This window comes from Cryptomeria japonica, chromosome 6, assembly GCF_030272615.1.
Source record: "Cryptomeria japonica chromosome 6, Sugi_1.0, whole genome shotgun sequence".
Taxonomy (NCBI): domain Eukaryota; kingdom Viridiplantae; phylum Streptophyta; class Pinopsida; order Cupressales; family Cupressaceae; genus Cryptomeria; species Cryptomeria japonica.
This window is the reverse complement of record NC_081410.1, coordinates 315,191,960-315,480,317: the sequence shown is the minus strand read 5'-3', so window position 1 is coordinate 315,480,317 and position 288,358 is coordinate 315,191,960. Positions and strand designations below refer to the sequence as shown.

The following is a 288,358-nucleotide window of genomic DNA, read 5'->3' as shown; positions in this document are numbered from 1 at the left end:
ACTTTACTTTATGTGCATATGCAGATGTTGATTGGGCTGGAGATGTTGATGACTGAAAAATTACTTCCGATGGAGCTTTCTTTCTTGGAAAGAAGTTGGTTTCATGGATCAGCAAGAAACAGTCATGTACTTGTTTATCTATTGTTGAAGCTGAGTATGTTGTTGTTGCTACTAACTGTACACAAGTTTTATGGATGAAGCAAATGTTGAAGGATATAAAGGTGGATTGTGATGCACCGGTAGTTATTCACTGTGATAGCTCTACTGCTATTGATATATCAAAGAATCTGGAATTTCATTCTAAAACAAAGCATATATCTATCAAGTATAACTTTTTGAAGGAGAAGGTGGAAGCAAATGAAGTTAGACTGGTTTATGTGAACACTAAAGAGCGGATTGTAGATATTTTCACTAAACCTTTGTCCAAGGAATCATTTGAGTACCTGAGAGACAGATTGGGAGTTTTTGCCCCTCTAATAGAGACTTAATTGATGCGGTTTGGCATCAGTCCAGCATGCATTATTAGAGATACTATTCATTCTGGCATTGATGTGGGATGCTACTTCTCAGGGGGAGTAGTCAGCTTTGTGATTCAGTGGTTTATGTTTTTGCTTTGATATTTTTGTCAGATTTCTAGCATTGATATCAAAGGGGGAGAGATATTGATGTGGAAAAGGAAAATAAATTCAGAGCTTTACAGAGATATTATTCACAGAAGGAGATATTGATATTCAGAGCTATCTATGGGAGATTGTTGGTTGTCTTCCAATGTGGGAGACTTGTTTGGTATTTCTTGGTACTTAGATGTTTTTCGCATCTAGTGTTTCCATCAATGCCAAAGGGGGAGATTGTTGGCCATCTGGTGGAATTGATTATGTGTTGCATTGGTGTTGTTTCATTGATGCCAACACTAGCTGTTTGGATGATTTACCGGCACCCTTCTGGTCTCAGTAGGTTGAGTTGTTTTTGGTTAACTTGGATCTAGCATGATCTGGTAGGCTCCGATATAGTCTGGTGATGGAATTAGCTTGTTCATGATACTTATACTCATATTTGGTCAGTTGGTTTTGGTCTGGTAATCAGTTGATATCCTACTTTCTTAGAAGATTGGTTTTCTGGTTCCGTAGAGGGTTTCACTAGCAGAGCTTTTGGTGGAGATTTTGATGAATTGCATAAGTGGTGTTGGTGCAGCTTCTTGTGGAGTTTCAGGATGTTGTTGTTGATCATGTTCAAGACTTGGCAGATGGAGATCATTGTTGTGGCGTGTGGACCTATACTTGGTCCCAGTTGATCTAGGTTATGGACCGTCTTTAATGTAACGTGTGGATAGGACCTATTAATGTATTTCTGGGATGTCTTGTTTTGATATTATTTTTTTGGTCTAAGGACAACATGGTTTGTAATTATGTAATTGGTTTATTGTCTGGTGGCTGCCCTAATTGTTTATGGTCGAGGGTTTGTATATATATATGTAAGATCTCATTATAGATCATAATGTTTATTGTTAGAGGTCATGGTCAAGGAATGTAATGTACGAATAATGTAATATCATTCAGGCAGAGGAGTTGGTCGATCATTGGAGATCAAATTGGGTTTATATAAAAGGATTTAGTCCTTCGATATTGAGCTTAACTAGAACTGTACTTAGGCATAGGAGATGCTATCTTTTGTAGTTCAACACTTCTCCAGATTGTAGTCTGGATTTGTATGTAGTCAGTGAGGCTCCTTTTGTGATGAGCAGTGTGCTCTAGGTTGTTGGCCTTCCTGCAAGTGCACACCCCTTCATTGTAAATCACATACTTACTGCAGAAGTATTATCTAGTTGTGGGTAGGCTTCCCACCGTGGTGTTTCCCTTTATCGGGTTTTCCAAGTACAAATCTTGGTGTCATGTGGATGGTGTTTATTCTGTGATTATTGTTTATGCTTAATTGGTTTATCTACTATTTAGGTATTGATGTTTTGGGTTTTGGTATTAAAATTTGAATTACTAATGGTTCCGGTAATTTGTGACAACTGAATCACCCACCCCCCCTCTCAGTTGTCTTTCTGTTATTTGAACTATCTAACAAGAAGGCCCTGACATTTGACTAAGTGTTCAAAATAGGTCTTGTGCCTTGTTTTCTTGGCTTCCCTACTATCCAAAATGCACTCCATTTTAGGCGGTTCCTTAGGTGGTAAGTGTTTTATCCATTCTTCACTTTCCTAAATAGATTCACCTGCACATTCTTCTATAGTAGGACTCCTATACAATGTTAGATCAGAAACATTAAATATAGGTGAAATAGCAACATCATCAAGGAGTGCAATTTTGTAAGCATTAGGACCATATTTATCCAAAATTTTAAAAGGTCCAATTTTTTGCATCCTCGACTTGCTATGACTTCCCTTGGGCAACATGTCCTTGCTAAGATGAACCATTACCATGTCACCCACTTGATACTACATATCTCTCCTTCTCTGATCCACTCTTGCTTTAACCTTTTGATTTTTCTATTGTAAGGTATCTTTGACTTGTTGAGGCACCTCTTTCATAGCCTCTGCAAAATGATCAGTATCTCCACTCCTCTTGTCCAACCCCTGGACATCTCTCAATTCAAATACTCCTCTTGGATGACTACCATAGACTATCTCAAAAGGACTTAGACCTGTACTCCTATTTATTGAATCATTATAGGCATACTATGCCTGAGGTATCACCACATCCCAACTACTTCCATGATCCTTTATCAAACATATAAGAAGATTTCCCAATGATCTATTCACAACTTCAGTTTGGCCATCGGTTTGAGGGTGATAGGCTAAGCTAAAAGACAAATTTGTACACAACCTTTTCCACAAGGTTCTCCAAAAATTGCCTACAAACTTATTGTCTCGGTCAGATACAATACTCAAAGGCAACCCATGGATTCTAACAATTTCTCTAAAAAACAATCCTGCAATATAGCTAGCTTTGTTTGTGGTTTTACAAGGAATAAAGTGAGCCATCTTACTGAACTTGTCTACCACAAAAAACACATTGTTGTGACCTGTCTTTATCTTGGGTAATCCCATCACAAATTCCATACTCAAACTTTCCCATGGTCTACTTGGTATAGGCAAAGGTTGTTGCAGTCCTGCATTGGTTGAGACCCCCTTTGCTCTCTAACAGACAGTACAACTCTCCATAAACTTTTTGATATTAGTTTGCATTTTCGGCCAAAAGTAAAATCTCCTAACTAGATCCAAAGTCTTATTTAGCCCAAAGTGACCTCCTAAACCACCACTATGTTTCTCCTTTACTGCATTATCCCTCATTGAACATCTAGCGATACACAACTAACACCCTTTGAACAAAAAACCATCTTGCAAGGCAGAGTCAAAAAATTTCCCATGAAAAGAATTTGTAAACTCACAACATACCTTATATATTTCCTTGAAATCTTGGTCCTCTTCATACAATCCTTTGAGTGCTTCAACACCCATACTCTGCAACTATACTTCTTGCACTGTCAACACCCTCCTACTTAGAGCATATGCAACCTTATTGGCTACCCCTTTCTTGTGCTTGATGATGAAGGTGTATGCTTGAAGACTTTCAACCCATTTCATATGTCTATGACTAAGTTTCTCCTGTCCATTCAAAAAACTAAGAGCATGATTGTCAGTATACACAATAGAGTCCTTAGGAAGCAAGTAATGCCTCCACTTTTTCAGAGCTTGTACCATATCATACAACTCTAAATCATACGAGGAATAATTTCTCTTTGCTTCATTTAGTTTTTCATTGAAAAAGGTCACCAGTCTTCCCTCTTGGCTCAATACTGCTCCTATAGCCAAACCACTTGCATCACATTCAATGGTGAAAACCTTACTAAAATCAGGCAATACTAGGACTGGGTACTTGGCAACTTTTTTTTTTAAACACTCAAAACTCTTATCTACTTCTTTGGTCCACACAAACTTCACCTTGCCACCACCCTTGATGGTTTCTAACATAGGTGCACAAATATCACTGTCACTTCTAATGAATTACTTATAAAATGTTGCCAAACCATGAAAACTTCTTACCTCTCCAGCTGTCTTACATGTAGGCCAGTTCAAAATAGCCTCTACCTTGGAAGAATCCATCTTCAAGTCACCCTTAGAGATCACAAAGCCTAAGTACACCAACTCCTACTTCATGAAGTCACACTTTTCTAAATTAATCATCAACTTCTGCTCCTGCAACCACTTCCAGACTATCTCCAAGTGTTTCAAGTGCTCCTCCTTGCTCTTATTGAACACCAATATGTCATCAAGGTAGACTACCACAAATTTCCCTATAAACTCTTGCAACACTTTATTCATTAGTCTCATAAAGGTGTTAGGTGTATTGGAAAGACCAAAATGCAACACAAGCCACTCATACAACCCTTCATTGGTTTTGAATGCAGTTTTCCATTCATCCCCCTCTCTTATCCTTATCTGACGGTACTCACTCTTGAGATCAATTTTAGAGAAATAGGTAGCTCCTCCTAAATAATCCATTAGGTCCTCTATCCTTGGAATAGGAAACCTATATCTGATGGTTATCCTATTGATAGCTCTAGAATTAGTGCAAAGTCTCCATTTCTCATCCTTCATTGGGGCTAAAATAGTAGGTACTGCACATTGGCCAAGGCTCTTTCTTATCAACCCTTTATCCAGGAGCTCTTGAGTTTGCCTAGCTATCTCTTCATTTTTTTGTGTGGTCATTTTATATGTTGCCTTGTTAGGAAGTACTGCTCCTGGTATAAGGTCAATCTGATGACTAATATCTCTGATAGGTGGCAAGAAATCAGGTATATCTTCCACAACCACTCCCTTGTACCGGTCTAGCAGTTCCCTGACCTCCTTAGGTCCCACCTCACTCACACCCTTCTTCCTTTCTTCCTTGGGCTTCACAATCAAAGCAAAACCTACTCCACCCTCCTCCTTTAGTGTATCAAGGAATTCTTTTTCTCCTACCATCATCACACTAGATCCTACATGTTGTGGGTCCCCTTCTACCATTGACTATATCCTAAAGATCACACCATCCTTTTGGAAGGAGTAAGCATTCTTTTCTCCATCATGATGAGCCTTTCTATCAAACTGCCATGGTCTTCCAAGAAAAAGATGGCAGGCATCCATTAGAATGATGTCACACAAAATTTTATTCTTATACCCCCCAATACTGAACTCTACCCATGCTTGTTCATTGAAGAGTATGTGTTGCCTATTTTTCAACCAATTGACTCTATATGGACAACTATGGAGTATTCTCTCCAAGTTCAACTTATTTACTTCTTCCAAAGATACAATGTTATCTATAGATCCTAAATCTATGACAACTTTACAAACCTTACCTTGAATCTTGCAGTTGATTCTAAACAAACCCTTCCTTTGGGGTGGCTTAGTCTTCACTAGTTCCTTAAGCAGTTTCCTCTTGATCATCAGGTTCTCTCCCATCTCTGATGTCAAATTCACTTCAGGAGATGTCACACTCCTTGTATCTTCTTGAGTCAAAGTGGCTCTCCTCTCACCACCATGAGAAATTGAGGCCTTCTCTGGACATTTGTAGGTTGGGTGCCCCATCTGATTGCAGTTATAGAATCTCATATTGGAGAACTTGGATCCTCTCCCTGATCCAATTGTCCCACCTCTTCTATTAGGTCTTCTCCCATAGTAGCCTCCTTTGCTAATTAAGTTCCCAACTTGCTCTCCTTGGCTAGACTCACCACTAGACCTTTGGTTAGGACTTCTTCCTCCAAAACTACCTTTGCCTCTAAAACTTCTCCCTCTTTTACCTCTATTACTCTTCTCACTTATTCTCTTTAGTTTCTCTTCTGCCCTTAGGGCCAATTGAAAATACTTGTTCACTATCTCTAGTGCCAAGATGATGATCTCATCTTGGATGTTCATCCTTAGGTCATTCAAGTAACTGACCACTTTCTCTAACTCTTCTTCTTGGCTCTTTGATCTGAGACTGAGTTTATGAAACTCCTCCATATATGCATTCACATCAAGGTCTCTCTGTCTGAGGTTCTATAATTTTCTATACATATGTACTTCATAGTCAATGGGCATGAATTGTGTCTTGACTTTAGCTTTCATCCTTTCCCGAGAGGTTATCATACTTTTTCCCTCCTTAACTCTCTCTCCTTGTACAAAGTTCCACCATTTAAGAGTAGACCCCTTCAACCTTACTTTTGCCAACTTAACCCTCTTATCTTCAAGGATTTATTTGTACTCAAAATGACTGGTCAATGCCTCAATCCAGTCTATCACCTCTTTTGCTTCCATACTTCCACTATATATAGGCAACCCATCAATGGTTTCCCTATTAACTAACCTCAAGGCATCTACAAATACCCTATGATCTGCAGGTATCTCCTATACCCACTTAGAGGATTCTCCATCTTCTTTATCCCCTTCTTCATCAGTGTCACTTACATCTTCCTTATCCTTAGTCTTTTTTAGTTCTTCAAGCTTGGACTCAAGCATCTCTTCAATCAACTTCTTCACCGCATCTTGGCACATACTCTTAGGAGGCATTTTGTCAGCCCCTAATTTAATCTCTTCCATTGACATACACTAAGACCACACCACCCAAGTGATCTTCAAAATCTTGCTCTGATACCAATATGATGAGAAGGCAACAGATTGGAAGGAGGAAACCTTAACCAGGCAATCTCTAAGGTTCATATACCCAACCGGTAATCCCTGATTCCAAAGATCCTTACACAATTGCCAAGTCAAACAATGATTCAATGACACCAAACAACACCTTGGATGACCCCAAGTCTCCATTATGTCCACTTATAGACAACTAACACTTCTCATGTTTTTGTGTGGCTATACAGACACACTGGCATTCACGAGTGGGCTACTACTAGGCTTAAGGGTTTGAATGGCCCACTTGACCAATTCAATAAAAAAACCCTTGGAGGGGTGTTCTCACAACACTTTAACACAAATGAAATAGGATTTCATGGTTTAGGTCCACTAGAACATCAATCTTGACTCATTCGCCCACAAACCTAAATCGGTTGCTATTAGGCCTCCTTCTGAAGGAATCAGGTGATAACTTTTGATACCCTGAGGAACTAGACAAACAAGTTATGTTTTTGAATACCCTTTTGGGAGATTTAAACAAGATCTCATTTTTTGGTACCGGATCAACTTGTAGATATCCCAACCGGTACTACACTAACAGACCTAATAGGGCTATTTGACTTGTTTGACTGAATGCCTTTCACAAATTAGTAAGGCTCTCCTAATGGATGACCACCTTTGACCATGAAATATTATGAAAACCCCCAAAATACTCTTCTACCACATTCAAACCCTTTCCCAGTCCTCTACCTCTCAATTCTCATGCACTGCACTCATCAAACCCGTCTGTCACGTAGAGATGCCAGACCTAGGGTTAGTTCTCCATCTTCTTCACCCTGTTGTATCCTATTAATGTATTTTGGTACTAACATATTATATAGTTTCCTATCATCTCTTGTAATGTTGGAGTGTTCATTTAAGGATTGATAGGCCAAAACCCATTATTGCAAACAAACCCTAGGGGTTTAAGGGTTTAGGCTACCCGGTAAAGCTTTGCTTGTAGAAATGGGCAGCAATCACTTCAAGCCTCCACATTGAATGTAAAACAAAGGTAAGACAATCTAATTATGGGATCTATGCCATGAGAATTCTTACCAATCCACCTTCAGTATGCAATCAATAGAATTTAGACGGTTTCTTCGAGTTTCCAACACTTCTTGATGCTTCAATTTCTTTCCAAACAACCAAAACTCAACCAACATACATTCTTTGGTGTTTGGGGCCTTTAAAAGTGTTTCCCAAATGACCACAACCTCCTCCAACTATTTTTTGAACTGACTGGCCATTGGAGAATCCCGATTTACAAAAAGTGCAAAATTGTCATGACAACAAATTGACAATATGAGACCTTTTGCATAATTCGACCAACTTAGACTCTAGACTATCCTAGTCCCCCAAAATGATTACATTTAATTTAAAAACATCAAAAATGACTCAAATAGACTTGTGGTCACTTCATCCCTCAATTTAGACCATTGTGACCCTTCTTGACTCAATTTGCTCTACCAGACCCTAGATGACAATTTGATCCAAACATGGAAAAACTTGTCACACTCCTAGGACATTTACAAAAAAAGGACCCATAGGGTCTTATTAAATTGCTTCTAATTAATAGAAATTCTTCTTGTTCCTAGCTCATGCCTTCATATTTAGGTGCTCCTACACCAGATACATCCAATGAGAAGGGAAAGCAAAAGGTTGATGAAATCTAGCAAGCTCATGCTAGATTTCATCAAGATCAATCGGCAGAGTGGGTTACGAAGTCTAAAGATCAATCGGCAGAGGCAAATTCCCTGGTTACTCAACTGATAGAGCTGATTGTTCCTGCACCAATGGGAAACTCATCTGATAACTAAGGGATTTGCCTTAGGGGGAGGCAAATTGATGACAGATCTTGCATTTCCCCTAGCAGTGGTCTAAAAGCCTATTTCGGATATTTGGATAAGTCAATTTGAAGGTTAACCGATGAAGATTTATTGGATCTTGGATCTAGTTTGGCTTACCGGTAAGTCACTTTATGAGTTATGATTTGGTCATACATCTACATAATCTTTGGTAGTAAATTGGAAAGTTTGATCTTAGATGTGATAAAGGGATATTTCTTGGTTATTCTAATGAAAAGAAAGCATATGGATGTTATAACAAAATATTGCAGAGAATTGTGGAGAGTGCAAATGTCAAAGTGGTTGAGCAGAACAGAGGTCAAATTAGAACTTATAAGAAAGCAGAAGTGGAAATGGTTATAACTGAACTAGTAGCACCTGTACGGGAACAAAATATTGAACCAGTTACCCTAGCAATATCAGAAAATTCAATAGTAACTGAAGATGAGATCAGAGAAACAGAAAGTCAGAAGACTCCTAGGTATGTAAGTTTAAATCATTCAGAAGATCAGATAATTGGACAAGAAGAAGGTTGACAACTGATGAGGTATGCTTAATTTCTTTAGTTAAATTGGCATCAATTATTAAAGCTTGTAAGGATGAATGTTGGATGTAAGCTATGGAAAAGGAATTGGATCGGTTAGAAAAGGACAACACATGGACTTGGATATCATTGGAACTATACTTGATTGGTTTGCAATGGATATTCTCAAAAGGAAGGAATTGATTATGTTGAATCCTTGCTCCGGTAGCTAGGATTTTCATATATTTTCAAGTATTTTCTGGTATGGTTTTTGGTTTATGGTGACTTTACACTATGAGCATGTTCAGATGTGGATTGGGTTGGAGATATAGGTAACTATACAGGCTCATTCGGTGAAGTTTTATTTCTTGGAAAGAAACTGGTTTCATGGATCAGTAAGGAAGAGTCATGTACTTCTTTATCTACTATTCAAAGCTAAGTATGTTGTTGCTGCTACTAATTGTACACAAGTTCTATGGATGAAGCAAATGTTGAAGGATATAAGGGTAGATTGTGATGAACCGGTAGTTATTCACTGTGATAACTTCGTTGCTATTGACATATCAAAGAATCTGGTATTTCATTCTACGACAAAGCACATTTCTATCAAGTATAATTTTCTGAAGGAGAAGGTGGAAGCAAATGAAGTCAAATTGGTTTATGTGAACACTAAAGAGCATATTGCAGATATCTTCACTAAACCTTTGCCTAAGGAATCATTTGTATACTTCAGAGATAGATTGGGAGTTTCTACCCCTCTACTAGAGACTTGAGTGATTCTGATTGGCATTAGTCTGGCATGCATTATCAAAACTAACATTCATTCTGGATTGATGTGTGGTGCTACTAGTCAAGGGGAGTAGTCATATGTATGGTTCAGAAGATTTATGATTTTTCTTTGATGTTTATGTTAGATTTATGGCATTGATGTCAAAGGGGGAGAGATATATATGTGAAAAATAGAGCTTAACAAAGATATCAATCAATTTGGTTGTATCCCATTAGGGGAGTTTGGTTCAGGTCTATGGATGGTTAATTGGTACAAAGATAATTGTTTCAGAACTTCATTGTCATATCATTTTGGGGAGATTGTTGGATGTCTTCCATTGGGGGAGACTTGTTTAACATTTCTTGGCACTTGGATTACTTTCACATCTAGCGTTGCCATCAATGCCAAAGGGGGAGATTGTTGGAAATTTGGAGGAACGGATTATGTGTTGATGTTTGTCATTGATGTCAACACTAGTTGTTTTGTTGTCTACCGGGCTCTGGTAGAGTGGTTGGTTTATGATGTTGATCTGGAGATCTTCTTCAGTATGTTCTGGCTTGTGGAATTGGTTTGGATTGGTTATTCGTGTGTTCCTAATGTGTATCACATTCAGCTGGTTTGGTATTTAGTGATCTGGAAACTATTGTTTGTTCTAGTAAGCCTTTTGGTTATCGGTAAGGGTTTTATCAGTAGAGCTTTGTTGAAGATCTTTTGGTGAATCTAATAAGTGGTGTTGGTGCGGCTTTTAGAAGGTTATCAGGATGTTGATGGTTATCATATTCGTGTTCTAGTTGATCGGTCGTGTTGCAGTTAGCATTGGACCTATTCTATTCTATCGTATTCTATTCTGTTAGGTTATAGACCAGTTTATGTAACATGTTTGTTGATGCTTCCGATGCGTTACCAGTTGGATTTATTATTTGGTTTATGTTGTTTCGGTCTTAGGCCAACTTGGTTTATCATTGGTTTGTGGGATTATGTAATGGATTTATTTTATTATCTTTTAGGTGGCCGACCTAATTGTTTAGGTCCCAGGTTGGTATAAATATGATGTAAGATCTCTTTGTAGATCATGGGATTAAGGTTATGGGATTACCTATGTGTGAATAAAGTTGTAATCATATGTAGAAGTTTTGGTCAATCATTGGTGATAGAATTGAGTTTGTGTAAGAGGTTTAAGACCTCTGGTATTGAGCTTAACTAGAACTATACTCAAGCATAGGACATGTTATACTTGCAGTTCAGTCTTCATTTCGGATTGTAGTCTGATGTTTTTTGTAGTCAGTGAGACTCCTTTTGTGATGAGTAGTGTGCTCTAGGTTGTTGTCCTTCCTACATGTGCAGCCCCTTGTTGTAATATTTATTCATGTGATCAGTGGATAGATATTGTGGGTCTCCAATACCACCATGGTTTTTCCTCATTGAGGTTTTCCACATATAAATCTGTGGTGTTATGGTGTTCATCTTTGTGGTTGCATTGTTTCTTATTGTTATATGCTTTTATGTTTACCGATTGCTGAGTCGTTGTTTTAATAAGGTTAAATTTTTCCATTCTGGTAGAACACTGATTCCCCCCCCCCCCCTCTCAGTGTTCTTGGATCCCAACAGTATTATCAGCAATGCCTCCATTACAATACAACTATGGAAAGCCTTCGAAAACCAGCCATCAACAAGCACTCCATGTGACCAAGCATGAATCCACGCATCCCATCCCATGCTTCCTTCCTTCAGAAATGCTAACCTGGCTAGCTGACCAACCCAAACAACTACCCTTGTGGTGCTTTTATAGAGACAAGCAACCACAAAACCACCAAGTGGTATTACATCAAAACCATATGTCCAAAACCATGTGACAATAAAATATAATATTTTTCCTACCCACCCTTGACCCACATTTAATATTGGGTACTTCATCATAATTGCATCCCCTAATATTAAATAAGTACAGTATAATAATACCAATGTGTCAATATAACTCAGCAAGTGGTTACAAGAATATTCCAAGGGAATCTCTACATGTTGCACATACATCTAGGTGCTCCTAGGTGCAATAATACAATATGATATTACAATATAATGAGATGTCCACCTCACACAATAATAAAATAATACAACAATGAAACATTATTATGCAAGGTGTACAACACCATTTTCCCAGCATTCTCCCACTTGTTGTATGCATTGCATAAGGGCAAGGAAGTAATCTGTTACATGAATAAGAGACTGATCTCTCCATGCACATATACTATCATGGACTCCAAGTGCTCCATGTGCTCCATCCATATACCTGCAACAAGAAACAAAGTGACCACCATCTCATGCATGAATGCTCCCACCCTCCATCATGCCACTACCACTAGACATGAAAAGGCCATCCAAAGAGAAAGCCACACAATCTTTCGCAACAAATTATAAGTCCTGCACCAACTGATATCCAAACACAAACACTAATCCAAAGGTATTCAATGCAAAGGTAGTTGTTTACATAGCTGAAATAACACCCACAACAAGTGATAACACATCAACTATACATGTCTCAAAGGCATACAAACCAAGTGAATAACATCTCATCAACATATGCAACCTGTAACATGCAACCATAAGCCCCAAGTGCAATACCTGCCATGTATGTACACCAAGGAACTCCCACTGCATAGGTAATGTCAATATCAAAAATGAATCCACTAATAGCATATCATAGAAGTGTAACCATGTAGTATCAAGAACATCCACATCAATATGAACATCATGTAGATTAATAACCTGCAAGTACTACTCTCACACCATGTCTCCAACATTCTCCCATGTTCTCCACACCAACAAAAGAAAGAGATAAAGGAACCACTATGCTATCTCCCAACACATAGCTCCAAACAACCTCCAACCAATGTAATGTGAATACGAACATCCAGGAAGATAACCGAAACAAAGAGAGAAACACTGCAAATCAAATATTGTAGTATGTCTTACACTCACCTCTAAATTCCAACTGTGTCAAGTATGATCTCCTCCATAAAACCCCCAAATGAGAATAGCATAACAACACCTAAAAACTCATTCAGTCCCTTCGACCAAACAAACATATATAACATGTAATCAACATGGATGTAAGCCTCTCATAACCAAGAAGATCAAACTAAATATCCATTCCCAATCCCAAGGGAATAATCCCAATAAGCCATCTCCCAAACTAATATCAATGACTACCACCATCATAATAATAACTCAAATGTGCAAGGAGATAACCAATGCCATACATCTCTCAAATGAACCCTCTAGAACTAAACATCTCCATATCTATGAAAGATAAGCATAAACATAATTCACCTGAAAGGAACAATGGGCAATACTTCTCAAGTAGTAAACCACCGAGTAGACCAAGGGTGGGTAATAATAATACTCATCCAAGTCATCATGACTCATCTAAGAACAATCTCCTCTCAAGTCTATATGAGGTGAATGCTCCTTGAACTTTATGCTGAAACAACCAACCATCCCAACACATATCTCTAATCACAAGAGAATACCAGCATCACCTATGTCTCCAAGAATCCATGAGTACCTATAACCAATCAATCCATGCCAAACTCCAAATACAACATAGCATCACCATGAAGTAATCAAGAAAATGATCATGTTCCCAATACATAGAGAACTACCAAGATCAATGTCAAAGCTCCAACCACAGAATCAAGAACATAAACATGACAACATGATATAACCATATCCTCCAAAGAGATAAAATGCTCCATATGAACATATAAAATAACCATATGATGCCAAAACTCTAATCTAGAATCAAGAGTGCGTTATAACATAATATCAACCATACTATCAAGCAAGGATAACATGTCAAATGAAAGCATAAAACCACACCTCAACCAAAGACTCTTTGATCCCTCAAGATGTCAACATCCTCAAATATCATGAATATCACCATCTCTTACAAGTGTACTCGTAAATGTGAAATACCCTTCTACAGGAACAGGATCTAAGGCATCCTCCAAACATCTTCACACTAAGAAGATCGTCCACCATCTAATGGTAAATACACATCAATGCTATAAGATCCCACTGAATTGTGAAACCAAGCTCTTTGTAGCATCGTGATAACCATCTCCTAAATGAAGATCATCCAATTCTACACATATACAACTAAAATATCAATAATATCATGTAAACTATGAACTCCATCTCAAGAAGATACAAAACCACCAACAAACAATCAAGAACCAATCCTACACTACCATATTATCACTGTTAAAATCTCCCACTAGAAGTTTATCCAAGCTATCCATGACATCATGATAAAACCATCCTCTAATATGAGAATCAATCAAAGCCATCTAACAATCAAAGAACTCAAAATGCACATCATGAGCTTCCCAAAAGTCAAAGTAACCATGATCCTCAACACAAGAAGATACACCGCCATAACCAATCAATCATCAATAAAATCACCTACAAATCCAAACATGTCATGCCAAAGTTCCTAAACACAAGGAACAACCATGGCATTATGAACACCTCCACAAAACAAGCATCTAACTCTCAATGTGTTCAACCTGTTAGCATCACATAGTCAACACCATAGGTCCTTAACCATGACTATACTTGGTAACAACATCTTTCCTCCTCAACTTGACAACAAAATCACCAAACCATGTGACTTAACCAAGCCACTAATCTAAATATGTATCAACAATGAAATATCTATGAGCATATACAACCCATATCCAAGCCATAGGCACAATCCTGTAAGTAAAGATAGCTCACAAAACTTCACAACTTGTAGACCAACCAATGCAACATACATACCCAAACCAAATTGATATCCATGTCATAGTAAGAGCAATATAAGATACAAAACTAATTATACAATGACATCAAATCAAAATCTCCAATATGTAGCATGCCATAAACTCAAGATATCACCATAGTCAAAAGGAACCCATAAATAGCTCAAATCAAAATATCAGTGTTGTCACCGATTTCAACTAGCCTAAATCATGGGACAACCCCTACGAAATTTGTTTGTTTCGTAGCCCACGTCCTCCAAGGTCAGTTGAGTTATCTCATAACTCATGTCAGTTTGCATCTTCATTTTTGTCATTTTTTTGTTTTCATGTTTTCTTTCTTTAATCTTTTATTTCATCTTTTGACTGCACTTCGGGTTTTAAAACCCCAAATGCAGTGTTTCTTATGTTTTCCTGCACATCGGGTTTTAAAACACGAAGTGCAGTTTTGGTCTACAAAGTAAGGCAGGTCAGGAAATTTTTCTCGACCTTCAGGTCTGCCTATGTGCAGGTCAGGAAAATTTTCCCAACTTACAGGTCTGCCTATGTGCAGGTCGAGAAAATTTTCCCGACCTGCGGGTCTGCCTAAGTGCAGGTCGGGTCTATGTGCAGGTCAGGAAATTTTTCCTGACCTGCAGGTCTACCTATGTGCAGATCAAGAATTTTTTCTCGACCTGCAGGTCTACCTATATGCAGGTCAGGAAATTTTTCCCAACCTGCAGGTTTGCCTATGTGCAGGTCAGGAAATTTTTCCCGACCTACAGGTCTACCTGGGTGCTGGTCGAGAAATTTTTCCCGACCTGTAGGTCTTCCCCAGTTGCAGCTTGCGTTTTAAAACCCTACCGACAGGTCATTTTCTACACATGTGTAGGTCGAGTTTTAAAACCTGACCTGCAACCTATGTTTTGCCCAACTTTAGATCGGGTTTTAGAAACCAACCTGCAACCTTGACCTACCCAAGAGCAGATCGGATTTTAAAACCCGATCTACTGATTTTTCTATCTTTTTGTATAAGTGTAATTTTGATCTTACAGACATCATTTCGAGTCTTTGAAGCCGACAATCTGATGGTGAATATTGATTTTTCATGAAGAAGATGTTCCAGATTCTGGCGGATGATTGATCTTTCTTCAAGTAAATCCAGAGGAAAGAAAATGAAGAATAAAGTGTCATTGACTCTATGTAGTTTTCATGTAGTTGTATCTTTTCTTACTGCAAATTTTCTTGCAATTGCATTTTTATTTTATGCAGTAGTTGTAGTCAAGGGGACTCTATAGTTTTTTATTAAGGTAAAAGTAGGTTTTGAAGGGGCCTCGAAACCCTTAACAAGCAGAACTTAAACAGCAAAAGCAAAGAGATACAAAAAGGAACAAACCATCGAAAAGCCAACAGAAAACCAAAGAAAGCCAAAAAAAGCCCCACAAAGCCAACAAGCCAGCCAGACTCTAAGAGAGAAACTAGTTGATTTTTTAAGGGCATTCACCAGGGTGTTGCTAATTTCATGTAGCTCTTTGATGTTATCCCTAAGATTAGGGAGATCCTTTGCAGAAGCAGCCACAACTTTCTTGACACTAGCCCTGGTTCTCTTTGCAGCACCACCAACCAGAGTAGCTTCACCGCTACCAGTCTGGATAGTCTCTTCATCCAAGTCAAGTTCCACAACTAGTTTAGGAGAGCTGGTATGATCAAAGACCTTAGCAATATCCTCCAAGTTTTTAGTGACAGCTGATAGGATACTCGGGATAACGCCCATCAGATTTTTCATCGCCTCTCTCCCCTCTTCCAGCAATTTAACCTTATCCTCCATATTTTGCTTCCATTTTATCTGATCTCTGTTGTCATCCTCCCTCTTCTCATTCATTTTTTTCCCCTTTTTTTCCAAGTTCTTCAGGAGCTTATAGGTCCATCTGTCATAATCCATTCTCGCCTCAATGAGTTTCTTGAGGTTATCCAAGAGTAACCCTTTACCTGCACTTTCCTTATCCTCACTAACCCTGTCCTTAGTCAGGTCCTTCTCAGAATCTTTGTTTATTTCCTTCTTGAAATTCACATCAGTTTCCTCATTATCCTTGAAATCCACATTCTCCATAGGATGGTTGTTGTCCTTACCAGGGAAATCACTGAGGATAGGGCTTTCATTACCAGGCTCATTATCACCACTTTCTTCCTCATTACCCAACTCCTCATCATTCCAGTTGTCTTCACCATTGGAGTCATCCGTCTCCATATCGCTGCATTCCTTATCGATTTCCTCTATTTCCATTCCAGGGGCACTTTTTCTTTTTTTGCTAGAGGACGCCTTCTCTTTGTTGGAGTCTCTTCCCTCCATCTTTCTCTTACCCGAAGAGGCAGATATCCTCTTGTTTTCCAGTAAGGCAAGGGTTTTACAATGCTCATAGATGAGCAGCAAAAGCCCACAGTGGAGAATCGGGCTAGAAGGATTTTTATTGTGTTTATTGAGGGACCTAGAAAGGGACCTAAAAAGGTAGTAGGGCAGAGATACCTTTTTTTCATGTCTGAAATGGTTTAAGAGAACGAAGTGGTAGGTGTGGGCCCTGGAGAATCGGCCCTCAATCGTGATGTATTCTATAATTGCATTCAGAACCCAGCCCCATAGTTTCTTGATATTAGCAGCTTCATAGTAGCCCCCAGTGGCTTTGCCGATTCTAACCCTCTCTTTCTCTTTCCGCAGGAACAGATTGACCGCATTGTTGGAGACTTTAAGGTCTCGAAAGAAATTAAACCCAGTGTGGCGCATACCAGTCACTGTAGCTATGAGCCTAGCGTCCAGCTTGAACTTAACTCCATAGATTTTAAAGGAGCCATTAGACCAATTTTCAGAAATCTTAGACACGACGAGGTTTACCCTATCTTTATCATAGTCCACGAGCTTCTCCATAAAGCTTGTGAGAGAACCCTTTTCCAGTTTCGCCCACACTTTTGGCATCGCTTTCCAAGTCGACATATTGTTTGGTTGTTCCCTCCTTAGGTCTCCTCCCATGTTCGGATTCAGACTATCTGCTATGTTTTTCTGCAAACTAAGCCCTTCTTTCTTGATGTTGCTCAAGATTTTGAACTAGGTAACCCACAAAGCGTGCGGCAAATTATTAAAGATTGTTGGGGATCTACCGCTTTGCCAAGTAATGATGACCTTTCCATCAAGGCATAAATTATTCATATTCCCTATCATGATTAAACTGTCCTTCTCTCCCCATATGACGGTCCTTTCTAAGGAGCTCTTTAATGTTTAATTTGAGATCATCCCCGTGCCAAATCGATTGGGAGTCAGAATTAACTCCTATATTCACTAGACAGTCCGCCATACTATTTTTCTCTCTAAAGGCATGTTGAATAATAATTTCTTTAAAACTTGCAATGATCTCCCTAGCTTTCATGATAAAATTTTCAATTGACCAAGATGGCTTTGACTCCCCCTTCAAACAATTAATAATATTAAGTGAATTACCCTCGAGCCATAATTTATCATAGTTAAGACTTTTGGCTATAATTAAGGTGTTCAGGGAAGCTGAGGCTTCAGAAAAATGACTAGTTTGATTCCCCAAAGGACCAGCCACTGCCTTTAAACAACTTCCCGCAAAATTCCTGACAATGCCCCTGTATCTGGCTTTACCCGGATTCCCCTTTGAGGCCCCATCAAAGTTAGCCTTAATCCACCCCTGAGGAGGAAACCACCAAACAATACCATCTCTTCCTTTCTCCTTGCTAGTAGTAGTGGTAGAGAGGTTCCACCTATCTTTGAAGTCATCTTTAGTAGCTGGTCCATAATCAATGCCATAGAGGCATTCAAATATACTCCTATCTGCCACCACTTCAGGAATAGCCCTTTTATCCCTAAAAATCCTATTGTTATGCTCTTTCCAGATATTCCAGATAACAATCGGTAGAGTAAGTCTCCAAGTCTCCACAATTTTAGGATTAGAATTAGGGCAGTGCCATTGCTGCCAAGAATCCCCAAGGGAGTTCGGGAAAACCCAACTCAGGTTCCACCTGCTTAAGATGATTTTCCAGATATCCTGACTAAAAGTGCACTAATTGAGAATATGGCAAGCCGTCTCTTCTTCCCTGCAACAAAGAGAACACCTATTAGGAAAAATAAAACCTCTCTTTTGAAGGTTGTCCAGGGTTAAAACCTTATTTTGGATGAAAATCCAAAAGAAGATATTAACCTTAGGAACTAACTTCTTGTTCCAGACTTTAGCCCAGATAGGAATTTCTTCCACATAATCATTATGAATAGCCACGGCTGAGGAAACAGAATATTTCTCATCCCGGGTTTCCCTCCATATCAATCTGTCATCTTTGTTGTCTATAGGGATTTTAGCAGAGAGAGCAATCTGAAGGAACTTGAGCCCCGGACACTGCTGGCTAAAATCAATCCAGTTCCCATTTCTCCAGTAATCTCTAACCAGCTCACCAAACCTGCTTTTGAACCAGTCTTTCCATTCTTTAAGGATTGGAACTTCCTCCAGAGGTTTGTCCAAAATCCATCTATCTTCCCAAAATCTTATTCTCCTCCCATCCCCAAGGTTCCAAGTTCGACCAGCAACAACCCAACTTTTAGCAGATTGAATAGCATTCCATATAGCCGAACCTTCAACAATGAAAGAATTATCCAGGAATTCTTCCTCAGAAGGTTGCATATAGAGATATTTATTTTTCCACATTGAGTTTCATTCTCTTTCCTCTCCTTTCAATCTCCATGTTTGTTTGGCTAATAAAGCTTTATTCATAGTACCGATATTCCTTAAGCCCAACCCACCAGAGGCCTTAGGGGAACAAATTTTATTCCAGGCAATAAGGGGAATTCTATTTTTGACTTCCACTCCTGACCAAAGAAACTTTTTTTGGATTCTTTCAATGGCTTCCGCAAACTTTGTGGGGATTTTGAACAAGGTGAGAGCATAAACAGGAAGATTTTGGAGAGTGGCTTTAAGCAGAGTAATTTTGCCCACTTGACTAAGGACAACCCCTTTCCAACCAACAAGTTTCAAGTTACGTCTATCTATCAACTTATTCTAGAAGGAATCCTCGGGCTTGAGACACAGAGGAAGCCCCAGATAAGTAGAGGGAAGCTCAGAAATTGTGCAGCCAAGAATTCTTCCAATCCTTAGTTGCCTTTGGACTGGGGTATTGATGAAGAACAGAGAACTTTTATCCCAGTTGATTTTTTTACCAGAGGCAGATTCATAAGTATTCAGGATATTCTTCATATTTTTAGCTTCCAAGATGGTAGCTTCCCCCATGGTAATAGAATCGTCAACGAATTGTTCATGAGAACAAACAACATTGGAAGAAGAAGGTTTCAGACCCCTAAGATTGCCATCTTCCACATTTTTAAGAATAAATCTACCCAGGCATTCTGCTAGAATAATAAATAGGATTGGGGATATGGGGTCCCCCTGTCTAAGACCTCTAGAGCTTTTGAAGAAACTAGACGGGGAACCATTGACTATAACAGCAGATGAGGAAGTTTCCATAAATTGAGAACAGAGCTAAATAACTTTGCCACCAAAACCAAATGCTTTCATAATCCTAAGGAGAAACTACCAGTTCACTCTATCAAAAGCTTTAGCCATGTCTAACTTCAAGAAGAAGCCCTAGTTATTTTCCACTTTCAGGGAGTGGATATTTTCATGAACGGATATAATGGAATCCAAAATTTGTCTACCTAGGACAAAGCCATTCTGCTGGACAGAGATAATTCTTGGAAGAATATCCAACAACCTGGAAGTCAGAACCTTGGATAAAATCTTGTACATAGAGTTACACAAGCTATTGGGTCTAAACTTGTTGAGAGAATCAGCACCAGGGATCTTCGGGATAAGGACAATGAAGGTGGTATTCATTTCCTTAAGGAGCCTTCTAGAGCCAAAGAATTCTTTAACACCATTGTAGATGTCAACCTCCAAGATGTGCCAAAAATTTTGGAAGAAAAACATTGGAAAACCGTCTGGTCCAGGGGATTTGTCACCCTGAAAAGAGAACACCGCCTTTTTGATTTCCTGATTAGAGGGAATACGGGATAAAACGATGTTATCAACTTCAGTCAGGATAGAAGGAATGGCTTGTAATAGGGTGTTTTGATTGCTGATATCCAGGTTATCCACTTCTCCTAGCAGGGTGCTAAAATGCTCAAGAGCTTCCTTCCTAATATCATTATCCTCTCTTAGAATGCCTTTATTGTAGGATAATCTGGATATTCTATTAGCCACCCTATGCTTAAGAGCAGTTAAGTGAAAAAACCGAGTATTTTTATCACCTTCCTTCAAGAACAAGGCTCTGGATCTTTGTCTCCAGAACGTCTCTTCATTGGAGATAATGGTGTGGTATTTAGACAAAAGAACATTTTCGGCCATCCTAAAATCTTTAGAGAGCCCAACCTCTTGGATTCTATCCTGGACATCCTTTATTTCAGTTTTGACTTGAATTTTGCTCTTGAATATATCCCCAGAAATCTCTTTGTTCCAGATTTTAATTTTGGCCTTTAGGATATTAAGCTTTTTGGCTATTCTAAAAAGAGTCGTACCCTCCACTTCTAAATTCCACCATTCAGTAATACGAGCTTCCAAAGAAGGATGGGAAAGCCAAGCTTTTTCAAATCTGAAAGGAAAGTTTCTCTTGGCCGAAAAAAAGTTGGCAGTAAAGGAGATGGGGTAACGGTCTGACCCAATTTTGATAACAGAAGCAAGGGAACAACTAAACTTGGTTAACCAATCAGGAGAAATTAAAGTTCTATCTAACTTTACTTGAATCAGGTCAGCTCTGGTTCTTCTATTGGTCCAGGTGTAATTAATGCCTTGGAGATCCACGTCAATGAGAGCTTGATCATTTATGAAATCCATAAGGTCTTGTTTCCCATCAAGTTGTAAAGGGAGACCTCCCATTTTCTCTTCCTCTTTGAGCGGAGTATTGAAATCTCCCATAATAATCCAGCTTTGGTCAGCAAACTTGAGTCTGTCGTCTGCAAGGCTTCTCCAATATTTAACTCTCCTAATTTTGGTGTTAGGCACGTAGACATTAGATAACACCCAGACAAAGTTGTCCTTAATATGCTCAAGCTGAACTGAGTTCCTATTAAAAGCAGAGATGATTTCCCTACCTTTTATGGTTTTTTGGTTCCAAAAAATTGCAGTTCCTCCAGAAGCTCCCTCCGAGTTAGATCCTATGACACCATTTTCCTTGAAAATTCTAATCTTTTCAACTTTTTCCTTAGACATCTTGGTTTCCTGAACGAGGACCACATCCGGTTTATGATCTCTAATGATGTTTCGTAACACATCCTGCTTATGAGGGGCGTTCAGCCCTCTGATATTCTAGGATATTATCTTCATACTTTAACCAGGGATAGAGCTAACTCAATGGAACACTGTGTTCCATCAGCATGGTTCTTCCAGCTTTCATATTCCCTTTGATGTTTTAGGGATGGCCTTCCCTTCTTTTTGTTCTGACTTCCAACATCTGCCTTTTTCTTATTCCTGCTTCTAGTTGAGATCCCTCCATTGAGTTCCTCCTTGTTCATTTTTCCTTCTCTCGAAGCAAGAATCTGGAGATTCCCTTCCAGAATATCCATTACCACACTTTGAGAAGGGGTTTTACAAAGATGAGGCTTTGGGCTTCCATTGGTTAAAAGCAATAAGGGCTCAATGTCAGAAGGGTCTCGAGCTTCATTAAAGTTTTCCTCAACCGATTTTGAGAATGAAGAGGGTGGAACGGTTTCTTCCTTCTCCTGGCTGATAGATCCAACCTCCTGGTACTCTGGGTTATTTTTATTGTTCAACTCGGTTCCTTGCTCTACTTCTATAGAATTCTCTGATTGGTTATTAGAGCAGACACAATCTTGTTTCTCATTATTGCTATTCCCAGCCTTCTTGACTTCATTAACTAATTCCGTAACATCCTTATTTTTGTCACACTCAGCTGATGGATCTCCTTTTTTATCAATCATTTGCCAAATCTTTTTGTTCTTAATATTGCTATCAGTCTTTCTTTCCTTTCTCTTCTTGAGCGGACATGATTTTGCCCAATGCCTCGATTTTTTGCAATGGAAACAGGCAAATGGAAGTGATTCATATTAAATAGCTTCGGACCATTTTCCAAGTTTAGATATGATTTCTATGGATTGAGGCATATCCGTCATTTGATTAACATTTATACAGATGCGAGCAAAGACTAACCTTGATTTAGCCACCGTCATCAGATCAATCGTCAAAAGTTCTCCAAAGGATTTCTCAATACCCTTGAATACTTCCTCATTCCAGTATTCCAGCGGGAGACCTGGGAGGCGAATCCAAACTGGCACCGAAACGAAGAAGGACTCATCAAGGGTGAGGTTTGGAGCCCATTTCTAAAGAGCCAAGGATGACTTGCCAAGCATCCATGGGCCTTCATAGAGAGCCTTATTCATGTCTTCTTCAGAGTTAAAAGCGAAGGAAAAAAACCCCCTAGGTAGCGCTGCCACATCCACTTGATCTTTTACAAGCCATTTTCTCTTTATGAAATTCGTCACATCATCGATGTTAGGCCTAAAGCCAGAAAATCATCCCACGAAAGTCATGGATAAACCTGCTACAGTCATATCTACCACTTTATCCAGAATAGAGATAGCAACCATTCCAGAAACTGGATCTAAGATATTTGAAACTTCCGGGAGCCCAGATTTAGCCAGCGGTTTCACTCCAAAGAGTGAAGACCATTTTTTACCTTTACCTCTGTCGTGTGGGTCCCCAGATTTTGAATCTTTATCCTCCCCAAGTTTGACTGCTTCCTCATCCTCTTCTGACACTTGAGATGCCTGTCCTCCTGCCTGTTTGCCAGTTCCGATCCCAGAGAAACTGCCTTCCCTAGGAAATCTGCCTTCCTCGGGAATTTTGCCATTCCCTAATTTGAAATTTGGGATTCCCGCTCCTTTTCGCTCCACACCCGCTCCCATGGTAGTCCAAACTCTAAGGGGACTCTGTAGTTGAATTAGTCAACTGAGCCCATATTTTTCTCAACTCCTTTTCTTATAAAAGGAAGAACCTCATTTGTAAATATTTATCTTTTATTATGCTAAGCAAGACTTCCAAATTTTTGCCTCAACAAAGACTTTGAGCTTTTGATGTAAAGATTGATTCAAGGAAATAAAGATAGCAATCCACTAGTTTTCAAACTTTGTGTTGGGTCGAAGATTGTGTTTATGATTGAATTGTTTCTTATGTCTAGTTCTCATAATCATTTCCTAAATACTTGAATCTTATTGGTGATATTGTTTATGTGAGTAAGAGAGCTTTCCAATTGTGATAAGTAGACTTTGTGCTATTTGCATATTTGGGAAATCTTCTGATAGTTAAGTTATTACATAGTAAGCTTTGTATTGCTATTAGTTGCTATAAGTTTCTAGGAAGATTAATCACATCTTGGAGACTTTAAGCTATGAGTTGTGATTATAGTTGTAATTGTGGTGATTAAAGTAAGTTTCACTCACATAAGACTTTGAGCTTACATGATTGTTGAGATATCATTGTAAAGAAAGTTATATTAGTTGCTAGTTTTGTTAGTTGTAAGAAACATCATCAAGTGAAGGAAAATATATTAATTCTAAAAAAGGAGAATTACATGCCCTAAGCTGACCCCCAAATTTAATTTCAAATTTGTTGAAATACCCAAATTCTTTCAGGGAACCTCCCCTTGATGAGAGGAAAGACTTTGTCTTAACATAGTTGTGTGTGAAATACATATTTTGTCATTGGTATGCTGGTGACAAAATATTCACCCAAAAATCAGCAAATAAATCATGTCAAACCTTCTCCAAATTTGAACCAAAGTGTAGTTATCTCCAAGAGCTTTTCGTTGACTAGTCGAAGTCCAAAATCCGACTCCATATGCTCAAGTTATGACCTCTCAAATCCATAAAGGTACCTACCACTTCTAGCTAACATTCACTGCCTAGACAACAAAATCTAGAAAAACTAATCATATCATGGTAAAGTACACTGAATCACCTTTTCAACGATTATAAGAAGTTGAAAAACTGACATCATATGCCCAAGATATGCTTCATCAAAGAAAAACATCCAATTAGACTACACATGCAAGCATGGACTCCAAAATTTCACCAATATGCCATAATAAATCAATTTTCAATTTTTTTTAATCAAGGTCGACCCTTGGCCTGAAACCCCTCCAATCTCCATCACATGGCATATAAAATTTTCATTAGATGGCATAATGAATAAAACAAATCTTTTTTAAAAAAACTTAAAAACAAATTTAAAAAAATGATTTTATTAAAATTTGGTGGATTTAAAAATAATAATTGTTTGTTGCATTTAATACCCCCGAAGGGGACCCACCACCTACCACCATGGCATGACAGTCCGAAATCGGCGGCCCTTGGGTGTCTCAGCTCTGTCGTCGCCCACGATGGGGGCCAACAGCCCTGCATAGGTTGTTAATCCTTGCAGGGACTATCGGTACCCTATGTGGTACCTTGGGGTACGGGAGATCTGTAGGCCTCCCTCCCACAACAATTTTAAATTTTTATTTAAATTTATTTTTTCAAACTCAAGCTCCTGTCATCAAAATAGGGAAAGTTATATATCAAAATTTATCTCCCGACCTCTTTGATCACAACAATGGGGTCCATTTTATCCCACGTGGTCAAATATGAAACTCCACCCCCAAAACCCCCCCAAAATGTAAATCAATGGAAACCTAATTTGAAACAAATTTTTATAACACTAAATTTGCAACTTGCAACAAACCCTCATATATTGTCTTATCTTTTTCATTCCTTCATGCATTCATGGATTCAACCTAGGGTTATAACATCATAAAACATATAGCTTTGATACCACTTGTAAGGAAACTTGCAGCCAACTTTATGACAATTTCCACATTACCTAATTTATATTTTAATCAAATCAACACATAGAATCCACATGCAAAGAATAGACAACATACCCATGAAAATGTGACACAAGATATATCCTAGGAAAACCTAGCCTTCAAAAGCATCATCCACCATGTATTATCAGTAATGTGTCCATTACAATACAACTATGGAAATCCTTCAAAAACCGATCATCAACAAGCCATCAACAAGCATTCCATGTTACCAATCATGAATCCACACATCCCATGTCATGCTTCCTTCCTTCAAAAATGCTAACCTAGATAACTAACCAACCCAAACAACTACCCTTGTGGTACTTGTATAAAGAGCAAGCAACCACAAAACCACCAAGTGGTATTACATCAAAACCATGTGATTATAAAATATAATATTTTCCTACCTACCCTTGACCCACATTTAATATTGGGTACTTCATCACAATTACATTCCCCAATATTAAATAAATATAATATAATAATACCAATGTGTCAATACAACTCATCAAGTGGTTACAAGAACATTCCAAGGGAATCTCTACATGTTGCATGTCCATCTAGGTGCTCCTAGGTGCAACAATACAATATGATATTAAATTATAATTCCATGTCCACCTCACACAATAATAAAATAATACAACAATGAAACATTCTTATGCAAGGTGTACAATACCATTTTCCCAACAATATCATCCTCAAGGAAATGGACAGGCTGAGTCTAGCAATAAAAGTCTCCTAAAAATCATAAAGAGGATGCTAGAAAAGAATAAACGGGCTTGGAATTCAAAGCTTAAGTTTGCATTATGGGTAGATAGATTGACAATAAAGAAGGCCATAGGTAAATCCCCATTTGAACTGGTTTATGGATGTCAATCTCGAATGTCAGTGCGTAACCTCTTGCCTGTCACAAATTCATACAAGGGTATGGTGAAATTGAGGATTCAATGCAGTAGAGGATGTAATAGCTAGTAAAACTTAATGAAATTAGAGATGAGGCCAGGGAGAAAAACTTAAAGATGTAGAAGAAGGCAAAGTATCTTTTTGACAAAAGGACTTCTGAGAGAAAGTTCAATGTTGGAGATGTGGTTCTTCAATAGAATGCTAGAGTAGAGGACAAAGGAAAACATTGGAAGTTTGAGTCTTTATGGATTAGTCCATTTGTGATTGTAGAAAAGAATGGTGAAGACTCTTATTTTCTTCAGAATGTTGAAGGTGAAGTTCTGGAGCTGCTTGTGCATGGACAGTTCCTCAAAAATTTATTTGCTTAAATGATTATATATACATAGTAGATAGGGTGTGTATATAGTGTACATTTGTAAATATTTGGTTTGGTCTACGTCCCAGAGTCTGGATCCTCATCTTGTTCATTTCTCCCAAGTGTCCCCAACTAGAGCCACTGTTAGGACTACAAAATCTTCTTTTAGTTTTTTGTCCTAAGGGGTTTGTCGTTTGGTCGTCAATTTTAAGTTAATGAATTGGGGTTTATTTTCATGATTTTTGCTTACAAAGGGATTTTATTTTACTAAGGTCTTGTCATTTTCCTTAGGTCCCTTTTAGGTGTTATCCCATAGTCACAATGTTGTAATGACCCTTAGACCCTCATGTTAGGAATTGTACACAAAAAATATCAATTATGTGCAGATAAATATTAAACACAAGAATGAAAAACATAGAAATAATAACAGCGAAGAGACAATATTTAACGATGTTCACCCAATATCGAGCTACATCCACCAAATAGGGAGTCCAATATTATTATTTAGTAAATCAAAACATATTACAACCAGCAATCCCCTTGTAACTCAATACCGCTGCAAAATGCTACAAAATTCTCTACTGAAAACCCTAACCCTTAGCCTTTTTATCATGACATACATTGATTACAAAATTAGGGTTACAACATGTTAACCAATAGAAAAATAACACCCGACGCCTTTATAAAATAATAAGACTTTTTTTTGGCCTCGCGAGGCCCTACCCCTCGACCCCGCCCTGTATCAACGTTGCCCCTAGACCTTGCAAGGGGCCCTACCCTTTGAACCCAACTTGGGAGTGTTGCCCCCAAACTCCTGTTGAAAAATATGGGGGGAAACTATGTTGATAGAAGTAGGAAAAATTTAACCTCCGAGTCTAATTAGGCTCCATATAACAACACCTCATGTTAGTTACACGTGGTTGAAATCTTGCATTATGTTTAAGCCCTACGTCCCCGCAAGTTACCTGTATGTCTCTCTTTCTATGTTGCAGACTCACAGGTTGTATTTTGAGTGACTTGGTAGTTGGTCCCATGCCCCTGCAATGTGTTTCCCTTTAGTTATATGTAGGTTGCGGGTTTGCGGAAGGTTTTCATGTATGAATTAAAGGGCTTGATGCCCTCGTAGGGTGGTTTTCATCTATGAGCTATTTTGTGGGCCGCGAGCTTCATTATTTAGTACATTTAGAAGGACCCCACACCACCACGGGATGACTTACACTGGTGGACTTCAAGAAATAGGCGCGCAAGAGAAAGAATTTTAAAAGTGCAAAGTGGGGAATAAGAGATCTCGCATCCCCGCAGAATGGCGTGACAAAAGGAAATAAGACCTGCAGACATGCATAATGATTAAAGTGTATACCTCGCATCCCCGCATGGATACTTCACAAAGGTTAAAGAGACTTGTGATCTTGTGGAAGGATGAAGTGAATATCGCACACCCCCGTGTGGATATTCCATAAAGGCTAAAGAGATTAGCGAGCGTGTGAAATAAAGGAAGATGGTTTGCTAGTTGGAAATGAGTGTCCCGCAACCCCGCAAAGGTAAGACAGAAGGAAATGAAAGGCTCACGGGCATGTGGTAAGCTTCTACTAACCTTTCAACAAGGATGCGTGGCATTCTTGACTCGTTAGAAAAGATCCATGTGGATTTCAACATTGATTTTATCACTTGGAAAGCATTGATGATAGACATTCAAATTGAAAACACGGCTAATTGCGAATTCAATTGGAATGCTGCATTTATTGTTGAAAGCACTAGTTTTTATTATAATTTACTATTGAATTGATTCACAATTCATTTCTTGATTTCAAAATTGCACGTTCGTGCAATCAAGAAGTGCTTTGGTGAGCTAAAAGTACAAATAATTCCAAATAAATTGCGCGAATTAAAGGTTTTATTGTGGCAAATTGAGCAATAAAACTACTAAGTGCTTTTATCCTTCTTATAGTTGTGAGGGTGATTTCAGAATTTGGCATAAGTGTAGTTTGTTGCTCGTCATTTCTAGGGTTTTATTCACTCATATTTCCAATAGTTTTTCTTTGTTCCTGTGAATTGTTAAAATGTCAAAGAGGGGGGAGAGTTCTTCTAAGGGAAAGAAGAATCAAATGGACAATGTTGTGCAAAAACCTCCCACAATTGAGGTTCATGATGATGAACTAGGAAGAAGTAGGGGCTTCTCAAGATGAGTAGGAGGTCTCCCAAACAAAAGTGGCTCCTAAGTCAAAAATAAGGACTATAGAGAAGGGAGAGGTATCAGCACTAAAGGAGTGGGGAGAGAAGAAGGAGAAGGAACCAAAAGAGAAAAAACCTAGGGCTCTAAGGAAGAAGAAAGAAGCTCAGGCGCCTGAGGTGACCTTAACTAAGGGACATCAAATTCTTGATGAGAGATTCAAGGAGCAAGCACAAACAATCAAAGCCAATGTTGAAGCACCTATGGTAGATCGTAAAAAACCCCTAAAAGGGAGGAGCCTCCACAATATCAAGACCTCTTATATGTGCTTCCTGCATCCACCATGAGTATTAAAGATAATGACAACCTAATGGATGGTTGTTTGCAGTGTGTTGATGTGTTCATTCCTAACAGGGGTTGGAATTTATTCCAATGTTTCTATAATAACAAGGATGATCCCATTCCTAGGTCAAACCCTTGGAAGTTTGATATGGCCAAGTTAATTATGCCTAATGTTTTTGTAGAAGTTGATTTGATAAGGGCTTTGGTAATAATGTATGATCCTACATCAACAATAGTAAGGACAACTGAAGGCACAATCTTAGTTGATTTAAGTCCAATGGAGATTGTTAATTGTTTTCATCTCACAGGGTGTGTAGTAGTGGATATTGATACCAAGAAGTTTGAGCGGGAGTATCAATTGAGAAGAAAATATTATAGGGAGAAGGGGGTTCCCTTGTTTAGGAAAGAGGATTGGTATTTTGATATAGTGCCAATTATGGCCATTGAGAAAGAGTCTTTTGTTGTTGCGTCCTTTGAAAAATATTTTATTAAAACTTATTATGTTGTTTGTCATATTTTGGGGGAAGATGCTAAGGAGAAGATGCCAATAGGGATAATGCTAATGCGAATGAAGATTAAACACAAGTATGTGAACCTAGAATATGATTATACAACATACATTTCTAGGCAGATTCATGAAGGGCTAGTAGAAGCAGCAAACAAGCACTTGGAAATTAAGATGAAGTATTCTTCCTTGTTGTCTCATTTAATTATTTTCCAGCATAAGTATGAGTGGAGCCCTGATCTTCAACTCAAATTTTATGATAAGCAGGGTGCGACCTTCGCATACAGAGGTGGTGTCATGTGTGAGATAAAACATGTGAAGTGGTTGATTATATTATTGTATATAACCAACATTTTGTGATGAAAATTATGTCATGGTTGGGTGTGGTACTAAGTAGAATCCTAGCTAAGGTCATGGATTTATTGAGGCCCAAAGAAAATAGATTGGATGATGAGGGGAGCTTCAATTTTGCTGATGTTTCTTATTTTCTGGCTATACCATAATAAGGGTCTATGGGTACCCTCGACCCCTTCACCAGTTATCGGTTTATGTTTCTCCAAGGTTATCTTTTCTTGAGTTTATGTGGTAGATGTTGTGGACACAAAAATTTCATTTGGCAAAGCTGAGGAAAGGCTCTCTTCTTCCCAAGTCCACAAGTTTTGGTGAGCTTGTAGTTGGAGATAAGGTATTGACCAGACTGCAAAATTATTTAATAATTAGATATACATTGAGATATGGTAAGAAGAGAAACTTTGAACCGGAAGGATTCATAGGTTGGCTTAGAGCCAAAATTAAAAGAGGGCCCTTTAACCATGATTTAGACTTGAATGAAGATGTAGTAAGGAATTGCCTTACATGAAGCAAGCCCTTCAAAGGAGGAAGAAATGGGCAATCCTCACAAAAATTGAGAATGGCACAAGGGCTAAAATCCCTAATTTTCAAGGATTTTTCTCTAAGGAAGAAAGACATGTCATGAGGATTGAGAAAATGCTTGAGGAGTTTGAATCCATTTTTATAGGGACTTACAACATTGAAAATGATATGGCCCATGAGGAAACAGGGGATCACACTCCAAGAGATGCTTCAGAGCAGTAGATACAATATGAACAAGAGGTACAACAAGAGGAAGCTACAGGAGGCAAAGGTGGCAGGGATGTCATTGAGGAAGAAGTTGAGAAAATTCTCTCCTCACCTCCTAGGCATGTGCAGATTGTTGAAGAGCCTCAAAGTATAAAGGCTTTTGGCCAACCTCTCCCAATTGAAAAGTGTGAAGAAGAGCGAGAAATTGCTGCTCATAGAATTTTATCAGATGAAGATTTTATTAAGAGACCTCAATTCAAGGCTCTATGGTTACAAGTGGTTGGTCCTCCCAAAGGAGTCTTATAGATTCATTCTTTGAATGATCTCAATTTAGATCATGTAACCCCACAAGAAGCCAAAGAAATTGTTGAGGAGAGTGGGATGTTACTCATACCGAGATGGAATTCAGATGCAATGTTTTTACTAGATCAAATAAAGAAGCAACCAAACCCCATCTTTATAGCAGAATTTCAAAAGGATGGAGGATATAGTGGGTTAGGATATCATCCCACTATCAAAGCACTAGCCTAATAGATGAAAGGCCCAAGCACTGACAAGCCTAGAGTCTTGATTGGATTTGAAGAAAGGATAGGGGATGAGGCAATAATAAGAACTATGAAGGACACATTTGTTGTTGAAGCAGTAACATTATCAATGCATTTGGCCATTTTTTCTCTAAATGTTGTAAAGCTACAAGAAAAGTAAAAAATGGCATTATTGTAGGAGAGAGTGGAGATGCATCAGTCCTACACAGGTGCTAGTTGAGAATTCTCAACTAAATAAGTAGTTGGGAAAGCAGGCGATTGCACCCCCTCCTATGATTGTCTAGCAGGGAGAATCATCAAAGGCCATGGAGGAGATTGTTTCTCTAAAGAAGGAAATAAGTGATCTTCAGCAGCAGGTGCAGGCTAAAGATCAACAAATTTTGAGGACAAAATCAATGAAAAAAGACAAGGTTGGAACATGATTAAGGGAACTTTGTCACATTTGTTGAGATCAATTTTAAGCAGAATTGAAGATGTTTACAATTCTTTCTATATTCTTTCAAAAGGGGCTACTCAATACTCCAAGTTTTTTACCGACTTAAAGGATATTTTTGAAGGGTGGAAAGCTCTAGGGCCAAGATAAAAGATTTAACTATTGTAGTCCATTGCATGCCTAGGCCACCTCAACCATTGGCATATTTTTGCAGAGCTTATGAATCACTAGTCAATGAGATTCATTATTTAGAAGATAAGGATGGAGCAATTAAGGAAAGAATGGAGAGCCTTAATGAATTGAGACATTGGACCATCCCTCTCCTTCATGCTGAAAATTCAAAGTTGAAGACTTTTGATGAATGGAAGAGGCAGTATGAAGATATAATTAATGTTGTCATTCAAAAGATAGTTGATAAAGATTATATAAATGAGCCAATATATTATTTAGCTATTGATAAGCTAATTGCAACTAATACAACATATTCAAGGTTTGTTGTGGGTGTCAAAGCAGTTATTGATTCCAAATGCAAAGAGGCTCCAAACTATGTGTTGTTAATCAAAGGTGTGGAATGGCCAATACGTTTTACAATTCACAGCTGGCATGAGAAGTATTGCATGGTTAAGGATGTTTGAGGAAGTGGTTTGCTAGTTAGGATAAAAGAATATTTGAAGGAGTTAGTTATGCAGTTCATTAGAGGCATAGCGATCATCTTCTCAAGGTGCGAAAACTTCTTGTTTTGAAGTATGAAGATACTTTTGGCATATTCTCTAATGGTGCAATGTAATTTTGACATGTGTCAACAACTTGAAGCTTGTTTTTCTCCTTGTTTTCTATAAAAGGAGTTCAGGGTTGATTGATAGAAGGTTCTGAAATTTTGTAATCGACATATACTTGAAAGAAACAATCGTTCTGAGCATGGGGTTTTAATGTTGTCTGAATTGTATATCCACAAGCTTTTAGTTAATGAAAATCGCACCGTGTTGTCTCTCTGTTTTATTTTCTTATCTTTCATGATTCTTGTTTATCAAGGATGAATGGTTATTGTCTTTGCAATTATGTGTGAATTTGTAATTGCATAGTTAACGTTCTTTTCAAGGAAAAGATTAAATACTTGCTATGAATCGTAGTGGATGATAAAATGGTAGAGATTCCATAAGTATGATTCATGGTGGGATATGTTGAATATTGATGTAAGGCATCTTTATTTGGGAATTGATTGTGGGATTGTTAAATTTAGGAAATGTTGACTCTGTTACCTTAGGATATGCACTGGTTTGTATGTTGTTGTGAAATTTTAGATACCTCTTATTTCAAAAATCGTTAAATCTTTATTTTAATTTTACTTTCATATGTTATTTCCTCAGAAGTTGGTTTATCTTTCATATTCAATGAGTGAAATGGTGCATTTAGGCAATCATGTATGTACATTGGCTTAGAATTCTGAGAATTATCTGTTTGTAAGGGATGTTCTGTATGAATTGTGCTATCTGTGTGAATATCCTATAGGTCTACTTGCCTAGGTTTTGCAGAGCCCAAAGTGTAGAAGAATTCCTTTGTCCTTGGAATTCTTGTCAATTGGCCATCTAGCTTGGAATGGTAAATGCAGCAAAGCTTTGAATCACTTCTGTTATGATTACTAGATGGAAAACACCAACATATTCTTCATACAAAGCTTCATGTTTTTTCTCAATTTTTCAATATTCAATCATCCTCCAACTTTTGATTTTTTTTCCTCCATTTCTTTCTATTTTCATGTTTTTAATTTTTGTTCTCTTTCTTTTTTTTATGTTTCAAATTCTCCTCTTTTCTCATTCTTCATAACATCATTATTTTTTTTTCAAACTTTCTATATGGGAGGTATCATGAAAAATTATCTTCAGTTTCAGCTATGTAAAATGGGTGAAATGATAGGCAACCATGAAGGATGAAATGATAAGGAATATGTGTTGGCAATATGGTGGAATTGATTATGTGTTGCATTGATGTTTTGTCATTGATGTCAACACTAGCTATTTTGGTTGGTTACCGGCAGGCAGGTTTTGGTTATCGGTAGAAGATCTTTCATTACCGGTAAGGGTTTAAGGTTTAACTGGCAGAACTTTCACTGAGAATCTTTGACAGGATGCCTAAGTGGTGTTGGTGCGGCTTCTAGATGGAATTTAGGATGTAGAAGGTGATCCTTGATCGTGCCTTGACTGATTGGAGACATCGCTTTGGCGTGGTGGACCAAGATTAGGTCTGGTACCTATCTAGGTTATGGACCGTTATCATGTTAACGTGTTCTCTACACGTTACCGGGATGATTTATGGATTGGTTATTATTGTTTTGGTCTAAAGCCGACATGGCATATCATTATAATATGGATATATGTAATGATCTTATTGAAATATCTTTTAGGTGGCCAACCTAATTGGTTTAGGCCTTAAGGTTTGTATAAATTGATGTAAGATCTCATTATAGATTGTGTGTCGTGGTCATGGAATGTAATATCATATGTGAAGGAGATTTGGTTGATCATAGGTGATCGAATTGGGTTTAAGTAAGAGGTCAAAGGCCTCTAGTATTGAGCTTAACCAGGACTATTATCAGGCATGGTAGATGCTATCTCTAGCAGTTCATTCTTCTAGATTATTGTCCAATTATCTTGAGGTGGTTATAACCTCTTTGTAGTCAGTGAGACTCTTTTGTAATGAGCAGTACACTCTAGGCAGTGTGCCTTCTTGCATGTGCAGGCCCCTTATTGTATCACATACTTTCTGCAGAAGTATCAACTGATTGTGGGTAGGCTTCCCATCATGGTTTTTCCCTTTATCGGGGTTTTCCACGTACAAATCATGGTGTTATGTGGTATGGTTGCATTGTGTTAATTCTCTGTTTCATTTTTAAGTTTTATTTCTTACTGGTATCTATTTCTACTATTTTGGTATTCAATGTTTATGTGCTCCGGTTAAAGGTTATAAAGTGGTTTGATTAATATAATCTGTTGACAAATGATTCACCCCCCCCCCTTCTCTCAGTTGTCCACCAGTTATCCTAACAATATGAAGGGTGAAATAATAAATACTATGATGGGAAGATTGAGGATAAAGTAAAATAATGGATGAAAAGATAGGTAATAAGGATGGTGTACCTCCCCCAACTTAAAGGGTTGATCATCCTTAGGAAATAGGGAGAGGATAGGCATGGATGATGCATATATGGTCAATATAATAAGAAATAATAATAAAGTTAAGAGATAAAATAATGAAAAATAAAATTGGTTGTTTTACCAACTTGCATGTCTATATATGCCAAGGTCAGGTAGCCAAACTAACTCAACAATAGTGAATTTTCAACAAGGAACCACATACTATGCCAAGAACTACAACACAATGAGAGATCTCTATTTGACTGAAGCACTAGAGAACACATTGCTAGGAGCTAAATCCATGTGTTGTAACACCTCAACTAAATGTGTAGCTTTTGTTATAGGTGATCAAAGGCATGATGACCACAAGCAGCTGGAGCATAGCGACACAAGTGAGCGACAGGAGGTGCTAGAAACACTCAAAGAGTGAAACTCGATAGAATCGTTTGAGGGTGCTTGCAAAATTATGAGTCCGGAGGAAGAACATTGATTATTGCATTTTTTCTTCTTTTTGTTTTTTTTATAATGACAAGTGACTATTGGTAAACTAGTTTTCAATCACTCACTTCTTAGTGGCACTGTAAAAACAATTTTCACCACTAAGAATTTATCAACTACAACCCGCTAGAAATTGGTTTACAAATTGTAGTTGTCTAACAATGCCCGAAGGTTTTCATTGTTAGAACTTCTTTTTTTCATTTTTTGTTCATTTTTTTTTCTTTTGAAAAACTGCATATAATGACCACAGAATATGAAACTCTCATATGGATGTTGAAGCCTTTTGAAGCCCTATTGAAATAAAAAATATACCTTCACAAATATTCACCATGCATATTCTCATGGCATGATTGCTATGAAAATTCTTGATCTCATTTAGCTCATACCACCATATCTGAAAGTTGACTACAAAACTTTGGAATACATACCCAATCACTTGGTTAAAAGAATTACTTATAATAGGAAGAAATCCTCCAAAGAAAAGGCTATGTAGTGAAAGACCAATGGAGTTTCCCAATGGATCCATATAGATTTAGATAGATGGATGAATCAAGCCTTATGATGAAGTGTAGTGATCTGCATTAGAATGTGTGCAAGGTCCTTGTTCATGTTTTCAAGTTATCTCTAGATGAGTAGCTAGTGAAGAAGTAGCTAAGAACATAGTATTGTGAGATTCATTGTTCTTAGACATCTAGTTGCATATTTCTCCTTCAGATGGTATGGTACCAAGGCTGGTATAGAAGAGAATTTGTGTCCATGAATATTGAACACTTTGCTCAATACTCCTCTTGTGATATCCAAGAGAGAAACATGAAGAAAACTTTCTTTTCACCATCTAATCAAAAAAGCTAAAAAAATGGATCATAAGATGCTCACATAAAGTAGCATCATTAACTGGGATTGGTGCAAGAGAATTGGGTAACCACCATATGAAACTTGTAACCATATTCTCAAGACCAAGCATATCAAGTATAGTAATGTAAAATATCATCCATTTAATAACTTTATCATTATAATTGATGGATTGATTAGAAAATGAATGGTAGAGTTATATATATAAATAAGTATTTAATAATAAAATGGATGAATGACAATTAAGTCTTATGTAAACATGATATAAATGAAATTCTAATCAACACAAGAATGAATGCCTTGATCTAGTCCAAAGCTCACACATACAGTTTTATTAGAAGCACCAATGAAACAATCAATAAAGACTTTATCAAAAATCAACCAAGGATTTCCAAAATTCAAGGGATTTCCTTCCCCCCTAACTTAATTTTATACTACAAACTCATGAGGGTGGCAAGATAATCAAGGGATCAAGAAATACAATGATATAGTAAATGATACCTTGAGCGTGTTCAATCAATGACCATTTCAAGATAACCCAATGAATCAAGAATGAAAAATATATGTATATGTCAACTAAAACCTTGATTATTGTTAATGAACAATCATTATTTTGTATGTGAAATATGGTCATTGATGCATTCAAATCCATAGAGTTTTGCTTAAATAATTATTGGTGTGCCTAAATCGACAAGTGTATGGAGAATACTCATTTTCACCATAGGCCTCCAAAGATTAAGATGCTCGAGAATAAAAATATTAAATAAGAGATCTTGGAGGCCTTCATAATACATGTCTTGAGTGATTAATGTATCCATTATAACATCTCTTAGTGTATGATAAATTTCAGGACACACACTTATTAGTTCAATAACCAAAATAGATTCAAATTGAAAGGCTTCTTTATATGTGTGAATAGCCTTTAATTGTTGTGATTGGACATGTAAATAAGAAGAGATAAGTGGAGCACCCTTCAATTGAACATGTTCCTCTTCTAGCTCAATTAAACCAAAATCACATCCTTTAATTGTAGATATGCATTTCAATTGTAAGTCACCAATTTCAAGCACATAGCCATAATAGAAAGGGATTCTTGAAATTTCATTGTTATATACGATTTCAACCACCTTATTATGGAATGTTGCATGAGGCATCATAGTTGCCATTGGTGTATATGGTGAAGTGGATGGTATATGATATGAACGGGATAAGGAAAAAGGTAAAATTTGTTGCGGATTCAAAGTGGGTTGTTATAAATAAGATGGATATGATGCAGATGGTAGTGATGGATATTGTGGTTGTTGTGAGCATACATTTTTCTATTCACCATATATAGTAGGTGAAGAAGAATTTTATGAAGAAACGCATTGTATGTCTAATCCAATGAAATGATAAGACATGTTAACATTATCAAGAATACCTTGATCTTTCCAAATTGATGCATGAAGGTGTTCATGAGTTACAAAGGAGATTGGCTCACGTTTACCTTTATATTAATTAAGCTTGCTTATAGTTTGTATGTCCTTTAGCACATCCTCTTGATCAACTTGGCATGTGTACTTAAATTCCTCATTGCAACAATCAGAACAACACATGGTTAAATCTTCATTTTCAAAATTCCATTGTCTTAAAAATTCATATATTATATGGTTCATCTATAGAAATAAAATCTGTAGATGCATGTGATGATGGTAATGGAAGATGAAGATAATTTATGTTGTATTCATTAGATAAAGGGGGTGAAAAAAACACCTTGTTTCAAAATAATTTCCCCACCAATTTCTCTTTTGGTTTTTAAATTTGAAAGCGAGGGTCTGGGGGCGGCAGCCCCTAGTGGGGTCAAGGGGAAATGCCCCTTGTGGGGTCCTGGGGTAGCGCCCTGAGCATGCTTTGTGAATCAGGGCAGGGTCAAGTGGCAACACCCCCACCACCAAGCACATTTTCCCTCTTGCGTTCCCTTTGGATTCTTCATTTTTGAAGCACTTTTCTCCCAAAATGGCCATGTTTGAACTCCCTTGAAAATGCAACATTTTTAACATTTTTGTGTTGTTTCTTCAATTTACTGCTTTCTATTTAATTGACTCACAAAAATGTGTTGGGATTGTGAAGGGGAAAAATTGATTTGGCAATTTGCAACATAGAAGGAGAAATCACCAAATCAATTTTTCACTTTTGGGGGAGGAATTCCTTTACACTCAAAAGAGGGGAGGAATCCACTAGATTCAATCACAAATCAGATAAGGAATGAATACTAAGTGGATTGATTGATTATGATGTGTTTTTCCCTCTTTTGTAAGTTGAAATGTTGATTTAGGGTAACATGCTGAAATTGAAGACAAAACTGAGAAATACTGAGCTACAGGTTCGAGATTTTGTCATGCACCTGGATCTAAGAAATATGAGCTGATTCGGGTCTACCCTACAAAAATGCCCTAAAAAAGCAAGGACTATGATGTGGCAAGACGATCCTCCAAATTTTTTGCATACCAAAAAGGGTTTTTCCATCTCTGCATCTAAAGCTTACTTTGAGAAGTACAATTACACACTTGTTTCATGCACACAAAAAGAAAGGGAAATAGGTTGGGAATAGGGGCTTGTCTTTGGTCAAACCCTAGTTTTGGAATTAACCATGAAATTGAAATAAATGTAATTGAAATGATTGAAAGGAAAGGTTCTCCTTTTGAAGGAGATGTTGCATTATGACTGAAAATTGAATGATTATACCTCCTTGTGATGTTTTGCTTGCCTCCACATGGAATTAGGGTTTCATGAAATAGGATGTAGATCTCCACTTCAATGCTTGATCCTTGACTTTATTGCTACTCCAAGGCTTTAAGGAAGAATGAAGATGCACAATTTCTCTTGAATGCTTGAATTCTTGATCTCATGTGTGCTTGAATGCTTCTCAATTCTTATGGATATGTGTGTATGTTCAAATGAGAGAGGAAATATTCTTTATATACTTGCTTGTTGACAAAATTAACTAATTTTCTGACATGAGTCGATATGGAGATGGAAATCTCACTCAAATTTGAAATGTGAAAAAGGGTTTAAAGAGGGCCCATTTTAGGGAAGACCATGGCGCTATGCCCTAATCCTAGTGAGGACCAGGGCACCACACCTTGCTCTTGGTGAGGACTAGGGCACCACACCCCGGTCCTGCCCTATTTTAGGCCAAGATCAAGGTGTATGTTGAGTGCAAAAGTAATTTGGTTGATGTTTGTGATGTGTATGAGCATAATCAGGTCTTCAATCAAGCAAAGGGATGGAAACACTAAGGTGAAGACCCAAATGCATTCGTAATTGCAAGGGGTGCAATTTTAGGATGCTACAAGGATACATATATAAATGATGAACTATCTTCTAAGATCTACCTACAAAAACAATGCATCTATATGATTTAAAATAGATAAAACCAAGGTTAATCACCTAGGCAAGGTCGATAATTGCACGAAATTTCACCTTGGTGCACTGGTCCTATCTCAACTTTTCGAGATAACAAGAATTTGACACCTTTCCTCGACAATGATGCTAAAATGATAGGCCAACACTGGGGTACAAAATAAACTATGTTCAACTTGGTCTAAATGTCAATATAGGATCGTAAGCTTGTGAAAGGTGTTGGTGCTATATGCCACAAAGGGTTGAAAGTCATGAGATGGGTGGATATGAATGTAGCTATGAAAATAAGCTTACAACAAATAAAAATAACTTTGGTGACAAGAACTATCACTTCCTGGCAATAGTATCACAGTAATCTGTGGCAACTATTGTCATGGGGATTTGCACCCAATGCAAGGTTTTAAAACTCTACAATCCCATGAAACATGGGACTGCTCTCAGGCTGTGGATATCCTATGGCAAGATTAGACCTCCAGATTATGGGTGGACTCCCTTTTATCACCTAAAACTAACTAAAATTCTAACTTGGGAAAAGGGTAAGAAAGATATGTGTGAGATTTCGCCAAGATCAAGAGCTCAATAAAAAGTACAAAATAGAGAGACAAAATATAGGACAAGAATAAATTATATTCTCATCAATAGATAAATGATCAATAGATTAATAGTTGTTACATACAATGTAGATGAGCTTGCATATATAGGCAAGGCTACATGGATATGTGAGCACACAAACATGACATGTGGCTCAATAAGAAACAAGCGTAGGTAGGAAATAGGTGTGGTAGGTAGGAGAAACAATAAAATATTCCACATGAGGTGGATCACCCATTGAAGGTGGAATTATCACTCCACAATGAGTGGATATGATAGAGTAGTAACAAGATCACACCATAAAAGGTGGAAATTCTCCTATACACACTATCCCAATGTGGCACAAACACCCAAGTGTCTCATACCCAAACTACTATGAAATGAATGTACCTAAGTAAACTTAAGTAAGGTGTAATAATATCCAACATGAATGAATAATTACACCAGCAATATGCAAAAAATTAAAAATTAAACTACTGTTGCTAAGTGATACACCAATGACTAAAAATGACTCGAATATTCCTTTAAACCTCACAAGATGATTCAACAAATGAAACGATGCAATCTCACAACTCTGTTATTCATGCCTGCAAAAATGGTTCTCATGAAAGGCTTTGACTTTCTGATGTTTACAAAAAGGAGAACAATGATGTTCTCACAATTTTGATCCAAAAGAATGAAAACACTTGCACATACCTACACTATGATATGATATTCTTGTTACTACTTATCAAGTTGCCATTATTTTTATGTTCAAATTTATTCTATATACTCTAGTCAGTTATCTCTACCGAGATATTCAGTCGGTATGCACAGTCCAGTCGGTTATAGAAGAAAGTAGTCTCAGAGCGTAGTATACACCGAGCTATCTACCGAGTATCATCTCATGTCTACCAAGCAACAAAAATGACACACCGAGTTGATATACACCGAGTGAAACGTGTTACCAAATTCATTGAACCTAGACATACATATGGAAACGTGTTACAAAGATCGAGGAACATCTAACCGTTATCACATTGGAAATTGCACTTAAAAGATTGTGTATGATTTTGAGGTCATCTAACCAATGAAATATTTTGCATGGTTATTCAATCGATAAAATATATTTGTAAGATCGAAGCAATGAATGGATCACCGACATAAGAGATCTATTTATACAACATGGATTAAGATCAGAAATATACATGTAGCATGACAGAAAGGAAGATATAGAAGTATATGAAGCAAGACATGTGAAAGCACTAAGTGTTATGACTGTTACAGAGACACAGAGGTCACCGAGAAGGATTTCAAAAAACAATCAAAGAACAAAGTAAACAGAAGGGTTTATCGAGTTACTATATGGGTTACTGAGGTATGCTATAAGAAAGGTAATCTTATTCTGAGCACATAGAATTTGCTATAACATTTCAGATGTAAAGTTGCAGATATTTGTAATGATTTTATTGTAATATTTTGAAGTTGTAAGAGAAACCTTTAACAGGGTAAAAGACTCTAATCAAGCCTATAAATTGTAAAGCCTCTAACCAGGTGCAACATTTAGATTAAGTGTTGTAAAATCCTTTAGCAAGGTAGATCTGACAGATCTTGATACTCCTAACAGGGCAAGCTATCAGAAATAGCTAAACATGTAGCTCTAATCGAGCAACCTTTATTATTGTAGTAGTGAAGTTGTGGGTGCCATCCCCACCGCAGTTTTTCTCTCTAACCAAGAGTTTCTGCATAACCAAAATATATGTGTTATGGAGTGAATCATGTATGATTGTTATCTATTTGTTTTAGCTTTATATTATGTTACTGCACTATTCGGTTTATATATAACAGTAAAGTTATTGTTGAAGAAAAGTTTTGGAGTACTGATTCACCCCTCCCCTCTCAGTACATTAGCTTTCCATATCGGGCCTAACAATTCTTTGTATTCAATATTGAAGGAATCTGATAAAAATAAAGGATAACACAATATTCTATCATAAAAATCACAATCAATACTTGGAACAAAGAATAATGGAGAAGGAAAAACAACTTCTTTATTGAAAACTAGGAGGTATCTACATTACAAATCTGGAAAAATACTCATAAGAAATGAGTTACAAAGCATGAATATCTGCTGCCACAACAGGTACAAACTTAGAAATTGAGAGAATAGAGTGAAGAAGAGAGACTTATACAAAAGGCCTTCGAAAATTCAAATTCGAATTTTGGCTCGAAGAATGATGTGTTGTCACCTCTCCTACAAATCAGGCATGTGACTCAAAAAGAACTCCAAAACTACATAAAGAGTTGTCAAATTGAAGACAACCTCTTGGGGTCAAATGCAACTAAAAATCCCTACAAAATAGGGATGTAACTAGCTGAAATAAGTAGTTATATCCCTCAAAACTCTCCTTGACTAAAACTCCACCCACTTGGACTCTCTAACTCAAGTCACACTCACAATTAGGTGGCCAAATCACCTAATTTTACTTTCATGTTTACAAATATCTTCAACTACCTCCTAGACTCATGCTAGAACTCTATTAAAGTATTGTTTTAATTCTTTATTTAGAAAATTAATTAATTTGCATGAGAAAAGAAAAGAAAGAATAATGATTTTTAATTATTGCATGTTAGCTTATCTTTTGTTATAAAATTAGAAAATAAAATAAAATTACTTTTATTCTAAATTTAGGTTTTTTGAGAAAAAGCTATTGAACCTAGAATTTTAGTTTAAATAGGGAATAGGTCTTTATTTTAGATACACAGGAAATAGGTCAGGAATTTAGGTGAAGAAATTTATTGGAATCTTATTGAAAAGACTAGGGCTCTTCTACAGATTTCTTCTAGGAAAGCTATACCAGGTTGGGTGGCTTCTTTGATTTGTTGGTTTTTAAGAAAATAATTTTATTTTTCTCTAAATGGTGTGTGTGTAAATTATTTGTCAGATCCAAAACCCTCTTCTGGTTAATTCAAGTTTTGATTTAAAATTCTTGCCTGATGTTAATTTTCTAGTTAATGGGAGTAATTTAATTTTGAGAAAATTAGGGAAATTATTATGAAAAAAAATTACTCTCTCTTGTTGATTTGTTCTGATAGTCCTTTAAATAAATCTCTATGAAATTAGTTGATTTTTTTAGAAATAAATTTAATTGTGAATTAAATTTATTGGTTTATCTAGTTTAAAGAAAAAGTAATTGGAATAAAATTTTGTGAATGAATTTTATTGAGTTGAGAATTTTATTTCTATGTAATTTTTCCTTTCACAGAATTTACAGCTACTACTCTGATAATTTCATGGAGATTTCACAGATAAGTGCATGGCCAGGTAAGGTCATCCCAGTTATACTTGTCTCTATGATTTTTGGGTTACAACTATATAAGTTTCACTATGAATAATTCCAATGACTACAAAATATCTCTTCTCTACTTTTACTTTATGTGCATGTCTCTCTTATATTCTGAGTTGTTGCTATTATTATTGTGAATCTATTTCTTTGTGCTCTGATTAACCCACAGGTCAAACTACCTCACCCTAGATCCTTTGCTTCTGTGAATCATCACTGTTTGTGCTCTTGAAGCCACGTTCTGGCCATGTATGACTACTAATGAAATGTTATTGGCTAGTTTTTCCTGTGTATGTTTGGTGACTTTGAGTTCTTCTGAAGCTCATGGTCGTATATGAATCCTTTTGCAATGACACTGCTCATTTCAATGATTTTAATCACTGTCTCCAACCTATTCACTGCTCTGAGATCTTTATAGAATGTAAAAATAATTTTGCTCCTTATATTCCTTTGAATGTTGTACATATTATTGAGATTTCTACCCTTTGAATCTAAAGGTCTGATATTTTATAGTTTCTAATTTTTCGTGTTAGCGGTGATCTTTGGCTAATGGCGACCATGGAAAGGATGTTCATTATAGTTCTGAAACCTTTGTCTTTTATGCTGCCAAGACTCTATGTATCCTTTGAGTTCTGTGCAAACCTTTGATCTTTTCATCATTGTGCAACCTATGACTATCTTCTTTGTATTCTTTCTAATTCTCCATTGGTTATACTTGAGACTATGACTATATTTGCATTAAGTGAAGATGCATATGTCATTGTATTCACAAAAATAACTCATAGACCCCATCACGAGTACCCCTTTATTATGACTGCAAACTTGAACATCTATACTTTGGATTTATGGTATTAGCTTACAAATGAAGGAAGGATAGCCTTATGACTGCTCTATATCTTGATATGACTATTGTTTGATCCTCAAACTGTCTTTCAATGTTGTTGTCCTTTGTTGTGGAGACCTCTTCTTTCTACTCTGTCAAACTTGACAAAAATGATTAGGGTAGGGTTTACTATTCTCTCTGCATTGCTTTGGATTGTTTATGAGACCATGTTGATTGCTCTTTGATTAATGATCATTGGTTTCTTTTCATTGTATCTTCATGGACTTTGAGCTTTCTTTATAGCATTGTTCTTAAGCGCTTCTAGGACTACCAATGTTATTACTTCATGAAGGTTGTCCTTTATGACTGCATTCATCTATTGCCATTATCATCAGTATGTATAGACTTGTAGCATGCCTTGTGCACAACTAGGACTACCCTAAATGGTGGAATGGTTGTCCTATACAATGCTTGGGTAACACACTTGTGACTATCCTACACTATCTTAGACCTTTGATTTGAGACTATCTTCCTTTCATACTTGCAATGGTGAAGCAACGACCTTATATTAAACATTAGAATAGTAACCTTTTCTTAAGACTATTCTTTACTAAAGAACTATGACCTTTTGGTGTTGTTTTTGTGTTCTTGCAGGTGCTCTATAATCATGATCACAACATTTATCTATCCTAAACATTGTACATTGTTGTGTCCTTCATTTGTTACTATCATTGGAGTTGTTTTGTCTTAAATCTGGGCCCTTTTGACTAGTGTAATGTGACATTTGAGACAAAACACAGTCCCAAACATCATTTTGAATAATTTTGGGCTTTTATTCACTGTTGTTCCTTATGAAGGATGTCTTTTAGAGGTGTGATCAATATATTATTGTTAATTTTTATAGAGATATTCATCTCTTCATAACTCTTACATTTAGAAGAAACACTTACTCATCGACCTTTATGATTGTCATTGGTCTGGATCATAACCATGGACTGTATTCTTGTGTTCTTGCCTCTCTGTTTTCTCTTACTGCTCACCTATACTTCATTGTCATATCCATGCAAATTCTTTATTGCTTTTGTATTACTTGTCCAAGTCTTGTCTTGACATTATAACTGTGTTTGAACTCATTTTGGCCTGAACACTGTCATTATTTCTTTTCTTTATGGCTTAACATCTTAATGTCATCTCAAAACATTGGCAATATTTGATTTGCTCCTTCTTGTTTGATTATATCTTTATATCATTTTTATATCATGGACTAACCTTTCATCGAGCTTTATGACTGTCATTGGTTTGGATCATAACCATGGATTGTATTCTTGTGTTCTTTCCTCTCTGTTTTCTCTTACTACTCACCTAAACTTCACTGTCATATCCATGCAAAGTCTTTATTGCTTTTGTATTACTTGTCCAAGTCTTGTCTTGACATTATAATTATGTTTGAACTTATTTTGGCCTAAACACTGTCATTATTTCTCTTTTTTATGGCTTAACACCTTAATGTCATCTCAAAACATTGAAAATCTTTGATTTGCTCCTTCTTGTTTGATTATATCTTTATATCATGGACTAACCTTGTTGATGTTATCATGTAGAATGCTTTGACAGGTACCTTTGATTCATCTATTCTTTGTTGTTGATAGTGAATGTTACATGTGAATCATGGGTGTTCTTTGATGGCTTGTGTGTGCTCACTATCTTACCTCACTGATAACAATAATAGTGCCTTTGCAGTAGTTGTGACTGATAATAGAATTTAATGCTTTGATTTTGGGAGTTTCATGGTTGTTGCATCTTCTTAAAACTCATATTCTCATTATATAGTTGGGACTGGTCTTAATATAGATCATTAATGGCTGCCTTCATGCCTTGTAGATATGTGACTTACATACTATATTCTTTTCTTTTACTGTTGTAAGCTTTGATACTTAATGACTGAGATGATGGTTTGGTCAAAAACATTATGCCTTGTTCCTTTCTGTTCATGGTATTTTGATTTGAGGAATGATGTCACCCCCTTTTAATTTTGACATGGTATCACTGTGGTACTCCTTAGTGCTTGATGTGCATTGCTTGTAATTTTAGGTTACTTGACAGTGAACCTTTCACTGTCTTTTCACTGTCATTATTTCTTGTCCTCAACAATACAATAATGTGTTCACTATCTACAAGACCATGATATGTGCTTTTTTGGGCATGCTACTATTGACTAGTTTGTAATAATGCTTTTGGTAATCAATGTATCTGTCTTACATCTTTATTTATCTATTTTCCTAACTTGGTCAAGACACAGTGATCTCTATTATAGGAGACTCCTTATGCAGTCTATGTAGCTACCACATAATTCTTTCAGTTGTTGTAGCCTCATGCCTTATTGCTATCATTCATATTCAAAAATGATATCCCCACTGTAAGGTCTCTTTGATGGCTGCAATAATATATTTTTCTTTCTAAATCACCTCCTTGGTGACTATCCTTAATACATATCATTTTTTTTTATTTGCTTGATCCATAGCTTTACATTGACTACTATGACAATGACTGTCTTTTTAAATCTCTGTGACATGGATGACTATTATTCTTGAGTTGTACCATTGAAAGTGACTATGGCTACCATATAAGTGTGCTAAGAAGTAGTCTTTTGATTGAAGTGTTGAGGTTCTGTGTTAGCAAAAGATGGTTATCAGAGCACTACAATTACCCAGTACAGGGCTGCTTACATACTCTCCGAACTTGATTGCTCTGGATAACTATCTGTGCTAAGACAAAATCTCGACACCTCTTTGAAACACTCTTGATCTAAAACATTGGTATGTCATCACTGTCCTTGAGGACTGCTATGAAACCTTTAAATGAGTCGGGATCAACCCTTGTGGGAGCCACATTTTCCACCACTCATGTGAAATTGATGAACAACCATGTTACTTTTCATATATCTGCACAGTAACAAACAAGTTAGATAAAATTGAGCATATTTGATTTCTTCCTAATGATTTGATCAGGCACTTGTTTTTTGGACCTATATGACATACTAACTGTCGTGCCTGTGAAGTGTATACTTGTTCCTGCAACACAAAACACTCAATAGATCATTACAAGCATGGTTAATGAATTTAAAGCAAGGAAAGATAAACCATAGCTAATCGATCTATCGCCTCCTAGTAAATGCGAGTATGAATTTTGCTCTCAGATCTGGTCATGCAAATTCCAGTGACTTGACTACACTTAAATGGAGGATTTAAATGATAAATGATGCATTTAAGCTAGCAATGATAATGATTAAGCTATATGATTCTATGATTATGCTAAAAAATAAGCTAGATTTAAGCTAAAATTGAACATGATGACAATGCTAAAATCATATTGCTAAGAGCTATATGACTATAGTAACAATGCTTGAATGCAAATTAGATGGGATGATTATTTCTCCAAAATGGGGTCTATTTATAGGATTTTCAAGGCCAGGGGTGAGGTGGCAGGAATCAACGGTCAAGATTGAGTCTAAAGATATCAATGGTGAAATTGGAGGAGATTGGAAAAGAGGTTGGATGAAAGGGAACATTTGTCATCTCTATGGTGACAAGTGTCAAGAGACTTCTAGAAGAGGTTGGATGAAAGGGAACAATTGGAGGTTGGTAGGAGAAGGGGACATGGTGGTTAGGATGTGCAAGCTAAGATGGGGTTAATTAAACTCGGGGTTAAATGGAAGAGGTTAGGTTTAGAAGGGGTTAGGTTAGGTGGTTAGAAGTTAGGAGAATTTGAATTTAAAATTTCAAATAATAGGAAAGGGATAATTAATCTCAACAACTCATTATTGATTTGTTTTAATTAATTATGGGATTTAGAAGAAATGAATTTAATGATGAATTTTATGGGGGGGGATTAATTAATTTTAATTAATTAATTAAAGGGGATTATTGAAATGAACCTATTAAATAAATCCTTAGATTTATTAATAAGTAGATGAAAGGTGGAATTTAATCAAATTGCTTAGTGAATTCAATTAAATTAGGAAGGGGATTAATTAAATAATTGCTTATTTAATTATCTTCAGACCATTTTTAGGTGTATACATTTTGCCCCTCTTTGAAGCGAGGTGTGATGACGTGTTGATTCAAAGAATAATCTCATTTTGATGATGATCTTGGTTCGATAGGATGCCCCAGCTATTGATTGATAAAATCTGATACGATGATGCCCCATCAGGAGATCAATTGAGATAATTGATCTTTGAGTTTTTGGATTTTGCGAAATTGATATCTTGATGGGAAATGATTTGATTCTGCAACTGTGGTTGATGAAAGTGCGAGTTCTTTGATCACGGTGATGTGGTTCTTGATTATTGATAAAACTTGATTGATTAGATTGATAAGATCGAGATTCAGTCTGGTTTCAGGAATGATACCTCCTATATAAGACAAAGACGATCAAAGCATCTAGTTTTAGGAACGATATATCCTGTATAAGACATGATCAAAACATCTGGTTTCAGGAAAGATACATCCTGTATAAGACATGAGAAAATCAATTTAGATGTGATTGATAAATAGAATTGATAAAATTGATTGGATAAAGAACTAAAAGTTTGTTGATATCAAGTTGCAGAAAGATTTGGATATGTTGATGTTGGTTCTGATGAGAGAGATAGCATAAGATTTTCGCTAGGTCGACAGTATCTGGAGAGATATGAGTCATCAGTTTGATTGAATATACATTTGTGATGATACCTTGATGATTCCTGCGATAGATTTAACCTTGGATAAAAGGAGCATGTGGGATCCCATACAAGAATGAAATGCAATCTAAAATGCAATGCAAAGCTATGACCAGACCATTCACTGGATTATTGTGTTTTTGTCATCATTGAGCTTTTGAAATGTGGGCAATGAGTGCAAACATCGATGGTATAATTAAACCATGATGACCTGAGCACTGCTTTTCTAGATTTTGATATGGCAAGTTAGCACAAGCATCGAGGTATAATTAAACTGAGATGGCCTAAGTGTTGCTTGCGTAAAACAGGTAGTATTAATCATTTCAATACGCAAATCAGAAATGTCTTCAATGATACTCCAATGATCATGTCCTGAGACAAGTATGCACATATTAATGATTAATTTTCAGACAGTAGATAAGAAAAATATCATGTTTCTTCCTTGTTCCTCTAGTCAAAGACATCCTGGAGTCACTCAGAAATCATGATATAGAAAATCAATATAGAAAAGTTGAACAATCATATTAAAATCATTATCCAAAAGATATCATCCATGCGTTTAGACTAACTTTGTGATAGTTTGATGGTTGATAATTTGATCTCGTGTTCAATGTTGGATATGTCTCAGTTTTAGCTTGATAAGAGTTGTCTAACTGTTTGTTCTACCTGTTTGATTAAGCTCGGAATTGATCAAAAGGTTTGCCCCCAACTAAGTGCATGATTTTGCCCCAAGCCTAGAAACAAATTCGGTATGATATACCCAATGATCCAAACCATGGTGAGAGAGCAATTGCGATGCCTGCGTATGTACACAAGCTTTATGATGGATATGAACAATGCTGATGGAAAATGAATGCATGCAAGCAGAAAAATGCATGAACTAATAGATGGAAGAGCTAGCCGACAAATAGCACCTGTTTGTCAGGTTTTCACCATCTGTTTTTATTGCACTTTTTTCTTATATTTGATTTTTTGGGATTTTCTTTTCTTTTTCACTGTTTTTGAATTTTTTGCTTTTTCAGACATAGAACTTCTTCAAATGCATGCTATTGATGGGTTCCTTGAGCTGATCTCCGTCCTATGTTGATAGTTGATATGCTCCTGATCCAAATACTGTTGTAACCACAAATGGACCTAACCAGTTTGGTTCAAATTTTCCTTTCTTTTCTCGATCTGCCTGGTTGCGTGAATTTTCTTTTAGTACTAGTTCCCCAACTTGAAAGACTTGTGGTTTGACCCTGTGATTATAACTCCGACACATTATTTGTTGATATACCTTTAAATGATCAAAGACATTTTGCCTTCATTCATGGTTCAATTCTAACTCTTGCAGTCTAGATACTCGTTGTTCTTCATCTGGGATGAGACCTTTTAATGATACTCGTAGAGAAGGTATCTCTACTTCTATTGGCAGTATTGCTTCTGATCCATAAACAAGAGAGAAAGGTGTGGCACCTGTTGGCGTACGAATAGTGGTATGGTAGGCCTATAGAGCAGGGTTCAATTGAATATGCCAATCTTTGCCAGCATCATTCACTGCCTTTTTGAGGATTTTTAGAATAGTTTTATTTGATGCTTCTGCTTGCCCATTCCCTTGTGGATATTAGGGTGTGGAGAATCTGTGTTGAATCTTGAATTTATCACATAGCTCTTATACATCCTGATTCTTGAACGGTCGCCCATTATCAGTGATAATGGTCATTGGTATTCCATAGCAATAGATGATATAATTCAAGATAAATGCAACAATTTGTTTTCCTGTGATATTTATGAGAGGTACTGCCTCAATCCATTTTGTGAAATATTTTGTAGCTACAAGGATGAATTTGTGATCATTAGATGAAGAAGGATTTATCTTTCCTACTAGATCAAGACCCCATTGGTAGAAAGGCCAAGATGTTGCTAAAGCATGAAGATCTTGTGCTGGTGCATGAATCAAATTCCTATGGATTTGACATTGTTTGCATATTCTAGCTATCTGAAAAGAATCTCGTTCCATGGTCCGCCAATAATAGCCCAAGCGTATGAGTTTTTTTGAAAGGGTAAGACCACTTGAATGAGTGCCACAAATATCATTATGGACTTCATGTAAGGCCTTCTCAGATTCTTCTTGTTAGAGGCATCTTAAAATAGTACCATCTAGACCTCATTTAAATAGGGTATCCACGATGAGAGTAAAATGTGAGGATTGGTGAATAATGTTTCTCTTTTGGTTCTTTGATAAATCGGGAGGTAGGGTGTTATCTTTCAGGTATGTGTAAGTTTGGCCATAGCGGGAGGAATCATGCCCAACAAGGTGACAAATAGTTTGGGAATTAGGACAATTATGAGCAGGGTAAACCAACTCTTCCACCAGGAATTCATAACGTTGTTGATTTTCCTGTGTTTGAAGTAGAGAAGCAAGTGTAGCCATGGCATCTGCTGCTTTGTTGTCTTTTCTTGGAATCTACTGGAAAGTTATTTCTACAAAGTATTTCTTGATATCATCAACCATTTTTTTATAAGGCATTAATTTTTCGTCCTTTGTCTGATAGTCATCATTAATTTGATTAATGACGAGCTGAGAGTCTCCAAAGACTTGAAGTTGTGTAATGTTCCATTCTATAGCCATTTTGATACCTGTAACCAAAGCTTCATACTCTATTGTGTTATTGGTGCATGGAAAGCTTAATTTTTATGCTTTTGGGATTGTATGACCTTGTGGTGTGATGAATAGAATGCCTGCTCCTGATCCATGTTGTGTTCCATTATTGATGCTTGCTCCTGGACTGATATTCGGGTGATGTATTGTAAGATATGGATCGCACCCTGGAATGTATGTATATGATCAGGTACATTTTATTTGCCTCCTTTTGAAGGTTTCCAAATATTTTTGTACTTCATGAATTGATATAGAAGTTGTTGGATGTAGATCAGTTCTGCCAATGATAACTACCTCTGTTATTTCCATCAGGATAAATGACCTCTCTTGATAGAATTCAGGTAAGGTGTCAAATATCCCATCTTCCGGTGCCTCAAGGAGGTTTTCACCGTTAGATGCGTCCTTTATTTTTACTTTTTCGCAGTCTAATGTTGCCAATAAATGATTTTCAACATTATACCGAATATTGTTTTCTTTATTTTCACTATTGCGACTAGGAGATTTAACACCCATTTGACTTGAAGATACATTAGCGGAATCCCTTGTGAGAGTTGCTATGGGTTTGATTTCATTAAGATATAAAGATATGTCATGGTCATTAGGAAAGATATCAGTGGTGGTATGTCCTTCATTTTCCCAGTCCATAGGTTCAGGATGAATTAAGGATAAAGGATCCTCATGTTGGATAGTTTCAAAGATATTAGGGGTTATGATAGAGATGTCAAGGCTTTCAGTATGTATGTCGATGTCTAGAATGGTACCCTCATCAGAATGACCTTGCGCAAGTATCTCCTGATCGTCCTTGGTTAAGTCCATGTCAACCGAATGTGATTCTGATTCAAGTAGACTAGTTCATAACATTTGCCCTGCATATGTGTGAACTACATCAACATCTACATTTGCTTCTTCCCTTTCAATTTGAAGTTTCTCTTGTTTTTTTTTCCATGATAGCAAATATTCTCCATTCCCTCGATCTCTTAACTGTATTTGTTTTTCCATGTTTGACAAAATTGATGCAAATAATTGTTCCTTGGATTGTGTGTTTGAAGATGTTGTCTCTGTTATGTGAAACAATGACCTCTTGAGCTGATCTCAGATTACTACAACACTGCAAAGGATTTGAGTCTGTTGATATTGTGATTTCCTGCCCATTATAGGGAAACTTTAAGCACTGATGACATGTTGATGGAATAGCATGTATGTCATGTATCCATGGTCCTCCCAAGAGTATGTTATATGGTAGGTCCAAGTCTAGAACTTGGCATGCTATGTCTTTTTGTAAAGGTCCCACCTTGATAGGTAACATCACAATTCCTTTAGAGTAATTTTCTTCTTCACCATATGCTTTGATTTTGATCTTTTTCAGGGGATCAATTGCATCTTCTGAATAACCCAAAGCACAGACAAGACTCAAAGAGAAGATGTTCAAGCCAGCTCCCCCATCTATTAGGACATGTGTAACAAGTGTTCTATGAATGAGGACTTGAATTTGCAAGGAAGCACTATGGGGATTTTGCAATGAATTAATGCTTGGATATGAAGGAGATGAGCTTTGAGTAGGATCCTTTGAAATAGACTTGATGGGTATATTGTTTGGTGAGGATGCTATGGAAGGTTCTTGCAAGCTTTCAGGAAGTGTAGGAATAGATGCCTTTGGAGAGTCAATTTGCTTATGGGTGGATGAACCTTTGCTAGACATAGGTGCGTGATTTTGATCTTTCTCAGCCAAATCCTTTAGGGATATCTTTAAGAGTTTCATAAAAGAGCCACCTTTCTTTGGAGACGTGTTTGAATCCTTGTGAAGTTTTAACACAGTTGGATTTTGATTTTCAACTTGTTTGATTGCTCTGATATATTGGTTTGTCACTTGTATTTTGCTTTGGTATGTCATGTTGATATGATTTTCAGCTATTGCAAATGTTTCTATTTCCGTTTCAGGGATTCGATTGTCTAAAAGTTGTTTTGGTAAGTGATCAATTGTCAACGTAAATGTGATAGCATGATATGACACGAAAAGATGGTTCAAGTGTTTAAAGGTTTACAAGTTTTTCGATCTTCGGTTTTGGAGTGCAATGATGATGATTTGATAAAAACCAAGTCCATTAGGAATGATATATCCTACGATGTGGGACAAGATTATCCTGACCAAACATTTCAATTTCATGATAGAGGATGATAAATCCTGATGAGAAACTATGTTTGAGTGATCAATTTACCAAAGAGGGTGATAATGCACTTTGAGATGTTTAGATCTTGAACTTGTTGAGGGTGAGCACTTGAAAATCTTGAGGTGTTTATGTTCTAAAGTCGGATTTCGATGGATGATAACTTGACCAAGCCAACAAAGGAGACAATTTAAGCACATAATAACAGATAACAGGTGTTTATGATTACTGCAAACTAATCAAGCAAAATGACAGACCTGAAAAAGGCATGCAAAGTGGCAGATCTAGACCAATAAAAACAGAGACTCGTACGAAAAATTATAGACCCAAATGACAAGAGATATAAGACCAAACAACAAATTGAAATTTCATGTAAAAAGCTCAATTTCGTACGACATTTCTTTCTGAACCATACGACAGAAGATTAACCTCATATGAAAAATCACCAGACAGTACGATAGAGAACTTGACTCGTATGACAAATAACAGAGCAAAGATAAAAAAAAAATGTTTGTTTTGCCAAATTTGGATTAGTGAATTTTGATGTTTTGCTTATGTTTTTCAGTTTTAGATGTCTGATTTTTTTCATTTAGGGATGAATACACAACAAACACATGATGTGATTAGTGACTCCAAGCATTCTAAAACCTAAGGAAGTTGGTTGAGGAGAGAAAACCTTTGCTTGCAAGCTTAGGTACACACCCAATAGCTAATTAGAATATGTCCGCTGAGTCTCACGAAATGGATTCTCAACGCCGTATTATCCGACTCCAAACGCTAATGGGGGCACGATATGGCAAGTATCTTGGGAGAGTTACTATCTCTCTTGCACAAAGATTATCACCCTTTCAAAGGTGAATCGGGTAGCTTCTAATTTAACAGGAACTAGTACGGGATCCATTCGGAGCGTCGGGGTATAATACTCAATTAAGAGGTCTCCCAGCCTTGAAAACCAAGGTTTGTTATACCCAAAGGTACGGAGGAGAGCTATTCCTGAGCACTGCCGTTGACTTGATTTTCATCAAATCACATTTATTTTATAGTGGGTTGGATTACTTGGCGTTAGCCATTCCCACTTAGGTTGTTCCCCTCTCACCGACCATAATGGCTTTAAGAGTTATTAACTCCTCGGAAGGGCGGCCTTGCTAAAGATATGCACTAATGAAAGAAAATGATGAGTCTAGCTTTCTCATCACCTAAGAAAGGTGAGAGCATACTCGCCTATCATCAAAGACACAAAATACATGATTGTTCATTCCTTTAGCAAAATCAAGTGTGCCTAAAAAAACTTTAAGGAATACACAAAGTTTTGTTGAATTCTTTAGGCAACCTGCAAAATAGATCCATTAGTAGTCATTGATGCATTTTGAATTTGGTCTTTGAATAGCGTATCTTCGACAACGTCCTGTAAAAACTAGTTAGGCTGCCAAAAATCTCATAAACAGAACAAAGTTAGCATTAGTCATAGTCAAACTGAAGCATGAAACCTGAAATGCAATCTGCTCTCAGAACACAGAAGCAGAATTTCATATGACAAACTTTACTTGATCGTACGAGCCACTTTCTGATACCGTACGAGTCAGGATGAGAGCTCGTACAACACTGTAATTTTCCTAAAGGCTCGTACGACACAGGATCTCTTTTCGTTTCAGCTCATAAAGCATGTCGTATTAGGCTAGAAATGAGTTCGTACGACATTCTGATTCAGACCTGACAAAGATCAATGTTGATGAAGCTTGAGAGGCCAAAAATGATAATTTCGGCCCCATGGTGGACACCAAAAATGTCGTTCCTGTGAAGTGTATACCTATTCCTGCAACACAAAACACTAAATAGATCATTATAAGCATGGTTAATGAATTTAAAGCAAAGAAAGATAAACCATAGCTAATCGATCTATCGCCTCCTAGTAAATGCGAGTATGAATTTTGCTCTCAGATCTAGTCATGCAAATTCCAGTGACTTGACTACACTTAAATGAAGGATTTAAATGATAAATGATGCATTTAAGCTAGAAATGATAATGATTAAGCTACATGATTCTATGATTATGCTAGAAAATAAGCTAGATTTAAGCTAAAATTGAACATGATGACAATGCTAAAATGATATTGCTAAGAGCTATATGACTATAGTAACAATGCTTGAATGCAAATGAGATGGGATGATTATTGCTCCAAAATGGGGTCTATTTATAGGATTTCCAAGGCTAGGGGTGAGGTGGTAGGAATCAACGGTCAAGATTGAGTCTAAAGATATCAATGGTGAAATTGGAGGAGGTTGGAAAAGAGGTTGGATGGAAGGGAACATTTGTCATCTCTATGGTGACAAGTGTCAAGAGAATTCTAGAAGAGGTTGGATGAAAGGGAACAATTGGAGGTTGGTAGGAGAAGGGGATATGGTGGTTACGATGTGCAAGCTAAGATGGGGTTAATTAAACCTGGGGTTAAATGGAAGAGGTTAGGTTTAGAAGGGGTTAGGTTAGGTGGTTAGAAGTTAGGAGAATTTGAATTTAAAAATTCAAATAATAGGAAAAGGCTAATTAATCTTAACAACTCATTATTGATTTGTTTTAAATAATTATGGGATTTAGAAGAAATGAATTTGATGATGAATTTGATGGGGGGAATTAATTAATTTGAATTAATTAATGAAAGTGGATTATTGAAATGAACCTATTAAATAAATCCTTAGATTTATTAATAAGTAGATGAAAGGGGGAATTTAATCAAATTGCTTAGTGAATTCAATTAAATTACGAAGGGGGATTAATTAAATAATTTCTTATTTAATTAATTATCTTTAGACCATTTTTAGGTGTATACATTAACTATTATGATGTACATGAGGAATGGATTATGTGTTTGTAGGTGCATGTGCATATAATGAATGATGACCTTCATTGCTCTAAAAACATTGTTTTTCTTAAATGTAGGTACTCAAGGGAAACTAGGAGACAACAACAAGATGCAAGCAAAGCAACACAAGGCCACTCAGAGAGGACTCGTCATTCAGGCAACAACGAGTCACCCTTCCTTATGTGAATTTTACATTTACTTCTGCATCTGCAAATATATAATATTTTCTTCATCTGCACCATAAGAGTTAGTCTCACGGCTTGTATGAGACATTGTACATTCATATTAATAAATATTACTTTTTCCAAGAAAATGTGTATATTTTCTCTTCAACATTTGCATTTGCAAAGTAATAGTAATCTTTTGTCTTTCTTTTGCCTGTGAATGTAACACAACGGAATAGAAATGTATCTTTTTGTTTGTAAAAACATAAAAGTTCTACCTGATTTAGCTTGTTAGCGAAAATACGTAACAACAACAACAATCAACAATGATAACAACAATCTGCAACATTAACAATGAAAACAACAACTTATTAGTAGAAATAAAAGAACGTCAAATTAATAATACTAAAATCAAACACTCTAAAATATGCTTCAAACATTAATCGAAAATACTCATTTAAAAACGTAGCATAAACACATTAACATAAAATAAAACATAAATAAATAAATGTCATCGTGCTTCACCACAGAGTGGGTCCTTGCTCCATGGTTCACAGGGTGGAATAAGAACCTTTCTACATTGTTTTTCTCAAAAGAACATTGTTTTATTTATTAGAAAATGATGCAAAATTCTTTATATAGAGAGATTTGCTTACACCAAAGTCTGCATGCAATAATCTACTTACATAAAATCTATCTCCCGTAGCTTAGATTATGCTACTTAAATACATATAGTCTTATAACAGATGCATACAGAAATAGGGTGTTTGTTTTATTGTGAACAACAAACTATACAATAAAATGGTTCACGCAAAACATCATTTGTTGGCCACATAATGAGACAGATTTGTTATAACAATAGCTAAAAAATAGGAAACAAAAGATTGGCGGTTTCCTCCTCAACAACATCTTTATCGTAGATTCTTCTTGACAACTAGCAACACACCATTTATTACCAATTCTCATGAATAAATCCTTTGCTGATGTGGAAAAGGCTAGACTTGGCATATATGATCAAATATGGTGGAGAATGTGTCCAAAATATTTGAAAAGAATTTTGCCAAGGAAGAATGCATAGTCAACATAAAAGAGGCAATTGTTCTCATCATATAGATTGATCTCATCCATGGGGATGGGACAATTGTAACTGGTTGTAACTATGGTAGGACGTTTCTGCGTGAAAGATGACAAGAGGCTTTTATGAAGATGACAAGAAGTTTGTGTTATTCTCCTTCATTCTACATGCTATAAAATATATTTGCTAAGGCTTGAAATAACAGTGCTAATTAGTAAAGTCAGCCAATAATTACTTCTATATTTTAATCTTAAAACTATATTAAAAATGACACATATATTAAATCATATGCAGCGTAAAATGGTTAAATGATATGAAAATAGAACGAAAATGGAATGTGGGAATGGTTATGAAGGTGCATGAAATGGGATGAAATTTGGCATAAAACAGGACGTAAATGGCTCTCATCAATATGGTTGGAAACTTCCTAAGAGTTATTAGTTTAAAGCATGGAAGTCATCATCACATGAAATGACAAGTATCAAATATTTTCCAAAAAGTATAAAATAAGATAGTCTAATAAAATACAAATAGATTGTTTATGATTTTTTGATAATTAAAAAAAAATCGTGAAAAGTAATTTCATATGTAAAAGTTATTAAGATTTGAAGTTTAAAACTAAAAGGCTAAGTGTAAATGATTATACCTAATTTAAGACTCATAAATTTTGAGAATAATACATGGTCCATTGTATAAGGCCTTGATTCAACTTTCCAACACCTGCAAAAGTTCAAAAATTTGATTGAACGTGAACAAGTTATGAGTGTTTGATTGAAGGGTGCTTTTTTATAAATTCAAATAGGGGTAGGACAAGGCTTACGCTCCATTTTAGCTAGCCCCTAGTTAGCTAGTTGATTGTGATGGGGCCCTAAAGTTAAGACTTTGGTGGGTTGGTTATGACCAAGGCTCTAAAAGGCCATGAAAATTGGGGTTGGACAAGCCAAGAAGGCCATTAGTTTTTGGCATGACTAGGAGCTACGAAAAGGGTGTGAATCATTCTAGCTCCTAAGAATAGGTGAAGACAACTTAGTATAACTAACCCAATAAATCCCCTATAGATGTGGAAATGAATCCCAAGATTTTTTTTTTTTTGAATTTCAAAATAATCTTTCAAACAATATTGACTGTGAATATAGGATAAACTAACACTCAATATTTTTATGGATTTCAAAATAATCTTTCAAATGTTAATAATTGACTTGTAAAAACTAAAAGTGGATTTGAAACCATGATTAGGTTTTAAAAACTGTAGAGTATTTGTTTCATGGAGCTAAAGGCATTATGGTAATGGTTTTTGCATATTGCAAAGTGGGTTTTGTGGATTTTCAATGTAGTTTTCAAAGGGGATGACCATGCGACCTAAAGGGCCTCTTGAATAAGCTTATAACTACAATCTTGTAGAGATGGGTATTATGGTTCAACAACTTATGGATCCATCTTGTTGACCTAATATGAATATGATCAAATGATGACTTTTAATATACAAATTGTGGGATGCTAAATTCATTCTTCTATCAACAAAGTAATCAATTCGAAATAAGGGAAATCACGAATCCCTTCTAATCAAAGAATTTAACAAACTAACAATGAAATGATGCAACATCAAATAAAATAGGAATTATAAATCAATTCAAATAAAACTCCCTATTCCAAGATTTGCATATTACTTCCATTGTTCTTCTCCTCTTCATGGTATGATGGCTCTCAGATATTGTGCTGGTAACCTGCAAGTGACACAAAGATTCAAAGTTCGTGATTGTTGAAAATGGAGATTGGATGCTCAATTTATAGAAAATTGGAGAAGATTGATTGAAAGGTGGAACATATTGATCAAGAGGTGTGAATTCAGGTGAGCTCAAATGCAAGTTGATAGTTGAACTGCTGATTGTAGGAGTGAAACTCAATAGATTGAATAGATTAATTGAGTCAACTGATTGATGAAAGAGTTAACTGAAGGAAGAAAAAGAATGATTGGAGGAAATAAAGAGGATGACACAGAGAGCTTAATTTAGAAAAAGCTAACTGAAAGATGGAAATAGAAGTTGAAGAGATAAATGATTTAATTAGTTAATTGATTTAATTAATTAATTTAGCATGTGCTTGCATTTAGATTTAGATTATTAATTTAATCTTTGCATGAGATATTATTCAGATAATTGAATTTATTAATTCAATTTAGCATTTGAATATATTTAGAACTTGACTTTGATTTTCAATTTGGTTTTTGAAATCATGCACATGTAATTGAATTTGGAAGAAATTAGAAGAATATGAAATTAGAATTTGGGGATTTGGAATTGAAGAATTAATGATCTAATTAAATAGTTTAAAGAAACTATTTAATTATTTAGAAATGGAATTTAATTAAATAATAAAGATTATTTAAATTAAAGGATTAAATCATAATTAATTAAATAACAAATATTTAATTAATATTTAGAAGAGGGTTGAATGATTAGATGATTAGAGGTAGAAATTGAATAATTAATAACTTATTTAAATAATAAAGATTATTTAAATTGGGGAATTAATCAGAATTAATTAAATAATAATTATTTAATTAACATTAGAAAATGATTGAAATGATTAAATGATGATAGAATAGAAAAATAGAATAATTAATAAGATGAAGAAATATGAAATTAGAAGAATTTAGAAGAATAAGTTTAATTGACTTAATTAAATAATAAAGATTATTTAATCAATTAGAGGAATAATTAGTACATGATCAATGAGACATTTTTAGGTGTCTACACAAATGTATAGTCATTGTCATGCTTTTGGATGTTGGATTTTTCCCAAGGTATATCTTGTGTCATCTTTGATGTTATGTCATCTATTCTTTTGCATATGGATTTTGGATACTTGTTTGCATAGAATTATCTTTGGGTTATGCGGAAATTGTCATTATATTGCTAGAAACTTCCTAAGAATTATTAGTTTAAAGCATGGAAGTCATCATAACATGAAATGCCAAGTATCAAATATTATCCAAAAAGTAGAAAATAAGTTAGTCTAATAAAAAACAAATAGATTGCTCATGATTTTTTGACAATTTAAAAAAAAATCATGAAAAATAATTTCATATGCAAAAGTTATTAACATTTGAAGTTTAAAACTAAAAGGCTAAGTGTAAATGATTATACCTAATTTAAGACTCATAAATTTTGAGAACAATACATGGTCCATTGTATAAGGCCCTAATTCAACTTTCCAACACTTGCAAAAGTTCAAAAATTTGATTGAACGCGAACAAGTTATGAGTGTTTGATTGAATGGTGCTTTTTTTAGAAATTCAAATAGGGGTAGGGCAAGTCTTACGCCCCATTTTAGCTAGCCCCTAGTTAGCTAGGTGATTGTCATGGGTCACTAAAGATAAGCCTCTGGTGGGTTGGTTATGACCAAGACTCTAAAAGGCCATGGAACTTGGGGTTGGACAAGCCAAGAAGGTCGTTAGTTTTTGGCATGACTAGGAGCTAAGAAAAGGGTGTGAACCATTTTAGCTCCTAAGAATAGGTGAAAAACAATTAGTATAACAAACTCAACAACTCCCCTATAGATATGGAAATGATTCCCAAGGTGTCTTTTTTGAATTTCAAAATAATCTTTCAAACAATTATTGACTGTGAATATAGGATAAACTAACACTTAATATTTTTATGGATTTCAAAATAACTTTCAAATATTACTAATAGACTTGTGAAAATTAAAAGTGGATTTTAAACCATCATTAGGTTAGAAAATTATAGGGTATTTGTTTCATGGATCTAAAGGTATTATGGTGATGGTTTTTGCATATTGTAAAGTGGGTTTTGTGGATTTTGAATGTAGATTTCAAAGGGGATGACCATGCGACCTAAAGGGCCTCTTGAATAAGGTTACAACTACAATCTTTTTTTTTGATCGATTAATGGAGGATTATATTGAATTAAATAAAACATACATAGTCTATAGAGATATCATCCCCCAAAAAGCTTGCCTGCAAAAAATAGTCTATCCCATCTTTAGCCACCCAAATCTACTTGCCATAATGCAAAATGGTGCTCACCCCTAGATACAAAAACTTTTACTACACCTATGCTATGGAATCAAACACTTCTAAGTTGCCTCTTGATAAGCTTTACCCATAGAATCCACCATCTCGTCCTAGGCTTGTGTGACTTTTGCTGTTTATAAGAGTTCCTTGTGACACAAGGTCTCACCATCCAGTGGAAGTCGAGCCTTCTTTGCCTTTGTCAAACCCATTGGGCGCCCACACTTACATTTTAGAGGAGACACCTCATCCGTTGGTGGCATAATCTTAACATGTGACCCCCATTTTGCTAGCTCCTCTCTGATAATCCATGCTTCCCTTAACCTCATATATTCTTTAACTCAATTCAGACCAACTTGAGCAGATGCCCTGCACACCTCCTTGTTGCATTTTGCACTCCAAAGGAGGAATGGCCTCATCAAAGGAGTAAACTCACCCACATGAAGCCAGTCACTGCTAGGGCACACAAATTCTTCCCCATTTCTCACTATTCCAATTATCTTCTCTAAACCCTGACACCACTTCACTTTGACATAGTTATTCATTAACTAGTTCATAGAGTCTCGCGGTCCAGTTCTAGAAACCATGCTAAAAATATCGAGCCAATGTTGACATTGGTTTGATAATGATACTGAGCATTCAAATATTCATTTCCCAAAACAATCTTAATTCTAGTGATAAAATCATGATTTTCAAATTTGAATACATGCGTCAAGCATTCATCTAAGATTTTCCCCCAGAAGGCAACCATTGGTTTGGTGGATTGCATGGAAAAATTGCCTCCATGGTCTTCTCGCCTATGATTCCCTGGACTGCCAACTTCTCGTTGAAACTTCAAAAAGAAGAAAGAAAGAGGCGCCCAACACAAATACCAAGTTGGCACCCTTGTAAATCAAATAATCCCCACGGCCAACCACTTTGCCACATGACTCATTAAATGAAGCATTTAAGAGATTTAATAACCCTGACCTCGCCAGCTAAGGAAGTAGTCATTAATGCCACTTTTGAAAACCTTCTCTTTGTTTCCTCTGACAAATATAGAAAGTTGCACAATCGACATCCCATCTACCATAGATTTAAAATTTAAATCCAGATCGAGACACTTGCCATCTGCCGCCACCTCAATCAATGCTTTCCTCATGTGATCATCTTTTGTACTACATGTCTCCCTTCTAAGATTCACACGAGCTGGGTCTAATCAACCTGGCAAATCTACTCCTCGCTCCACCTTGCCGTTTCATCCTCCGCATTAAATATTCCACCTCACCACCTTGCAACACTATTGTCTTGTCACTCTTAAAGCAAATACCACCTCCATGAAAATTCATCTACCTCCCCATACACTCTAAGCATCAAGCCACTCGTTGAACCATTTGACTTCACCTATTTGTAGGTCGAAAGCCATGTTGGCTTACATATCAGCATCACGATTGCCTTCCCTTAACACGTGACAATTTGAATCTCTGAAAAGTAGACAATAGTTGTTTGATACTTTGAATAGTTTTATGAAGCTTCCAATTATCAACTTTCCCTTTTAATATAACATGCACTATAATTTGTGAATCCACCTCAATGTGGAGATTCACCACTCCCAACTTTCTCGCCATTTGCACTGCCAAGAAAGCAATGTTTACTTCTATTTCATTATTGGTACCCTCTCTTAACTGTTGATTGCACCTAGCAATAATTTGACCTTGGTGTTTTATCACCACATAGTCAACACTTGATGGGCCTAGATTCCCTTTCATGACCCACCATCAAAATTCACCTTAATCCAATCCTGATCTGGTGGCATCCAAGATACATTACCCGTTTCATTTTTCAAAGGATGAATCCTTTTAGGCTCATTAACATGCCAATTACAATTACAATATTGTAGAGATGGGTAGTATGGTTTAAAAAACCAATGGATCCATCTTGTTGACCTAATATGAATATGATCAAATGATGACTTTCAATATACAAATGTATAGTCATTCCATGGCCATATAAACCAATATTTTTAGCATAATTAAGAGAACTATTCAGTGGATTAAACATATTTTTGGTCTAAAATATTATTTAGAATTGGATTTAAAGGCAAATCTTTATGTATTTGAAGATGTTATTGTATTTGAAACCCATATTTTTCATATTTTAAGCCAATTTATCATTTAAGACTCATAGAAATAGCAAGTTAAGGGTGGCTTAGGTTGCAAAATAGGTGGTTTACCTAAATGATCTCATAGTTTTGACTTATGAGTAAGTTAAAAATAAATACCATTTTTTTTTGCTCGGTAATACTTGTAGTTTTATTGATATCCAAAAAAGAGTTCATACATAACATCGTAATTGCTCCCCAAGTATCTGATTATATGAGAAAGGCAATTCTGTCACTACGACAAAATACAACAAAATTCCTATTACAGATGCCAAAGAAGAAACCACTCGATTACAACACAAGCCCCCAAACTAGCATTGTCTATATAGACAGATAGCAAAAAAGTCATGACCATCACAAAAAACAAAAAAATCTTCAACTGACTAGACTTTCCTCCTATGCTTGCCCATCACCACACTTGAATATCGGTTCTTCGTCACCTTCTGCTTTCTTGGGCACAACAGCCATCTCGGTTGTCCCTCGACTTCAGCCTTGGCCTGTGCAATGACCGCATCCAACTCCTTAATTTCCACCACCAACTTCAACGCGTCCCATTCGTGCCTTGCTTCCTCTCTGCGATGAAATTTGCACATGCCCCTCACCCACTGAAGAAAAGGATACCAACTTGCATTACTACCACTCACACTTGCCTCCAAGCCCTCCCGTGCGTCAAAACCCACACCTGGCTCGACCCATTCTAAAAAGGAATCCATCCCCACCAGAAAATCTTCATGAACTATCGTCTGCATTACTCTTCTCACCATCACTGTGGATTCTCCCAACTCCAAGCCCTAAGCCATAATGAGCGAAAAACCATCCATCTTCGTTTTATACCTGAATTTGAGCAAGTTGAAAGCACCTCCCACCACTATTGCAACACTTTGGGCCAATAATTCGTTCGAGAATTTGAACATCCTTTGCAATTGCCTAATGGTAATTTCCCCATAGAAAGGATAAATCTGCTTCCTACTCCGCAGCGTAAAATTAGCTTCCATGATCACGACACTCTCCACTTCATCACCTCCCAACTTTGTTTCAATGAACTTCTGAGAAACCCTGCTCCATTTTTGGCTTCCTTCTCAATGAAGCCTTGAGAGTAATAAGGACAGTGTTAAATGCAAATTCGTTCAACTTGAAATCCATCATTAAAAGGCCTTCATTGCATAACATGATCGCCACCCTTTGCTAACATACCTCTGTCAACTGTACCGAACTCAGCTTCATTGTCATTAATGCCAACTTTCCACATCCTCCTCAAAAAACACATTTCGAAAGTCCTCCACTCTTAGTTTGCCAACTGTTTCAAATGTCAAAGCCCATTTAGAAAGTATATTTGCCTCTACATTACCTGTACGCCTCACATGGCTTATTTGAAACTCATAAAAAGAAATTAGTTTTTCAATGATATTGTAAATCCAACCTTGTAGATGCCATGCCTCAATCCCCTCCTTCATTAATGTCTAGATAATAATTAAAGAATCTCTCTCCAAATGCAATTTTCGAGCACCCAATTCTTTACACATCCTAACCGCTAACAAAGCCGTTGAAGCTTCAACCAAATTATTTGTGTCTTCTTCCAATTTCTGAGCTCGTAACGCTATAATCTCACCCTTCCAATCCCTCACAAAGACTCTTGCCCCCCATGGTCCTAGGTTGCCTTTAGAAGCTCCGTCAAAGTTCACTTTCCACCATCCCTCCATAGGTCTCTCCCACTCAACACTAAGACAACCATTACTGGTTTGAATCCAACTAAGCTCCTTAACGGGCCTAAAAAAATAAATACCAATTTTAAAACCAACTATTTAATAAGTAAAATAACGATGCTAAGAATTACTAGTCCCAATCTTTGAGTTTAAATTCACAATCTAAAAAATGCTCAAAATTACTCTTAAAAGTAAATTTAGTAGGTTGTTTGCTCAAGCCATTGAGGTAATTGATTAATAGATGATTTGAACAAAAAATATGCAATATAATTTTCCAAGAAACTTTATGCAAACTCTCAATCTAACTCTAAGTGATTTTCAAACACCAAATTCAAACGACTTTTAAACCTATAATATATTATACCTTAAAAGGCATTAAAAATATTTAAACAAGTGAAATTAGTAGATGAAAAATAAAACTTCTTTACCCCAAGTCGAAACATCTTTATTTGGTAACTATGGAGCCTACTAAACAAAGGTAAATGGAGATTGTTTTTAAATGAATAACATATGATAAACTTTCTTTTACATGCATAAACAATCTTGTTCCAAAGAAAATTATGAATGATAAGACATGAAGTATAGAAACCATTCCTTCATAGAGTCACTAGAACGTAAGCACCTAAACTAAAAACACAAGTAGGAAACAAATGCAAATGAAAAAGAAAACCTCAGTTTTAAACTAAAAGAAAATCTTAAACAGGGCATGCAAGAAAATTCTAAACAAAGCAACAAAACAAAGTTACCATGAACCACTATTGCAAGTTTGATTTGCTCTAATGATTGTTGAAATGTGGATGCTCTTGTGCACAAAAGATACTTATTTTGACAACATATAGTTAGTTTTAAACTAAAAGAAAATCTTAAACAGGGCATGCAAGAAAATTCTAAACAAAGCAACAAAACAAAGTTACCATGAACCACTATTGCAAGTTTGATTTGCTCTAATGATTGTTGAAATGTGGATGCTCTTGTGCACAAAAGATACTTATTTTGACAACATATAGTTAGTATAATAGAATGAATGAAATGCATAAGATGATGCCTCAATTTATAAATTTTTGATAAAGGCAATTGACAATAGATATATGAAGAGAAAATCAAGGGTGGAGGATGACAAAGAATACTTTCCTAGGATTGGGGAGAGAGTGGAGGATTAGAATGCACTTACAAAAATAGTAAATTGTTGCAATCATGGAGAATGTGAGAGATAAGTGCATTTAAGATCCTCTTTATTCTTGAAATTTGATGTAAAAATACAATATAATAAAATAATAAAATACTAACATTTTTTATTATATATATTAAAAAAGTGACTAATTAAATAATAAGATAGAATACATTAAATGATTTTTTTTTTTTATAATAATTATATAATTGATGGAAAAAAAAACGAGAAAGAAGAAAAGAAAGATAAAAAAGAAGCTATAGACATAAAACTATCATCGTAATTTAATCGCAAGGACGGACAAAGTTTTCAATAATAAAACCTTAAGGGAAAAGACAATAAATCCCATTTGAGTATTATACAGGTATCTTATTTGGAAGGAAGACAATCGTTTCAATAATAAAACCTTAAGCAAAAAGGCAAGAAAATCCTATTAAAAAGCTGTGAGAGTATCAGAGAATTGTTTTTGTCTGGACGGTGCCAGGCAGCTCATTTTTCGATTAGGGGCGCCGGCGGGCTTTTAATTTCATCGGCATTTATCTTTAGGGTATGATTCCGATTTCTCCGTTTTCAGATTTCACTCGACAAAATTACAGAAAAAGCTTTTATATAAGTAGTGTCTTAAATTCTTATTCTCAAAGTTAGCATTTTGGATTGCTTACCAGGCTTGTGTGATTCATTCTTTTAATGCTGAAAATGTCTTCAATTTTACATACAATTGCACACCAATTCAAATGCATTGCTGGAATTAGATGCTTATGTCTATGCTTGGAATCCTTGATGAGGTTTATGGCTCTCGTTATATCGACCTCTTTTGAAAACCTCTATTTTACCATGTCATTACAATTACAAAATGCAGTGTAACTTGCTAGCATTGAGTCGTTGTTGTCTGAAGGTTGCATTTAAGCACTCTGATATTGTTGGATAATTTTGTTTTGAAATTGGCCTTACATTATGTAAAATCCTTGTAGCTGACAGAAATCTTAGGCATCCAAAATATGAAGGGGTTCTTCCCTAAATTTAAGAGTGGGTTGTATTATATTACATATGGTGCTATATTGAAGATATAGGATGGTTGCGTCAATGAATGTATTTTTTTTGACTAGTCTAAACGTTGTTTGAATAAGATAAGCACAAGGGTTGTAGATCTTGTGAAAAAACCTAGACGTTAGAATTATCATATGCCAACATGTACGGAGCTGGCTGGGCATTTCCAGTAGAACCGGTTTTTTTGTTGAGCTGTCCAGAAGAATTTGTTTCATTGCCGTCTACCGTCTAGATATCTGTTTCAACTTCAAGCCTCTTGTGTTTAGAGAACTGCAATATGCAAAAGGAAATTCTAGAAGCAAGAACTCTTATAGCAGCAGAATAGCTTAAAGAACTTTATTCTTATAAAACTAATATTCATAGGCCAATACAGAGAAGCAAGACATTTTTTAAGGTTACCGAGGTAATCCCCGTGGCCCAGTTCGGCGCCCATTTTTGAGGCGAGCTGAGGTGAGACTAATCCCTTGGGGTGTGGGTAAGGGCCCACACATTACAGACACCTTATAAACACCGGGTTCAAATAGTCGAACTCAAGACCAATGGGGAGCAAACCCACTGCCCAAGCCAACTCTCCTACCTGTTGCGGGCTCAGAGAAGCAAGATTTTCTTAAATAAACTTAAGGAGATTGGAAGGAAAGGCTGTGTTGCTGCCTTCTCCTCCATTGGTCATATTCCTAGCTTCAACACTTCAATGAAACAAGTGATGTTATTGAAACATACTACCACATCAATGATAAACTGTGCTAAGAAGACCGAGGATATGACACATTGACACCGTGCAAATCTTTCTCTCTATTTGTGATCTTAATATTCCATAGTCCATAGTTGTTTGAGAGACATAATGCAACAGCCAACATTCATGTAAAATTCCCAACTTTAAAAAAAAATATATATGATAAATTATGTCTATTTTCACGTACTCGTAGTAAGTTAAGCTTGGATAGCCAAACTGGTTGCAGGTTACTCCAATTACAAGGGAACCAAAATTCGAATAGAACTGCCACTGAAAACAGTTCCGGACCTTCTTTATAATCTTAGGCTTTGAGGTGATTGGGGTTAGGATTAAACTCACGGTCAAGGCTCGAGTTAGTGCATATTGGGCTCAGTTTCTAATTTGGGGTCAAATAGTTTACGGATATGGGAAACAAATCCAATCCAGTTGTACAATCTAGTTGACTTAGGCTTGGTTAAAAAATCCAAATACAAGATCTTAGAAAATCTGGGTTAATTTTGGATGGCTTAATCCAAGTTGATTTTCAGTTTACCCTTGGTTAGACAAATGACAACACAAAGATAACTGGAATTAAATAAAACAAGGCCTAAACTAGTTTGAAATTCAATATTGGCTTTGGATCTTGATTGTTTTCTTTAATGAGCAAATAGTAGCTTTCTAGGAGAGGTGGTATCAATGGAAATCTGATTGATATCTTGGAGCTCAATGGTTTAACTCATAGTTGAAAAACTCGGACTTCAATAATTTGGTTTGCCCAAAAATATGTAAAACTCGGGACTCGGCAAAAACTCAGGATAAAATGGGGAATAACTTGACAAATTTATCAAACATTTGAAATTATATAAGTTCTTAAAATATTCTTTAAAAACACACATATATACTGAATTTGTAGAACATATTACTGATTTCCACCATATATAAATCAAAGTCTGAGTTAAATACATATCACAGACTAAAAATCAAGTGCAGCTTCTGAATAGATTTGATTTCAATACATATCGTAGACCACAAAATAACTACAATATCTGAATACATATTAAATTCATGTTTTGGCATCAATGTAAATTATAAGTCATAAATTTCGTCTATGACTAAAGCTCAAAAAGGTTTATTGCTGCTCTGTGGGTGTTGCTGAAGTAGATGGTACAACTGTAATATTCCAATAGGTGCCTCAACAGGTGCCCCATCCATAGTGATAGGATGAGAATCAAGTTGTGTATGTGAGGAAACTGCCTCTACTGGATAACCAACCTCGCCTTCTGCCTCCTCATGTGCTGCCGCTTCCGCCTCCCATTCAGTTGCCTCCCTCTCCAACTTAGCTAAGTCATCATCACTAAAGAATGGATCCACATCAATATCATCAAACTCAGCAATTCAATTTGAATATGGATCAATGTCATAAAGTTCAACTGCTTCATGTGAACCCTGCTTTTGTACCTTCTTTTCATCCAATCGAAGGTTGTACCACACACAGACAAGGTTATTCATGTGCCTTTGAGTCAACCTATTACGCTTTTTTGTGTTTATGGCCTCAAAAACACTCCAATTGTGCTCACAACCAAAAGTACTACAAGGTCGAGATTAAATGCAGATGGCAAGCTTTTGAAGATTAGGCATTGTGGCACGATAATCTTCCCACCACAAATTTGCAAGGATAAAAAATGTCATTTATAACTTGGTAAAGATTTTAATAAACTTAAAAAGTGAAAAAAATGGTAAAATAAAATTAAACACATGTATTTTTACTTGGCAGCAAGGTGCCTCTCCAATGAATGCAATTAGTTGAAGAAAACAATGGCCTTGCGCCTTCTTATAACTTTGTAACTCATCAGGTATGAGGTCTTGAAGGTTCTCATCAGCAACTAATTTCCCAATACATGTGTTGTGGCCAACAAGAACCTCTACACTTGCTTTGAAAGTAGGGGAGAAATAAAACTTGGGGTTCAAAAAGTAGGCAACAACATGAATATGCTGGGGGAGTTGTTGGTTCCACCTCCGATTAATTATGTGCCATATGGGTTCATATTTGGTCTTGTTTGACCCATACAAATGTTGAATCGCCTGTTTGGCCTTATCCATGGCCTCATATAGATACCCCATGGGGTTTTGATCCCCATCCACCAATTGTAAAACCTTAACGAATGGTTCTGAGACCTAGATATAAAAAATTTAACAAAATCAGCAAATTTTGATATTAGAAAATTAAAAAAGAAATCATCAATCAGAGTTTGAACACTTATATTGTTGATCTCCCTGATTTTGGCAAATCTATCATCAAAAAGGGCCTTCACGACCTTCTTTGCTTCAAGCTTCCTACAATAAGGACTCTCCAACCATCTTTCACTCACAAATATCTACTTAAGGTTGGGCAATGTTTCTAATATGCTTTGCAAGGTGAGGAAATTAGTAGCAAACTATGTGACTCTTGATCACATGAGATCCTTACCATCAGTGTGCTCTCTTATAATTAGATGTGCTTTTTAATATTCCTTCCATTGTCAACCACATTCTTCACCCAACTTAGTTTGTCTATTTCCTCAAGGAGTAAGTGAAGACTATAGGCAACACAAGGTCTCCAAAATAATGTTGGATGCCTAGCCTGTAGAAGTTTGCCAACTACCACATATGCAACTGCATTATCGGTTACAATTTGAATGGTATTTTGCACTTTCACTTCCATCACCACCTCATCCAACATGTGTAGGTCTTTGCATTTTTTACTTCGTTGGAAGCATCAACTGATTTTAGAAATATCAAATGCCCCCTGAAGCAACTAAAAATTTGATGAGTGTCCTATTCTTGCCATCTGCCCACCCCTTAATTAAAAAGGTGCAGCCATTTTTTTCCCAAATTTGCTTTGGTTCTTCCACTAGCCAGTGTGTTTTTTGGATCTCATCCTGCAATAATGGCCCACTCAACTCATGACGACTTGGGGCCTTGAACCCTTGAACCCCTTACTTGCCACAGTCAATGCGGTGACCAATTGTTCCCATTATGGACTAGAAGCAACATTGAATAGAATATTATTGCAGTGCCAAAATCTCGCAACTGCCAACTTTTCCTGATGTTGCAATTCTTTACTTTTTGCAGTACCTTGCATTCTAGGGTGTGCACTAGGAGTGTTATGGGAACAAAAAAGTTAGACATCTGGCTGCCCACACTTCCCAATCCTTGTATTTGTGGCCCAAGAGAAGAAGAGGTCCCCACATCTCCTTGTGACCCTGTAGAACTGAAAATTGCCATAGCCTCTGTTGTTCTCTTTTTATTTGCCTTCCTTTGGTCATATGCCGCAATCATTGCTCTCGTCTCCCCCTTAACCTCTTCAAAAGATTTGTCACATGGCGCAATATCTCGGCAAGGGATCCAAGGAAAGTGATATTTGAGTCGATTTATGCCACTAGTCATAGGCTTAGTGCGATCATTACAAATTTACAAGTAACATCTCCTTGCATTGCACGTGGTGCTCCGTATTTCCAACAAGGATCCCTTTTTCTGCCACCAGTTCTACTTGTTGTAGCCATTTTCTTTTAGAAAAATAGGAAGGAAACTTAGCAAAAGGGAGACAACATAAAAAATTAATAACAAAGTCATTTGAGTAAAGTGTAAATTGTGCAGAGATGAAATATAAATTAATTTGGTTTCATTTAATTTGTAATATCATTGATTTATTTGTATGATGAAATGCGCATCTAATCTGAGAACCTTTTCTAGATATGGAGAGATAAAAGATTATGGACATGCAATTTCCATTTTCCACTGCCCACGTTGTTAGTATGCCTCTGTTTTTGAGCTGTGTTGAGGGAATAAAATCTCAGTTTAATTGGCAAGTTGAATCTGTTGGCGATGCTTAAAAGAAAATAGGATCATTTCTTAGTAAGGTTTACAATGAACTTGTTTATTGCTTTTTCTTTAAACTCTAGTAATAGCCTAAAATCCTTGAAAATATCCGTGTCAAAAGCATTTTTTAATCTGTCTTGTAATACTAAATAAAATTCCAAAATAATAATTATTTAGTTTAGAAGAGAAACAAATTTTAGATATAATAAACCATTGTTCAAGAAAGAATTCTTTACGTTGAGAGGTGTATTATACTCACATAATGGACTGAAGAATGTTCGTCAATAAAAACTCACTTGATTAAAATTGACGCTGGTCTATGAGTACTATTATGTTTGCTTTTAATTTTTAAAATTTTTATGATTATGAAGATGATTTAGAAAACTAATTTGGAACTCACTAAGAAATGATTATTTGTTTTAAAATCTTTGCATATTAGAAGCAACTTTCTATATGCAGTTTTACATGCAAAGATTTTTTGTTTTAAAATCTCAGCATATTAGAAGCAACTTTCTATATGTAACTTTAGGCGATTTGTATGGAGACATCCCATATTACTCTAAATCCGAAATACATTAAAATTTTTGGTGGCATTTAAGCTTAATTTGTAAAGCAGGGTAACACCATACTTTTGTAGCTTTGTGACAAATTTTTTATGGATTAGACAGGCTTATGCTGAGTTTTCTCAAGAATTTTTCTGATTCCTCAGTCAATATTGCGTAGTTATGTTATCATACTGAACAATAGCCTTTCACTTTTTCCTTATGTTTAATATTTAATTGTTTTGGAACTTTTCCTTAAATTTGCTTTAGCTTGACCATTCTTTCCATGAAATGAATTTTCTGGCAAAAACTGGAACCTACTACAAAAGATGGACTTTTCAAACAACAAAGATTTGATATTTCTCCATCTCTAGAGCCTGTAATCGTCCATGGCATTGCAAATACAAGAAAACCAGATTCTTTTGTCTGTCCTCTCAAAGAATCCAAGCAAGAAGCCTCAAATATGCATGAAAGGATTCTAATGCCAAGATGAATCCCATTCTCCTGTTAAAAAATAATTTTAAAAATCTTCTTGTAGGCAACTTATTGGAGCACCTCTAGATGTTCGAACAAAGCCATTTGGAGTGCAAAGTCCAAGCAATTCCTTGAAAAAACAAAAATTCAACCGTAGGAATCTTCACAAAATGGCCTCACTTTACATCATGTTCAACGACATTGCTACGTGTATCTATATCGGATTTTGTTTCATTATTTTTTTTAATGTGCATCTGTTTTAATTTTATGCATCTAATTTAATTTTGTAGATCTAAGCCTTAATAGCTCCTAGAGTGATCCAAGTTTTTTCTAAGCTCATATAATTGTCTTAGCCATGTGGCAACTGAATCACAGTAGCATGCTATGATGCTTTAGACGTTGTGATGAATAGTTGGGAAGCGGCATTGGTATGTTTATATATCAGATTTTTTTTCATTGTTTTTTTAATGTGCATCTGTTTTAATTTTATGCATCTAATTTAATTTCGTAGATCTAAGCCTTAATAGCCCCTAGAGTGATTCCATTTTTTTTCTAAGCTTAGATAACTGTCTTAACTATGTGGCTATTGAGTTACAGTAGCATGCTATGATGCTTTAGACGTTGTGATGAATAGTTGGGATGAGTATATCAGTCTTCAGTTGGTCAGATATATGAGAAATATTGAACTCTATGAATAGATAATGAAGGCCGATCTGATTTATCTTTGGACAATCATTTTTTTAATGGATGCATTGTTTTAATTTTCTCTGATTGCAGTGAAGACTACTTGTTTTCTAATAGGTAGTTTGGAGTTGTTTTTCTATATATAGTTAGGAAAATGTTAGTAGAAAGGTTGGTTTTGTTTGTTGTTTGAAGGGAATTTGGAATTTTGGTGCAATATGTTACGAAGTTGTGCTTTGATGTTTTTGTAGTCTTAAATTAAATATTTATGTGAAGAAGTGAAATAACAATAAATATATTTGCAAATAATGTTAAAATTATAAATAAATAAACATAAGATATGATATTGTATGCTTATAAATTTTGAGAAATAGTATAAATAAAGAAAGATTTGATAGAAAAAGAGAGAAAAGAATCTTAATTTTAATTTAGAAAGTTCAAAAAGAATTTTTATGTTTCTAAATTTTAAACATAAAAATATAATGTTTCTAAATTCCAAAAATCAAAGTTACATGCATACACAAACACATAATGATTCTAAATTCAAAAAATGAAAGTTGCATGCATACACAAATATTTGAAAAATAAAAATATAGTTAAGAAAGACCAAAAAGAATTTTTATGTTTCTAAATTTTAAACATAAAAATATAGTACTTTTAAATTCAAAAAATCAAAGTAACATCATATATAAATACTTCAAAAATAATAAATAATTTTTAATATATAAAAATATTTATTATTAAAAATAATTTCTAATTTATCATATAAATTCAAATTTTTATTTATCTTTTTTTTTGGTCGTTAATAATATGTATTTTATTAATTTTCAAAGCAAAAGTACAATTGTCATAGTATCATCTATCCATCAACAAAAAACAAAACCAAAGCTTCTCCATTAATGGAGTCCATAGCCAAGCATTCTACCACCCGAAACCCTACCACTACCTATTCAGTATATTGCCCTTTACATCCATATACATAGATTAACAGACTAACACATATATCAGACTATTTTAAAACTACATGAATCAAAATTTGAACAAAATTTACAGAAAATATCATATCATTTCTTTCTCACTGCTTTCAGTGGCCCATTCACCCATTGGTCCTTTAGCTCAAACCTTTTTTAGGTTCATCCGTCGTCCTCACCTTCCTATTTCCCTTTGCTCATTCTTGATCCTTCTCCCATAGAAAGTGCTTCAATGAATTCCACCCAATGTATGCCTCTACGTTCATCCTTGTTTGTCCCCTTCGCCCATCACATGAACAATATCAATTGTTGAGGAGTCTCCTCATCTGAACCCTTCATTACCTCCGAGGCATAAACCCTACTCCCAAAATTACCCATTCCAGAACTGATTGTAAGCCATACAACTAGTCATTCTCCACGCATCCCTTCAAAACCCTCTCAACTTCTTCTTTCCAGCCAACCTCCAATCGCCACGCCACCACCATTGACACATTGTCAATGTTAGTCCTATATCAGTGTTCTGTCATTAAGAATTCCTCAACTAGCAGTATCTCCATGATTTGTATGAAAATATCCTTATCAATTTTGAAGAGAGTTTTCATTCTTTTCTCTGTGATTTTACCCAAAAACGCAAGCTATTGCTTTGGCGTTATCAATGTAAAGGTGGTCTCCATATTGTATTGCAGTCGTCACCTGTCTTCCTTTGTGACCACCAAGTGCTTCCTTCGCAGGCTTTATTTGCCGTCTTGGCAACCCTTGTCAAATCACCTCGCCAACCACACCTTTTTATTGACTTCTACTGATAATGGCGGCGTACATACCAACTCAAAGGTTGAGCACAAGATCCTGAAAATCCTCCACCATACCATTTGGTCCATCATTTAATGTCAATGCCCCTTTGGACAACCTGTCATCTACCTCATTCCCTAACCTCATCATATGCCCAATTTCAAATTCATCAAAAGTTTCTATTAATTGCTTGGCAACGGATACATATTTGTTTAAATTCCAAGCATGGATTTCACCCTTTTTAATGACATTCATGATTATTAAAGAATCTCCTTCGAGTTGTGTTGATGGTGTTTTGATGCACTATCGAACACAAAATAAAGTATTGAATACTATATCCTCTCTTAGGTAAAGACTCTCAAATGCTGAAGATTCGCATAAGGATCACTTGAGATGACTTCAAGGTTCTTTTATGTCAGGTCTTGACTTGTTGGATAGCTTCAATGGTGTATGATGTGATTTGCTGTACTTGCAAGGGGACTTACATTGAATGCTTGAACTACTTTGGATATCGCTGGAACGTGGAATTCACTTGATTTAAAAAAAGGAAAAAGGATAAGGGTTAGGAGAGATCTAATTCTAACTCTTTAGGAATGTAGGAGCAATGGATGATCTTTGATGTAAAATTCTAACTAAGTCTTGCTTCGACATGCAGCGAACATCTCCACAAGGCTAGTGCAAGTGCAATCTTCTAAGGATAGCTTTATGATTTTCAAATCATCACAAGCATAGACACCATCAAGTTGATGCATATCAATGAAGTAGCGATAATTGAAGTTAAGCTTTAGTTGAATGATTCCAGTTGACCACACAAGGCATTTTACCATCGACAAGGAGTTAGTAGTATGGATATACAAATTTCACCATTGATCACACATAGTTCTTTCATTCATTTAAATAACATGAAATCAAATTGAGAAGTACAGAGACCATGCAAATTGTTGAATCAACACATAGAATTCACCATTTATTCAATGAAGTTTACATGTCTTTTGCAACAATGTCTTGACAACAATCTTTGCCTTCTCCTCCTGCTCTACTCTAATTATTTGCTTGCTACTTTCTTGAACTACTGCTATTTTCTAACTATCCCCTTTACAAATGAGGAAGTGAGGTCTTTTATAGTGCTCTCATTACATTTCAGTGGCTTAGATTGATTTGAGATCAATGGCCAAGATTCCAAGATAGAAACCTTATTGCAAAGCATTTAATGCTTGACCAATGATACAATTACATTTAATGGGACACATGTCCTCCTTAGGAAATTCAACCAATAGGTGACGGTGTTAGGTACATCGAACTTTGTGCCCTTGTGGTAGTTATCCCCTTCAATGGATGAGTTAGGTACATTGAATCTGGACGCCTCCTCATGAAGTGATGTGATTGGATGCAATGATGACTTGGCACCACCTTAGCTTGATTGATTGTGTAACTCATCACATTTGTGCAATTGAATACGGCATATCTCTTGGTACTCAACATTTGTGAGCACTTGATGTGACGATGACTCCGGTCATGTCAATCTTCTAACTTTGATTAACTCTTCTTAAACTTGCCTTGTCTCGATCGCCTGCATTCACGAACTTTCATCTGGCTATACTCACAATGATTCTTGGATTTTCAAAGGAAATTCAAGTTCGTGAAAATTCTTCTTAAATGCGTGACTTATCTTTTGCCTCGATGAGAGCCTGCCATGAACCTGCCATAGCACCTTTGAGAGTTGACTAAGTTAGTTGTATTGATATTTGATCATAGATATGAATCGATTACTCAAGTTAAAAGCGATAATCACCCTAAGAATCTAAATAAAACCCTTAATTCATACATTTGCTTCTCAGCTGATCATGATCACTCAGGTTTATTTATTGTGCCTATATGAAAATTAAAATGACCTCATCATTTTAAAATTTGAGCCTTCAAAAGATTATATAAAAACAATAAGTTAGCAGCCAAATCATTGATGTAATAAAAAAAATTCAAAATGAATGAAAAGGTCCCAACTTCAGACCGTCAATGTCTCAGATCAGACTGGTAAATCAGATAAATGCGTCAAATTGGCCCTTCCCAAGCTCACTAAATGATGACCTTGTTTCCAAATTCAATTGTGGATTGATTAAAGTGGAAATAGCTGGTCACAATCGATATCATTCACTTGCAAAAACTCAGATTGCTATCAAATTTGAACCATCTTCACCACTGTGTCAAAATCGCCACCCCTCAAAATCGATTTGCAAATGGTGGTGATCAGAAATTTGAAAGAATATGATCGCCTTTGTGAAGATGAATTCGCTGCACACTGTGATCTCAAAGGTCGCTTTTGCAAATGAAGGCAGGTTGGGAGTTGTCCCATACAATCTTCCAAATTGCAGATACCCAAAGTCGCTGCCTCTAATATAATCGAATGATCAAATGAGGTGAAATCGCTGCCTTAATGAAGATCGACCGGAGTGAGATTGCTGTATAAGTATGAATACAAATCACAGATCAGAATGAGCATTGCCCCTTAAAATTAACTAAGGCTCCTATCAAATTCGCATAAGCTAAATGAGGAATCGCTGATTGAAATTGGCAGATCACCAAATTGCTTGTGTCGCTGATGTCAATTTGTCAATTACGGAGTCTTCAAAATAGTTTGGACAGAATTGCCACCTTTTAAAATCATCGAGCCATCATCTCTTTATCGATTCACAAATGGTGTGAGTTACTGATTAGGAACCATCATCTCAGAATGTGATCGCTCCTTGTGCAAGCATAATTCGCTATCAAAATAATGATCTCAATATCGCACAAATTCAAAATCGCCATTCGTATTACCAATCTCATTAAATGCCCTTTCACCAATTCGAATTCATGCTTTGTATTTCCAAATTGACTTTAACATTCCACAAAGCATCAATTTGAATTGCTTTTCAATTGACAATGGGGTTCGCCTTGCTTAATGCACATCTATCAAGGATTGCTTTAAGTGTTTGTGTGATTGAAAGTAGTGCAATTAAAAAAAAGTATTGATGGGCAATGTATGGGCAATGTATGAAAAGTGCAATGCTTTCGAGAAGCAATGCTTAAATAAAGCAATGCCATTGAAAGACAATGCTTTTGACATTAAGGGGCATTGCTTAAAAGCAGTAATGCTGTTGAGAGGCATTGCTTAAAAGCAGTAATGACATTGAGAGGCATTGCTTAAAAGCAGTAATGACATTGAGAGGCACTGCTTATTTTCCATGCCTTGGCCAAATTTTCATGATTTTCATGTTTTTGTATTTTTCAATTTTTCAATTTTTTTGTATTTTTGAATTTTGAATTTGTTTTTGATTTTTTAATTTTTTGGATTTTTAATTTTAAAAGACTCCAACTCTATACTAAAGTGGCATCAAAAAAACATTTTCAATCTGCTCCATAATGCTTTCTGGGGCCAGCATGCTACGGTGGGACTTGGTAAAGGAAGTTCGGGGTGTGTGAGGGAGTTAGTGTTGGGGATATGATGGAGTTATAAGGAGGAAGTTAACGGGGAAAGGTGTAGGGTATAGGAGGTGGGTAGGATAAGGGGGGTGACGGGGTGAATAGGAGTAAGGCTAGGGAAGCAAAGGAGGTAAGGGATATGAAGGGGTTGGGTGTAGTGAGGGATGTTAAGGGGTAGGTTGGGATGGGATATGGAAAATGGAGAAGGGTAAAGGGAGGTTATGAAGGGTATTAAGGAGCGTGTTAGGATGGGATAGGGGTTAGGATAGGATGGGTTATGAAGGGCATTAAGGAAGGTTAATTAGGACAGGTTAAGGGGAGTAAGAGGGTGGATGTAGATGGAGGATAAGAAGGTAGGGAGTGATAGGTTTAAGATAGGTAGGAAGTGAGGGTAATGGAAGGTAAGGTAAATAGAGGATAGGTAAGTGGAATGATAATGATAAGTGAAGGTAGGGAAGGGTAGGAAAGGGAAATGGAAGAGGTGAAATGGAGGGAAGAGGTAGAAGATGTAGGAATGGAAAGTATGAAATGTAGGATGGATGGAGAATGGGAGAAGGTGAGGGTGGAAGATGTGAGATGGATGGGAAGCGATTGGGCTTGGACACCCACTGGCAATGCTGGGAGAGGCAGGTTGGCAACTTGGAGCGCAAAGGAAGTGTTTTGCTTGGCTTCATCTTGGAGAGACAGACTTGTCCTGATTACATCTTAGCCACCTATGATACTACACTTTTTCCAAAATACAAGGCTAATAACTAAAAGACCAAAACTAACCTAGAAAGCAGGAAAAAGTGGGGGTCCCCGTTTGCAATGGGGCGATGTATGAAAACGTCACAAGTAGTTTATCTTAGAAAGGCACATTTTTTGGCCATTTTTAGTGCTTGGATAGCCGCTTGTGCCTTAGCTTCATTGTTTGTTTCCTCTGATAATTTATGGCTCCAATTGCTAGAATATTACCCTCCCAATCTCGTGCCACATATTTGGCCCCCGATGGGCCCGGATTGCCCTTCGATGCCCCATCAAAGTTAATTTTGTACCATCCTTCCTTCAGTTTGGACCACTCCACCAACTTTGCCTTGCAGGATTTTGGATAAACCTGAGCAGGCCCATTAACATGCCATTTTTTATTTATATCTTATTCTACATTACCAACAACCATTGTATCATGCATATTGTAGAAATATACCAAGATTACCAGGAGACTAGGGTACTTGGAGACTTTAGAGATTGGCACCGGTATGGGTACAACTAATTTTCAAAAATAGGAGATGGGGGTACTTAGAGATGCCAATTTTTTTAATATAATTTAATAATACCCAAAAAATATAATGATAGAGAACTTTGAAAACAAGGAAGTTAAAATTGCTTATACTGTTGGTACCATAGCCAGCCTAATGGTTTAGTGAAAGTAAGGTAATATAGGTGTTGAGCACACTCAATATTGTCAGCTAAATTGTAAAGGTAATTTCTCTTTAGACCATTACAATGACAAGAAATCAGTCATACAATTGTTTGTCCCTCATAAAAAGTCTACGCTGTAGTAGATCCGATCACTATAACTTTACATGGATTTTTGTCTTCCTACAACGTGGTTTCCTTATTAGTTATTTACCTACAACTTTGCTTTGCTGCAGGCTTATTTTATTTATTTGCCTTCCTGTTTCTCATTTTACTATGTTTTGCCCTAAGTTTTTTGGTTGGAGACGTCAATTTGTGGTCAGGAGACTTTGGGGACAATAGCCAAAAGCACCCTATGCATTAAAATATACATAAACTTGTGAATTTTCTTTATGTATAATCTTCATTATTTTAGTGGTAAACTTGATGATTTATTCATATATATGAATGTTAGATATTTCGGAATTTGATATCTCTCAACATATATTACATAATATTTTTTTAAAATTAGATATGCTAGTTTATACTTATTTGAAATAAAAATTTTTATAATAATTTTTTTTTATAATCACATACTTATGGTAAGCTATTTTATAGAAGCTTATGAAAAATTCCTTTTTGGATCCATCATTAGAATCAGAATTGTGTTTTAAAACATTCAAATCTACCAATCAATCCATTTTGGAGTGAAGAAATCATCTAAGTTGATTTGTAAACATAATGGAAGATTTAACAAAAAATACTGAACAATAAAATTAATCGGTGATGAGTGCATACTCGGATGAATGAATGCTAAACTGGTTGACTCATTCTTGCAAGCCCACACAACCTAAAAAGACGTCTCTATCACGTTTTAAAAAGCATTTAAAAACTTAGCCTAAATCACATGTGACTATGTAGGCTTCATATGGTCATTTTTTCTAGCGTTTTCACACGTTTTTTGGTGAGTTTTTTTAGTGATTTCACACGTTTTTTGGCAAGTTTCAATTTAAAATCACATCGAGTTTTAGCTAAAAATCATTGCCGAAATTTTCAGCGAGTAACTTGCTGCTGATTATGACATGCGAGTAGAGGAAGTAATTGCCGATTTTTTCAAGATTGGTTTAAATTAAGTTGGGTCTATCAAACTTTTTGGACCCAACACTTGATTACAAATGGGTTTAATCAATATTTTGTTGTAGAAGAAAAATTAAGGCATTGTAACACTACACCTCAAACAATTTTAACTAAATTGCAGGAGGGAATTAGTGGTAGGGAGTATATTGGGCCAAAAGCTTGCTTGATTAGCCCAACCTCCACTGACATTGATTTGGACTTGAGTTCACAATGAAGTCTTGCATAATAGATGTGAACTTTGGCAAAAGCTAACTATGGGCCCACTACATTGTTGGGCTGATGATTAGCTTGAAATGGATTTAATCAAAATTTAACAACTTAAGTAAATAAGACTTATGTTGATCTGTAAACAACAGAGACTAAATAAAATGCAATGGGCGATTGACTTTGGAAGGTGAACCAGAGCCATTTATTTGATTAAGTAGGAAAACCTTGTTGACATGATCTCTAGATGAGATATCCCTTCAATTCAAATTAAATACTTAATTGTTAGGCAATTTTCTATTCGGTGAATATAGAAGTATTGTAATTTCCAATTTAATGGACAAGTTATATGCAGGATGGTGTCTTTTATTTTATATTATGACTATGACACTAATATTGTTATTTGTCTTCTACTGCAGGTAAGGAGGATGAACATGTATCGATTTCAATGTCATCTCCTTTAATTTGAATGAAGTATAAATAGTAAGATGGCCACGATCAAGTGGCACCTTGATCGGACATGTCTTTTAGACATGTCCGACCAAGATGTCACTTGGTCGTGACTCTTACAACCATCAACCGATCCATAACTAATTGATGCTATAAACATACCTGATAATGAATCGGTATCATTGTTAATGGTAACAATGCTTATAAACATACCTGATAATGAATCGGTATCATTGTTAATGGTAATAGTGCTTATAAACATACCTGATAATGAATCGGTATAATTGTTTAATGGTAACAGTGCTTATAAACATACCCGATAATGAATCGGTATCATTGTTAATTGTAACAGATCTAAAACATACCCTATAATGAATCGGTATCAAAGCATATGATAATGGATCAATATAAAGTAAACAATAACAATAGCTGTTAGCATTATATGCTATCGGGTTAATACCCCGATAGCATATTAATGCCAATATGAATCGACATTAATATGCTATCGGGTTAATAGCCCGATAGCATTTAGATTGACGCTTAACATAGTTAAGCAGGTCGTCAATCTAATCCATCATTATCCAATATCAATATCATAATTATGATCAATGTTATAGTCTGATAAACATAAAGCATGAATGAGTAAACTAATAACAGAATAGAGGAGATTAATGAGTTAGGAGAGTCTTATCTTGCAGAAGCTACTAATGCACTAACACTCCCTCTTAGCTTTTGGAAGATAAAGTAACCTGCATCACATTTCTTTTCCAAAAATGTCAGTCTCCAAGAATATATATCATCTATACATATGATATGAAGTACCATCAGAACATAGGATACAAATATAAAACATTACTCTAAGTATGTGACATAGAGTATCACCCAACCATGTGATATAAAAGATTCATCATTTTATTATGACAAAATATCACCTAAACACGTGATATCAGTATTGCCTAAACACGCAATACTGAGGATAAACATATGAGGATGGTTAAATTCTCATCTTATCCAGGTTGTGATATGTGCACAAACATTTTATTCAAATGTTTTATCACAACACCATCATGGCACATCCATGACATACCAGAGATCCAACATGATAACTGGTTTGAGAATCATAAGATCGTCACCTTATGATGTCTGCATACAAGAGTTCATAATCTGAGAGATCGTCACCTCTTAGATATGAACACAGGGGGTAAAAACCCAGAATGTCTCAACATGACAAAAGAAGTTTACATTTTCAACATCTTATTTACAAAGCAGATTACCTTTCTATCATACCTAAACCCTTTCTAAAGTGATCAACCTTCACTCTGGAAAGTGGTTTGGTTAGGATATCTGCAGTCTGATCTCCCGTACTAACATATTCTAATTTGATCACATTTTTGTCTACCATGTCTCGTACATAATGGTATGGGATCTCAATATGTTTGGATCTATCATTTAACACTGGATTCACTGAAAGCTTTATGCAACTTTGATTGTCGCAATGGATGATAGTAGGTTTCATCGGATTACCAAACAATCCCACAAGCAACTTTCTAAGCCACACCGCTTCTCGGGCAGCCATGGAGGCTGCAATGTATTCGGCCTCGGTGGAACTTTGCGCTACAGAAGACTGTTTTCTGCTGATCCAGGATATCATGGCTGATCCTAAACTGAAGCAGCACCCAGAGGTGCTTTTCCGGTCAGTCACACTTCTAGCCCAATCTGAATCTGTGAATCCGTGTAGATTAAGATCAATTTTCTCATACTTGAGACCAAGATTTAAGGTGCCTTGTAAATATCTCATAATGTGTTTTACTGCTACCAGGTGTATCTCCTTTGGTTCACACATAAACTGACTCAAGGCATTTACTGCATAGCAGATATTTGGTCTTGTATTTACCAAATACATAAGAGACCCAATCATTTGCCTGTATAGAGTGGGGTCAGTAGAAGGTGATTCAGCTGCCGCTTCTTTAAGTTTATGAAGATTGGTTTCCATTGGAGCGGTCATATGTCTGCAGTTTAGCATTCCAAATCTCTTCAGGATGTCTAATGTATACTTGCCTTGGTTTAGAACAATGTTATTAGAATTCTGCCATACTTCCAACCCTAGGAAATAATGAAGGAATCCCAAGCCCTTCATATCAAATTCTTTGGATAGCTCTTTCTTGCATTGATCTATAAGGTGATCTTCTCCTGTGATTAATAAGTCATCAACATATAAAATCATTATTAGCATATCACCTTTATTCTGTTTGTAGTAGAGATTAGGATCTGCATCATTTTTAGAGAAGCCTAGTTTTGATAGATATGTGTCAATTCTTTCTTACCAGGCCCTGGGAGCCTGTTTGAGCTCATATAGAGCTTTCTTAAGTTTGCACACATGAGATTCTGCATGATGGATCTCAAACCCTTCAGGTTGCTCTAGGTATACTTCTTTAGATATCTCTCCATTAAAAAAAGCTGTTTTTACATCCATTTGATGTACCTTCCATCCCTTTGCTGCTGCAATGGCTAGTACAGTCCTTACTGAGGTATATCTGGCTACAGGAGCAAATGTTTCTTCATAGTCTATTCCTTCCTTTTGAGAAAATCCTCTGGCCACAAATCTTGCCTTATATTTTTCAATGCTGCCATCTGTTGCATGTTTGATCTTGAAAAGCCATTTAGAAGAAACAACAGATTTCTTAGTTGGCCTAGGAACGATTTCCCATACATCATTTTTCATTATGGATTGATACTCTTCAGACATAGCATCCTTCCATACTAGATGTTTGAGGGCATCTGTTACATTGTTAGGTTCGTTTTTAGATAGATCATTCATAAGAGCAACATAGCTAGTAAATTTATTAGGTCTTTTGCTTTCTCTGAAGGTTCCAGAAGGAGCAACAAACCTCTGAGCTTCTTCTACTGTTTTGGTGGCCCATAGTGGTCTTTTCTTGAGATTTCTAGGTGAGTGTTCATTTTCATTTTCAGTTTCATCTAGATTCTCCCTCTGAAACTCAGGGGCAGGATTTTCATCTAAGTTAAAGGTAGGTGCATAGATTTCAGGTTCTATGAAGTTCTGAGCTCTTTTGAAAGCTAGGTCCTCTTCAAAGATTACATGCCTACTTAGTTCAATATTTCTTTGACCAGGTACATAGATTCTGTAGGCTTTGGAGGTTTCACTATATCCTACAAGCAATCCTCTTTTTCCATAAGGCTCTAGTTTTAGTCTCTTTTCTTTAGGTATATGGATATAGACAGGACATCCAAATATCCTAAGGTGGCTAATATCAGGCTTAGTCTTAGTGAGTACTTCCTCAGGAGTTTTGTCCTCAAGATGGGAGTGAGGGCATCTGTTATGTATGTTTTGCCAATAAAGTGTAATTCAATGCATTGCAGAAATAATAGACATGATAGAATATAAAGAAACTCAGATCTTCATTGATTCATAATAATGTCAGTACAATGACAATGACCATACTAACCCTGTCTCCATGACCAAGGACTCACTAATATATAAAGGTGACCGGTCAGTTACCTGGTGTCAACTGTCGACAACCGACGGGTTAACTGCCGTCATTAACTCTAATTACATTAAATGTCTTATTGCTTAATTACCCGACAACATCATCCCCCCAAAAAAGAAATGTCGTCTCCAGACGACAGACAACAAAATGGGAATGATATGCCTACAATAGATAACAACTACGAACCCCACAAAATAACAACTACACACAGACTACTAAGGGGGTAAGGGAGGCATCCCTGATGGTGGAGGGGCTGGGGCTGCTATTGCCAACTGCTCCCGAAGCTGTACCACTAGGTCGGTCCGGTATCGGAGGTCCTGCTCAGCCTGCAACTGCCGCTCTCGGGAACTCCTCACTCGAAACATTGCCTCCATCAATTCCTGATGCTTCGCCTCCAACTCGACTGCCAGGGTAGCAACTCTCGATTCTGCTGAGGCTCTCTCATTTGACTGCACTGCCAACTCTGCCCTCACGACACTCAATTCTCCTCTCACGGTGGCAAGGATCTCATTTGTACTCCTAGCATGGGTGCGTTGCTGCTCTAACTCTGTTTCCAATGCAGGGATGCGAGTGGCCAACTCCTCTTGAGCCCTATCCGCCCTGAGCTGAGTCTCTCGAAGCTCGAGATACCTATCTCGTATAGCCTGCTCAATCTGTCTGACCACAGAGTGTGTCCGACTCCCTCCGGCCACCTCCTGGCTCTGCCACTCTGCTCGCATCTCTGGAAGATCAAGCGTCGGCCATCCATGTTGCTCAAAACACTGCTGAAATGCCACTGCTACTCCAGATGTAGCAAACGCAAGGAGTCTCCGCAAAGTGAGTTGTCCGACAGACTCCTCTATTGTCGAGGCAACCAGTAACTGAACCTCCTCCTCCATCCTGGCTAAGAACTGCACCATGGCAGTAGGTCTCCCCTCTCCAATTCGTCCAACTTGATGTTGCTGCTGCGGTGATACCGCCCCCTCCTCCACCAGCGGTGTCTTTCTATCGCCCTGCTTTCTAGTGCCACTGTCCAAGTCGATAACCCCTGGAGGTGAAGGAATACAAGGGTAGGAAGGTGTGGGTGGTGCCTGACTGCGTGGGGATGAAGTTAGAGCTGCATATCTGTCTAGCCATGAATCGACATCGTCCCTCGCCGGCCTCTCCTCGACCGTCCTCTAGGCCTCTTCTGTCCTAGGTTCCGTCAGGATGACGGGCATGCGTATTGGTGCACTCGCTGATGTCGTCATCTTGGCTGTGACTGGCGATGGCTGGACTGGTGGAGGCCGAGGATGCATCTGACCAAACCCAGGTATGGGGATGGTAGAGATGGTACCCACTGTGACTCCAGATGATGCCAATGGTCCTCCCTCTCCTCCGACGGTCAGGAATGTTGGAGTAAATACCACCTGGCTGGTCCTGCCAGCTCCCCCTCCAGGCATTCCACGATGCCCCCTTGGTACACTTGCCAACGATATTGTCTGAGTGGTGGGGGTCTCCTGCGGCAGTACTGGCTGCTCGGTCTGTGAAAGCTTGAAGGTGCTATCTTCCTCTGAATCATCCAACCCCTCACTTTCCTCCTCACTAGTACCATGTCGTCCTGAATCCGTGTCACTGGCCGACACCACTACATGGACCTGTCTCCTCCTCTTCTTGCTAGTCTGTCCCTCGGCGGTAGTCAAAATATCCAGCTCTGACCAATAAAATATAGCTGGCTTAAGGGAGTCGATGCTATCCCATGGCTGCCATCCTCTACGGTGTGGTGGCACCTGTACCCGCACGGAATCTAAAAATAATCCGATAGCGTGATGTGACATATAAAATACTTTATGTTTCAACATCATACAGTCGTGGGCTCTGTCTGACAGTAGACTGGCCCAATCATACACCATGCCCTTTCTGAGTCCTGCCATCAATGCGATCATAGGTACTGCCGCGTCTGACGCTCTGCTGGCGCCAGTTAGCCTGCTCTGTACTACGTCAAGTAAAAATTCCCAGATGCCAGATTTTAAAAATGTCTTCTTCAGACCTCTTCCCTTCGGATCCAGGATGCGACTCCATTCTTCTGTAGTCAAGTTGTCCCTACACATTTCTTTTAATAGCTGGGTTCTTCTTTCCTCGGACAACTTTGTTACCTTTTTGTCAATCTTTTTACCCTTGTCAGGAATGCCAAATACTCTCTCAAAATCATCAGAGTTAAATGAAACAATGATGTCATTGTGCTGGAAATTGAATGACGATGTGCGAAGTTCAGGATCATATGTTTTAATCATTTGTCGTAGGCAGGGTTCGAATTCCTTAATATTAAAAATGGGCATCTGAATAGCATCATGGACCCTAGCTTTTGCTAATTCAATTTTTACCTCAATATCTAACGGGCTCGTGGCATTTTCCCACCATTGCCTGCACACCGTTCTAGCCAAACCCTCGAATAAAATTGTATCTGTGGTGACCTGCGTAACTCTTCCCTTTCCTGCATCCTGTGCAATTGCTTTGCCCTTGTCTTGGTCGCCTATTGCTATAGCAAGTTTCTTTCTGGCTTCCTTCTTGGTTTGCTCTTCTCTTTCTTGCAATTTCTTCCTCCAGTCTAGCTTTTTCAATCCCCTAGGTTCAGTCGCCATTAATCAAAATAAAATAAAAATTCCTTGTCTGGGGTTCGATTTGTAACTGTTTCGAGTCTTAACTGTCTTTCGTTTTGTATGGATTTGCCTTGCTAATGTGGTACGGCTGATTTGATTGTACGGCTATCACCCGACAATTTTCTAACTGGCAAGTAGCTGATTTGTCCGTACAGACGTCTTTATAACCCGACAATTTTCTAACTTGGCAATTTCCTGAGTATTCATGCCATATAAAATACTTAATGACAAAAAAAATAACTTTAACTTTTTTCTGTACGTCCCTTTTTTCTTTTTTTTACTCAATTCCGTACGTCCGTACGTCCGCACCTTTTATTTTTCAAAACTCAATTCCGTACGTCCGTACTTTCATTTTCAAAACTCAAGTCCGTACGTCCGTATGGCCTTTTCCGTACGACCGCACATATTTTTTTAATTTTTTTAAAAAAATGTTGTACCGTACGGCCGTACGAACCTATTGTACTGTTATTTCCGTACGACAACATTTTTATATTTTTTAATTTTTTAATTTTCCATTTTTTTTTCCTACGTCACCGTACGGGGTCGTACGGACCTACCGTACGGTCATTTCCATACGACCGCACTTACCTGTCCGCCTAGGCGGACCTCGTCTCTTGCCTCCGTTGGTGATAGATTTTCAACTTGGAGCCATTTACAGCATCAGGCACCTCCATCCCATCCATCGTCCACAGCTTGATGGCTCCGTTCGCGCCAACTTCGCGAATCTTAAAGGGACCTAGCCATTTTACCCTGAACTTGCCTGGCTTAATTTCATTTCGACCATTAAACTTCAATACCAATTGCCCCGGGGTGAACTGCATCCTTCTTAAATGTTTGTCGTGCCAGGCTTTCCGTCGTTGCTGAGCTGTCTCCGCCGCCCACTGTGCCATCATCCGTCTTTCATCCAACTTATTTAGGGCATATAGTCTCTCCCGGAGGCTTTCCATGTCGCCTAACCTGTTGTCAATAGCAATTCTGAGACTTGGCACCATGAATTCCACTGGCACCATAGCCTCTTGGCTGTACATTAATTGGAATGGTGTCTGCCCAGTGGTTACCTTGTAAGTTGTTCGGTACGCCCAAAGTACCGACGGTAGACGCTCCTCTCAGTCTTCCTTCTCAACCCCACAGGACTTATAAATTACTGACACCATGATTTTGTTGGTCGCCTCAGCCTGGCCATTTGCCCGAGGATAGTACGGACTTGATAGAGAATGGAAAATTTTGAATTCGGTTGTCAACAACCGGATAATGTGGTTTACGAAGTGCCCTCCTCTATCACTTGTCAACTGTATAGGTATTCCGTACCGGGTGATAATCTGTTCATAAATGAATCTCGCCGTACTAACGGTGGAGTTGTCTGCCAAGGCCCTCGCTTCGACCCATTTGGTCAAGTATTCGGTCGCCACGACAATGTATCTACAGGGCTCGACTTGGTTTCAATGGACCAATGAAGTCTAACCCCCATCTTTCGAACAGCTCTTGAGCATTCGACAGGTTGAGTGGCATAAAATCCCTCTTTAATAGTCGTCCAGCGCGTTGACATGTATCACAACTTGTCACCCATTCTCTGGCGTCATTATGCACTGTCGGCCACCATAAGCTTGCTAGTAAGACTTTCCTTGCCGTTGTGTCCGGTCCCATGTGTCCTCCTGCGACCCCTTCATGTGCTTCTCTCAGGACTCCTGGGATTTCCTCTTCCAAGATGCATCGTCGTAGGATCTGGTCAGGTCCCATCTTGTAGAGAAGGCCATTTATAAGTTGGAACGTTCTGCTTCTTAGTACAAGTTTTCGTCTTTCGCCTGGCGACATTTCCTTAGGAAATTTTGAAGTTGACAGGTATTCGCCCACACTCGTGTACCAGGCAGGAAGGACGACAATGCGGAAGAGATGGGCGTCCGGAAAATCCTCGTTCACACCTTTGGCCGACTCTCCAGACTTGATCCGTGATAGCTGGTCGGCGATGACATGGCTCTTGCTAGGTCTGACAATGACGTTGAATGTAAATTCTTGTAACAGCAACAGCCATCGGCTAATCTGCCCCTGGATGATTGGCTTGTTCACCACGTACATCAACGCCTGGTGATCCACATAAAATGTGAATGGTGTCGCCAATAGGTAATGTCGGAATTTTCGGACGGAGTATACCATCCAGAGGGCTTTTCTCTCCATCGTGTTGTAATTCTTCTCTGCTTTTGACAAGAGTCGGCTTGCAAAATACACTGGGTGGTCCAGCCCGTGGCTGCCAACTTGCGCCAGTGTGGCCCCTATGGCAAAGTTGGATGCGTCGACATGTACATGGAACTCTTTGTCCCAGTCTGGATATGTCAGGATTGGCGCACCTACCAACCGTGACTTTAACTCCTGGAAAGCCTCTTCTTGGGCCGTCCCCCAGATGTACGGCTCCCCCCTTCGTGTCAGCATATCAAGTGGGTATGATACTTGGGCAAAGTTCTTAATAAACCGCCTATAATACCCAATGTGTCCAAGAAATGACTTGGCACCAGTGACATCGTCGGGCGCCTCCATCTCCACAATGACTCGTACCTTGTCAGGGTCAGTCTTCAGTCCGGCCTTGCAGACGATGTGCCCTAGTACTTGCCTTGAGGCACCATAAATCTGCATTTCTGGGGATTTAGGGTGAGGCGGGCTCGTCGGCATCTTTCCATGCATTCGCCAAGTGCGCGAGATGCCTCTTCCGTGCTGTAAATGGACCAGTCGTCCAAGAATGCTTTGAAGTTTCCTATAGACATTTTTTCGAAAATATGGAGGATTATCCGTTGGAAGGTAGCTGGCGCGTTGCACAACCCGAATGGCATTCGGTTGTATGCATAGATGCCATCTTCTACGACAAAGGTGGTCTTCAATTTGTCCTCCTCTGCAATGGAAATTTGATTATATCCCGAGAATCCATCCATAAATGAATAAATGTCATGGCTCGTTACTTCCTCGAGGATGGTGTCTGTGAATGGTATGGGAAATGGATCTTTAATTGTGACAGCATTCAAACACCTGAAGTATACACAGATTCTTATCTGATCGGCCTCCTTTTTCAAGGATATCACAATGGGTGATACCCATTCACTGGTCTGGACCTTGAAGATGATTCTTGCTTCGAGCATGCGGTCAATTTCGTCATTTACCCTAGTGGCATAATTTTTGTTCATCCTGTATGGCCGCTTCCGTACAGGCACGGCTCTGGGAACCAGAGGGATCCGGTGTACACAAAGTTCTTGTGGTACCCCTTTGAGGTCTTTATACGTCCAGGCGAACACATCCTTGTACTCTGTGAAAATTTTGAACGCCGCCGTCTTCAAGACCGGATTCCAGCCGTTGTTGACCAGAATATTTTCCTGTTCTGAAGTTTCTCCAAGGTTTGTAATTTTAAGTGTAGATTCCTCGTACCTTATGGGCTTACTCTTGTCGAACTGGTGCACTGGTGCGTCATCCACAGGGGCATCCCCTTCCTTGTATTGTCCGTACTTTGGCGGGAACTCATTCTTGTCAGGTTCTTCTTCGATCTCCAGCACATTGCACCCGTACAATAATTCATAGTCTTCCATTTGCCAATGGAAGAGCCCTCTCAAAGAATCCGTCTCATCCTCAGAACAGGCTTGAATTCCTAAGATGCCTTCGTCATCTGGTTCCCTGCCATCCTTCCCTACGTTCGTACCGTCGTCCCCGTCGGACTCTGACTCTGATGCCAACTCTTCACTAACCAGTTGGGTTTTGAGGTCAATGATATATCTTCTGTCGGCCTTTTCCATGGACAAGGTGTTCTTTTTCCAATTGTGGTTTGCTTTTGCCGCCACCAGCCAGCCTCTGCCAAGGATGGTGTCATATCCCTTATTCTTCAATGGGATGACCACAAAGTTCAAGACGAACGATTGTGTTTCGATTGTTACTGGCTGCTCCATGAGTGTGCCAAGCGGCTTGATGCCGTGTTGGTCTGCTCCCAATAAATTATAGTGGGCCGCCAGAGAGTAGGTTTGCCCAATTTTTTCCATGTTTCCTCTGGCAAGACATTTACTCCCGACCCGCCGTCGACAATGGTGTCGGTCAAGATGGTGCCCAGTATACCCATTTCCACCACTCTGGGTGTCTACCATTGTTGATCGTCAGGGCTAATGGGTTTGCCGCCGTCTCGCCAAGGTTGTCCCTTCCATGTGTTGGTCGGCTGACTGGGGTTATCAGTACGGATTGCAGAAGTGCCATCCGCAAGTGTGGCATACTTTCTAGGACATCCTTCATTTTGACGGGTATCTCGACCTGTAGCAGTTGGTTTATAATATTTGTTTCTGCTTCAGAGCGAGAAGTACCTGCAAGCCCGTGTGTGTCCTTGTTCGTCGACATCTCCTTCTCCAGTTCCGCTCATGCCTCCAGTGCCTTTCGTTTTTCCGTACGAGGATCTGGGTAAGTGGCCGCTTTCGTCTTGAATCTTGTTATGGCGAGCACATCCTTCGTTTCTACATTCAACAAATTCACTCCAGATTTCGGACAGTTGCCATCGTCATGGTCCCCCGGACTGCACCACTTGCAAAGTTTTTGTGGCACTTCCTCCGCCGTACAGTCCCTGGCAAAATGCCCCCATTGGTTGCAAGCCCGACATTGTATCATCAGCCGCCCTTTAGCGTCATATTGGATTCGGCTTCTATTATTAGTATTATTATTATTGCCTCTTCCTCCTCGCCTGTTGTTTCGATAGCTGCCAGACGACGCGTTGTTGATCGCAGGCTGGGACGTGCCGGCTGGCGCAGATGGTTCCGTAAAGAGAACCTGTTGGTTACGGGTCCTCATATTGTACGGACACTCCTTGGTAAGGTGTCCGACAATCTGACAAATATCACAAAATGCTTTCTTGGGACAAGACCCCTTGGTGTGTCCGTCGCTGCGGCAATCCGTGCACCATAAATCCCCTTCGTCAGCTTTGCTTGTGCTTCCTTTGGTCGCCTTCATCTCTCTCATCATTCGCTCCATATCTTTCTGGAGAGCTCGTACCTTCGATTAGACTCGTCATCACTGCTACTGCTTTTGTTAGAAGAGGAATCGTCGTCTGACGAGGATTTATTTTTCTTTTTCTTGGACGTCTTCTGCTCGCTTTCTAAATCCATTGCCCTATTATAGGCGTCGATAAATGAAGAGGGAGGTACGATCTTCATTTTTCGTCTAAGAGACGTCTTCAGACCTTCCATGAACCACCGTTTTTTCAGTCCATCTGCGGGCTGGTTCTCCATTTTTCCTAGCAGCTCTTTGAGCCGTCGGTTGTAGGTTCGAACCGTCTCGTTCTTCCTCTGTTTTGTGCCGTAAATTTCGGCTACGATCTCATTATCGTCTCTTAGGAGACAAAACTCCGCTTGAAATTCCTTCTTCAAGTCAGGCCATGTGCTAATTTTAGCCTTCTCCGTATCGGAGAACCAGTCGATGGCCACGCCCCTTAGGGTTGCGGGAAACTGTGTTACCCACTCGTCTTGATCGGTAACACCATTCGCTCCCCAAATTGTTTCACAAGTGCGACAGTGGCGGACAGGATCTTCTTTCCCGTCCCCATGGAACTTTGGAAGTTTTTGTTTTTGCGCCATGCCTTGTCTTTTTACTACTGGTGGCTGCTGTCCTACTCCGGATGGGTTAGATCCTGTAAGAGGTGCTTGACCGTCGTGCCCCGGTGTCCCTCCGACACTCTTGGCAGCCCCGGTGTCTTCTCCCTCCCTTGCCTCCTCCCCACTCCATGGAGTTTCCCTAGCCTCTGGTGTGCATGACAAGTCCCTCAAGTCCCTCAACTGAGTTTTAGTACACTCTATCCTGCGGCGGGTTTCCGCAAGTAACTCCTCCCGACTCCGTGGGTGGTCGTCGGCCTCACCGTCCCCTTCGGAGCGTTCCTCCTCCCTTCGCTTATACCTTTGTCGCCTTTCCACTTGCTGTTCAAGGATCAAGGCACGTTGGGCTACTGCACGTTCATCTATATACTCTTACTTATTTTTGTCTTTATTCAATGTATTGGGCATTAATTCCCGTACGGCTTTATATATAACAACGACATATAAAAAGTAGAACACTTTTATTCATTCATCCTGTGGGATACAAGTCTATGTCAACAATATGACATAATTATTACAATGAGCGTTCTTTATTCCGCCCCGTACGGCTCAACGTTCAAGTGTCTCGTTGCATGCCATCCTGTTGCGCTTCCCAACGACGGTTGTTTTCTTCATACTGTAGGAGGATCTGTTGGCGTCGTTCTTCGCAAGCAATTTCCTCCAGGCGAGCCCGCTGTGCGAGCAATCGGGGGAGGTGGTTCATCAACTGATTCACCGCAGGGTTAACTTCCAGTGCGGTCCACACGACACTTGTTGGAACTTCCGCCTCTGTGGCCTCTCTTCAGACGTAGGTTTCGATGGCCACCTGAAGCAGGATTGAAAATTCCCTCGTTGTAGTATCTTCTCCGTCATAGAGCTTTGTTTGTGCGTCATCTGCCTCAGGGTTAATCTCGCTCGCGGGTAGGCCCATCGTGTCCGTACGCCATCCGCTCCTTTTCCCAAGTCTGTCTAGGCAACGGCGCCAAATGTTTTGCCAATAAAGTGTAATTCAATGCATTGCAGAAATAATAGACATGACAGAATACAACATGACAGAATATAAAGAAACTCAGATCTTCATTGATTCATAATAATGTCAGTACAATGACAATGACCATACTAACCCTATCTCCATGACCAAGGACTCGCTAATATATAAAGGTGACCGGTCAGTTACCCGGTGTCAACTGTCAACAACCGACGGGTTAACTGCTGTCATTAACTCTAATTACATTAAATGTCTTATTGCTTAATTACCCGACAACACTGTATATATACAGTGGTGCTGGATGCTTCAGCCCAAAGATTTGTGTTAAGGTTTTGATCTAGGATCATGGCCTTGGCAGCTTCAACTATAGTCCTATTTTTCCTTTCCGCTACCCCATTTTGTTGGGGGTTATAAGGTATAGTGAGCTCCCTCTTAATCCCATTATCTCTACAAAATTCTTTAAATGAATCTGATGTGTATTCTCCCCCATTGTCGGTTCTTAGGGTTTTAACTTTGTTTCCTGAGTTGTTTTCAGTTAGTGGTTTAAATTCTTTAAACCTAGAGAGGATCTCTTCTGATTCTTTACTTTTTAGAAAGTAGATCCAAGTCTTCCTAGAGTAGTCATCAACAAATATTACATAATACAAGAATCCCCCTAGAGAGGATACAGACATAGGTCCGCATACATCAGAATGAACTAATTCTAGAATTTTACTAGTTTTCTTAGTACTATTTTGGAATGCACCTTTGGTATTTTTACCTAGGGCACATCCTTTGCATGCTCCTGAATGATCTTGCTTTAACTTGGGTAGACCCGTGACAAGGTTTCCCATTGAAGATAAAGCCCTAAAATTCAGATGGCCTAATCTTCTATGCCAAACTTCATTTGCATTAGTGGCTTCATGGATTAGGGCTAGATTGGGTTCCGTGCACAACTCATACAAATAGCCCCATCTCTGTCCAATGGTCTTTGCCTTCTTGATGGAGGAGTTCCTTGGCCAAGCCAATACTCTGTTGTCCATGAATGTTACTCTGTATCCGTTATCTTCCAGTGCCGATATAGAGACTAGATTTCTTTTGATGCCGGGGACATATAGTACTCCTTCAAGCCGCAAGGTTATGCCTGTCTTCAATTTGATGGTGCAGGTTCCTACTCCTCTGACTGGATGTGTGGAGTCATCTCTGATGGTGACGTCCTCATCACTCTCCTTTGTCATGGAATCCAGTACTTCTCTAAACCCAGTGATGTGCCTGGATGAACCACTGTCAATCACCCATGAGTTGATTTTGTTAGAAGCTTGACTTGTGAGTGCTGAGTAGAATACGTATTTCCCGGAGTCATCTTCCCCTTTAGTCTTTCCTGCTTTGACAAATGTGGCATGTTTCTTGGTTCTTTTCGGGCATTTTGCAACAAAGTGTCCGAACTGATCACACTTGTAACATTGAATGTGAGATAAGTCCTTCTTTGAAGTATTCTTGCCTTGACGACCTTTTCTCTTTCTAAACTGCCTTTTCTTGTTTTTCTTGGTGGAATTGGTGTTTAGAACTTGTAGGTCTTCATCTATATTCTTGTGTTTCATTCCCATCTTGTTCAATCTTGATTCTTCTTGGAGACAATCATCCCTTAATCTTTCAAACTTGGGATATTTGGACCTTGCACTGATGCCTTGAACGAATGTGCTCCATCCACTAGGCAACCCATCTAAAATAATGAGTGTTAACTCTTTGCTTTGGATCTCGTAGTCCAGAGTTGCAAGTTCATCTTTTGGAACTGATATCCGCATAAAGTAGGCGTTGATTGTCTCCCCTTTGTTCATGGTGATATGATTTATTTCTCGTTTTAATGCTAGAGTTCGACTTGCATTTGATATCTCAAATGTGCTTTCAAGAGCTTTGAACATTTTATAGGCTGTCTGATGTTTTCTTATGATGGGCATTATGTTGTTTCTCACCCTATCAACTATTATTTTTTTTGCCTTTTCATTTCCCTTAATCCATGCTGTTTTGTCAGGTTCATTTTCGGGTTGATCATTTTTAGTTTGAACAAACGAATCCACTTTGTTCTCCTTTAGGATCATTTGAATTCTGAATTTCCAGGCTAAAAAATCATCGCCACCTCCGAGTCTGTCTTCGAATCTGATAGCACTGGCCATTTGAAGAAATGTGATGTAGTATAAACTTGTTCTTAAATTTGTTTCACGAAATTAAATAGCCTCAAGTTCGATCAACTTGGCTTTGATACCATGTAAAAGTATTGTAATTTCCAATTTAATGGACAAGTTATATGCAGGATGGTGTCTTTTATTTTATATTATGACTATGACACTAATATTGTTATCTGTCTTCTACTGCAGGTAAGGAGGATGAACATGTATCGATTTCAATGTCATCTCCTTTAATTTGAATGAAGTATAAATAGTAAGACGACCACGATCAAGTGGCACCTTGATCGGACATGTCTTTTAGACATGTTCGACCAAGATGTCACTTGGTCGTGACTCTTACAACCATCAACCGATCCATAACTAATTGATGCTATAAACATACCCAATAATGAATCGGTATCATTGTTAATGGTAACAGTGCTTATAAACATACCCGATAATGAATCGGTATCATTGTTAATGGTAATAGTGCTTATAAACATACCCGATAATGAATCGTTATCATTGTTTAATGGTAACAGTGCTTATAAACATACCCGATAATGAATCGGTATCATTGTTAATTGTAACAGATCTAAAACATACCCAATAATGAATCGGTATCAAAGCATATGATAATGGATCAATATAAAGTAAACAATAACAATAGCTGTTAGCATTATATGCTATCGGGGTATTAACCCCGATAGCATATTAATGCCGATATGAATCGACATTAATATGCTATCGGGTTAATAGCTCGATAGCATTTAGATTGACGCTTAACATAGTTAAGCAGGTCGTCAATCTAATCCATCATTATCCAATATCAATATCATAATTATGATCAATGTTATAGTCTGATAAACATAAAGCATGAATGAGTAAACTAATAACAGAATAGAGGAGATTAATGAGTTAGGAGAGTCTTATCTTGCAGAAGCTACTAATGCATTAACAGTGAATACTTGGTTGTAGATGGTGATACTTGTCCAAATTTTGTATTTCCTTTATAAACATGTGGTAGAATCTTGCCTCTCTCAATTGCCAAGACTAACTTTGGTAATTTCAACATGACACAAGGAAATCAAAAGAAGAGCTAAGGAATAAAGAGTTTTGTCTTGGTTTGATCAATTTGAAACATTGAGGATTTTGATCATGTTGTAAATTTGACGAATTGACAACCAAGAAGGGAAAGAACCTATTGATAAACTAGTATCAATTGTAGCAAATTTGAAGAACATTCAATCTTGAAAAACTTTCAGGTTTAAATCCTTATTCAATTACTTAGACTTAGATTTGCACCTAGTTACTCTAGTTGTTTGAGAGCTTGATGATGGTTGCTAAGTCATTCCTCTTGATTGTAGAATTGGACTTGCACTAGGTCATCGGTCAATCTACAGTCCTTTAATTGCAAGGGTAAGGACTCATCCATTCTGCATTGACCTCTGACACATTGCATAGGAATATTTGACCAACTTAGACGAATCTGGTCCATTGCCAAATTGGAGCACTTGAATTCTAAATTGGGTGATAGTGGTACAATATGAGTTTTGGATTCAATATTTGTCATAAAGTCTAATTCACTCGCAAGGATTTTGATAAGAGGATACTGCGAAACTCTAATACTTGCAAAAAGCACACACAATCAAACACTAAAAAGACTTTGTAAACCATGCTTTAATAGCTAAGGTACAATTTTTTCTATTCCATGAGCTATCTATCATCCTGATAATGGATCACAGAGTGTGACCCGAAACGTTGATGTTAAAAAGCACATAGTCAAAACCAGAAGCAGCAACAAAAACTCTAATAGTTCTCATCCTGCTTTATTAGGAAAGGCATTACACATAGGATTTGCATAATTGAAGGAAAGGGGTGAAAACATAGACAAGCAAGTTGAAACGAGTACTGTAGGTACCTTTTGCTTCATTCATTCAGCAACTAAATGCTCATTGTTCATGGTGTTAAATCTTAGTACAATAGACATCTTTAAGTAGAACTGCTAAAGCAGTGATCTATGAGGCACAACTCACATGGGGTAAATCCACATGCTAATGTTGGAGTACAGGGAACACTGAGAGGGGGGGTGAATTAGTGTTCCTTATCAAATTAAAATTTCAATTTAACCTTTTCAGAACTGAATAAGAATTGCATATAAACTGAATGATCTTTTAGTATCAACAAGTATGATGAAATATAATCATATCAACATACAAAACACAATACACATAGAAAAGTCATGACACAATGATTTCATGAGTGGGAAACCCTCACGGGGAATAAAAACCACTCGGAAATGCCTCATTGGCTTAATATGCAAAAATACTGTTTACAAAGTTTCACTGACTGAATTCAGAGCACCAACTCTAGGAGCACCAACCCCTTACAAGATTTAGGAGCACCCACTCCAAGGAGCACCAACCCCTGTACAAAAATCTAAGAACAATATTATGTCAGAGGGTTACTTTGTTGCTATACAAATCACTCAACAATATATCTCATCAAAAATGAAACAAGACAACACCAATCTCTACTCTCAACACTGCAAACTCAGTGTTACCACTCTTCCTCTCATCTGCACCAATCAATGATAAACATGCCAAGACACCCTCTCACAAATATACCTGCATATACAACCTGCTATACATCTGCATTTACAAGAAGAAGACAACCAATCACTCTAACTCTTATTATCACCATTGATCATCATGCATACAATCTGTGACAATAAACAAGATACACATTTTGCACTCTTCCTTACAACAAACACAAGATATTCAAATAAGCATGATATATCGCTGCCATTCACACTCACTCCAATCCGCCCATATTCTTTGCACACCGTGTTCTTCTTTGCTCACTGTGTGTCCATATCTTCTATGCTCACCATGTGCCCTCACATAGATTCAATATGCATACTCATTTCATTTCTTGAACTACGATCACTACTTTCATTCTATCTGTAAAAATCGTATATTCAGATATCTATTCTGTCACACCACATTTTCCACATCGAAAACATTTTTTGCATCTCTTCTATCAAGCCGTTAGAGAAGTTCATCCATCCAAAGAACTGAAACGACAACTGCTGACGAAATGTCACAGAGAATTCACAATGAACTCCCAAAGATCCAGCTTGGACCAACCAATGGCATCCAACTCAGCAGGTGAAAATAGTCAGACGTGGTCCCCACTTAGTCCCAAAGATTATCGACAAAAGATCATACTGCGGCAATGTCTCAAAATGGCTTCATTGAAATATCATATTACACCGAAATCAAGTCAGACGTTGTCTCCACTTAGTCCCATGGCTTATCGGCAAGAGTTCCAGCTTCGACAATGCCTTAGAAATCTCTTATCGAACTCCAATGTCTCATTGACATCAACGTTATCGCCCAGACAATCCTTATGTCTTACCGATCTGGTTTTTCAGCATAGACTATGTCTTCGGCTTTCTTCTTGGAATGTCTTACCGAACATTAAGGTTACACCAAAATCAGTTCTTGTCGTCAAGACGTCAGCAAAGTCTCATCGAAAGCTTTATTGCCATGAGATTTGACTTCTGCTACGAGTTAGAAACATTTCACTGAAAGCACATGTTACCCCGAACTCCCTGACGTCGCCAAGACCCATCGAATGTCTCACTGATATTGGTAAGAGATATGTCTTCTGCGAACTGCTTGAAGGGTCTCATCGAACCCAGATGTTATATCGAAAATAGTTCTCTCCTCTACGACATTAAAAGTCATATGAAGAATATTAACAGCTGATGTACTAGTTTTATTTCAACACTTACGACTCCCATCACTTGTTGTTCCGCTCCTATCACATATTTGACAGAAGTCAAGACTTTTCACTGCAGATCTAAATTCCTGTCACTGTGAACTCTGTTCCTGTCACCATAATGCCAGGAATAAAAAACTTACACAATATGTCTTTGATTCAACTTTAATCAACATGCTTGTATTATTCCACCCAGAGAACACGATATGAAGTCTGTAACACAGCTTGAAGATCAAAATGACTATTCACTTGAATCATGTAAACCAATGCTGACAAATCTGATCAATCGCACCTCATGTATCATGTAAACCAACTCTGACAAATCTAATCAATCACATACTATCAACTCACCTGTTCACCAACATACTTCAACAACTTATGAGCATCATCAACCTGTATTATCATCACTCTGAGACAAATACCTTTTGACATCAATGACAAACATGCCAAAGCCAACAGCTAAAAATAGACATAAAGCACCATTACATCATATGTAATTGCATAAGAGATAAATCAATATAATGCAACATAAATATTCTAACATTCCCTCTCAATTTGCATCCAATTGCACAACTCCCAAGTCTGATACTTCAAGTGAGAACCATATTTATCATGCATTGTTGCTTCCTAATGCAGATTGCCCTTCACTTCCGTACACATCTTTGAATCATACAAATCTTGTACCTTAGCTATCAAAGCATGGTTTACAAAGTCTTTTTAGTGTTTGAAACATCTCGTACTAAACCTTCACAAAGGGTCAGCCTTGCTCATTTAGGCATTTTGTTTTCACTGCTAGAAGCTTTTGGCCTCGCTTGTGCAATCTCTTCCTCTTCTTCATCTTGCTCAGTGATTGCACTTCTGTTCTTCCCTTTCTGTTTTTTTTCAAATTTAGCATCAGGGAACCCTATGTGGGAGAACATGCATCAAGAGCTAGTAGATTGAGATTGTAGTGTCATTATTATCAAGTCCACTCTTCCCTTCATCAAATGCTACATCTTTATGAATGATTTCTTTTTTTGTCAGCATCAGATCCCATAGTTTCTAGGCTCTGGATTTTTCACTATAATTGACAAAGATGCACTTGTAACTCTTTGCATCAAGTTTCTTCTTGTTCTCATGAGGAACATGTGAACATGTGCATAAGTGGCACACCCAAAGACTTTGAAGTGGGACATTCAAGGCTCTATGATACTCCATTTCTCCTTAGGAGTCACTCCCTTCACAGCCTTTTGTGGCACTTGATTAACAATATAACAAGTAAAGTTCATTGCTTTTGCCCAATAAGTCTCAGACAACTTCTGAGCTTGCAATATACACCTGGCCATCTTTATGATTGTATGATTCTTTCTCTCAAGTACTTTGTTTTATTATGGAATATGGGGAGCAGTTAATTTTTCTTACAATGCCATATTTCTTGAGGAAGTTTGTGAACATTGGTATATTCTATGCCATTATTTGTCTGCAACTTCTTTTCTTACAAGATTGGTTCTCCACTTATGCCTTAAAGATGTGGAAGGTAGAAAGTACCTCATCCTTCTTTCTCAAAAAAGGAAAAAATAAAACCTATCTTTTGGTTGTTAGGTCAGGGCACCAGGCAGTTCAGTATTTATGTACTAAACAAGTAGTTTTTACATCTCAGTTTTTGATATAGAAAACCTTTAACAGCTGATAGACACTCTTTTTCAGCTAAATGCAGAAATTAAAAAGCTTCAGTATTAGGTGGTAGAATTATATAGAACACACACATAAAATGCTGTGAATTAAAACGAAAGATTGCATAAAAAGGCTGCAATAGTTATCAAATTGTATTCAACCCATAGAATATATATTCATAGAAATCACAAGGATTCTGGAACAACAATCACTATTTAAAATCTTAGTGCAAATGACACTTAGTTATTACAGTTAAGAAGATTTTTGCATGAAAATGAACGAAAAGCTAGTTAAAGCTCCAATGCTATCAATGGATTGCTTGCACACAAAGCAAACCTAAAATACAAATTTTCTAAATAAATTCAATATAAATCAGAAAATCGTCAAATAAATTTCTGATAAAAATAGCTAGAACCATAGTAGACCCTCTAGAAGGTCATTTAAAAATAGTAAATCCTCAAATAAATGATCTAGAAATTGCTCCATAAATGAAAGAAATTTAAATAAGCATGTACATCTAATAATAGTGGTAGATACAGATAACTATGCTGGAGCACTCTTGAATGGCCCTGGCACAGAAGCAGCAGCCGTAGTCTTTGAATCTGTGATGAATCCTTTTTGATCATCTGCATGACAAAAGTAAGACTGCTTTGTATAACCAATGTATTGATCTTAATTTCATCCTGTTGAGCTCTCTCCAGTGTATCCTTTTACCAACCTCTGAAAGCCAGTTAGTACCTCATTGTGTTTAATCTAAATAGCTTCCTCATTGGCAAAAGTGTAGGAAAGAAAGGTTACCAAGGAAATTATCTCCTCTCTACACTCATCCAATTTGCCCTTTTGATGTGCAAATGCTAACAACCTCATTATGAAGTCAGATCAAGAACCTAATCTGAAAGGACTAGTATTTGATCAGCTTTGACACAGGCCACCAACCCAAAAGCAACAAGCAGCCTAAGCTTTTCAATCAAGCTCGTAGGTGGAATCCCTACTCATCATATTTTGCTTTAAGTCTAAAACTTCTTGTTGGTACCTTTGATTCTTGTTGGTAGACTCTGTCAATCCATCTTTCAAAACTTTTCCCATGTGCAACCACCTGATCTAATCACTTTTGTTGATCTGTAGAATGCAAAATGTATGGAACAAAACTTGTAGAAGCAGGTTTGGGTTGTAGAAGGCAAGTTATGGATTCCTTAAGCTGCTTGTTTTCAGCTTTCAGGGTTACTTTGCTTTGCCATCGTTGCGGACTCTTTCTTTGGTATTTTGTATGATGACATCAAGAAGATTAATCAGTCTATAAAACCAAGTCACGTTCTCATACTTCTTAATCCTGGATTGCTTCGTTGGTTTCTTATTGTTTGGCTTTGATAGAGTAGTGTTGTGACCATTTCACTCATCGCCCCATTAAAATGGGGACCCCCTCTTTTTTGCTTTTGTTTTGCCTGTTCTTCTCTCTGCTCTTGGGGTTTTGATTAAGTAAGTGAGTTGTCTGGACTAGGGTTAAGCCTTAGGGGTTTCTTTTGGATATTTTCAAGCCGAGTCCAGTCAAATTTTGAAGATTATTAAGCATCCTCCTGAAGATTGCATTTTTTGAAATAAGATGAGCCTGTCAGGAAGTCAGGTATGTCTCAGGTTAGGTTAAGTCAGGGATCTTTTTGAGGCAAATTAAAGTTATGTCTAAGTGCTAGCATTTTGAGGATGGAATTGTGCATTTTTGTCTGAGTAAATTTTGACCAAATTTTTGAAGGCTTGGTAACTGGTTCCTGGCCTTGAAGATGACCTAACCCTGCTTGGTGAAGTGATTGAAGACCTAAATTGTGGTTATTTTGGCTTATAAAGGCGAAATCGCTCCTGTCCCTCTCCCAGGGACCAAGGGGAAAATGTTATTTAGTGCATATTTGTCTCTAACTTCCTTTAATTGTTTTGTGCAGGGTCTCCAGGGGAGATAATTGGACGTGAATTGAAGATTTTGAGGATTTTGAAGGTTTGAAAAATGATGAAATTTGAAGGATTAAGACAAATCGCTCCTGTCCTCCACTGAAGGACCAGGGCGAAATGATTTGTTTTAGTCATTTTTGGCCTTGGTTGATCAAATTGAAGCATTAAGGACACAATGAAGGATGAAATGAGCATAATTGAGTATCCAAACTTAGTTAAAAGCATTGAAAGGTTGAACTTTTTGTCTAGCAAGATGAATTCGCTCCTGTCCCTCACCAAGGGACCAGAGCGATTTTCTTTGTACACACCTTCTTGGACCTTTTTTGGATTTGGGCTCTCGTTCATGGATTGTAAAAAGATGATATCTTCCCCAGCAAAAGAAATTTGAGATGAAAAGTGAAAAGATTTGGCCTTGAGGACAAAAGGCGCTCCTGTCCCTCACTGAAGGACCGGAGCTTGAATTCCAAATTTGCATTATCCTTGCAAGATTTAAGTGATTTCGCGATTTGAAGAGGTCAAGGGAAGTATGTTTTGCCCGTTGAATATAACTTGAGTAGGCCACAAAGAAGAGAATCAACCCAAATGGCAATAGGCGCTCCTGTCCCTCTCCAAGGGACCAGAGCGATTTTCTCACAAGACAAATTTTTGGCAAAGGTAAAGCGAGTTTCAAGTTTGAGATGAATGAAGGAAGGCATAATCGGTCCATTGAAGATAATTTTGAAGGTTAGCAAAACACAAGTGAGCTTATAATTGCAAAAGCGCTCTTGTCCCTCACCAAGGGACCAGGGCGAAAAACACACTGTCTAGCTTCCCCCTCCAAATTTGGACGAATCCAGGCCAAAGCATGAGATTGCAAGGATATTTAAAGTGCTTCAAGGAGGAATGAAGTTGCAAAGACCATAAAATTCGATGAAAATGGGCTAGGGCGCTCCTGTCCCTCTCCAAGGGACCAGAGCGAAATCTTCAAGTATGCCTTAAACACTTAACGTTTGAAATGCTATTTCTTGTTTCCAGGACTCAAGATAGAATGGAGAATCGTGTTTTATGCCTTGAGGGTAATCGGAGGTTGATGTGGTCAAGAATTTGTACAATAAACTAAAAGGCGCTCCTGTCCTTCACTGAAGGACCAAGGCGATTTTCATAAAATCAACAAATCCCCTCCAGAACCACGCCAAGACAAGGATGTGCAAAGTGAGAAATGTCTTTCGAAAGATGATAAACAAAGAATTGCCCCCAGGAATCAACAATCTTAAGCTCAAATGCAAAAATTGCTCTTGTCCTCCACTGGAGGACCATGGCGAAAATCTTTGGAAAGCCCATTTTGTCCTGAGAAAGCAAGTTGAACATGCACTGAAGGGATGAATGAAGATCATTGTTTGCCTCCAAACTTGAATTGGCGATTTGAAAGACAAAGACCAAGGACAAAGGGTGAGATCGCTCCTGTCCCTCACCAAGGGACCAGGACGAAAATGTCCTAAGGAACACTCCTTCCAAAGATTGAATAAATCAAACTCAAAGTTCCAAATGAAAATCCCATTTTGGACATCCAGGAAGAGATTTTGAAACGTGAAAGCAAGGAATACAAGGCCAAAAGTGAAAAGGCGCTCCTGTCCCTCTCCCAGGGACCAGAGCGAGGTTATTAACAAATTGATATTTTTACCATGCCTAGACGCCAATGTCCTCCAAATCACATTAAATGCCAATTTCGCTAAAACTCCAAAATATTTTAAAAATTAAATTGACATTTAATAAAAGCGCATAACATTTAATAATTAATTTTGAGCCTTAAAAAAATCGAAAATTTTAATTATAAAGGCATTTAAAATTAATTATTATTAAATTAAAATTCGAAATGGGAGCGCTTAAGGTATCATTTTAATGTTTTGGGGCAAGTCGGCCTTCTCCTTTTATTAATTTTTATTTATTTTTGGCCTATTTTCCAAGTCGGCCCATGGGAAATTGAAATGGTGAGCGCCTATATAAGAGAGGTGTGTTGAGCGATTTTAATCCATCATTCACTCATTCATTTAAAGTGCGATTTGGAGAAGTAAGGAAAGTGCGAAATCTGGTCTAAGTTGGAGCGAATTTTGTTGAAGACTAAGGTGGTGGAGTTGATGCTCGTGAGGACTAAAAGAGAGGCGCATTTTGCTAAAGGGAGTCTTCAATCTTCATTTTGCCTAGCGAATTTTCCTAATTTTGCATCATTTCTTAGAATTAATCCTCAAGTGGAGGTATGGCGAGATCTTCCTAGTCCAATGTTGAAATTTTGAATTTTGAATTTCAAATTACATAGTTAAATTTAGGAAATGATAATTCAAAGATTTATCATGAAGTTTCCTAAATTAAATGCTTCAATTTTCCTTTCTACTCTATATGTTTAAATTGCAAGATATATTACTCATTATGAAATGTTGTGTAGGTGTCACGATGGCGACCCCAAAGGCAGGAGCATCCACTAGTCGTCCAGCTCTCATGAAGGAAGATCAAAGGAATGAAGAATTGGAGACCAAGATCGTGTCAAAGTGGAGCAAAATTGGAGATACCAACTTGGGGAACTTCAGTGTGAAGAAGTTTCGAGAGGTCCCTTACATTGGAAAGCCATCACCTGTCGCAAGGAGAATAATTGAAAGTGGCATTATCAAGGCGCCTGGTTTCTCTCCAGCAGTCCAGTGCCATGAGCTGATGATCGAGTGTGCCCGCCATTATGACCCACAATCAAGATCAATCGTGTCCAAGGAAGGGAACACTTTGGCTTACCTTTCAGAAGAGGCTATCAGTGAAGCTCTCCATCTTCCAGAACATAAAGATATGATTTACAAAAGCTTGGAAGGAGCTAGGTCCATGTACGAAGATGATCCAGACACTTGCTTGAGCATCATCAATAAGAATTGGTTACTCAAAAGTCGTCCTTGCCTGAGCAAGATTCCCAACACACCACATAGGATCGACTTCCAGGAGGAGTACAAAGATTTGATAACTTTGCTCAATCGAGTTACAGGTGCTCCTCAAGCCTTCTATTTTGAGAAGTGGATGTTCTACTTCATCCAAGTGATAGTTCAAGGGAAAGGAACAATTCATTGGGCTAGAATTATTAGCCATTGCTTGGACGTGCAGTTAAGAAGACTGAAGGCTACCAAGTCATTCCACATGAGCTCGTACATCATATATGCCTTGATCAGGAGTTTTGAATATGCAGGACTACCTCACAGAGGAGTGATCGGAAGAGGACCAGGGGAAGTCAGAGTTTGTGAATCTTATGTTCATTTGCATCATCCACCGGGAAGTAACTACAAGTTAGTTAATGATACCTTCACGATGAACATCACCAGGATGTTGCAAGGTGGGATTCACAATCGGATATCTCAAGATGCACAAGAGCTTGTAAAGAGGTATGGTGCTTGGTTTATCCAATTCCAGAAGTTTACATATATTAGAGTTCATGGGTGTCCTTCACCTCCATATATGTTGCCAAGATATCCGACAGACAGAATAGTGTTACTTGAGGTGACTAGGTAGTTGGCAGCTTATGCAAAGGCATTCAGACACAGGCATGGAAATGGAATTCCGGTGCCTATCATACTAGGGAATTCAGTTGAGGTATGTCCTAACGCTCTAGACTTGGATGATGCAGAGAAAGAGTTGGCCTTATATTCATTTTCATTCTTTGCCTTGAGAGAGAATTTTGATCCTTATGGATATATAGAAGAGACAGTTGGTAGAAAGTACAAGCACGAATTTCAGATAGAGGACTTTTTGATGAATCTCTCAAGTGATCTAGAAGTAAAAAGAAAGATGCATTCCAGATTGCCTTTAGATCTCATCAGGAAATGCAAAGTTTACAGAGTGGTCGATCAAGCCCAAGACAGTGGCAGACATCTCCAATCATCTTATGACCGAGAAGACAAAGCAGTGAGGATAGATTGGAACGAGCCTGAGATTGTGGACTTAAAAACTTTGATGGCTCCGGTTTTGTCATGTACTCGCAGATGGGTGGATATACAACATCAAAAGTTGAGAGAACAGAACACACCGATGACTTTTACTTTGGAGGAAAGGCCAGGGGAAGGAGGAGCAAGCACAAGTGAAGGCAATCCTCATCCTAGGAGCACAAGCGAAGACAATCCTCACCCTAGATGCGTAAGTGAAGGCAATCCTCATCCTAGAAGCGCGAAGAGGAAAGAGAGACTTGAGAAAAGGGAACCCTCTAAGAAGAAGCAAGAGGCCCATCGAGATCACTCATCTGGCACATCTTCCCGACATGAAAAAAGGACAAGTCAAGGACAAGAGAAGAGGGTACTTGAAGTTGAGGAATCTATGGAATCAATGGTCCAGAATGATAAACATGAAGAAAGGCAAGCACCTCAACGTTCATCAAGTCAATCTCCCCAAGTCAATGAGCTACATGAAGACAAGAATGATGATGAAGTGACATCTCCTCTCCGAGAAGAGGGATTAGTGCCTAAAGAAATACAAGTTAGAGAGACAAGGTCCGCCATTCCAGATTGGTTAAAAGAGAGGCTAACAAGGGTGATTGTGATCGAAGATGAAGATAATGTAATTGATTTAGAAAGCCTTGTTGGAAATTCTCAGGAAGTGACAGAGAGGAGGAAGGCTACCAAGATGTCCAAGATGATCAGAGATGAGACAGGGTCCAGGAAGTTGCAGATAGCTACACCAGCAGTGGACAAATATGAAGGTGAGATCCTGGCAGAGGAGTATGATGTAGAGACCTTTGAGCTTGGTCCACTCACAGCCGAGCAGACACTGGATGAGGCAACTGATTCATTTGAGGCACTTAAAGACAAGCTTAAAGAAGAAATGGAAAAGAATAGAAAGCTTGAGCGAGAGGTCGGTGCTTGGAGAGGCTACTTTAGCCTTCTCAATCAGCCTTTGGGACGTTAGGATCCAGCAGTGTCTCCCGTGCAAGCACTTCCCCTTGAATCAGTTGGCGAGGCAGAAAGAGTCAAGAGCTTGGTTCAGCTTATGAGCTCTTGGATTGACAAATCCCATACCGTTGCCATTGAGTTCGCAACAAGAATGATGCAGACCACCCATCGAGCTATCCAGGTCCTGGAGATCATTCACAACCTAATGATAACAGTAGCCGCCTTTGCCCACACTAGAGATGTTATCATTCCTGTTCTGCAAGTAATCAGGCAAACACCAAGGAAGATCCTAGCACAAGAAAAGATAATGGATGGAGGAGCTCATAATTTACTCTAGTGGTCAACTCTACTCCAGATGAAGGAAGTTCTTTTCAAAGACATCAGCACCAAATGCAATCAAGTTGAAGAGGTCATCCATCCAATTCAGGACAAGGTGTTTGAGGTGTTATGTTCTATTCTTAGCAGAAGAATTGAAGATGAGACAGATGTGAATCTTCAAGAGTTGGAAGAGAAGGTTAAGGTCATCTTTTGCAAAGATGAAAATATTATCACAGATGAGCAAAGAGATCAAATGTTCGCTACTATGCTCCTGATTGAGAAAATCAAGGAACTCGAACTTGGATGGGATGTAGCTCTTCTCAAGGCCTTCGATCAAGTTATCCACTTGGAGGAACGAATGAGGAATCTTCCCGAGATTCCTATTGCTGAGATTGAAGGAATTGTGTCTAGATTCATTGCATATGCTAAGAAGGAGCATTGGAGAGGGAACAAGGTTCTAGAAGAGAGGTTGTAATAGATGATGTGGCACCTTAATTATCATTGGTCTATATTTCCTAGATTTTTGTGCCAATTAAATATTTGGCTATGCATTTAATATTGTTCAATAAAAGGGGAACTTTTTGTAATAAACCCTAATTAGGGTTTAGGTGTCAGAATCTCAGCCGTTGATCTTCTTTTGATCTGGGCCGTTCATTGTAATTGAGGATGCTATATATACCCTCACTCATTTTCATTTTGATATAGAGAATAGAGAGATAGAATGAGAGATTAAGAGGAGAAATAGATATTAGAGTCAGATAGTTAGAAGTTATTTTGTAGCAAGATTGAGCATTGAAGAGAGAATTTTAAGCAATTGTTGTCTATTTTGGCTTTGAGATCAATAAAATATTGAAGTTATGGTGTTTTATTGCAATTCTTGTGGCTACTTTCATGGTTGCTTACTTTCTTGAATCATTCTTGTTTGAAGTAGTGTTTAAATTTGAAGGACTAAGTGTTGAGCTTGATCTTTGGTGAGATTCACGTTCCAAACCACTAGCTTCTCGCTGATTGTAAGGACGCCCTGCGTGGTCAACTGGAGATATTTGGATTGCTTAAACCTTCAATCATTATTGAACTATTGATATGTACCTTCATGGTAGTGTCTATGATTCTTGATGAATTGAAAAATCATTAGTCACCTTAGAAGATCGCATCAATTTCAGTAGAGTTGTTATTCCTTGGCAATACTGAAATTGGTAGAATCTTACCAAGTCTAGCCTACATTGAGTCATTTCTAGGATTAGATTAGAATTCATCTCTTGCAAACCCTACCTTTTGATCCTTTTTGAGAACTTGTTAGTTTTAGGAAATTCTGTTCCTGTATGGAAACGTAAGGCCCCTTGATGAAACAGCATTCACAACGACCACTGGTGCTTATCCACACGTAGAGACCCTACATCAAAGAACCTTGGAGTCATCCTGATTGATCAGTTTTTGCGACATCTTCAGCAATCAGAGGTTTTACTCAAGAGAGGATAAGGTACCTTTAGGTATTTTATTCTGTGTTTGATAGTGTACAAAATACACGTCAACAAGTAGGAGCAAATGCATCAAAATCAATTTGTTAGAAAACAGATTTTCTCTCTTTAGTAACTGCCGCAGATTTTACCCACCTTGATTCTTTTTTTCTTTTTCTCACTCTTTGCCTTTTAGAAGGGCTAGAGGAAGGAATCATGATGATAGTAACGGTAGAAATAAGATCTTGTAAATAGAATGGAGAAGGAACTGAAGATGGGATATAAAGAATCTTGGTTTCAGATGTCAAGATAATATTCAACAGAACATGTGAAGAGGAACAAATAGAAATATTTCTAGGAGATGAAATAAGGAATAGAATTTGAAACCAGAATTAGGGATACAGGATGAGGATGCTGTGACCCAGTTAAATTTGGTCTTTTATGTGACCTTTTTTACTTAAATAATGATTTACTTCTATTTAGGTCTGATTTGGTCCTATCAGGGATACAAGAATTTTCTCGGACATTCCAATCTACCATGTCTAAAGGCTGTTGATCCAAATTTTCTGTTGTAAAATGAGGAGATAAAACTAATGAATCTGATTCTTCCGAAGTGAAATCAATCATCTGATTCCTAGTAAACCTGTTAGGGTCCCTGCTTACCTCATTTTCATCTATACATTTTTCTCGAAAGTCTTCTATGTCTGGCACCTGCTGAAAGCAAGTTCCCAAAATCTTAAATAAAGTACCTTTTGGATCATAGGTACACTTTCGATAGAAGAGCTTCATGTTAAATTTAGAAAGTCCCACTTGCATCCTTAGCATCAACATCATCTTTGCATTTGTAAAAGCCTATCTTAATAGGAAATCTTACCACTTGCTTGTGCCCGTCCCTCCACTTTAGACACTCGGCTACAAAACTCAAGCATAACCATATGATTGCTGGGGTACCTAGGAAGCATATACGATAAGGATCAAAAGACAAACCCTCTGATAAAATTGAATATTGGAAACTGGATGAACTTGACCAATTGAAATAGCAGCCTTGACTTGTTTGGAAATGTGGGTATGCGACTCCTTGCCCATCCTTCTGACTGGATGCATCTGGAAGGTACTATTTGCTCTCTTATAATGTTTCAGCGATTTTTCATATGTTAGTTGTAGATGCCTATAAATGATCATGAGGTTGAATGGACACTCTCTTGAGAATCTGGTATAAGACTCCGTCTTAGGAAAAGCATAGATTAAATAGGACGCCTCACATATGGAACTCGCGTATGCAGTCAAACCGAACCAGTTAGCACTTACCTGTGAATGCATTTGCTTATCAAAATAATTTAATCTAAATAGATTTCACCCTTGCGAATTATGCTCATGATATAAAACATGTCTTGAATGTTTTAGGCTTTAGCCTCTACTTGTCCCCCATTGCCTGATTGATAAGAGTGACCATTAAAGCAAGTTCCTCCTTGAATTCATTTCTTCAAAATACCCTTGGTGCTTGCATTTTGCTCTATTTTAGCCAGGCTTATTTGCATGTTTTTGGAACTCAAGAGTCTTGGCATTCCATTCTGCTTCATATTTTGCCAAATTTACCACTTGAGTCTCTTTGTATAGGGCAAGAGAAAGTACTTCCAATGGATTTGAAATCGAGCTTACATAGTACTTGAGTCTCAGAACATAGATAATAAAACTTGAAACCCTGCTGTCTATACTTCTGCTGTTTGACCAAAATCTATGCTGTTTGTGACTGAAAATTTCCACTGCACACACTGAATTCTGTGGTTTAAGAGGATGATAGCTTCTACTGTTAGAAGTCTAATCTGCAAACCCTGCTGTTCATGAAGGAATGTGACCTGATTTTTGAAAGAGATAAGCATGTTACTGTTTTGGGGTTTAAAACTGCTGCCTGACAAGATAAGGTTGCTTTTTCACTTCTCAACTTCAACCCAAAATCCTTTAAACCCTAGATGTTGCTATAAACCATTAATAGTCACTTCAAATTATCTTGCGATTGTTGTAAATGTTAGGAAACCCTGCTATTCAAGATTAAACCTGTACCTTAATCACATAAAATTATTGAAATATAAGGTTTTTTCATTGTATATTGTACCAGTTCATTTTGCTTCTAACGAATTCTCTCCTTCATAGTGTTTACATTGCTTCTCTCTTGTGTGGAAGTTGTTTTGCTTGCAGGTGATCCTTGGGCTATTGTGGGTTTGATTAACAATTCTTGCATGGTATTAGAACTTTAGATTTGCAATTCTCTTCCTCTTTTTTTGAGAGTTTTGGTTAAAAAATTTCAAACGGTGCACCTTGTTGCAAACTAGACATCATGATTGCGCTCAAAAGGCCCAAAAACTTATAAATTCATATAAAGCAATATAGGGTTTGGTGCTGGAATTTTGTAGCTTTTTTTGAGGGTTTGTAAAAACAAAAGTCAACATTTGTATGATCATATGGATCCCATAAAATTCATTAATATTGTATAGTCACCAGATAGGATCAACCATAGTTGAACTACTCGGCAAAAGCAAAAACTCGCTAAGGCCCAAAAAAAAACTCGAAGAAAATTCGGCAACTTAAAAATTTGCTTAAATTTAATTAAAAATGCATTTTTTTTGCAAAATTCAATGAGGAGATGCATTCAATGAGTCAATAAATGAGTACACAAAAGAAATAGGCCGAGTTTAGATATATTTGACTGATTTAAATGCAAATTGGGTACAAAATGACTTCCTCATGTGGAATGCTGATGGTTGATTGTTTGAAACAAAATGAAATAGCAAATTGTTTTTGTAAAACTAAAAGTAAATACGACACCAAAACATTTTACATCTTCCTCTTCCTAACTCTAGTGAAAACTAGGGGAGAGGTAGTACTAGAGGGTCTAGTCTTAGGAGTCCGATGTGGCTCCTCCACCTTGTAAAAATGAGGTTGAGGGTAGCACCCCTCATGGGGGTTTGAGGGTGAGAGAGAGAGAGAGGTAGAGATAGGTCTAGATCTTGGGGGAGAGGGGAGAGAGTGAAATAGAGAGTGGTAGAGAGAGGGGAAAGAGGAAGAGTGATAGGGAGATAGATAGGTCTAGAATTCGGGGCAGATAAAATGAATGAGATAGAGAGAGCGAGAGAATGCTGATAGGAGCCTATTGATTACTGAAATTTGACTAAGTTTGAAAATTTAAAATTTCTTCTAAAACCTAGAATTTGCTTTGTAACTCCTAAAGATCTGAAACCACTCTCAAATATCCTACCAATATGTACATGAAATATAACTTAAAGTATAAGAAAGCTATACTTAAATTATATATTTCATGTATATATTCTGATGAAGAGAATGAGATTGACTTGAAAAAAAAAATTAGATATTTTTTTGATGTGCTTGGGCCTCTTTTTTATGCAATTGTTTTTTTGCTAGACACTCGCCGAGTTTTTGTGAAAGACTTGCCAAAAGCTCGGCGAGTTTTTCCCAAAAACTCTACAACATTTTTTGCGAGGTTTCTTCCATCTATACTATCAACCACCATTGTTGCAGAAATAAAAATCTATTAGAGAATAATTCTTTGTACTTATCCTACATCTTTTTTTTTTTGATCGGTGACATGGATTTTTAGCCTGGTCCAATCGCCAGGTGAGGCCACAAATCAGGGGGCCTCATCCCCGTTTTTACATGTCTGAGGTATTAACACCTCTAAGCATTAGTTCTAACATCAGTAGCCATTACCTCCTTACCTCTCCAATCTCCTCTCCTTATGTCTCCACAGTCTCTCCTTATCACTCCATCATAATCACTTATATCTCCCTCACCTTATCGCTCCATTCGGCTTCCGTATCTCTCCACTCCTTATCGCTCCATTCAATCTCCGTGCTACTCCAACTAGTCCATGCTACGCAGCACCATCAACGGTCCAACACCATAGGGAATCGGGCCCACCGTCGAGACAGATTCAGCAGCAAGCGCCACCAGCGAAGGTATGAACACCAACCAAAGCTAGGCGAAAGAACCACGAGCGATCAGTCGCAGGTCCACGAGCAGCCAGCCGAGCCACCAAACTTGGTATTAACACCATATGCGCATTTCATCATCGGGGACAACACATGACTTGCAAGGAATCGAACCGGTAACCACCTCAACTTGAGGCTCGTGACTTTACCGTCATGCTGCGTGCGGGGTGAACCCCTAAAATTAATGGTTTGAACCAAGGATGTAAGCACTACAGGCAATAAGCCCCACTATTTCTCCAAGGTTCTCCCCAAGGTAAGGGTACTCCATTTTTAACACGGTAGAGACGAACCCGTGGGGTTTGAACCTAGGTTGTAGGCACTACAGGCAAGAGTTTGCATTATCTTGGTACATTTAAAAAAAAAGTTTCTGAAAAAAAACATATAGCTTTGCTATTAGTGTAGGGTTGATGTCATCGTTGACAACCCCTAGTTCTGAGTACCTGTTGATGGTGTTTTTATGCACTATACAACACATAATAAAATACCAAAGGTACTCTATCCTCTCTTGAATAAAGACTCAAATGCTGAAGATTTGCCTAAAAGGATCACTTGAGATGACTCCAAGGTTCTCAATGTTAGGTCTTAATGTGTTAAATAGCTTCAATGGTATGATGTGATTTTCTGTACCTACGAGGGGACTTACGTAGTATCTTGATTCAATCTCAATGCTATGACTTTCTTCAAATGATGTTGCGATATTGCTCTCTCTACTTCTACTGATCGTTGATAAAAAAAAGTGAAAAAGGAGTAGGGTTTAGGATGCTAGGAATGCAAGATAATGGACAATATCAAGTGAGCTCAACTAAGCTTTGCTTTGACATCTTATGAACATCTCCACAACGCTAGTGCAATCTTCTAAGGATAGCTTGGTGATTTTCAAATCACTAACTCAAGCATATACACCTTCACAATGACGCATATCAATGATGAATAGTAATTGAAGTTAAGCTTAAGCTGAATGATTTCAGTTGACCACGTAAGACAAGTTTGCAATCAACAAACTGCTAGTAGTATGGATAATGGAGCTTCACTATCAATCATGCACATGCAACTCTCACTCATCTAAACTACTCAAAGTAAATTCTATTCTATTTTTTATTCTTTTCAATTATAAGCTCTCACAAAAGGGAATGAAGAAACAAGCAAATGCTCCAAAACTCAATAAGTCACCAACACTTCAATGATTTTATTAATTTCTGAAACATCAAGCAACAATCCTTCAAAGTCTTTTGATCGATCTTCTCTCTAATTTCTGCTTCTAATCTCTCCTTCTAATCTCTCCTTCTAATCTCTTATGTCTAATGAGATACAAATGAAATGAGCTGAGCATATATAGAGCTCTCAATTACAATGGATGGCCAAGATTAAATCAACATCAAGGGCCTAGATTCTACCACCTAAGCCCTAATTAGGGTTTGTTAATACAAAATACCTAACTTAATGCAAAACATTAAATGACAGCTAATGGGAATATGACATCCATTTGGCACAAAATACGAGGAAAAATCCTCTAATAGGAAAATTCAATGCCACATAGGATCATAACAAACTTTCTTCTAGAATCTTGTTGCCCTTATCCTTCTCTCTTTTTGCAAATTCAATGAATCTGGATGTCATAGATTCTATCTCGGTTATTGAGATTGGAGGTCGGTTCTTCAATTGCTCTTCCAGGTAACTGACTTCATCCAAGCTCGAAGTAAAAGTTGTCTCCCAATCTGGTCCAAAGTCTCGTGTCTTGCTGGCGAGCATGGTGAATAAATAGATAGCATCTAGTTTTTTCTCGAAAGGTGCTCCATTTGGTTCAAAGAAGATAATCTTCACTTTCTCCATCAATTCTTTGGCAACAATGTCAATTCCTTCATTCTTCATTTCTCAAGAATAATCTTTGTCACTTCTAAGATCTTATCATGTATTGAATTGATTGGTTGATCCACCTGGGTGCATCCACCAATGATGTCCTCAAATATGAGCCTCCTCATGCGAAGCAAGTTAATCCATTGCTGAAAATCAGGGCACTGCCCATCTTTTAGTATCCCTTCGCTTATGGATGTTTGCTTGGTGTAGTCTTCATTACTTGCAAAATAGGTATGGTGAAGTCCCTAGTGTAAACAAAGGTGTCATATGCTACCTTGAGTGTTTGAGTCCTCTCAAGAATCATCATGGTTTTGTCAAATATCTTTACTAACGCCCTTATGAATGCATTTGCCTTTCTATATGTCTTAGTGATCCAAGTATCCATCAGTTGTGTTGAGGTCTTTATCTTTTCAAAATCATCAACTGTATCTGGAGGAGGTAGCGATGATAGTGAAGCTGATGGGTCATGTTGCCTTAGTGGAAATTTGAGTTGTTGGAGGTAACCTCTCAATATACTGTTCTCCCTCTCTAATCTGTTATTCTTTTCTACTTCTAGCTTGAGCATGTCATGAACTGTCTTCACCGTGTCATTCATATCTTCCAATGCTTGATCAGTGGTGGGAGGACCTATATTGATTATCTCCAAATCATATTCTTCAGCTGTAATCACATCTTTGGGTTTATCTACCCTTGGAATGGCAATCTGTATTTCCTTGATCCTTCATCTCTTGTCATCTTGGACAACTTTGTTTTTGTCTTCTTTTCATATTCTTGATTTCCATCTAGGTAGCTACCTAAATCAAAATGATCTTGTTCTTCTTCTATCACCACATTCTTTGATAACCTCTCTCTTAGCCATGTAGGTACAACCGGTCTTTCTTCTCCAACCTGCATCTCATTCACTTGTTGTTCTTGTCGTGGAGGAGATGTGACTTCTTGTTCATCATCTTCAATGTTCACATATGTGCCATTGCCTGCTTTGTTATGGTCGGCCTAGGTGAGGCTATCTTGTCTTGGACCACCTATTGTTTTCCCTTATCATTCATTCCGTGACCAATGCCTATTCCAACTGTTTGAATCATTTCTACTTGGTGTATAGATGAGGTACTAGTAGTAGGGTGAGGTGCTTGACCTGACTTGTGTTTCTTCTTTGGATGCTCTTCAACATTGTCTTTCTTTTGCTAAGATCCTTTGGAGTGAACTGAATGGGTGGCAGTGTGGCACTTTCATTCTGACTTCCACTTTCCATCTCTTCATCATAAGACTCTACTTCTCCCATCATTTGAAATGTCGCCTGAACGCCTTTGTCTTTCAACATATAGGTTTGTGTTTCTACCCATCACCTTGTATTGGATAGGATTGTCTTCATCAAGTCCTTCAAGTTTGTACTTTCCACTTCGATCCAATTAACCTTAACCTCCTTGTTTTTTTCTTTCTCATATACTAGCAAAAGATGTTTTCCACTATCCTTTGTTTGATTAGGAATGTTGAAAATTTTGGTTACTCTGATGATCTCAATGGGTAGCCTGGAACACATTTTCCCCCTTATCTCCAAATCATCAGGTGCATTCATGAAATGATCTTCAAGTTGTAGCTTGTGTTTATGCTTCCTTCCGCTAGTCTTTTGGATGTTGCCATAGGGATCAAAATTGTCTCTAGGAGTATATGGAATTAGGAGAAAAGACTTCCATTCCTCATCTATCTTCTTTGCTGCTTACAATGATGGACACACTTCCAAGGATCGTCCTAGTGAAATGGGAAATGAAATCTTTGCCTTCAATTTGTTCTTTTGTACTTTGTTGTATGCCATCAGTTGCCTCACTAGCTCAAGCAGTATGAGTTTGTCGGTAGGATATCTAGGTAGCATATAAGGTGGGCAAGAACATCTCTGGACCCTTATATAAACGAACTTAGGAAATTGAATGAACCATGCACCAAACTTTTCAACTAGCGCCTTTGCTTCTGGGGATAATCTTTGATGAATACCTCCTTGTAGTGTCCTTGTGATATGCATAGTGAATGCATCATTCGCCCTCTTGTAGTGTGCCTTGTTAAGGTAATGCAACTGTGTGTAAGATTCACAAGCTCTTAGTTGTCCTGATCTTGTACCAATTGGTCCTATGTATGTTAATCCTGCATATTCACAAGCCCTGGCGATTAAATATATGACATATGAGCCCATGTAGAATGCCTTTGCCCGCTCAAGCCTCTTGAATTGCATATCAATGTTGTTACTGTTAATTCTCGCCCAATTGATTATTTCTTTTCCCCTTGAAACGATCTCCATGAAGTAAAACATCCATGTCTCAAACTGGAAGGCCCGTGAAATCCCGAAGACTCAGCTGATAAGTGTGATCAAATCTCCAAATTCTTCCTTGAAGTCAATCCGGTGGAGCTTGTCGGGAAGCTTAAATTGACGGGGTCTACTCTTTGGTACCCAATACTTGTTGATTTATCTCGTGGCATTTGTCGGGATCATCATCATAAACCACCTTTGCGGCATCCTTTCTTTTGTACACCATGTTGTTAAATTCTGGTATGTGGAAAGCCTCGCTGATTGCATCTTCGGAAAGGTAGGCGAGCTCTGCCATCTGGTGCTACTATGATTCTCTTACTCGTATCATAATGTCTAGCACATTCCACAATGAGTTTGTTGCACTGCACTGCCAAAGGGAAGCCCACCGCCTTCACAATGTCGCTATCCATCATCGCTTGGAAGCATCCTGTTGGTTTGGTAGTTTATAATGGGCCTTGAAACTTGTTCATGTGAATCTGGCCTAGGTTGATATCACCCACATTGCCCCAAGATGATGTAATTTTGGACTCCACAATGACGTTCTTTGAATCTTCCTCGATGAGGACTTGCCTTGCTCCAGCCATGCTGCACCTGTGAGAGTTGTCTAAGTTAGTTTTATGAAATGATATTTGCTTGCAAGTAAAAATCAACCATCTAGGCTAAGAACCCTAACCTTAGAATGATAATCCTCAAAAATCCTCTAATATAACTCAAATGCTAGCTGGACCTCTAACTTATATCATAAGATATGATCATCCATGATAATATTCAATCTTAATGAATGCCTAAAGATGATCAAAATGCACTAAAACAACGAAAACCTAATAACCAGAGGTTAAATTGAATATAGATAGGGGCTCGATCCAATCTCAATTTGAGGAAATATACGGTATTTCAGACCTGCAATCTAATCCAAAATGGGCTGGTAATCGATTCTGGACAAAAACTATCTTTTCTCTTGGGTATGCTGATGTAAAAACAATAACCTTGCTTTCAAATTCGCTGTATCGCCTTACTGGTGAAGTAATTTGCTGTGACCAGCAATAGCAATCGTGTCTATATTCTGATCAATATCAAAGCGATGCTGTTAGAAGCGAATTTGCTGTGACTGGCGAATTTGATGCAACCTTGATCACATGCCAAGAGCGGGATCCTTGCCCTTAGTTTGAATTGCTGTCACGAAAATGCACTGATTTAGAAGTGTGCAATCAGAAATGCGAATCACTGAACTTTGATATGAAATGCACACGCAATTCACTGGGTCTAATATAATCACTCTTCTCCTTAAGTTGCTGCTAAGGGATACAGTGGCGCTGCCTCTATTCAATGCCTTGGGAGATAATTCGCTGTCCAATTACGTATGGTCTTGATCAAAATTGTGGTATCTTGAATGAATTCCCTGCCATATTCGCTGATACTGCACTTGAAAGTTGAATCGCTGGTAATCAAATTGGAGTTGAATCGCTGATGTGGTGGCAATATCGATTTTGAATTGATCAAATGAAATGATCAATTCAGGCTTATAATGGCTTGGGAGGCCCGATACCTCATCACAAATCACCTATCAACTTCCATTCAATGTGTTTGTAATCGAAACAATGGAGCGAGCTGGTCACATTCATTTAATGTTTGCATAGTTATCAATCTCACCTTTTAAATGAAAGCATCCTTTGTCAAAATCGTGGGGAGTCCAGGAAGATTAGTTCAATACAAATCGCTCCCCCACATTGAATACCTTGTAATGTGAATGCCGATATTAAATGAAGTTTGATCAATTTGCATGTGAAAGCTTCGAACTTTAAAACCCAAATCTTGAATGCAGATGCTTTATGATCAAATGCAAATCCACATATTTAATGTGTTGCAATCATCTTTTATAGCCGTGTTTAGAACTCAAATTTTAAAAAAAATAGAAACAATCAGCTATATCAAATTTAATGATTTGCATTGATCTCCTCAATCGGGGTTATCAATTTGTAAATGCTCTTCACTTGTGTGGCGACTTCATTTAACACCTTGTATTCATTGTTTGAAATCGTCTTTGATTCTTGAAACTCACTTTGAATGAGGTTTGATCTGAAGGTGGTGCCATCCGTCCATGCCTCAAAATAAATTGATTCAACTCAATATTACTCCTTACACGTGTTCTAAAGTTTGCCACACATCTTGCTTGTTGCGCCCATTTAATGGATTGCATCATTTTGAAATTTCGAAGTAACTTTGTTTCTCAACATCAGCATTCATTAAATAACATACCTCAACATCAGCATTCATTAAATAACATACCTCAAAGCATAATTTGCCCAAGGCAAACTTGCCTTGCCGGGAGAGATCGCTCCAATCATAGATCATCATAGTCAAAGGACGAAGCGTTCTTGGTCAAAGGACGAGGCATTCTAGTCTAGAAAGAGTGGTGTTCTAGCTTAGAACGGATGGTGTTCTAGCTTGGAACGACAAACTTGTTTTTATGCCTTAGCCAAATTTTTTGATTTTGAAGGTGAATCGCTCTAGCTCACTTCATGCTGGGTTATCTCAAAAGAGACTCTTTAAGACTTTATTCTTAACTATGACAAAGAAAAGAGGGGACCCCATTTGTGATGGGGCGATGTGTGATTTGGTCACAACAGTACCTAGTCATGTGGGTGGCCAGTGCCCAAATTGTGCATATGCTTTTTTTAAAAAGCCCTAAAATAGTAGTTTTATAGAAGAACCATAACTTGGGCATACAATGTTGGATTTTTTGCAAATAAATAAGCATTTGAAAGCTTATTCTTGTTCATGTAATTGTATAATTAATTAAATGAATGAAGATGTACATATAGCAATTACAAAGACGATGTTTCTATTACAAAACAATCGTAGGCTGAAGAAATTAGAAACTATCTAATGTGTACAATATCTTACATTATTGACCATTAACTAAATAATTGTAAAGATATTATTCTAATACCCTCCCCTAATAATTAATCTATCAACTACACCAAGTTGCCCCCTTAAAGTTTACAAACTTGTCCGGGCTCAGAGACTTGGTGAGAATATCTGTTGTTTAATCCTTTGCCGGAACATACTGCAACTGAACTGATCTATCTTCAACCAGCTTTCGAATGAAATGACAATGAAGTTCAACATGCTTGGTTCTCTCGTGGAAGACCGGATTCTTGGCCAGTTTGAGCACCCCTTGATTGTCACAGTAAAGGGGAGTAGGACTTGCTTGAGACATCTGCATGTTTGAAAGCATCCTCCAAAGCCAAACGACCTCACAAGTTCTTAACTGTTCCTCGATACTCTGCTTTTGTTGATGAAAGAGCCATTGCGTGCTGCTTCTTGCTAGTCCATGTGATTGCACTAGATCCCAAACTGAAAACATACCCAGATGTTGATTTTTTGTCATCAACGAAACTTGCCCAATTTGAGTCTGTAAAACCAACGAGTCTAGGATTGTGACTTCTGCTGTACATAAGACCAAAATGAGAAGTGTCCTTCACATAACGCAGCACATGCTTCACTGCTACCCAATGATCAACCTTGGGGGCTGTCAAGAAGCGTGAAATGTAGTTCACTGCAAAACTGAGACCGGGTCTAGTAGCAGTAAGGTAGATGAGACTACCCACTAGTTGCCTGAATGCTGATTCATTCACAACAAGTGAAATCGATTTGGCTGTCAGCTTCAACCCTTTCTCCATAGGTGTGGATGCATGTTTCCAGTCTTGCATTCGAAACTTGTCCAACAAATTGCAGGCATACTTTGATTGAGATATGAAGATACTACCTTCAATTTGCCAAACTTCAACACCTAAGCACTAGTACAAAAGTCCCAAGTCTGTAATGTCAAAGGATTGGCACAAACTCTGTTTGATTTGATCGATCAAAAGTGCCAAACTACTAGTGATAATAAGGTCATCAACATAGACAACAAGAATAATAATATCACCACGAGTGTTTTTGACCTACAAATTAGAATCAGATGGACTCCTCTGAAAGCCATGATATGTGAGGTACTTGTCAATTTTGACATACTAAGTCTGAGGAGCTTGTTTGAGCCCGTAGAGTGCTTTCACCAGTCTGCACACCTAATGTTCTTTTCCAACAACCTTGAACCCCGAAGGCTGTGTCATGTAGACTTCTTCCTGCAACTCACCGTTGAGGAATGCACTCTTAACGTCCATCTGATGGACTTGTAGAACACAGATTTACTACTAAGAGTTGGGGGGGGGGGAGGGTGAATCGGTAGTAAATAAATCTTTTAATTTTTTTGTTCAACTTAAAATTTTATGAAAATCTTTTAAACCTTTTTGAATCTGAACTCTGAAATGATAGCACCAAACTGAAACATAAAAGCAATGCCACACAATGAAGCCAATACACAAAGAAATATGTGGAAACCCAAGGTGGGAAAACCACAGTGAGAAATTCTGCTAGGATCGACTGTCCTAATCCAGCCTCACAATTAAAACTCCAATTACAATGTTTAAGGGCGCCAACACTAAGGAGTCACCAAACCCCTTGTCAAAGCACTTTGAGCACCAACTCAAAACTTTAGCACCAACTCAACTGACATAGAGAACCAACTCAATTCTATTACAACCAAGATACAACAAGTTTTAACTCTTTTTCAAAACAATGAACCTTTGTCAATCTGATACAATAAAAAGTTTGACAAGACTGGAGAAGTTTAGATACTGAGAATCATAAGTCCAAATCTGAGAATGATATTTCCAATATCTATAGAAATCTGTAACAAAACAAATGTTAAATTTCCTTCAAGAATCTGCCAAATGAGACTGATTTATCATGTCAGATCCTCAAAGTAATTCTTATCTGAGAATTATTCAACTTCACAATGTATTCAGCAAATCAAAATATCAGTAATCACCATCAATACTCTGTTACAACTCAAGAGAAGAGGACTGAAATTTGGAACAAATCATCATTTAAACTCTGTCATAATTCAAGAGTAATGACTGAATCAAATACAATTCTTATATACGTGAATACCTGGATATACTGAGATAAATCTCAAACTTGCATCTAAGCCACTGAAATCTGGAATGTTACCCTTCATGTGTCCTATTTTCGATTTGTCTCCTCTTTTCACTTAGTACGCTTTTATTGAATGCCAAGATGCTTTTTCATTTCAGTATTATAATTCACTGTTTACTTAAAGTTTTTTGACATCATATAGTCTCTCTATCGAATGAGCAGTTGTAACCGATATGGTTGGAAGTTACAACCAATTAAAACTTCTTTTCTTTGCCAAAAGATATTATACTTTAATCATCAATAGTAATAAGAAAGCATTCTCACGTAACTACTTTTAGTTACTTGTTTTCAACAAAAACTCAAACCAATTTAATTCAGTTGTCATTTGTATTATTTTGAGACTTATATTAAGTCGAATATTTTCTCCCAAAAACTTTACACCCAGACTTTAAGTCATACTCAGCCCATACAAATTCGACCAATAATTCGATCAGGTATCACTGTGAATTAATATATTTGTTCTTGTTGAGCACATCATGGTTGTAACATGATTTATATTTTAACATGATGCAGGTATCATACTGAAGTTGTTTTAATATTCTTTTCTGTGACACACATTCAAAATAGAAGAATTCGAAGCCAATACAGAGGACAAATATATAAAACCTCAATCTGAAGCAGCTGTACAGATTCCAATGCATTTACCAAATACAGATTTTATAAATCTCTGTATTTATCTCTGCAATACAACATTCCGACAGCAAATAATTTAATGCATTTCACTTTGAATAACAGTGATCATGGTAAAACAATCTGAACATTTAATGCTGACTAGAAATCTGAAAGTGTAGGCATGTGTATATTTTGACATCAATGACAAGTTATGTCAACAGTACTTTCCAACCAAATTGAGCTGCTAAGGCGAGGAAAAGCCGAATGGTACTCATCTTGGCTGTAGGAGAGCAAAAGTCTCCTCATAGTCAATGCCTTTCTTCTGTGAGAATCCCCTAGCAACGAGACGAGCTTTGTACTTGTCAAGGGTTCCGTCAACTTTGTACTTAACTTTATACACCCATTTGCAGCTAATGGGCTTCTTCCCTAGTGGAAGATTAGAGAGGACCCAAGTGTTATTCTTCGAAAGACTTTGGTGTTCAACTTCCATAGCCTTTTTCCACTGAGGAATTCCTTTAGCCTCAGAATATGTTTGGGGCTTCAAAAATACTATGGATGTTGGCCATGAGAGCAAAGTTGACTGTATTTTGCTGCTTGCTTTTGTTTTTGAACGATGAGCTCATCAGCATCAGCATGAAGATCACTTATGGTCTTAGCCCACCATTTAGGCCGGAGAGTAGAAGAACCAACATCAGATGTAGGAGGAATAACTAGAATTGGATTTGGAACAGATTCAACAGGTGGAAGATCAACATCATCCAAAGGAAATTTAGGCTGAGCATCATCAAATTCAGATTTTGCATCTTCCCTCTCATTAGGTGAACCTAATGGAAGACAGACACCCAAATCAGTAGCCTTCAAAGACTGATCCTCAAAATACTGCACAAACGAGGATAGCTGAAAAGTCCCCGTTCTTCATCAAAGACAACATTGTGATTGAAGATGAGACAATCAGTGTCTACATCAATTAGCTAGTAAGCCTTGTGGTTGTCACTGTACCCTATGAACGTAAGTTTCTGACTCTTGGAATCCAAATTGGAGCGCTTGGCATCTGGAATCCAAACATATGCTAAAGAGCCAAAGACTTTCAAATGACTAATTCTAGGTTTGCGACTAGTCCAGGCTTCCTCAGGAGTCTTCCCCTTAACAACTTGTGTGGGAGACCGATTAAGGAGATAGACTGTGGTGTATACTGCTTTTGCCCAAAATTTCTTGGGAACACTCCTGTGTTCCAACTTTGACCTAGCCATCTTAGTTATAGTGCGGTTGCGACGCTCTACAATGCTGTTTTGTTGAGGAGTGTAAGGTGTGGTTAATTGGCATTTGATGCCATGAGTATCACAAAAGTTGGAAAAAGTGGTAGAACAAAACTTCCCCCCATTATCTGACCTGAGAGTGACTATGGGATAGCCAGTCTCTTTCTCTACTAAGGCCTTAAACTTCTGAAATACAGTAAACACATTTGATTTCTGTCTAAGAAAGTAGACCCACATTTTAGACTGAAATCATCTACAAAAAGCAAGAAATACCTGGAACCAGTAACAAAAGGTGTATTCATTGGTCCACATATATCAACGAGAACCTACTGTAGTACCTTGGAGGCTCGCCATGAGTCACCTTCCTTGAATGGTGTCTTGTGCTGCTTCCCAGTGTGACAAGCTCCACAAACTTGCTGCTTTTGAGTTTGAATCTCAAGTAAGCCATGAACTAAATCTTCCCGAACAAGCTGATCAAGATAATGAATGTTCAGGTGGCCGTACCATTGATGGCAGAGACTGTTGGTAGAAGATGATTTAACTGCAAAGGCATGCTCTAGAGAATCACCCGTATCCACAAGTTTGTATAGACCAAAGAAGCATTAATTGTTTGGGGAATTAATCGGCAAAACAAAAGTATAAGATTTTTTGAAAAAATCGGGAATTAATCGGGAAAAAATCGGCAAAAAATTGGATATAGTATAAAAAATAAATATATTTTTAAAATTAAATATAGTATAAATTAAATATATATTAATTATATATTAAAAATGATATAATATACATTATAAATTCAAAATAAATATTATTATATTTACATTTATTAATGGTCTATAAAGATACGAATTTTTAATTTATAATTTTAAAACTATTTATATTTCTAATTTACAATTTTATTAAATTATATAATTATTCTATATAGTTTAATAAATGACACTAATATAATGTTTAATAATTTTAATTTACAAATTATTAAATTATATAATTATTCTATATAGTTTAATAAATGACACACTAATATAATGTATAATAATTTTAATTTACAAATTATTTTATATATATTAATTATATATTAAAAATTAAATAATATACATTATAAATTAAAAATAAATATTATTATATTTACATTTATTAATGGTCTATAAAGATACAAAGTTTTAATTTATAATTTTTAAATTATTTATATTTCTAATTTACAATTTTATTAAATTATATAATTATTCTATATAGTTTAATAAATTACACACTAATATAATATATAATAATTTTAATTTATAAATTATTAAAAATTAAATAATATATATTATAAATTTAAAATAAATATTATTATATTTACATTTATTAATGGTCTATAAAGATACGAATTTATAATTTATAATTTTTAAATTATTTATATTTCTAATTTACAATTTTATTAAATTATATAAATATTCTATATATTTTAATAAATCTTCACCACAAAAACCACAAAAATCTTCACCAAAAAAATCGTTTTTCAAAAAACTTCAAAAAATTTCTTTCGAAATCTTATAAAAATGAATTTTTGTTTTCCTGCTCTGATACCATGTTCAGGTAATTGCAAAATTTATTAAATGAATGTAGATTTACATATAGCAATTACAAAGATGATGTTTCTATTACAAAACAATCGTAGACTGAAGAAATTAGAAACTATCTAATATGTACAATATATAACATTATTGAGCATTAACTAAATAATTATAAAGATATTATTCTAATAATTCTAATCACACCACAACCATCCATCCGGTTTATCCATATTCCCCCCAAGTACATGTTAATTTTAATTTGAAGTACGTCTTTGTATTTTGACTTGTACTTCGAATGTTTTGCAAAACATGAGACCTTTTTCCTGTCTTATGAGCATTCCAATTTCACATATGTTGATTTATAACATGTATATGAGGAGTATATCATTGTAAAATCATTGGTTTTTCAATTCATCATTTTGTAGTTACTCTTAACAGAGGCAACTTTAACTCTTGGCAAGATAGTATCCTGAAACATCTTAGGTGGCTTCATCTCTTGCCACATGTCTATGGACATATCCCTTAATTAAGTACATCTATTTAGAGGCAAGTATGGGTTATCAAGAATGTTCATGTCCTTGGATTGATTGGTAGGAGTGTTGATTTGGACATTGTATTCTATCTCACACATTGAGTGTCCATGCATTCTTTGGACCAATATTTTAGGAGAGGTTTGGAGACCAGTGTCCCTCTCCATTCCCAGATGATTCTTTCATTGATAGTTCTACCCCTTGATGATTGTGATACAAAAGAACAACTTGATTATTTGGCAGGTCTTGATAGTTGTGATGACATTGCAGCTTCTCTTGATGCTTCTACATATATACTATTGATGTTTTGGCTTTTATGACTTCTAATCCAGATTTAGAACCTTCATCTTCTTTATCTACGAGTCACTATCTCGAGGCTAAGGATTCTTGCATTTCAACATTAGCAGATACATCTCTGTGTACATATTCAAACATCTTGTGTGGACACATCATCACAGGATGGCTAGTTTAGTTGGATGACATACATTGATATTATATTATGTCCATCTCGTGCTGCTTTGAGTCATTCTTTGCAGCAAGGACATTATAACCATCAAAATTTGATACTTGGGATGGGTTCTTGACATATATTGCAGGTTTATTTTGTGTCTCCCATTTTATAGATTTGATAGACATGATTAATGACATCCATTCCCTCTTTGAGGACAGTTCCATCATTGTTATTATCACTCCATCTTCATCTTTGAATCTTGTTCTTCACTTGCCTCCACATTCTCTTGGTTGTGACTTTCATTTATTGGATTTGTACCTAATTTGATTGTGGCATCATTGACAAAGCAACACTTGAGCAAATATCAGATTCATCATCATACATCATGGTTTTTTTTCCTTCATAGAAAGATATCCTACATCTATATTTGGTTTTGTTTCTTCTTAAGGGGAGATTCATCATTGTCCTTGTAGCATCCTAAATTGTACTCATTTACAATTTTGTCCTCACTTAGGCCTCACTTTGGCATTTCATCCTCTAAGGCTTGACTGAAGCACTGATTTTGCTCACACCAACTATCAAACACAACTTTTCATTGTTTACATTGTCTCCCCTTGATCCTAGAGCCTTGATTTCCAGAACCATAGCGCTGGGTGCCATGGTCCTCTCAAAAAGGGCCCATCTTGGAGCCTCATAATGGTCACCTAATTTGAGCGGGAACCTAGATCCCATGTCGGCTCAAGTCGGAAATTCAATTTGTTTTTTGACCAACATGTATAAAAGGAGGTCTACCGATCTCATTTTAAACCTGATCAATCACCTCATGAATTCAAGATCTCAATTACACTCCAACAAATTCAAGTGAGCAAGCAATTAGTCTTCTATCAAGCATTGGAGCTGAAGTGAAGTCAAGATTCAAGCATTGGATATGACATTCATGTTCTATGTTTTATGAAGACTGCCTACATGAAACCCTAATTCCTTGTGAAGACAAACAAAACTTCATTAAAGGCAAACCCCTATTCCCAACAATTTCCCCCTTTTTCATTGTGCAGGAACAAGTACAGTGCCACACTCAAAATGATCGATAGGATTCGCAGAGACGAGCAGGTTCATCTTTCGAGAACGAGAAATTTGGAGGACTAGGGTGAGGTGCAGCATGGTCCCAAAAAAATAGGCCAAATTTCTAGGAACAACTCTGAATCATCTTGCTCAAATCCATGTTGGTGGCTCCATACAACACGTGTAGCTCACTGTTTCTATCAATTTGCTTCAATAATTCACTATTTTGCCCTAATCTTTAACAATTCAAATTCATTTTAATTTAGGGAAGAAAGAGCCCCATTTATGAGGCTTGGAATCTGATCAGAAACTTAGTCTATCAAGCCTAGATCTATCAAATTCCATCTTTCCTTAATGTTTTGGTAAATAAGGTTACTTAGTGGTTTTATTATCTTAATTTAACCCTAACCCTAATTTTCTCACCAAAACAGTCCTTTTTCGTCATCTACCATCACTATAGGAGATTATAAACTATTGGGGGAGGCTACAGTGTGCCTCTCTTTTTCCCCTATAGGGAGATATTCATTGTACTTCAGTGACAAAATTGGTCCTTGGTGGGTTGTGTTGAGTCTTCGTTTCCTTGATGTTTGTTTGCATCTTTTTTCCTTTGGAGAGGCGTTTTTTTCCATGGGTTTCCTAACTCTTCTTCACTTGAGAGAGATTTGTTTGTACATGGGTACCTAACATAGCCTTGTAGTTTGGACCAATTGTCCATGCATCTTTGCATTTTATCATACTCTCTAAGTTGCACTTAAGGGGTTTTTTGGTGTGAATATGGTATTTTACTTAACTAGTTTCTTATCAAGTCCTATTCACAGTTAGATACTCAAGCTTACTTACGTGATTTACTTTTTGCATCTGATATCATAGGATTAAGACACTTCTTAGGATCTTAGTATGTTCGAGTGTTTCATCCGTATCTTTGTTACAATGGTTTCTTCATTGTATATTGTACTAGTTTCATTTTGCAGCTAATGAATTCTTTGGTTTCTTAGCATTTCTATTGCTTCTCTTGTGTGTGGAAGGTTGTAGGTCATCCTTGGGCTATTGTGGGGTTGATCAACAACTCTTACACATATTTGCAGTCTAAAACCAAGAATTAAGTTTAGAATACCACATAGCATCATACAATCAACAAAAACACTATAAACTCAAATGTTATTACATAAATGATAAACATTATAAAATTTTCATTATTCAAACTTCAAGCTCATTAGCAAAGTAATAATATCAAGTTCAACAATCAATTTTTAGTCTGATACGAATTTTTTAATCATCAATATTATCATCATAACAATTGGCATTAGATGATGTAGGAACATTTGAAGAACCATAAACAATGCCATGGTCACTCCATTAATAGTGTGCTCACTTTCAGATTCCTCAAGTGCAACATTTTGGGAAGTGGAAGCATCCAAGTTGGTATGCATTGGCTCCGTATCCCATAACTTTGTGGGGGCTGGGGGCAATGCCCCTAGCGGGGTAGAGGGGTAGCACACCTTGTGGGATGTTTGGTGGCAATGCCCCTAGTGGGGTTGAGGGGTAGTGCTCATCATTTTCATAACTTTTTAGAAGGCCAAGTCAAGGGTGAAAAAGGGGCAAAAAATATATTTTTCTGTCAATAATGTGATGGGTTCTTTGTTGGTTTGCTGGGAGCTATCTAGATTCTCCCCAAGTTTGTCCGAAATAAACCCAACTCTCCATGGCTATGCCTTGCCAAAATCCATAGGGTAACTAGATGAGATCACAGATTTGGTTTGAACTGGACCCGAATATGGTAACATAGCTTTTAAGATATACTTAGTCCTTGTCATGGTCATCATGTTGTTTTTGTTGTCTCTAGTTAGTGTCTTTGTAGGACCAATGAAAGGAACTTTTTTATACATCCTACCTATCCCTTTCAGTGAGGAACACTTTTTCATTGACAAGAGTATTTCTCCTGTCAACATGACTTGAAAGGCTGATGGGCAGCAAAGGTCAATATGTCATGAGTAAGAACGAGAAACCCCATGTGTACATGCAGATAAGCTCAATTATGAGAAATGATTATCGTAAAAATGGATAAGAGCTACTGATACAATCATTACCACGAGAGGTTTAGGTGTCCTAGTATAGCACCTACAAATATTTTTCTATATTAAATTACCAAGATTGAGCAATCAAATTATTGTATGAGGATGGAGGTAGGCTATTATTAATGTAACACATTTGCAAATGAGGTATCTCACAATATGTAATTGATCATTGCAAAAATTAGCTAATCTGATGCAGGTCAAGGTTTGAGAGTAAAGTTAAGGTCTGTCAAATCATGCAACTTGTGTCAACACACACACACACAAAAATTCCTACAAACACAGAGATTTCTTAGGATCTTGTTTGGGTTCTTTTGTGACTTATTCACACATCGCCCCATTGCAAATGGGGACCCCCACTTTTTTTTGCTTTCTAGGTTAGTTGTCGAGTCTTTTAGCTATTTGCCTTTCATTTGAAGAAGTGTAGTTGGTCAAAACTAATCAAGTCAAGTCACCTTCAAAATCAAGAAAATTTGGCCAAGGCATGAGAATGATCTAGGCTGTCATTGCTTTCGACACCCCCTGTCATTGCTTAAAACACCTTGTCTTGGACCAAAACACCCCCGTCTTTGACCACGATGATTTACAAGATTAGCAATCTTTTATCAAGTCAAGTTCGATTAAGAAGAAAGGAAAGGCAGCCACATCTTGAATTCCAAACAATGCAAGCCATTCAATGAATGCGATGAATGAAGAGCAATGGTATCTCGATCATCTTGATTCTTGATCATAGTGCCATAGATTTGGCACATGTTATGTAATGTCCCCTCTTGGAATCTCCCTAATTTAGGCCCTAGAATAACAATTTCAGCTTAAGTCTAAGAAGGTAATTTATTTTTAACTTTATACAAATTATCAATGTAATACATGATTCAAAGTAATCCTAGTTTAGGTCCTACAATAATATTAATAATCATTTAGTAAGTAAGAAGTTACAATAACATCTAATAGGAATAGGAATAGGATAGGATAGAATAGGAATAGGAATAGGAATAGGATAGGATAGAATAGAATAGTAATAGGATAGGATGACCAAGTGTGGTGCCCAAGAAACCCTCCATCCTAGGCTCAAGGGTGGCTTAACCCCCTTGACCTCATGTTGCCCATACCATCAATGAGGTGGCCTACCTAGTGAGGCGTCCTATTACCGTTTTCCTCCACTTGTCATACCTTTCCTATAACCCATGGTTTACATATTCATTCAGCATGATAGAAGGTATGAGGGCTGTTACAGTAAGGTGCGCAGGAAGTCTATTCTTCATAGGTCCAAGGGCAGCATCTTTGTACCCCCTTGGCCTCATGGGACTCCTCGGTCTTAAACCATGAGGTGGTGTGCCTACAAGATAACCCCAACACCGTTTTCCCAAGTTTAACTTCTCTCCTTTTATCATGTTCAGTAATACTTAGAATAAACCCTAAAAAATATCTCATATTTCAGATTTATCATAACAGATATGAACATATTGTATTATCTATCATGGATCTCAGAATCTCAACAGTATACAGTATAGATATGCAGAACATAGGTATAATGGATATGCGGAAATATATACGTTTTTACATACAGAAAAGTTATAACATTGTTGCAGAGTCTAAACGTATGTGCACAGGAACTCATACCAGAATATTGTCCTAACTTAACTGTAGCTGCAGATTCGATCTCTTTATTCTGTTCTCTCCTTCCAAGATTGTTCCATCTTCTATCCTTAGATGCCTTGTTGTTGTACCTGAAATGGCTTTATGTATCTTTCATAGGCGGTGAGGAGACATGCCTCTCCATTCGGTCACAACTGTGTGGGGAGACATGACCCTTCTTGTTTAATTGCTGCCAACCATAACTAATGACTTTCTTGCTTAATTTGTGCTAACTAATCCTCCTTGCTAATAATATTAATAATGCATTAATTAATTAATTGTTTTCACTAAACATAAGATCGCTGTCCCTAGAGGGAGAGGGACGAACTTGTAAGATGATTTTCTTGCTAGAAGGAATCCCGATCAGGGGTATGACACTGTCATACATAAGTGCGGTCTATATTAATATTACTATTAAATTCTGTATCAGAACATTACCAGGCTTCATATATTAAGCACATCCCATGCATACCACCAAGAACAAGGATGTTACTGCCTGTTACTTAATAACAGTTCTGATCTGATCTGATCTGATCGATGGTGATCCCACTGGATGCTTGCGATTCCTTTCCTTTATATTTCTCAATGTGAGGGAGAGGTCACACCTCTTCATCATGTATGCCCTTTTGGCAAGAGACATACCCTTTGAAAGAGTGCAACTTTTCATTATATCTGCCCTTTGAAAGGGACACAACCTTTCAAGATTAGATCCGCACTTCTGATTTCCAAATTATCCCCCATCTCAAATGAGGTTCTCTTCTTCCTTTTATATCTCATATTTGAGGGAGTCACAACATTTCATTTCAAGCCTTTTAACTATTTATTAAAATTAATTAAATTTTAATTATTTTATTTTTATATTTTAATTTTTATTATTTTATATTTTAATTTATTTATTAGTATTTATTATTAAATCTTATTTCAAAACGGGGACATTACATGTTAAACCTTCATTTATCATGCTACTGATTGGCCCTTTGACATCAATGACAACTAATCCAACAATCTCCCCCTTTGTCATTGATGGCAACCTTGATCTTCTGAAAGCAACTGGGACATACAACTCCCCCTGACTAAAACTATCCCCCACTGACATCAATGGCAAAGGGTATTTGGGGCTAATTGATTAAGACAATGAATAGCTCCCCTTGAACGATCATTATGTATTGAAATTCAAAATTTTTGATAGTTTGATGTTGATATGCAAACAAAAAACAAAAATCAGAAATCTATTGTCTGCTCTTCTATGTTTTGATTATCCATATCAAGGTCCTCAGCTATGACGCTCTCCCAATACTCATCACTCTCAAGCTCAGGTTCCTTTGATGGTAGTAGAATAGGGGGCAATTCATCAAGGCCATTTGCTTCAACTGCTTCATCCACCATGGCTGCAACTTCTCCATTAGGTGCAATTTGGTCTCATTCTGCTCAAGGACCCTCCATGTACCTAGGATTTACACAAGAGAGAAGACGAAGTGAGCTATGAATGTACTCAAGGTTTTTCGCTTTCGTTGACCCTAATTGGTTCCTCTTTAGTGAATGAATAAAACCATAAGTATTTTAATTTCTTTCACAACACGAAGAGCTAGCTACTTATGAGAGCAATCTTATTGCAAGTAATTGTGATTTAGTGGTTTTACCTCTATGGTTCCACCACTACTCTATAGGGCCTTTTTTTGCTTGCATACCATATAAAGCTTCTAGTGAAGAAAAATCACTATGCCCACGTGAAAACTTATTCTGTTGACTCTTCATAATTGAAACATCAACCTTAAGTCTTTTTTATTGCAGCCCAAATCCCTTCATTACCTCTCAATGGAGCCCTCTTATTGGTCTCTTGTATATTATACCATTTAGGATTTAAGGCAAAGACAACATAATGAAGGGATGTGTTAAGTTTTTTCCATCTTCCATGTAGCTTTCTTCTATCAAAGGATATAAAAAATGATCTTTTGCATTTGTTATTTTTTGGACTCTTTCACTCATGGAATCTATTTCTTCATAAGTTTCTCCCAAGCATGGCTTATTTTAGTCTTTTAATTGCTTCACATATGGGCCTAATAAAGTCCACAACACATTTAACATCAGCCCAAAAATGGTCATCATGGACCATACCTCTCACCTTTATCGTAGTATTTGATGTAGATTGTCTCCAAGCTGTCCATGCAGCACTAACTACTTGTTGTGACCTAATCACACATAACCCCATCCTAGATGGGGACCCCCTACTTTTTAGGCCCTCCTGTTCGTTTGGTTTTGTTTTTTTGTGGTCTTTTGGTGGCAGTCTTGTCAGTCTCTCTGCTTCGCAAGTGTTTGGGGGTCAAATTGATGAAGTCTGCTTTTTGTTTAGTGAATTTGATGAAGTCTAGGGCTTGTTTTGTCAATTTTAGGGTTTCTACCTTTAGTCCTATATTTTAGGGGTTTCTGTTAGGGTTTTGGAAAAAATGAACATATAACTGGAATCAAGACCCTTCAAGGAACCTCCCAGTAAAATTTGAGCCAAAACGGAGCAACTTTCTATTTTTAGAAAGTTCCTATTTTTTAGGGATTTTACTGAGTCCCAAAATGTCCTCATTTTGCCAAAAATCAAACTTACTATTTTTAGTAATTTCTATATTTAGTAAGTTTCTATTTATAGTAAGTCATTTTGTGTCCTGTTTTAGGGGTCTAACACAGATGTTTTGAAAAGTTCCTATTTTTGGAAGTTTATTTTTGGCAAGACCATTCAGGCAAGGTGATGAAGATCAAGCATCCACGACTACTTATTCCGGAAAGTCATAAAGCAGACAAAATCACTCAATAATGGCTAAGCGTTGGAAATCCATTCCTGAAAAGGAAAGCTCAAGAAATTCACCAAGTCTGGAAGAAGCAAGAGTGAAATTTCCTCACCCGGAGGAATTCACACCCAACTGCCAAACAGGGTGCTAAATTGGAGGAGTCATGGAGGATTCAAAAACCACAATATTCCATGACACATGCAAAATGCCGGCCTAGGGTGATGAAGGGCACTAAAACCAATCAGTCATGGAATTCATAGTAAATCAATGAATTCCTTCCCTTAGTCAAAATTGCGCCCTAGCACTGTGGAGGGCGCCAAATTGGGGGGTGCAAGGAATCCATGGAGATGTTGAAATTCCCCACCAAGTGCAAAATGTCGCCTAGGAATGATGGAAGGCGCCAAAATGGAGTAGTCAGGGAAGAATGGAAAAAAGTGTGAATTCCAAGACTAAGGCAAACATCCGCGCAAAGAGTTGAAAGGGTGCCAAAATGTAGTATGCATGGAAGGATAAAAAAATTATGAATTCCTTGACCTAAGGGAAATTCTGCCCAACACTTAGGTAAGGCGCCAAAATGAAGTGTGCAAGGAAAATATTGAAAATCATGAATTCCTCCTTCCTTGAGAAATAGCGCCGTAGGGGAGAGGAAGGCGCCAAAAGTAAGGGGTCAGGGAAATTGCAAAATGAAACAATTCCTTCACAAAAGAAGGCTCCTCGAAAATTTTCTAAGGTTGTGAGGGATGAATCTGGATCCCGGACCCTGCACATAGCTGAGCCTCAAGTGGATAAGGACAGGAATGAAATTAGACAGGAATACTATGTTATCAGACAAGTTGATCTTGGTCTTGCTTCCACGGGACAAGTAATTGGAGACTTTGAAGGATCTTCCTTAGCCATGAAGGAAAAGATGTTGAAGACAAAGGCGAAATGTAAAAGGCTGAGGGAATAAAATAGAGCTTTATGCGAGTACACTAGAAGTTTTAAATGGCCACTTAGGGAAGCAAGTCCTTCATTCATTCCTCCTTCCCTTCCTAAGGAAGTTGTTGATGATGCAAAAGTAATTAGAGCAATGGCACAAATTTCCAGGGAGTGGATAGAAGATGCCTACACTGAAGCAGGAAAATTCATCGAGGACTTTGCTCAGTTGCATTCAAGGTTCGTAGCCCTGCTAAACAGATTGGAGGTAGCGGAAGGATTGTGGGAAGATGTTCATATATATCAAGACTTAACCATTCCGCAACTCAAGGCTCTAACAAAGATTCCAAGGCAAATACTAATTGATGGGAAAGTAATTAAGGAGAACGAGGTTTATGACTTTCCCAGTGGTTCTGCGCTGTTTTCTCAGGAAGGAACACCTTTGACAAATTTAGCATGGAGTCTTTAACCTTGAAAGACTCAATCAGAAGGGTGTAGGAAGAAGTCATCAGTGCAATTGAAGCACTATTCGCAAAGAAGCGCAATGAGAATGGAATAGTCAACTCCTGAAATCTTAGTTGCATGAGTTCTTCTTTGTAGGTTCATTCACTAAGGAACATTTTGCAAATGTTTCTTCATTTTCCAGTACAATGAAGAGGACATAGGAAATCATGATGGAATGGGAAAGCTTCTTTTTCAAGAGCAAGGAGGAAATTACCTTGATGGAGTTTGATATTGAAAATGTGCCAAGTATCTCCATCTGAGAGTTGGAAGCCGTCATCAGTAAATTCATTGCATATGCAATAAATGAACGGGGAAATGGTTGTCCATTCTTGAACGAGAATTTTTTGGCTGAGTAGTGGCAGTGCATTTATTGCTGGAATATTTTGATTTAGTGGCAGCCTGGTCAATGCATGTTGAATGCATGAGGAATCTTTTTGCATGCAGCCGTCTTATTAATGGTTTTATGACAGATTCTTTATGCATGTAGCCGTCGCATGGGGAATGATGAGCATTTATTACTTGCATGGGAATATTTGTTGTATTTTGGGCAAGTTTGATGTAATGGGGTGCATTTGATGCACTAATGGACGCCATTTTTTGGCTTTTTGAATTAATTGTATATGGGGATGATGGGTATTAATTGCTGATTCCCACCTTGTTGCATCTTGAGTGGAGAATCTTTTAGGGATAAACCCTAATTAGGGTTTGCATGAGGTCAAGGCCAAAAGCCTGTATAAAGGGGTGACCCCCCTCATTTGTAAAGGGAGGAGAGATTGTTGCTAAGAGTTTTTGAAGCAAACACCTAATACATTGTTCTATTGTTGGTGTGTTCTTGTGTTGTTTTGGAGCTCGCATGGTCTCACTCTCTTCATAGATTAGATTTGTTTTCATGTTGATAGATGAACTGGATTTGATAGGATCGCTTGTTGCAAAATTCGTGCTCATACTTTTGGTGTTTAGTTGATTGTTGCATACCGTGAAAAGTTAGCCTGAGCCTCCGTTTTATGTCTATGATTAACTTCAATTATCAGTAGAGATTGTTCAATTTGATGGGTTCTCTTGGTAATTTGAAAATCTTTAACACACCCTCTGAAGATTGCACCGCCTTCGTGTAGTTGTGCATTGCTGGCAAAGCGAAGCGTGGTTGGATTTTGCATAAGTAATCCCATCTCCTTGTTCGTAGGATTAGTTTAGATTTAGTCTAGTTTCCTAAATCTTTTCTTCATTTACTTTTCTGCACATTTTAAATCCAAAAATCCAAAAAATAGAGCTTTCATTGCAAATCATTCGCCTAGAAATCCTTGAACTTGCATAAATTTGTTATCCTCTTCAAGTGAATGCGTAAGGCCCCTTGGGTTAACGACAAACCCATCAACTGATTGAGTCACGTCCACGAGCATAAGGAACCTTGGAGTAGCCGTTTGAACTATCTTGCAATCTTAGCATACGGTATAACTTTGATCAAGAGAGAATAGAGTGACCTTTGGTAAACTTTATTTTGTGTTAGGCTCTGTCATAAAAAACACGTCAACACTACTGTGGAACACAAAGCTCCTTTGACTTCACAAAGACGGTCAAGAAGATTAAAATAAGATGCAAACCGTGTATCAGTAGGTTTTAGAAGCTCCACCTTGGCAAATTTTCGATAGATAGCTTGTGTGTGGTGATGGTTACATATGAACATCTATATTTTTCTGCCCTTTTCTATGAGATCTGAAATTTAATGGAACTTGCCAATATCTTTGAGTGCATTATTCAACGAATGAACACAACCTGGTGTCCAAAATATATGCTTGTACTTTTTTGTGCCAACATAACTGTTGCTTTACAAACAGGGCCAGTATTAGTAACAACTTGGACTACATGTGATGCCCGCACCTCCTCAATGTTGTCATATAGCGAGTTATGAAAAAACTTTGGTTTTTTTTCTTTCCCTGAATAGTTTATTGCCTAAAAAATTGTATCCTTTTGTAGCCCACACTCTTTTCATTGGTGTAGTTTATTTGCTTTAATTGAATTTTTTTTTTATCAATTTGAGTAGTGTGAACATTTTCAGACCCAGATGGTTTATACCTAGCTGGTCCATTATTGATAGCTTGGACCATCTTTTTATAGAAAGGTGAGCAAGCAACATTAAATTATATTCTATTTGCAAAAAAGAAGCTTGCAATTGTTGCATCAACCGCTTCTCGACCTTGCACATCAAATAGTCTTCCAATGGGGTTAGAGCTGCTAATGTGTGGTCTCTTGTGAGAATGTTGTGCTGGTACATCTCTAGAAGACACATCTGCCTCTGTCTCTTTATTTTGATTTTGAGTTGCAGCAGTTGCCCCTATTGTTGAAGCATGAGAGCTCAAATTAGAAACTTTTCCATAAGCCCTTTCTTTGATCCCTCACAACATCATACCGTTGTACCTCATTTGGACAAAGATCAACACCTTTTCCAGGTTTGTGAAAGAAATGAGCCGTCACCCTCATGTAAGTACTTTGCCATGCCATTTGAAAATTCTTACATGTGATTGTGGCTGCTACACCTATACTTTTTGGCCCCAAAATGTGATCACAATACTTCTACAATGGGCACAAGGCTTGTTTTCCCCCACTTGACATTCTACATGAAAAAATAAAAAAATATTAGAACTGTTTGACAAATCATTTATAAATTAATAACAAATATTAAATGAAATTTGAAAATCAGAACCAGAATTTCAGGATTTTCATTTGTCATTTTTGAATTTTGTCCATATCAAGTTTAACGTGTATTACAGTAGCAAATATTTTTCATCCTGAGAATAATAAATACATGTTATTTTTTAGTCTAAGGAAAATAAAAATAGCAGGAGAAAGCAAGACAATCATTTGATTCATTTCTAAATTTTAGTTTTAATTTGACTAAATTTTAGATATTAATGTCCACTAGTTGCCAGAAATATGATTTATTCAGGCATTAATGTGCTTTAGCCATTGGCTTTAATTTATTTTGAAATCAAGTGCATTCATAGAATGCAATCCTCATTACAATCACCAAATGTATTAAGAAAATGAACAATGATTGAAAATGAAAACAATGAACTATGTTTGAAAATAAAAAATGTCTAGGTGCTACAAAGGAAGGCAAAATCTGAAAATCAATGAAAATCTGGCAGCGGGTGATGTCTTCCTTGGCTTTCCTGGCGGCCTTAATGTCTTCTTTGGCAGCTTTGATGTCTTCCTATGGCAGGTAATGGTCACTTTAGGCATTTAGGTTTTTGTTTTTTACCTTTTTAATGCCTTTGTGGTCAGGGTGCTTGTTGGAGAGAATGGGTGTGCATGGGAGACATTGAGAGTCCAGGTGGGAGACGTAGGAAATGTCGAGGTTCTTGGTCGAGCTGTTTCCATCGCAGAATGACGTTTTAGTAGAGGTCTACAATAGTGGAGACGTGTCTCCATCACCAAGATGTGTCTTAGGAGCTTGGAAACACATTAGTTTGTTACCTTGGTGCAAACATAGTGCGGGCCCACTTGGCAAGCCTTCTTCATACAATCAAAGAATTTGAAACATAGGACAGTGTTCAACAGATCAAAGTAGTTTGAGTTGGCTATGGGTAATGAAACATTATCAGACTGCTATTGCATAACACAAAATCTTAACTTATGCTGGGGAACTGAAAGAACCCTCTATGAATAGGTGTAGTAAGAAAATCATTATGAAACCCCTTTTTGCCAGTGCTAAGGTATCTGTTGGTGTTTGTTTTATCATCTACCAAACATTAGAATAAAGTATCCAAAGATAATTTATCCTCTTGAAAAATCACCACTTATGCTAAGATTGCTAGAAGATCATATGGCGTTTCCAAGGTTTCTTTTGTTAGGTCTTGACGTGTGGATAAGCTCAATGGGCGTTGTGATTTGCTGGTAATACACAAAGGGACTTATGCTTGGATCGTTCAATTCACAATGAAGGTTTAGACAATGAAGCTCTATCATTTGGGACTTGGATCATGGAAAAACTGAAATGGAGACAAGGGTTTAGAAGTTCTAATCTATTCCTAGGAATTCAAGAGACGGTATTGACCAGGTGATCTCAATAAAGCACACTTTGTTTCGCCTCACTTAGGACAACTACACAAAGTGGGTGCAATCTTCAATGGATGTGCTTATGATCGGAAGTTAAGCATACACAAAGGAAAGCTCAGACTAACTTTACACAATGAATGAAAATCATCCATTCACCAAAAGTATGAGCAGAGAAACACCACAAATCAATACTTATCAAATCTTGCATTCAATCTAACATACATGAAATAAATTATAATCTATTATGTTGAAGAAATTGAAAACCTTGCCAATCATTCAAATAAAAGAGATTACAAGGCCTTAAGAGAAAGCACACAAGTAATGTATTATCTGGAAATGACCTTGCAACAATATTTCAAAAAACCTCACACTCCAAATGACAGGAGGCAACCTTATATAGTAGTCTAGAAATTTGAACGACCGAGATTGAACAATGATCAAGGGTCCAGATTGAAAGATCAAAACCCTAATTAGGGTTTCCCAAAACTAACTACCCCTCGACCGATGAGAAAATTACATTTGGGGACACTTGTCCTTCTTGCTAAATATGAACCAACAATAAAAATAGAAGGTTGTTGCATTGTGAAGTGTGCCCTCTAGAAGCTTCTGTGAATAAGTCAAGTTCATTGAACCTGGACATGCTGACTTGGAACAATCTGATTGGTTGGAAGATGACGAGCCGCCACCTCAGTGTGTTGGATGTCTTCCTTGAATTCTCCAATTTGTGTGAAGAAATTATCTAAGTATGGAAATTTGATTCTTCTTGTCACCATTTGATTCTGATTGGGAGCTTGTCTTTAATTCTTCAGGAGATGAAATCCTTCAAGAAGTCTGAAATTTATTTAATTTTTCATCAAGTCCGAGGACTTTTCTTTCTTGATGCCTTGAGATTCTTTCAAGTGTCTTGAATTTGGAGAAGAATTCTTTTATGCTTTCGCCATAATGGAGAAAATTTGGAATAGTTTTCCCATACTTAGCCAAATTTTGGCCATCTCTTTGCTTGGACGAACCTTGCTTGTAGACTTGTCTTTAATTCTGAATTTGGCTTGAAACTCCATTTGTGTTTTCTGTGATGATCCCGCCTTCAGCTGCCATTCGTGATCTGCAAAACCAAAATAAAATTAAGTTAGAATCCTCATTTTGAGCGTGAATTTTGATGGTTTGATGGCAGAGTGGGTTCTGATTTTCCAATTCCTCAGAACTTAGAGTTTTTGACAGGTTGTAAGCACTTAGAATTCGGAAATACTCAGGGAACTTGATCTGATTTGAGAATTTGTTATTGAAATTGGTCCTCAAGAAACCTGAAAATGGAAAACTCAGTCCCCAAAATCTGCAAATTAAAGTTGGAATCAGATTCAAATTCTGGAAAATATGTGAAAATCGGACCAAAATTTCCCAAAAATCTTGAAAAGTGGCTTGAAAACCCCACAATCATGCCTCGGCTTCTTGATAATTTTTGAATTGTTCTTGAAATTTACTGAAATCTTTTGAAAATTCTCAAAACTTGCTGAAAACTCTTGAGACCTGCCAAGAAAAACTCTTAAAATTCTCCTCAAGTTTGAACTTTCATCATGAATGAAATGAATGAATGAATGACGATTTGTATAAACTTTCAAGTAGTTCGAATTTTTGCAATTAGAAACACAACTGGTCATTCCAATCTTGAACTAGTTTTGTTTCTATTTTTCCTCCATTCATCGAACCTAGACATGTCTTGTTTCTTTGTTGAGTTCAGCCTCTTAAGAAAGTTTCTAATTTCATTTCAGTTGAACTTAGTCACTTGGAAAAGTTCTGATTTTGTTTCTAGTCCGAGTTTAGTTCCTTGAGAAAGTTTCTATTTTCAGTTTGAGTTCATGAATCGAACTCCATCTTTCTTTCTTCTTCCAAATTTTGAAACTTTCTAAAATTTCTTCTTTCCCTTAGCTTGAATTTTGAAACTTTCTTTTTTGAATTCTTTGTTCGAACTTAAATACTTGATAGCTGGGAGGACTTTGTGAAATTTAGGCACCATATATCATTCTAGGGCGGACTTTGTGAAATTTAGGCACCATATATCATGCTAGGGCAGACTTCATCATGTTTGTGCACTCAACTCTTGATAGGGCGGACTTTGTGAAGGTTATGCACTTCATACTTCCTTGATTTCTTAACTTCATATCATGTTATTCTCATTCACTTGGGTGGACTTCATGAAGTTTGTTTCTATTTGCACTTGAGGTAGGGTGGATGTCAAAACCTTTCCTAACAGCTCAAGGCGGACTTTATTGAAATCAAGAACCATAGACTTGCAAGTTGGGCGGACTTTACTAACTTTGTGCACCATTTACTACCTCCAAGGCGGACTTGACTGATTGCCTAACTTTATACCCTCTCTCTAGGGCGGACTTCCTTGATTTCTTAACTCTTTTCCATAGGGTGGACTTGGTGAGAATTGTGCTCTATCTCCATAGACGGGGTTCATCCAATTTATGCATCTTACTTCAACCAAGGGCGGACTTTGCTGTTCTTAGGCACCAAGTGTATGCTGGTATAGGGTGGACTTTATTAACTTCATGCCCTATTGCTTGTTTGCTAGGTGGACTTTCCTTGGGTTGTGCACCATTCTTCATGTTTCAGGAGGACTTTATCAGCTTGTAGGGGAAGGGCGGACTTGAAGAAACTTAAGAACCTTTGCCTATTATCATTGCTTACTTCAAGTTGGACTTCATTAGCATGCTTCCCATTGTGTTGACTAGTCCTAGGCGGACTTCCTTCAGCTCATGCACTTGGATTTGTAGGAGGGCGTACTTGGTGTGATTTGTTCACCATTTACTTGCACTTCATGCTTCAAAGCGGACTTAGACATGTCTTTGCACCTCTTTCTTGGCGTAGTTGCTCATATTCTTGCACTTTACAAGGCGGACTTGAGGGGAGTTGAGAACCTTTCAACATTAACCAAGGGCGGACTTCATGAGACTCAGGAACCAATGAGGGTGAACTTTATGAACTTCAGGAACCACATGATCAAAACTTGAAATTTCCATAACTTGTGCAATTTTTACCGGATCGCCTTGAAATTTGAAAACTGTGCTTCAATCATTCACTGAATTCCTCGGGATCCCTAAAATTTAGGAGATTAGCTTTTTCGACAAAACTTGCATTTTGGAGGAATTTGATGATTGTTTTCAGTGCATCTTAGTGTCGGTAGTGCAAACCCTAGATCCACTTTCTAAAAATAGAAAAAACAAGGTTCCTTAAAAAAAGAAAAAACTTTCTAGAAATAGCCATTTTGGTGATCGTTCTCAAAATGCCAAAAACAAAACTTCCTAAAAAAACAGGAAAAAACAAAAAAAAAAACAAAAAGCAAAACTTTCCAAAAATAGAAAGTTGTCCAAATTTGCTCAAATCAATTGCGATCTTTGTCCTTTGGGCTTTCTAAACACAATGACGACGTCTAGACTCTGTTCTAATCATGGCTTGCACACACTGAGTCATAATGTTCAAAACTCAGGTCGCTCAAAACTAACAAACTTGGCAATATTGATGCAGGAAGGTCACAAGGCACTAACAAAAACCTAAGTTGCCGGTACGGGTGCGGGTATGTGGGTACGGTACGCTGGTACGACATTTTTTTTAGGGGGGGCCTGGGTACGTATGGGTACGTCCGTACAAAAAAAGGTAAAAATCATAAATATATACATATATACACTCTAATAAGTAGAAACAAAAATTAAATTTAGAATCCCACATATCATCCATATGCTAAACAAAACTTGGAACTATCATATATGATTCATATTGATATAACTATAAGTCTATAACAAAATTACAAACTTTGAATGTTATGATAGATATCGAATTCATTGTTCACTGGCTCAACCGTTCAACAACAAAATGACACAACTAATAATCAGCAATAGCATCATATGGGTCACTAGGAAGATCAAGATCAACATTATCATTGACATTAGATGATGTAGGTAGAGTACTGGAACCACATGCAGCCTCACTGCCACTTGCACTAGCAGCACATTGGCTATTAGACTCCCCAGAAAGTAAAGATTGTGTGGCAGCTGAAAAATCCAAATCAGTTCGCTCTGGATCTACATCGCAAAACTTTGTGCTCCCATCCTTATACTCATTTTGTTTATGAGTAAGAAGGCGCAAGTTTGAATGCACATAAACGAGCTCTTCTGCCTTACTTGCTGCCAGTCGGTTGCGTTTCACTGAGTGGATGAAGGAGTATGTGCTCCAATTTCGCTCAGATGAAGAGGAACTAGCAACCTATTGAATAATTGACACAAAGTGAGAGGGTGACAATTATAAAATAGTAAAAAATCTAAATTTAGAGACCAATAAAAATTAAGAAACTTACTTGCAATAAAACTTTGATTGCAAGAGTTTGAAGGTTTGGTGATGTATGGCCATTGAGGTACCACCAAGCATGAGAATCCTTTTTATACTTGTCACGGAGAGCGGAAACACTTTGACCATTGGAGGCTACAAAATCAGCAAACTCACTTGTCATTAAATCCTCCATTTCAGAATCTGGGAAGAGTTTAGTAAGTGCTGTCCTACACCCTTCACTGACTTCTGAATCTCTATATGGTGGTACCCTTGATGGCTTAGCAAGCATTTCATCACTATAAAATTTGGGAGTCAATGCAAATGCAAGAAGATGTAGTGGGGTGGTCATTTTGTTCCACCGCTCAACACAAATTGATTGAACCTCTTTGAAGAAAGTTTCTTCGGGATCTTGCTCTTTTGCATTGATGATGGCTTTCATTTTCTCAATCATCGAGTCAATGCCATCATATACCTCTCCCAAACATGGGTGATCCATGTCAGTATAACGGATCATACTCATGATGGGCTCAGTGAAACTCAAAAGATATTCCACTCGATCCCACCAAGTGTCATCTAGGATCATGCGCCTTACATTTGCTGCCCTTTCAGTATTGGATTGCCTCCATAGGGACCAACTTTGACTAATTACCATGCTAGCAAGTGGCTGTCGCACCTTCACAAGTCGCCTCAAGACGATTGTGTTGGATGCAAATTGGGTCTCGGCAACCTATTTAAAAATTAAAAATAAAAATTAGAATACAAAGAAGACATGATAAAAAAATAAAAATTTAAGTAACCATCAAAGTGAAATGTAGATTTTAAAAATTGAAGTGTTTCAATTACCTTTAGCAACTCCAACTGTGAAAATGATCTGAAAATGGCCTGTGACATGTTATGATTTGTGATGAACATTTGGATCTCTTCAGCCTCAACATAAATTTGTTTGATCCAATCTATTTTCCTGCCTATCTTTTGTAGCATGAGGTTGAGAGAGTGGACAGCACAAGGTGTCCAAAATATGTGTTCAAACCGTGTCTCAATCAACATACCTGCAGCTCTACAATTCTTTGCATTGTCCATTATTACTTGGACAACATTTTGAGGTCCCACATCCTGAATGCATTGTATAAGGATGTTAGCAATAAATTGTGCATCCTTCACCTGTCCCTCACAATCCACAGCTTTCAGAAACATTGCCCCTTTAGGGCACACTGCAATTACATTAATTAATGGCCGATTTTTGGTATCCTTCCATCCATCTGAAATGATGGACACCCCCGTTTGTTTCCATGAATTTCTAATGGGAGCCAATGCATTGTCTATGTTTTTTACCTCCTTTGCTAGTAAGGTGCTACGCACCTTCTCATAACCTGGCCCTGTGTACCCTTGTGGAGCCTCATTTACCTTTTTCAACATATCCTGCCAATATGGTGATCGTACCACATTAAATGACAAACCGTTTGCATATAGACATCTTCCAACGGATTGATCTGCAATCTCTCTAGCATCATTCTTAAATGCTCTCTCTAATGGTCCCCTGCTTCTCTTCACAATAACAGGTTCTTCACTAATTGGGTCCAAGAATGGGTGGCTCTCTACCACAATATCAGGAAAATCGCTATAAGATGGAGAAGTAGGGGGCCTTTTTGATTTACTTCCTCTTCCTGTCAACAAAGGATGGTTTGAGGCACGACCAACTCTTGCATCTGCTTCCTCTTGCTCTCTAATATATCCTGCTATTTCTTGAGGTGACATCCCATTTCCATTCTTTCCTAGACATGGTTTGATTCCTTGTTGGGGAATGGCACAAAAATGGGCTTTGACACGACTGTAGGAGCTAGTTTTTTTCGTACTACAGAAGTTGCATATCCATAAAAATGTTCCACCACCTTTTACTTGGTCTATTATTTTGACATATTTCCATAAAGGTGAATTTGGGTCAGTTTTGAAAGTCCGTTGAGGAGTAGAGCTAGTAGTCGTTGCCATTATGATTTCTACAACAAATTAAAAAATAATTATTAATATTTAATAAATTAATAGTAAACAATAGATTCTAAATGTTAAATTAAAATATATAAAATTAAATTTAATAATTTATTTAAAATGAAAGTAATTAAATTTAAATTTTTAATTACAAAATTTAATATGGACTATAGTTTGTTAAATTGTTTGTTAAATGAAAACAAACTAACTATTAAAAATATAATTTTTTATTTTTAAATAATAAAACTATTTTCAATTTTGCTAGTTATTATTATTTAAAAATAAAAAATCATATTTTTAATAGTTAGTTTGTTTTCATTTAACAAACAATTTAACAAACTATAGTCCATATTAAATTTTGTAATTAAAAATTTAAATTTAATTACTTTCATTTTAAATAAATTATTAAATTTAATTTTATATAAACTATTAAATAAACTATAATAAAATTTAACAAACTAATAAATTTTTTAAAAATTTATAATAAAATTTAATTATTTAAAAACCTATGATAATAATTAAAAAAAAAACCTGTAGGAAGCCCGAAAAAATGGAGGATGCGCTAGAAAGACTGGGGGCTGGTCGTCGGCCGTCGCCCTCCTGCTCTGGCACCTCCCGTCTCGCCTCCTCTGTGCCGTCGTCGCGCCTCCGTCGCACCTCTGTGCCGTCGTCGCGCCTCCGTCGCGCCTCCTCTCACCTCTGTCGTCGCGCCTCTATGCCATCGCGCCGCCTCTCATCTCTCACCTGCGTTTTTCGGTTTCACGTTTTTTAACATTTAGCTTTGCTTTAGGGTTTAAAACGTGAAAAGACATATGAAAAAACCCTCGAAATTTGTGACCGATGCGAATTCGTCAAAAAAACCCTATGAAATCGCCACGTCTACACCGGATGCATCTGGAATCGTGACTCCAAAAATGGATACATTTCAGGGGGCAAAAATCAGTACCCTGTCCGAATCCACAGGGATTCCGAGGCGAATCCGAATTTGATACGTATCGTATCCGGATTTGGGGGCAAAACCTGAAGTACCGGTAACTTAGACAAAAACCCTAGAAAGAAGGAAAAAGGGAGGGTCCCCATTTGCAATGGGGCAATGTGTGAAAAAGGTCACAACAGTATCTTAGAACCATTGGAATAATACAAGAGAAAGTGTACACTTTATCTTGAAGTGCACATAAAAGACATGCAAAATTGAGGAAAACAAAGGAAAGAAAGCAGAATTTTTTTCTCTGACACAAGATTAGAGACTGTCAGGGGATGCTTGTGCATCTTAACCTTATAAATATGCACTTGAATTCATGATGCAAGGTGTAAAATGTTGAGCATTGTATCCAAAGTTTATCATCATGGCAGCAAACAAATGTATGTCACACGCTTCTTTATATTGTACACGACGATAAGATTGACGGTTTTTCTTCTCCTTATAATTGCCACGTTTTGATAGTGACTGCTTATTTTCACACTTTTTCACCTCAAATATATGTAGGTTTTTGATTTTGAATGGAAATTGGAACACTTTCATTTAAAATATGAGATTAACAAAATGATTTGAGAATAGTTTGAGACCTACTAAGTTGATGTGCAATTATTAGACTCAAAGATGAGTTGGTCAAACCCAAGTTCTGAACTATTAAATCTGTGTTAAAGTTAATCATTTATTCATGCCTTATTTTATTTAAAAAAAATATGATTATAAGACTATATTTTTAATAAATCACAAAATGCATAAGCATAAGAAAGTGTTGAAGGAGAGTTCAGCTAAGTTAGCTGGTTAAATTTGTTAAAATATAAAAAGTATATTTTTTAAATTACAAAATTCACAAGGTAACAGAATCATTGAACAACAACTCAGTTTAGATAGCTGGCCAAAGAATTACTGAGGAGCCAATAAGCTCCTTTGATGCTCATGTTGCCATTTCTTGATTGTTTTAAAAAGCTTCAATTTTGTTCTCTGCTCCTCCTTCTGCAAGCTTTGTGGATGTGTAGAAAATTGTCTTGATTTGTAGCATAGATGTCTAATAGGAATTTTCATTTTCCAGAAGAATTTCAAAATCTTAGCTATAAGATTACAAAACTTATAATGGGTAACTTGGTTCTTGGTCATTGCTTTGGCCTTCCAGTGTATCCTTAAGGAATAAGAAAACCTTTCGAACAATGTCTTCAGTTGAAGCCTCCCCTCCTAGAAAATTTGTATTTGGATATGTGAAAAAATGAATGCAGAATCCCTCCATTTGCTTAGCCTCTAGATTACTTCTTAGAATTAAGTTATTTGATGGAGAAAAGTAGCTGTTTCTTGGAGGTTGTGATGTCCCCATCCAAATGCTAAATCTCTAAAACCAAACAACTAAAAGAAAACTCCTTCCTTATAAGTAATAAGCCATTACAAGACAAGGACATCTAAAAGACAATAAGACAAAAGTCTTATTTATAATAGAGACAAAGATTATTAGAAAGGCAGTGAAATAAAAGAAATTAAATATAATTGTTATACATCTATTACACATACAGGGAATCAGAAATGCATATCTGATTTAAATAACAAGTGCGGATCTGACTGTGAAAGGAAGACAGCGATTGCTAAGAAAAAAATTATTATCTTTACTAATAAAAATTGCTACAATACCCAATTAAAGTCTATTACAAATAGAGAGAAACAGCAATTGAAAGGGATCAGATCTTATATGTAAATTTACAATCAGTAAACAGGAGGAGACCTGTGATCTAGCAAGTGAATGGAATCAGTCTAACTAGAGAATGTCGATATTCACGTATTGGTGAAAATAGATTGACTACAAAAGAGTAATGGCACTCAGACAGGATGGGAAATTGATCAGCCGAGGCAAGTATAAGAAGAAAAAAGATAACAATGGAAGTCATCATACCCAACTAAAGTCTATTACAAATAAAGAGAAGCAGCAATTGAAAGGGATCAAATCTTATATGTAAATCTACAATCAGTAAACAGGAGACCTGTGATCTAGCAAGTGAATGGAATCAGTCTAACGAGAGAATGCCGATATTCACATATTGGTGAAAATAGATTGACCACGGAAGAGTAATGGCACTCAGACAGGATGGGAAATCGATCAGCTGAAGCAAGTATAAGAAGAAAAAAGATAACAATGGAAGTCATCATACTAATTGATATCATAAAGTACGATATTAACTAACAGTGATAGATATAACAGCGGATACCTTATTAATTGTAAATGATGTTCAATTTACATTCAATATGCAAGTCTATTAACTAATTTTGTTGTATTTATTATTGCCTTAATGTATATATCTAACTATCTTCTTGTTTGTGGCAGGTGAGAGGAGCATTTAATATTTTCTATGTCCTATCTCACGAATGCCACTCAATATAAGTATATAACAAATGGGGCACAGTCAAGCAATGCCTTGATCGGTCATGATCGATCAAGACATTACTTGATCGTGCCTCTTTGTTTATACTAAACAAATGCATGTTCAACGTTAATGCCAATCGGTGTGGGAGTAGTATTACAACCGATGTCTATCGGTGTTTGCTTAATGCTAACAGCTGATAGTTATCGGTGTGTTAGCCTTAACAACCGAAAACTATCGGTGTAGGCTAACACCCGATAACTATCGGTGACCTTTGTTATATTGCCACCCGATATATTATATGCAACCCGATATATATTAATCGGTGTTTTCATTAATCATTTATTTATCATTATTTATGTTAATCGATATACAACTAAATACAAGATTTATTAGATCGATGAACATAAACAAAATACATAGTATGATTATCAATAGGTTGTTTATATGCAAATGTAGAATGGCTATCAAAGAGGAATTAATTGCTTGAAGGTTTTATCATGGTTATCGATATGATAAATGATTGAATGAGAGACTTCATTTATCTCTCATTCAATCATTTATCTTACCGAAGCTATCATGCATTAACACTCCCTCTTAGCTAGGTAAGATGAATGTAGACAATATATTCAAGCATCACAATTCAATTGATAGTAATCATTTTAGACATTCATGGGAAATCATACCACCTAATCATATGGTATGAAGTATCACCTAAACACATGATACTGAAGTTCATCACATCAATCTTGTGATTGATAGGATATCACCTAAGCATGTGATATCAGTATTGCCTACACACGCAATACTTAAGGATAATCATATGAGAAAGATTAATTTCTCACCTTATCCAAGTTGTGATATGTGCACTAACACTTTATACAAATGTTTTATCACAACACAATCATGGCACATCCATGACACACCAGAGATCCAACATGATAACTGGTTTGGACATTATAAGATCGTCACCTTATAATGTCCCCATACAAGTGTTCACTATCTTGAGAGATCGTCACCTCTTAGATGTGAACCCAGGGGATAGAATCCAAAAATTGTCCTAACATGACAAAGAGGTTCACACATTAAACATCTTATAGGTATGCAAATATAGATTACAAAGCAAATTACCTTTCTATCATACCTAAGCCTTTTCTGAAGTGATCAACCTTCACTCTGGAAAGGGATTTGGTTAGAATGTCTGTAGTTTGATCTCCTGTACAAACATATTCCAGTTGGATTGCATTCCTATCTACCATATCTCGCACATAGTGGTATGGAATCTCAATATGCTTGGATCTGTCATGAAACACTGGGTTTACTGAAAGTTTTATGCAGCTCTAGTTGTCACAGTGTATAACAGTGGGTTTCATAGGTTCTCCAAACAACCCCACAAGCAACTTCCTAAGCCATACTGCCTCTCGGGCAGCCATAGAAGCTGCAATGTATTTTGTCTCGGTGGAACTTTGAGCTACAGAAGACTGCTTCCTGCTGATCCAAGATATCATAGTTGAACCTAGACTGAAGCAACACCTTGAAGTTCTTTTCCTATCTGTCACACTTCCAGCCCAATCTGAATCTGTAAAGCCATGTAGGTCTATATCAACCTTCATGTATTTGAGACCAAGGTTTAGAGTACCTTGTAGGTATCTCATAATGTGTTTCACTGCAACCAGGTGTATCTCCTTCGGTTCACACATAACTGACTTAGAGCATTAACTGCATAACAGATATCTGGTCTTGTATTTACCAGGTACATCAGGGACCCAATCATCTATCTGTATTGAGTAGGATCAGTGGGTTGTGACTCTACTACTGCTTCTTTAAGTTTATGTAAGTTGGTTTCCATAGGAGAGGTCATGGGTCTACAATTTAGCATTCTGAATCTCTTCAAAATATCCAAGGTGTACTTTCCCTGGTTTAGTATAATGCTGTCAGAATTCTGCCATACTTCCAATCCTAGGAAGTAATGAAGGAGTCCTAAGTCCTTCATATCAAATTCTTTGGATAGATCATTCTTGCATTGATCTATAAGGTGATCATTTCCTGTGATTAATAAGTCATCAACATATAAAATCAATATTAGCATATCACCTTTATTTCTTTTGTAGTAGAGATTAGGATCTGCATCATTTTGGAGAAGCCTAGTTTTGAGAGATAAGTGTCAATTCTTTCATACCAGGCCCTAGGAGCCTGTTTGAGCCCATAGAGAGCTTTCTTGAGTCTACACACATGAGACTCTGCATCATGAATTTCAAAACCTTTAGGTTGCTCTAGGTAGACTTCTTCTGAGATCTCACCATTTAGAAAAGTTGTCTTAACGTCCATTTGGTGTACCTTCCATCCTTTTGTTGCTGCAATGGCTAATACAACTCTTACTGATGTATACCTGGCAACAGGTGCAAAGGTTTCTTCATAATCTATTCCCTCCCTTTGTGAGAAGTCTCTGGCTACAAATTTGGCCTTGTGTTTTTCAATACTGCCGTCTGTAGCATGTTTGATTTTGAACAACCATTTAGATGAAACCACAGATTTCTTGGTTGGCCTAGGAACAATCTCCCAAACATCATTTTTCATAATGGACTGATACTCTTCAGACATGGCATCCTTTCATACTTGATGTTCAAGTGCATCTGATACATTGTTTGGTTCAGCTTTAGAGAGGTCATTCATAAGGGCAACATAGCTAGTGAATTTATTAGGCCTTTTGCTTTCTCAGAAGGTTCCTAAGGGAGCAGCAAACTTCTGAGCTTCTTCTACAGTTTTGGTGGCCCATAGTGGTCTTTTCTTGAGGTTTTCTCTAGGTGGACTTAGAGTTTCACTCATAGTTTCCTCAGGATTCTCCCTCTGAAGCTCAGGAGTAGGATCTCTATCTAAGCTAGGGTTGGGAATATAGACTTCAGGATCTAGAGAGCTTTGGGCTCTTTTGAAGGCTAAGTTTTCTTCAAAGATCACATCCCTACTTAGTTCAATATGCTTTTGACCAGGTATATATATCCTGTAGGCTTTGGAGGTTTCACTGTATCCCACAAAGATTCCCCTTTTTCCAGAGGGCTCTAATTTTAATCTTTTCTCCTTAGGTACATGAATATAGACAGGGCATCCAAAAATCCTAAGGTGGCTTATATCTGGTTTTGATCTAGTAAAGACTTCCTCAGGGGTCTTGTCTTCAAGATGAGAGTGAGGACATTTGTTTTGAATATATACTGCAGTGCTAGTTGCTTCTGCCCAAAGATTGATATTTAGATTCTGATCAAGAATCATAGCTTTGGCAGCTTCAACGATTGTCCTATTTTTCCTTTCTGCTATCCCATTTTGTTGAGGGTTGTAAGGTATTGTTAACTCCCTCTTAATCCGTGATTTTTTACAAAACTCTTTAAATAATTCTGATGTGTATTCCCCCCCATTATCAGTTCTTAGCGTTTTAATTTTGTTTCCTGAGTAGTTCTCTATTAGTGATTTGAATTCTTTAAACCTATTAAGGATCTCTTCTGATTCTTTACATTTCAGAAAGTAGATCCAGGTTTTCCTAGAGTAGTCATCAACAAATATTACATAATACAGAAATCCCCCCAATGAATTTACAGACATAGGTCCACATACATCAGAATGAACTAACTCTAAAATTTTACTTGTTTTCCTAGTACTACTCTGAAAAGCACCCTTAGTATTTTACCTAGGGCACATCCTGTGCATGCCCCTGAATGATATTGCTTTAGCTTAGGTAGACCTGTGACAAGGTCTCCCATTGATGATAAAGCTCTAAAATTTAGGTGGCCTAGTCTTCTATGCTAGATTTCATTGGCATCTGTAGTTTCATGAATTAGAGCTAAGTTGGGCTCTGTGCATAGCTCATATAAGTAGCCTTGTCTTTGACCAATTGTATTAGCTTTCTTGATAAATGAGTTCTTTGGCCAAGCCAACACTTTGTTGTCCATGAAGGCCACTCTGTATCCATTGTCCTCCAGTGCTGATATTGAGACAAGATTCCTCTTAATGCCTGGAACATATAGCACTCCTCTAAGTTGTAATGATACACCTGACTTTAGTTTGATGGTGCAGTTTCCAACTCCTTTGACAAGGTGTGTGGAGTCATCTCCGATGGTTACCTCTTCATCATTCTCCTCTTTCATGGAGTCTAGTACTTCTCTGAATCCTGTGATGTGTCTGGATGAGCCACTGTCGATCACCCAGGAGTCCACTTTGTTTGATGCTTGATTTGTGAGTGCTGAATAGAGTACATACTTCTCGGAGTCCTCTTCCCTTTTCGATTTTCCTGTTTGGCAAATGTGGCTTGTTTAGCTCTTTCTGGACATTTGGCAACATAGTGCCCAAATTTGTTACATCTGTAACACTGAATTTGAGAGAGGTCCTTCTTGAAAGAGTTCTTGCTGTGACGACCTTTTCTCTTCCTAAATTGCTTCTTCTTGCCCTTTCTGTCTAAGTTCGTTGTTAGAACTTGAAGATCTTCATCTATATTCTTTTGTTTGATTCCTTTCTTGTTTTGCCTTGATTCCTCTTGGAGACAGTCAGCCTTTAGCCTATCGAATTTTGGAAAGTTATCCCTTGCACTGATGCCTTGGACGAACATTTCCCAGATACTAGGCAACCCATCTGAAGCAATGAGGGTTAATTTTTTGCTTTGGATCTCATATCCAAGGGTTGCTAGTTCATCCCTTAAGGTAGATATCCGCATGAAATAGGCATTGACTGATTCTCCTTTTATCATGGTTATATGATTTATCTCTCTTTTTTAGAGCCAAGGTTCTACTGGCATTGGATATCTCAAAAGCGTCTTCAAGTGCTTTGAACATGTTGAAGGTTGTTTCGTGTTTCTTTATAATGGGCATAATATTGTTCCTTCCCCATCAACTATTATTTTGATAGCCTTATCATTTCCTTCTCTCCAAATTGCTTGATCAGGTTCAATCTCAGGTTTTTTAGTTTCAGTCTTTACAAATGATTCAACTTTGTTATCTTTTAGAATCATTTGAATTCTGAATTTCCATGCATAGAAGTCATCACCTCCTGCAAGTCTGTCTTCAAATCTGATAGCGCTAGCCATTGATAGGATTGTGATGTTGAATATATACTTGATTTGAATTTTACGTAAAATTCAACAGCCTCAGGTTCGATTTAACCTAGCTTCGATACCATGTAAATGATGTTCAATTTACATTCAATATGCAAGTTATATTCTATTAACTAATTTTGTTGTATTTATTATTGCCTTAATGCATATATCTAACTATCTTCTTGTTTTTGGCAGGTGAGAGGAGCATTTAATATTTTCTATGTCCTATCTCACGAATGCCACTCAATATAAGTATATAACAAATGGGGCACGGTCAAGCAATGCCTTGATCGGTCATGATCGATCAAGACATTACTTGATCGTGCCTCTTTGTTTATACTAAACAAATGCATGTTCAACGTTAATGCCAATCGGTGTGGGAGTAGTATTACAACCGATGTCTATCGGTGTTTGCTTAATGCTAACAGCTGATAGTTATCGGCGTGTTAGCCTTAACAACCAATAACTATCGGTGTAGGCTAACACCTGATAACTATTGGTGACCTTTGTTATATTGCCACCCGATATATTATATGCAACCCGATATATATTAATCGGTGTTTTCATTAATCATTTATTTATCATTATTTATGTTAATCGATATACATCTAAATACAAGATTTATTAGATTGATGAACATAAACAAAATACATAGTATGATTATCAATAGGTTGTTTATATGCAAATGCAGAATGGCTATCAAAGAGGAATTAATTGCTTGAAGGTTTTGTCATGGTTATCGATATGATAAATGATTGAATGAGAGATTTCATTTATCTCTCATTCAATCATTTATCTTACCGAAACTATCATGCATTAACATTAATGACTACTAATAATAATCAGAGATTTCAGTTTACAAATATGGATATCTTAAGAAAGAAGTACAGCGCTAATTAAGGAATTATAATAATTCATACATCAATTGAGAAAAGGCATGGCGCTAGCGATTAAAGAAGGGACCAACTGATGGAGATAGCATAACCGATTTTCATAATGAAGGGATGCTATGTTTACAAAGTGATCTGGATTATAACGGCTGGTGATTAACATGAAGTGATGTGATTAACACAAGGAAAAGATGGTTGGTGAGAAGACGTGTCTCCTCGGCATCGTGGCTTATCATTCCACAAACGAGGTATAAGAAGGCATACAAATTCATTCCAAGAGGGGCATGGAAGATTGTTTTTGTTTATAAATCTTACCCATATTTGGTTCACGGAAGGGAGTTCATTTGCGGCACTTGAAGTAGCAGAATAGACAGGAAAAGAGGAGAATGACATTAGAAATGAGAATGATGTGCAACATTGACCCATAAGCGGCGTCTAAATAATATAAGCCATCATAACATATACAACAATGACAAGGAATGAAGGACAACATCAATTTATATGATAATCGATTTACAGCATTGATATCGCACCATTCCCATCGTATATGAAGACAATCCGAATCATTCCCAAAGGCATCGTGGAAGTCAATATCTTTATTATTTTTATCCAGTCGGGATCATTCCTAGTGGGAAAAATGCTGTAGATACACTGTCAGGAGCCTAAGGAAATCGATTACCAATCTCGAAACAGCCCCGTCAAGTTGCAAGCATATAATTCCTCCTAAGCGGCCAATGCTCTCTTGAGACATTCAGGGGCTTCCGTGTATATAGAAGCGCACAAATTGAAGGATTCTGTGGCTCCTCTGACTATCGGAGTGAGGTATACGTATGGAGTAGAGCCTCTATTCCTTGCCTTGAAACGTAGTATGTTACCATTGGAGGACCATTGTCACGGGAATTGGTTAAATGGGGCGGGTCTCTATTTCTGAGACGGGCGATTATGATTGAAGAGGCAACACTTCCGGGTATGTGAGGAAGTAACTATTGAATGGTCTGAATGAATGTTGCAGTGATATCCCTTCTAGCATGACAGTCTCTGTATGAGGAAGGAATAGATGTGATTATTATAGGAATAGCAAGGATTACACTATATTGATGATTAACTCCCAAGAAGTATGACGGAGTATGCATTAATAATTACCAAGCCAGCAATAGGAGGAGAGATAATATGAAAGTGATTTAGAACAGAGAATAATCAGGAGATAATAAATGACTATCGATTAAGAAAAGGAATGATTGATTGTGAGGGAACGTGACCTATATATATATATATATATATATAGTGAATAACACATCCATATATATATATAGTGAATAACATCTGTTTGGACAGTTAATGATGAGAAGCAGTTTGTTTCTGATCTCTAGCATCACAGCCAATGGTATATTACAAAATGCTTTGTAATAATTGGAGAAAACACCAAACTCTTACCACTTCAAGCTTCCATTACTTATATGGAAATTTACTGCCACTACAGAGTCCCTTATGGCTTGTCTATATCAAGAACTACAGTCACCAAAGAGGGTTGTTCTATCTGATTACCTGTCCAGTGGATGAGTCACAACTACAAAAGGGAATTTTCCCACTCAATGGCTGTCAAAACTCAAAACTATGAATCACAACCACTAAAGAGGATTTCTCCACTTATCCAATCGTGAGAATTTTCTTAACGCAGCAACCTGTTCACCTAGATGTTTATAGCCATGGAGAAGATCTGATCCTCTTCTTGGCCCCTCGTAATGAAAACAATACAATAAGGCTCAATCCTTTCTTGGCATGTCAATGAAATGATAATAACTCACACAAATGACTCAAATAACAAACTATGAGGATCTCCTCATTTCAACTAGTTAGAGAGGATGCAAATCTTTACTTGTTCACCTTTACCATCAAGTACTGCCATTGAACTATAAATCCACAAGTAGATACATTCTTTGTAAGCCACTTCTTATATTCACATTTACTTTGTGTGGATGAAATGGGATGACTTTTAATTCAGCTAAGCCAGATTGGTCCTTTATTTTGGCTCCAAATGCTCCTCTCCCTCTTTCACAAGAACATGATGGAGAAAAGGAGATCACTTTAAACCTAAATAACCATCCTGAATAACAGTTTTTTAGAAGGAAATAGCACTTCATTTAGCAAGCAATTCACAGTAGAACTCTCGGATCTATTGGACAACAATAAATGACTGGAACAAGGGGAAAAGCAAAAAGGAACATGAAATACCTCTTCCTCTGCAAGACAAACTTTTAAATATTGGAATGTGCTTAATTAAACTTAAAACTGTAGGATTTTTTTTTTTTTTATCCATCAAAGTTGAATTTGGACGTCTACTTCCCCTGCAAACTGCCTCCAGTATCCTCTTATAGATTATAAATCCACCTTCTTCTTCTCCCGTGAATTTCCAACGCCCAAATAGCAAGATTGATGTACTGATCAGATTTCCCATGGCAAAGGTGTTGTTTGCCTTTTCATCCCATATCCTGTAAGTGGGTTGGTTGGCCAACATATATTTGACCATCATAGATGTTCCTCTGGTAAGACAGAAAATTACATGCAAGGTCACACTCAATTTGTGTCATATATATAAAATTTCAACATTTTATCTAAACTAAATGTTGTTAAATTTTTTTTTTGCAGCAAAAAACCATTGTTAAATTGCTCATTCTAAAGCTGTCGATGTGTAAAACACCCTGTTGACATTCCCAACTGATAGTTTTTCCATTTGTAGCCATTTTAGCGTCCTTTGCCCTTCAACTTAACACATCAAAGAGATAACTACAAGTGGTGTTTCAGCTAACCTAGACTGGAGCACCTTTGAAATCCTCTCATGTATAATAAATAGAAAAGGTACATGTTAGATGGTGATAAGGTCATCATAGTAAAATGTTAAAGGCCTTTACTTTCATGCATCATGCATCATGCATCATGCATCATGCATCATTTTCACCCAAATCTTTAATAGGGTCCTATATCAAAGGCCTTGTTAGTCTTTGAACATATTTTTGTAATAATTAAACTGGTTGCTATGCACGAAACAGATAAGTGTAGGCAAGCGTTGGCTGTTACAACTTTATTTTCCAGTTGTGTAAACATTCTCTATTGAACAATTTTTTCCTTTTTAGGTTCCATATGGATGCAATCATCTGTTCTCAAATTGAGACTGTTACTTGCAGATGTATTTTGATCAGATGCTTGGTTTGGCTTTTGGAGAACACTAAACTTTTTAATTGTCTATTAGTTCTACTGGATTTTTTTTAGTAAACCTTAAATTACTGAAAGATTGATCCATTTTAGATTTGCAGACTTTATTTTGATTCTTGAACAATTTCTATAGTTTTCTTTTTATCATAACCTTCACTTGATTTAAAAATTACCAATGATTTGAGACCCATCGTTCCTGGTGGTTCGACAAGTTATCATAGCCTTTAATAAATCTAGTCTAGAACGTAGTTACTTCAAAGTCAAACTTGAACTTAATATTTGTTGTGTAATACATTTGACAAGGTACAAATAAGTTATCTGAATTTTCAGGCTTATACATTTAGTAGGCACATATAGTAGATGCTTTCAGAATTTAATATTTTCATTATTAAATCATTTCTGTTTGGCTTTTACCATGTATTTTTTAAATTCTGCAGTCCACAAATATTCACTTTTGCATTTGAAATTCCACTATAGTGCACACATTTAAGTTACATTGACATCTGGCTGGTTGCATCCAGTGAAAAATGCAACGTTCTATTTAGCTTTTTTTCCTTTAATATACAAGAGTATGTGATCCTAAAGGAATTTCAATTTTACAAAATAACAAGATAAATGTTCATTTGTGAGTTCAAAAATTCAAGTGTCTCTGAATTTCTGTATACAACAAGTCAACCAATTACAAGCTTGATATGTCTGAAATGATACAGGTATTGGGGTCTGAAGTGGGAAGCTTAATTATAACGTTGGAATGGTGGCTGATGAATAGGTATTTTATTCAAAGCCAACCAAGAGAACATGGCATGGGAAGATTCATCTTCTTGCATTAGTCCAGATCTAAGCAAGTATTATATTCCTGGGAAATATTGGGAAGAAGCAGAAAGTAGAGAATCGTTGTTCGAGGAAGTGGGTGGCGGCATACCTACAGGTTTAGAAACATCACGTATGAGTGGACGCTACTCTGTAAAGAAGAAATCTGAAGATGTATGGCCAACTTTTAGAGTACGAGACAGAGACAGGACCAAGGAAATGCAGGGAGATAGGAATTTGTCAAGCAGTGAAGTTACATTTCGATCAAGGAAGACCTATGGGGGCCATCCTAGGGCCAAGGAGGTGCCTAATTTTGCTAATTGCAGACGGCCTGACAAGGGAATTAATTTAGTTGGTTGTAAGGCAGGTATTTCTGGCCTCCTATTTTTCCCACCGGCCAAATGCAACAATACTGTACAAAAGAGATATGGCTTTGGGAGTTGGGGTTGCACATCTGCTCCAGAGGTGTACTTACCTGCATCTGCAAGTAAAGTTGTTCGTGCATCTGCTGATTGGGATGCTAAAAGAGTAGGACATCGTTCCTCTAGAGTTAGCAGAGGTGGTAGTGGTAGTCGGAAAAGCTCTCAGAGAAGGACTCAAGTAGCACCACAGCCAAATCCAATGTGGCAGCAAGTTTCAAGAAGGCAGACAACTCCTATTGTGGATCCTGATATGTGGTGTTCCAGAGGCCTGGCCTTCACTACTGATCCATCTTCATTAGATTGCGTTGTTCCCACTGGAAATGTGCATGTTTGTGCTCGTCATTACAGACGAACAAATTCAAATTCAAGCAAAATAACACCAGGAACTCAGTTGGACACGATTTCCAGAGAGGTGGGGTGCATAAATTCTGTAAACTGCAACATTTTATCTATCTAATTCCTGAAAATGCTATTGTTTAATGTGTGGTTGACAGCGTTACTCAGTCACAAGGAATGGAGATGAGTCCAAAATAGTATTGGACACTGATGGTGGTCTTTCAGTTGCTAGGAGCCTTCAAGTACAGGGATCAAGGCGTTTATCTGGAGGCCTTGCTCAGGTAGAACTTATTTTTCCTAAAATAAAACTTAATTTTTTTATGGATTAGGTTGTACTGTTCATTTAATTGGACACTATTCCTCTGTTAGTTTATTAAAATTATATTTGAACTGGAAGCTATGAATTGGTCGATTTAGAAATTTTGCAAACTGTAATTCTAAGGTAATCCCAAATAATATGAAGATAGCACCAAATTCCTGAGGCAAGTAGCATTCCCCAAAGAAAGTTAATAGATGGTTGCTTGGAGAAGTAGGGGGCTTACCCATCGAGAATAAGAAACAAGAGCTAATATTGGTTTGAAATTTCCAACTGGTTGGAATATTTTGGTGTATGCCTCAGACAGGTTTTGTTATAGATGTCAAAGTAACTGGAGAGCTTGAATTGAGGATTGTAGTAATTCAGGCCTCCATTGCATAGTTACGTGACTACATTTTTTCTTAGGACTGCTAATCTGTAATGGCAATATGGGCAGAGGCAAATGTAGCTGCAAATATTTTGCATAGAATAATACGTACTGCTTCACTATTTTTCATTCAAATATATAACATATATATAGGAGTTCAATTTCCTACAATATAGGAAATTCCTATAACAACATGCTAAGGTTACGAGTTGTTTTAACAACTCATAACCAAATAACTTACTGGAATGATTTGATATTCCCAACACTCAACAAACCTATCAGCTTATTACATGTGACTATTAATAATATTAAGTTGTTTCTCAACAACTTAGTATTATAACTTATTTTATAACACTAATTAACATCTTTGTGAACACTAATTCCCATATTTGAACTACTCGCCATTAGCAAAAACTCGCCAAGACTTGAAAAAAATATTCAGGAAAAACTCAGCCAGTACTCGGCAAAAAGCTTGGCAACTTAAAAACACGCTTAAATTTAATTAAAAATGCATTTTTATTGCAAAATTCAATGAGAAGATGCATCCAATGAGTCAATAAATGAGAACACAAAAGAAACAAGTTGAGTCTAGATATATTTAAATGTAAAGTGTGTACAAAATTGCATCCTCATGAGGAATGCTGATGGCTGGAAGCAAAATAGTAAATAGTTTTTGTAAAACTAAAAGTAAATACATCATTACAATTACATCTTCCTCTTCCCAGCTCTAGCAAAAACTAGGGGAGAGGTAGAACTAGAGGGTCTAGTCCTAGAAGTCTGTTGTGGGCGTGACAGTGCCTCCTTGCTCGGTATGTTTGGCTCAAGCTGTGGCTCGTCCTCCATCCTGGATGAAGCTACGTCTCTACCTGCTTGTGGCACTGGCAATGACTCCTCATCCTCATCCTCCTCAATGTCATCCAGCGTGAAACCAAATTCACCCCCCTCCTCCTCCATAGCCTGCCTCTCCAAATTAGTGACGCCATCCTTGGAAAACAATTGAGGTTGCTCCTATGATGTTCAATCATTGTAAGGATCCATATCATCCAAGTCAATTGGACCACTTGCTGCTTCCTCTACCTTCCTTATGCGCAACCGAAGGTTATATTGCACAAAGACAAGGTCATTGAGGCGTTTCCACGCTATTTTGCTCTTCTTTTTCGTGTGGATGGCTTCAAACAAGCTCCAAATTTCGCTCACAATTGAATGAACTACAAGGCTGACATAAGATTCCGAGGGCAATTTTTTTGAGATTTGGGGTATTTCCACCCCAACTTTGCCACCAACCATTTGCAAAATTAAAAAAAATCGAGAAGTTAGAAAGCAAAGAGAAAAGCGAAAACATAATTTATCAATTTATCAATCACTTTAGACCCCAAAATCCAAATGGCAAATGTTATACCTGAAGATTGAGTGGTTCTTCCTCTCTTGGCCACGTTTGAAGAGAATAGCTTACCCCTTGCTTTCTCATAATTTTGGAGTTCGCCCACAATGAGGTCTCTCACCTCAACCTCGGGTATCATCCTCTGAATGCATGTAGTGAGGCCTTCAATGACCTCTCCATTAGGATCTGAGTAAGAACCCCTGAACTTAAAACGAGGGTTGAGGAAGTACCCTGTTGCATGAATGGGTTGGTGGAGCTGATTGTTCCACCTCTTATCAATAATTTCCCAAATAATATCAAATTTGAGTCTATCCCCCTTGTAGTAATTTCTGATAGACTCCTTGGCCCTATCCATGGCTTCATAAATATACCCCATTGGGGTTTTATCCCCATCTACCAATCGGAGAACTCTAACCAAGGGCTCTGACACCTACAATTGAAAAATACAAATAACAAAACGATTAATTAATGAAGTTACAAATTAGTAATGAGAGTCTTGAATCAAGAATAATTAAAAATTCAAGTTTTGAAGTTACCTTCACAATCTCTGTAGTCCTTTGTGCGAAATGGTTGTCGAAGACTATGCATGCAACACCCTCCTTCAACCTTCTTTGAATAAGGTGAGTCTAGCCATGAAGTCAACGCAACAAGAATGCTTTGCAACGTCACGAAAATCGTTGCAAACCTTGTGACCTCGACTCTCACCAAATCTCTTACTTGGGTGTGCTCTCTCATCAAATGTAGAACCCGAGGGTGATTGTAAATATATTTCGTGATCCTCCTTGCATCTTCCACAACTGGAGTCACCCAATCAAGTTTTCCTATGTCCTCCAAAAGAAGGTCAAGGACATGTGCTGCACAAGGTGTCCAAAAAAGAGTGGGGTGCCTCTCTTGGAGGATTCTACCCGCAAAAGAAGTTATTCTTAAGAAATATACAACCAAGAAAAACAAAGCCACAACAAATGAAAATATTGCTAAAGGTGATAATTCAAAAGGATTCTACCCCCTGCCACATATCTGCTGCATTATCCGTGATGATTTGCACCACATTCTCTACTCCCACCTTCAATGTGCTCCAACATTCCAGCCAATGTTTTTTTTCCAGTTCCTCTATCCTCCAATGTTTTTGATTTAGAGAACATATTCTTCCTTACTATCTTCATGTGGGGGGTCTTTAGTAGTCATCCCATGAAGGCATTCTTCATCATCATCTGCAATTAGTGCTTATCTATATTCATCTTACCATCAAGGAGATCTTTGACACACTGTATGCAATTTATAGCAATGTGTCCCTTCTTCTTGCAATAGAAGCACAACATTCTGTTCTTGAAGAAATGATTTTCCTTTGATGCAGAAGAACTAGATTTGGAGGAATGGTTAGACTTATTTTTTCCATATATGCAGTTTCCTCTACAATTGATTCAATTTTTTTAGTTCCTTCATCAATCAAGGTAGATATTATTTCTTTCAGTGTGGCATCTACTTTGTTTAGTGTGAAAACAATGTTGCCATAACTAGGAGGCATGCTATTTAACAAAATAGCCTTTGAATCATAATCAACTACTTTAGCATTTATCCCAGTTAATTGATTCAAAAGAGAGAACTTACTAATATGTTGAACAATGTTGTCACCCTCCATCATTTTTAGCCCAAACAATTTCTGCTTTAATCCCATCTTTGCACTTGAAGCCTTTGATCCAAACAAAGTATTCAATTTACCTCAATACTTCATTTGAGGTCTTTGATAAGTCAATGTGGTGGAGGTATGCATCTTAAAGTGCAAGACCAATTAGAGCTATTGCCCTTCGATCCTTAGCAGTCCACTTTGCAAGTTCATCAACATCAGTTGGCTTTGTTGTTGTTCCACTTACTATATCCCATAGATCCTTTTCAATAAGGATCAACTGCAATTTGATCTGCTAGGTATGAAACTTTGAACCTTGAAATTTTTCTATCAAAATACTATTTTTCCTCATACTAAAAAGTACTTGACCGCCCCCACAATATCAAAGGTGTCAGATTCCACCGATAATGCACCTTGACACTTACAAATTTGACACAACAATTAAAGATTCAATAAAATAGACCTCTAAATAATACAACTTAACTTTTATGACATTTACAATGCTTTCTAAGGTAGAAGGCATTATTGCTTCAGTTTACCTTTGAACTAATAAGCAATATGCTATCATCCTTAATGATATTCAACCTATTACACAAAAACCTTCCATTGACTCTTACAATGATTTATTGCCTCTTTCATCACTATCAAACGGCCATACATAATCTTGATGATGTCACGGATCACATCTGTACTGCTCATCCACAACGTGGGCAACACCTCCACCAGCGGTCCATATTTCGTCGACGGCCTTGCAATCTCAAATTGCGCTCTAAAATTGATGTCCACCAAACGAGCCTCTCTAATGGATGACACCATAGAGAATAAGATGCACTAAGGATTTATGCAGACTGCGGATCTACAGTGCGATTTGAAATCACTAGTTTGATTCAAGGTATTGACCGATAGGGGAGATACATAGATCACATCCAATAAGAATCATGAAGCTTGCAGCACATTTCAACAATAAAACTAAATGCATTTATTTTTGCATTTCTCTGCATTTGGCGCCCTCCTCTCTACCAATGATTCAATGCCACTTCCAGCAATTCTAAACTCCTCGTTGTTACTATCTTGTCGCCAATTTATCACTAGAGAACACAAATTCAAATGCAATAGTCCTCGTCTTCACAAAAACACAAATGTGACACTTTTCTCATTTGGATCCTCTTGCCAATCCATCCTACATATGCTTCATAGGCATACATGAATCATGATAGCTTTGATACCATAATGGCAATATGGGTAGAGGCAAATGTAGCTGCAAATATTTTGCATAGAATAATACGTACCGCTTCACTATTTTTTATTCAAATATATAACATATATATAGAGTTCAATCTCCTACAATATAGGAAACTCCTATAACAACATGCTAAGGTTACGAGTTGTTTTAACAATTCAGAACCAAATAACTTATTGGAATGATTTGATATTCCCAACACTCAACAAACCTATCAACTTATTACATGTAACTGTTAATAATATTAAGTTGTTTCTCAACAACTTAATATTATAACTTAATTTAAAACACTAATTAACACCTTTGTGAACAGTAATTCCCAACAATCTGAATAGCAAGCATTGGCGAAATGAGCTATGGAATTTTAAATTGAGCCTCGTTTAGTTCAAGTATCTATTGTGTCACTTGTAGGTCAAATATAACTGGCCCTTTGACAATTTTGGTTATATTCTTGCATGACCGAACAAATTAATTCTTTATTTCACTCTGGTTAGAGTCTAAAATTAAAATGCATGGCTTAACAGATCAATAATTCAGGACAATTATAATTTTGTTCCTTCAAATCCTCCGAAATCTTTTTTCCTTACTTCCTCCATTGTATCTTGAATCTTGTCCATAAATGAAAGTCTTGCATCTTGAGTAGTGGAACACATATCATGTGGAAGCTATGTTAAGATATAAGATATCTCTATGTGGAGAGAAAAGTAGTGAAGGTTTTACAAGCTTGAGGAAGCTTGGCATGGAGGATAACCAATAACAACATAAGGAATCATGAAGAATAACTTGTCCAAATATAAGAGACTTCAAATGAAGAAGAACTTGTACAAACATAAGGAATCATGGCATTGATGGAAAATTGCAATTCATGCAAAGGTGTCCTAGTGAGAAGCAAGACAGGCAAGGTAGGCTTCTTTAAGTAAGTGACATGACATAGAAGATGACCTACATCAAATTTTGGTAGTTTTGGTTTAAGTTTCTAGGTGAGGTTTATACATATCCGTGAATGGTGAAAAATCCCCCAAATTTTGGGGACACTGTAGGGATTAAAAAATAGTTTTTGAAGACTAAACCATCCTTAAGAAAACTTCAAAATGAAAATGACAAATGTATATTATAAACAAACTAAAAGAAGCTGAAATTTTAAAATTACAAAATGAACATTGGAAATCAAATTTGCCAAAATGAAAAAGCTTAGTTTCATCAAGCAACAAACCCATAATCAGATATAAATTCCATGAATTGTTTCTCATTACTCGAATTTCTTGTATCTCTCAATCTTGCAACAGGATGTCTCAGGCTCTACATGTAATGCCCCCTTTTAGGAATGGAATTTAATAACAAATAACAATAATAAATTAAAATAAAATATAATATAATTAAAATTTAATTAAGTTTAATGAATGGTCAAAAGGCATGAAATGAAGAGTTGTGATTCCCTCAAACATGAGATATAAAAGGGAGATCATGTAATTTGGGAACGACATCCATGGATTATCATTGTTGAATCAATCATCAATAGGGAATGGAGGAAGCAATCAATCAATTTGGAAATAAACGATTATTCTCAAAGACAGCGATGAAGGGTGGTTGTTGGTGTAAATTATGTCACATAATTACACTTTACTTAAGTTGACTTAGGACAATGCATTCATTGTAGTTTGCATAAGAGACACTTAGGGAAGTGTGCATCTAGAGAACATGCTTGTAGGAGAAATTTCACCTTTTGTGGTGTTATCTTGTTATCACATTCCACTTTCGGTGGGTAATCCACCTTTAATGGAATTTATTATTATTTCTATTAAAGTCCCAGGTATTGCCTATATTTTTTATTTATTATTATTTCCTTGTACACTCAATGAGATCACACATCTCATAATATATATGCAAGAGGTGCCCTTTCACCAAGGGACACCATACTTTATTATAATATTAAATAATTAAGTATTAATGATTATATATATTAATATAATATTAATATATTATTATATTATTAATAATTATAACTTTAATCATATTATCACAATTAATAATATAATAATTATAAAATAATTATATTATAACATAATATAATTATATTATCTCACAACTAATATAATAATTATATTATCAATATAATCACAAGCTTTTATGTAGGCCTGTGGATTCCGACCACAGTTACAATAAAATCAACACTCCCTCTTAGCTAGGGAGGAATCCTACTTGACATCTTTTGGTTCGTTCTCCCGACGCTATCTTCAACACTCCCTCTTAGCTAGGGAGGAAATCCTTCTATCCTATAATTAATAACACCTTATAGTAAACACAATAGCTCCATTTATTGTGTGAGAGAAAGATATCACTTCACCACGAAATCAGAGGTTATGGCATATCCACGGATATCACGTCACATGATATCCACCATAACCACATAATGTAATATCCACCATTATGGCTTGCCCACAGATATCACGTCCATGATATCCACCATTATGGCATTTAAGGATATTACTTCGTGGCATGTCCATGAATATTACGTCACATAATATCCACCATGAATATCTCTTTATGTAATATCAACCATGATGGCTTATCCACAAATATCACGTCTCATGATATCCATCATGATGGTACGGTCAATCAATATCGCAAGATTGTCACCTTACAATAATGATCAAAAGTACAAGTGTTCATCATTGTGAGATCGTCACCTCTCAATAATGTTCATAGGGGCTCAACAAGTACTGAACCAATGAAGTCATGGAGTCACACACATGACATCCACCACGAACCATATCAGAGGGTGGAGATAAGGACTTTCATCTCAAGTCTCTCTCAAAGAGAAATGTATTAGCAAATCACAGAAGATCACGAATGTGGAGCCTCCCTCTCAATTAGAGCTTCATTTTTCCATATCTCCAAGCTTGTCTCGAAGGTTTGCATCACCCTTGGTGAATCCCAAGCCCACCAAGTATCCATCCATCCAGGGATATCACATGGAACTCTATCTCGTGAATCATAGATTTCTCTAACTGCTACAATTTCCTGATCACTAGATAAACCATCTCGACATGGTTGTAATGTCCCCATTCTGGATTTACCTCCATGAAGTCCTGAGACATCAATTTCAATTTAAAGTGAGAGTTGTAATGTTTTAATAAACATAACTTCATCACAATTGAATACATTTCATTATAATTTTGACCTAAAATTTTGAGAATAGTTTGGAGAATAGAATTTATCTTAATAGGTTCCCCTTGATTTGTGCTAATCATAAATATGGTAATATCTCTCCTCAAAATTTAATCATAAATGTGGCTATGTCTTCTCCACAGGGATAACTTTAAGAAACCACCCCCCATGTACAAGTGTAAAATCCTGGCGAATCAAACATTATTTTTTGGGGGAAATTTTCATATTGATGGCGAATTTTTTTTCAAATTTGGAAAAAAAATTAATATGTATTGGCGATTTTTTTTTAGGGTATGAAAATTCCCTAAAATCTTGGTGAATAATTCCTTATTGTGTGGGGAAAATATATAATCGATGAGGCGAATATTTTTTCATTTAAAGGAAAAAATATTAAAGTGTATGGGTGAAAAGTGTATTGGCGATTTTCGTTATCTATTAATAGCCATTTTCATTATTTAATTAATGCAACATCACGTCGAGTCCAGACTCTAGATGATGTATTGATAAGCGTGACCTCATCGACACGTCACAGGTACCTAAAATCCATCAATGATTTAAAACCGTTCGATGATCGTAGATCAATGGCTGAAGTTTTATTTCGGCCCAAATTTTTGAAGCGAACATAGTTCTCCAGAAAGTCCCCGAAATGGAACTGGAGACAGTAGGCACGAATCAAATCTTATCCTAATCGAGTATTGACATTTATTAACGTCTTGTCACTAACGTTCTCTAACTGTGATCCACTCAACATGCACGACTTCCAATCTGGTAATTGTTAGTGGTTTACAGTTGTTTCCAATTTCGCACACTCGTGCATTTATGAGAAAGATTTACTGAGAGATACGCTTTTGCAAAATGTCAGGCAAATTGGGTCCTCCTGGCCAATAAATCTTTATATGGCTATTGGCGAATTATGTCCATCTATTAAGACAACCTTGGAAAGTGTAGGCGAAAATATTGAATTTATCGTGTGGAAAATATAGATTCTATTGGCGAAATTTTGATAGAGATACAATTAATTACATAAAACAATGGGCGATTGGGTCATTCATTTGACGAATATTTATAAAGTCCGGGCGACATGGCCACCCCCAATCAGTGTAAAATATTCGCCATTTTCTAGGTCGTCGACGTGAAATATTCGCCACTAAAGTTATCCCTGCTTCTCCACCTTGTTGCTCTATAACATTGTATCATATATTCTTCCCTTCACAACATTAACATTCTTCATAAATCCATATTTTAATCTTCGTAAGTCTACACTTATATCTTGTCATACTCTTTTCTCAAACCTTTGGGTTTATTACTATTTATGAATCGCAACTTTCCATTAAACAACAACTTCTTAAGAAGCTAGCTACCTTCACTAATGCAAACATCTCCTTAATATGATCACCTTGTAATATATAATTCCTTGTATTTGAACTTTCACTATGAACAACGGACCATCTCTATGTTGTCCTTCTTTGTATAATGTTAATCGCTGCCCTTTGCACATTGTAGTTCATATACCTATTCAATCATCAATAAGACGTTTTCATCAACCTCCCATATTCATCTTCATATTCGTTATCCTTCCTATGATAGTTCCGCGCACTTAAGAATGATTGCTTCCTTGTATTTCCAGTGTATATCTCTCTCCCGTGACCGATATAGAGAATACAAAACTCCAAGTTATTTCACTTACGATAGTCTTTTGTCCGTACTTATCGCAAATCCATTATGAATGATGGGCGCTGGAAATCTCTGGTATGTCCGCAGTTTCGTATATTGAAGTAACAATTCATGGATTACATTTTGTGGTTCTTTGATTATCGAGGTGGAGATATGTATCAAATGTGCTTCTTATGCATGGCATCTTTCTTCATAAAACATCCCTGCAATTTCTCCTCTATTCTACTACTTCGAGCGCTGCATACAAACTCCCTTAAGCGCACCAAATACGGATAAGAGTAAGAAGAAGATAATCCTCCAAGGTCGAAGCTCATGCCAATGATTCACCAAGGGAATGTGTATGTCGTAATTCCCTGTATGCAGTCTTTAGGATTTAAAACTGATTTCTTATAATTTCAATTGTAAATGACTTCTTCCATCAAAACTTATACTCCAAAAATGCCTTAACCTATTCCCGAGAACATTGAATGTCCCATTCAAATTATTGATGTTGAGGAAGTGAACTTCAAGCTTTGGCAGCATTCCGAAGGCTGGAGGAATGAACCCACTGAAATCATTATAAGCCAGATTCAACTCTCTTAACCTTGCTCTGATGCCATGTTAAAGTCGCAGGTATTGCCTATATTTTTTTTTTTAATTATTTCCTTCTACACTCAATGAGATCACACATCTCATAATATATATGCAAGAGGTGCCCTTTCACCAAGGGACACCATACTTTATTATAATATTAAATAATTAAATATTAATGATTATATATATTAATATAATATTTATATTATCGCAATTAATAATATAATAATTATAATATAATTATATTGTAACATAATATAATTATATTTTCTCACAACTATTAATATAATAATTATATTATCAATATAATCACAAGCTTTTATGTAGGCCTGTGGATTCCGACCATAGCTACATTAAAATCAACAATTTCTCCTACCTAAACCTACCTACCCTTGTATCTCATCGGGCCACATGCCATTCTTGTGTATTCCTATAGCTTTGCCTTTATAAACGGACTCATTTACATTGTATGTAATTGAATCAACTTAGTTGGGTATTTTGCATCTTGATAGGAATACAGTCTATCCTTGTCACATATAATTTCTCTCTTTTTCTTGTGCTTTCCATTGGACTCTTGATCTTGTCAAATTCTCCCAGAGCCATTAGAGTGCCATTGGTTTGCCAATTGAGAGAAATTTGATATTGTATGCTCAGATTGTGGTACCTGCAAAAGAGACACAAACAACACAAACACACCAATGAGACATTGCATTAGAGATTAAAATCAATCAAACACATTAGTTAATAAAAAACTCTCAAAATCATCTCATTGTCCTCTATCTCTAAGGATCTTCAAGATTCAAGGTGGCCCTCACTTGGAAGAGCACTTGATCTTTAAGATGACAACCCAAGGAACGAGATTTAAATGATATGTTCTAGGATCAAAATGAATGCAACTAAGATCCTAGCTAGATGATCAAATGATATGAAGAGATGAAATGCAATATATGAAACTAAGATTGATTCCAAATTGAAAGCTTATGGTGTGCTAATTAGGCTAACATGGATATTGCTATGAAATTGATATACAATGTTATGAATTAAGCTAGCATGACAATGGGATTAGCATGATACTATAAACATAATGAAAGCTAAGCTAGCATGCAACTAAGATGATCCAAGTGCTTGAAGATGACAAATTGAGCTCCTTGATAACCTGCAAAATGACTATAAATTTGATGCACAAGATGATGGATTCTTAGATTGAAGAAAGGGGCTCTATTTATAGAGAAAATAGAGAAATGGATGGTTGAGATTGAGTAATCTCAATAAGGGCTAGGATTGAAAGTTATTGTTATCACAAAAGCTTGCACCCTTGCTGAGCTATCAACTCAGCAACTTTGTGAAACATGGAAACAACCCCGAAGTGTGGGACCTTGCGCAAGGGGGTTGAATCTCCGGAGAAGGCTGGCTTCCTTCTTTGTCTAGGTGCAGGTGTTGAACCAACTCAACACTTCAAAGCTAATTCCTAAGCCTACCCTAACAACTTGCAGAGGAAAAGAGAAGAGAGAAATTGCTTGAAACAAGGGAGGTGATGCACCAAGAAGAGATAGTTCCTCTCCCTACCTAAATGACACAAGTAATTAACTGAAACACCCTGAAGATGCACAACTTTCAGTTATACGAGTAACCCCAATGCATAGATGAAGGTTAGAATCCATTGAATGCCAAGAGGGGAGAAGGATTCCCACAAGTCACACTCAGAAAACTAGTTAACACAGCATATATGAAGAGAAAGAGCCACAACATGCACCTATGATGAAGGTAAGAAAGCATACACAACATACATAGGTTGAAAGAAGGCAAGAATAGTGTTCTTCAATTAATCATAAGGCCAAACGCCAATCTTTCAGTTGCAGAAATGCAAAGATTACAAGTCTTCAAGGGAAGAGGAGAGCATAAGAAAACTCTAGGCAGCAGGGAGAGAACCCTTTACAATGAGGCGTAACAACCTTATATAGAAAAATGGGTTACAATGGTGATCATGACCCCTGCATGTCAGTCTGGAAGTGCAGGGAAGTGCATGCACTTGACTTGTACATGCAAGCAACCTAGCCATACCCACAAAGAGCAATTCTGAGAAGGTGGATTGACTGACCTTCCAAAGTCGGGCATGACATAAGTCACCCAGCATGGCCCCGTACCTCCCTTGATGGAAATCCTGCCAAAAACATTAAATGCACCCCGTGTGGCTCCACAAAAAAAATGCATGTCACCAAAATTGTCGGAGCATTTAAAGCTTTGAGTGTCGATCACGCCGTCCGGAAGTGTTGCAAGTCAGAAGTAGTTTGGAAAACTTCGGAGATCGGGGTCACCGTAGTTGGGGAACTTCGGGGATCGGGGTCTTCGTAGTTGGACAAGGAACTTTGGAACCTGGGGGTTTCGGAGTTCCGAGGAACTTCGGAGGCCGGGGTCTCTGTAGTTGGGCAAGGAACTTCGGAACCTGGGGGTCCCGGAGTTCCGGGGAACTTCAGAGGCCGGGGTCTCCGTAGTTGGAGAACTTCGGAGGTCGGGGTCTCCGTAGTTGGGGAACTTCGGGGACCGGGGTCTCTATAGTTGGGCAAGGAACTTCGGAACCTGGGGGTTCCGGAGTTTTGGATTTGAAGACTAAGGAACTTCGGAACCTGGGGGTTCTGGAGTTCCGGGGTAGAAGACTTAGGAAGTTGGGGAACTTAGAAGACTGGGGTCTCCGTAGTTGGACAAGGAACTTCGGAACTTGGGGGTTTCGGAGTTCCGGGGTTGAAGACTAAGGAACTTCGGAACCTGGGGGTTCCGGGGTAGAAGACTTAAGAAGTTGGGGAACTTCGAAGACCGGGGTCCCGTAGTTGGGGAACTTCAGGGACCCGGGTCTCCGTAGTTGGAGAAGGAACTTCGGAACTTGGGGGTTCCGGAGTTCCGGGGTTGAAGACTAAGGAACTCCGGAACCTGGTAGTTGGGGAACTTCGGGGACCGGGGTCTCCGTAGTTGGAGAAGGAACTTCGGAACCTGGGGGTTCCGGAGTTCCGGGGTTGAAGACTAAGGAACTTCGGAACCTGGGGTTCCGGAGTTCCGGGGTAGAAGACTTAGGAAGTAAAGCTAAGGGAAGGAAGGGAACTTTGAAAACTTGGAGTTCTGGAGTTTCGGAGCAGGAAAGAAAGAAGCTAAGGCAAATAAACTTGGAACCTCGGGGTTCCGAAGTTTCGGGCTAGAGAAAGAGAGGGCCAAGGAACTTCTGACAGGACAACACTTCAAACCATGATTTCACTGCTTTTCTCCTTGATCAAGTGGGCAGCGCTGGTCCATGGAACATATCTCTGATCGGTTCTTACTGATGGACCGAGGGTGTCATAAAATGACAACATTTTTGGCGATTTCAGCGGGATGCTTGCCTGCTAAGCATGAAGTCCACAAGCCTTAAGCATCCATTGGGCACTGAGTCATGGAAGACCCAAACATGTGTGCCATCACTAGGAGGAAAACTGAAAAACTAGAGCATACACCCTCTTAAGGAGAATGCGGCGCGTGCATAAGAACTTATGAAAACAAAACAACCTCTAGTCTAATATTTACATAGTCATCAACACCCTTTTTAGAAGCAAGGCTTGAGATGAATCCCATTCACTGGAATTGGAAGAACTTCGCCATCAAGCTTGGAGAGATGAAATGCATTGGCCGCCTTGCAGCTAGTAATGACATATGGACCACTCTAGATAGCATCAAATTTGGAGTGTCGCCCAACTTTGGCTCTGTCTGCATCCCACTTGAGAACTAGATCTCCCTCTTTGAAGAACCTATTAGTAGCCTTTTTGTCAAAAACCTTCTTAACCTAGTCTTGATGAGTCTTAAGTGTATGCATAGACTGACTTCTAACCTCCTCTAGCTCCATCAGCTCAGCTAGTCTTACTGTCATGGCATCATTCTCTATTAATTCCAGCTGATGTGCTAGCTCAAGAGAGGGTAACTCTAGGGAAGTTGGGAGTCTTGCTTCTTTCCCATATACTAGCATGAAAGGGGAGTTGCCAATCGCCCTCTTGGGTGTGATCCTGTCAGCCCATAAGGCTGTCCTCCACTTAGTGTGCCATGCCCTCTGATTGTCTTCAATTGTCATTTTAATTATCCTGATGAGGTTCTTGTTGGAAGATTAAGCCAAGCCGTTACCTTGAGGGTAATAGTTGGATGATGTCTTCAAGTATAGACCATGCTTAACTGCCCAAGAACTGATTTGGGTTCCAACAAATGCCCTGGCATTGTCTGATATGATGGTGGAGGGGATACCGAATCTTGTCACAATTCCCTCAAGCAATTCTAATACTGAGGCTTCAGTAGCATCCCTCAATGCAACTGCCTCTGTCCATCTAGTGAAGTAATCTGTTGCGGCCAAGATCCACTTATGGCCAACACTAGAAGGTGGGTTTATCATGCCAATGAAGTCTAAACCCCATTGGGCGAATGGTTGATCTGCTTGGATGAGATGAAGGGGAAGGGCAGGTAGTCTTTGCTTCCCAGAGAAGAGAGTACATTTCTTGCAATTCTTCACCCATCTATGTGAGTCACTGAATGAGAATGGCCAGTAATAACCAACGCTCATTATTTTGATAGCTGTAGTCTTTGTAGAGAAGTGGCCCCTTGAAGAGCCATCATGAAATTCCTCTAACAATTTGCTGACTTGGTTTTGCTCGATGCATCTTAGTAAGACTCCATTGGAGTCTTTTCGAAAAAGAGTGCCATCCCCTAAGACATAGGGGATGGATTGCAACCTGAAATGTCTTCTTTTGGTCCGGTCCAGACCTTGGGGGTATCTATCTTCCGTTAAGAAGGTGGTCATGTCACTTACCCAACTGAATTGAGTGCTGTTGTCAGTTGGTTAATCCTCTTGTAACACAAGGGCGACCTCTGAAGTAGTCTCAGAAGATGAGACAAGTTGTTCACATAGGCCCTTGCCTCTTACAAGCTTGGTGATCTTGATGTTGATGTCATACTCCATGACCTTGGTTATCCACCCAGCCCTCTTCTCACTGATATCCTTGTTTAGAAGGAAATCCTTGACACTTGCATGCGGAACTAAGAGCTGGATCCTGTTGTTGGACAACATATGCCTGAACTTTTTTAATGCCCTTACAATAGTGAGGACTTGCTTCTCTACATAGCTATATCTAAGTTCAGAGTCCTTTAGCCCCTCACTAAAGAAAGCAATAGGTTGCCCCAACTTGTCATCGTTCAGCTGTGTTAGGACAGCTGAAATGCTGGATTCTCCTCCAAAGGTATAGAGGATAAAATCCCTTTCATAATTAGGATTGACGAGGGTAGGGGCCTGAGCAATTGCTTGTTTGATCTCTTCGAAACCGACCCTTCCTTCCTTGGTCCAACTGAAAACCAAGTTTTTCTTCAACATGGAAGTGAGGGGTTTTACCATGGTGGCAAGGTTGGGAATGAACCTCCTCACAAAGTTGATCCTACCAAGGAAACTTTGCAATCCTTTCTTGTGACTGGGGAGTGGAAGAGAAAGAATAGCCTCCACTCGCTCTGGATCAATGGTCAAACCCTCCTTGGATACGATGTGTCCTAGCAATCTTCCTTGATCAGTAGCAAATACACACTTGCTAGGGTTCAAGGACACACCATACTCCCTGCATTTCATGAACACTTGCTCAAGATGACCAAGATGATCAGTTGCATGCTTCGAATAAACAGTTATGTCATCAAGGTATACAAGCACAAACCTTGCTAATACACCCTTGAAGGCCATGTCCATTGCTCTTTGGAACGTGGCACCTGCATTGGTTAGCCCAAAGGGCATTTTACAATAAGCATAGGTGCCCCACTTAGTAGTAAATGTAGTTTTGTATTGGTCTGATTCCTGGACCAAGATCTGATTGTAGCCTGAATACCCATCCAAGAATGAAAATCTTTCTGAGCCATTGACCTTTTGGAGAATCTGCTCCATAGAGGGAAGGGGATAGTGATCTTTTAGGGAGGTTCTATTGAGATCCCTAAAGTCTACACATAGTCTGATCTCCCCATTCTTCTTCCTTACAGGGACAAGGTTGGCCACCTAGGAGGAGTGCTTGATAGTGAAGATGATATTGGCTTCTATGAGCTTGGTCAACTCCTTCCTCATTAGTGGCTCAATTTTGGGGTTTACTGGCCTTTGTTTCTGTCTAACTGGCTTTGCATCCGGGTTTAGCTCTATGGTATGCTGGGCTAAGCTAGGATCAAAACCCTTCAAGTCATCATAGGTCCAAGCAACTATGTCATCATATTGTTGGCAAAGCTCAACGAAGGCCTCTTGTTCGGTTGAGGAACACACCTTGCCCAAGTTCAAGGACCTACCCTCAACAACAACAACTAGCTTGTAATCACCCCTCTTTGCAGCCAAGTTCATCCTCTTCTTCAACTGATCATCCGAGTTGAAAATGCCCTCCAAGGTAACTAGACCTTTTGGCAACTTGTTGGAGTTGAGCTGCATGATTTGATCTCCATACTGGTCTTGCAACTTGGACTAATTTTAGCAGAAAATTTTGCTTCATTTTGCAAGAAGTTGACGATCTGCTGATCGCTTTCAAACACTTGCCAATTCACTTGATTGTCCGGGACAGCAGGCCTCATAACAAGTCTGATGTGTTGCTCTTCCTCTCGTGCAACATGCGTTGGTATGTCGAATTGAGCACCAACTGCTGCAAGCCTATTAGCATGCTTGTTTTGACCCCTAGGAATGCTCTGGATATTGAAGGCCTTGAATCCTTCAATCAAGTCCCAAACCCTGTGTTTGTATGATTTGAGTAGGTTGGTTTTTGCTACACTTTGGGCTCGGATGTGATTAACAACCAACTCACCATCTCCAAATACTTGTAGAGATCTTATCTTTTTGCTTTGTGCAAGTTGGAGACCTTGGATCAAGGCTTCATACTCAACAACATTGTTAGTGCAACCAAATTGAAGCCTAAAAGAGAAGAAATATTTCTCCAGCTTAGGAGAAACAAGCATTACCCCGACGCCTGCACCATTCTTGTTTCTTGAACCATCAAAAAACATGCTCCATAACCCCTCTGAATCTCCTTGCATCTTGATGAGGTTAGGGATAGGAGTATCCTCTTCATGGATACAATAGGTGCCAAGCCTGGTCTCTTCAGTCTCAGCTAATGGATCAAACTGAAAAGCATTGGCCCATTCGTCCATCAAGCAATCAAGAACCTCCTGTAAGAGAGTAGCAGGCTCACGGACAGCACACTCCTCTTCCTCTTCATGCAAAGTGCAATTCATGTTTATAGGGTTAGGGGTGTAGGATTCAATGTGGTTTTGGGCAATGGGCTCTGCCCTTATGACGACCTTGGTACCATACCTTGTTCGAAATAACATATGGGACCAGTCGGAAGACAGGTACCCACCTATCTTCGCAGTGAAGTCTCTAGACAGGCAGATGGCAAAGAAGACAGGGAGGTCGATGATTGATATGTCTTGCAAGACAGTGCAACCAGGGCATGCATGCAAGGTTAACTTCAATTTTTTTACCACCCCTACTGTCTTTATAGAAGTGCCATCTAATTGGACCACCCCTTTGGTCACAGGTTCGTATTCTATGCCAAGAAGATCAGCTACCCTCTTAGGCATGACTGAGCTACTAGCTCGTGAATCTATCATGCAGTTGTGAACCAAATTGTCTCCTATTTAAGGAGAGATAAAAAGGGGGAGGCTTGCTGATCTTGCTTGAATCTTCTTCCTCCTTGGGTTGCACCAAACTGGTGGAGACTGTCTTTTCGTTGACTGCTGCCTCACCTAAATGATTGATTTCCTTCAGTGCCTCCTTAAGCAAATTCCTTTGAGATGGGATTGAAAGGGCCTCCCACATAGTGACGTTGAGGTTGGCCTTCTTCATTTGATCAACTATGTTGAAAGGGACACCAGCTGGTTTTAGAGGCCCCTTTGAGGCTACAAGGTCCGCCTTTGCTCTTTGGACGACCTAGGTCTCCTCCTGCCTCTTGTTCCCTTGCATGGTACTTTGGCTTGTATCATGGATGGCTACATTGGGTGTTGGAGCTTGGACTGATGTCGAAGGTGAGGTAGCCTCCATGGCTCTCTTCTTTGACCTTGCATACTGCAGCATGGACTCACCATTTGTTTGGTTCAAACCACAAAATTCTGCCTCTTGCCAACTGACAAAGGTAGAATCCCCTTTCAAGTGAGCCTGGGGACCCACACTAGGCTGATTTGGGTCATATTGCTGGCTAGAAGTGGTCAGCTCATCTTGCACTACTAAAGTTTGGACAAACCCTCCACTTTGGCATACACCTTGGTTGTGTGGTTGATTACATGGATGACACCAATCTTGCTCTTGGGCAAGGTTATTTTGCATTGGAACTATCGCCTTTGAGTTGCTTGCGTTTGTGGGGTTCACACTATTCAAAGGCCTGACATTGCTCCATTGGTTTTGCCCTTGAAAGGGTGGCCTGTTCTGCTGATAGTTTTGACCTTGTGCTTGGTAAGGTCTGTTGTACTGAGTTTGTTGTCTTTTTAGTGCCGCCAATTCATTGCCAAAGTTTTGTAATAGAACCTTGACCTCATGGAGCTCATTAGAGGACGTAGATGGCGTGGATGGTTGACTTGTAGGTGCCATGGGAATAGGAGCCAAGGTTGGTTGTTGAGTAGGAGCTTCTGGGAAGAGAGGCATTGGAGGCCTTGGAGCTATCTTCCCAGCCTGGATCAAACAATTTTCTGCTCTTATGGCTATGTCATATGCACCCGGTAGAGAGGCTCCACCCATCGATTGTACCATGACATCTATATCGCTGTTGAGAGCTCTAAGATAATACAAGAAGGCATGATTTGGGGATGGCTTCACTAGAGCAGGAATCTTATTCCATGTCTTATGGAATCTGAAGTTGAAGTCTCCCATGAACTTGTGGGGTGCCCTCTTGATCATAGTTAACTGCTCCACAAGTGATAGGTGATCACTTTTGTCTTCAAAATGGTTCCACAATTTCTCCCCCAATTCATCCCAATTGTGGATGGAGCTAGACGACAACCCTCTATACCACTGCAAGGCTTTGCCTTTCAAAGATGTGGCCAAGAGTCTGACAACAACATCATCCTGAGTGACGTTATGGACGGAGTAGATGTTTGCAATGTCTTGAATGTGCTCAATGGGTGTAGTAGCTGTTTCACCAGTGAAGTATGGTATACTCTTCAACGCAACCACTGATATGTCATTTCATTGAGTCAAAACAAGGGGACTCCCCCCATTGAAGGTAACAAAGACTTGATTTCTCGCCATGTGAAATAATGGTCTATTGATATGAGGGGTGGGAGCCCTTGATAGAAAAGGTCTTGTAAATGGAGGAGTAGAACAAGACCTGGGAGATGGAGTGTTTACAACCTCGTCACCCCTGACTAGTGATAATGAAGGTCTACCTCTCCTCCTTCTAGAGCCTGCAGATGGAAGCTCTATGAATTGGAAACTGCCCCCAGAAGATGCCCTTGTATGAATTGTGGGCATGAAATCTGCAACTGCCCTCGAGAGCTCAGAGGTCCGGAGTTACGGAGTGTGACCACTTCGGCACCTCGGGAGCTCGGATGTACGGGGTGAGGAACCTGGGGGTTCCGGGATTCCTGACCTAAGCACTTCGGAACCTGGGGGTTCCAGACTAAGATGGCTTCACTGACTTCGGAACCTGGGAGCTCCGAGGTTCCAGAGTAAGCAGAGTTACGATGACTTGGTGTGAGCACGAACTGGTCCTTGAGCAGAGTCGCCAAGTGCTTGAGAGATGATTGCCTCTAAAGGCCAAAACACTAAGAGTAGCACTAAATCCTTAGCATGTGAATTGAATAAGTCCCACTGGGCGTGCCAAAAACTGTTATCACAAAAGCTTGCACCCTTGTTGAGCTATCAACTCAGCAACCTTGTGAAACATGGAAACAACCCCGAAGTGTGGGACCTTGCGCAAGGGGGTTGAATCTCCGGAGAAGGCCGGGTTCCTTCTCTGTCTAGGTGCAGGTGTTGAACCTACTCAACACTTGAAAGCTAATTCCTAAGCCTACCCTAACAACTTGCAGAGGAAAAGAGAAGAGAGAAACTGCTTAAAACAAGGGAGGTGATGCACCAAGAAGAGATAGTTCCTCTCCCTACCTAAATGACACAAGTAATTAACTGAAACACCCTGAAGATACACAACTTTCAGTTACACGAGTAACCCCAATGCATAGATGAAGGTTAGAATCCACTGAATGCCAAGAGGGGAGAAGGATTCCCACAAGTCACACTCAGAAAACCAGTTAACACAGCATATATGAAGAGAAAGAGCCACAACATGCACCTATGATGAAGGTAAGAAAGCATACACAACATACATAGGTTGAAAGAAGGCAAGAATAGTGTTCTTCAATTAATCATAAGGCCAAACGCCAATCTTACAGTTGCAGAAATGCAAAGATTACAAGTCTTCAAGGGAAGAGGAGAGCATAAGAAAACTCCAGGCAGCAGGGAGAGAACCCTTTACAATGAGGCTTAACAACCTTATATAGAAAAATGGGTTACAATGGCGATCATGACCCCTGCATGTCAGTCTGGAAGTGCAGGGAAGTGCATGCACTTGACTTGTACATGCGAGCAACCTAGCCATACCCACAAAGAGCAATCCTGAGAAGGTGGATTGACTGACCTTCCAAAGTCAGGCATGACATAAGTCACCCAGCATGGCCCCGTATCTCCCTTGATGGAAATCCTACCAAAAACATTAAATGCACCCCTGTGGCTCCACAAAAAAAATGCATCAGTCACCAAAACTGTCGGAGCATTTAAAGCTTTGAGTGTCGATCACGCCATCCGGAAGTGATGCAAGTTGGAAGTAGTTTGGAAAACTTCGGAGACCGGGGTCACTGTAGTTGGAGAACTTCGGGGACCGGGCTCTCCGTAGTTGGACAAGGAACTTCGGAGGCCGGGGTCTCCATAGTTGGGCAAGGAACTTCGGAACCTGGGGGTTCCAGAGTTTTGGGGAACTTCGAAGGCCGGGGTCTCCGTAGTTGGAGAACTTCGGAGGCCAGGGTCTTCGTAGTTGGGGAACTTCGGGGACTGGGGTCTCCGTAGTTGGGCAAGGAACTTCAAAACCTAGGGGTTTCAGAGTTCCGGGGTAGAAGATTTAGGAAGTTGGGGAACTTCGGAGACCGGGGTCTCCGTAGTTGGACAAGGAACTCCGGAACCTGGGGGTTCCGAAGTTCCGGGGTAGAAGACTTAGGAAGTTGGGGAACTTTGAAGACCGGGGTCCCGTAGTTGGGGAACTTCGGGGACCGGGGTCTCCGTAGTTGGGGAAATTCGGGGACCGGGGTCTCCGTAGTTGGACAAGAAACTTTGGAACCTGGGGGTTCCGGGGTAGAAGACTTAGGAAGTAAAGCTAAGGGAAGGAAGGGAACTTCGGAAACTTGGAGTTCTGGAGCAGGAAAGAAAGAAGCCAAGGCAAAGAAACTCGGAACCTCAGGGTTCCGAAGTTGCGAGCTAGAGAAAGAGAGGGCCAAGGAACTTCCGACAAGACAACACTTCAAACCATGATTTCACTGCTTTTCTCCTTGATCAACTGGGCAGCGCTGGTCCATGGAATATATCTCTGATCGGTTCTCACTGATGGACCGAGGGTGTCATAAAATGACAACAGTTATCAATCCATGAGGGGAATTCAAGCCAATGCCAAGTTGACAAATGTCACCTTGAGATGGCTTGAGAGGATGCTAAGCAAGCATTAGATGCTGAGTAAGCTTTAGGGGTAACCTCAAGAGATGACATCATTGGATAATGCCATTATTCAAGGGAGCATGCTATTGTCCAAGAGGTAAACTCTTGTGCAAAGTTGAGGGATGGCCAAAGGGACAACCATCATGGACTAGGATGATGTCTTGTAAGAGGCATTAAATGCCCTTTGAAGAGTTTGGAGGTTAACTTGTTGAAAGTTAGATAACCTTACAAGTTTGGAAGACTCAACAAGTTAACTTGTTGAAGAAGGTAGAGTCTTCAACACATTTAGAAGACTTTCTTCCAAATTTGGAGAAGTGACTCCCCCAAATTTAGGGATGTGACATGATTTGAAGAATTAGGCTAATTGATGAGAGGTTAGAGTTGTTCTAGAAGAATATTAGCATGTTAATGGAAAATGTAGGAGAATGCAAGTGGAGGAAAATAGGTATTTTAGATAAAATAAAAGATTTATTTTAGACAAAAAGGATGCAACTTGCATTTGTAGGATTTTGCAAGTGGGGAGGACTATTCACAAATAAATAATGATTTATTTAAATGCAAAGGGATTTTAATCAAATGTAAATTCAATTAAAAAGAGAAAAGGGGTTTTTAATTAAATAAATAAGATTTATTCAATTAAATGGCTAGAGGGGATTTAATGGCTAGAGGGGATTTGCTCCTACATTTTTCTTGGCGATATCCCAATCGGAGGAATCTTCATCTGCAATCATCTACAAAGCATCTTTTTGGTGGCATCATCTTCATGTTTCTAAATTTGCATCATCATGTTGCATTATCTTGCATGAGCTATGTTGTAATGCACAAATATAAAGTGTCACATCTCTTTGTACTTTGTCATTGATGACATATTTGATGTAATCCTCTTGTACTCCGTAGATTAGGAAATATCTTGTGAGACTTGGTTTATGGCTACAATAAGACTTAGATTGTACCAATCTGCCATTGGTGAGTATCCAGTTGATGCTCAGGTTGTCTCCATCTCTGATCTTCATTTTGTTGCAGTGAGTGATTCATCGGTCATTTTTCATCGACATTGGTACCTGGTTTTGTAACACTTTCACATTCTTGGTGCAACATTGGCTCTATTTCTTCCTAATGGGGAGGAACATTGGTCTTCATTATTGGACCATCCATGCAGGAGATTCTACATTGAGGGGGGGCTTCATGGTCTCTATTCTTCTCTCTTATGGGGGGATTTTTTTCTCACGAGAGGTTTTGTTCTTCTCATTGAGAGCATATTGTGTTTATCTCTCTTTTGGGGGGAGTTTTTCTCCACGTGGTTTTCTCCCTTTCTCTGTTTGTGAGAGATTGCATTGCATCTGTACATGGGTACCTAACATGGCCTCATAGCCGGGACCCATCTTGCATTGTTATCTTGAGTCTACATTCCCCTAAGTTGCCTTTAAGGGGGGGTGTTGGTGTAAATTATGTCTCATAATTACACATAAGTTGACTTAGAATAATGCATTCATTGTAGTTTGCATATGAGACAATTAGGCAAGTGCTAAGTGTGCTTCTAGGTGTTGTGACGTATTAACACATCGCCCCATCAATTGTCGCTTCTTCATTGATATGCATCAGCCTGATGGTGTCCATGTTTGTAGCGGTGATCTGAACATCATAAAGCTTTCCTCAAAAGATCGCACTAACCTTGTGGAGATGGTCCTGGGATGTCAAAGCAAGACTTAGTTAGAATTTCATCAAAGGTCATTCATTGCTCTTACATTCTTAGTATTAGAAATAGATCCCGTTTCAACCTTTCTCCTTTTTCCTTTTTTTTCAAAATCAACGATCAATAAAATCTCACGTTCCAGCAATATCCAAAGCAAACTAGACATTCAGGTCGTCGAATGTAAGTCCCCTTGTGATTCCAGCAAAATCACATCGTACCGCAAAGAGCTTATCCACACGTAGAGAACCTACATACAAGAACCTTGGAGTTGCCTTGATAGATCCGTCGGCGAGATCTTCAGCAGTCGGGAACTTTGTTCAAGAGAGGATAAGGTACCTTTAGGTATTTTATTTTGTGTTCGCATGTGTACAAAAAACACATCAACAGAATTGGCACTAGAAGGAGCGCTGAGCATTTGAACGTCCGATCTTGTCAAGTCACATCGCATTTGAAGAAATTATCTTAAGGCTTTTTACCCTCCTCCCGCGCTCAACAGAATTGGCGCTAGAAGGAGGGCTGATCATTGTCAAGCCGTGATCAGTGGAACTTATCAAGTCATATTTAGAGAAGATATCCGTAGCTTTTTACCCTCTTCACGCTCAACAGATTTAAAGCAGAAGAAAGGTGAGCAAATGCGAACTCTTGAATCCAAGGAAGATCAGTGGAAAGCCTTTTCTCAAACACTCGACGGAAGTGATACAGAGAAGGAAGGTGATCGCTGGGTCGTCAGTTGGACTTGCGAAAACAAGGAAGCAAGCTGGAACTAGTTGAATGTTCAAGTTGAATCTGAGATATTCAAGATCTCTCTTATTCCTGAAAATCCAAAAAAGGTAAAAAACCAAAAATCCAAAAAAAAAGTGAAAATAGAAAATCAAAAAAATAAATCAAAGAATCAAAAAGAAAAGATTTCTCAATGGAGCGGCAACAGGAGCAACAAGTTGATTTTCCTCAACTTTGGTGGAGATTAGATACACAGCTTTATCCACGCAGATTGTCCGAGTTTGCAAGGCTAGGGCAGTGTCGAGTTCATGAGACAGATGAACATGATGAAATGCATTGCTTGAAGTACTTGTCAAGAATGGAATTGGCAGCGCAAGGAAAGATCTTCTTTTGGGATGTCTCCAGACCAGAGCCAGAAGAAAGCAATTTCAGTGTCCCAGAAACCAAAGATCCTCTTCTGAGCTTCTTGTGGATGATCGAGAGTCGATTCATTTTGAATGGTGAAATGCGTTTAGAGAACATATTAATTCCATTGTGGTGTAGGATTCACAATTCACCTCACTCTGAATTTACTTGCTCAGTATGTGAAATGGCCATCAATCAAGTCAGAAATCAGTTTGGAATGCCAACTTTGTCCGAGGAAGAGTGTATTGTGAACAAATCTTGGGGTGCGCATCTCGCAGCCGAATTCAGGAGAACCTATGAACAAGACATTGCTCCAGCATCTGATTGTGAGAAGGATCAGTCGTACGTTGATACAAATGCACCCAAGGAACAGTGTATTACAGTGGATAGCTCGCCATGCCTTGCACTTGAAAAGGAATATCATGAAACAAAAGTTGAAGAATCAATTGAAGATACTCCAACAGTGATAAAGGAAGATACAAGAGTTGAACAAGCAATCAAAGAAGAAGATGACTCATTCCTTGAGGAATTCTCACTTATGCTACAAAGGGAGATCCTTGAGAGTGAATTGCAAGAGGTCTCAAATGGCATTCTTAAAGAAGACAATCAAGTTGACATATTGAACAAAGAGCTACAAATTATCATAAGTGAGCTCAGATATGAAGAATAATTTGAGGGGGCGCTCAAGGACGTCCTCACTCTCATGATATTTGAAGGGGTGTTGAAAGATCTTGTAGAGGAAACACAAGTGGAATCACTGCCCAAATTTTTTCAAGATAGGCAAGTTACTGTGAGTGATATGATCCATCATCAACTCCAACTTCCTGAGACTATGCTTGAAGAAGAAATGCCACCAGAAATTATATTTGATCATCTAGAGGAGATCTTTGAAAATCAATCCCTCAAGGAGACTCTCATTTTTGAGGACATGCTAACAAAATTTCATGAAGATGCTTGGTTTATGCAAGATGTCTCGATGAAAGCAAAGAATGTTGAGGCATTCGAAGGGGCGCTGGGTTTGTTTCAAGAAGAACTTCCAAATTAGAACCAACATACTGCAAATGCTCGTGGAATGGTTCATCATCAATGGCGACCCCCTGAAGCAGCTGGTGACCTCACTTCCGACAATACAGTTCCGTCTGAGCCTGAAATGTGCCAAGTTGTCTCTTTCCTTAATCCCAGCCTTGAGAGTTATTATGATTTTGATTATGGGGATTTTGGGAAAACAACTTGCATCTGGATTGATCATGACCCTAATGAATTACCCCAGTTGATCATTTTGAGTGAAAATTCGCTTGAGTATGAGAGATGCATGGTGAGAGTTTTCTTTTCTGTATTTAAGGATGAATTTGCTAGGTTGAGAACCATCACTTTTGCTGTGCTCCTGTTGCACCACCTAAGAAATCATGTGAAGTCATGTATATTTTTTGCTTCTTTGAGTCGTGTTGAGTCTAGGAGTCTTGTATATAGTTTTTAGAGTAGGTTTTCCTTTCGTGTGTTTTAAGCTTAGGGGTTTTTGAGCCTTGTTCTTAATTTGCCTTGGGGGTCATTTGACTCATGATTCTTGAGTGGCTCAGGATTAGTTGTTTGCTTTCTTTAGTTGGCTTTTGGTTTGTCTTAGCTTTGTTTGCTTTTGGGTTCGGTCTGTCGGTCGTCTGTTTAGTTTAGGTGTCTTGAGTAGGAGCCTTCGTTTGTAGGAAAGGTGTCTGTATTGTTTCTCACACGTTGGCAATATCCTGGGTCTTATGTTAGACTCATTTCTTAGATATCTATTCATGAAGTGCTTGGAATCCGAGGTTGTTCTTCTCTAGCTTTGTCATCTGATCAGGACTTGTATTTGACTTGGAAGGGAATCACTTTCTGTATCTTGATGCCGACATCTGTTGATTACTATATCTTTACACATTAATAGGCTTCGAGTCATTATGGTTTTCAGGTAAAGCTGTGATTAGTGAAAAATCTAAAATCTGGCTTCAACGCCACTGCAATCCTCAAACCCTAGTAAGCTTCATTGCTTACGAGCTAAAGGAATTGACGGAATGAAAAAGCAATATCAAGAAGAAAAAATGAGAAAATCAAAAATCAAGAAAAAATGAAATGAAATGAAATATCAAAATTGGCTAATGGGAATATGTGAGTAACTCCATCGGGGCTATGGACACCCGGCTGGCAATGGAGCAATGTTCGTGAGATTGCGGCGATAACCTCGTCGGGACTATAGACGTCTGACTGGCAGCGAGGCTCTATCCAGGATGCTTATGAAGTTTAGATACACTACGTAGCCAATCTCAGGCGAACCTGAAGGTCATAGTTGTCTTGTCGAGAGGAATGAATACACTTGCACACACACGGGTAATCAAAGACTAAGCATTTTGATCTGGTTAGGGACTCTCCTTCTTCTTTGAGTACACTTTCTAGTCACTTGATAAGTTGGGTCGAATCTTCTAGAGCTTCTAAGTGTCAATTGAGTCTTTATCTCTGAAATGTTCACGAACATTTATTCAAGGTGGCGCTAGATGTTGTGACGTATTCACACATCGCCCCATCGCAAATGGGGACCCCTACTTTTTTGCTTTCTGCGGTTTGCTTTCTAGGTTTTTAGGGTTTGTCTGTTATCCTTTGCATGCTGAGTGTTGCTAGAGGGATCACTAGGATGGCAGGCTCTGCTTGAGCCAGAGTGAGTCCACGGGGCCCCAGAATTAGGGTTTCTTTGAGAGTCTTCCTTAGGGCCTGGTTTTGCTCTTGTTGCTAATTGTGTCTTGCTCGATGAGTGAGTATCATCCTTGAAGGTCTGAGCTAGGTCAAGTTGGTGAGTGATGAAGTCTGGAATGTCATCCTGATCTTCAAATGCCCTGAAATTTGGCTAAGTCTGGAATGTCTTCCTAATCCTGAAATTTGACTGTCTAGAAAACTGAAGAATCCTCCAAAAACTAGATTTTGCATTATAACTCCTGGAGGTCCGAAACCACTCTCAAACATCCTGACAGTATATATGGAATATAACTTAAAGTATAAGTGGCATTCTTATACTTAAATGTTATATTCCATACATGAATCCTGACGGAGAGACCAAAATGTCAAATTTCGCTCCTAACCCTTCCAAAGGGTCCAGAGCGAAATTCTCCATAAGACATTCTACATTGCCCAAAGTCATGAACTAGCTCATTCCTAGGCATTTGTGAAGGCAAAACACTTATTTGGAGTGAAGAAATGTGAAAATGAAGTTAGGATTTGAGCCCAAGGATGATTTTCGCTCCTGACCCTTCCGAAGGGTCAGGAGCGAAAATCCTTATAAACCTCATTTTCTCCCTTGTTTAGACCAACATTCTAGTTTTGAAGTGATGGAATGTGAAAATGTGAAGGATTTTGGCCTAGAACATGATTTTTGCTCCTGACCCTTCCAAAGGGTCTAGAGCGAAAATCCTTGTAAACCTCATTTTCTTCCTTGGTTTGGTTAACTTTTGGTGTTCTTGCCTTGAATGGTGGTTGGACGCATGAAAACATGAAGATTTTTTGCCTAAAGGATGAATTTCACTCCTGACCCTTCCAAAGGGTCCAGAGCGAAATCCTTATTTTGATCCTCTATTTTACCTTGAGCACTAGGACCTTGTTTTGAGCTTGTTTGGTGGTGGGTTGCCTTGATTATGGTGAAAGGAAGTCGAATTGATCAAGTTTGAAGGAGAATGAGATGAAAGAAAGTGAGAAACTAGCCAAGAGTAGGGATTTCGATCCTAACCCTTCCAAAGGGTCCAAAGCGAAAATCCCCTCAAACCTCAATTTCTCACTTGTCAAGACCAAATTCCTAGTTTCTAAGGCATGTATGGAAGTGTTTGACATGTTTTTGCCTAAGGGAATGACTAGAGGTGTAGGAAATGGAGAATTTTAGCCAAAAAATTGAATTTCGCTCCTGACTCTTCCAAAGGTCTAGAGCAAAATTCTTGAAAACACTCATTTTCCTTGTAGACAAGATCAGGACCTTGGTGGAGATGCAAGAAGAATGGTCTATGTTTGCCTCCCAAGGAAGATTGGAGTTGAGAAAATGAACAATCAAGCCTAAGACATGATTTTCGCTCTTGACCCTTCCAAAGGGTCAGAAGCGAAAATCTCAATAAACCTCATTTTCTTCCTTGTTTGATCAAATTTTTAATATCCAAGGCATGCTGAAGGGAAGAATGGACATGTTTTGCCTTTAGGAATGTTTGAAAGCGATGAAAGGTGAAGATTTTGTCTTAGAAAAGGAAATTCGCTCCTGACCCTTCCAATGGGTCCAGAGCGAAATTCCACTAATCCACCTTTTCCTTTCATTTTGTGTCAAGCTAAGCATGGATAAAGATGAATAGAGCTTAGAAGGATCCCTAGACATGCCTCAGAGTTGATTTTTTTGCCATCAACAATGATGATTTGGAGCTAGGACATGAATTTCGCTCCTGACCCTTCCAAAGAGTCCAGAGCGAAATCCAAATGGGTCCTGTCCTTGGCCATGGTCTTGAGCGAATTTCTCCTTCTAGGCCTTCTTGGGGGTCAAACAAGTGTTGTCTTCATGAGGAAGGAGTCCAAAGGTGAGAATCATGGCATAGCAAGGGAAGAAGGAGATGTAATTGTGTCCAAATCTTGAATTTCGCTCGTGACCCTTCCAGAGGGTCCAGAGCGAAATTCCCCAAAACCACCTTTTTTCTCAATTTTATGCTAAGTCAAGTGTGGGTTGGGATGGGGTAAGATTGGAGAAGTCCTTGAGCAAAACTTTGAGTTGCTAGTGATCCGTGAACATGAAGGAATTGAGCCAAATCAAGAATTTCGCTCTTGACCCTTCCAAAGGGTCTAGAGCAAAATTCCTAGGATCACCTATTTTCCTTGCAAATCAAGTTGAGTTTTTGGTTTTTATGGCCTAGATAGGAGTGAGGTGATGTATCCTTGGTCTTGGAGGTGGATTGGAGTTGAGAGAATGAGAAAATAAGCTCAAATCATGAATTTCGCTCCTGACCCTTCCAAAGGGTCTAGAGCGAAATTCCTAAAATCCACCTTTTCCTTTCATATTTGTGCCAAGCCAGGCCTAGACAAAGATGATAGAAGCCCTTGGGATTGCCCTTGAATGGATTGTTGTCTCCAAAAATGATGATTTTGGGCTAGAGGAAGAAATTCGCTCCTGACCCTTCCAAAGGGTCTAGGGCGAAATCCATTATAGGTCCTGTCCCTGGCCATGATTTCTAGCGAAATTCTCTTTTCTGGTCATTTTGAAGTCAAACAAAATGTTGCAAACATGGGAGAAGGATCCAAGGATAAGAGTCCAAGTATAGAAAGTGAAAATGATAGACCTTGGTGAAGGAAAACAAGCAAATCATGAATTTCACTCCTGACCCTTCCAAAGGGTCCAGGGCGAAATTCACCAAATGTCCTTTTTCTTCCAAATTTGTGCTAGACCAAGACAGTGATCAAGGTAGACTAGGCTTAAAAGATTGCCTCAAGCATGCCTTAGAGGGGGTTGTGAGTGAAAGAAGTGAGTGTTTTGTCCAAGATCAAGAAATTTCGCTTCTGACCCTTCCAGAGGGTCCAGGGCGAAATCCTCAATTTCACCTGACTTGCTCATGATAAAGGTCAAAGCATGGATCCCTAGGCTTTGGAGGAAGGAAAACTATCATATGTTTGCCTTGGGAAGAATTTTGGAGTAAACAAGTGATAGAATTATCCTGGAATGCAAAATTCACTCCTGACCCTTCCAGAGGGTCCAGGGCGAAATCTTTTGAAACTCCTATTTTTCACCTTGCTTGGCCCAAGCGAAGAGCTAGTTGTGAGATAATGTTGAAAAGAGGTCTAAATTGGGCAAAATAGCAAATTTCGCTCCTAACCCTTCCAAAGGGTCCAGGGCGAAATTCTTATAGGGCTTGTCCTTGGGAAGGATTTTGAACGAACTTTATTTTAAAGTCTTCTTGTTGATGATTTAAGGTGAAAATGCTTTGTTGAAATGAATATGTCATATGTACTTAAATCACCTTTTGGTTTATTTTGCAGATGGAGAAAACCAGTCCAGCATCGTCAAGGACGACCACTTCCAGTCCATCATCGTCAAGGACGTTCCACAGGCAAAGGGAAGACTCAAGGTGCTTTGAAGCATTGGAAGACTAGGAGTGTTCACAGAGTTCAAATTAGCCTCAAGAACTCATTCTACGACAAGATGACAAAGAAAGGCATTGCCAGCACTTCAAGGAAGGGTACACCATCCATCCAGCACGTCAAAGACAGAGGAGAATCAAATAAGGTCAGTGCAAGGGTCCGTTGAAGAAGCAGATAGTTTCAGAAGAGTTAATTAAAGTTAGCTTCTCAGCATCATCAAATTCAACATCAACCAAGTTACAAGTGTTAGGCAAGGTGGCATCCCAGTCATCATTCCTCCAGTCGGATTGGTCCACCTCAACATGTCCATATTCAATGTACCTAATTTACCAAAGGCGACATGAACTTCGAGGCACCTACCCCTGCTTCCTATTGGTCCTCACTCCTGGAATGTAATTTTCTCATTGGCTAGAGGAAGCTTGTTGTAACAAACCCTAATTAGGGTTTCTATCTTGTAATCCTAGCCTTTGATTCTAAGTCAATCAGAGCCGTTTGTTCGTAAAGGGACTCTATATAAAGCCCTGGCTCCTCATTTGTAAAGGTTAATAATAGTGGGTTGATAGAGAGTAGCTAGTTGATAGTTAATAGTTGGTTGATAGAGAATAGATAATAGTGAATAGTCAGAGAATAGGAAATAGTTAGAGTAGAGTAGAAAGAGAAGGCAAAGATTGTTGCCAAGATGTTGTTGTAAAGGACTTGTAAACTTCATTGAAGAAATGGTGAATTCTATGGGTCGATTCAACAATTTGCATGGTCTCTATACTTCTCAAATTTGATTTCATGTTATTAGATGAGTGGAAGAAATGTGTATGATCGATAGTGAAATATGTATATCCATACTACTAGCAGTTTGTTGATTGCAGACTTGCCTTGTGTAGTCAACTGGAATCATTCAGCTTAAGCTTAACTTCAATTGTCGCTTCTTCATTGATATGCATCAGCCTGATGGTGTCTATGCTTGTAGCGATGATCTGAACATCATAAAGCTTTCCTCAGAAGATTTCACTAACCTTGTAGAGATGGTCCTGGGATGTCAAAGCAAGACTTAGTTAGAATTTCATCAAAGGTCATTCATTGCTCTTACATTCTTAGTATTAGAAATAGATCCCGTTTCAACCTTTCTCCTTTTTCCTTTTTTTTCAAAATCAACGATCAGTAAAATCTCACATTCCAGCAATATCCAAAGCAAATCAGACATTCAAGTCGTCGAATGTAAGTCCCCTTGTGATTCCAGCAAAATCACATCGTACCGCAAAGAGCTTATCCACACGTAGAGAACCTACATACAAGAACCTTGGAGTTGCCTCGATTGATCCGTCGGCGAGATCTTCAGCAGTCGGGAACTTTGTTCAAGAGAGGATAAGGTACCTTTAGGTATTTTATTTTGTGTTCCCATGTGTACAAAAAACACATCAACACTAGGGAACATGCTTGTAGGAGAAATTCCACCTTTTGTGGTGTTATCTTGTTATCACATTCCACCTTCGGTGGCTGATCCACCTTTACTGGAATACTTTATTATTTCTCCTACCTACCCCTACCCACCCTTTATCTCATTGGGCCACATGTCATTCTTGTATGCTACCCGAGAAGACCCAAATTTTAGGAAAAAAGTTTTTGTAGGAATTTTAAAAGAAGTTTATTTCATTTATGAGTTATGACTTGTTTATTTCTGTTTGAAGAGTAGTATTGCTTCTCATTTTGCTAACATGCCAACTCTAAAGTGAGAAATTAACAACAACAATTCTTTTGATTCTGGTTCCATGACAATAATTAAGAACAGAATGCATTCAAGTTGGTTATGTAACATAGGCATAAAATCTCTTATGTCATATTACATTGTGAAAAATTTGAACTCCTAAAATGTACATTCCCACGTTTCTAGAGTTCATCTAGGTTTTAGATAAGGTGTTTGAATGTACATAAGGGATATTTGAAATCTTCTCAAATCCTTGATTTTCTAGTGATTAGGTCTCTATTCTTTAGCTTAGTTGTGATCTCAAGGTGAACACTTATCAGATTGATGGGAGTGCATTCCAATAAAACACAAATAAAATTTCACCGTTGAAGAATTTTATGCAGACCACAAACAAGATTATTCCTTGTGGGAAAGAAATATTTTTCAAATTTCAAATAATTAATCCTTGAATCTAACTAGCTTTGGTGGGTGCCATTATATATAGATTTTTATGCATTGTAGTGGTCTAGTGTCATGATGAATTAGATTTCAGGGTGAATATCTATCTGAGTTTTCCATCTTGTTTTGTCAATGATAGCCAGTGCCACTGTGTCTTATGTTAGTACTTTTGTGATATTTCCAAATAAATCAAATTCCAATTTGCAAATTCATTTAAACTACTGAAATATTTATTTTACCAGTCTTCTTAGACAACTGAAAGACAGGTCTTTGTTTGGTCTCTTCATCAAATTCAAGGCAATCTGTGGACCTCTCACCATTTAAATGTATGTTTTGGCAGCCTTTATAAAGACTCTAATTGTGATGGTAGTGTACATGATTCCCACTGTTGCTTAATTTCCTTTCCTTCAGCTCCAGTTCTTCTTTCTTGCAGACTTAAAGCTTTGTTTTTTAATGCTGTACACGCTATGATGGCTTTAATTATATAGTAATAAAATTGTGTTTAAGAGTGAAACTTTAAAATTTATCTTAGTATCTTATTTTCTGCATATTGACATGATCAATCATCTGCATTTTCTAACAAGGATTATGCCAAAATTTGGTACTTGTGAAATATACAGCAACTTTTGATGCTTGAAACAACTCTTCTTTTGGGTGGACTGGACATGTATGACCAGCACAGGGACTTGCGTCTTGATGTAGACAACATGTCCTATGAGGTGTGTACTATTTATCAAGTATTTTTGGCTGATCATTATTTACAGGGCTGGAATATCTATTCTTTGTTTACCCTTCTACTTGTAGCTTATGTTCAAGCTGAGTTCTGTCTATTCATCAACATAAAGGGTAATGGTTTGTCAGTGTCCGTGTTCATTTCACATGCATACCTTTTCTGGCAAAGACAGTGTACTTGAAAATGAACCACCCAGTCATTTTTCAAATGTTGGGGTTGAATTATATCTTGCTAGTAGGATTATAGTCTTTGGCTTCATTTACCTTTATGAGGTTGATTTGATTGTGCTTCAGGACTTACTTGAACTTGGAGAGAGGATTGGTTATGTAAATACAGGATTAAGTGAAGAGACAATTATTAAGTGCATAAAGAAGAAGCACTGTATCTTGGAATCTAAATCTAGCCGTTTAACAGAAAGTGATCGGAAATGTAGCATTTGTCAGGTAGGTTATGAAGAATTCTGCAATTTAGAGACTTAGAACATATATGAGAAGGATTCAGGTACCTGCACGATGCAATGGTCATTACTGATGATGATCTGAAATTTTGCAGGAAGAGTATGAAATAGCTGATGAGATTGGAAAGCTTCATTGTGGTCATGCCTATCATGTGGGCTGCATAAAAAAATGGCTTCTCCAGAAAAATGTATGTCCTGTTTGTAAGGCATCTGCATTATCCTAGAAATTTCACGTCACCATAAATCTGGATTTTGTTTGTTGGTTTTGTGGTATGTAGCATCCGAAGAGCATATTGTGTGGCTAGGGATGAGATAGATTCTTCTTATACACTTAGAATCATTTATTCTTATTCCATCTCTACTGGGAACGAGGTTCAAATGGGAACTTTGTATGTAAAAGCTTCCTTGATTGCAATTGGGTGTGAATGATACAAGTGAGATGGACTTTCTTGTATTTGATCCCAAGATATTGCTCGTTGATGTATATCGATTAAAACAGTTGAATTCATGCATGTTGTTTCTGGCAAGAATGGTGTTTTTGTAATATTAAGAGACAATTTCAGACAATCTTTCCTGAAGGATGAAATGTATCATCAACAGGGTTTGGCTCTTATGTGGAGATAAACTGCATCCTTTTTTATGCACCCTCCATATTTTTTATAAATTGTATTTCTTTATCTGAAGTGTCCATATATATATTTTTTTGCCATGTACGGTTTGTAAATCATGATCAATTGAGGGATTGCCATTTTAGTCTATAAAATGAAGTAATGAACCCAGTAAACCCAATCACCGGAAGGTTAGTTGGATAGTTATTTGGATAGTTATTGATGTTGTTAGTTGGATGGTTATTTGGTAAAGTTTGATATTATTTCTCAAATATTCTTTTGGCATTTATTTTTGTATGGTTGTTTTCAAATATTCTTATGGCATTTGTTTGTCTTTCAGAGAAATGTTATCTAAGTTGTTTTGATAAGATTTTATCTAAGTTGTTTTGGTGATTACTGTCTTAATATTGAATTGTAATGGTAAAATTTGCTCATTCACGTCAATACCATATAATTTTGTGCTCACCTTGATGGGAATGTCTTAATGCAATAGCAATAACCACAAGTTGTATATTCTTGTGTTAAGACTTGATTCACAATCCCATACATAATCACTCCTATTCCCCTTTATTTCATCCTAATTTGTACTAATTTCTATATATTCCTTTCCTAGTTCAAAATTAACTCATTATCCCTTAAGTCATTTCCATGGACTGTAGTACCAATTCACCTAGGTCAATCCTCAGGAGCATTGAAATGGCCCTTGAATTTTGAGTCTTTAATTTCAGATTCCAACTTTCCTACCCCTTTGTGCTGCTTGTTATGAGTTGGCCTAGCAATGTTTCTTGTGACTGCCATTTTAAGTTACGGCATTGAAAAACATTCATTGTGCACTCACATTGGGATGTGAAGATGGAGAAAGGAGAATAATTAGAGCACACTAAAATTCTGAAGGGCAATAAATGAAAGAAATCTGCATATCTTTGTATATCCCATCTACATGTTACCAAGAAAAGAAGAAGAAGCTGTCTTTGATTTTACTCATCGTGGTTAATTCATCGACATATTGAGTTAGTAAGCTCCTCTAGACACCAAATTGACTTTCTATATATCCAACAAGCAAAGGTGAACACATTCTTAGGCACTTTTTTGTTGGATAAGATTCATACAACTTAGGTATTATGATTTCAATATCATATATTTTAAAGTATACATATTATATATTTCTAAGTATAATAAGGATAAGTACTTATGGCATGCTTAATTTGAATAGTAGCCTTAGTTAATATTTTAAACCCTCCTTACTAGAATGAAGGGGTGTGCCCTTTAATAAAAAATCCTATACATGAGGAAGATAACAATCTCCCGTATCACGATGACTCAACTTATTGAATTCTTATATTATTTGAATTCACATATTATTATATGATAATTAGAGGTCACTACTTCAAAGTGGTATGCTATTTTTTAGATTTTTAGATTTATTTCCAAGAAATATAATCCTTAGATTAGTTTGTTGTGTTAGACAATATGTGTGGTTCATTCAAGACATTGCATTGATCCACAATTCTTTTTATTAATGGTTAGTCTCTAAAATATTCGTTAGGTCAAGGAAATTTTTTTTTATGATAGTGACAAATCATTCAAGAACAATATCGACACCATTTAACCATCATCAATCCTAGAGACCCACCCTTTATTTAGTTATTACTATTGTTACAATCAACTTCATTATCCAATTTTATTGTTTGCTATTTTATCTTTTATCTTTTTTTTTTTTTAATTAGCATAGATATTCATGTATAGGTGATCAAAACCATTACATTTTGGTGAATGACTTTTTTCAAATGACTTTTTCAAACATAATCTTATGTTTACCCATAGGGTTTCTTCATCCTTAGGGTTTTATATATGATGTTTTAGTTGTCTATATTTTATAGATGTCCCTAGGGCTCAAGTGTGCTCTTGTGATCATCCATTCTCATATTTATTTTAGGGTCTTTTTTTTTAATTGTAATTTAATCTTATTTTTTCAAACTCCACACACCCTTGCTTTGGCTTTTAGGATTGCATTTCATACTTTTTTAGACTTGATTAGTGATTTATATTATTTTTTAATATATATTAGCCTTTAGTTCATCTCCATAATCATTTTATCTTTCGAGTTATAAGAGTTATTTGAATGCCAAAATCTCACCTACCTCATCTTCCCTTGAGAAGAAGTGCATGCTTGAATCCTCAAATTGGCTAAGTCTATTGAGAGTGGTTTTATTGATGCTTACGACTCATATTCATGTTGAGGATGCTGATTATGCTCACGAGGCACATTTTGAACAAAAACCTGCTAGTATAGCTTGTGTTGAGAATCCTATGGAACATGCTAAAGTAATGCATAATTTATTCATCAACAAGCCAATTGGATTAGAAGTATTTCGTAGCCTTGGTGCTAAGCTTGTTACCTCTAATTCTTTGAGTAGTACATTTGCCACCCTCCCTCTTGCCACCATTGTCTCGTCTCATGGTGTCTTCCTCCCCACTTCCCCTTAATTTCATTCCTTGATATGGCACACCCCTTGATTTTACTCCCACCATATTTGCACCTTATATGTAGTCTTTTACACCTCCCCCTTTCAATTCAAGACTTCCACTTATTGCTTCCATAGATCTTACCACATCGATTGTTCCTACTGGTCCTTTTATTAGTGCAATCCATACTACTATTTCTTCTTTCATAATGGCTACTTCTCATTCCATTCCTTATTTAGTTCCTCCTTCTGTTTCTATTTACACATCTCACTACATATATATCTCATTTCATTCTACATTCCACCCCATGCACCTCACACTCGTCCACATTCCATGTCTCTATATAGACCTTTTGGCTCAACCCTCTCATATTAGTTGGCCTTACACTACCCTAAATTCACTTATTTAGAAGCTTGTTAAAGTTAAAGAGAGTTGATACTATGCTTCAGGACAAGACATTGATGAGTTTATTTACGTTAAACATATAACACTATCATTTGAGATTGTTACATATATTCTACTTTGTTAGATTTTTGCACCTTGCTTTGAGTTAAATAGTGAAAAATGTGGCCTAGATATACATTTGCAGTCTTTCACAACATGTTTAGAATTTGTTAATATGAACCTTAAAAGTTTTTAGTTTTGATTTATTTGAGTGCACCCAAGGACTAAATGAGTATAATGATAATGCTATAAGATTCTACAATGCACCAACCCTTGCATGATTTAGAGCTGCGAAATATTTTTATCAAAGGTTCATCAAGCTGATTACCAATACTATATACCTTATTAGCTTGACATCTATTTAGGATGTTTGTGCATACAAAAACTCTGAAATTAATCTACTAGTTAATGACACCTTCAAGTATGGATTATTCAATTCAAATGCTTCTTCATGCACTTCAAAATTTTAAAAATTCATCATTTTCTAAGAGTAATGATTACAATGATAAGGAAAATGTTCATTAGGTTTTCAATAGGTACAATATCCTTTCTTTCAAACAAAAAGCTTTTAGAAAATTTACCAAGTTGCAAGAATCTTTGGACATTGTACTTCAAGTTGTAATATCCCTGTTGAATTTGGCCCGAAGTTTTCAGCTTGAGTTGTTTGACATTTCGCCAGACACTTGGCATGTATTCATCTTTAGGACTGATTTTTTGAGTTTTTTTTTTGTTTCAGAAGTTTTGAGTTTGTGTTTGATATTTGTTCTCAATGCCAAATCATAGATAAACACATATAAATGATAAACAATAACATGTGAAACAAATTATGAAGGAGCACACCATAAATTTATAATGTCTCATTGAACAATAATGGAAAATACAATGATTTCAGATCTGATACAGGTCTAATATTACTACAACAACGAACGAGTTCCTCCAGATATGAGGGTTATAATTAATCAAAAAGATTTCACACATACCCGAATGCATAAATAGATGCCCATTATCAAGTGGAAAGCACAACTGCCCTAAATGGTGACCAAATATGAAGTAGCTTGCTTATATAGGCATCGAATAACCCTTGAAATTTTGATATATTAAGTTGACCTCTAAACCTTAGCTAAGCAATGCCAAACTCTACCAAAATATGCCAAATCCTTCTTCAAAAATATCCTCCAAACCCTATGCACAATTTAGCAATGAAGTACTAACAAAACCTTGCTCAAACAAATCAAAACGTGTTGCTAACACTATTCATGTCATTGTAGCAACACTGTTCACGATACTAACAAGGGAAGTTCATACCTTGTGAGAAACTTGAAAATAACAAGGGAAGTTCATACCTTGTGAGAAACTTGAAACAATGAAGACATCCTCATGCTTAAGTTTGTAATCTTGAGTATATGCAAAGTGATTTTCTAAATCCATGTCAACCTGAAAATTCATATTTGACATCTCATGATAAACAAGTGCATAAGGACTGCTCTTTACCATCAACAAATCAGAATTTGATACAAATTATTTCATAGAATCTTCAAAGCATTCAATCCATTCTTCTTAAAACATTTGTTTCTCATCAATGGCGGTTGTCCCTTCTAATGTGGCTTCCATAGAAGATCGATTTTTTGAGTGAGATTGCGCCAAACTCAACTCCAAGTTAAACTTGTCAATCTGATTTTCTGCTCTTTGTATAGCCTCTTGAGTACCTTCCAAGGTATCGTTAGTATCCACAAGCTCATAGGTGATATTATCAACCTCTTCTTCTTTTCTATACAATGATTCTGAATAAATTTCTGCGAGATTAAGGAGGTGGTCACGATCTGAATTTAAGTGCAAATAGTTTGACTTTATAGTCTCTATACCTTATTTGATTACCTGCAAATCAGCTTGAGTAGATTCATCTTTACCCCTTTTTTCTCTATTGTCAAGTTGTCCCTTCCAAAGGTGACCTTCAACCAACTTGTGCATGCCATCAAAATGTCTATATGCTGCAAATATCTTATATTCGTTGACCTTCAATTGGTTCTCCAGTTTGTGTGACTTAACAACATTAGATTCATATGTTGAAATAGCTGATTTACATTGAAGGATTTGGCTCTGATATACAAATTCTTCTATGATAGTTTCTTTGCGCTCTTGTTGATTTAGAACCAAGTCAACATTAAAATCAAGCATAAAATCACCATCATCAACATTTGGACCAATCTTTTCAAGTGGAGAAAGTGGGGCAACAATAACATGAGTCATGGAATCACCAGAAGAAGACATTAACTTTTTGAAATTGTCAAGCATGATTTCTAAATCACCCACAAAGAAGTTCATGCAACCATTACCTGAAGCAAAAATTGACTCATCATATTGGCAACTATCCTCTTCATTGTTGGACACAACTTCCTCATCTTTAGGAATATCTTCAATGGTAGACGCACATGGAGAATCAACTTCATCCTTAGGTTCAACTTCCTTGTTCAAATGATCATTCGTAAGCAAACTTGTATTGGCAACCTATATTTCCTCTTCAAATGATGACAAGAGAGACTTGGAAGTAGATGTAATGTCTTCAAATGCCTTTTCTCCCATGCTTTGGTGATTAGGCTTCCAATCCTTATTGTAGGAGAAGTACAAATTTTGCCTGCTTAATTCATTTTTGCTCACTTTCAAAATTTTGTCACTAAAGAAATCTTTTTCAATTTCCTTTGCTTTCTTTTTATCCATGAGAGGTTTAAATTTATCACATTGACTAAATACACTATTGACCAGATTGTATGTAGTAGTAGATATTGTTGAAATGTGGCGACTGATCAACAAAGTACTGTACACTCAGTACGTATCCTTGCCGGAGTCCGGGGCTGGGCTGGGCCCCGAGCAGGGGTTCGGGGGTGGGAGCCCCCGAGAATTTTTTTTTGGGTATTTTTTGTTGTTGATGAAAACCGACATTGTAATAAAACCCTAAAAAGGCCAACTTTGTTTTTGCCCAAAAAATGCATGTTATAAGTGGTTGGGATGCTTAAGGCATTGTGAGGTTTTGATGTACTATTTTTGCTGGATAATAAGAAAGATTGGATGGCTGTGAATGGTGGACGTAACCCATTCTAGGTGAACCACGTTAAATCTCTGTGTTATCTGTGTCCTATTTTAATTCTTTATATTTTGTACTTAAATCTGCATATAATTGTTAGTTCATATTTGCTTCGGATCTGCTTGAAACCCTAACAATTGGTATCAGAGCGAGGTTTTTTGTAAATTGGCAGGACTTTCAGATTTGAGTGGGAGCAATGGAGGATTCCAAATTCAAGGTCGAAAAGTTTAACGGCCAGAATTATTAGTTATGGAAAATGCAGATGGAGGATTACCTGTATCAAAAGGATTTGTGGCGGCCATTGGAAGGAAAGGCAAAGAAAGCGACCGCAATGTCAGATGAAGAGTGGGACATTTTAAATAGAAAGGCACTGGGATCCATTCGATTGTGCCTTGCACCGTCTGTAGCATTCAATATAACAAAAGCAAAACGACTGTAGATTTGATGGCAACATTGGCTAAGTTGTATGAGAAACCCTCGGCTTCGAATAAGGTATTTCTTATGAAGCGTTTGTTTAATTTGAAAATGAGTGAGGGAGGATCTGTAGCGGAGCACTTAAATGAATTTAATACAATTACCAGTCAATTGTCTTCAGTAAAAATTACTTTTGCAGAAGAGGTTAGGGCTCTCTTGATTTTATGTTCTTTGCCAGAAAGCTAGAATAGCTTGGCTATGGCTGTAAGTAACTCTGTCTCTGGTAAAAATACTTTGGTATTTGATGATATTGTTGGTGTTATCCTAAGTGAGGAAATGTGAAGGAAAATCACAGGTGAGACTCCAACATCATCGGGGAGTGTTTTGAATGTGGAGAACAGAGGAAGATCAAAGGAAAGAGGAAAAGGCCCTGGGAATGAGAAGTCACAAGGGAAGTCAAAGAAAGGATGCTCTCAATCTAGAGGAAAAAAAGATTGCTGGTACTGCGGAAAGCCTGGTCATCTAAAGAAAGACTATTGGTCTCGAAAAAACAAAGAAGGAGACAAAAATGAAAATGACAGTAAGAAAGCTAATATTGCAAGTAATACTTTACAAGATGCTTTAATCTTATGTTTGGATAACGTTAATGGTTCTTGGGTAATAGATTCTGGGGCCTCATTTCATGCTACACCCCATAGAAAATATTTTCTAGATTATGTTCAAGGTGATTTTGGACAGGTATATTTGGGTGATGATGAGCACTGTCAAATTGTTGGAAAAGGAAAGATAAAGATCAAGTTGCAGAATGGAAATGACTGGTTTCTGCAGGAGGTAAGACATGTTCCTAACTTAAGAAGAAATTTAATTTCTGCAGGGCAACTAGGTAGTGAAGGTTGCATAGTTACCTTCTCAGACAGTATCTGGAAGGTCGCTAAAGGATCATTAGTAGTAGCTAAAGGTGCGAAGGTAGGCACATTATATTTCTGTACTGGTAACACTTACTCTACCTTAGCTGCTACAGATAAAGTTACTCCAGGGACAACAACAATAGATGTTGCAAGAACAGATTCGATAATGTGGCACCATAGGCTTGGGCACATGAGTGAGAAAGGGATGAAAATACTTCACTCCAAAAATCTATTGCTAGGACTAAAGAAGATTGATTTAGAGTTATGTGAAAACAGTGTTTATGGCAAACAAAAAAGAGTTAGATTTCTCAAGGTTGGGAAAGAGAAGAAGAGTGAGAAGTTAGAGCTTGTGCATTTAGATGTATGGGGACCGGCTCAGGTATCATCTCTTGGTAGCACTTGTTATTATGTTATTTTTATTGATGACTCAACCAGAAAAACATGGGTATATTTCCTAAAACAAAAATCAGATGTTTTTGAAACTTTTAAGAAATGGAAAGTTTTGGTTGAGAATGAGACAGGAAAAAGGTTGAAGTGTCTCAAATCAGATAATGGAGGCGAGTATTGCAGCAAAGCATTTGAAGATTACTTCTCCTTAAATGGGATTCGAAAGCAGAAGACAGTTCCAGGAACTCCATAGGAAAATGGTGTGTCAGAGAGAATGAATAGGACTATCATGGAACGTGCGAGGAGCATGAGATTGCATGCTGGATTGCCCTTACATTTTTGGGTAGAAGCTGTACATACTGCTGTCTATTTGATAAATAGAGGACCTTCAACCCCTTTGGATGGTGGTATTCTAGAGGAGGCATTTACTGGTAAAAAGGTAAATTATTCTTTTCTGAAAACCTTTGGTTGTGAAGCCTTTGTCCATGTTGATAAAGAAAACAGAACCAAGCTTGATGCTAAATCTCAGAAATGTATCTTCTTTGGATATGGGATAGATGAATATGGCTATCGGTTATGGGATTTTGAAAATAAGAAAATAATTAGAAGTAGAGATGTTATATTCAATGAGAAGGTTATGTACAAAGAACAGAAGCGGGAAAAGAAGCATGAATAGGACAAGCAAGAATATGTGGTGTTGGATGAGATTCTCGAAAATGAAATGCCACAGGTACCTGATGCTCAGCAACAACAGAATATCCCACAAACTCTTGCTAGTGTTAGACGTTCTACGAGGTCAAGTAGACCCCCTAAAAGATTTTCTCCTTCTTTGTATTCTGTATTATTATCTAATTCTGGTGAACCAGAAGAATGTGAAGAAGCAATGCAGGTGGATGCCAAACAACAGTGGGAGCTAGGCATGAAAGAGGAGATGGACTCCTTGATGAAAAATAAGACTTGGGACTTAGTCCCTTTACCTGCAGAAAAAAGAGCCTTGCCTAACAAATGAGTTTATCGGCTGAAGGAGGAGGAAGGAGGTCAGAAAATATATAAGGCCAAACTTGTGGTAAAAGGTTTTGCATAGAAAAAGGGTATAGATTATGATGAAATATTTTCTCCAGTTGTAAAAATGACTTCAATTAGAACTGTACTTAGTCCTGTTGCTGCAGATGATTTACATCTTGAACAATTAGATGTCAGAACAACTTTTCTCCATGGAGATTTAGAGGAGGAAATTTACATATTGCAACCACAAGGATATGAGGTCAAAGGTAAGGAGAACTTGGTGTGTAGGTTGAAGAAAAGTTTGTATGGCCTAAAGCAAGCACCCCGACAATGGCATTTAAAATTTGATAGTTTCATGGCTGAACACGGTTATCATAGATGTCATTCTGATCATTGTGTATATTTTAAGAGATTGGATAATGAAATTTATATTATCCTGTTGCTTTATGTTGATGACATGCTTGTTGCTGGGTCTAACATGCAACATATAAATGATCTTAAACAAAAATTAGCCAGGTCATTTGCTATGAAGGATTTGGGTGCAGCTAAGCAAATTCTCAATATGAGGATTGAATGGGACAAGAAAAATAGAACCTTGAATTTGTCCCAAAGCGAGTATATAAAGAAGGTGTTGAAAAGATTTAACATGCAGGATGCAAAAGCAGTTAGTACACCTTTGGCTAGTCATTTCAAATTGACTAAGGAGATGTGCCCAAAGGCACAGGAAGAGGTAAATAAAATGTCTAACATCGCGTATTCATCAGCTATTGGTAGTCTGATGTATGCAATGGTATGCACAAGACCAAATATTGCACATGCAGTGGGAGTTGTGAGCAGGTTTATGAGTAATCCGGGTATGGAACATTGGAATGATGTGAAATGGATTCTTCGGTATTTGAAAGGAACTACTACGAAGGCATTATGTTTTAAAGGATCTAATGCTGCTTTGAGTGGATTTGTTGACTCTAATCTGGCAGGTGATATTGATTCAAGGAGGAGTACTACAGGGTATGTTTTTACCATAGGGGGAACTGCAGTCAGTTGGATTTCTAGGCTGCAAAAGGTTGTTGCACTTTCAACCACTGAAGCTGAGTATGTTGCTGCTACAAAAGCCAACAAGGAGATGATTTGGTTACAATGTTTTCTGGAGGAATTGGGTCAGACACAGGAGGATTGCCCATTGTATACTGATAGCTAGAGTGCCATTCATCTTGCAAAGAACTCTGCTTTTCATTCAAGCACAAAGCACATTGAGCTCAGGTACCACTTCATCCGGACTGTTTTGGATGAGGGTCACTTACGACTTGAGAAGATTCATACAAGTGAGAATCTTGCCGATATGTTCACGAAGGCAGTTCTACAGGAGAAGTTGATTTCTTCATCAGTTTCTGTTGGTCTTCTTGATTGATAATTGTGGAATTTATACTAGTCAAGTCCTAGTGTTTTATCCAACGGATGTTGCATGTACAGTGGTGTCGTGTAGTATCAGTCTCCAAGTGGGAGACTGTTCGGTGTGGAGCCTGATCAGTCTCCAACTGGGAGATTGTTGAAATGTGGCGATTGATCAACAAAGTACTGTACACTCAGCACGTATCCTTGTTGGGGTCCGAGGTTGGGCCGGGCCCTGAGTAGAGGTTCGGGGGTGGGAGCCCTCGAGAAAATTTTTTTTGGGTGTTTTTTTTGTTGATAAAAACTGACATTGTAATAAAACCCTAAAAAGGCTGACTTTGTTTTTACCCTAAAAACGCATGTTATTAGCGGCTGGGATGCTTAAGGCATTGTGAGGTTTTGATGTACTATTTTTGCTGGATAATAAGAAAGATTGGACGGCTGTGTATGGTGGACGTAACCCATTTTGGGTGAATCACGTTAAATCTCTGTGTTATATGTGTCCTATTTTATTTCTTTATCTTTTGTATTTAAATCTGCATATAATTGTTAGTTCATATTTGCTTCGGATCTGCTTGAAACCCTAATAGATATAACCAATTCTTGTTTATATACAACTAATAGGAAAGTTATGAGAGGATAGGAAATGACATCAAATTCATCAATAATTGTAGTCATAATGATTCTCATGAAATCATGAATGGATTGGACATGATCTTCACTGATAGCAAAAAGAAAATGATGAAACATCTGAAAAATAAGATCATGACAACTATAGTCAATCATGACAACACATGATCTCACCTTTGCCAACAATTCTAAATTTATATCCCTTTTACTGAAAGAAGGTCTACTGATTCCTCCTAACCCTTCAAAACTTTCAATGATTACTTGACAAACCTCTTTCATTATATCATTTTTGTAAGGAGTTTTAGTAGTTATAATTCTTATAATTTCACTCAGGCAATTAGAAACAACTAGTCTTACCTCCTTATCCGTGTGTCTCAACAATCTAGGTTCTCCCAAAGAGTTCACTGTCGGAGCTATTACTATTTGGATCAGTTGAGAGGGCGATTGTTTCACCTATTGAAAACACTCTGCCACTTCCCCCAATGAGTTGAGAAGATCATCTTTTGATAGAGATAAGTGTTCCAACTTTTCTCTTGCAATAGACACATTTTTGCCTAACTCCTTATCACCTTATGAAATAGTTAGTACATCCTTCATCGTGTCTTTTCTCCTTTCTTCATTTTTGCTGACTTTTTGGATTTGGTCACTGAAGAAGTCCTTTTTATTTGTTTTTTGATTTCTTTTTAAAGATGGATCTAAATGAACCAGGATGCTCATGCAAGTATTAAAGATCTTCTAGTAACTCTTCATAAGTCTTCATCTTTCTGATTAACTCTTCAAGATGGCGGGATACACCTGATCTGATACCACTCTAATATCCCTGTTGAATCTGGCCTGAAGTTTTCAGTTTGAGTTGTTTGACATTTCACCAAACACTTGGCTTGTATTCAACTTTAGGAATAATTTTCTGAGTTTGTTTTCTTGTTTTAGAAGTTTAGAATTTGTGTTTGATATTTGTTCTCAATGCCAAATCATAGATAAACAAATATAAATGATAAATAATAACATGAGAAACAAATGATGAAGGAACACACCACCAATTTATGATTTCTCCTTGAGCAATAATGGAAAATACAATGATATCAGATCTGATACTGGTCTAATATTACTACAACAACGACTGAGTTCCTTAAGATATGAGGGTTATAATTAATCAAAAAGATTCTGCACACTACTCGAATGCATAAATAGAATCCCATTATCAAGTGGAAAGCACAACTGCCTCAAATGGTGACCAAATATGAAGTAGTTGGTTGATATAGGCAACAAATGACCCTTGAAATTCTGATATATAAAGCTGACCTTCAAAGCCTAGCTGAATAATGCCAAACTCTACCAAAATATGCGGAATTGTTCTTCAAAAATCTCCTCCAAACCCTATGCACAACTTAGCAATAAAATACTAACAAAACTTTTCTCAAACAAATCAAAATCTGCTGCAAACACTGTTCACATCACTCTAGCAGGACTGTTCATGTTCCTATTCATGCACTGTTCATAATATTGTTCACAACATTGTTCATGGTACTGTTCACGATATTTTTCACGACGTTGTTCACGACATTGTACATGTTATTGCAAATAAGCCAAAACTATAGATTCATACAACCTCCAATCTGCGCATTAGCTCCATCATTGGATCCAAAACTCCGTGAATAAGCTCAGTAGTGAATTTTGAATGAATCCATCTCTCAAGTAGAGTTGGATTTTCATCCAACCTACAAATTCCCAAGGGTTTTCATGCTAGGGCACAAAAAAATGAAAGCCAAAAGCTCCCAAATTATCCGAGAGAAAATAATAAATCAAGCATGTCCATAAATGAGCTCTTAAGAGCCTTTTATAACTTTCTTGGGAGAGCTCACACACTTTCCAGCCATTGTGGGATAAAAGATATATTTTTCCCTCTAACATTCATGTCTCCACATACTTTAATAAAGGGAACTTTTAATATTTAAATTACTTTCCCTTTTAACTTAAGTTTACACATTAATAAAGTAAAATATTTTAATTTAACTTTATAACTTAACTTTATCGATGAATTAATTAATAATTGCAAATGATTATTAAAATCTCAAATCGATATCATCAATAACCATTGAGAGGATATTATTTATGAACTAATGATCTTGACTTGGCCCAACTAACTTACTATAAATAGTATCCTAGAAACACATCAAAACACCCCAGAATCGCCTGCAAATGAAAGTGCCTAGGCCAAATATCCTCAAGATCCCTTAAATGTCCTGGTTAGCCTACATGACCATGGAGAAATAGGCTAACGAGAACATCATACAACACATGCTAGAAAAGGGGACATTACACAAGTCTATTGAGCTCTAGTTTGAATAATCTTATTACTACTATTTGTCAATTGGACCTTAACAAAATACTCCCAAAGAATTGTGACTAGCTTGTACTTTATAATTTTTAGTCAATGGACATAATCTTGCATGACTCTAAAGCATAAGGTACAAGATCTTATTGATGACAACATGATTCATGTTGAACATGCCAATGATGGTGGAAATCATTTGGTTGCTACTAGAAACTAAAACTTATAAATTTATATAAGCACATTCGCTAGTCATGCAAATGATGTATATGCATGACTTAATTGTCATGGACTATGGTACTTTATATGATTATCATGTCAATTCAAAAAGATGTGTGGTGATCATATATATTAGTGACATTTCTCTTCTTGTAGATCTACACCATTAATTACATTTTTGTATTAAGGAAATCCCCCAGATAATTACTATGGTCCATTGTGTGAGTGGTCCCTAGTAGCATTTTTCTCCCACTAAGTTTATTATTATCTCCAGTTCACAATTCAATGTATGCATTGAAGTGTTCTTGTCTAATAATCACGTGCAATGCCAATCATATGCAGATTTAGAAATTTAATAAATTAAAAAACTATAATTTATATGGAACAAAGAAGAGTAGTGGAAAGGATTAATAGAACCTTAAATCTAGAGATAAAATTATGTCAAGTAGTGTATAGCTTGGATTAAAAAAGTGCTAAAGTTGCAGTACTAGTTGTTAATAAATTTTTTTTATACTTCCATACTAGAGGATAAAACACCAAATGGAATTTGGATAGGTATAAGCCCTAGTTTTTCACATGTGAGGCATTTTTTCTAAGGAAAAAATATTTATATTTTAAAGTTTATAAGATATGATAAAAATAATAAATGGTATAAGTTTTGGGAATTCTTTAAGTTTAAACCTTGTGTATTCAAGAGGTGTTATTTATAGGGAACTAAGTGTTGGCAGTGGGCCAACATCCCTCACGGGGATTCACGACATGGTTTAACAACCTCCTATGGATTCTATAAGTCTAGTGGCTGTATCAGGCATTGATAGGTCGATCTTTTGGTGCAACGACAACCCTAGCTTGTAACAAGTGGTATGAGAGCTTGGTCATAGGTTCGAATCACGCAGGCCGCAATGAGTGACACTGGGAGGGGGATTGTTGGCAGTGGGCCAGCATCCCTCACGGGGATTCGTGACGTGGTTTAACAACCTCCCATGGATTCTATAAGTCTAGTGGTTGTATCGGGCATTGATAGGTCGATCTTTTGGTGCAACAACAACCCTAGATTGTAACACTAAGAATTATATTCAAGTATGAACAATAAAGGAACTAGAGCAATAAGATGCATTTTGAAAGCAAATTAGAGCAAAAAGTTATTTGTAAATGAGAAAGATTGTGGACATGAATAGGATAGTGAAGATGGAGATGAATAAATTATAGAAAAAAAATCTAAAACAAGATCCAGAAAAGAAAAACAAATATTTAAAGGGGGTTCGTTCTCTACCTCTTATGAGAAGATCCAAAAGACAAAGTAAACAACCAAACATGTATGGTCCAATAAACTTTTGTTTTGTGTTTTCTCTATCCTTTTGTAATGATGAACCAAGATCTATGAAGGAAAATCTAACTTCTAAAGAAATTTAATCTTGAAAGAAGGCCACGAAGGAGGAGATGTTGGCCTTAGAAAAATGTGATAATTGGGATCTATTTGATTTGCTTTAAGTAAGAATTTTTTTCATTAAATAAATTGGGAAGGATCCAAACCCATAACAAAAATAACCATAGAGGCAAGAAGGACTAGTCTCACTAGCAATGAGGCTAGAAACCAAACAAGGACAACCAATGCTTTTGATCAAACCATAGAACCAATAGGAAACAAGGGTCTTGACCCTATACTAAAAAATTCTCTTTCACAACACTAGAAAGAGAAATGAAATAAGTTGAAGGATCTTTCCTCCTGCAAACTATAATTCAAGCGATACTATCATCCAATATCCCACAACATGGGGAAACAAGAGGAGACTCTTCTATGGGAGGACCAATAGTGGATGAAGGGGGACAACAAGATGACCACGCGAAAGGCTATCATCATCCATAAGAGAAGTATAGAGTTTTCAAAAAATTAGTTGATGAAATAGAAGGTGAGGATGTAGTAGGAGGAACCCCAACCTCAAGAATCAACAAGGCCACACTAGAAGCAAGGTGCTCATCAAAATATTGAGAGAAACCACTTGCTGAAGAGACAAGATCCTTGATAGTCAAGTGATCATCACTAGCATTCTTCCATCAAGTAGTAGGACCTTTGTGATACAACAAAGAGTAATATAAAGCCAAGTGATCAACAGTGAAGCAAGGATGACATGTGAAAGGGAGATCCTCATAATCTCATAGTTGATTCCAAGGCACCTACTCCTAAACATCAGAACCACATCTTCATGAAGAGGCCTGGAGATGTCAATGCCACCAAAATATGGGTGAAGATAGTGTGTCCATATAGGGAGTAAATTCATCAACATTCAAGAAATAACTAATATATTTTCCAATGGCTTCATAACAAAAATCCTCCCAAAACTAGAAGGAAAAATTAGGAAGTATAACCTAGACGAGATGCACACTGAGTGGTTAAATAAGGGGGTTAAAAGGAATTTATCCATGGTTTAATAGAGAGAGTGTTTTCCCCAAGCTTACAACTTACCCAAAACCAATTTTTGGTCATCAAAAGAAACAAAAAAAATAATGAAAAATTCTTTCACACAAAGCACAAGTTTGTTCTTGCCAACCACAAAGGGTTGCCAAGAACCCAAAACCTAGCTATGAAATTCAAGAAGACAAAATGTTGGAGAACTTGCAAATCAATTCCCTCCATAAGTAAACATATTTATTTCCTACCACATCCTAGATACAAAACACCACTAGGGAGGGTTGGGCACAAGAGTCTCGGTGACCCAACAACGGGTGAGAGGGAAGTATGTAGAGATGAATAAGAGAAGACATGAAGAAACAACCACCCATGACAATTAAAAGACAACAGGAGAGGGAAATAAAGACACATTAGAAGTGGAGGAAGCAAGAACAACCTCTACGCATCCAAGCAAGGGTAGAAGTGCATTTTAAAATTGCGCACACGAGAAGGCAACATGAGGGAGCTGTAGGTGGGGCCATAGAATACAATAACATGTTAGAGTTGTTCCCTTAAGTAAGAAAGTTAATGGCTAGAAATGGGTGTAGAATAAGAAGTTCAAGGAAGATCATATATTGTATAGATACTATGTGTGTGAAAAGTGGAATAAGTATCTACAAGCTGTAAGACACAACACGTCAATTAAGTCATTACATGTATGGTTAGACAAATATAAGCATGAATAATAAAACCATAACAAATCGACCAATTGCCTTCTAGAAGATGCAAGTATAGATTTGCTCTCAGATTTGTATAAGCAATACCAATGACTAGACTACACCAAGACGAAGGATTTAATCTATATGAGCATGATATTAAGCTAAATGGATGCAAGATTATGCTGGATGGATGAATAGTAAACTATATGAATTCAAGCAATTATAATTGAACTAAATATGCAAAAAGCTAAACTAAGATGCAATAATTTAAAAAAAACAAGCACAATATTTTCAATGACTCCAGAGCAAAAAACTTTATAATAACAATAAATCTCCAGGGTGTTTTGAATGAGATGAAGGCTGAATTTATAGAGAATCACAAGAGAGACCAATGGTCAAGATCAATTAGCAATGAGCAGTTGAGATTATTCAAGAAAAAGCACAATGTAGGATAATTGAAATAATTGAGAGATCAAATTCAGTTAACATTGAGATAGATTCTAATTATAGTTTGATTGAAATGCATTCAGATTATAAGTTTGAATTTGCATTGGAGATAAAATTCAATCAATTCCATGCACTTGAGATAAAAATAGGTGATTCCATGCATATTCTTTGATTTATTCAAGAAAAGAGTCTTTTCAATGCAGCTTAATTTCTTTTCTCAAAAGCTTTGAATTCCAATTTTAGAGAATGATTAATAATTCAATTAATTGTTTTTCTGATTTCAAGTTATCTCAATTTAGAAGAAGAAATTATATCTCAAGTTTGATTTCTCTCTCAATTCAATTCTTTTATTTTATTTTCAATTTAACTCTTGCTTTGCATATTGATTCCTCTTTTGTAATAAATTAATTCCTTTTTTTTATGATTAATGGCAAATTTATTAATAAATTAAATATGCTAGGATATTTAATAAATTAAATAAGATAATTGATGAAAATGATTTTACTAATGATTTAATTAATTAAATAAATATTTAATTAATATAGAATAATTCACTTGCCATGTGACATTTAATGATTGAAGAATTAATTAATTGTGTGCTCAAAGTTGATTTAATTGCCTTTGGTTAGGACCTTGGTGATGTTGTCGAGATTAGGGACCTATGGTTTAGGTGACCATTTTTAGGGTATTATATTTGCCCCTCTTTGAATTAATGTGCGAGAAGCGCATTGGTTCAAAGAATAGTTGATGTCTAGGAGATACTGGTTCTGAACTTGATTGATCACGAACTAGATGAAGAGCAAGGTGTTTAGCTTATTTTGAAGGGATGAAACTGAACAGAGTTGATTAAAGTGATACCGATCCTGAACTTGATTGAACTAGGATCGATGAAGAGTAAAGATACCGAACTTGAACTTGATTGATCAAGAAGAGGATCTTACTGATCTAGAACTTGATTGAACTAGACACAACGAGTGAAGATAAAATCGATCTTGAACTTGATGGATCAAGACACGATGAGCGAAGATAAACTGTCCAACTTGATTTGATGCGATGAAATTGAACACCTGCTTAGATTGAGCGTGTGATCAAAGATACTCTTTAAAATTTTGATTGAGTTTAAATGAATAATCAACTTGATGAAAAGAGATGAAACTGATTAACGTTAAGAGAGTGATTCAGATGAAGGCAATATCAACTTGATTTGAAGCAATGAAACTGATATACCCCTAGCAATAAGAATTTGTTTGATTTTCTTTAGTTGAAAATAGTTTTGCTCGACTTTTGATGAAGATTTGAAAATTTTCTTGACTTTGAAGATGTGAGGTCATTAGGTCATGAGTATGCCCCCTCGGGAGCGAAATCGAAAGATAGTGAGGGTACATGATTTTAGGCAATTATTGGCGATGATAATGACTTGAGCACAAAGATTGAGTCACAAGATCATTTGAAGATTTAGTGTTGATTAATTGAAGAAAATAATGAGAATGTTGAAAGCGCTAAGTGGTCTCAGTTGTGCAAAATTGACTATAAGAATGATCCCAAATTTTGATTTCAATCCCGAAAATGGAATCAGGACGTGCAAATTAGTTAAGGGTACAATTTTCATGTCCATTGGAGCAAGTTGAAAAATTAAGGTTTTGGCTATATAAGGGGTCCAAGTGTCAGTTTCAATTCATTTTAACCTCTCCAAGTTTCCAATTTGAAAATCCTTCTGCAAAGAAAAATGACCATTCTGATCCAGGAGCATCGATTCGAGTGCCAAAGATGACATAATCGATTGTAGAACTATGAGCCAACGGTAAGTGATCAATCTTAAGCCTTCACATTTCATCAATTTTGAATTTTGGTTGAATATTTTGCTTTTTCATGTCGTCCAAAACCGTTCAATGTCATTTTGTCGTGCGAGATGATACTGTCTCTCGTACGACAAAATGTCCTTGTGTGGTTTGTCGTATTAGGCTATATGTTTTGTTGTTTGGGGTCATCCCATGTATCGTACGAGATTTTTCTCGAGAGCCCATTTTATCGTGCGAATGCATGTCTTTTGTCGTATGGGAGTCTTTTATCATGGTACATGAATTCATGACTCGTACGAGTTTCTTCTTACTCTGTGAAATGTTGTATGGAAAATAGTGAGCATTTTTAAGGGTCAAAGCATGAAATTTTTATTTGGCATTTTGTGTATTTGGATTTGCGTGATGTTTAGCATGTTGTATAGCATAATTGGAATGACTTGCTGATGCTCTGTTGTTTGATTCTTGTAGGTTCAACTACCACATATCCTGTTTCGGTGTGTCTATCCTTCTACGATGAGGCTATTTTGTGAGCTATCAGATATAGATAGAGCACATATTGATTTGTACGACTTTACTCACCTTTTATAGATGCCTGATATCCGTGTGAATCACGAGATGCTTACTGCACTTGTTGAGCGGTTCCATTCTAAGCATAACACCTTTCATCTATCAGTGGGAGAGATGACTATTACTCTAGAGGATGTTTACAGGATTTTGAGGATTCTTTTGCTAGGGATAAGGTTGACTACGATTCTGCTCAGCATCCTGATGTCTTAGCCCTGAGACACATTTTTCATGACGAGGACATCCTTGAGCAGGCTATCAGTTGGGATGATATGATGGCTAGATACAGTGAGCAGTTTTTGCTGGCATGCATATTAGTAGGGTTCATTCGTTATTCGTTATGCTAGACTAGGGACAACAAGGCTTCTTATGTGGCTAGGCTAGGATGCTCGAGAGATTACTAACTCATATTGAGAGATTAGGGTGGGGATCTTGTTTGTTAGCCCACATGTATCATGAGATGCATGAGATTGCATATAGGGACATGAGGAGAATGGCAGCAGGAGTGTTGGTTCTGCAGATTTGGGCCTAGGAGCATATCCCATTTTCTAGACCTGTTCTTGATGATGCTAGAGATCCACACCAGTCGATCGTTTATAGATATTCTAGATACGTTACTCAGCCCCATCTGGGCAAGACAGAGTATTGGAGACTACAACTTGATGATCTGATCATTGTTGTATGGAGATCGTCTAGGGGTATAGAACTATGAGACGATTGGAGAGCTCAACAGAGAGATATGTTCATGACCCATCCTCTTATTGGCAGATCTGTTACCATTATTGAGTGATTTGTTGTATCTTGGGTTATGAGGCAATATGGCAGGCCTCAGGGGATTTCACAGGAGTTCACCGCCTACGCCTGTTATGGGACGAAGAGAGACGAGGATGGGACCCTAGGTTGTCATACGCGTTGAGCATGCAGGATCTTGCCAGATTGCAATGACTTCAATGAGACTATCTAGAGGATATTGTAGATGTAGGGGTATTGCCACAGTACAGGGATTGGTTCCAACGTCATTCCTTCCCTAGATTTACGGATCTAGCTGAGCATGCGCCTCTCATAGACGAGGCTGAGGATGAGGCCCTTGCGTAGGCATAGGTACAGGGATAGGCACAGGGATAGAGAGTGGATGGTCCTAGGCAGGCAAGTGGGGATCCTAGTGCTAGCAACAACAGAATACCAGTTGGGGGGAGACAAAGATAAAGAGGGGAGGGTGGATCTCTAGGAGCTGTTGGTGTTGGGACTAGTGGTGCTAGGGCAGTGGATGGTGGAGGTGAGGAGGGAGATGGAGGTGGAGAGCCTATGAGGGAGTAGGGAACAACTGATCCAGTACGGTCCATGAGAGTGAGATTAGCAGGTTTGCAGTCACAGTTGATAGTGGCTCAGACATAGCTTGCAGAGCGGGACCGACATCTGGCGGAGGTCACAGCTGAGCGTGATCATCAACTTGCTGAGATGAGGACAAAGTGAGACGCTCTTTCAGTAGGAGGTGTTGCATCAAACGAGTCAGACAACATATTATGTTGCAGCTTATAGTGTAGTAGTTCCCGTAGTGCAGCAGGTTGTCCCATATTCTCAGTATATGGTGCGGTCTGAGGGAGCTCAGGCACCTAGGCAGGATGCTGGTCAGCAGGCTCCACCTCCTCCACCACCTGGCGATGAGGGAGAGGCAGAGAGATAGATTTTTATAGCTCTTATATTTTGTTATATACCTGATTTTTTTGTAGCCCATTCGATTCTTACTCCGATGGGAGATTGCAGATGACAGTTGATATCATTTGTAGCTTGAAACTTTTATTTGTACTCCGAGATATTTATGATGATATATACGAGATCTTGATTTGATTTCATCATACTTGTGTTGATTGATTATGAGATGTTTTTCTATATGCTTTATTCTATATGTATGCATATTTCTTCAGTATGGATGCATGTAATGCAGATGAATATGGATGTTTATTTTTGTTTCTTTTCATATGCAAATAAATGATGAAAATGAGTAACTAGTAATGCAACATTTTAGTTTTCTTATGCAATAATATGAATGCAAATGAGTATATAATGAAATGTATAGATCTATATAAGATACTTATGTATGCAGCTAACATCTCAATACACAAGTACTCGATCAAAGAAATGATGAAAAAGAGACCACTTAGCTGAGAAATGATGATACTTCAAACTCTCATTTAGAAGATAAAGAGATCATTGCTATCATGCAGAAATCACTCGAAATGCACAAAATGCAGAATGAATGCAAACTAAAACCTAGTCACTAGATTTGAAATGCTTAATTTTAATCATTGAGCATTTAGAAACATAGCAGGTAGAATAGAGTTCTTTTCTTTTCATATGCAATATTAATTATCTTGTCTGCAATGACCCTTTTTTTGTTCATAGCCTTGGATAGATTACACATGCATCTGGATTGCACATTTAAATAAATTCCCTCAAAACAAACAAACAAATGATGCCAACCTCCCTGTAGAATACAAATAAGAGGAGTCGAGGTATGTGCGGCGATTTCACCTTAATGTGAAGGCACTTATCACAAACACCCATCTAATTAGATGTTTTCAGATCATCAGAATCATTCCTACAAGCAGAAAACAAAGAAAATATTATGCTCCCAATCCTGCTCCTCTTGGTCAAGATAGACTTCCTCGAGTTACTCAGAGGGAATAATAATCGAAAACCAATATAAAAGACATCACACAAAGAAAATTTCATGCATATCTCAAACCGTTTAGTGATTGTTTTCAGTAATGTTGTTTTGCTTGTTTACTCAGTGATAAAACTCTTTAGTAATTAGGAGACAAGTGATTGAATCAGATTGGATGACCAAGTATCACTGGCAGAATGATGACTTGGTTGATACTACTTAGGACACGTAAAATGCTCAGTCGATTACCCTAAGACTAGGACATTGATTAGTTTCAAGCCATGAGGGTTTTAAAAGAACCAAAATTTCACAAGAAGTGACTAAAAGATATGTACAAGCAAAAGTGTAGATGCAACACTTCAGCACAAGAGATAAGATGAACCTGGATAAAATCTAGCAGCCATACTGATCAATGTCATTGTTTTGATTCAGTGACCATTGATAGGAATGTCTGGTTTCAAAGAGTAAGTACCTCGTATAAGACTGATCTATCTAGTTTCGAGTGTACCCTTCCCTGTATAAGACATGTTGACGTTTGATAGAGTTTAATAGATTGATTAACAAGACATGCGATAAGTGTGATTGCAAACCTTGAGATTTTGTCTATGGTTGATTTGGTTTGAAGGATAGTGTATGCTTTCTTGCTTTTATTTTTTTATTTTTTTAAAATTTTTTTAGAATTTTGTTTAGGACATTTTAAGATTTTTTAAGATTTTGGTTCAGGACATTTTATGATTTTCTTAGCTATGCCCCTAGTATGCAGACCTATATGACATGATGATCTACAGAATGCATGTAGAGACAATGCTTTTTCGATATGACCTATGTTAATGCAATATGCATGATGAAGATGCATTTCCTATTTGAACAAGGATGAATGTGTTTGTTTAGCACTTTGTAATACACCAATTGAATTGGAGGTACAAAAAATTTCATAGATAAGCAGTCAATTGATCCTTAAGGTCCCTTGGAACGTCCAAATTCACACACTTAGTGACTAGGATTTACAAATGGAGATGCAAAAAACTTCCCCATTGGTTCTTGAAACTTTGATCTTCTTTTGCCCATGTGAGTGCAAATGAGTTAATTCCCGCTCTTGTGTTCACTAGAGATCCTTAGCATCCTATATGACTAGCTACATGGATTATTCTAACTTCAAAAGCATCCCAAATAGAGCCTCGCTGCCAGCAAGCTTTTAGAGCTCTGACAAGGTTATAGACTGTAATTTCTCGAATATTGCTCCATTGCTAGTAGGCATTTATATCCCTGATGGAGTTACTCGCATGGTCCCATAGTCAATATTTTTTGTTGCACTTGTATGCCTGATATTTCAGTTATGTATCATTGCTCTTTTGCCTTGAGATGAATATTTGGCATAGCACTTTTCTTTTTCTTTTATTTTTTTGCCTTGACTTGTAAGTAATGAAACCTACTTGGGTGTGACAATTACAGCGACACTGAAGTAGAATTTTAGATTTTTCTCTAGTCATATGATTAACTAGGTGTCTAGAATCAATTAGAGATTTTTTAATGTGTTTGAGATATAGAAATTGATAGATTTTGGGTTAACAAGTCTCAAATAGTGAAATCACTACCCAACCATAAGTAAAGCATAGTCACAGGGTAATGTTAAAAATAAAAGACCTTATGATCTCAAGGACTTCATGTCTGAATATCTAAGAAAGGAGACAACCCTTGTTTGTCTTGAATGCAAACAAATGATAAACTTGGACAATTGCCTTGTTTTATTAATGATGCTATATGAAAATGCAAAAATTGTATGAATGAGATGCATTTGAAAAAGAAACTATATGTGATGCAGTGCTTTTCAGAAAATGATATGCAGTGCAGAAAGGAAATTCTAAACTAACCCAACCCTTAGATATGATATCGTTGAACGTGCATGTTGTTCATAGGGTTAGGGAGTTTTGCATAGGTAGTTCATTGGTCCAACATAAAGATGTCTTTCCAAGAAGGACTCAGCTAAGTATACATGTCCAACATCTCCAATGTTGATTTCCTTTTTTTTTTTTTGGATTTTGCGATGAAACTAGGGTAAAGTCTTACGCAAAGGATTGGATAAGGGGTATGGAAGGATGAAAATGAGGTATTGGATGATGGACCAAATGTTGAAAGTTTGGTGCATGAGTGAATGGAAACGTTTGCGGGATCACCATTGGCACACATCTTGAGGGATGGTGGATTGATGGAGGAAAATTGGATCTCAGATTTTGAGATTTAGATGGAGGAACAACTAGGGATTTTGGGACATAAAAAATAGATGAAAGAGGTGATGGGGAAATAGATTTGGAAGGTTTGGATGAAGGAACAATAATCTTGGCTGTTGATTTGGATTTTTCTTTAGACTATTGTGCTTCAAGGAGATGCTTAGAGATCCACATGGTTTTTGATTTTTCATGCTTTTGTAGTTTCTTGGATCGCATTGCTTCTACAACTGCCTTAGGAACCCATAATCTTTTTATTTTTCTTTCTTTTGCTCAGTGAATCTTTGCGTCCTTCTAGATGGATGGAAGGTATGTGAAGATGTACACCTTTGTTGGTCCTGCACAAGGGATGGAGGAATATAGGGTCCTAAAATGGATGGAAGAGGTGAAGGGGAAGGCATGTACCTAGATTTTGGTTTAGTAGGGATACCACCATCTTGAGGAATATCACTGAGACCATGATTCTTAATAGTTTCTTTAACATGGAGGGGTTCTTTCTTGTGAAGGTCCAGCCCTTTATGTTTATAAATATTTTGACTTGTATGATCATGAGAGGGCTTTGTAAGCATAATGGATCCTTTAGGTGAATGTGGAGGATTATGACAAGGAGATGAAGGTATACTTTGATGTTGACATGGAAGAGGACCATTGGATAGAGTATTTGACTCTTGATTTTGAATAAGATCATTTGAAAAGGTAGAAGAGGCATCATGATCTTTTTTAGGAAGTATTCTTTTCTCTTGAGATGGAAGGGGACCATCTTGGAAGAAATGGAAAGGTATCGTAGGATCCTCATGGGATTCTAGGGAGGTAAGATCTTTTTCAACCATTGGATGGGATGGCCCTTGAGATAGCCCTTGAGGATCAACGTGAAAAGTTTCATCATTAGGTTCATTATTTGAGAGACATGGGATGGATTTTTGTTGAGAAGCCTCTAGAGATGGAGGCATTATGGAAGAGATGGAGGCTACCTGTAAGCCATTGCTAGACACAGGTTCATAATTTTGATCATTTTTGGAAATGACATCTAGTTTCTCCTTAGGTGAATTATTAGGATCTTCAAGTTCAATAACACCATCATCAAGGAGGTATTGAATTTTATGTTTTAATTCCATACACATTGAAGTCTTATGTTTGTTATGCCTATGGTATGCATAGTATTTACTCAAAATTTCACATCCCCATGTGGTCTTTTTAGGTAATGTGATAAGATTGTTCTTAAGAAGCTCTTCCAAAGCCGACTCAATAGATTTCCCCAAAGGTGTAAACTGTCTATCGAGGGGATATATGTCCTTTTTTATTGGTGAAGATGTCTTGTGATCTTGTATGAGATTTGGCTTTTGATTTTCAATTACTTTCCGTTCCATCTTATGTAATTGTTTTAGCATTTCTTGAAGTCTAGTATTCTTAATATCATGAATTTTTATCTCAAGAGGGGTCATTGAATCTTTTTGTTGGGCTTGAATGTCATATATTTCTTTCTTGAGATCTTGAATTTGTTGAGCCAAGGTAGTCATGGGCTTCTTACTTTTGTCAGAATTTTTAGAAGAGCTTCTAGTTTGAATAGACATTTATAACTGATGCGACTGAGAGCTAGATGTGTTGCAGAAGTCAAGATCAGATTTGGAGCTAGTTGTTCATTTGACGTATTGATTGAGAGAAGAAACTAAGATTTAGTCTGGTTTCAGAAAAGATCTATCATGTGTAAGACGTGATCTAAGTTACCTAGTTTGATTTGAGAGAAGTGACTAAGACTCAGTTTGATTTTAGGAACGATCTATCCTATGTAAGATGTTATCTAAGTGACTTAAGTTTGATAAGTAGTTGATTGAACTAGCAGACAGATGATCGACAAAATCATGCAACCCAATGGCAGAAGTACACTGTTTAGATTTGTTTATGCTCAAGATGATGATAACCAGTTTTATGTTCATTGTAGACTGTTTTAGGCAAGTTTGACTATTCTCGACTGACAAAATTAGAGATTCATACGATAGGGTTTACAAGACCAGACGATAGTTTGATAGCTTTAGGATAATGAAAACAATATTTCGTATGAGTTGCTACCTAGGTTCGTACGACAGGTGGGTATACCTTAGATGACAAACTAATGAATGTGATGTTTTCTCGTACGACATAGGATAAGAGCTTAGCTCAGACGATACTTCCCTAAGTAGGATGACAATTCATCAGATCTCGTATGACAACTAATGCAGGGTCAGACGACAAACTGTAAGGCTTGATGAAATTTCGTACGAAAATAAGTATTTAGTAGGACGATAAATCAGAAGACTCGTATGATAGTTTACAAGACAAAGACAAAATTTTGACATATAGAGTTTTCAATGACTAATGACGACCAGTTTTGAGATGGACTGAGTTTTTGACAACTAAGGTAGACTATTTTTTGATACAGACAAAGTTTTTACAACTAAGGTAGACTAGTTTTTGATACAGACAGAGTTTTGATCACTGAGTTGTTTATTGTTTTCTCTAGTTTTGGTATTCTAGTTTTATTTTAGGGATGAAAACACAGTAAACACACAATATGTATAATGACTTCAATCACAACATGCTAACCCTATGAAAATTGGTGAGAGAAGACAACCTTTTCTTGCAAACTCACATACACACCCAATAGCTAATCAGAATACGGTCGCTGAGTCTCACGCAATGGATTCTCAACACCATATTAGCTGACTCCAAATGCTAACGGGGGCACGAAATGACAAGTATCTTGGGAGAGTTACTATCTCTCTTGCACAAAGATTATCCCCCCTTTAGGAGGTGAACCAGGTAGCCTCTATCTTATAGTTCTTAGTTAGGAATTCTGTTCGAAATTACCCCTTGAAGTCATGCAAGCATGATTGAGGCCTATAGCCTGACAAGGTACCAAAACAAGTTGTAGTCACATAAACGTGATTGAGACCGCGAGTCCCTACAAAATGCTCGATATGAGAGATCTCAAAGAGAAAACTCAAATAATCCCATCCTTTGAGACTTTAATGAACTAGAGGCCTATTTATTATAGTGAGTTAGAATGCCCAGGTCCGACTGTACTCACTTGGGTCATTCTCACAGGGTGATTACTTTTTCCCACTGTGACAGACCCGCTAAAGGTATACAAATCTCAAACTTAGAAAAAGTCTCAAGGGTTTGGATTTTTGATTGTCTGTGTAGACACGAGCATACTCTCCTACCTCTCAAAATTTTCTTAAAACATGAAGGACAGATTTGTTCATTAACCAGGTAGCAGTTTAGGTGCCTAAAAATGAATTTAAAGAATACACGATGTTTACTTGAATCTCCTTAGGCAACCTGCAAAGACAATGAATCAGTAGCCATATTGTCTTTGTGCGACAAACATATTCTTTGACAAGCGTTTGCAAAAAATGATTAGGCTGTGAAAATTCCTCAGACAAACGAACAACAAGCCAAGGTTAGTGTTAGTATAATCAAAATCAAATAAAGAACCTAAATAATGAAGTCTTCTTTTAACCCAAAAATACAGAATACCGTACAACGATTCTCACTGAGCCATATGATAATTCATATGATATTTGCAGTTTGTCGTTCGGGCATGTGGGAAATATTGTACGATATTTAGTAGTAACTATACGAACCAAAATCCCCAAAAAATAAAAATCTGAAAACAAGAAAAAAGTTAGTCTTGGAGGTCGAAAGATGTAGTCTTCAGCCCCACGGTGGGCGCTAGAAATGTGTGTGTGAAAAGTGGAATAAGTATCTACAAGCTGTAAGACACAACACTTCAATTAAGTCATTAAATGTATGGTTAGACAAATATAAGCATGAATAATAAAACCATAACAAATCAACCAATTGCCTTCTAAAAGATGCAAGTATAGACTTGCTCTCAGATTTGTATAAGCAATACCAGTGACTAGACTACACTAAGACAAAAGATTTAATCTATATGAGCATGATAATAAGCTAAATGGATGCAAGATTATGCTAGATGGATGAATAGTAAGCTATATGAATTCAATCAATCATAATTGAACTAAATATGCAAAAAACTAAACTAAGATGAATTAATCTCAAAAAAGCAAGCATAATATCTTCAATGACTCCAGAGCAAAAAACTGTATAATAACAATAAATCTCTAGGGTGTTTTGAATGAGAGATGGAGGCTGAATTTATAGAGAATCACAAGAGAGACCAATGATCAAGGTCAATTAGCAATGAGCGGTTGAGATTATTCAAGAAAAAGCACAATTTAGGATAATTGAAATAATTGAGAGATCAGATTCAGTTAAGATTCCAATTATAGTTTGATTGAAATGCATTCAGATTATAAGTTTGAATTTTCATTGGAGATAAAATTCAATTAATTCCATGCACTTGAGATAAAAATAGGTGATTCCATGCATATTCTTTGATTTATTCAAGAAACAAGTCTTTTCAATGCAACTTAATTTCTTTTTTCAAAAGCTTTTAGTTCCAATTTTAGAGAATGATTAATAAATCAATTAATTGTTTTTCTGATTTCAAGTTATCTCAATTTAGAAGAAGAAATTATATCTCAAGTTTGATTTATCTCTCAATTCAATTCTTTTATTTTATTTTCAATTTAACTCTTGCTTTGCATATTGATTCCTCTTTTGTAATAAATTAATTCCCTTTTTATGATTAATGGCAAATTTATTAATTGATTAAATATGCTAGGATATTTAATAAATTAAACAAGATAATTGATCAAAATGATTTTACTTGGAATGATTTAATTAATTAAATAAATATTTAATTAATATAGAATAATTCACTTGCCATGTGACATTTAATGATTGAAGAATTAATTAATTGTGTGCTCAAAGTTGATTTAATTGCCTTTGGTTAGGACCTTGGTGATGTTGTTGAGATTAGGGGCCCATGGTTTAGGTGACCATTTTAGGGTATTACAGGTACAAGAAAAAAATAATGGCAAAAGGATAAATCTCAAATCAACGGATAATATTTGGTTAATATTTTTTTCCTATAATTAAATGAATGAAAGAAAGATTTTAATTAATGACATTCATCGAGATTAAACAATTTGTAGGATTGAGAAAAATAGTTTTAGTTTATCTTTACATTCTTTTCTATGTCAGACCTCCTAATATTAATTTTGACAAGGAAGCTGGCCGTCTAGTTGATCTTTTCTTCCTCTGTCAACCTTTCAACCCTCTTCATACTACATACATATATCTTCATATGTTGCACATTCCATGATGTAATGCCATTATGTTTCTTTTGCCCCTTTATTGCAGAATATGAAGACCTTTCCTCCCAAGTTTCTTTGCGTATCTTCCATTGACCAATCTCACACCTAAGATGATGTGCTCCCATCTTCATTGTGAAACTAACAACCTTGCTCTCCCTTTAATAACAACCCCTAAATAATTTGTTTCACTATGGTCCTTATTTGGGTTAAACTCTTTGATGTAGTATGCTTTTTTCTGCCCAATCTGCTTTGTCCACTTGACAATTCTAAATTGAACTCCATTACACTAGTTTTTTGTTGTCTATTATTTCTAGATCTTAAAATTGAACAACAAATACCAAAATTGTATTATGTATGAAGATTTAGAGGAAATATATTTGAAGTTTTCAAAAAATGAGGTTAAGAGGAAAATAACTAGTTTGCAAGTTAAAAAGGTCTCTTTATAGTTTGAAACAATGACCATATATGTGGCATCAAAATTTTAATTCATGTCTTAAAATTGAATCTTACTAGGTGTAAAGATTCTCATTGAGTTTATTACAAACAATTTGGTAATCACTTTTTAAATATTAATTTACATGTTGATGATATAATAAGTGTTGGAAAAAATAAGGTAATAATTAAGCAATTCAAAGCTATTTTTCAATAAAATTTAAAATAAAAGATTTAGAAGCTACAAGGTACATATGAGGTAAAGAAATTAAAAAGTCAAGGCTAACAATTTTCGTTTGGTTTGAACAAATGACATTTATTAATAGTATATTATAAAACTTTATTACACAAGATAGTAATCTTGTAAATATTCTCTTATTTATAAGCACTAAGTTTTTTTTAAATTTTTTTATTGAGCAAAAGGCCAAAGCCTAAAATATTATATATATATTATATAAAATTATTGTTTACATAAAAGATATAAGAAAGCCAAAAAGAGGGGAATTCTATCAACCCTCAACATACAGTGAGAAGAAAACCCTTGCTATCCACCCCATACAAATATTGATATACAACCCACAACATACTATGAGAAGAAGATCTTTACCAAAAGCCAAAAAGATACTGCAATACTATAAAATTATTTCCCATTCGAAGATTCTTCAGAAGATGCTAAATCTGAAGGAAGAGGAAAAGAAGATGGGTACCCATGATGATCGAATTCAACATGATCAAGAAGTTCATGAATACCATCAAACTTCAACAATGCAGAGGAGAACAAAGGCTCACCAATGATATTCCTGTATGTATGCATCCATGAATGAAATGGACCATCAAACTTCAACAATGTAGAGGAGAACAAAGACTCACGAATCCTGTATGTATGCATCCATGAATTAAATGGACCCACTGTATCTGCTTTCAAACCATTGATGATAGAAATGAGAACTGAGCTTGAGGTCGACTCTTCCAATAAATCATTCATGTTAAGAAAACTTCCAATCAAAGGAGAGCCTGTAAAAACAGTATAAGACTCCAAAGAAGCCAATACACCCTCCCATGTGAATAGGGAGGGGTGTACAAAAGTGCCAATGAGAAGTTTTGAAATATCCACAGACTAGGAAAGGTCCATAATGACAGAAGCAGATCTTGAAGGTAATAAAAATCAATTACCTTGTAACGAGTCCATACCAAGAATGTTGATGATCGTGTTAGAATGAACCAGAGGAAAATTGAGGGGGGGGGGTGAATCAGTTTTCCACAAGTTAAACAATTATTACAAATTATAAGCCTTCTATCAGAGTAAAATGAAAACAACATAGTGAAAGATAAAGTATGAGAGTACACAACACACAACACCAATATTTTGACGTGGAAAACCTGGTGAAGGGAAAAACCATGGTGGGAAACCCTACCCACAATCAGATAATACTTCTACAACACTATGTGAAAATATTACAATGGGGATTGCACTTGCAATTAGGCCAACAACCTAGAGGAAACTCCTCAACACAAAAGGGAAGTCTCACTGATTTACATAAACATCAGACTATAATCCAGAGGAAATGAACAATGGAAATAACAGCTTCTAATGCTTGGTTACAGTTCCGGTTAAGCATAGCGTCTTCCATGCAACACCAAACTCTCCACAACACTCTGCTGAATGATTTATCCTTGTTTGCACATTTACCTCTCTCTGATAATGCAAACATAATACCTATCCCTTGATTCACAAATTACATAAACATATCTCCTATATATACAAATCATAAACCTTGATAACAAGGCCGGCTAAACCCTCAACCCTCAACTCATAATTACAAAGATTACATTACATGATACAAAGATCGACCACCAGACCAATATTAAGATTTACATTGCATAGCATGGACCTAATTCAAATTCCCAAACAATTACATCCACTGGAAATCACGCCACGATCAACCGCAACACGTTACATCAACCGAGAAAAAACCCTTAGTGTCAATAACAAAAAATATCCAACCGAACCCAAATAGGATCACCAAATTTTCACGCTAGCCAATGCGAAGCCACCAAATAATTGGGACATGATCAAGAATGCCTTTAGAACATTAAGAACCATTTATAGATGCCACATCAAAACCACTTAACCATTTCATCAATTATCACCAACCAGGACGAAGAACATCAACTGACAGTCTAGAACATAATCAACAGCTTCTAGAGCACCAAATCATGAACCAAATGAATATGACATACATATAATCATCATGAATATCTTCCAAAACCGCATCCAACAATTTGAACATACCGGAGTAGAATCTCTGATAACCTCTGCCAAAACCATGTCCAACCGGAGAAGGTCAACAACTAGTCAGAGAAGTGTTGACAACTAACCAAAGTAGTGTTGACATCAATGAAAACACATAATCAATTCTTGCATATTGCCAATGATATCCCCCTTTGGAATTGATGGCAACACTAGATGTGAAAAACATCCATGTGCCAAGGAACACCAACAATCTCCAAGAAACTCTCTCTCCCAAGATAACAACAAAAAAAATAACTGATCTCTCCCTCATACTGGAATATGATTTCTCTTTTTCACATGGACATCTCTACCCCTTTGACATCAATGACAAATAATTGATGCCAAGGTATTGAACCAAGCGGTTGACTACTCCCCTTGAGTAGCAACACCATCTCATCAACCCGAATCAAAAGATATTTCAGATAAGCTCACCAGATTGATGTATCTCTACATCTCAAAGTCTCTTTTACAGGAGTGGTGACCCCCAATTGATTTTTGAGATATTCAAAAGTATATTTAGGAAATGGTTTTGTTAGAATATCTGCAATCTATTCCTAAGTGGGCACATATACCAATTTGACTTCCTTTGCTTAAACCTTTTCTTTCAAGAAATTATATCTTATAGACATGTGTTTTGATTTGGAATAAAATACCGGATTCTTTGACATATCAATAGCGACTGTATTATCATAGTGAATAATAATAATCTCATCATAAGTTACCCTTATATCCTTCAACATTTGCTTCATCGATAAGATATGAGTACAATTTGTTGCAACAACTACATATTCATCTTCAACAATAGATAATGAAGTGCATGATTATTTTTTGTTAAGCCATGAGACTAATTTCTTCCCAAGAAAGAATGCACCACCTGTAGTTCTCTTCCAATCATCAACATCTCTTGCCCAATCTGAGTCTCTATAAGCACATAATCTGAAATCATCATCCTTTGGATACCATAACCCATAATCTGTTGTTCCTTTCAAATACCTGAATATCCTTTTAATAACAATGCCATGATTTTCTCTTGGATCAGACTAAAATCTAGAAGCAATGTAGACGACATTCATTATATCCAGTCTGGTCTAAGTTAAGTACAATAGTCCACCTGTAGAGCCCCTCCCTGATCAAGCTCTGGTTAACTTAGTTGACCAAGGTTGACCATATTAATAAAAGAAAAAATTCAATAAGATGAGCTATGTTAGATGGTAGATTAGCGAGAAAAGTAATTAAACCAGGTTATGAAGCATTTTACCTTATGGTGCACATTTTGATGTGTTATGGATTTAGATCCTATAGGATCCACTAAATTGATAATCTTGTAATGATGTATGCCAACTATATCTGAATTTGCAGGACTTTATTATGATGTTAGAAATTATGATGCATGCCTTATGAATGGTTGGAATTTAAGTGGATTGTGATAATTGCTTTATATGGATCACATTGTTTTATGGTAAATTGATTTAAATGATGTCCATTGTATGCAAAGTGATTGATTTGTATTCTTATTTATGTGGTTAATATTATATGAGGCTATTGGAAAGTACTAATGTGTAATTGAGATGCGCAGGAAAATTATCCATGTAACCATGGAAATATTATGGAGAATCAATCCTAGGCCTATGTACATTCGTAAAACCAAGGGTTGTCTATTTGGAGAGACAACACGTCGTACGTATCATATTTTATTCATAAATGTAAATGACTGCATGTGTGTTAAATTGTAATTATTTATTTGTGTAAATTCTACAAGAGACAATTGCCATGTGTATCAGTGATGTGGAATTATTTTGCGGTGTCACTTGTCACATATGTTGTATGTTGTGTTGGCATTGGCATGTCACCTTTTTGAGAGATTTATTTTTGTTTAATTGATATATTTCCAAATTATCCTTGAAGGTTCCAAGAAATCTAGGATAGTGAGCCATTAGGAGGGTCAACTCAGAGTTGACCAGTAGGTAAACTTTAGGTAGACTTTCAAAGGGTTAAACCAACTCGTAGAGTCAGTTTTGGAGCATTTTTATTGGGCCTCATGGGGTAGCTATGGGTGAAGGCCAAATTTGGCCATGTGTCCTTCCCCTAGGACTTGTTTAACCTCCCAAAAAAGTGGGTTTTCCTAGATGGCCTAATTTCATCTTTAGGAGTGCCATCCTTGGGTAGATAACCTTATTGGTATCTATCATTCCTCTTCCCCATTACATTCCTCTTCTTGAGGTGCCTTGGTTAGGGAGTGTGTAAGACCTAGGGAAGACCAACCAATGGGAGCCTCTCACTCTATCCAAGAGGTTGGAAAGAGTGGGAGAAGCCTTCTTAGGAAAGAGATTGAGACTTAGTGAGTTAATCACCCACTCTCCATCTTTGGAGACTACATTCTTGCAGTTTTGAAACAAGTTTTGGAAGAGAATTTTTGGCTAAGGGTTGAAGGAGAGAAGTGTGTATTTGGGCCGCTCTACTCCAAGCTATCCCTTGTAAACCCTTGGCAAAATTAAGGTTGGCTTAACCTCTTTCTTTGTAGGTTATAATTTTGCTTTGAAAGATTGCTTGAGTTTGGTTCTTTTCTTCCTTTATATTTTATTTATGAAGAAATATGTGGTCTTTCACTTGTTAGGGTTAAGCATTTTTCTTGTGTTTTGGGAGTATCCAAGGCCACATTACCCTTGGGAGGGCAAGGTGGTCTTGGGGGTGAAAGGTGTTTGACAGCCTTAGAGTGAGAGGCTCTCTTTAAGAGAGTGATCTCAAGGGTGTGTTTATGTGACCCTTGTTGCATAGTTTTGTTTATGCATTTGGGGGTCATAAGGGGAGAAATTATGGCATGTATGCCTTGGGGGTCATAAGGATGTTGGGTCAAGATGGACTTGTGATGTGTTCTTGGTTGCCATGAGATGGCTTGTGAACTACTATCTTGTTGGAATTATGTTGTGTTATTGGTTCCCATGAGTTGGCTGGTGATCTACTATCTGGTAGTTCTCCTCAAGGTACTTGGTCCACTTCCACCCATGTAAACATCACATTATGTGATGGAGTTCAGCCTTGGGATGGGAATGTGTTTGCTGTGAGCTTTTCCTTGCTTGTTTTTGTATTGATTGAGTGTAACCTATCTAGGTCTTGGTTCTCCAAGCTCGGGGGTGGCTTCTAGTAAGCCTAGGCTGGGAGGTGAGCTCTCCATGGTCACAGCCTTAAGATTTTGTATTGCAGGTTGCTTTGGGAAGGGATTGAAGGAAAAGCTTGGAAATGGTCTTGTAGATTTTATTTTAGTTGCAGAAGTGAAAGAGGAGAGTCTTATGTTGTATTTATTTTGAAAGAGAAATTTATTATTTTATTTAAGTCCTCATTATTAGGAATGGGAGACTAGTTGGGTATTTCACCCATTGTAAAAGTGGACATATTGTACTCATGTTTTCCTTATAAGAAATGTATTCTTTGTTAAGTTGATATTGCAAAATGTGGTTAAGAGGATGTTAGAGGAACTAATAGCCCTACATTTTTAATATTTCTAAGTGTTTTCTAGACTAGATTAATATTGTCATTTGGTTATCTCTGTCATTTATTTAACAAACAAAAAAATGTAGAAAGTAAAATGGAGATATTATGAATTAGAAAGGCTGGAATATTAGTAAGATAAAAGTAAATATTTAGTCCTAGTGATTTATTTATTCCGAATGCAAATATGGTTAACAAACTTTAGAAGTATAACAATTTTTGCATTGTACATATTGATAATGTTTTTAAGTGTTTTCTAGACTAATTTAATGCTGCTGAAAGTTTTATTTACTTATGTCATTTACTCAAAAAAAAAATGCAAAAAATAAAAGTACATAAAATAATATTTCCCTATAGTTAACTCTTAGAGATTTAAAATGAAAAGAGATACATTAAATCTAGCCTACAATATTCTACTTTAATGTTCTTATGAAAAGACTATTGTATTCTTATCAAAAATCGTTTTACTTTAAACCTATTTTAAAGAAATGATAAAATAGATAACTATTACATTGTTGTTTAATTTTGTCTTTTGACAGTCATTATTTTTATGATGATATACCTGCATATTGAAAAGTTAGAGAAACATTGCATCCATTTAAATAAGCATAATGAAACATATAGATATACAATATATGTCCGTACATGCATTATTCCTCCTATTTGCAAGTTAAGTAAATAAAAATAAAAAATAATAATAATGGGGTTAGTCCCACCTCCTTTCATTTTTATCAGTCCAAATATGCATATACATGATAAGGGTTTATACATTTTAATCTACAAAATGAAATGTACATCTATTGAATGTTGCTGGTTTCTTCCTTATCAGTCAGCCAATATTTAACATTCTTTTTATGTTGCTATATATATATAAAAGAAAAAAATATATTCTCATCTTTACATGCTTCAATGATTGATTCCGGTTAAATTTGAGAGATTAAACATACCTCTTCAACATCCAACCTTCTTCTTGTCATCACACCTTTTCTGTTATCTCCAATGATCTGATCTTCAGAATAATTCAACTTTACATACCTGGAAGTCTTTGGATTGTCTTGACTTTCTGACTCTTTATGCTCTTCAATAGTTACCGTGGAATTTTCTGATGTTACCAGATCAACTGGATCAATGCTCTGATCTGATTCTTGCATTAGCGGTTCTGATCTGACAATCTCATCTTTCAGTCCATAGTTATATGATCTGATCTGATTGTTACTTTGCTCATCCACTCTGACATTTATGCTTTCCATTATCCTTTGCAATCTTTTGGTTAAACATCTATATGCTTTCTTTTATTAGAATAACCTAAGAATATTCTTACATCACATCTAGGATCAAATTTCCCTATTGCATCATCTCTTTTGATATATCATTTACTTCCAAAAATTCTGAAATACTTGACAGTAGGAGTATGACCAAATCATAATTCATAAGGAGTCTTACTGGTATCACCTTTTATGTGTATTCTATTAAAAGTGTAGACTGCAGTATTGATAACTTCTCTCCAATAAATATCAGGCAATTTGGCTTCCATCATCATTGACCTTGCAACATCTATGATAGTTCTATATTTTCTTTCCACTACTCCATTCCGCTATGGATTTCTAGGTGCAGATAATTGTCTTCTGATTGAATATTTCTCACAAAAATTGTTGAATTCACTGGATGTAAATTCACCACCTTGATCTGATCTTAAGCATTTTATCTTCAATCCTGTTTCTGTCTCAACCATAGCTTTAAATATTTTGAATTTTTCAAAGGCTTCTATTTTTTGTTTTAAAAATGCAACCCACATCATTCTAGAGTAATCATCAATAAGTAACATAAAGTATCTGATCACTTTGACTAATTGTGCTTTATTAAATTTTGAAATATCGATGCCCATGTCAGTAGTAACAATAATGGAGTGGAGTGGGGAGGAGAAGGGGAGCGGTTAGGCCGAAAATTCAATTTTTTTGGGCGGGAGAACTGGTTCAGCAGCAAGAGATTCGAGGAGCCCTTTAGAAGGGGAGAGTTCAGATGGTAAGGAACTCGATGCTCATTTGGATTCAAGGAACCCAAGAAGGGGTCCTAGATCACAAGAGGAGAAGATAGCAGTAGGCAAGGGCAACAGTCAGGTTCAAAATTTAAATTTTGGAGGTGGAAAACCTTAAGTAGTTCTAGGACAGCAAGTGGCAAGCGGTTCAGAGGATACTGTGAAGGGAAAATAATCTAATGGGAAGTATCTCGAGACCCAGCCAAATTCAGGGGATCTAGAGGGGGGACCTAGATCGATTGGACACATTGGTTAATGGTCCTCTTTGTTTGGGGTCAAACCCAAAGGTAAGTCATCCTTGCCCCCAATTAAAAATACATTGAATGTTTCTCAAGGAAAGTTTGCCATCTCCGTTCCTGACCAAATTATAGATCACAACATTGCTCAAATGGAAAATACTCTGATTGGCAAATTCTTTGGGATGAGACCAAACATTAAGGTTGTTCATGGATTTGTTAAGAGGAAATGGAACTTGAAAGGTCAGGTTGATGTGGTCGCTATGAACAAAGGATGCCTTTCCTTTTCTTTCTCTTGTGAGGAGGATCACAAAAATATCCTCTACAATGGTACTTGGGCGATAGGCAAATATTTAATGTATATCCAGAAATGGTACCCTAATGCGGGAAGAGAGGATAAGTTTGTGGTCCAAGTTCCAGTTTGGATAAAGTTACCTAGGCTCCCTATGGAATATTGGGAGGAAGATGTGTTTTCTAGAATAGCTAATGCTTTCGGGGAGCTTATCGCCATTGATCTAGTTATGAAATCCAGAAGAAGACTTATTTATGAAAGAATCTATGTAGGAGTTGGGCCGGAAATGGATATGCCAAAGGGAATAGAGATAGAATCAAAACTAGGCAAATGGATGCAAAATATTGTTTATGAAACAATCCCTTTTGCATGCTTTCACTGTAAGAAAGTAGGGCACTGAGCTAAAAAATGCCCAAGTAATGTGGTCAAATCTCAATCCCAAACTAAAGTGTGGAAAAAGGTGGACAACTCTTTGAAAGCTTCACCTTTTGATGGACTAGATTAGGAGAAACAGTCCCAGGTAGGAAGTACAAAGGAGGTGTTAGTTAGAGTTGGGAAATGAAACGAAGAAAGGAGATAATGATAAGATCTCCCATCAGGAAAAGGAGCAGGAGAATAGTGGAAAGGATTCAAATGATGGAGAAAGAGAGTCACAAGTCAGCATTCAAAATAAGGAAAAGGACAAGACAAAACAAAATTTAGATCAGAATGAGAAAAGGAATAATGGTCAGGTGGATAAGGGAGTTAATCAATCCAAAGATAACAAAGAAGAGGGAGATAATTTTAACTCAGTATCAAATTCATCTAAGTCAGAAAATAGATTATGCTAGATCCAAGATGCACAACCTGATAATATCCTTGAACAAGGGCTATCAGAGATTTAATTAGCCTCTCCAACTCAGGTAAAGTTGACTTTTATAGAGGAAAATGAACCAAGATGGGGAGATGAGGAAGACATCAAAAAGGCATTGGGAAAGAGTGAGTCAAAGTAGGAAGAAGAAGAAGTAATGGAGGATAAAAGAAAGAATAAGAACAAAAAAGAATAATAACAACAACAACAATAATACATCCACCAGAAATACCAGAAGTAGACTAGGGGATGTGGGAGCTCAACATACTTCTCCAAGAAGATACTCAAATGCAAAGAAGAGGACCATGGAAACAAGCAAGAATATAGCAGACGAGACTCAAAGAACCATCTTTGAGGCAGGTATTTCTAAAAAACCATAAAGATCATCTCCTGGAATATTCAAGGATTGAATAATCCTCACAAACATGATTTAATTAAAAGTATGATTAGAGATAAAAACCTGGATATTTTTTTGATTCAAGAAACCAAAATGTCTAAGGATAAGGTTGAAGGCTTGAAAATGTTTAGTAATGGAGGAGTTAGCGGTGGTAGTTCAGAAGGAGCTTCGGGAGGTATTGTTACTTTCTGGAATAAAAATACTGTAGAGGGAGAAGTGCTGATTCAAAACAACAATCTGGCTTGTATTAGATTTAAGCATTTGAAAGAGAGTACCTCATGGGTCTTAACTAATGTGTATGCCCCTAATACTAAGATTAGAAGAAGTGATTTTTGGAAAAGGTTATCCTTGTTAAGAAGTAGGTTTTCTGAAGATGGGTGGATGATTATGGGGGACTTCAACACCCCTTTGAAGGAAAATAAGAAAAAGGGATGGAGCCAAACCAATCTGGACAGTAGATTAGATTTAATGGACTTCATCAATAATAATTCTCTCCATGACCTAGATTTGCAAGGAGTTAAATACATTTGGACTAATGGAAGGAGCGGTGAGGACTTAATTCAGGTCAGGCTTGATAGAGCTCTTATTTCTTTGGATTGGTTTAATTTTTACTTTTGTTCTTTATTTGCTCACATAAGGGGAGGATCAGATCACTATCCTATATCCTTCATGGCTGATGCCAAGAAGAGAAGAAGATAATTCCCTTATAGATTTGAGAGAATGTGAACTAAACACCTGGATATGGAAAGAAAAATCAAGGAATGGTGGCAGGTCAGAATTGAAGGTAATGCTATGTATAAAGTGGTCAAAAAGTTGAAGTTTGTGAAAGAAAATGTTAAAAGGTGGAATAAGGAATGCTTTGGGAACATATTTGTTTTGAAAGCTACTATTCTCTTAGATCAGAAAGATATACAAGATGAGATTCAAAATAATGGATATACTAAGGTATCAAGAGATGTTGAAGATGAGATTCTTATGAAATATCATGACATAATAGCAAAAGAAGAAACTCTCTGGAAACAAAGGTCAAGAAATGTTTGGTTGAAGGAAGGGGACATAAATACTAAATATTTTCATATGTCCACTTTAAAACATAAGGCCATCAATAGGATAGAACAGATTAAAGTTAATGGTAGAATTGTTGAAGATGAAGAATCTATGAGGAAGGCTGCCATGGAGTTTTTCTCCAACCTCCTTTCTAAGGATCAGAATTTGGATTTGCAAAGCTCAAAAGGACCTAATGGATTGCATCCCCTCTATCTTGGATGTAGATCAAAACTCATATCTAACTGCTATCCCATCCAATGACGAGATTCTGAATGCTATTAACTCCTTTGAAGGTAACAAGGCTTCGGGCCCAGATGGTTTTCCCATGTTCTTTTTTCAAATGTACTGGCATATTGTTGGAGATGATGTTTCCAGAGCTGCGAAAGAGTTTTTTGGTGCTAGAAGAATTTTGAAAGAGTTAAATGGCACTTTTATTGCCCTTATTCCCAAAAAGATGGGAGCCGATTCCATGGATCTATTCAGACCTATAAGCCTTGGCAACTCTTTGTACAAGATCATCTCTAAGGTTTTGACTTCTAGAATCCTGAAGCTGCTTCCCTCTATCATTTCTTCCCAACAAAGTGGCTTTGTCCGTAGAAGACAAATCTTGGATTCGATAATTTCGGTCCATGAAAACATTCACTCTCTGTCCAGTGCTAAAAAATAAAGTTTTCTTTAGAAGCTTGACTTATCCAAAGCATATGATAGAGTGGACTGAGATTTTATGATGGATGTTCTTTCAGCTTTTGGTTTTTGCTCTAGAAGTATTAGTCTTATTCTGGAATTAGTCTCTTCTGCTTCTTTTTCTGTCTTAATCAATGGATCTCCTTCCCCCTTCTTCAAGTCCTCAAGGGGACTCAGACAGGGAGATCCTCTATCCCCGGTTATTTTTATTATCTTGGTGCAATGTTTGGGGAGATGCATTGGAAATCTTGTTGAGAAGGGAGAGTTTTGTGGGTTGAAACCATCTTCAATGGATCAAGTTTGCTCCCATCAACAGTTTGTGGATGATTCTATAATTATGGGGAAGGCTTCAGTGCAAGATTCTAGGGGTTTAAAGAAATCATTGGATAGTTATGGGTCTGCTACTGGGCAACTTATAAATTGGTCTAAAAGCTTTGTTTATTTCATCAATACTCCAGAAAGAAGACAAATAAAAATAAGCAACATTTTGGGGTGTCAATTGGGGAGTCTTCCTGCTTCCTATTTGGGGCTCCCTTTATGTCAAGATCCTCCTGATACCTTCTAGGGAGCTCTTGTGGACAAATTCCATAAGAAGTTAGTAGGTTTGAAAGGTTCTCTTCTTAGCCAAGCTGGTAAGGTTCAACTTTTGAAATCTACTCTTCAAAGTATTCCTCTTTATGCCATCAACCTTTTCATAATTCCTGCCAAGTTTGCGGAGGCTATTGAAAAAATTCAAAGAATTTTTCTGTGGACAGGGGTCGAGGAGAAGAAGAGAATGAATCTGATTGCGTGGGATAAGGTTTGTAAACCTATAAGAAAGGAAGGTCTTGGTCTTAGAAGAATAAGAGACATGAATGAGTTTCTTATGCCCAAGCAGATTTGGAGAGGTTATAACAACCAGGGAGAATGGAAACTGATATGGGACAACAAGTATAAAAGACAATATCCTACTCTTTTAAGCTTCCTCAATATGGAAGATATCCCAATTGGATCTAATATCTGGAAAAATGTTTCAAGAACAAGAGATCTAATTGCCAAAGGTGTGAAATGGAAGATTGGGAAAGGAAACCTCATTAAATTCTGGGAAGATTCCTAGTTGCTTGAATCCCCTTTGAGTGAAAGTCCCGACTGGGGTAAATTTCAAGAACCAGTGCAAGGAAAAATATGGCTCTATGGTGGGTGACTACTGGAATGATGGACAATGGAAGGAATTATCCCAAGTTGATCCCTCCCTTGGTAATATGAACAAAATTATGAACTCCATGGTGGTGGTGGATGATGAAGATCAACTAATCTGGAAACTTATAGCAAATGGCAAATTTTCTGTGGCCTCTCTTTATTATCAGCAGTTTTCTAAAGTGGAGAGTCCTTGTTGGTCTAAGGTTTGGGTGAAAGGCCTAATTCCTAAAATTAAATATTTTTTTCTGGACTGCCCTTCAAGATAAAATTCTAACTATTGATAACCTTAGAAAAAGAGGTATTTGTATGCCTAGTGTTTATTTTCTTTGTATGCAGAATGAGGAGACCATTAACCACTTGTTCTTTCATTGTCCCTTCTCTGCTGATATCTAGGGAAGATGTCTGGATCACTTCAATATTAGTTGGAGTTTGCCGGAATCAGTTCAAGAGGTTTTTAATTCTTGGCATCACCCCTCAAGGAATAAGTCTACAATTTTGTTATGGAAATTAGCTTTACCCCATATATGCTGGGGAATATGGAAAGAGAGAAATGAAAGAGTGTTCAAAGAGAAGGTGTCTAAGGCTCAAATTGTGTTTGAGAAAATAAAATGAAACATAGTGGAAAATATTAATATCATAGGTGGTATTGCTAACCCCCAAGACAAGGATGATCAAATTATCTTCAAGAATTGGAGATTAAAGAGATGAGATTTCTTTCAGACTAATCCTAGAGAAGGTGTGAAATGGGAATGTTCTCCCAATGGTTGGATGAAAATCAACTTTGATGGTGCTTCAAAGGGCAACCCTAGTAATGTGGGATGTGGTGTGGTCTTAAGGGATGAATGGGGAAAATGCAAAATCATTAACTGCATACCTATAGGAAATCCAACTAATCATGTTGCTGAGGCTATGGCAGCTTATCATGGGATGGTTCTAGAAAAGGAAGCCAATTGTACCAGAGTTTGGTGTGAAGGAGACTCTTTGAATATCATAAACTGTTTGAATAAGGTGTTCCCGCCTTCTTGGTCAATAAACAATGCAATTAAAGCAGTGAAGCAAATAAGTGACACATTTGATATGTGTGTTTTCACACACGTGTATAGGGAAGCTAACTCATGTGTTGACTGGGCTACCAACTTGGCTTGCCGAACTGAGGAAATAATTACTATTAATGGTGAGAGAAAACTTGCGTGTGAGGCGAAATCCTTGTTCGATCTGGACTATATCTAGATGAGGCAATGTGGCATCATCAATCATAATTCCTAAATTCTTCTTCCACTTATTTCAATGAAGGCTTACAATGACGGTGATGAGCATTTATTTAAGTGTCTTATCATATTAACTAGGCACGGATTCAGGACTGTTTTTCAGGACAATAATAGAAACCAGAGAAGAAGAATCAGAGTAGAGAGTAGGAAATCCAGTGACTGTGAAGGAAAAATGGGAGGGAACAAAAAAAGGTTTGAACCAACCTCATGTTCAGATTGGAAGAAGAACAAAGAGGTTTGGGAAATTCTACAGGAGGGGAGTTTAAGTGTGTTTATGGAGAGGCTTAGTGGTAAAGACCCAACGGTCACTAAGCACTTTATTAAGAATTGGAAGAATGACAAAGTTTTGGTGGGTACCCAGATGATGACAGTGGATGAGGTGATTATTGCAGAAGCTATGGGGATGGCGACAAAGGGCATTAAATTCTATAGAGAGCATAGTATCTCTGTTAAGGCAGGAAACAAATTTCCTATCACGGATGGAGAGAAGAAGAAAATGGTGAAGGTTGACAACTCCTATCACTCCCCAAAATGTATCTATATGCCATGGAGGTTCGTTTTGTTTGCTGCAATTACCTACATAACACTGGATGGGAGATTTACAAGAGCTTACAGGCACCATTTTGTGTTGCTCAATCATTTCCGTCATGGTGAAAAGGTAAGCCTGCCCTATTATCTTGCATGTTCCATGGACCACACAATTAAAGAAATGCAGAAAGACCCTAAGGATGACTATGCTCTTCATTAGGGTATTATGGCTCTTGTGTATAAATTTTTGAAAGGGAAATGCATTGATAAACCTATTAGAGGTAAAAATGCAAGGGATGAGGAAACAAAGAGTGAGGATAGTGGTTTTAACTTCGACTCAAAAACAAAAGGTGAGTCGAAGGAGTTAAGAAAAAAGGGGAGGAACAAGGGGAAGGGAAAGAGGATTGTGGTTGATTCTGATATCTCCGAGTCTGAGGATGAGTCATTTGAAGGAAAATTCATCAAAATAAAGAAAGGTAAAGGGACCGGAAAGCAAACCCAGAGGAAGAAGAACATCAACAGAGGAGGTAACAAAGATATAAATAAAATTTTGATTGCTTTTGATGAGGAGGTAGAGGAGAATAAAAATGATAATGTGCAGGGTAAGGAGGGGGATGATATCCCGGTTGTGGGTAGTAATGAGGATTTGAATACTCAAGGTTTGCAAAAAGAGGACCAAGAGGACAAAAGGGGAAAATCTAGTGATTGTGTTGGGGATAATGAGAGTATTAAGGGATTCTATGATATAGTCAATATAATGGTGAAAGACATAGGTAGCCTGAAGAAGGATATGAATGTTATCAAAAAAGCCATGATAGGCGATAAACCTCTGTCTGAAAACATCAAAGAATTGGCAATGGCAATCAACAATGCTAAAGCCATTGAAAGCATGGTGAGTAAAATTATTGAAACTGAAAGGAAGGTTAAGGAGATGGAAGGAAATAAATATGCGAATGGACTGGAAATTGCTAACTGAAAAGAAGGTTAAGGAGATGGAAGGAAATAAATACGCGAATGGACTAGAAATTGCTATGAATAATCTGGGCAACAGAGTTGACAAGATGGAACTTACTGCGAAGAAGATAGCCAAACAAAAATTCCAGATTCTCAAAGCCTCAATGGACAATATGAACATTCTGATTAACAGATTTGATAACATCAAATATAAAGAGGGCGACAAGTATTAGTTGGATAAAAAAGGTCCTGAGAAGAGGACTAGAGCCAACACTAGGAATTAGGGCGACATCAAGGGATGAGAGCTGGATGATTTGAAGACCTCTGTGAACAACATGAAGCAGATGGTGGTTCACCTTGAAGATATTATGAAAAATATCTAGCTATCTCAATCTCGGTCTCTGTCTTTGTCTTTGTGCTATCCTTTTTCTTTCTTTTTGTTGTCTTTTTGCGGATCTTTATGTTATGTGTTTTCAGATCCCTTTTTGTTCGAGTGGGATTAGTTTTTGTTGTTGGAGTGATCCGGCACAGTTCTTTTAAGCTCTAATGCTCTCTCTTTTTCCTGATATGTAAAAGGTTCGGGTTCCTTTCAAAAACCTGTTTTTACTTAATCAAAACATAAAGTATCTATCTCCTTGAAATATTTTAGTCCTTGCTAGACCACATAGATCATTTTGAATAAGATCAAGAATTTCATTAGATCTATCATGTATGCTTTTGAAAGAAGTTCTAACTTGCTTACCCATTTGACATTCTCTACATACCAGATTATGAGGCTTGATGATCTTGGGAAAATCTTTGACAACCTTGGTTGAACTGATCTTTACTATGTAATCAAAACTCACATGACTCATCCTTTTATGCCATAATTTTCATCAATCTGAGCAATAAAGCAAGTCTTCTCACCAGAGTTCAAATGAAAGATATTTCCTTTGGTCTAAGTTTCAGATGCAATTTCCAATCTAGATATATTGATAATCTTGCATTTTCTATCTTTGAATTGCAAATGAAATCCTCTATCCACCATCTAACCTAAACTCAAGTGATTATGCTTCAAACCTTCAAAATAACAAAAATTGTCAGTATTGTTCTTACTATCCAAGGATATTGTTCCTTTTCCTTTGAATTGCATGCCTTGTTGTCTACAAATCTGACTAGTTTGCCATAAATTTTTTGCAGAGTTAGGAAATTTCCTCTTATCACCGGTCATATGGTGCGAGCAACCACTATCTATAACCCATTCATCTTTCTCTTTAGTTTTAGCAGCTAGGGCTTTCTCCTCAGTAGGAGTTGTATCATTGACAGGTTCTAGAGATTCATCCTTGATAGCAATAAAGACCCAATATTTTCCACTACCTGAGCTTCCAATACCGGATCCACTTACAGGTTCATCATCATCATAATCATCACTAATACCAAAATCATCATCACCAGCATAGTAACATGATTTGTCCTTATTCCTTCTATATTTAGGTTCGCTCTGATATTCCAGATTAGGTTTATAATTCCTAAAAAATCTTTCATGATTCCTTGCAGCTCTTTCAGGACATCTAGAAGAAAAATGACCAATCTTATTACATGAAAAATATTTAAATGGAAGTTTTCCTTCATACTTACTTCCAACTGGTCCTTTAGTGATTCTTTTGGCAATTAAGGCTTCCAATTATTCAATTTCTCCATTTTCTCTTTCAATGTCTTCCATCTCTTTAGCATATAACTCTTTCCAATCTATCTTCTTCTTATCGGAAGCAGATGCTTTAAATACAGTTTCAGTTTTAGTAGCATTTTGATCTCTAAGCTCTTCAAGTTCAAAAGAAGTCAATTTTCCAAGTAGTGTATCTCTAGTAATAGGGGTATTCGACATTGTTCAGAGTTCATTTATTGCAGTAACTTTCATTTTGTAAGCTAGAGGTAAAACTCTTAGAATTTTTGAGACAATCTCATCCTCATTAACTGTTCCACCACAACATTTGATTCCCATGACAATATCATTCACTCTATCCATGAAAGAACTTATCTTTTCATCTTCTTCCATCTTCAAATTTTCATATCTCACCTGGTAACCTTTAAGTTTCGCAATATTTATTGCTTGGTCGCCTTCATATAGAGTTTCAAGCTTCAACCAGATCTACTTTGCATTTTCCAGCTCCATGACATTCAATAATTTTTCATCTGATAGGGCACTTAACAATGCTTCTTTTTCTCTAACATCATTATCAACATTCTTCTATTCATCAGCAAGTGTCGGAGTTCCATAACTAGGATCATGAGGTGTATAGATTTTTTATGTTATCTCCCATATCTTAGCTCCAATACATCTCCAATGAATGTTCATTCACTCCTTGCATAATTTGTAATTTGTACCATCAAATCTGGGACTCTCTTTTTGGTAGAAAATAGATGAAGAACTTGATGCCATCGGATCTCCTCAAGTGGTTAGGCTTCTGCAAAGAAGACTTTGCTCTGATACCAATTGTTAGAATGAATCAGAGGAAAATTGAGAGGGGGGGGGGGGTGAATCAGTTTTCCACAAGTTAAATAATTATTGCAGATTATAAGCCTTCTACCAGAGAAAAATGAAAATAACACAGTGAAATATAAAGCATGAGAGTACACAACACACAACACCAATATTTTGATGTGGAAAACCCCGTGAAGGGAAAAACCATGGTGGAAAACTCTACCCACAATCAGATAATACTTTTGCAGTAGTATGTGAAAGTATTACAATGGGGATTGAACTTGCAATCAGGCCAACAACCTAGAGGAAACTCCTCAACACAAAAGGGAAGTCTCACTGACTTACATAAACATCAGACTACAATCCAGAGGAAATGAACTTTGGAAATAGAATCTTCTAATGCTTGGTTATAGTTTCGGTTAAGCACAATGTCTACCCTGCAACACTAAACTCTCCACAACACTTCGCCAAATAATATATTCTTGTTCTCACATTTACCTCTCTATGATAATGCTGATAGAATACCTATCCCTTGATTCACAATTTACATAAACATATCTCCTATATATATAAATCATCAACCTTGATAACAAGGTTGGTTAAACCCCCAACCCTCAACTCATAATTATAAATATTACATTACATGATACAAAGGTTGACCACCAGAGAAATACTATGATTTATGTTACATAGCATGGACCTAATTAAAATTCCCAAACAATTACATCCACCAGAAATCCTGCCATGATCAACCGCAACACGTTACATCAAGCGAGAAAAACCCTCAGTGTCAATAACACAGAATATCCAATTGGACCCAAATAGGATCACCAAATATTTGCGCTAGCCAATGCAAAGCCACGAAACAACTGGGACATGATGAATACTACCTTTATCATGTTAAGAACCATTTCTGGAAGCCGCATCAAAACCACTTAACCATTTCATCAATTATCACCAGCCGAGACCAAGAACATCAACCGACAGTCTATAACATAATCAATAGCTTCCAGAGTACCAAATCATGAACCAACTGAATATGACATATAATGATCATGAATATCCTTCCAAAACTGCATCCAACAATCTGAACATACTAGAGTAGAATCTATGATAACCTCTACCAAAACCATGTCCAGGCGGAGCAGGTCAACAACCAACTGGAGCAGTGTTGACAACCAACCGGAGTAGTGTTGACATCAGTGGCAACACATAATCAATTCCTACATATTTCCAACAACATGCCTGTTCAATACTGCTATAGGGAAAGGAGAAAGCTGAAGACAGTGTGAAGACTAGAATATTTCCACCTGATCGAGCATCTATGTATTTTCCTTGGAGCACAACTCTAAAACCCACATTTGAATAATGAAATAACACCAATGAAACCCCAATAGATTTAATCAACAAAACATACACATGCGAATGGTATGGAAGTAGGAGGATATCCAACTTGCAAAAAGAATTCTGAATTGAACAATGTTCTAATTCTCAACAAGATTCGAAGAACATGTGCAATGTTCTGTATACTAGTGTGATAGGATTCTTGATGCATGTCCTGGATACTACTCGACATTACAGACCTTTGTGAACATGATCTTCAAGGACTTGACATGAACTTCTATTTATTGTATTTGTTATCATGGGGATAATAATATTGGTAAGTACTTATATATCTAAGGTTTTTTTGGATTTGAATTGGACAAAATAATCCTAAAAATTGCTTTACCCACTATGAAAGAAAAGTTTATAGTTGCAATACATGATTATGGAAAATAAATCTATCTATGGAGACTAAGTGTTAATATTGCTTTTGAGAGGAAAAATAGTGACAATTAAACTATAATTTTTTTACTAACAAGGTTTATTTATAGGTTTTTCATTAAACATTAATAGCAATTAGCATTATTTATAATAATGTTGCATTTAACTATTTTCTTATTTATTTAATGTGTCCATTTTTTTATTCAACTCTACACAAATAATTAAAGTTTGTAAAAAAGGACCACTTCATTCCTCCTACTTAAGAATTCTAAATCCACAAAATTTATCTAAAGAATGTTGAAATGAACACACACAAGCATCAATTTATTCACATGCATATGAAATTTTATGTGCCATTATACTTTAGAAGTATCCAAAAAATAAAACCATTCGAATAATTTAATAATAAAAAAGTTTATTTCCATTTTTCTCTTAAAGTTTCAAAAATAACACAGAGACCTCCATTGATGGAGTCTTCAATTGTTTTTTAAAGAACAATAAAAGGTATGTAACAACATGATAAATTTTCACAAATTGAGAATCCATGGGTTTGATGAATCTTTGTAGAAGAACCCACCAAGCTACTCCAAAGAATCAATTCCTCCTTCCAAGCAGAAGTTTTTTTCAAAATTTTAAATCGTCTTTGGGTCTTGAAAGAACACAACAAGCTACTCCAAGGAATAAATCCTTCCTTTAAAGTATAAGCCTTTCAAAGTTTCAACATTATCCATACTTACATGTGTTATGTACCAATCCTAACAACATTCTTAAGTCCTTGTTTTGTCTAGTGTTTCTTTTTTAGAGTTTTAGATTTTTGTAGTTTCCCATTCTCTGGTACCATTCATTTGGAATGCTCAAGACCAAAGTCTCAAAATACAATATAGAATCTAAGTCCTTTATATTAGATTCAAACTTTTAAACTTCCTCATCCATCCCATTCCTATGTTTATTCCCCTTTGTCTCTCCTTGAAATATGATTCCTTATACTATTTTTTCCCTCTTTCTATTAGAGTCAAAATATTGGTTGTCCCTTATTTGGGCACCCCTTTCCATCAAACCCCAAAGTCATGAAACTCTATCATTTGTTCCAAAAAGTTACGAAGTCTTTTGAAGTTTGACTTTCATTCATTCCTTATTCAGGCACCTCTTCCCATCCAACCCTAAAAGATTGAAACTCTATTGGATTTCTCTATGTAACCTATCAAAGCTTTAATTTAATCAATTATTTATTGTGGTGCCCATTTCCTTTTCCCATAAATGGTTGAACTTCATCAGCTGCTATAAGTTTTGTAAGGTTAGAGTTTCAACCACTGCTTATTCCAGTATCTGTTTCCATTCAACCTTGAAAGCTTGAAACTTTATTAATTGCTAAAAAAAATCTATAAAAGTTAGGCTTTTATCATTCCCTTAACTTGGTACCTCTTGCCATCAAACCCCAAAAACTTTAACTCCACCAATATATATATATATATATATATATATATATATATATAAAATATTATATTTGGAATTTTTGCCTTTCTTCATTTTTCTAAAAGCTCAACTAACCTCTTCAATTCTTCTATTTAGTGAGTTTGTGAGTTTACAAGCTTCTCACAAGCATGACATAAGTGTTTTGTTAATGTGTAGCAAGTGTTTTAAAAGGTTTCTAACTTCTCCAAATTAGAGACATATCAATTAATTTTGAAAGCCATATTTTTTCCACAAAATTCTAATGTCAAAAATATGGCTGTGATGTAGTTTTATCCTTATCAAACCATTTAGCATTTTGAAAAGGAATAGTTACTGATCATGAAATTGTGATGTGATGAATGTTAATCATATAAGAAGGCTTTTCTTTGTATTTTCTCTTTACAAGGAGAAATTATTTCTACTAAGTAGATCTTAGATCATAGATCCATATGCCATCAGTTTGGTTATTGTAAGGCATAACAAAGATATAAGCCAACATAAATATTTTAATATTATGACGTAATGAATACATTGAGTTAGTAACTTTGTTGCTCTTGATAAGGAACTAATCTATAGACTAAATATCTTCTTCTGAAACATTTATATCAATCATAGAAAATTATTTGAATGTAATTTAATTCTTTATATTATTATTGCATTCATGCTTAAGATGTTAAAGGTACAAGTAAGTCATCATTGCTTGTAATCTTAAAGATCCTTATCATTTTGTATGAATCTTTAAATCTCATAACTTTTTGAATACTATAATATTATAATATTTATCTTGTGTATCTTATAGGACTACCCACTTAGAGACTATCTACCTATGATTTGAAGAACCAACAAATCAACAACTCTACTAGAGGATATTTAGAACATCCCACCTATTTTGGAAGATTCATAAGATATGAATATTTAATGCTGATTTATAAAATCATAGCACTCTACTAGTGGATAAACTCAAATAGTATTTTTCCTTCGAATATTTGAAGTGTTTAAGGGTTTTTTCCTATTTGAAGACTTGGTGACTTTGTAAAAATAATTTGAGGATTAGTTGAAGAAATATGTTATATAGATCTACAAGATTTTAGTGAAAGGAGAATTTGTAAAATATATATGATTTTTTAGGTATTATATTTTTTCTAACCCTCTATTTCCAATGGAAGAAAAAAATATCGTGTTGAGGTTTTGGGTGAAGATGCTTTGAGAAGGAATTTAATTCCCATATTGATTATGACTATACAATTTGAAAGACAAAAATTAAGATTTGCATTATGTGCTTGCCACATAGGCTTCACTAACTAGGCAATACTATATCATGTGCGTTCATATTGGGGGGTTTAATATCACGAAAAATGAGCTCAATATATTACCTATCTAGTGAAAATAGGGGTTTTTTTAGTTCAGTCTATGAAAAAATACAATATTTGGTGAAAATAGGGGAGTTTTTAATTTGGGTTGTGTATTGGGAGGGGGTGACAAAAAAGGAGTTTAGGGCAATATTTTTAAAAAAATAGGGGGATTCTTTAGTATACCATGAACACACGTGATATAACCTAGGTTTACTAAGTGAAGCCCCCGTGGTGCTTCCATATTTTAATAGCATTGTTATCATATGTATGTGCTAGTACAATATGCATGGTAGGTAAAAAGATAGAGGGTTATTCGTACCTATATATGCATAATTTCTATGAAAGTATATAAGATATTTATATGCCTAGAAATCTTGGGTGTCAAAGAAGATAAATATATATGTGAATGCTTAGTATGTTGAAGATTAAGAAAAGAGGCTTGAGAAATAAAAGGGACAAGTGCCAATTGATTGATTTAATGGAGACACCGACATTTAATTAGGGGTGAGCCAATGTCTCCTCCCACCCAATCCCGGGGTGACCATTTAGATTTGTTAATGCGATGGTAGGTAAAAAGATAGAGGGTTATTCATGCCTATAGATGTATATTTTTTGTGAAAGTATATAAGATATTTATATGTCTATAAATCTTGTGTGTCAAAGAAGATAAATATGTATGTGAAGAAGGGACAAGTGTAATGCCCTTCTTGTTTACATCCAAGAGATGTGTATTGATTTTGATATTGGTTTGAGTACACATCTAATGATTCATAGGTGGTGGTTGTGTTTAAACTTTGAGTGATTGATGAATGTTTTTGGTTCATATTGTATTTATTGTTCTTGGTGACCTTATGATGCATGATGTGTATGTACCACCCACATGTTTGAGAATATGAGATTTGTAAGACTGAGAAATATTCTAGAAAAATTCAATGCAAAATGATTCAATGTGTCTCATGTTATATTTAGGTGAATTCAATGGAGATATATATTTCTTAAATTGAGGGATAAAAATCATACATCACTCTATTAAGAATATACTACTATGGTTAAAGACATTGGTAATAACCTAAAAACTTTAATGGTGAAGGGTATTGTATTTGCAATTGTTGATAATCATAAATAATTTTTTGTGGATGAACATTTTGAAATAGGCAATAAAATTAACTATTATGATAATGGTGATTCTACAGTTATAGTAAAGCTACTAGATAAGTATTCAAATCCTAAAGGGCTCCAAGGAAAGTGGGAGACTTAAGAAGTCGTAATTGAAGTAGAGGAGTATTTCAATCTAGAATCAAAACCTAAAGATGAAGTATCAAAGAACAAATCAATTATTGAATTTAGCTGCAACTTGATTGATGTATTAGTGGAATAAGGCTACAAAGGGCTTCATGGTGTATGCTCATGCATATAGGTTTCATGATGGTAATGCATTAGAGCCTCAGTCACAACCTTTAACCTTCATGATTAGTTAGCACACGCATTCAAATGTTCCTCTCAAGGATGTATATAAGAAATTGGACATCTTGGTGATCTATGATTTTAATTTTATGATAAATTAAGTTTATAGTTAGATGTCTAGGTTTGTTGCACACATGGGTTCACAAGGAGATCAAATTCAAGTATTTTGAAATTCCATGGATAATTTCCATTTTATTTATAAAAAACATGTGGATAAGGTAGTTTTCTAAATCCTTGCATGGTGAAATTGATAAGTGGCTGGTAAGTTTCCCTAATCATTATTTCTCCAATTGGAAGGATCTTGTTGTAGCTTTTAATAAGTTACATACATACATACATACATACATACATACATACATACATACATACATATACATATATATACATATGTATATATATGTATATATGTATGTATATACATATATACATGTATATATACATACATATGTATGTATATATACATGTATATATACATACATATGTATGTATATATAAATGTATATATACATACATATGTATGTATATATACATGTTGGATATGGTTGGTCATTAATGCTGCTATAATATGTTGTTGTCATTGATGTCAACATATTCCTGTGATTGGATCTGGTGTACTTGGAAAGATCTTCTAATCCGATTTTGTAGTTTGGTTTTGCTAATCACTATTTTGCAGAGGTTGATAGTTCCTCCGGTATATTTTGGTGTGATCAGATCTTGTGCTAAGACTTTAAGATATTTTTTTGGTTGGTCTTGTGTATCTTCATTTCAGATGGTTCATGATTTGGTACTCCACAAGTTATCTTTCTTCATGACAGGTGCTGATTGGTTGTGTTCTTGAGCTTCTAGACGTTGACAGATGATGATTTGAATAGTGGTGATTGGTGTAGCTATTCTAGATGATTCTAACGTGCTTGTTCATGTCTCCTAGTTGTTTCCTATTTGTTTTGGTGATTCATATTGATTGTGGTGGGATCTTTTGGTGGTTTCATCAAGCAGTATTGATTTTTGTGGTATGTGGCATTTCTGGCGGTGTAGCGTGTTGCGGTTGATCTTGGCATGTTTTCTGGTGGAGTTGATCATTTGGGAATTTGAATTAGGTCAATATCATGCTATGTAAATCATCATATTGGTCCAGTGGTCAATCTTTGTATCGTGTGATGTAATTTTGTAATTGAGGATTGAGGGTTTAGCCAACCTTGTTATCAAGGTGGATGAATTGTATATATAGGTGAGTTATTCATGTAGTTTGGGTGTCAATGTTGTGTCTACATTATCAGAGAGTGGTGTATGTGTGAACAAGTGATTTATCCTTTGGTGTTGAGTTTGAGGTGAGATTGGTGTTGTAGGGAAGACATCTATGCTTAACCAGAACTATAATCAAGCATTTGGAGATGCTATTCTTTCAATTCACTTCTTTTGGATTGTAGTCCGAATCTTATTGTAAGTCAGTGAGACTTCCCCGAGGGTTGTAGCCTTCCAAGAAAATATCTTTTGAGCAGTGAGCTCTAGGTAGTGTTCCTGAATGCATGTGCATTCCTCATTGTAATATTTTCACATACTACTACAGAGTATTATCTTACTGTGGGTAGGTTCCCAATGTGTTATTTCCCTTAACTGGGTTTTCCATGTCAAAAATATTGGTGTTGTGTGTTGTGCTATTAAATTTCTTATCTATTTATTATTGTAGTTTGTTAGATCTATTGTTGTGCTTAAAGTTTTATTTATTCCCATGAAGACTGATTCACCCCCACCTCTCAGTCTCCCTTCTTTGCTGCTAACAATTGGTATCAGAGATAGATCCTTTGGTAGAAGCTTAATCGCTTGAGGAGATCCAGGATGGGAGACCAAGGTATTCTCTTTAAGAAGGATAGTTTGAGGTTTGATAGAAGCAACTATACTATATGGAAGAACATGGAGGTGCATTTGGAATTTCTTGGAGAAGATTACTGGAAGATTACAAAGAATCCCTATGTTGTTCCTCAAAATGGACCATCTACTCCTGATGAGGTTAAGGAAGCATAATACAATATTAGAGTGAAGGAGACATTACTTAGTGCCTAGACTGATTCAAAGATGACAAATGTTATAGGACTTTAGACCGCACATGAGATCTGGGAGAAGCTTGAGAACTTGTATGAAGGAGATAAACGGGTGAAAGTTGCTAAGTTGCAGAGTTTGAAAGGAAAATATGAGATATTGAAGATGAGAGATGATGAGAAAATACATTATTTTATGGCTAAGGTGAATGACCTTGTCCTAGGTATCAGATGTGTCGGTGGAAGCATTGAGGAAGATGAAATTTTTGCTAAGGGGCTAAGATCTTTGCCTCCTTATAAACATAAGGTTGCTGCTATTGATGAGATCTAGAGTGTGACTATAGTGACAAGAGATGTGTTGGTTGGAAAGCTTGCTACATTTGAGATGAGTGAGTTTGGAGAATGATGTAGGAGCATCCCCGATCGATGAGCAATCTTGCATCATCCAAAAATATTTCCTTTCAATTTTGTTCTTGTTCAGTTCTTTATGCAGTTTTCTATGTTCTTACCGGTTTGTACCAGTAGTTGCTTGTTTTTCATGGTGGATCTTATTTTCAGTTTCTAGGCTGGTTCATGTGCTTAATTTCATATTTCCAGTTCATTTGGGTTCTTTTTCGATCAATTATCGCTTCTGGTTGACTGTTTCTAGGTTCCGGTATAGTTCTTGTGCTTACTGGTTGGTTTTCCTTCATTACCGATGCGATTCTTGGCGTGTGGATATTTCTTGGGTCTTGTTCGATGTTCTTTGGCATATGGCTGACCTTCCTGCCGAACCACACTTCGTGGTTGTTATTTTCTAGAAATATTTCTTAATTCTTAAGGCCGACCTAATTACACATTTCATTTTCCTGCATTGGTAAATGTAATCTTATGAAGCTGACCCAGATATGTTCCGGTGGGTATAAATATGATGTTATGTAATCATTTATAGGGGCAAAAAAAGTAGAATTGAGAATAAGGATTGAGATTCGCATTTTGCGATCTGGTTGATTCTTAGAGTCCCAGATTGGATTGTATCTAGCTGATAGTCTGCATGTAATCGGTCAATTGTTGGATGTTCTTTGATGATAATATGATGATTGCCAAAATTTCTAAGGAATTAATATAATTTGTTTATGTGATCTTGTTATATTTTGTTTCTGCTTTTGTTGTGTTACTCTTGCTACATAAGCCGGTTGATTCTCTTTGAGGGTTTTACTGGTTATGGCTTCACCAAGTGGTATCAGAGCTAGTTATGGACTGGCTAGTGGAAGAATCATTTGCGAACATTGAGGCATTCCTTTGGATGGACAAATTGCTGATTGGAGGAAGGATGCACATGTGTTCAATAGATCGCCGAGGGGAGGCAATTGAAATTTGACAATCAGATCACCAACTTGAGGTAGTTCACCGGAGTGGAAGAGGAGATGCCGTTGAGAAGGACAAACCCCCAGAGGGTAGAGCTAATGATGGAAGACTTCACGAATGAAGTGAGGAATGGAATCCAAAATGCTTTGGCTGGTTTGCGGAGGAACCCTAATTCGAAGGATGAATATGAGGAAGCTAGTGAAGATCTTGAGGAAGTTGAAGGACTGAAAGATGAAAGAGAGGAAAGATTCCTGAGAGTAGTGACACAAGCAAGTAAAGTTCATAAATTTGAAGTTTTCAACTTTTTCGGAATGCTGAACCTGAAGGATCTGATCGATTAGATCGAAGAGTTGGAGGACTACTTCGAGTTTGAGGATGTCAAGGAACCATAGAGAGTCTGGTTGGCAAAGACTAAGTTGGAAGGGCATGTTGCCTTATGGTGGAAAGAATTGCAGAAAGATAGAGTGGAGAATGGTGAATTGAAGATCACCCAGTGGAGACAAATGGTTGCCAGATTGAAGACCATGTTCATACCGAGAGACTATGAATTGGAGTTGTTCAAGGAGTTGCAAAACCTGAAATAGAGATGTATGACTATGAAGGAATGTACTGAGGAATTCTACAAGATGGTGATTAGATCTAGACATAGAGAGATGGATATAGAAAAGGTGGCGAGGTACATTAATGGACTTGCTTTTAACATTTAAGATGAGATGAGTATGTTGAAGGCTTCCATAGTTGAAGAATCTTACTAGTATGCTTTGAAGGCTAAGGAGAAGATGAGGAGAAGACAACCAAATGGAGGGAAGGAGAAATTCAAGGGACATATGAGTGACAGTATGAAAAAACCGATTGAAGAAGATGAGTCAAAATATAACTGGAGGAGCAGAAGACACCGAGGAAAGGTAGCAACAATACTGGTAGAGAATTTCTTGGCAAATGTTTCAAGTGTGGAGAAACCGGACATAGATTCTATGAATGTAAGCAGGGAATGACAAGAAGTTGTGTGGAAAATGAGGAACTGCAAGGTGATGGTACTGGATCTGACTATACACCGGAGCAAGGAGAATCCTTTATGTTCAGAAGAAAGGGTACCGGATCTACTCAGAGGAAGAGTCTTTTTTGGACTGTGTGTAAATCATGTGGTAAGTGTTGCAAGGTTATTGTAGATAGTGGAAGTACTGACAATTTGGTATCTAAGGAAATGGTTGTGGAGCTTGGATTGAAAAGGCTTAAGCATCCTTGTTCTTATGAGGTAAGTTGATTACAAGAGGATCAAAAGATAGAGATAAAGGAACAGTGTTTGGTGAATTTTAATATCGGGCATTTTAGAGATGAAGTTTTGTGTGATGTTGCATCTATGAGTGCTTGTCATGTCTTGTTGGGAAAACCTTGGTAGTATGATAGAGGTGATAGAGGAGCTATTTATGATTATAGAAGAAACCTAGTCACTATTGAGAAGGATGGGCAAAAGTTCACATTGATTTCTTTGAAGGAGAAAGAGAAGGAGGTGAAGAATATGAGTCCCGAGAAGAGTTGTAGTACTGAGAAACTAATGGTAGAGGTTATACATGAAGGTTTGCAGAAAGATCTAATAGAACTAGTTGCAGAGGTTATACTAGAGGGTTTGCATAAAGATCTGATAGAACTAGTTGCAGAGGTTATACCAGAGGGTGACATGAGTTTGCAAAAGGATTTGGTAGATGATCCTGATGGATAGATGGAGCCAGATGACAAAGAGCTTACGGTGACAAACCAGATAAAGTCTTGTGGCAGAACCAAGTTAGAGTTGCAGAAGAAAGAAGGCAGTAAATAGAGACAATGTGTGGATCTAAGGAAAAAGAAGAGAAATAGAGAGAGTCAAAGGTTAGAGAAGCTGGTTGAGGCACTGAAGGAGTTAAAGCGGAGGTTGGCAGAGAAAGAAGATGTTTGGATTAGAAATGAGCATGTGACCTTTATTTTGAATCCTTTTAGATGTTCATGAGCTACCTATCATGGAACATCTTTTTCTACCTGGGTTTTCTGATGTAGGAGCATCCCCGATCAATGAGAAATGTTGCATCATCCAAAAATATTTCCTTTTAGTTTTGTTCTTATTTAGTTCTTTATGTAGTTTTCTATTCTCTTACCGGTTGGTATTGGTAGTTGCTTATTATTTGTGGTAGATCTTATTTTCGGTTTCTAGGTTGGTTTGTGTGCTTAATTCCAGGTTTCCAGTTCATTTGGGTTCTTTTCCAGTCAGTTATCGCTTCCGGTTGACTGTTTCTAGGTTCCAGGACAGTTCTTGTGCTTATCGGTTGGTTTTCCTTCATTATCAACGTGATTCTTGGCATGTGGATATTTCTTGGGTCTTGTTTGATGTTCTTTGGCATATGGCCGACCTTCCTGCTAAACCGCACTTCGTGGTTGTTATTTTCTAGAAAGATTTCTTAATTCTTAGGGTTGACCTAATTACATGTTTCATTTTCTTGCATTGGTAAATGTAATCTTATGAGGCTGACCCAGATATGTTCCGATGGGTATAAATATAATGTTATGTAATCATTTGTAGGGGAAGAGGAAGTAGAATTGAGAATAAGGATTGAGATTCACATTTTGTGATCTGGTTGATTCTTAGAGTCTCAGATTGGATTGTATCAGACAGATAGCCTGCATGTAACCAGTCAATTTCCAGATGCTCCTTGATGATAATATGATGATTTTCAGAAGTTCTAAGGCATTAATATGATTTATTTATTTGATCTTGTTATGTTTTCTTGCTTCTTACATTGTGTTACTCTTGCTGAATAAGCCGGTTGATTCTCTTTGAGGGTTTTACTGATTATGGATGCACCAGATAATCACATGGAAAGTCTAAGACAACATTTAGAGCATCTTCCTCTATAAGCAGAAGTATGATCTTGATGAGTGCAAAATATCTAGATATGAGAGAGAAACAAAAGAGATTGAAGAGAAAGAAAGAGAGCTTGATGAGCTTGAAGCACTGATTGCCCAGAGATTGCCTAAAGGTGTAAATAAGTATGATGGAAAGTTTCCTTTGAAATGTTTCTCTTGTAATAAGATGGGAAATTTTGCTTCTATATGCTTGGAGAGAATTGCTAATTATGATAGGCATGATAAGTTTGATAAGCGTGATAGGAATGATAGATATGAGAAGGATGAGAAGTATGATAAGCCTTATAAGTTTAACTAAAAGTTTAGGAATCAGAAGAACTGTTATTATGCTGCAGATGAAGGTGTTATAGATGATGAATCAGAAGGAGATGAAGTTGTGTTTATTGCCATTAAAGAGGATAGGCCTATAACTATTGATTCCATTAGCTATATTGTTGAGGAGAAATATTTGGCAGCTAAGTTAGAAGAAAAGGATGAGTGGGTGATTGATAGCGGTTGCATCATATGACCGGTGATAAAATAAATTTTGTGAGAATGGATAGGTATGATGGTGGAATAGTTATATTTGGAGATAACAAAGCATGTGTAATCCAAGGGGAGAGCTTCTATTTCTTTTGATGGTAAGCATATCACTGATGATGTCTTGTATGTTGAAGGTTTGAAGCATAATCTTTTGAGTGTTGGATAGATGGTTGATAAGGGTTATGATCTACAATTCAAGGATGGTAAATGTAAGATCTTGAGCGGCTTCAATATAGAGATTGCATCTGGGACTAAGACTAAAGGTAAATTTTTTCATTTGAATGCTAGTGAGAAAAGTTGTTTGATTGCTAAGATAGATGAGAGTTGGTTGTGGCATAGGATAATGTGTCATGTAAAATTTGATTCAATGATTAAGATTTATTTTATACAAGATGTTAGAGATCTGCCTAAGATTATTAAGCCTGTTAATTCCATATGTAAGGAATGTCAGCTGGGTAAGCAAAAAATAATTTCTTTCCAAAGCAAACAATATACATTTGATGGACTGCTAGATCTTGTGCATACTGACCTATGTGGATCTACAAAAGTTAGAAGTGTGCAGGGTGATAGATATTTTATGTTGCTAATTGATGATTATTCCAGGATGATGTGGGTTGTCTTTTTGAAGGAGAAATCACAAGCATTGGACAAATTAAAAATATTCACAGCTAAGGTGGAAACTGAGTTTGGATTGAAGGTGAAGTGTATGAGATCTGATAAAGGTGGAGAATTTTGTTCCAATGAGTTCAACTCATTTTGTGAGATGCATGGAATTAGAAGACAATTATTCACTCCTAGAACCCCACATCAGGATGGAATTGTTGAGAGGAAGAACACAACTATTTTGGATGCTGCAAAGACTATGCTGATTGAAGGAAATCTTCTAAAGATATACTGGAGAGAAGCCATTACCACTACTATTTACACATTCAACAAAGTTCACATCAAAGGTGATAGTAGTAAGACCCCTTAAGAGATTTGGTTTGTTCATGTTCCTACTATAAGATATTTTAGAGTATTTGGTAGTAAATGCTATATCAAGAGAGATGAGGATATATGAAAGTTTGATGCTAGAAGTGATGAAGATTCTTCTTGGGATATTCAACTAAGAGAAAATCCTATTGGTGCTATAATAAGAGACTCAAAAAGATAGTTTAAAGTGCAAATGCGAAGGTAGATTAGAACCTTGGGAAGGAGATAAGAGAATGCGGTTATGATGATGGTCAACATGTTGTTTTGGCTCCTGTTCAGCCTAAAGAACCTAATCGAAATGATCTGGTAGAGACTATTAATCCAGATGTTTCTGCTCCTGGTGAATAAATACAGGAACCTAAGAATCAGAATAGATAAAATACTTTGAGGTATGTAAGATTGAATCATTCTAAAAATTTGATTATTGGTGATAAGAATAAGGGTGTAATGACAAGAAGAAGGTTAGCTACTGAAGAAGTATGTTTGATTTCTAAAGTTGAACCTAAAGATGTTACTGAAGCTTGTAAAGATGAAAGTTGGATGTGAGCTATGGAAGAAGAACTAGATCAGATTGAAAAGAATAATACTTGGGAACTTGTGCCTAGACCTAAGGATAAGAATGTTATTGGTACTAAATGGGCATTCATAAACAAATTGATTGAAGCTGGTGAAGTTGTTATAAATAAAGCTAGACTGGTTTACAAAGGGTATTCACAACAAGAAGGAATTGATTATGAGGAGACTTTTGCTTTGGTTGCTAGACTTAAATTTGTTAGACTATTGCTTTCTTATGCTACTTGTAAAGATTTCAAGGTATATTAGATGGATGTCAAATCAGCCTTTTTGAATGGTGATCCAAAGGAAAAAGTTTACATTGAACAACTTGATGGATTTTCACTATCAGATGATGAAGCGTGGTATGTAAGTTGAAGAAATCTCTTTATGGATTGAAACAAGCTCCCAGATCCTGGTATGCTAGACTAGACAAATACTTGTTGAAATTTGGATTTGCTAAAGGTACTGCTAACAATATTCTTTATTTCAAGATTGAAAATGATAACATCTTGATTGTTGAAGTCTTTGTTGATGATATTATCTTTGGTGGTGATGATGAATTGAGCATGAAGTTTTCCAGTGATATGAAGAAAGAATTTGAGATGTCTATGATTGGTGAGATAAAATTATTCTTAGGTTTGCAAATTGCATAGACATGAAAATGTATATTCATATCTCAAACTAAGTATGTGAAGGAATTGCTAAAGAAGTTTGGATTAGATGAATCCAAATCATTTGGAACTCCTATGGTGATTGGTTGTAAATTGTCTAAAAATGATAAATCTCTGAAAACTAATCAGAGTTTGTACAAATCTATGGTTGGTGGACTCCTATATCTTACTCAGACTAGGCTTGACATTATGCATGCTATGTGTATGGCTGCTAGATATCAAGCTGATCTGGAGGAGAGTCATGTCACTATTATTAAGAGGATATTCAAATATCTAAAGGGAACTATGGAATATGGTTTATGGTACCCAAGGAATGATGATTTCATGTTGTGTATTGTGCTATTAACTTGCTTATCTATTTATTGCTGCATTTTGTTAGATCTGTTGTTGTGCTTAAAGTTTTATATATTCCAGTGAAGACTGATTCACCCCCCCTCTTAGTCTTCCTTCTTTGCTACCGGTGGAACATTATTTTTGGGTAAGAAGTTGGTTTCATGGGATAGCAACAAACAAGATTCAATGCCCTTATCTAGTGCCGAAGTTGAGTACATTACTGCTGCTAGTAATTGTACTCAGGTGGTTTGGATGAATCAAAGGTTGAAAGATATCAAAGTTATTCATGATGAGCCTACTGTTATATACTGTGATAATTCTAGTGCTATTAACATGTCAAAGAATATGGTGCAACATTCAAAGACTAGGCATATATCAATACAATAGCTAATATTTTCACTAAGACTTTGCCTGCAGAGACATTTGTCTATTTGAGAGACAAGTTAGGGGTATCCACCCCTCCTGATGAGAACTAGATGTATTGAGTTGCATCGATCTGATGGATTTCAGAGCTTTATCTTTTATCTGGATTGGTGTAGCAACTTCATGTTTTATCTTAGATTCATTGAACCTGGTCTCTTTCTCATTTTCATAAAAATGGCAACTTAATCTCTTTGAAAGATTTTAAAAGAAAGTCTCCACTTTTACTCTTGGTGCCACTTCACACCCTATATTCATCTTGTTCATGTGTTGGCAAAGAATCTTCTAAGTGTTGGGCAAATTTTTGAAAAATATTCAAGTGTTAGATAAATTTTTTGACTTCCAAACCTGGCCAAACTTTATTCATGGCAGATTTAGCCATGTGTTAAGACATTTTCTCATGTTCTTGGTGGACTTTGCTATTGGTTGTGCCATTTTTCTAAGTGTCTAGGTGGACTTGCTTAGCTTCATGCCATTTTGGGCGAAGTTCATATTTGGCAAGCCATTTGGCATGGCAGACTTGAGCCTTGTTTGGACATTTTGGTCAAGTGCCAAGGTGGACTTTGGATGACACAAGACATTTCTAACTTGCCATGACAGAGTTGGGGTGACATCATGCCATTCTTGCTCATTTCTTGGGTAGAGTTCATTGTTTCCATGCCACTTTCCTTTGGATCTTGGGCGGACTTCAGCTTTTGCTAGCCAAAATTGGGTAGAATTTGCCATGCCTTGGACAATCTCTGTGGGGGGGACTTGTTACTACTTACTAAGTTGCCATTAGTTTTATGTTCAAAGTCATTCTATATACTCTAGTCGGTTATTACTACCGAAACATTCAGTCAGTAAGCACAGAGCAGTCGGTTATAGAAGAAAGTAGTCACAGAGCTTAGTATACATCGAGCTATCTACCGAGTAACACTCTATGTCTACCAAGCAGCAAAAATGATATACCGAGTGAACACACACCGAGTGAAACGTGTTAACAGATTCATTGAACCTAGACACATATGGTAAACATGTTACAAGATCAAGGAATAGGGAATCATTATCACTTAGGAAATTGCACCTTAAAGATTTTGTATGATCTTGAGGTCATCTATCCAATGAAATATTTTGTATGATTATTCATTTGATGAATAATGTTTGTAAGATCGAAGCATGAACAGATCACCAACATAAGAGATCTATTTATACATCATGAATTGAGTATCAAAAAGAGAAGGTGTATGAAGCAAGACATGTGAAATAGATAAGGAAGCACTGAGTATTGTGATTGTTAGAGACACAGAGGTCACTGAGAAGGATTTTAGAGAACAGTCAAGGAATAGAGTAAATAGAAGGGTTTATTGAGTTAATCTATGGATTAATGAGGTATTCTATAAGTAAGGTAATCTGATTTTGAGCACATAGAATCTGCTATAACATTCTAGATGTGAAGTTGCAGATATTTTGTAATATTGTGCTGTAATATTTTGAGTTGTAAGAGAAATATTTAACAGGGTAAAAGACTCTAACAAAGTCTATAAATTGTAAAGCCTTTAACCAAGTGCAACATTTAGAATAAGTGTTGTAAAATCCTTTAGCAAGGTAGATCTAACGATCTTCATACTCCTAATAGGGTAAGCTATCAGAAATAGCTAAACATGTATCTCTAACTGAGCAACCTTTATTATTGCAGTAGTGAAGTTGTGGGTGCCATCCCCACCACAGTTTTTCTCTCTAACCAAGAGTTTCTGTGTAACCAAAATATATGTGTTACGGAGTGAATCATGTATGATTGTTATTTATTTGTTTTAGCATTGTATTATGTTACAACAGTTTTTGGTTTATGCTTAATAATAAAGTTATTATTGAAGAAAAGATTTGAAGTACTGATTCACCCCTCCCCTCTCAGTACATTAGCTTTCCATATTGGGCCTAACAATTGGTATCAGAGCTTGAATCTTGGAAAAGGGTTTAATTGCCTAAAGATAAAGATCTTAACAATAGAAGGCTACAGACAATCTCTGAGAATTGTGAATATTCAAAATGAATTGGATCATGTTAATCAAGTGATTGCTAACATGCAGAAACAAATGCAAAAATATCTGAAAGTTAGGAAAAGATTGTCTAATGATTTGCAAGACTCTCAAGAGTTAGTGGAACAAATTGAGACATCATTTGAGAATAGTATATCTAAAGAGACTTCAGAAATGATTGGAGAACTGAAAGAAAAGAACAAAGCACTGACTGATCAGCTAAAAGCAATGAAAAGAGATCATGAACATTTCAGCACACAAATGACTAAAAATCTTGATGCATTGAGGACATCCAAGGATAAATTAAGAGATCTAGAAAGAGAAAAATAGCAGCTTGAAGCATTAGTATCTAAAAGGAATGATGAAATCACAAGGTTGATTGGAATTCAACAAAATTTGTCAAATCAATTGGGTTATGCACATCATGAAGCAAATTTGAAAGATGATGAGAATCAAGCATTAAAACTTGAAGTATGAAGGTTGATCGATGAACTTGAAACATAGAAGAAATCCAAATAAACACTGAAGAATTGTTATGAAGCATCAAAGATGTTGGATGAGCAACTTAATACAAAAAGACCCAACAAAGTTGTAGGACTTGGTTACAAAGGAAAAGACTCTACCGAGAAGAGAATCCACACTACCGAGAAAGGAGAATCATCAAAGCAAGCTGGGAACAAGAAGAACATCAAAGGGAAGAAGCCTATTTGCAACTACTGTGGAAAACAAGGACATACTACCAACATGTGCCAAATCAGAAAAGGTAAGCAACCGAATGTCACAAGGTCTAATGGTTATTGTTACAATTGCAATAAATATGGTCACACATCTAACCAATATAGGACAAAGTCTGCTAGCAATTATCAGAAGGCAAAATTCAAAGGGTTTTGTAAAAACTGCAATAGATATGGACTTAGTACCGAGAAGTGTTGGTTTAAGCAGAAGAACTATATGTGGTCTACACATCGAACAAATACTAGAAGCTACCGAACTCACACATATCTTAACCGACAGTATACTGCAGTACCATGGGATTACAATACAAGGATATGGTGTGAGTGTTGTGGAAGATATGGACATATAAGTGCCAACCACTTTATAAGGTTTGGAATGAACAACCGAAGATCATGGAGAAAACCTGGTATGACATGTTTTCATTGTCACAAAGTTGGACACTTGGCTAGAGATTGCAGAGATCAACCTAGAGGAGACATTGAGGAAATAAGAAGCAAATTACAGATGATTTGGAAAAAGAAGGAAATTGTGTCAAATGAAGAAAGCACCTTACCTACTGAGTTAGGTGCACCTATTCCAAATTAATCGGTGAAGGTATGAAGGGACTGCATTCTCTCAAGGTTAAATCTTAACAGTTCCTATTTTATCATGTACTTAATTCAAAATCTGCATAGCTAAAGATGCATTAGGAAATTTGAAATTTTTATCAAGTCTTTTGGAAGCCTGTCTAGTCAGTAAATGTGGGAAGTTTGGCTACTTAGTAAAAGTATAAAAGGAAGTGGTACTGAGTGAATTTAATGTTTTCTTACCTAACTGCATAGAGCCCGATAAGGTAAAATTGTGTACTTAAAGCTTTTGCGCGGTCATTTTACACTTACCAAGTTTTCAAGAAAGCAGAGCGAAGTGATTCAAGGCGATCAAATCTCTTCCAAAGTAAAATTCAAGGTATTTACATCAATCACAACACATTGTCAAGCTAGTTTACCAATCATATCAGTTGTGAATATCTGTTTTACATTTACTAAGTAGAAAGCATCTGCAGTTTAAAAGTCTTCAAACCCTAAGGATCTTTTGTAAAGTGATTATCCAAAATTTGCAATGGCACCTAAGATCTAGAAGCCCGTTGTTGTTGAGAACATTGAGAAGCCCTCACTGAAATACTCTCTAACTCCCAAAGTAGCATCTGAACCAGATGATAAAACTGCATTTTTACTCATTCTGGATAGGGTTTTACTAGTTGAGGATGTCAGATTCTTCACTAAGTGTCATGTTGAGGAAATAGGTCATGTTGAGATCAAGGACACATATGATGAATTGTGTACCGATGGAAAAATAGATAACAAGTTTGAACACATTAAAGTCAAGGGATTGACCGAAGCCCTAACTTACTCGCGAGTCTTCAAACCCCAGTGGGTTAAATTTATTTTGAGCAGAGTTCATGATGAATTCATGTGGTTAGAGGAGCAACCATTCAAGATCACCAAGGAAATCATCCACTTGATCACTGGTTACCCTATTTATGACCATGCCCGAGCTCAGAAAATGATTTCACAGAAGGAATTGATCACTTTAACCAGAGTAGAATCCGATTGCAGAGGTCTAAAACTGAATAATGTCACAGATGCAGAGCTGAAGTTTTCTATTAGAGTCATAGGCTATTGTTTCTTTCAATAGGCAAGGGAAAACAATGTACCCTATGCAACAGTTGATTTAGCCTATAAAATTGTAAAGAAAGGTATGAAGATTGATCTATGCGAAGTGTTGTTGAAAAATCTGTTTGAAAATCTCAACACCATAAGGAAGCCAAAGAAGAACAACTCGGCAAACACACTGAAGTTTGGATCACTTTTGATATGCATGTTTTTCTATTTTGAGAAATTCTTTCCATCAGTCGGTAATGTAGTTTGGGAGCTACACTGACCAATCACCCATCAAATCAATGACTTCATCAAACTGCTAGGTGATAAATTTAATGATATTATGGATGATTATTTTAGCAAGTTTCAAGAAAAGATGCATAACAGGTATAGGATTCCACCCAAGTTAGTGGAGAAATACAAGGATGATATATGCTTTGAAGTAGACACTAACTACTGCTATGTCAATGCGGTGGAACCAAGAACTCAATCTTTACCACCTATGGGTTATGAGATTGGTTTTGACATTACACAACAACAGATAGATTCTTTTCTTTCTCTACCAAGGCATGCTATCGAGATTAGATATAGTACATATGAAGAAGTTAAAGAGAAAGTTAAAATGAGCATTGTAGTACCAAAGGCTACAAGAAGAGAAACAAAAATGATTAAGGCATTAACAGAGAAATTTGGAGAAGGTTCTTCCTCCACACCTGTCAAGAGCATTCAAGTAATCACCGAGGAGGAATCTGAAGCCCAAGAAGAAGCTATTACATTGAGCACCGAGTTGCCTAAAGGGAAAATTTTGAAAAGGAATAAAAAGGATACATCAAAGGTATCATTGACACCTTCAGTAAAGCGCCCAAACATAAGATCATCTGCAGTGTCACCGAGTAAGAAACCAAAGAATGTTGCCGCACCAAAGGTAACAAAAACTTATAAGAAATCTACTCGGAGACTCATTTTGACTAAATAGTCTAGTGACATCGAATCTGAAGACACAAGTAAATTTCAGATTGTTAAGAGTCAAAAGAAAGATGTACATAGCATTGATAATTTATGTGCTAATCTGAAACAATATGGTGGATTTGGAGCATTTAGATATGTTAAGTATGAATCCAAAAATGATGAATAAAAGAGACAAATAGAAGAAGCTGTCATCTGCACACTTCTAAAATTCCAATTGGTCCCATTGGAAGTAACTAATTCTCTTCCAAAAGAATTGTATTTGCATATTGATAATAGGTGGAAATATGCTATGGACTTGGAAAAATAGATGAGAGAAAGAAGTCTAGTACATCTCTTCTTAGACATGTCGGTAGATGAGATCAATGAACATCTGAAAAACCACCAGACAAACTTCCTAGTCAAGCAAAGAGCCTTGAAATTGATGAATGGCCTTTATCTTGAAGTAGAGAATGAGACCAAGGAAAAGTGGTAGGAAATCTTTGGAATCAAGAATGTTGGTGAGCAAGTTGAAGTTGAAATATTTGATGTCACCGAGAAAGATCCTGATATCACCGAGCAAGACCCCACTGATACTATACAAATTGATGAGGATATCATGGACACCGAGGTACAAGAACAAGAAATGATTGAAGGGAATGCTTATGCCAAACTGGTATCCAGTGAGTCAATTTTGGAACAAGTTCAGCCCTATCCTCCGGTCACTCAGCATGTTTCAACTGAGACACCTTAGGATACTGAACAAGGAAAAGAGGGTCACAATTCTACAAAAGAAGAAGCTACTTCTCAGGCCACTGGGGAACAGACTTCTCAAGCCCCTTCTAGCACTGAAAATGTTACAACTGAGACCCAGAGCAAAGATTCACTGAAGGCTACATTTGAGGTTAAAGAAATTGAAAAAAGTGTTTCCTCTACCGAGCAACCTACCGAGGGTCAGCAAGCCTCCCAAGCCATTGTATTAGTTCAACTGGTGAAAACCTCCTCATCTAAAGAAAAGAAAATGAAAAAGCATAGTTTCAAATTAGATTTGTCAAAACCAATAGTGTTGCCGAATGTAGACATATCCAAATTAAAAGGGCAAGCACTTATTGAAAATGGTGAGCTATGCAAAGCCAAAGCAGAACAAGAGAAGCAAATGGCTATACAAAAGAAAAACAGAGTACTTAAGAAGGTGAAAGCACTATTAACAGATATGCTACCTGAAGCTACAGTTACAAAAGATGTAGCCATCCATGTTCAACTGGATGAACTCCTAACTAAAATAGAGACATCTGGAGTAGACGCATCTGAATACTTGAGCAAGTTGAAGGACAAAGAACTCATTGCAAAAATGATTGAAGAGGTACAAAAAGCCATTGCTATTGGAAAATTAAAACTCGTCAACTTTATTGCTAAGTTGTCCCCTCAACTCAAGCACATTCTTTCTTTATTTCAGAAACTCTATACATTTTCTTTATTCATTAAAGATATCAAAAATAAAACATAAGTGATTGAGAAAGAGATCACTGATCTCTCCCATACATTGACCATTGAGCCAAATTCTATTCAGAATTTCTATACCAAGTTACAAAAGCTCATGGCTCAACAATTGGAACTTAGGAATGAAGAGCACAAAATAAGGATGGACATTATGACTCTTCAAACCTTATTCATTCCACACTTGTCCTCCGTCCAAGAACAGATCAATAAGGCTACCTCTTTATCCACTTAGCCAGAGGGAAGCACTTTAGATGGACTGATTTCATTGTTAGCCGACATTACAACTCAGAATTCACTCATGGATAGTGTCAAGGATGCCCTCTCTACCACTCTCACCGATGCAAGGACAAAGTATAAATCCATTTTTGACTAGTTGCCTCCACCGAATGGTAACTAAGTTTTGATGTTTGTCAAAAAGGGGGAGTATATAGTGTATATAAGATAATTTTGATAGGGGGAGCAGTACACCGAGCAGTACACTGAGTAGTGAACCGAGTAGTAAATACAAAATATTGATCACAACGTATGCACAATCAAAGTTTTGTACAATATATTGATAAGGGGAGTATATCTGAGTATACTATTTCATTGACAAATGTATATACTGTCAGTTTAGTCAAATTTTGTAAGTACATAGATTTTTGAGTTATGACTTTGAAAGAAGTTTTGTCAAACATCTCAACTAATGTCAAAAGGGGAGATTGTTACTACTTACTAAGTTGCCATTAGTTTTATGTTCAAAGTCATTCTATATACTCTAGTCAGTTATTACTATCGAAACATTCAGTCGGTAAGCACAGAGCAGTCGGTTATAGAAGAAAGTAGTCACAGAGCTTAGTATACATCGAGCTGTCTACCGAGTAACACTCTATGTCTATCGAGCAGCAAAAATGATATACTGAGTGAACACACACCGAGTGAAATGTGTTACCAGATTCATTGAACCTAGACACATATGGTAAACGTGTTACAAGATTGAGGAACATGGGATCATTATCACTTAGGAAATTGCACCTTAAATATTTTGTATGATCTTGAGGTCATCTATCCAATGAAATATTTTGTATGATTATTCATTCGATGAATCATGTTTGTAAGATCGAAGCATGAACAAATCACTGACTTAAGAGATCTATTTATACAACATGAATCAAGGATAAAAAAGAGGTGTATGAAGCAAGACATGTGAAATAGATAAGGAAGCATTGGGTATTGTGACTGTTAGAGACACAGAGGTCACCAAGAAGGATTTCAGAGAACAGTCAAGGAATAGAGTAAACATAAGGGTTTACCGAGTTAATCTATGGATTACTGAGGTATGCTATAAGCAAGGTAATCTCATTTTGAGCACATAGAATCTACTATAACATTCCAGATGTGAAGTTGCAGATATTTTGTAATATTGTGTTGTAATATTTTGAGTTGTAAGAGAAACCTTTAATAGGGTAAAAGACTCTAACAAAGTATATAAATTGTAGAGCCTTTAACCAGGTGTAGCATTTAGAATAAGTGTTGTAAAATCCTTTAGCAAGGTAGATCTAACGATCTTCATACTCCTAACAGGGTAAGCTATCAAAAATAGCTAAACATGTAGCTCTAATCAAGCAACCTTTATTATTGCAGTAGTGAAGTTGTGGGTGCCATCCCCACCACAGTTTTTCTCTCTAACCAAGAGTTTTTGCATAACCAAAATATATGTGTTATGGAGTGAATCATGTATGATTGTTATTTATTTGTTTTAGCATTATATTATGTTACAATAGTTTTTGGTTTATGCTTAATAGTAAAGTTATTGTTGAAGAAAAGATTTGAAGTACTGATTCACCCCTCCCCTCTCAGTACATTAGCTTTCCATATTAGGCCTAACAGGATTTTGACATGGCCATCTCCCATTGGGCGGACTTAGCTCCATGGCAAGCCATCTTCACTTTCTACCTTGGGGGGACTTGAAGTTTGTTAGGACATTTCTCTTTGGTGGGGGGTGGACTTGGCACTTAGGCAAGACATTTCCTTGGTCTTAACCAAAGTTTCAAATTTTATTTTTCCCAAGGTATAAATACTTAATCAATTTTTTGAATTTTTCTCCCCAAGGTATCACTACTTAGCCAATTTTCTGAATATTTTCTCCCCAAGGTATCAATACTTAGCCGATTTTCTGAATTTTTTCTCCCCAAGTTATCAATATTTAGCCAATTTTATGAATTTTTCTCTCCAAGGTATCAATAGGTCATGCCCAAAATTTTGGGCACAAATGAAATAAATATTTAAAAAAAAATAACTTAACCTAATAAAACTAAATTTGCTAAATAATGCATTAATCAGTCTTGTCTTAACTAAGTTTGGAGATAATCTAACAACTAAATCGATTAGGCGAAATAATCTAAATTAAAAGCAGAATATTAATTCTCCAAAGAAATTATTATTATCTCCCTTAATTAATAAATAATTAAACTCATTGAACAAAATCTCTAATTTAATTTGCGAGAGATTTTATTAATCTCAAATAGCCTATTAATTGCCTAAGAATTAAATTTATTAGCCCTAGCACTTAGATTTATAAAACTCCTATATTTTAATTTAAGATTAGATATAATGTGTATTAAATTTTCGATTATAGCGCCAACTAAATCTGTGTAGAGAAAATAACCCTATCACAACAATCTTGAAGGGCCTATAGTTAGGAGACTAAGGTTATTGCCCTTATAGCAAAAAAAAGTTACAAGACTTAAAAGTTCGCTAAAATATTAAACTCTAATTAATTAGAATTTTAAAACATCACATTTAAATATTTATAAAATCGTTTATAAAATATGAATGTTTTAATGAGCTCTTCGAATTAAAGTTGGATTTATACCTTCCTATTTATAATGGTATGTATATATATATATATATATATAAATGCATATTTTAATTAATCACACACACACACACACACACACACACACACACACACACGCACACACACATATATATATTTTAACGATCTCACATATACCCCCTTTTTTATGGACACATGAATATTTGTATATGAGGGTATTTGTTTTCTAAGCAAACTTTATTATAAAAAAAATGCCCATATACTCCAACTAAAATATTTTAAAATTGCCACACCCTCTACCTATTTTCGTTCCATCTTTTATTTTGCCCTAACCCTAATTTCGGGTTAGGGCTTAACAAAGATATTCTTTTTCCTTTTTTTTTTTTGTGAAGTGTGTGTGGTCTGAGAAAGTGTTTTGTGCAGGGCAAGGGTGGCGCATTTTCCTCGGGGCCGCGAGGTTAGAGGTGGACATACAATATTTGCAGGGGGCCGAGAGATTATGGGGGAGTGCGAGGGTACACAGGGCCACCGACAGCGATGTCCCTGCGGGACGCGGCCCGCAACAGCACTGCGGGCGCCCTTGTGAGCCTCGCCCCACAGTGGCGCCTCGGTGCCTCTGTGGGTCGTGACTCACAGGGGGCCCCGAGCCGCCCAAGCCTTTCACAGGGAGCTTCGACCCACGGGCTTGGGGAAGCTGAGGGTTTTAAGCACAGACCCCCCCCGCCCCCCCTATTTGGTGATAATTTTTATTTTATTGTTTTTTTTTTGTTTTTTGTTTTTTAAATAGGATATATATATTTTAATATCAGGCTGTAGTTAAAATATAACAATAGAAAACAGAGAACTAACGAAGAGCAAATGCCTCTTTATTTCCTGTTCAATATAGTCTTTTTTATTTATTCTTATATATATATATATATATATTTATTTATTTATACCTATACACTCCTGAGCATTCTGTTTGTTTATTTTTCCTTATTTTAAAAAAAAAAAACCTCTTTATAACATGCATAAAATAATACATTATCAACAGCATGATAACAAGAGCAATATTTTCATTTTCTGTTATGTTAATATTTAGGTTTTCAATTCTGTTAAATATGAAATATTAAATCCAAACTAATCCCTTTCTTTGCTAATTAAAGCTGCTAATTAAATCTACTAATTAAATCTGTAATAACACTTAACAACAAGTTTTCACACAAACAGATTTTAATTAATGCAATGCAACTTTCTTTTGGTAACTAGTTGCTAACTTTAGAGATAGGGTATAAAATCTAGATTTTTTTCCTTGCAGTAATTAAAATGTCAAAATGAAATAAATCAGTTATATTTTCTACTAGTGAATGAAATGACAGAATGTAGTAAATTCTAACAGCAACTACAATAGCCTAGAAACATTTAAAATCAACTTAAAGATAGGTATATTAAACCTATTTAACACAATCTGCATTTGCATTTAACTCAAAGGTCTATATGCATGCTTTTCCCATTCCCATAATTTTATTGCATGAGGGAATAAAAGAACTTTTAATTTCAAAAATAACATGAATGCAACAACTTTATTTTTGGTAACTATAGGACTTAATAAAACTTATACATTTCATTTTTGCAAAAATATCTAAGTAGAATAATGCATTTCTTTAAGCTTATTTAGAGTACAATGTAGATAACATTACAAATGGGATTGAAAACCCTACTAGTCTCTCCTTTCCATTGAATAAGAACTTAGAATAAAATACATACATTTCTTTGCTTTTGGAAAATAAATACAACATTTGGCTTTTCTTTACAAAGCTACATCATAAATACATCTTCTTTTTTTTTCCTAATCTTTTTTGCAACTCAAGTAAAAATGAGCAACTAATTTCTTTCTTTTTTTTCTTCCCATCTCAAGCAACCTGCAATTAAAACATAAGGCTTGACCATGGAGTGCTCACCTCCCAGCATAGGCTTACTAGAAGCCACCCCTGAGCTTGGAGAACCAAGCACTAGATGGGTTACACACAAACAACCACAACAAGCAAGGGGTAAACACACAACAAACAATTTTCCCAACCAAGGCTACACTTCGCCACAACTTGTGATGATATTCCACGGGTGGAAGTGGACCAAATACCATTGGGGAGACTGCAAGCATGGAACATCTCAAGCCACCTCATGGCAACCAAATACAACACAAATACATCCCCACATCCTTATGCCCCCCAAAGGCATATAAACCATATCATCTCTCCTTATGACCCCCAAATGCATACAAAAGGCTATGCAGCAAGGGTCACAAAGAACACCCTTGAGATCACTCCCCATAAAGGAGAGCCTCTCACCCAAGGCTGTCATACTTCTTCCACCCCAAGACCATCCTACTCTCCCAAGAGTAGAAGGCCTTGGACACTCCCAATACAAGAAAAGCATAAAAAGAAACAAAGGGAAAAATTACATTTTCTTCCACAAAGTAAAATACATATAAACAACTTTTTCATACAAGCATTTCTTCAAACATACATATACAACATAAACAAAAAGAGAGTAAGAACCAACCTTAATTCTGCCCAAAGGTTTTGATAGATCTAGTTGGGGATGAACAACCCAAATCCACACAATCTCTTCACCAACACTTGGCCAAAAATTCTATCCTACAACTATTCTTTAAAATTTGCATGATCTCCAACAATGGAGAGTGGGTGATTAACTCACTAAGTCCCTAATCCTTGCCTAAGAAGGCCTCTCTCACTCTTCCCATCCCCTTGGATAGAGTGAGAGTTCCCATTGGTTGGTCTTCCCAACCTCTTACATGTTGCTAAAACTGGAAAGAGAAAAGGTAAGAGAGGATGGGGAAGAGAGTCTGACACCAAAAGGGAAGGTTGTCTATCCTAGGAGGAACCTTCTAAGTTGAATTTTCGCTCACCTTGAAAAAACCACTTTTTGAGGTGACTAAACAGTCACATGGGAGTAGTCACATGTTTAAAAATACCCCTAACCCATAGGTATACCCTTTGGACCTTTGGAAAACCCCTAAAACTAACCCTAGGAGTCCATTTGACCCCTTAGAAACCCAACTGAAGTTAACCTACGGGTCAAACCTAAGTTGACCACTCCCAAGACTCCCTACCCAAGGCAAATTTGGGACCACACTCAAAAGTTTGAAATGGCTTTGGTAGAAACAAACTCCCTCCAAGAGACAAGTCAAAATCAATGACACTAATTAGCACATGTGTCAAGTGACACAATAAAATACATTATAAAAATAACACATGGAATTTGTCCCTTGTTGGATTACACAAATTAATAAAATCAATTTAACAAACATGCATCATTTACTTTCACAAATAAAATACGATACAAACGGGGTGTTGTCTCTCCAAATAGACAACCCCTGGCTTTACAAATGTACATAGGTCTAGGTTTGGTTCTCCATATTATTTTCATGGTCACATGGATAATTTTCCTGCACATCTCAATTAACACATTAGTAATTCCAAATAACCACAAATATATTATTAAGCACATGAATTTGAATACACATCAAACACTCATACAATTGATAGTAATAAATCAATATCTCATATATCCCAATTGATCCACATAAGCAATTATCATAATCCTCAAAATTTGATCCATTCATATTATAAGCATCCTATTTCTATCATCATAATGAAGTCCTGCAAATCCAATAATGACATACATCATCTCAAAGTAATTCTATTCTAGCATCATATAAAGTTTCATATCCATAATTGCATAAAAATGAAGCATCAATATACGTCAATGTTATCCAAATCATGGAATCATATAAGTTCTAAATCTATAATGCATAAAAATAAAGCATCCATAATAGTCTCATCATGAAAATAATAGAAATGCCAGGATGAGTCGGGGTAGGGCCTCACACAATACTTAGCCAATTTTTTGAATTTTTTCCACCCAAGGTATCGATACTTAGCCAATTTTCCAAACTTTTTCTCCCCAAGGTATCAATACTTAGCCAATTTTCTGAATTTTTCCTCCCCAAGGTATCAATAGTTAACCAATTTTCTAAATTTTCTCCTTGGGTAGACTTCATGTGCAACAAGGAATTTTTGCTAAGTATTGGGTGGAGTTTATGTGTTGGCAAGGCATTCTTACTAAATGCTGGGAAAAATTTACCACAATTTGATTTCAAAAAGGCATGATTGAGGGATAAATTATTGCAAAATTCTATGTCAAATTCATGACAAGTTACCATGTGAAGATATGACAAATTGCTATGTCAATTTTATGAAAAATTGAGAGAAAATTGTGCTCATTGATTATGACAAATTGGCCACAAAAATAGCTTATTGATTTATGGCACGATTGAGCACAAAAAGTGGAGACAAATTAGTGGAGAAATTAGAGGGGAAAATTAGGAAAGAAAAAGGTGGGAGAAGTTAATAATTTCATTTATTAATTTTTCTCACAAAAAGATAATTAGCCAATTAAATAAATAATTTAATTGTGACACAAGACATAGGGTAAATGAAAAACGCCATTTATCCTAAGGAGGATGTTAGAAAGAATTAATAATTAAAGAATTATTAAACCCTAGAAAGGAGAAAATGAATGAAATAGATCAAAACAATGTTGTGATGCGATTAATGTGATAAATGAATGATGATGATCATGATCAAGAAGATAATTGACAAGGACCAAAAGTTGATTAAATTGATAATGACAAAGACCAATGACAAATTGATTGAAATTGACAAGATTGATAATGATAAATGATGATTGAAAAATGATCGATGATGAATTGATCAAGATTGACGAGAATTGATGATTGATTGAGACCAATGACAAATTGATCAAGATTGACTTGATAAAGACTGATAATGATTGAAAAAGGGTTGATTTGATATTGATAATGATTGATGACTCTGATTAAAAATATTGCAAATTGATTAATTGATAATTAATTGAAAGAGGTCTGATATTAAAAATGATAATGATTCAAGACAAACCCTAATTAACATCGATTAGGATAATTTTTTTTCCAATTTATATGAAAGATTGATCACAATCATAGATTGAGCAATAGGATTGACATTAATAAGACCTAAGTCAAATGCAAGAAATTAGAATCAAATAGGAAAAGAATGCAAAAGAATGGCATGATGCCAATAGATGATAAAGATCAAATGCACAACATAGAGGAAGTCTTAGTAAGTGTAAAAACCCTAAAAGTAGGTAACATGAACATGTTAAAGTATGCCACCTCAAGCATAATCCATTTTTAGGTGCCTACACATATCTCCAAATTGTAACCATTTAAGACAACATTTTTTTTACCATATGATTTCCTCTCAAAATTGATTTTTTTTAATTCATTTTAGACATTAGAATTTAGAGTTGAAAAATCCTAAAATCCTTACTTAAACCTTTTTCCTAAAAAAAATCTTAAATCTTCACTAACTTAGACAAAATATTATTTTTTTCTTTATAAAATATTACCACATAAGAAAGGATTCTATTCTTTGAGTTTTTGCTTTAAAAACAATTCATGAAATAAAACACATAGAGATGTACCATTATGAGGCTTACCTTCCTACCACCAAAGTCCAATCTTTCTTCTAGATCATTTTTTAACTAAAAGATTTGAAATCTAATTGAAAAATTTATAGACCTAAAATATCCTTCTTAGTAAAAAGCTATGGGCCAATGATAAAAACCTACATTGACCATAATAGAATAAGAGAGACAAAAGTATTAAAAAGGTTAAGAATAATTTTTCAATAAACTATCCAAATATCTTACAATGAAAACATCCTCAAATTTTTTTATTATTACAAATAATTAAGCTATAACAACATTAACTTTTAAAATTTAAATTTAATAAAGAGTGAAAATAAATGATTTTTAAATAAATTGAAAATAATATAAAAATTTAATTTCACATATAGTACTATGATTTATAGGGTTAAATTATAGTAAGCAAAACCACCAAAAGTTAAGTTCTAGGCATATCTTTTTATTTTAGTGGATACAAATGTATGTTTGAATTTTGAATATGGATGAATGCAACATTGTGTTTCACTTTATAAGTCTAGAGATGATGGAAACTAAAATTATATAATGCAAATAAGCATTTTATTTTACTTTTTAATGTAATAGATAGTAAAATAATATGTAAGTTGTAGGATTTTTTCAGTCTATTTTTTAAATTAATCACCATGTGAGCTATCAATTATCTATAAATTTATGATGTGCAAATCAATTAGACGCTACACATAACATGGGTTTGATACGTATATAGGGAGAGCCAAAAGTGGTGGAAAATCGAGTGCTATTGCGGCTACACCTCCTAATTTGGTTGTCCCCTCCGGTTCAATCAGCTTCAACTCCCTCCCTCCGATGGGCTATGGGACTGATGCCATGGCAGCCCCTACTATTCTATTCGCCCCCCTACTGGGTCTATCATTGTATGTACGCATATAAATACATTTATGTACATGCACACACACACACACACACACACACACACACACACACACACACACACACACACACACACACACACACACACACACACACACACACACATCTGTGTGTGTGTGTGTGCCTCACTTGTATAGATGCGAGATAAAACTCACAATTTTAAATGAATCTACAAATATATTTTCACTTATTTATGAAGAATATAGTAATGTAGTTAAATATTTTAGAAAATTAGAGGGAAAAACTAGATATAGTACATCAATTACCATCAATTTATCATATACATCTGCTAACATGAATTTAAAAAGCTCTAGATGAAAAAAATATTCTATTCCATTCTATATAAGATGAGTCATTGAATGAATTGTTTCAAATCCCTCATGAAAAAGTCTATATGAACAATATTTGAAAACTAGACTTATAGTTGCTTATATGTTATGTGATTTTCAAGTAGAAGGTCCTTTTACTTTCGATTGCAATGTCACATCTCGATATTTGCTACCTTTATTATTCTCGATATATATTTGATGAGACTCCCGGACATTATTTTTTGTGTTTGATTAAGTGGTTATTTATATGTGTGTGATTGGTAAATTAGATGTTTAATTTCAAATACATAGAAATGAAATTGAAATGGAAATTATGTTAATTAGCATGTTATGATTATGAGTTTAATATTGCATATGCTTTGACTATGAGTTATGGTATTGACCTACTGTTGTGACTTTGAGTGCAAGTGAGTGCAAGTACCGTCGAAGACAAAAATTTGGCTAAGGTAGAGGTGTCCTACCCATTTGGCAACAATATACATGATGGTACCTGATGTATATGCACACACTCACATAGGATATTCATATTTCATTCATGATGTTTGTGCATTTTACGTTCTCATGTTCAAAAATAAGATGTGGAAAAATACAAATAGATTTTTTTATTGCTTTCTCATAATTACGTAAATAGCTTATTTTGAAAAATAAGATTTATTCATATTTTTTTTCATATAATTTAAAAAAAAAAAAAATATTATTTTATTATATTAAATAATCATATTTTAATAAATATATTTTGAATTTTGAATTAAATACTATCATTATATGATTTTATTTTAAAAATTGCATATTTTGAATAGAACATAATTAAAAATCAAATAAACTAAAAAGAAAATAATTTAATATTATAATACATAATGCATGTTTCTTATAATAAAAGTAAAAGTAACTTTATTAATTTTTATCCTTATTTAATGCATATTTTAAATAAAATAAAACTAAAATTAATTTAGGACCTTTCCTTGTATGTACTTGGGCATTCCTTTATTTTTGGGATCGGATAAGACCTTTTGGGATAAAGTAGTCCATTCTATAACCTCCAGAATTTCCTCCTGGAATCATAAGTGGCCAATAAAGGCTGGTAAGATCCTTCTAATCAAATCAGTGTTGAGTGCCATTCCTACATATTTGATGTCTATCCTACAAGCTCCTTCTCAAGTCATTAAGAAGATTAAGGTTTCCCACAAGACCTTCCTTTGGAGTGACAACTTAGGAGGAAAAAAGAAGATCCCTCTTCTTTCTTGGGATAAAATTTGTCATCCCAAGGAGCTGGGGGGTGCCGGTATCTGTGACATAGTTATTTAGAACAAAGCATTGTAGGCAAAATTGATTTGGAAGCTATATGCAAACCCCCAGAGTAAATGGGCTTCTGTCATGCTCGCCAAGTATTTAAGGGGAGCATCCAGAGAAAGGCTTTTTACTGCAACATCCCTTCTGAAGGGTTCTGCATTTTGGAATTTTTTGATTTCTTGTAGGGAGGTGGTCTTACCACATTTATCTTGGGTTGTCATCCCTAATAAACATGCAATGTCAGACTTTTGCAACTTCATTCACTCCTTGAATTTGGTTGATTGTAAACCTCTTAATGGGTCATTTACATGGACTAACATGCGAAGGGACTTTTGTCAAATTTTGGAAAGGCTGGATCATTTTATGGTTTCAGATAATTGGTTCAATTTGGGACATGATTTTGTGTACTCAATTCTCCCCTTTACTGGCTCTGATCATTTCCCTATTCAGTTTTCTATTTTCGAGGATAGGGCTCCTAGAAAGTTACCTTTCAAGTTTGAGCCAATGTGGTTTAGGGACCAATCATTTTTTCCTTCCTTTAAACATTGGTGGTATTGAGCCTCATTTTTTCCTGGGTCTCGGATGTTTCAGCTTGTTAAGAAATTGGGCTTTTTAAAGTCAAGGATAAAGGATTGGAATGTGATGCATTTTAAGAATATTTTTGGTGAAAAGGCCATGATTCAGGAGGAAATTGAGCAGCTTAATGAAAACATTGTTGCTTTAGGGATGTCTTCTGCAATGTATGATAAGCTAAAGTTGTTGAACATACAGTTGAGTGAGACCTTGGCTAGGGAGGAATCTTATTGGAGACAGAAGTCTAGGGATCTTTGGCTTTCTGAAGGTGATCGAAATACTAAATTCTTTCACTCCTCTTCTAAGCTCAAGAGACTTTGCAACCGAATCTCTTATATTATTGACTCTAATGGTAATACTCTGATAGATGAGGATGATATAGCCGCTGAAGTTGTTAGGTTATTTAAGTCTCTTGTTTCAGCGAAGCTGTTGGTGGTAGATGATGAGTTTGTAAATTTGATCCCCCCTTCATTTTCTCCAGAGGACAATAGGTTGCTTATGGCCCCCTTTTTGTTGGCTGAATTGAAAGACATAGTCTTTTCCATGCATCCGGAAAAGGCTCTGGGTCCGGATGGATTTACGGCGTTATTCTTTCAGAAATGTTGGGACTTTATAGGAAAAGATGTGCTGCTAGCCTTGGAGGAGTCTAGAAGGAGTAGGTCAATCCTAAGAGAAATTAATACTACTCTTATTGCTATTATTCCAAAAGTAGATAATCCTACCTCTTTCTCAGACTTTTGTCCAATTGCCTTGTGTACCACCTTTTATAAAATCTTTACTAAGGCAATTTTGGTTAGGTTGTCTAAACTCCTTCCTTAGATAATTTCTTTGGAGCAGGGTGGGTTTGTACTTGGATGGGAAACTCCTGAAGGTGTCATTGTAGCGCACGAAATCCTGCACTCCATATCTCAGCAAAAGGTTCCAACAATGATTCTTAAACTAGACATGCTTAAAGCCTATGATCATGTTAATTGGCAGTCCCTGGTGGCGGTCTTGTATCATTTAGGGTTTTTGCGTAGTTGGGTTAAGTGGGTCTTTTATGTATATCCTCTGCTCGCTTTTCAGTTTTGATTAATGGTTCTCCCTTGGGCTTTTTTGCTTCCTCCAGGAGAATTAGGCAAGGAGATCCTCTATCCCCTTTTTTGTTTATTCTTTTGGTGGAAGCATTAAGCAGGGCTATATCTAATGCTATGACATCAGGTCTATGATCAGGTATTAGAGTGGATGGCCTCCCTTCTTCACAATCTCATTACTTATTTGCTGATGATACACTTCTGTTTGGGGTGGCCTCTATGAGGGAAGCTCAAATTATTCAGAAAATTATTTCTGATTACGCTACCTTTTCTGGTCAAAAGGTTAATAATCAGAAGTCCAAAGTCTTTTTTGTGAATGTCCTCACTTTAGTTCGGGACAATCTTGCCCGCTTTTGGAGTTTTTAAGTTGGGACCTTTCCTTGTATGTACTTGGGCATTCCTTTCTTTTTGGGATCGGATAAGACCTCCTTTTGGGATAAAGTTGTCCATTCTATAACCTCCAGAATTTCCTCCTGGAATCATAAGTGGCTAACAATGGCTGGTACGATCCTTCTAATCAAATCAATGTTGAGTGCCATTCCTACATATTTGATGTCTATCCTGTAGGCTCCTTCTCAAGTCATTAAGAAGATTAAGGTTTCCCTCAGGACCTTCCTTTGGAGTGACAACTTAGGAGGAAAAAAGAAGATCCCTCTTCTTGCTTGGGATAAAATTTGTCATCCAAAGGAGCTGGGGGGTGCGGGTATCCGTGACATAGTTATTCAGAATAAAGCATTGGGGGAAAAATTGATTTGGAAGTTATATGAAAACCCCTGGAGTAAATGGGCTTCCGTCATGCTCACCAAGTATTTAAGGGGAGCATCTAGAGAAAGGATTTTTATTGCAACACCCCTTTCGAAGGGTTCTGGGTTTTGGAATTTTTTGATTTCTTGTAGGGAGGTGATCTTACCACATTTATCTTGGGTTGTCCATAATGGGAAAAAGGCCCGTTTTTGGGATGAAGTTTGGAATGGGCATCCTTCTCTCTCAGCTATTCGTGATGGGTCCCCTTTGCCGAATATTCTATCAGATCTTTGGGGGTCTTTTGTGGCAGATTATTTTAACATTGTCACCTCAGGTCCATGTTTAGTGGATAAATGGAAGGATATCCCTCCCCTGTCTATTAAAAATGATATTATTTTAGCTTTTGTAGAAGTACTTCGTAAAAGACCTTTAGTTTTCCATATCAAGGAGGATTCTTTGGTTTGGGTTTAAAATGCTGTAGGCTCCTATTTGGTAAAAGAGGGGTACAATTCTTTGGTTTAGGCCCCTTTGCCATCTTGTTGGCCTACTAAGCTTTTTTGACATCCTGCTTGTCTTCCAAAGGTAGGGGCTTTTGCTTGGTTGGCAGTCCAAGATAAAGTCCTTACTGGAATGCGATTAGATAGGCTCGGGATTACAACAAATTTTCCTTGTGTTTTTTGTGGTTATTGTATGGAATCAGTGGATCACCTCTTCCTACTATGTCCTTTTGCCTCTGAGTGTTGGTATTGGCTGTTTGATATGTTAGGATGGTCTTCTGCTCTTTGTTCAAATCTACTTTCACAATTTATGTCCTGGCCCTTGTTGTTTCCCTCTTCATTCTATTCATCTCTTTGGGTTGTCGCTTCATCTCTACTAATTTGGAATCTTTGGCTTGAAAGGAATTCAAGAATCTTCAAACATAAATCTGCAACTTTGGCAGACATAATTGGTAAAATTCAAGCTTCCATTAGTGAAGTGGTTCTTTCTTTCATTTATAGAAATTTAGATCATCTCAAGTCCTTTTCTCATTGGGATAATTGGGTTACTTGGTGATGTCTTCACTTCATTTGATGCCTTCTCATGGGGTTATAACATATGGATTTTCTTCGCTTCTTAAGTGCAAGATGGCTAAATGGAGTCCTCCTCCTTTCCCTTCATTCAATCTTCAGTTTGATGGGGCCTCTAAGGGAAATCCGGGGAGGTCTGGGATTGGGGTAATTATTTTTTATCACTCTTCAAAGATCATCAAATCAGTGGGTAAATATATTGTTCATGGCACTAATAATGTGGCTAAGTTTCAGGCTTTATCCTTTGGACTTGATCTTTCTCTTTCTTTAAACATTAAGGATATTGTTGTTGAAGGTGATTCAATGTTGGTCTTTCAGGTGGTTGCTAGGAAAAAGTGTCTCTCTTGGCACTTGCAGTATTTTTTAGAGCACATTCTCCTCCAACTAAATGGTTTTTCCACTTTCTCTATTTCTCACTGTTTTAGAGAAATTAATGTTTTCATGGATTTTCTTGCAAACAAGGCTATTGTTGAGGGTGCTGATCATATAGAATTTGCCCCTTTGGATTTTCCTATCTCTTGCATGAAACTTCTCTCTTAACAAACCTTCCATTCACAAACTTCCTTCATTCCCTATTCTTGGTGTGGTTGTTCTTTCGTAAGTGCCTATAATGAGGGTGTTGGCCTTCGGGGCAATATCTTTGCTATTGACATTTATTGGGAGAATCTCCTCATGAAGGAGAGAGTCTATTGTGGTTTCTATTTTTTGGATTTTCCTTTTGTTCGATGGACCTCTCCCATCTCCTTGCTTTGTGGGGTGTTCTACTTCCTTGTATGGCTATAGGGGGGATGGTGTCTTGCCTTATGACAACATTTTTGTTATAGATATTTCTGGTAGTAGCTCCTTATTCAGTATGGTGATTGGAGGGTCAATTTTATGCTTGGTGAACACTTATTTGATAGTTATTGGGATTTGGGTTGATTATCATGTTTTGTTCTATGGCTGCCTTTTTGAATATTATGGATACCTTTGTTGTTGGATATCTTCATTCTTCTTTTGTTAGTTTGGAGATTGTCTTTGGTCTTTCTTTATTTTTCAGCTTTGTGCCAAGTTGTTTGGCAACTTATAAGTGTGAGATTGTATGGGTTCTTGTTTAATTATTTTCCTATATGGTCACAAGTGGGATACCTTATGATCGACTGGCAGTTTTGGTATTTATTGGGCTTGTTGCTTGGCATTGATTTGTCCCATGAAGCTTCATGCTGGGCTTACGGGATTATCATCATGGTAGATGGATACCTTGGTTTCCTTTGGACATCTTGGGGACTTCTTTGGCATTAGATCTTCTATGTTAATCATTAATTTTCATGGTTGGATTTTGTTAAAATACATTGTGTCTGATATTCTGCTTTTTTGGTAATCATTTCTCTTTGCAGTTAGATGTGGGTAACTTTGCCATGAGTTTTCGTTTCACATTATGTAGAGCTGGTCCTTCTGTTGAATCATTTCATTCCGTGGGTACCCTACTGTTTAGGCAGTTGCTTTAATGATTGGGTCTGTTGTAAAGATATGAGGGAATTTTCATCTTTTCATATGAGGTCTCTTGCTTGACATTTTCTCTTATGATGATGAGATAATCATACAACGGTTATCCTTTTCTTTGTTATATTCTGGATGGTGTGTAGGTATGGCATTCATTCTTTTTTTGTTTCTTCTTCCTATTACACAATGCTCTGCATGTTTTGGAGATTTCTTGGCAAAATTGGTGGATGGTGACTTTTTCTGAGGAACTGGAAAGTACAGTTTATTTGGTGGTGCAGATGGCTCCTTATCTTGTTGTTGCTTTTATGGCTTTTGCTTTGGATTATTTTATGGATTGGCCTCACCTTGATTCCTGAGGGTTTTCTCCATCCTTCTCTGCTTATTATATGGATGGGCATATGTTTTCTAACCATTTTTTGTGTTGTCAGGACTGCTTTTACTTGGTTCCCTTTTGGCTGTGTGTTTTGTTCTCTGCAGGGCCTTGGATTCATGTGGTGCATAGACAGTTTGGTTTCTTTGGGGTGATGGCACTGATTTTGTTTAGGACATGGTGGCTTCATTTTGGGATGCTATCTTCTTCACTGATTCCTACAATCTTTTTCCAAGATTCCTTTATATCTAATGTGATTGATGATGTAATCAGGGGTTGTATTTGGGTTGCCTATGGGCTTTTGTAATGGGTAGATAGGCTTTTGTTTTCTTGAGCAATACTGAAGGGTTTTCTTACTAGTTCTTTCCCTTCAGTGTTCATTGAACCAGACACCATGTAAAAAATATAAAGATTTAATATAATTTCAGTGGTTCATCCACTTTTATCAAAAAAAAATAAAATGTTTTGTTTTTAAGAAAAAGAAATTATAAAAAAAAAGTGAATAAAGAGAGGTTTTTGTGAGCTATTATTGTGGGAAAGTAAATAAGGAAGTACTCTTCTATTTAAAGAGAATCTAACTCTTATTTATAGGTAATATTTGAAGCATTGGAAGTTACGCCTAACACAATAGTATGCAGAGCTATCTATTTTAATTCTACACTTTGTTTACAAAAATTCAATATATCTGTGTGCTATCTCAATGTTCTATATGCAAAGTTATTTCTTCTTCATTTATGTAGTTTATATGCACATATATGTGAATATATATTACATATGTCTTATTAAATTTGTATGTTTTCTCAAAATTCTAGTGTCTTATACTTGCTGATTTTTCACTTTATTTATGAAAAATATAGATTTTATTTCAAATCTGAAAATCTGATTTTAAATCCAACTCAATATATGGAGTAATTGTATGTATAGGTATATATATTTGAGATTACATCTATATACATACATGCAATTAATCTTACATATGTCTTGTATCTAAAATTATGTAGTTCTTCTTCTAATTGTTTTAAAGAATGATTAGTGGGAAGTCAATTAAGTTTTAGTTAGCATGATTATATATAATGATTTATTTAGCGTTCAAATTTCATAGGATTGCGTGTGTTTTGCATGAGTGCTTTTCTTAAGGAATGTAGTTTTCATTTCTTTTCTTCTTTTCTTGTTTTGCTCGATTTACGTTCTTGGGAATGGGTGCCAAATATGGGTAATAGAGAAGGATGGTCCTCTTTTCAAGAACATCCATTATTTAAAAGGTACTTTGATCAAAATCATGCCTTCATTGAATAGATGAATTAGCCTAGAAAATTATATATTATATTTCTCTGTCATATCTTGATAATAGGACGTGTATTTCATACAAACAAATGCATGTAGATGTATCCGGTTGCATCGGGTTTCCATCTTGCCTATTGTTTCTAGGTAGCTAGGCATTTCGTGTAAGGCTTGGTATCTTTTGTTTCATGAAAGATTCTGGGAGAACATAAGCTTTGTAATTGGGTGGAAACACGTCCGATCCAAGTTCTTGTCTCTCAAGCTAGCAGTTGACTATTGGAGTCGATGGCATTCAGAGACCTATTGTTTATATTTTCTCTATCTTCTCTTATATGTATCTTGTATTGTACTTCATATGGTATTGAGTTGGATGCATGGCATGTGATGCCTAATTATGTACTATTGATATATTATGTTTCATGTGCTAACACCTGGATTAAGCACTATGTTATTGAGAAGTATTTGACATTGGATAAGAATATTGATTTATTATCTTTTGCTTTTGTATTATTGAAATTTATGAGTATATATTTATTGTGAGATAAAGTTAAAAGGAAATAATCCTTACAATAAATAAATACTCATAAATTTTGATAATGCAAAAGCAAAAGATAATAAATCAATATTCTTATCCAATGTCAAATACATCTCAATAACACAGTGCATAATCTAGGTAAATAACATAGTGCATAAACTAGGTATTAGCATGTGAAAAATAATATATCAATAGTACATAATTAGGAATCACATACCATGTGTCCAACTCAATACCATATGAGGTATAAAACATGATACATATAAGAGAAGATAAATATCATATAGAATAGGTCTCTGAATGCCATTGACCCCAATAGTTAGCTGCTAGCTTGAGAGATGAGAACTTGGCTCAGGTTCTTCTCCATCCAACCACGAAGCTTACACTCCCTCAGAATCTTTCATGAAATGGAAGATACCTAGCCCTGCACAAAATGTCTATCTACCTGGAAACATTAGGCAGGAGGGAAACCCGGTGCAACCTAAGACATCTACTTGCAGTTGTCCATATGAAATATACATCCTATTATCAAGATATGGCAAATAAACATAATATATATAATTTGCTAGGATAATTCATCTATTTCAATTAATGCATGACTTTGATCAAAGTACTTTTAAAATAATAGAAGATCTCTAAAAGAGGACCTTCCTTCTCTGTTTATCCATATTCGACACCCATTCCCAAGAACGTAAACCAAATAAAACAAGAAAAAAAGAAAAGAAAAGAAAACTACATTCCTTAAGAAAAGCACTCATGCAAACACACATACATGCTTTATTCTTTTACTTTCAGGCATGCAACCATTTCTATTTCATGAAAAGATGCCTTTTAATGCAATCCTATGGAATCTGAACGCTAAATAAATCATTATATATAATCATGCTAACTGAAACTTAATTGACTTCCTACTAATCATTCCTTTAAAATAACTAGAAGATGATCTACATAATTTTATATACAAGACATATGTAAGATTAATTGTATGAATGTATATAGATGTATTCTCAAACATATATACCTATCCATGCAATTACTCCATCCATTAAGTTGGATTTAAAATCAGATTTTTTCAGATTTGAAATAAAATCTATATTTTTCATAATAAAAGTGAGAACTCGACAAGTATAAGACACTCGAATTTTGAGAAAACATACATATTTAATAAGATATACATGTAATATATATTCACATTTATTCATACATTTGTATATATGTGCATATATATTACATAAAATAAGAAAAACATTGCAGATAAAACAATATGAATATCGAGACAACACACATATTATTGACTTGAGTAAAGAAAATTACAAGAAATCAATGATAGATCCACCTATTGTAACCCGAGAATGCATATGCTTTGACTATGATTTATGTTACAGACCTACTGATGTGAATCTAAGTGCAAGTGAGTGTAGGTACCGTCGAAGATGAGAACTTGGTTGAGGTAGAGGTGTCCAAGCCATTTGGCAACAATATACATGATGGTATCTGGTGTATACACACATACTAATGTAGGATATTCATATTGCATTCATGGTGTTTGTACATTTTACATTTTCATGGTTACATAGGCATTGGTGTTATAGATAAATACTTGTTTATAATGTGCTTGTTTGATGATTAGAAAAATAAAAAAATACAATCTTTTATTGCTTTTTCGTAATTACATAAAAAACTTATTTCGAAAAAAATAAATTATTCATATTTCTTTTTATATAATTATTATTTTTAAATATACATATTATTTTATTATATTAAATAATCACATTTTAATAAATATATTTTTAATTTTAAATTAAATACTATATATATACATATATGATTTTATTTTTAAATTTACATTTTTTAATTAAAAATAATTAAATATTGAAAACATTAAAAAAATACTAATTTAATATTACAATGCATGTTTCTTTTAATAAAAGTAATATTCTTTAAAGGAAACATGTCTTATAAAAGAAAGAAAGAACATACTTTAAGATAAGGCAAAGTGAGTTGTATTGAAAACTAATAACAAAATCAGTTAAACCTATAAAAAAAATTCGAACTCTAGTTTTCTTTTACGACTGTTCAAGTCGATAAGGAAAGAAAATAAAATTATAATGCAAAAGAGATTGCTAAGTGACAAGAACCATGCAGCAGAATGAAGGCCGAAAATAGAAGTGGAACTTAAACTTTGAAAGAGGATTGATAAATCATAATTAATAGAAGTTTTAATGAGAGCCAAATATAGAAGAAGAAAGAAGCTACACCTTATAAATAAAGAGTCTTTCTTTAAGAAAAGAAGATAGACAATAGAAGAAAGAAGGGAGTTGAATTAGAGGTTCAAAATATCATCTTGCATATTGCCTAGTCCACCAAATCATTCTATATTATATTTGGATTTGAAAAGAGAGAAATATATTCTTCATTTTCATAAGATATATTTTTTTTACTAGGTCAAACATTTAAATTATCAATACCTACAAACCTATGGCACCTTTCAATTTAGTTATTTTTTTTGTTGTCTTCTATGAATGGCTATGATTTTGATACTTCATTTTTTTCTTGGTTTTCTATAATAAAATAAGCACTTTTTTCTTTAATTTTTTGTTTCAAATCTTCCATAAGATAAGATAGTACTTAATTAATTTGATATAGGATATTTTTTTATTAATGCTGATTACAATTATTAAGAAACAAGATTATTCTTAAAAGTGCAACATTTAAATAGAGTGAACAAAC

General features: G+C 36.9%; 2 protein-coding genes across 5 annotated transcripts; one reads left to right on the top strand and one right to left on the bottom strand.

The window, feature by feature from the left end:
* Positions 1-67,398: 67,398 nt before the first annotated feature.
* Positions 67,399-197,619, top strand: LOC131043915 (E3 ubiquitin-protein ligase MBR2). Of its 4 annotated transcripts, none has more exons than XM_059207347.1 (7): positions 67,400-67,620; positions 74,082-74,134; positions 161,794-162,727; positions 162,810-162,932; positions 196,373-196,471; positions 196,779-196,928; positions 197,038-197,619. In XM_059207347.1, the coding sequence occupies exons 3-7, from the start codon at positions 161,882-161,884 to the stop codon at positions 197,164-197,166; spliced, it is 1,347 nt and encodes a 448-aa protein (XP_059063330.1). In that variant the 5' UTR covers positions 67,400-67,620; positions 74,082-74,134; positions 161,794-161,881; the 3' UTR covers positions 197,167-197,619. The 4 variants fall into 4 exon arrangements, with proteins under 4 accessions (XP_057833151.1, XP_059063330.1, XP_057833143.1 ...); XM_057977160.2 differs by having other exon boundaries at positions 74,060-74,134; XM_057977168.2 differs by lacking the exon at positions 74,082-74,134 and having other exon boundaries at positions 67,399-67,620; positions 161,853-162,727.
* LOC131044466 (secreted RxLR effector protein 161-like) lies at positions 123,050-123,505 on the bottom strand. The gene has a single exon (XM_057977797.2). It carries the CDS (start codon positions 123,503-123,505, stop codon positions 123,050-123,052), a length of 456 nt encoding a protein of 151 aa, XP_057833780.2.
* Positions 197,620-288,358: the final 90,739 nt, after the last annotated feature.

What these genes read in the sequence shown, in the direction of transcription:
- LOC131044466 (XM_057977797.2), bottom strand. Translation starts at nt 123,505, where the DNA reads ATGCAAGACTGGAAACATGCATCCACACCTATGGAGAAAGGGTTGAAG.
- LOC131043915 (XM_057977168.2), top strand. Translation starts at nt 161,882, where the DNA reads ATGGCATGGGAAGATTCATCTTCTTGCATTAGTCCAGATCTAAGCAAG. An exon ending in TAGACAACATGTCCTATGAG is followed by an intron (nt 196,472 to 196,778) that starts GTGTGTACTATT and finishes ATTGTGCTTCAG; the next exon opens with GACTTACTTGAACTTGGAGA. An exon ending in GGAAATGTAGCATTTGTCAG is followed by an intron (nt 196,929 to 197,037) that starts GTAGGTTATGAA and finishes GAAATTTTGCAG; the next exon opens with GAAGAGTATGAAATAGCTGA.